Source organism: Balearica regulorum, chromosome 6 (genome assembly GCF_011004875.1).
Source record: "Balearica regulorum gibbericeps isolate bBalReg1 chromosome 6, bBalReg1.pri, whole genome shotgun sequence".
NCBI lineage: Eukaryota > Metazoa > Chordata > Aves > Gruiformes > Gruidae > Balearica > Balearica regulorum.
The window spans coordinates 29,958,499-30,162,128 of record NC_046189.1 but is presented as its reverse complement, the minus strand read 5'-3'; the positions used below and the strand labels follow the sequence as shown (position 1 = coordinate 30,162,128).

Here is a 203,630-nt window from a genome sequence, read left to right as displayed (position 1 = left end):
CATCAGCTCATAATTTTACAAGATGAAATCCTGCTGCGCTAATACATAGTATAGATTCAATCAGTCGATTGTTAAGAACCATTTGGAGTTGGTGATTTGGACAATCGGTTTTGAGTGGGTTGCTGGTATATGTTTGTTGTGTTGCTGTTCAATGTCAGCCCTCCCGTTGCATTTTGTAAGAGCCTCCATTAATTTCAGTAGAAATCTGCATTTGGGGTGAAGGGTGACCTAATCTTTAAAAGGGATCTTAATCCACTTAGCCTCTCTTGCAAAGCTCAGCATTTTTTCCTTGTCAGGAGCAGACTGCATTCCTAACCTTGATGTGTCACTTTCCAGTTGGCTTAATATTTGGGTGAGGATAAAAAGGAAATGTTTTTCAAAGATTAAAAGAATCCATGCTGCTAAGGTATGTGCATGTGTGATGTGCAAGTATAAAAAAAAAAAAAAAAAGAGATGTGAGCGTAATTTTAAGTGTTTGGGTGGTGGAAAAAAGATAACACAGGTAACTGTATAAAATAACAGCAGATGACTACAGAGAACAAGCACAGGAAGAGGTAAATCCATTTGAAAGAGTGTAAATGGGGAATTATGAGGGAAGAGGAAATGGAACTGAAATGTTGTTTAATGTAAATTTAAGTGCAAGATAAAAATAGGACTCCTGTTAGTTTGACCTGTAAATGTCTGTTCCCAGAAGCCTAGGGGCAGCCAGGAAAAGTATGGTCTCTGATGCAAATACAAAACCTAGTGTCTGTGTCTTGTTAAGACTAGAGACCTTCTAGGCTACCGCATTAAACGAGGCTTAGGTCAGGAACGGTGGAAAGCTGTTGCCAGTAGTCCATGTTCAATTTTGGGGGGTTTCTGTTCAGACTGCAGTGGCAAAACAAAGAACGCCACAATTAACACTAATTGGTACCTTCCTTGATGTTTTGGCCAGGGCGAACGAACCGTCCCCTGCCACCCTGGAGGCAGTCACTCCAGGTCAGAGCAAGAGGCCCTTGGGGATGTCGCATGGCTCTCAGGACTTTCACACCAATGGGAAATCTTGAATCAAATCCAGTTCGCGCTGCGTGAGGGCTACCTGCTTTGTATGTGGTGTTTCTCCCTGGGTGGCCAGATTTCTGCAAGGAGTGAACACACGCAGATGTGCACACGATGAGCCTTGGAGCCATTTGCTCACTTTCCTTTAATTGAAACCTTCTGCTCTCGCATTTTCCTTTCTGTTTGGTGACCGAAGTGAAGCTTCATGTGCCTTCACGTGGGAGTTAAGTGGGTCAGCGGGCTGCTTTGTTTGTGGCAGCTCTCACGTGGAAAAAGCCCGATGCAAAATGCTGAGGCTTGGCAGGAAAGTGCCAATTAAAGATAGCAGTGCAGGAGCACATTGTCTGAGCTGAAAGTGCTCGAATCTGGGGCTGTGACAACTGACATGTGCAAAGGAAAGTCTGAAGAATTATTAAATTTAATGTTGATCTGAAGTAGCTAGTGCTTCCCTGTTTCAAGTGTTTGTTCTCACACAGTATGGACAAGAAGTTCGTTCCCTGTTTCACAGGTAGGCTAAGTGAGGGGCAGAGGAGGTGAGTCACACAGGGAGCCCATGCCAGAGGGGGATCAACAGCACTCAGAAGCTGGGTACTTGGGCTTCACCTCGGGTTGGCCCGTGTTATTTATCTTTGTGCCAGCAGCAGTCCAGCCTTCTCCTTAGCATGGGACAAGTCCGTTCAGGTGATGTGTGCAGAAGATGTAAGTGCCAGGAGATGGCAAAGGGAGAGATGCAGTGCTACATCGGCTCAGTTATTCTCCCCCTTAGCCATGCAAGTAGTCAGCTTGGGGCAGCACATAAAGGAAACGTGGCTTTCTAAGTCTGCATGGCAGAGTGCTAAGTTCCAGGGAAGCAACCCAGGGACAGCCAGGCTTTGACGCCCCTACCTCTGCTGTCATGAGCAACTACATCATCATACTGTCATTCGTACACGAATGTGTTTCTCCTTGGAGCACTCGGCCCTCAGATTCCTGAGCAGACAATGTGCAAAGGGCCCTGGAGGAAAGGGATGAGCAGGTCACTCAGGTATAGTCACTGTTTCTGAAATGGAGCCTCTCTCCCTGCCAATCCATCCCTCTGCTTCCCACTAGTTCTGTTTTATTGACGTGGTTTTGTTTCAAAGAGCAGTGTTGGTGAATGAAAGCTAGAATATCCATACATTCCATTATTTAAAAAAAGGCTTTCTGGCTTTACTTTGCCCTTCTTTACGGCTTGCTTTGCCTTCACTGCCCATGTCCGTAAGCTGATCTCCTGTTTCATGTTGCAAATAGACTGTGCTTTATTTTGCACGCGTATAGGCACACACCTCCTACTCATGACAAACCAGACCTTTTGCAACAAGAAGGGAACAGTGTACTTCCCAGGTGGACTGATGAGAGAGAGATACGTGCTGCTTCACTGGGAACAGTATCCTCTCAGGAAACAGATGTTCCTACCTTCCTGCTGCGCTAGTCCTGCCTGTGCCGGAGATCCATGTGTGAGATAGGTAAGTAAATGCAGATCTTTCAGAAATGGGAGCATAGTGAGAAGTACCTTTTTCTGGGTACGTTATTTGTAAGGGTAGTGCCCAAATGCCTGCTGTTAAATCACTGGTAGTGAAGTCCTTGTGAAGCATTCACTTGTGATAGCAGCAGCTCCTCCAGTTGTCTCCATTGAGAGTCCTTTTTGCACCCCAGGATGAATCCCCGACGACTGGTTAGAAATAGCACGGTCGTTACCTAACAGTAACTTTGGAGAAGCTGAGGTATCTATGCAGATTGGATTCCATCCCAAAACTTAGATCTGGTTGCCCTTGGGGCGATGGATGCAGAAGTCTGTCACAGGTGGTGCTAGCACTAATGCAGTTTGATGTCCCTGTGAAAGTTGATGGAGCACGCGGTATAATCAAGAGCCGCCCCCGAGCAGGATTAAAGAATATTGAGATGCTGCGAGACTCTGAAAGAGAGCTTGAAAACCCCCAAATCCATGAAAGGACGGTGTTCTATGAGAGAAAGCAGGATGAAGTGTGCAACATACTATGTGATATAGTGCAATACTATATGCAGTAGCGATTAATTTTAAGAAACCTGAAGGGCAAGAATGAGAACAGTGCCTTCACTGCCTACTTTTGAAAAAGTGTAAAGAAAACCTGCAGGTTACAATGCATTTTAGACTTCCTAATGAAAATGAGGTTTGTGTCATCAGTCTGTCTGCTTCTATTCTGCTGTTAGGCTAGCCCTCTGCTTTTTCCTTCTTAACATGTAGGGAGGAGGAAAGAATCTCAAGTTTCATGAGAACTGGAGGAGAGAAATAATCATTGCCAGCCTCAGGGAAAGGCAGGAGGAAGCTTGGGCACGGTGAGGTTCCTTTGGCAGCAGCCTGCCAGTCGATCTGCACATGGATGTGGCCCTGGACTGACCGCACCTCACGCTGCCTGTGTCTCTTTAGAGGGAAATGTCAGAGGACACACAAAGGAAGGTGGGGAGGGTTGCTGAGGTAGCAGGGCGGATTAGAGGAACAAAGAACGCAGATCTGTAGGAAACCAGGCATCATTAGTGCTGCTGCTTATGGAACAATTCGGTTATCTTAAAAATGTAGGCATAAAGTGTTCTAAAAGTTTCTGCAAGGAGCCAAGGAATCGGTCATGTAATAACAGAAAAAATCAAAACATTAGAGCTGATTAAAGTGCAGAGAAATTTATTTCTTTGCAGAGGCTCTGTAAAAATGTGAAGAAAACACATAGAAAAAGACTGTGTCCACAGTCTATCTGTTAATTTCACAGTAAGGAAGCTTCTAAGTGCAGTTCTTGCACTTGAAGTCTTGCAACTAAAGAGAAAATAAAAATTATTTTTTCTGTGCAAGTTTTATCTAGGAGGGGTAAAAAAAAAATACTTAAAACCCAAGCCAACTTCATCTCTCAGCATTTCTTTACAAAGTTTTAGACTGCCAAACAGCGATCCTAAAAGCACCAGAAGAATCTAGGGGAAAAAAAAGGGCAAACACCCCATTATATCAGAAGGCAGCATTGAGAGATTTCCAAGGTAAATGCCTCTTTATTGTAGAGAGAATGAATTCACAGCAACTGTGAGATACGCAATTATTGATTTCTTACTAAAGCTAAATGAAACATTGCTTATCATAATTCAGCTAACTTAGAGCTATTTGTTCAATTTTTATCTCATTTTCTTGCTCAAAATGGAATGAGATGGTATTTTAGGTAGCAGAAACTATCTAAGCTCTCTGAGGAAACTGTGCCTATAGTTCTAAGAGATTCAGCTGAAGTGGAACAATCGGTACTTTATTAATGTACTGATGATCCTACCCTGTCATCAGCTGCTGTTAGGAGACTGCAAAATGAGAGAAGGGCAAACGCCTGGAGTCCTGGTTGCAGAACTGCCCAACTAGGGAGGGAGAGCTCTCAGTACAGGGGCTGTCCCTGCTCTGAGCGCACATGGACAGTAATGTGGGACTGGAAAGCCACAGTAGGTGAAGCAGAGCTGTTGTGTCTCTACCGTGGGTAGTACTTAGCCAGTTAGGGCTCTCAGGAGATTAGCTACTGCCTGGGGGGTGAGAACCACGGTAATTTCCAAAGCCGGTTTGTAATCACCTGCTTTCAGTTTGCACGGAGCTGGCATCCCTTTAAGCACTAATATCCCCAGCTTTCTCTTGACATCTGCGCAGCCTGTTCTACTTTTTAAGTTCGACCTATGCCGATTCCTTCATGCAAAGCAGCAGTTACGTATTGCTCTGAAACCTGATGGTGGAAAAGAACAAATTAGTGAATTTAGTATCATTTGGAAGGGGCTTGCCAAAAGCCATTGCTGTGCCAAAACTGTGAGCCATGAAGAAGGGCCTTATTATTTCAAGAAGTTATGACTGAAAAGGAACCATTTCTTCCACATACAGTTCTTCCAATGAACTGTTTTGATGGGTCAGACTACGCACTTGTTAGAAACCACAATGTTACACCACCTTATGGAGGTCAACTGCTTTCTGCAGCACAGAGGATGAGGACAGCTGGGGGGTGTCTGAGGTGAAATGAAGGTTCCCTACAACCAACACAAGAGAAGCAGTCATAAGCCGAGGGATGAAGAATGGTCAAACATGTCTTGGTAAAGAGCCTATGGAGAGGGCATTTGTTTCCTATTTTCGCCTCAGTCATATAGTAGGAGCACTGCAACTCATTCCATTTAGGAGAAAGAGTTGCTTTTAAATACAGCTTTGTAACTAAGACTGCACAAAACACAGTTTCCCTCGATAGGGAAACGTTAAAAGGAGGGGCTATACACTGACACGCAGCTTCAGGCCTCTTCCCGCACGGCAGCACTTAGCCCCCAAGCTCTCCTGGCCCAGTATCAGGAATTCCTCTCACGTCGTTTAAGCTGCTCACGACTTGGGCCCACCAGCCCGGAGCGTGGTGCTCCCTGAAGCCTTCTGCGGAGGCTAATCAGTCGGGACTCGGCTTTGAGCCCCCCTCGCCCCCGCTACGCTGGACAAGCGCTCCTCCGCCTTCTCACAGCGAACCGCCCGGCGGCCCTGTCAGCCAGCCCCGACGGCTCCTGCCGCGCGGGCGGCGTCGCCATAGCGACCGAGCCCGCCTGTAACGGCCGCGGTAGGCGTGGCGGGGCGGTGCCACCCTCGCGCATGCGCACCGCGCACACTGACCTCACCGCCGCTGTGCCGGGGGGCTTCCCCCATCTACCATAGAGAACCGCAGGAGGCGCGTCTTCTCTAGCCTTCGCCTCATACTCTATGGTACGTGCTGGAGGGGGTGTGTGTGCGCGCGCGCACGCGTGCTGCTGGCCCGGGAGCCTTCTAGAGGCGCGGGGCGGTGACGCGCCGGCGCGGAGGGGGTGTGGGTGGCGCATGCGCGCTGGCTCCCATTCTTCCCGTGGCAGCGGGGCGGGCGCAGCCATGCAGCGCAGCGGGCGCCGCCGCCGGCACTGAGCGCCGTCTGGCCCCCGCCCCGCCGCCGCCTCCTCCCGCGCCCGACAGGTAACGCCTGCGCCGGGACCGTGCCGGGCGGGGAGGGTCGCCGCGCCGGGGAGCAGGCGGGGGGGGGGAGGAGGGAGAAGCAGCGCGGCCGGGGGCTTTGTGTGGTGCCGCCGCTGGGTGACGGTGGGGAGCGCGGCCGGGAGGGGAGGGGAGCGGAGCGGGGTGGGGTGGGGTAGGGCAGGGCAGGGTAGGGTAGGGTAGGGTGGGTGCCGCTGGGGCCGTCCCGCCTGCGACATCCCCCCGCAGCCCCGGGTCGCTCAGCGGTGTGGTTTGTTGGAGGGGAAGGGGAGGGCGGTCCGGCGGCGTAACGGCCGCAGCGGGAGCCGTGAGGTGTGGGGGCTGCCGGGGCCTAACGGCTGGCGCGGAGGCGCCCCTCGGCCTCCCCGCCCCTGGGGGCCGCTGGGCGCGGGCAGCCCGGCAGGAGCCGCTGGGGCCGTGGGGGTCAGCGAGCCGCGGGGGGGGCGGCCGGCTCCCGTCTCCCCTCGGGCGCAGCAACGGTGCGGGCACCTCTGCGGGCACGGCTTGGGACTGTGCCGCCCGCTGGGAAGCGGGGCCGCCGAGCGCCGGCCGTGCCGGGAGCAGCAGCGCGGGGCCAGCCCTGCGGCGGGAGAGGCGGCGGTGCTCGGGCTGGGGCCGTCGCAGGGCAGAGGCCTCGTGTGAGGGTCTCCGCTAGCAGAAGCGCCTGCTCAGAGGGAGGAGGTGAAGTGCAGCCGTGTTGTGTTCACTCAACAATGCAGGGTTATGATAATGTCTCGAGGCTCTGGTATTTTTAAAACCATCGTGCGATTTGGGTGGATCCAGCTCTTGCGTTAAGACCTTTTGTGCACGTGTTATCCTTTATTTATATCAAAATTTTTAATTCAAGTGGGGTGAGGGCTGGAAGTTTGTGTCTCACTAGACAAATCCTGCAAAAATACTTTGGAGAGATGCTGGGTCTGAGTAAATAAAATGTAGTAAATAAAATTTGTCAGTGTGTTTATACAGGCCTGTATAGGCTATGCTTAAGGTATTTTCAATGTATGTGTTTTCACATATCTGTGGGGAAGGGGACAGCTTTTTCCTTCCCCACCCCCCTGCACAGCTTTTTGAGAAAGAGGTGGGAAACTGAGGCAGGGTGACAAGTCCAAGGTTGTATGAGAAGCGTGTGGTGGAGTCGAGCAGAGACTTCCCAGGTGTGAGGTTTGTTCTGACCAGTAGATCTCCGTCCCTTGTGGACTTATTTCATAAGTCAGCATTTAATAAAGGAGATGAGGGTTAAGCAAAGAAGCATGTGCTGAGCTGGTATTGGGAGGGCAGAGATGTGGTCTCTCATCCCAGTACTTGTGCGAGCATCTCAGGCAAATATGTTGGAGTCCATTTTGCTGCTGAGTAGTGCAGACCGTTTCTCTGCATCTTTTGAGTAGTTGCATCTCCATTGCATCCACCTCTTCATCCCACCTGGTACTATTGAAGACAAACCAAAGTATTGTTACTTGATACCTGATGATGCAAATCCACCCATTAGATCAGTAGTTCCCAGATTAGATCTTGCAAAGGCATTAGAACTGCAGCTGTTTGCTTCTGTGTGGGATTCTGAACTGGATTTAAGAGGTTTGCAGCTGGAGAGAGGACTGCAGCTGGGTATGTCTGAGAACTTCCAACGGTGGTGCGCTTTCGCTAGAGCAAAGGACCATACCAAGTTCAGGATGGAACTGCAGTACTGTCTTATTTAGGGTCTTCCTTATCATGGCAGTGTAGTTCACTGTGTGGAACAAGCCTTTGTGCTGCAGTCCTAAGCTTGGCAAAGTCCAGCTTTTACTTATTTTCTCTGTTGAACCCTCTCAATTAGTGGGACCGAAGCCTGGAAGTTACAAGAGGGACAGAGTAATGACTGTGTCACCCTGGATGATCCTCTCTGTATTTCATAGTTACACTTGTCTCATTTTTAAAAAAATTGCTGCCAACATAAATGGAATTTTTTTTCACGCTGGTGCCTGCAATATTCCTGTGAAGTCCTTGAAATTGATCAGACAGCTTCAAAACTTTCTGTTTCAAGAAGAAGAATGCCATGAATTCTATGAAGTTAAACACTTTGGCCTTGCTTCACTTGGCTGATAATGTGTGGTGCTAAAAGCGAGACAGCATCATGCTTGTGCGATGGAAGTCTCTCTCTAGTTCATGGGATGTTCCCTAGAGGGACAATTGCAGAGAGCGCCTATGATTGAATGAGCTAGCCCTCCAGTCATCTTTGAGGTTCTGTAGGAGTCTTAAATCTGAGTTACAACTTCTGTGTTACGAAAACCAGATATTTAAACAGCAAAACTCAAACTGAAATTATTTGTTTCTTCCATGTGTTAGCCAATCCTTCCCTATCCATCAGGCAGTTTGGTCAGGGCTGTCGGTTGTTAGAGGATGAGAGCTGATAGCAAGTCTGACCGCTTCTGTAATGAGTTACAACATGGGGAGCTAGATCTTGCCCTCAACACCTTTGTATGAGGGGCAAGTATGCTGTGTTATAAGAAGCGTGAAAGACGCTGGATGTGAAATGTTCAGATGGATAAGGTAATGACCTCCCCTGCATGCACCTCCCCATTTCAACATACAGGCAGATTTTAGTGAGAACAATGTGGCTTTGAAGCTTGTGGACAGCCATTACGGGTACCCTTCTGGCCTCAGATGACTTTGGATCTGGCTCATGTGTCACCCTGAGTCTCTCATTATCTCAGGCCTTGCCTAGACTAGGGCTGGAAATCTCAGCGTGCCTCTGGATCGGGCTTGCTGCTGTTAACGCCTCCTCGGTTGGCAGTTGTAATTGAAGCTTACTCCTGGATTCTGACAGTGCACCATCGAACAGTGCTTGCCAGTGCATTAAAATAATGCTCATAAGTATGTAAAGGTCTCTTAGCTGAGTGAATAAAATAGACTGGTTTTGTCTCTTAATTTGTTCAGACTGTGACTTCAGTAAACTGTAAGCAGTCTGACTGTGAGGAGAGGGTTGATGTTTGGCAGTGTTGTGCAGAACAGCCTTAGCTTTACCCCACTGTTTAATGGCGTACGCTTCATGTTGCTCTTTGCTCAGTTTCTTCATTTTCATCAACCTGTGCAGGGTTGAAGTTTGCATTGCGTGTTTCTTTAGAGCTCATTCAGCGTTTTGGATACTGCCCATTGGACCAACCTGTTATCTGTCCTCAAAGCTATGTGAAAGCCTGATGGGAGCTAGTTAAGAGCTTTGCACACCAGGGTACTGAAGAGCTAAACACAGGCAAGTTCCTTGGCGTTCTGTGTTGCACTAGTGTCTGGCTCTGTCATAAACATGAGAAATCCCTTTCTGTTCTATGGCAGCACTAGCACTTTTGCACCAAAAACCCCCAAACCAAAACCCAAACAAATTGCCTGGAGTTATAACTGTTCAAGTTATAGGAGGGCAACAAATGGGTTTTGTGGTCTGAGAGGCTGCAGATGCTCTCCAAGAGCTTTGATCTCAATTAATGGTTAGTGTTTGAGTTTATCTGGTTTCCTGTTCTGTCACTTAATCAAATCTTTGCATGTTTGGCTCTGCAAGGAGGGAGATGTCCATTCTGCATCTAGAAACAGTATGCCAAGTAGGAGCAACAAAATTGTTAGAAAAGTATCATCATCATTAGTTTATTGGAAGTGAGTGGGAAGATTTAAAAATCTCTAATTTGTTTCCCCTGCCAGCAAAGTAAAAGGCTAAACAGCCAACCAGGCCAGTCCCTGGTGCAGCATTTCCATGTTTCAGGTTTAAGCTGGAGCCCTCTCTTTACACTTTGTTTGTAGATGCTTTAGATTCCAAGATATTTCAGAAAGCTAAATTGAACCAATGATGATTTGCTGAGGCAAAGATCTGATCAAAATGGAGTCAGATTCTAACCTGTATTTCAAGGTGATGCTGAGCAGAAGAGAAATCACAGGTATGTCTTTCTGCCTGTTACATTGCAAGTGGTTTCTTAGTCTGGCAGTCTCTTAACTGCCACTTAGGGTTCAGCCCAATTCATGGTATTGTCAAAGAAAACCCCTTTCTACTCCTCCTTGTCCTGTGCTTCCTCCGCCCACTGTTTTATAAATCTTAAGCGTAGTGGTGGCTTTCTGCAATCCCTTGCTGCCTGTGTTGGGGGATTTCTTCAGCCATCCGCTTATGTGTGGTTACAAATACCAAGCTGAATGGAATCTGCTTATGCCTGAGCACAAAGGGTAACCCTCCTTCCCCTCCCTGGAGCCGAACTGGTCCTTGGTGCTGGTTAGGTGCTTTCTGCTGGCCCTGTCAGCAGTTGAACTCTAGCTGCTACTGGGAGTTCTGTCCATTGCCAAGAGTTTTCCATGAGGGCTGGCAGTCCTGGAGAATAGGGGTAGGCAAAGAGCTCTGTTTTGTCTTGCAGACAAGTTTGTGTTGAGAGCCATGGGGCAAGGCTGGGAGCCCTGAAAAGAGACCAAGAAAATAAACTTTTTCCAAAACTGTTGACTTACAAACTGCTGCCGTTGCATCCCACAGTCAATCTGCTATATGCTCCTACTCGAGTTCCTGTCTTGTTCAGTTTTGGGTGTCTGGCTTTCGTATCAGCAGCATCTTGGCATGGCTTGTTGTCACAAGTATGTGTGTAAGTCTGTCTCAGAATTGGAGGTGCTTTTGTCTGTGGCCATAGTATGTGTTTGCCTGCCTGAGTTTCTTCTGTGAATGAACTTACCTGAGGTGTAGACTGCATAGAGTGTGTTTTTTTCCTTTTTTTACTCCCATATGACACGCATTTTGTTAAGGTTGTCTAAAATACACATGTATGTATTGAGAAAATGATGTGGGGTGCAGAGGGAAGAAATCTTACTGAAAGGTGCTTAGTTGGATACTCAGCGTCCCTTGAGGGCTTGTACCCAAGGTATTCTCTTGTGTATTATTTTTCCATTCCAATCTGTCACTTTACTGCTAGCACTTGTCTCAAGTACTTGCTTCCAAGTAGTAGTAGGTGGTTCTGGCTTGGACTTGTACACAAAAATGTACCTATTCCTGTGTCACTAACCAGTTATACATCTGTAGGGATAACAAGGTCCTGGAAGATTCACTGAGTATGGAATTTATATCAAACCCACTGATCTCTTTAAAACTAGATTATCCTGATCTTGTACCAGTGTGTGGTGGTATAGGTTTTTTTCTTTCTGCAAGGTGTTATCTTGCTGTCAGCTCCCACTGCCTCTGGAGACTTGCTTTGCAGTGGCTCTGGGAAAGGCACTAAATTTCTACACCATTCCTGCCTGTAAAATATTAAGTTCTTGGTATTCTTCCACCTTTTTCTTCAACTGATGTACATTAAGAGATGCTTTCCATCTTCAGGGCTGGCTAAATTAGTTATCTTAGCCTAATGGACTTCATCTATTGCAATAGAAATAGTTTACAAGATTGAGATGTGGGCTGTGAAGCCACTCGTCCTGCTAGTGATCTGGCAAGTGATGGGCCACCCTGCTCTAATTCTCAATAGTGTTCTACTTCCAAACCTTGCTAAGCATTTTACCCACCTGAGGCTGCAGGTGAAAGTCTCTTCTTTTCCCTTTGTTTCCATGTTTTTCCAGATGATCCGATACTGCTACTGGATTGTGGAGGAGAGGGTTAGGACGTTACTCTGGAAAGCTTTGTCCCACACTCGTAGCTGCAGTAGGAAAGAGACTGGACACCACCTCCGTTCTTTGGAGGTGCGTCATCACAGCCCTTCAGGGGACCTCATGCACCTTTGCCTCTGACACCTTGCAGAGCAGAGCTGGAAGTCAGAGAGCCAGTGCTGTGTGGTTTGCTGGCCAGGGTCCCACAGGTGTCAGAGCTGGAGTCTACAGGCTCTAAGGTAAGGGTAGATCTCCAGAATGAGGGAGAGAAAGGATATTTTAGTACATACAAACCCAAAACCTAGGTACTATTCACAGGGTAAAGTGTCATGAGGATAGGTTCCTCCCTGCCCTGTGGTCCAGTAGGCCCCTAATAAGTTGCTTGTAGCTTGAATCCTTGGATCCATGAATGAGATGCCTACAAGAGGGAGTCACACAGATGCCTACAAGAGCAGCTCCTAACGCTGTTAAGATTTTGATCTGCATCTTGGCACTCAAACTGTTTAAAAGGAAGGAGACCTTGAAAGCTCATTCTAGACTTGTCCTTGGTGTCAGACAAAGTTAAAACCAAACTAATTTCAGAGAGGGGTGTATTAGGAAAGCAAAGGATGTTAAAACTCATCTAATTTTCTACCCTACTCTTGAAGGGTTATTCCCACTCTGCAAAGTGGCTCCATTAGTGTAGGCTATTGGGGTCACATGGAGGTGACCTGCAAGTTGTCTCAATTTGCTGCAGCTTCATTACTGTGGAGATTTTTTGAAGATGGATGCCTTGCTGAAATCAGTAGCTCTGTATGAGTTGTTCAGTTACTGAGGTGGCGATACAAACCTTTAGCCAAGGCATAAGAATTCCTGTTATCTGAAGCATATCTCTCCTCTTACCCAGGGTAGGGTAATGTAACTTTCACACTAGCATCCGTCCTAGAAGGATTGTGTGGGGGCTAGAAGGCCTTAGTTAGCTTAAGTCTTGGAAATCTTTCAGCCATCTTCATTCTAGAAAGCTGCCTCAGTTTTCCTCGTGGCAGTAAAGTTGTGCCCTGCTGTGGATTGGTTACTGTCTGTACTTTAAATATGAACCCCTTAATAGACCCCAAGCAAGTTTGAAGAACAGCTGGTATTTAGCAGAGTCCTAGCAAGCCTTCAGTCAGACATGGTTCTTGTGAAGGTGAACTGCCCGCAGCAATGAGGACTTTTATAAACACTTCCTTAGCATGGCTGGTGCTGTGGGAGGAGGAAGAAACCCTCTGTTGGAAGACCTAGTAATGCTTCCAGCAAGGAAGCTGCATCCACTTGGGCAGTGCTTTCCTTATCAGCAAGGCTGTACTGGTGAGTACTAGAGGTGTGGTGGCTACTCTGTCTGCAGTCAGTTAAAGTTACTGTATAGGGGGTGTGGAAGGACTCTCTGAATGAAGTGCAGACACAGTACATTGAGATAAGCATGGGGCTGTCCCATCAGCTAATTGGAAAAACATGAGTTGTCAGGCTGGAAATCTAAGATGCCATCTTTGGATTAGGAGGAGGCTCAGCTACAAGGCAACACTAATTACAGATTTAAAATGATCACAGTGATTGTGCAATATTCATGTACACTAAAGAAACATTATTGCCTACTGATGGAGACAGGTGAACAGAAGGGAGAGCCCATCTATCTGTCAGTTGCTGGATGGGTGTTTCCTGCAAACTGCCTTTGGCTCAAGGATGAGGTTGCTTTCTTAAAGTGGGATGCTTAATGTTTTACTTGCCATCTCATTCTCTCAGAAGTTTTGAACAACTAAGAATACTTTGAGCTTAGAGACTGTCAGTACAGCTGCTATGTCCCTTGCTACTTGCACATTTAGGGAAGAGTAGGTTTGAGTGCTTGGTGAGTGTCATACTTTGTAAAGGTTACAAAGTATGACACAGAGGATACCAAATCCTGTCAGGGCAGGGGATAGCTGTACTGGTTGAAGTAAAAATAGAGGAGAACAAGTGGACAGAGGGCTGAGAGTTTTCACCCTTCGTGCAGAGCTGCAGTTTGACACTGTCTTGCGGATGAGATCTCTGTCTAGTCTTTGCAGTACGTGATTTCTGGGTGCTGTTCTAATTGCTCTGAACTTCTTGCCAAAGGGGGCTTGGCTGGCGAACACTAGTTAAGTATTAACACTGCCCATTTGAACTACTGCAGGTTTGATGCCTGGTAGCTTTTATACTGGAAAAATTGCTGTATTTGGGTAGGGTGGAGATCTCCTGAAGGAGGAGAGAAGTTCTTTGTTGTGGAAAGTCAGAGTTCAAGGAAATGTCTGTCTAATGTACCTTGAACTAATTTTAAATGAAGTTTGCATGCAGTTAGGTCTTGAGACCTGTGAAGGAGAATTCTATTGGTACAACTGTGTTGCTGTGTTATTTCTACAACTGCTGGGCTACAGCTAACCACGTAAAAAAAAAAAAAGACACCAAAGAAGTGTTGTCATGTTCACAAGTTAAGCTTACTGGCTGGAAGTAGGTGCAGAAGTACCTTCAGGAAGGTGACTAGAAAGGTCTGGTTATTGTGTGGCACTGGCTCTTGTCTATATATAGTGATCGTGAGTGGTAGCAATATTTTGTGTCTCTGCAAGCTTGTGTCTTGAAGTAGCTGTGTTAGAGCAGTTGACTGGGGAGGTTGTGGACTGCACTGGTTTGGCAAATGAAGATGACGGTGAAACATGATGAAGATGGTAACTCAACCTGATGACTAGAGCAGAAGAGAGCAGGGCATAATTTTTGCAGTTGAATAACTATGTTGGAAGAGCTCCCAAATACAGACAAGTCCCCCAGGAGAGTACTATTGCGTTCTTTGCATGCTTCAGGTTTCCTTCCTCATTGCAAGAGGAAGAAGATTTAAATTTTCCTGTAAAGTTATCCTAAGATAAAGTCTTGAGAATTGCAAATAATGCAGTTTCACTTAGGCTAGGCTCAGTGAAGTTCTCCTAAGCACTGAAAAAAGTTCATTGGCTTATGTACCTAGTTTAATGTTGCCCCAGCATCTTAGTTAACAAGTATTTCCTTATTACTATTTGGATTGACTTACTCTATACGTTGAACCAGTTGCTTTGCTGTGAATTGTACCAGCTTTTAGTGTTGTGGTGGTAGTATCTAGGCTGAGTAATTTTGGGCTGTTCAATCTTCATCAGCTTTCTCCTTTAAATTCATAATTTTCAGCTCCAAGCTGGCATTAAACCTCTTTAGTGGCTTTCTGCTGGATAGCTCTTGATGGAAAATTTAGGTGTTATTGGGAGAGGCTTTGACTAAGCACATAGTTTTGATGGCTTGTTAGTGAAAGAGTAAACTTTATTTTTGCAGTGACAGAGTTGGGGTGGTGGGGAGAATAGGTTTTTCCTCTTGGATTATCTTGTCTACGTGGTGACATTATGTCAGACATAGCCTAGCCTGTCTTCCTCGGTGCAAACTGCAAGCTTAGTAGGAGGAATGGAAAAAACCCATCCTTTGGAGCCTATATTCACAGCCCTTCTCAAAACTTGAGGGATCGCCAAACACAGGACCTGTGCCACTGAATTGTTAGTTTTGACTTCTGCAAGACTGCATGCTTTTGTGGGAAGGTGTTATGCTCAATCCTAGTCCTAAATTGTTTGTATCTTGTAACATGGGCTACTGGCAGGTAGCCTGGGAGAAATACAGAGAAACTGTCTGAGCAGCCAGGGATCAGGTTAGGAAAGCCAAAGCCCTGATAGAAATTAATCTGGCCAGGGATGTCAAGGATAACAAGAAAAGCTTCTATAGGTATGTTACTGATAAAAGGAGGACAAGGGAAAATGTGGGTCCCCTCCAGAATGAAATGGGTAACCTGGTTACCCAGGATATGGAGAAGGCTGAGGTACTCAATGACTTCTTTGCCTCAGTCTTCACTGGCAAATGCTTGAGCCACACTGCCCAGGTCACAGAAGGCAGGGACTGGGAGAATGCAGAACCGCCCACTGTAGGAGGTTATCAGGTTCAAGACCTTCTAAGGAACCTGAAGGTGCGCAAGTCCATGGAACCTGATGAGATGCATCCATGGGTCTTGAGGGAACTGGTGGATGAAGTGGCCAGGCCACTCTCCATCATATTTGAGAAGTCCTGGCAATCTGGTGAAGTTCCACCAACTGGAGAAGGGGAACCATAACCCCCATTTTTAAGAAGGGACACAAGGAAGACCCGGGGAGCTACAGGCCGGTCAGTCTGACCTCCGTGCCTGGCAAGACTATGGAGCAGACCCTCCTGGAGACTATGCTCAGGCACATGGAAAAGGAGGTGGTGATTGGTGACAGCCAGCACGGCTTCATTAAGGGCAAATTGTGCCTGACAAACTTGGTGGCCTTCTATGATGGGGTTACAGTGTTGGTGGATAAGGGGAGGGCAACTGATGTCATCTACCTGGACTCGAGCAAGGCATCTGGCACTGTCCCGCATGACATCCTTGTCTCTAAATTGGAGAGACATGGATTCGATGGATGGACCACGTGGTGGATAAGGAATTGGCTGGATGGTCGCACTCAAAGAGTTGAGGTCAACGGCTCAATGTCTAAGTGGAGAACAGTGACGAGTGGTGTTCCTCAGGGGTCGGTACTGGGACCGGCACTGTTCAACATCCATGTCAGCGACATGGACAGTGGGATCGAGTGCACCCTCAGCGAGTTTGCCGACGACACCAAGCTGGGTGGTGTGGTCGACACGCTGGGGGGAAGGGATGCCATCCAGAGGGACCTTGACAGGCTGGAGAGGTGGGCCCATGTGAACCGCATGAAGTTCAACAAGGCCAAGTGCAAGGTCCTGCATGTGGGTCGGCGCAATCCCAAGCACAACTATAGGCTGGGCGAGGAATGGATTGAAAGCAGCCCCAAGGAGAAGGACTTGGGGCTATTGATTGATGAGAAGCTCAACATGAGCCGGCAGTGTGCGCCTGCAGCCCAGAAAGCCACCCGTGTCCTGGGCTGCATCAAAAGAGGCGTGACCAGCAGGTCGAGGGAGGTGATCCTGCCCCTCTGCTCGGCTCTTGTGAGACCCCACCTGGAGTACTGCGTCCAGCTCTGGGGGCCCCAGCACAGGAGAGACATGGAGCTGTTGGAGCGAGTCCAGAGGAGGGCCACGAAGTTGATCAGAGGGCTGGAGCACCTCTGCTATGAGGACAGGCTGAGAGAGTTGGGGTTGTTCAGCCTGGAGAAAAGGCGGCTCCGGGGAGATCTAATTGCGGCCTTTCAGTACCTGAAGGGGGCCTGCAGTAAAGATGGTGAGGGACTGTTTATGAGGGAGTGTAGTGACAGGACAAGGGGTAACGGGCTCAAGCTGAAGGAGGGTCGATTTAGATTCGATGTTAGGAAGACATTCTTTACTGTTAGAGTGGTGAGGCACTGGAACAGGTTGCCCAGAGAGGTTGTGGATGCCCCATCCCTGGAAGTGTTTAAGACCAGGTTGGATGAGGCTTTGGGCAATGTGGTCTAGTGGAGGGTGTCCCTGCCCTCAGCAGGGGGGTTGGAACTAGATGATCTTTGAGGTTCCTTCCAACCCAATCCATTCTATGAATCCATGGCATTTAAATTCTGCAGGAACAGAAGTGGACTACTGGGACTGAGACTGTTGGCTTTGTGTTTTCCAAAGCTGCTTGTGTGGGGAGCATCTGCTCAGTTGAGTTCACACTTGATGGGATATAGCAACCATATGCTTCATTGCCTGGGAGGTTCATTTTTTGTGACCTTGGGTCTTGGTTTTCTCAGGTGGTATTTTTTTCACTTCCTCCTGTGAAGGAAGACAGGGAATCAATAGACTTCCTAATGTGTGGAAACACAACTTAAACACCTGTTGACTGGTAGATGCAAGCCAGCTTGAGCCTTTCCTCTTGGCTTACTATTAATGTTTTCCCCAGGATTCAAGGTATTTCTGGCTCTTCTCCCCTGTATGCATTTGGTGTGGTGTCACAGTGTGTAGTGGATGTCGTTTAGATGACAGTCCTCAAGATTACAACACAAATCTGTTCTATAGCGCACCATAATTTTTATCCTATGCCTTCTTTCCCATGTTTAAAAAATTAGGAACTCAGATAAAATTGTTTGTTAGTTTGCTTAAAGGATTGTTTCTGTGCTTGTAGGCAGAGACTTAGAAACTCTTAAATGAAAATCACATAGAAGAAAGACTTGAAACTTTGAATGTTCCGTTCTCATGGCAGTATGGCCAGCTAGTGATGTCTTGGATGTGTTGGGACTTGTCTATGTGTGAATTTAATAAAAAAATGGCTATTCTGTGGTAACTAACAGTCATTCACACCCTTCTGTAATCTGAATATGCAAGTTTAAGCAAGTTCCCTAATTGCTTTTAAAGTGGAAATGTGGAACTTTCTTCACCATGTTCTATCCAGCTAAATAGAAGGCCCCCCCTTTTGAACATGTGTGCAGCTTCTGGAGTCCAGAAGTAAACCACACAGTGAACTTGAAAGGCTTCAGCTAGAACATGATAGCTGCTAAATGTCACTTATCTGCCCCTTCTCCAGTAGCTCTCTGCTAGCGAGGTATCCAGTGAAATGCTGCCTTACTGCGTGAAAACCCTTCTGTTAGATCCTTAGAGGCTCCTGTGTAATACTGTCTCACATAACTGGAGTGCCTGCAGCAAGGAGCAATACCAGCCCATGCTAGAGGGCAGGGCAGGGGCCAATATTCAAAGGTACAGACAGGGAGACTCAGAGGAAAACTTCTGTGCTTTTCCAATTGCTTGAAGCATCCCTGGTTTTTTGCCTGTGCTGCTGTGGGCAGTTGGAGCCATGTTGTGAACCATTTTGGTTGAGGATGGGAAAGCTCAGAACACTGCTTTCAAAGTTGGTGCTAAACAAAGTGAGAAACCGTAGCTTCAGCGCTAAGGAAAGGCATGGCTTTCCTCTAGTTTGGAACCAATGTCTCTCTTAGAAAAAAGGCATTTATTAATTGGGGGGTGTTGACGGTTTTAGAGTTTGAAGTCAAATCACTGTTGAAGTGATTTGAAGCAAAATGGTGAGAGTTTGGTATGTCCTTTAGACAGTTCAGGTTGGGGTAGTGGTCACGAGCAGTACGCTGTCATGGCACTGACTTAAAGCCGTAGGCACTATGCGTGCGGTTGCAGCGAATGCTTCCCTGCTGCTCTGGAGGGTAAGGTTTTGCTGGCAAGGAGGGAGTTTAGTCTACAGGCACACACAATCCCTTCTGGCTGATGGTAGGATTTGCGATTTGGATGTACAGAACCAGTTTTGATTGCTGTCAGCCAGCGGGATTTGAACTGGCTGCCTGGAACGCAGGGACCTGCTCTCTGGCAATGCCTCCTGCCTGATGAATAAGCAGTGCAGCCAGTGCAGGCAGCTGGGACATGGCTGGCAGTGCTTGTAAGGATGGGGAGGCTCAAGACCACAAGCCTCTGTGCTGCCTCTAGATGCTGTGTTTGGTGTTGGTAAGATGTAGCAGTTTGTAAGTCTGGCCAAGGAGGATGGAGGTGAGATAATGAACTGAAATAGTCTGCTGTGCAAGGTGTGCTTTTGTTCCCAGGCTGGGGTTCTTGTGTGCATCTTATCTGCTGTCAGATCTACTTTGTTTTATTAAGACTTTTGTGAAGGCCTTATTTGCTCAAACAGAAGGTATTTAGATTTGCTGCCCCAGTGCTTCCAATTGGTGAACTTGTGCCTCCAGCTTCCTTCCAGTTGTTTATCAAACCAGGTGTCTGCTCCACAGCCTCTTTCCTTGCTCTGAGCTTGACCTGCTTTCTTCATGCTAGTTGAAAAAGTAGGGCAGATTTCTAGCTTTAGATATTATTAGACAGGAAACAAAAAGAGACTCAGGTTTTTTATCCCCCCCTCCTAAAAGAGCTAACCTGTGATGAGGGAGTGCTTTAGGAAGCAGTATGGTGATGCTGGGAGCCTTGGTCTGTGGGAGGGTGGAGTACAGGCCCGAGGTCTGTTCCTGGCTGCCTGGAGGGATTTGTTTGGCTGCAAATGGAGAGACAAAAAAGCTGCAGCTGGGTCCTTAATGAAGTCCTTAAGAGAGTTTCTAGGGTTGAGGAACATACCTGGACATACAGCTGCCTTTTTTTTTTTTCTACACATAAGCCAAAAGCTTACTTCACACATGATGCTGTGCCTCTGAGTGGCAGCAAAGTTTGGCCTGGCCTTTCTTGTGTGTGGCCTTGGTTCTCAGGACACCACAGGCACAGTTGGTTGAGCTGTGTGTTTACACTATCACACTAGGCCTGTGCTGTTTCCTGGGCATGTGTACTTAGGATATAACAGGGTTCAGCCTGGAAACAGCTTGAGCATCTAGTTTTTGAAAACTGCTCACCAGTGTTAGTGCTGTATCTTGCTGGCCAGCTGATGGCATTGATTCCTGACAGCCAACAGTCAAAACAGGATCCAGACATCTTCCTGCTTTCGCTTCTTAAAGCAGATGCATTTTCCTGATGACTTGCTTAAGGATTTTGTCTCTACCCTTGTGTGAATGGATGGTGATGGTGGTAGTTGCAATATTATTGATTACTAATCAGCTCTTACTTAGTGACAGACAGTAAATCTGGGGCTTAAAACTTCTAGGGAACTGATGGGTAACTGCTATTGTAAAGAATAACCAAAGCTTTTTGTCCTGACCTACCTTGTCTGATTCCTTAAAATAGAACAATGCTGCTCATATCCAGCTTATCACAGCTTCGCAGCTGTATGAATAACCTATTTTGTGACATGCTTTCGATCTTTTTTTGCTCCAGTCTTAATTTAACCTATAATACTGTTCTTAATTTCTTTCAGAATGGACTGCTGAATTGGGAATTATTGCAGACTCAACAGTACAGCACAGCTCGTTGCTTCGTCTATTACTAGTTATTTAAATTGGACTTATAATATCCTGCCAGCTGCTGTTCACACACACATGGTGCATTGTTGCCATTCTCAGAATTGCATCTTTGAAACCCAGATCCTCAGTAACCTTCATCGAACAAAGAGGCGACCTCCTGCGTACGTTTATAGAGGGATTTTTTCGGACCGACTGCCCCCTAGTTTTCTTGCTGGTGCTGTATTTCTAAGACACCATGGAACCCAGTATGGAGTACTGCTTAGCGCAGGTGCTGCAGAAGGATGTTGGAAAGAGACTTCAGGTTGGCCAGGAATTGATAGATTACTTCTCAGATAAACAGAAGTCAGCTGATCTTGAACATGATCAGACTATGCTGGATAAAATGGTTGATGGACTGGCCACTTCTTGGGTAAATTCCAGCAATTATAAGGTAAGAGTTATCAGATGGAATGTGATTACAGTCAGAAGTTTCAATGTCTTGATCTAAGTGAAAGTTGTATAGTAGATGTTCTATTATACTGTTCTGTAAGCTGATAATTATGCTAGATCAACCATTCTTGACGTGTTTCTTGGTAGTTGATAGCTTATACAATATTGAGGACTCAGGGCAGTAAGAATTCAGTAAATGGAGTTTTAATAAATAGATTTACATTTGGTGTTCATGCTTTGTGATAGCCTGGTTTCTTTGTGTATCTTGTTAGTTGGTGGTATGCTTTGATCATCCCAGTAGTTAGCAATGTTGATGATTTCCTGCCATATTAAAAAAAGTTTATAAAACTGCAAAAAGCATATATAAACAGCAGTGTTTTTCACTGTCATTAAATCTTCCTAGCCTTTTTTTTCCCCCTATTTTCTGTGGGCAGCTTAAGTACAATTGATCTACTACACTTAGCTCAGGAAGGGTAGAGTGTGTGTGCACTTGTTCTGTTGAGTTTGACAGTGTTGCAGTGAATTGATAGGACATGGAACTCCACTGCCTTGTTATCCCTGCCCTGTTGTTTTATCTCCCTACAGGTCTTAGTGAGGAAGTCCTGCCACTCCCATGTACTGCGGGGATGGGGAGGGGTTCTCAGCTGTGGCTTTGGAAACCTCTGTCCTGGTCCCTTCACTCTGACAAATCTAGTAGGGTACTTAAGCTGTTGTATGGGATGTTATAGGAGACTTTGTTTCATTCTGATAAGTCCAGAAAAATCTGAGAGTTAAAGTTCCTACAGAGCTGAGCCCTGAAGATAATTAACTGAAAGTTGTACTGGAGTTCTTTCCCATAGAAGTGAAGGAGGGACTAGCTGTGTAAGTTGCAAGTGCTCTGGAGCTCAACATCTTCAGATTAATTTAAACTGTTTTTAACAGAAACTTTGAGAAGTGGTTGTGAGATTGCAATGTATTGGTCAATGTGTTCTGCAAAGCTGCATTTTTCTCTTCATTTTTGTCAACAAGCAGCTGTGGTAGAAGCTGTTTGGCATGTAGGAACAAAAAAAAAGCAAGCAACCAACAAACCACCAAAGACAATACAGTCTCAATCCATTCTGGCAGAGCACATGAAGAAATCTTAGTTTGCTGTCACGAACAAATGGTGTGCATATAATTTTCTGAGAGCATTGCATGTTCTTATTCCCCTTTTCTTGCTAACTGACTCTCTCTTACAGACTTGCATGCTTCTCAGTGGAAAGGTAATCCAAGCACAGTAAACTTGAAATTGTTATGAAATGCTCTGTTTGCAGGGATTTTATGAAGTGATGTGGTTAACTTCTGTCTCTCCTCCACCCCCCTTCCCAGTCTTTTGTCTGTTGAACTAAACAGTGTTCACTGTGGCATTCATTCTCCAGTAACAAACTGGTGGCACTTTTGTACTGCAGTGACTCTGTTCCAGCACTCATGCTGCTGAGCTGGCTGTTCATTAATGTGCATGTTCTGTAGATAGCATTTGATGTGTTTAAGTTGTAAGCATAACAGAGACACATCTCAGATGTCTGGAGAGTGTTTTCTCAGTGAATGAGTATAATACAAGATGTGAAACCTTTGAGTGGGGCAAGCTGGCTGCCTGAAGGTTAGTGATGTAGTGAGGTCTGCTTCAATATCCAGCCAAGGCTTCATGCATTATCGCATGCCAATCTCTTCCTTTTGGTTTAGGGTCTGCGTTTTGTCACCTTTCTTCTTGACTGCTTGTGGGGTGGGGGTTCGGAAGCTCAGCTCTGTCTGGTGTGAGGGAGAGCAGGGTAGCTGGTGTCATCTGATCCAGTTCATGGATTGGTGTAACAACCCTGAGAGTGAAAGGCCAAGCATCACTGCCCTAGAATTGCCATCTGGAGAGCTAAACTCCAGTTGTTTGGTCACGGTTGAAAAAGCCATTATATTTGCAGTCTGTTTCTCTGCTCACCTCACTCCCTTCATTTGAAGAAGTATGAGCTTAAAACAAAGATGGAGATCATCTACATGATCTGAAATTTCCTAATGTTTTGGTGATAAAGCATGTGCTCAGAATTAGGCTGGGTTTGGATAACAGACCCATTATCTTTGGAGAGCATCCAGTTGATTCATGGCTCCTGCCTGTCTAGGACTCTAACTAAACACTTGTACTTATATATTATCACTGAGGAAATATCCGCGAACAAAAGGGAAGTGACGTCTCTCATGCAATCCAGTTCAGTTCGGATTAAAAGGGAGCGTCAGTTGATGGTGAAATGACTGCCTTTACTACAGGGAGGGCTCAAGCTGTCTCCCTCATTGGCATACAAGTTTGAGCTATGTAAGTTGTGACCATGTGGTGGGTTGACCCTGGTTGGACGCCAGGTGCCCACCAAAGCTGCTCTATCACTCCCGTCAACTGGGTGGAGCAGAGAATATAACAAAAGGCTCATGGGGGTTGTGGTCAGTTCATCACACGTTGTCTCTGCCGCTCCTTCCTCCTCGGGGGAGGATTCCTCACACTCTTCCCCTGCTCCAGTGTGGAGTCCCTCCCCTGGGGGACAGTCCTCCACAAACTTCTCCCAACGTGAGTCCTTCCTACAGACTGCAGTTCTTCATGAGCTGCTCCAGTGTGGGACCCTTCCACAAGGTGCAGTCCTTCAGGAACAGAGTGCTCCAGCGTGGGTCCCCCATGGGGTCACAAGTCCTGCCAGCAAACCTGCTCCAGCGTGGGCTCCTCTCTCCATGGGGCCACAGGTCCTGCCAGGAGCTTGCTCCAGCATGGGCTTCCCACGGGGTCACAGTCTCCTTCAGGTGCTTCCACCTGCTCCAGCGTGGGGTCATCCAGTCCTCCACAGGCTGCAGATGGAATCTCTACACCCCATCATCCTTCCTCCCACGGGCTGCAGGGGGACAGCCTGCTTCACCACGGTCTTCTCGGGGGCTACAGGGGAATCTGTGCTCTGGTGCCTGGGGCACCTCCTCCCTGTCTTTCTCTAACCTGGGTGTCTGCAGAGTTGTTCCTCTCACAACTCTTGCCCGCTGAATTGGTGTTGGGTGGGTGGGTTTTTTTCCCCCTTTTTGCATACATTACTCCAGAGGTGCTATCACTGTTGCTGATGGGCTCGGTCTTGGGCACTGGTGGGTCTGTCTTGGAGCCGGCTGGTATAGGGAAGCTCTAGTGACTTCTTACAAAAGCCACCCCTGTAGTTCCCCCTGCTACCAGAACCTTGCTGTGCAAACCCAATACACCGTAACTGACATTTTTAGGCTTTGGTGGCTTTTGTATATTGTTTCTATTTTAACCTGACACCGTTTTGTGAATTCCTTGACCTCAGCACTGCGATTGGAGACAATACAATCTTCTCTTCCAAGTGATGCAGCAAAAAAGCAATGACAGAGGAAGAAGAGATGCTTCTCTTTCCTTGGTGCTGTCCAACTCTGTAAAAGCATGTGTGAACAGAGACCTAACATACTTCCAACAGCACTCTGAAACTCTTGTAACAAATGGCCTTGTGACCTGGTCACTAATCTCTGCTTCATAACAGGCAGCTGCCTTGGGTGCGGAAAGCACTGAATAGTTCAGGATACTTTTCAAGTCAAGGAAGCATGAGGGTTGTTCTATGAAGCAAGGCACTGAGGTCCAGTGCAAGGCCATTTGTGTATCTGTGCTTGCCAGGAGCATGCTTGAACTGCCCAACAGGCATTGCCTGCCCTTTGTTTTCTGAGCAGTACTTCTAGTTAGATGGAAGACAGAAGCATGCTGCAGGGTGAAAAGATGATTTCTCTTTGAGAGCTCTTCTTCCTCTCTGGAGCTCAGTTACTTAGAGCAGCCAGCCTATGTTTGCGTGGGCACTGGGAGTTGTGGGGCACATTAGTGAGACCGGGCTCGGGAAGATATTGTAGGATGCTACAGACTGAAGAGGAATCCTGCCTCTGCTCTGTTTCTTTGTGTGCTTTGTTTGCTTGGCCTGTGCTGTTTCAGGATGGTGGTTCTGCTGGACTCCATTTCTTCCCCTGTTAAGTGAATAAAAAGAGTTATTTTGCAGAACTTTGAATCCCTGAACAATAACTAGGGCCTGCACTGAGCAGTCTGCCTTGAGATGTGTAGCAGAACAATGCAGCAGTGTCATGGGCTTCAGCATGTTCTCTCAGCTTCACAATTCTATGGGAAGGGGAGAGAGCTGAAATCATCAGTAATTCCTTGGTGAACAATCTCACTTTGAGCTGTTTGTGGCAGTTTTTAGTAATGCTGCTAAGTAGGCAGGATCTGCTGACTTATCTGTGGCCCATGTGCCTTTCTCAGTATCCAGACTATGATGTGCCATTGATGTGTCACTTTGAGATGTAGCATAAAGGAATATGCTCAGGATATTAAAGTAGTTTTCTACCAGCCTGATATCCCTAGAGGTGAACTGGGGGTGTTTGGCAATGACCTTCGCTTGCCTGCTTCCCCACAACAGGAGAGTATTGTACTGGATGAGGTCTCTTGCACCTTTCTCTTCACTGTGATGTGTGGTCTGTGCTGGAGTTGTTTACACTGGAAGTGCTTTTGGTATTGCTGGCTTGTTTTTGACTAGCAACACCCAAGAGTGAACTCAGCTAGAGATTTGGTGGTGACAGAGCCTTCAAGCAGGTCCATCAAATTGAAGAGAAGTTCTACTCAATGTTTCCTCATGTTGGTGTTAGAGGCCAGTTTGAAATGAAACTGGACGAGGGTTTGCAGTAAGGAACTGGATGAAACATTTTGGTTTTTTCCTACACTTTGTCAAGTAGTGATTTTTTTGATGCTGCACTACTCTCACTGCACAGGCTGTGCTTTCCAAGGAGAGCATCTCGCCCTTGCATGGGATGATCCCTTTGCCCCACTGCAGCTTGATCTGTGTGAGGCTCTGTGCCCAGCAGCTCGCAGGGCTGGGCTTTGCCTGCGGAAGGGGGGTTAGGAACTCACGTGGTTAACAGACCCTGGTGGCTGACACCCACTTGCGAAGGCCTCCTGGCTGAACCGGCAACACTGTGCTGGTAGACCCAGTCTGTCAGGGTGCGAGCAGTGGAGGGCTGTGTTCTGAGCTTCGTTTGTGTTCATGTGTGCAGGACTTCAGCTTTCACTTGTTTAGCTCCTAGTTGATATTGTTACTTAGCGACATCACACTCTTTTAAAAAAAAAAATTATGGTGAGATCTTACAGAGAAATTTTTTTATATGGCAAAATATTGCAGGGAGTTTTATTTCCCCTGACAAAACTACTAATTCTGTTAGAGAAAGCAGCCTTCCATTCTGATCTGTGTCTGAATATCAAGCATTACAACAGTATGCTTCACTGAGCTGAAGAGAAATAAAACTTACATAAATTAGCTAGCTTTCTTAAACTGTGTATTGAATAATTTTTTTTGGCTTCTCTAATTGAGGGGTAGAACAGATGGTGCAGGCTTAGTTTAAAGTGGCATCCATTAGAGTTACTTAAGCTGATGAATGGTTGTTCACTATAAGCAAACATTTGTTCTCTATACCATGTTTATTTTGGTTGAAATTCGGTGGAAGAAATCCTGATTTAAGAAATAATTATCACCTATGGTTATGGGTTGATATGATAATTTGGTAAGTGTGTTTTGTTGAGTATTTAATGCACAGGGGAAAAAAAGACTTCACCATCTGGGGAGGAAAAAGACTTGTAAAGGGTTTCTAAGCAGCTGCTGTTAGCTGGTGAGTTTTGGGATGCTGAGGGGTACATGAGGATCAGTAATATATACATTCATTTAGCAGTTTCATCCCTGAAAACCTCTTTACTATGAAGCTGTAATTGCTAATAAAAATGAATTAAATTAGTTTTGATACCCAAAACAAGAGAAATGGACTATGGAGGAAGAGTGATCTTGAGATCTGGACTTGGAAAGTAAAGCCTATTCCTTGTGTATGCCCAGATTGCAAAAGGTATCTTGGAAAAAACTTCTGACTACAGCTCTTCTCTCCACACAAGAGGAATCTTAGGAAGTGCTGGAGACTCATCGGGCTTGAACTGCATTTGCAGAGTGTGTCCAGTCCTTAATTTTTAGGCTCCTGTGCTGGCATGCTTCTAATAGGTGGGTTTTCCTGCCTTAAACTTACAAAAGAGCAGAGTTTTGGCTCCAGGATATCCAATTTCCGGTAGGCATTGATGTTCATTCCCAGTCCAGCTGATCAGTTGTTTTTTCTGTGGCTCTAGTAGCTGGGCCTGCCTTTCCAACACTTAGTGCTCTGTACGATAATTTGATCAGTTTATGGTGCAGCTCTTATCTATTTGGTATCAGCAGTATGGGGAGTGCCATAGAGGATGCAGTTCAGAATAGATCTGTAGCAGCTGGGCTAGATGAAATTTAAACTAGCTTCAGTCCTTCTTATTCAGGATAGGAAAAAATGAACTGCTGTAGCAAGTCAGCATTTTAAAGTTTTCCTGTGGCTTTTTCTTAACACTTAAAAGGTAATAATGACTAGTTGTAGCTGGAAGGGTTCTCCTTTTCCAGCTGGGGTGGGAAGAACTGTAGTGGAGTAGTAATACTTTCTGGTTGTTTTGTGTACAATGTCGATGTGCTACTGGTTGCATAAAACAAACACAGAGTTTGTGAGCCTGAGTTTACCAGACAACATTATCTTTCAGTTGTTTACCAAGGTATTATGAAATCAAATATAGTGAGAACCTACAGGATCCCGAGGGATTGTGAAGAGCGGAGACCCAATGTTGAAATAAATAGGACAGAAGTTTGTTTCCATAGTGGCACACACAAGGTCTGTCTCACTTGGTATCCCATGTCTTGGTGGCTGGTAGTGGATGCTGAGAGATGAGTAGAAAAATGGGATAGAAAGTAAGGTCTCCATTGCACATCCTTCTGGCTTGTAGAGATTTGAGCCCCTGATTTTGCTTTCTGACCAAATTTTTATTACATTTCTATAGGATTTTTAGTGCTGGGGCTGACTCAGGGCAAGAATGTTGTTTATGGGTTTGTTTTTTTTTCAAAGCCATTTTCTCTTGGGTGCTTGGTAGTGTGGCCGCCTCAGCATTGGCAAGGCCAAACAGGCTCTTGTCTGGGACTGGGAGTCTGGTCAACACACAACAGACTGAATCATTGTGGTTACTAAATTGAGAGGATAAAGCTATTCCTTTAATGCTGGTGTAATGTTTCAGTTGCAGCACTTCAGTGGTTGTCGCTAGGGTTTATTCAGAGGTCTGACACAGTTTGCTAGTGCTTGGGAAACCTTGGTGTATTACTTGACTGCAGGCTGAACGTCACAGCTGATGCATTGGTGGAAAAGGCAGATTATTGGGGATTTACTTCCCTGGGGATAAGGGTGTACTAATGCTATTGAACAGTGCCTCGTTGGGCCCTTCCGTGGCATGTGTTGTACAGTTCTAGTTGCCCATCTGCAGGGAAGGAATTCAAGCTGGAACAGGTGCAGGGAAGGGCTAGTGTGGTGTTCAGGGGATTGGAGAGCCTGCCTAACCAGATGAGACTAAAAGGTTGGCTTGTTTAGTTTACAGTATGAAGGCTGAGAGGGAATACAACTGCTGTCTATAAATACATCAGAGGGGTGAACATCAGGGAGGGGAAAGAACTATTAGAGCTAAAGGGCAAGGTTAGCACAAGAACGAACGGGTATAAACTGGCTGTGAGTAAATTTAGGCTGGATGTGAGATGAAAGTTGCCTACAGCAAGAACATTGAGGGACCGGCAAACTCTTGGAGAGGAATAGATAAGGACAAGACATCTATTTGGTGTTAGGATAGATCTTGTGATGATTTTGAATAGTTTATATAGAATAACAGGATTATGCACAATGATAGGGAAAGTTCATTTCAGTCCTTTGTATGGTAGAATAGGTATAATACTGTGCCTGAAAGCATACTGGTTTTGGTCCTCAGAAATCCTGAAGTGACTTGCAGAGGCTGTTCCTGCTCTGTCTGAGGATCATGTGCCTGCTACCTCTGGATTAGAATTAGCAGTTGTTCATATGCATGCGTGGTCCAGCTCCCCTTGTGTTTAGTAGGTAGCAGGGTGAGTAGGGAGAATCCTTATTTTCCGTGACATGGTGACTCCTGCCTGAGGATTGTTGCCAGAACAGAATGTTAGTTGACAGTGGTGGGTTTACAGGCATCTTGATCTTTCTTTTTTTTTTTTTTTTGCTGGTTTGTAAATGGCTCAGTGGAGTTCTGTCCACTTGATGCCGAAAGAAATATTCGTCAGCCCCCAGGGCTGTGGGCCTCCCCCCCCATTATCTTCTCAGCTAATGTTATGTACACTCTTCCATGTCGTCTTTGTGGGATATTCCTTGAAGTCATCTTGAAAGCCATTCTTATCTCACCCTTTGAACTTCAGCATGAAAAATCACCTACTGACAATTTTGCTGGCAGTGAGGTCTAGTTGCCTCTGACTTTGTCTAGTTTTAATTAAGTAGTTTTGTAAGCAGAGTTTTATGAAGCCTCATTTCCTTTGGCTTTCTCTATGTAGATTTGCTGGTGTCTGATGCTGTGGTTTTCCTCATGCTGAAGTCTGTCTTTTAATGGAAGTTCTTTTGCTTGGTTACTATATTTGTAAGAGCATAATATCTTCATGATCTCTATTTTCTCTACCATGTTAGGTTGAAGTTTTCTAAAATTGGTTAAATAATTCAGAAGTTATGGGGAGAGGGAAGAATATATGAATGATAGATGAACAATTTAACAATCTCTTCCTTAAAAACAAGACTGAAAAAACCTGATATATAGTAATAAAAATATGGGTTTGTTTTTAACCTTCCAGTGTGTTCTTAGCATTAAGTGTACCTTTGTTAGTTTTTGGAAAACCAGCCCACTACACTGGGCAGTCTGGTGCAGGGATACTTTTTCTTTCAGATATGTGATTCTGGCTCTGGCAGCCCTCTTTTTGCAGCAGTTGCATTTTGAGACTGAAAGATAAGATTTCCTGTATGGTAGTAGGATCAACTCATGGGATCACAGGGTGATTCAGGTTGCAAGGGCCCTTGGGCTCATATAGTTCCATCCACCACATCATTTTTTACAGTCAAAAGCCTTAAAAATTCTTTCTTATTTGTTTTCTAACAAAATTTGTTAGCACGTAAGTGTTAAGTATCCCAGTGCCACAAGTGCCTATGTGAATCAGCTCCCATATAAATGCTTTTGAAATGCCAGTGATGACAGCATAGCAGTTTGACTTTGTCTTAAAGATATGTGAGCTGACTCTAAGATGAGCCCCCCAAGGTACCAGTGACAATCTAGTTGAGGCTCAGCACAGTCGGATTTGTCCTGCTGCTTGTTTCGCTCAGAGCTCCAGGTTTCTTATGGCCAGACTGTGCTATGTGTGAGTTTGTATAAAGTTGTCTCATGTATTTGTATCCCATGTGCTGTCTGCTTTGTGGCTGTGTCATTAAATGCAGGAGGGAAGGTGTGGAATACAGTGGAGATGTAGTCTCTGATTTTCTCCAAGTGAACGTTACTTCCCATGAATTGTTCATTACTTTCGTCCCAGATCAGATTTTTTTTTGACTAGATAAAACCTGCTATGTTCCTCATTTGGTATTGCTTTTGTGCCAAATATGAAACTTTAAAACAAAGCAACGTTTGAGTATTCAAGAATCAGAGCAGAGTCCCAGTTATCAGAGCGTGGAAAGCAAGATAATGTTTTTTTATAGCATGGCTGGGAGTTTAGCCAGAGGAAAGAATGTGTAGGATTGGGTCCTGAATTAAGTGTGAGAAAGCATTACTAGGCATGAAAATTTTCTTTTTCATCTCCAAAAGTAGCTTTTTTGAGAGAAGTTTGTGGAAACAATGAGAAACTAGGTAACAGAGCCCCATCCTGCCATACCCTTCTTGTGGCTGGCTCTGCTCATACAGGCAGGATGTACACGTGAGCGCGAAGGGTGGCAGGATCTCTTCTGGGCTGTGGAAGCATTGCAGGGTTGACTGTGGTGTTACCACCTTGCCAGAGTTAACAGTGTTCGTGCCGGTCAGCTGGTGGTTGAGAATCTGATAATAGCAAATGGAAAACCTAAAGTTGCTTCTACTCAGTGTATTCTGAAATTATAATGTTTGAGTAATGTCTGCATTTACTGTGAATTGTATGTTTGAAATCGGCTCTTTCTGCTGTCTTAGTTCTTTGTCTGTTAGAACTATGTTCCATTAAAAGACAGTATTTTTGCCTTTATTGTCGTGATTCCATTTGACTAATATCAAGTGACATAGTCATGTTGGGTCTAATTGGAAATCTTACCGCAAATGGAGACATCACTGCTTATGCAGTGATATGAAACAAATGTCTGCTATTAACAGTTTCGGAGGACTTCATGTCTCACTATTGGGAGCTCAAATAAAGGGGATGCCACTTGTTCAGTGCTGTTTAAAGCTGAATATTACAGGCTTTACTGATTTACACCCATCACCAAAGCTTCCTGATGGAGCCAGACCTGTTAAGAACCCAGTTTCTGTAATAGCTTTATAAATATGGACAACTTGAGATTTCACATTGGAATAAAGAAACAATGTACCTGAGTTTTGGAGGGAATCCCATTTGCTCATAGCTGATGGAGTCAGCCCTGTTACACCAACTTACACCAATACTCCTCAATAAACAATCTATCTGTGCATGTTCTTGTCTGTTTAGAGTGCTGTGGACAGAATGATCCTCAAGGCAGATGCTGAGGTACACTCCTCACTTTTTAAATTAAGCCCCTGGAGAAGGTAGTTGTGTACCTTGTTTAACTCTGAGGCTTTCAGAGGAGCACTGCAGTGTCATACCCTGAGGAGTGAGGGGTGCCACTGATGTGCTGCTGCTATGTGCATGGCTAAACTGCTTGACCTCCAAAAGGAATTCCTCTCACAATCATTGGATGTTGTATGGTAAGCTGAAACTGCACTCAGGTTTTAGGAGGTACCTGCTTTTACAGATTGGAGTATTTGTTTTTCTTTTGTCTGTCTGGCTAAAGCTTTTCTTCCAGGCCTGCATAGGTGGCTTTCCTGGTAGTCTACTATCTGCCTCTTCTACCTTCTGTCCCTTTAGGTCTTTGGAAAGTTGTTACCTGTATGATGTTGCTGGACTGTGAATAAGTTATGTGAATAAATCTGCTTGTGAAAGACTCCTCCAGCTCCAGTCCCTGTCAAGTTCTGAGCTTTCTTGTTGCCTTTAAAGACTTCTGCTTCTTTCTTCTTGTTGCTCAAATCCCGTTCTCTCCATGCAGTTTCATCCATTTCCTTCTGGAATTTCCTGTTCTAGTAAGCTAGCTCACAATTAATGAGAAACTTTTCCCAAGCAGGAGGACGTGTGTGGAGAAAAGTGCAGTGGTTCTTGTTTGAAATCTTGAACCTAGAGGTGGTATGATGGGAACTGGCACTGCAGATGAATAGGAAGGCAGGAGCTGACATCTCAGGCCAAATGACAGTGCTTTGAAGGTGGAGAGATGGAAAGGATCATCCTAGCTAATGTACCAGGGTAAGACAATTCTCTCTACAGCAGTAGTGATATAAATGGGACAGAGCTGGAATATTTGGGAAAGCTGGAAGGGAAAAGATATGTAATAACAGAAAGGTGAGCTTCTGAGAACCGTGTGAGAACTTCTAGCTGTTTAGGACAAATGGGAAAGGCTGGATTTTAAGTCTGCTGCATGAAATACTGCAAGGTTAGAGACTTAACTTGAAAAGTATCCTTCAAGTTCCTAGGCCCTAGGCAGAGAGAGGTTTTAACTGAGTATTTGGTACTAATATAGTCTCTTCTCAGCTGTTTACCCATCACTGAGGTATCTGGGGCTGATGGTAGTTGATGGCTATCTTACAGGCATCTTTCAAAGAGTTTTCTGGTGGCTGTTTACAGGAGGAAGTAGTGCATGGGAATTGTAGCAGAGGTGTGCTGTAGCTGGACAAACACTTAAAAACAAGAGTTGGTTACTTTTCTAGGTGGTAGCTCTGTTATAAAACTAAGTTGTGTGAAAGGTGGTGTGAGGGTGGCTTGCTGCCTTTCATCTGTGGAAAGCAGGTTTTTCATGATGTATTAGTGAAGTAGTCTAGGTCATGTGGATCTCATGGCTTCCCCAGTCCTTTCAATGAACATAAAGAAGGAAAATGAGATCAAAGTTGATTTAGAGAGCAGAGTGAATTGTTGGAGTATATACTGATACGCTGTGGGTACTCCAGGCTTCTGTGTGTTGTGTGTTTTTAACAATTTCCAAATTTATCACAAATGGTTTTCAGGAGTGCATTTTATGATGATCCCTAGATCTTTGGTCCAATGTCAGTGTAATTCCAGGACTAGGCATGAAGGGGTGGCTGGGCTGGTCCTGCTGTTTTTATGCTCCCAAAGGGGCTCATTTGGTGCAGCTGCAGCCCTTGGACACTGCTGGGCAAAGGCTGTGCTTTGGATGTGTGAGACACTGAGAAAGCGTGGGGAGCTGTGTAAGTGACCGTGTCTTAAAGAAGTAGTTGTGCATATGGGGTAACACTGGCAGTTCAAAAGGCCTGGATAAAGCCCTTTGGGGAGTCTGAGCAGATGTGCATGAGCCAGGCGCTTGGAGAAGGGAGCTGCTCGTTTGAGGAAGGATGAGGGTGGGATAGACTCTGCTTTCCCTGTGGAGAGATGTCCAGTGGTGACTGTCATGTGGCAATCAACCAAGAGGAACAGAGCAGGAGGATGGGTTCTGGTGTACCTTCTTTAATTGGGGTGAGGTAAGCACAGGCAAGGAGAAGAGGCTGAGGGGCAGGGCTTTGAGATGGTGTTCATCAGGGTGGGAGGTGAGTCAGGAAAAACTTCTGGGAGGTCAAGGAGGTGACTTGAGCCTGCTTATCTATCTTCTGTTTACTTTCACGGCTATCAGCATTGTAGGTGACTGGCATCTTCAAGCTGGAAGGATGGAAATGTGTGTTATTGGGGATTGCTTTCCGAGGATCAGAAAGGCACTTGTGGCAAGTGAGAGCAACAGTTCTGATAAGCGAATGTATGCCAGAAAAATAGTTCTGCAGCCAAACTTAGCCGAGCAGCAACTAAAACAAAAATGCTCTAAAATCTGCCTTTTTTTAATCAGGAAAGGTGTGGTAGGGTTGGGACAATGGGAAATCTGGTACTTAATTAGCAGCCAGATCCTGCTGCCATTAAAGTCAGACAAACTCAAATTGACACAATGTGCTGCTTAAAGCATGCCCATGTGCATGCTCTCTGGAGATGGGATGTAATTTTGAATGAACACCACAGCTAATGTGGGAAAGATCGGTCTTTTTTTTTTTTTAGTTTCAAGTCTTGAAATACTTGTAATAACATCTATGCCTGCATTACTTTTGTGCAAGTTAATAAGGATTAATTTCCATTTGAATTATGTTTCTTATGGAAATTTTTTTCTAGGAGACATTCCTTTGAGGCTAACCTTTAATAATAGGTAATTGGGGGGTAGTTAATCTTGTTTACTTTTTTGTTACAGAAGTCAGAGTATGTGATTAAAATTGATGATTTTCTTACTCTCCCTATTTGAAGCTCTTGAATCTGTATTTCCTTGTGCTAGTTTTGGTGGTTTTAAAGTAAAAACACATTGGTAGTCTTTTATAGACAATTAAACATGAATTTGTATCAGAAATTTTGGCTTCCTATGGCATTGTGTGAATATAGCATCTTTAAAGATGCTGTTTTGTATAAAGCTTTTTACAAAATAGAAGATGGGGAAAAAAAACCCCAAAACTTGGGCTATTACTGTTTTTTGTACTGCCATAGGAATTAATACGAGAGCAACCCAAGCCCCCTCTGGTTGTTTGCAGTCTCACTGCAGTGCCCTGGTTTCCCACCTGTGATCTCTGGGCTGTGTGGAACTTGTATTATTGTTTAGGGAGCTATAAAACATAACTTGAAGGAAGTAAGGCTTTTGCCTGTGGGTTTACATTTGCTCTCTAGAGATCCACATCCTTACTAGAAAGTATGTAAATGCCTGTGCATTTCAGAAGCTTAAACTATTACATGTGAATCTCGGGGTGGGAGGGTCCTTTTTTGGCAGATGAGGAAAATTCTTATGTCTTTGCATTTTACTGTGGTGTATGCAGTGCTTGTGTCTGTTACAAAAAATAAATAGTTGGTCAGAATTCTTAGTTCTGATCATCTGTGTTTATTCAATTTGATGATCTTAAATCAGATTAAGCCCTAATGCTGTTCCAGGAGAAACACACTATTCACAGAAAATAATTGGTTTCAGTGCAGGAGGAACTGGTTGGATTTCATGAATTTATTACATAGGATGTCAGATTAACTGACCTAATGAGCCCTTTCTGCCTCTAAAAATCTGTTATTGGTGCAAATAACATAGGATAAAGAGATCATGGTCTCTGCTGGCTGTATTCTTTAATGTAGCTTGCTGATAGGATAATGTTCTTTTCAATCAGTTTTTTCTTTTGTCCTTTCCATTTCCTCTGCCCTTCCCAGATCAATGGTTTGAGAAGGATGTTCCCTCTGCTTCCAGACCATACTTATTTTGATATCCTGTATTCTGCTCTTGGTTATTTGGGAGGAAACTTAGAATCTCCTTTGACTTGAATAGAATTATTACAGGTATAAATGTCTCCTAGGAGAGCAGCTGACTAACCCACACTGCGGACTGGCTTGTGATTTGGAATTAAGGCTTCGATCACGAAGGGATGTCCTTGTGCAGAATGTTACTTGCTTGGATCAGTGCTGGGTGATGTGTCAGGGTGGCTCTGTCATGCTCTGATCATATTTAAAAGGGTTACTGTTCTGTAGCAAAGAGAAGAGCTAAGAATGAGGTATTTGAAAGAGCCCACTAGCAAATACGTGGTTATCCCAGGACTTGCAGTAGGGTCCAGATTCTTGCAGGAACTTGAGGTACTTCCTGTTCCTTTGAATTGAGGGTTGAGACTTGGCAGGGATTGAACCTAAGTAAGGCTCAGAAGGGGTCCTTTGCCATGAGATCATCTTCTCTTTCTAGCTGACAGGTTCAGCGTTTGTGGGTGACATGCTTAAGTTGCGTATGGATATTGTTTTCATCTTTGTGCCTGTCTGTTTTGAATCTCTGCTGTTTAGTGCTCATTTTGGGAACAGTTGCATACCTGAGATGGATCTTATTTTTTCTTCCTTTTATCTAGCATCAAAAGATTAAAAGGAAACTTGAAAAGAAGCATACGCTCTTCATTTGACTTGCACAGCTAATTTTCCTTAATGCAGTGAGCTCCAACTTTCTGGTGAAAGCAACTTTGCACACATGCAACAGGAGTCTGCAAGGGCAGAGTTGGGGAGAGATAAGTGTTCTGTTCCAGGGGAGCTGCAATCTCCTATTTTTTTTATGCTCTTTTGTTAGTAATGAGCAATAAGTGATCTGTCTGCACTATGGACAGTTGAGCCTCATGTGTTAGTCTTCATGTACTTTTCTAGACCTGGTAGATTTTGGACTGTGGTGATGGCCTGTGCCTTGTGTAGTGCCTTCTTTCAGTAGGGACTGTATCTGTCTAGAAAGTTTGGGTTGGAGCATTTAATGGACTCCTTCAATGCTGATCATGCTGTTTGCTCGATGTCTAAAGCCTTCACTAGAATTATTCTGTGTATAAAACTTCCTGGAAGTCCTGTTGGTTAGGAGCAACTCCCTGCTTCTCCCTGATCTTGCAAGATCTGATTTAGAAATATTTAATGCATGTTTTTCCCAACATATACTGTAAATAGTTGGTTTGGACATTTGCTGTTCTTCTGATTGGCATAGTTAATGATACACATATCCTGAAAGTCTTTGATGCTAGATCAAAAGAAAGAAAATTATTTTCAAAGGATGAGATTAATATAAATTTTTAAATTCTATAGTGCTTTTCATCCAAAAGGATCTGGAATTACTTTTCAGACCAACAAAATGGCTAAACCCATCATTGAAGCAAGCTGCTTTCACCTGCTTGAACAATAAACTTGGCACAAATATGTTGCTGTCTGTCAAGGGAATTGGATTGCTTTAAATATTGATGCTATGTTCTTTAGTCACCAGGTATTAAGGCAGAGGTGATACTTAGTTCCTAGTTCACAAAGTAGCAAGGGAAATCCTACAGGTAAAATCTGGTAGTGGGCTAGTGAATTGTAGTGCTCTTTGGCCTCTGTACTAGTCACTGGGGTACCAGTGAAGTGTGTGGAGCAGATCTGGAAGCTCAGCTCACAGGACATCAGAGCTTCCAAAAGAGCAGTGGGAGAATGGCTTTCCTCCCTGACGGCTTTTACCTTGTGTGCTGTACTCCCTGCTGAGCCTCACTGAGCTGTCTCCCTGTTTCAGTTATGTTGGTCCTGATGGCCATGTGTTCCTGTGATGGGCAGGTGCCACAAGCCCTTGGGAGACACGTTCCTGCCTGATGTCCTTCCCCCCTTACAAGTAGGAGCTTGTTCTCATTTTTGCTGGTAGCTGGAACAGTCCTTTGCTCTTAGATACAATGTTCTCCAAGGCTTTTTAGTAGAAGGTCTCTAATTTAAAAAAAAAAAACAACAACAAAACAAAACCCCCCCAAAACAAAACTAAAACACAAAATGCAAGGATAGACAGGAGGTAAGACTCTGCCACTCTCCTGCTTCCTTTGACTTGATAAGTTTTCTTCCCCACTCGATCTTTCTGGAGCTGCAGAATTCAGGCCTTGTGGGACTCAGACAGAAAGTTGTGCAGATTACTTGCAGTGTACCCTGCCTCCCTTCTACCCTTTGAATGGAAGAGAAAGTACCCTGAAGATAGAAGAGTGTTTGCCAAAACAGAAGAGAGGTTCCTTCTTACTGTCTCCTGCTTCATGCAGAGAAGCTCTTCCTTCCTTCTGCCCTGTTTGCTTCACCAGCAGTTGTATTAGGTAGCTTGGTTCCTGGGGCACATTGCTGTTGCTCTGCTGGCAGTCTCTGCCCACCACAGCTCTGGCAGCCTGAAGCTTTCACGTACCATGCTGGTTTGGAGCTTCCTTGGCCTGCTCTGATGTGACTGAGGACAAGAGCCTGGTGTTGCAGCATTGTCACCTGAGTTTGGAGGGAGAGGTACAGAACCAGTACTGGGAAAACACTTGTACCAGACAGTGGGAGGGAGCCCTCATCTGTCTGCATGACTAAAGTAGGCTGACAAGGTGACTCAGTAGTGGAGAGGAAATCTCTGGTTATTTTTCACACTCTTCATTTTCTGCCTTATGTTTCTATGAAGCTGTAAGTCACTCCCAAAAGAATGGAGGCTGCTCCACAAATTCCTGTTGAGAAGGGTTCTTCACTGTGGAAGAGAGGCTGGGTGGGTTGCTTGCCAGCCCTAGACATAAGAACATGATTAAACTACTGCATGTGGGGGTTTGTGTGTCTGCAGATTACAATTACAAGTTAGAGACCATCTGTCTGGGTTGCTGAACTGTGAGCAACTGAGTGGGAACTGGGTTTCTGCTGGTGTAAAGGTTTGCTGGGAAAGCAGGTGCCCTTGCAGGGATTAGCTCGAGGGGAAGAGGTGTTTTCTCTCTTGTTTGTATGTGCAGGTGCTCTAGCTAATGCTGCATGCAGATGCTTCTCGTTCCAGGTTAATGATGCCTTGTTCCCTCAGGCCTCAAGGAGGGTGTTTAAAGAAGAAGTGTATTGGCAGGATTCACTTGCTGGGTCTGGTCTGTTCTCCCAGTTCGGAAAACCACTGCAGCGAATTCACTGAGGAGCCACAGGAAGGGCTTCGCTGCTGCTGAGCTGGCAGCCTTAGCAGCAGTTAATTGCAATTATGCCTCCAGTATTTTGGGCTCTTGGGAAATGACTAGAGGGCAGAGCCTTGCCATTTCCCCATCCCCCCTTTCCAAACATATTGCATAGTCTAGGTTTGAAAGAAGAAAATTTCTATTGCAGATCTGGTAGCTAGGTAGTACTGCTCCCAGGCTGACCTTTGAAGGAGCTGTGTGGACTTTCATTTAATGGAAGAGGAGAGTGATAATGAAGAGTGGTTAATACTGAAGATCCTGCCATTGACTCTTAGCTCGCAGCAAACCCTTCTTCCTCCTTTGGTTGCTGAGGCTGTAAAACAGGGATGGTAATGACAAAATCCAGGTTTGCAAACCACAGATCTGAACCACAACCAGGCTTTTTTAATGTGTAGGTAGTCAGAATAGCAGTCCAGCGTATTTGCAGGGTGGCTCATGAGATGAAGTTTTAGGTACCTTGCAGACACCAGAGGACTTCTTCCTATTGTTTCTGTCCTGCTTGCAGTGTTCACAGGCAAAAAGGAGATGCAGCCCCTGCCTGTAGGAGATTGTGCTCTGTGTTAAGAGGAAGCAAGAAGAGACACAGTTCTAGCAGCAGTGTGGACTGGCCTGCTTGGAAATTTCTTGCTCATTTTGTTCGTCTGTGTTCAGGGGAAAGCTCTGGAGAAAATCTTTTGGAGTGTTCAGAGACTGCATATGATGTTTTAGGAAAGCTTAACCACAAGCTAGACTGGTTTTTTTTTCCCCTGTGGTTTTAAGATGAATAGGCATTGCAATAATTTGATGAGTACTACATGTTAATGTGTATGACTAGCCTGTAGTAACTAATGTGTTTGGTGGTCTCTGTCTTTATTGTATTCAGGCTATCCATAGAAGAACAAAATCTCCTGAGATAAGCTCGTAAAATAAAGTTCCTCTTTCCAGGTAGCTTGGGCTGTTTAATATCCTCGCTTGTGTGAGAAGCAGTGAGGCTGTTTGCAAGGCCTGCGAGCACAGGTTGTGAACCTCTCTAAGCTGAGATACAAAGCTTTTGCTTCATGCAGGAACTGGGCTGTGACACTCAGGTTCAGCTGGCAGCTCTGCCACTGACTGACAGTATACAATGTCCAAATGTGTAATGTCTTCCCCTCCTTATCAGTCTCTTCTCTGTTCTTTTGGGAAAATACTGTGCTTATTAAATTGAGGATACTGGCTGTGTAAGTCCATTGTAGTGATTTGAAACTGGGCGCTGATGTCAAGACCTCTGTAGTTGAGGGAGATGTCTAAATTAAGATCAGCTTGTTTCTTGCCCCCTCCAGAGCCAGCAGCTAAGGATGATATGTGAATGCTTCCTAGCATAGACCTCGCCTTGGGGTTTCATTCAGTGGTGGATCTTAACTACATAGAGGGAAGACATTTTTCATATCATAATGTTTGGAAAATTGTGCAAATTCCTTTTTTGACACACTTTCATACAATTTAATTTAAACTTGTCCCTAATGAGCTAAACCACTACAACTCTAGAGTGAATTTTGTATTGATTTGAGTGGCCTGGGGATTTTTTTACAAGGTTTAGGTCACTTAGTGTTGCATAAATGGGTTCAATTCGATTGAGAAAGGGCTGTTCTATGTGTTATTCTGGCTTTAGTAGCAGGTCTTGCTGTGGCAAAGCCACACAACTGAGTCACACTGAGATGGAAACCAGGACAAAGCATGCTGAGTACGCTAACCTTGATTCCCTTTTGTGTGGTGTCCTGCATGTGTGGTCTGTAAAGTTAGATGTATGGGTGATTGGAAAGCTGTTCTGAATAGCCAAAAGTTTATTAAGACCTATTGTTTGCTGTTGAATAATGAATGTGACAAGTATAAAGAGTTTTATTGGATCTTGGAGCAGCTCAGCGTGATAGAATCCAAATGCTTCCTTGCATCTTGCTTGCAGCAGGGAAGAAGCCCTTTCATGTTCCCTGTGAAGGAGCACTTCCCTAGTCTTTCTTCCAGGAAATCTCATGATGTGCATACTTCATACTTCTCAAACCTGGGCTTAAAATAAGGTTTTTTTGAAGAAAATTGTGTTTAAGTTGGGGTCATTGGTGTAGAGTTAGTTAAGGATCCTGCAGGGAAAGAAAGGATGGATATGGTTGTCTGGATTTCAGACATGGGTGAGGGAGTCTGAGGTTCACCTTAGCCTTTAGATACTTCGTGGTTGTACGTTAATCTTGACTTAAGCGTTGGAAAGTTTTGTTAACCAGGGTGTCAACCTTACCCTGGGGAGTAACTTCTATTTCCCAGTGTAATTTCTGTCTGCAGTGGATTGCTAATAAGAGTCTATTGTCAGTTTGCTTTCTATTGTTCACAAAGGATGTTTACCAACGGGTAACATAACTTTTGCTGATACTGTATTTCTAATGGCAAGGAGGAAACTTTGAGGCTTTGTAGGTATTGTAATGGACTTCAGGAAATAGTCAAATCCAGATTCTTCTTCACAGAAGACAACCAAATGTACTCGGATCTCTTCTGTCAGAGGTTTATCCAACCTGTGCTTAAAATACGCCCTTTGAAGATTTCACAGCCTCCTGATTTAGTCTGTTCCAGTGCCCCTCTGCTCTTCATGCTTAATTTCCTTTCTAGCTAATCTAAGAGGATTTCTCTTTATCCTTCTCCTGGAGGATATGGGAAAAGTTGTTCACAGCCCTTGTTCAAGTCCATGCTAGCAAAATCTCTTCAATGTAGTTTCCACTACAACTCTTGACCTGTCTGCCAAATGAGGCCAGTAGTTTGTGCTTTGTTCTGCAGTGTATTGGCAGAGCTTTGTCTGTGCTAAGGCAGCCTCTAATTGCTGGATCTGACATGATTTTGGGATAAGGGCACACTTCTCTTTTCATCCCAGAAAGGTGATAAGTAATTGAAGGGTAGAGAAGAACTACCTCACTGGCTTATAGATAGATCTGCTGAAAGGCGGAGGCCTTGCTTACGCCTGCCTCTCTGTGAGGGATCATGTGCCCTTGGAGGTGAAACATCTTCGTTATTTAATGAAGATATCTCCTGAAAGAATCTTTAGCCATTTTACGTTAGCTGCTCTGGTTTCTAGCTCCAGTTCTGTAGCAGTGTCATTAACAAAGAGGAGGTGGGGGGAGATGTGGGATGAAGCTTTAAAGGCATTGTCGTGGGCAGAGATACTCTTTGTAATCTCTAGAAAGATACACCATGTGGCAGGGAAAAGAGCATACTGGCAGATGGGGTGAGTGCAGCTACAGTCATACCAAGGAGACAGTGTTGGGAAGACTTCACGCTGTGGCAGACAAGTGGGTCACAATGTTGATTTGTCACCCTGGGTAGGAACTTCTGCTGCGATCAAGAATGCGATGGTATGAATTACAGGCATTTCTGTGAAGGGGATCAGTAGAAGATGGGAGGTGTGGTCTGTGTGCACAGAGAATTTTGCCCTTGGAGACAGAGGGTGCAAGTCAGCCTCCTTCTGGGTGACCTTCTTGCATGTACAGCCTGGAAAACAACAGTGAAGATAATCATAGAATCGTTTGGGTTGGAAGGGACCTCAAAGACCATCTAGTTCCAACCCCCCTGCTGCAGGCAGGGACACCCTCCACTAGACCGCATTGCCCAAAGCCTCATCCAACCTGGTCTTAAACACTTCCAGGGATGGGGCATCCACAACCTCTCTGGGCAACCTGTTCCAGTGCCTCACCACTCTAACAGTAAAGAATGTCTTCCTAACATCGAATCTAAATCGACCCTCCTTCAGCTTGAGCCCGTTACCCCTTGTCCTGTCACTACACTCCCTCATAAACAGTCCCTCACCATCTTTCCTGTAGGCTCCCTTCAGGTACTGGAAAGCCGCAATTAGATCTCCCCGGAGCCACCTTTTCCCCAGGCTGAACAATCCCAACTCTCTCAGCCTGTCCTCACAGGAGAGGTGCTCCAGCCCTCTGATCAACTTCGTGGCCCTCCTCTGGACTCGCTCCAACAGCTCCATGTCTCTCCTGTGCTGGGGCCCCCAGAGCTGGACGCAGTACTCCAGGTGGGGTCTCACAAGAGCCGAGTAGAGGGGCAGGATCACCTCCCTCGACCTGCTGGTCACGCCTCTTTTGATGCAGCCCAGGACACGGGTGGCTTTCTGGGCTGCAGGCGCACACTGCCGGCTCATGTTGAGCTTCTCATCAATCAATAGCCCCAAGTCCTTCTCCTTGGGGCTGCTTTCAATCCATTCCTCGCCCAGCCTATAGTTGTGCTTGGGATTGCGCCGACCCACATGCAGGACCTTGCACTTGGCCTTGTTGAACTTCATGCGGTTCGCACGGGCCCACCTCTCCAGCCTGTCAAGGTCCCTCTGGATGGCATCCCTTCCCCCCAGCGTGTCGACCACACCACCCAGCTTGGTGTCGTCGGCAAACTCGCTGAGGGTGCACTCGATCCCACTGTCCATGTCGCTGACATGGATGTTGAACAGTGCCGGTCCCAGTACCGACCCCTGAGGAACACCACTCGTCACTGTTCTCCACTTAGACATTGAGCCGTTGACCTCAACTCTTTGAGTGCGACCATCCAGCCAATTCCTTATCCACCACGTGGTCCATCCATTGAATCCATGTCTCTCCAATTTAGAGACAAGGATGTCATGCAGGACAGTGTCATATGCCTTGTATGACTTGCCTCAAATGGTCTTTGAGTCTTGTTTTCTTGGGTGCAGCAGAAGTCTCCTGGACAAGTCAGCTGGGCTGTAGTTTTCCTTGGTCATTGTGCTTATAAAGTATCTTACGGTCATCGGAGATACATGGCAGAAGTGACTAGTGGTGTTAATGGTACTTTGGCTTTGGTTTGTGACTGTCTATTTAGTGGTCATAGTCTTCCCTATCCGTTCCTTGGTGGAGCTACCTTTTTGGTATTCGTGATTAGCTTTGCAGCCTCAGGAAGAGCACACCTTGCACGTGCACTGAGACTGAACTGCAACATGCTGCTATACAGAGAGAGGCCAAATGAATAGAATGAGACCTTGAAAGGAGCAAATGATGGCTTTTAGGCCTGCCTCAAAAGAAGTTCCTGAACTGGAATTATGTGAGCAGAAAAATGGTTTGACTTGTGCTGTTGTGCTTTAACTTGGGGGTGGCAGGAGAGCCGCGGTGTGTCTGGCAGCTCCCTCCTGAGCATGGCATGTGCTGGGCTTGGCCTTAGCTAAGCAATGTCCAGGGAGCAGGGGCTGCAGAGGTTTGAAGTTCGAAATCCTCCAGCCACGGTCTGTCAGTTAATTACCACTAGGCTCTTCTGTGGGACCTTTATCACATAAACCTGCCTTTTCTTAGACTTAACCAAAACCCAGAAAACTGAAGGCGTGGGAGGTGCTGTTGTGATAGGACCCTGATGGGAGGTGCAAGCATTGGGTCCACTTAAACTGACCCTCAGGCTTTAGGTGGGTGGGCACTGTGGAAAATCATTCACTTAAGGCTGTTTTGGCAGGATGTAATTTGTAGCAAAAATGAGCTACTAGTTATGCTGTAACAGTTTCTTTCTAGCAATCAGTTTTATGTGGGCTAGGCCATAGGTTCCCCACTCAAGATCTCTGATGTTGCTGTTTGAGCCCCTCTCAGGCTTAGTGTGCTCTGCCCGCTGCTGTCGGCCCAAGTTGCAGGAGTGCTGGGTAGACATGGTTCAGACCTGCATCTCCTGGGCAGGGGATGAAGACCTGACCGAAGGCTTGGGAGGCAGACTTGGGAGCTTAATCTTGGCTCTGCTGCAAGGCTGTTTTGTCATGCCCAGAATCAGCTGGGAGTCTATGGTTTCCTCTCTGTAAAGTGAGAAACAAAATCTCTTCATGTCCTTGCAGAAGCAATGTAGGCTGGAAGGGAGCCATTTGCCTGCATGCCGCTTTATGCGGGCGAAAGCAACAACAAAATCAGTGCCGGTGTTGATTAGTATTGTATCTCTTCTCAAACCTCTGTAAGAAGGGATTTTGGACTAAGGTCTGAGGAGCAGGGAGTGAGATTGCTTTCCAAGTGTATTTTGCCTGGGGCCTTGTGTTTTGTGCTGGGGACAAGGGATAAAAGGGAGGTGTTGATGCTGCTGTATCCTGACTTCTAGTCCTAATCATCTAGTGATCAAGAAGAATTTTATGGAAAAATAATGCAACTGATTTAATCTGTATTGCAAAATAAGTTTCCACTATTTTGGATTATTTAATGTGTCACTTAAAGAAACTGTCAAGGCAAATGTAAGGTCAGCGCATAATTGGGCAGCTCTTTAAAGACCATACAATCTACCTAGAAGATTGAAGTAGCTTAATAGCTAAAAATCTGTTTCTGGAATTGTCTTTTCCCTACCTAATATGATTTTGGTGATCTTTAAGGACTGAATGAAGTCGTTAAAAGGTAAGAAATGTGCAGTGACTGCTGATTCCCCTGTTTTGTTTCTGGGGAGAACGATGGCAATGCACATAGCTGGCTTCAGATTCTGGGTTTGTGCTAGTCTGGATCAGAATCTGACCCATAGCAGCAAATCTGAACTCCTTTCCTTTGGTTGATTAAAAAGTCAAGATATATTAAAAAAAAAAGCCCAACAAAACAGTGCAGGACCTGCACATCTCTTGTAGTTATTCTCTTTAAAGAAAGAGTTAATGGAGGATCTGTACTGTGCTTCCATGTTGCTTTGTGTTTGTGGCATTATTCTTTGATGTATGAATTTGAAGACAAGGAACAGAATATATATGTGTGTGCTCAAAAAATTTCAAGCCCTTTGAAGGAGGGAGGAGAAATCTCTTTAAATGGTGCTGTGAGCATACAAGTTGCTCTGCATGGATTTTTTTTTTTGCATGTATAGATCGTAGGCTGAACTTCATTTGTAACTGGACTGCATGCTGGCACAGTCCCAACACTGCAGGCAGATGTGTATGAAGTAGCCAAATAACACTTCTTTTCAACATACAGACAGTACTGCTAGACCTCAGCATGACAAGTTTACGATAGTAATAATGCTCTGTAGTTCCAGATGAGGATGTGAAAGCTCTTGAAAAACACTAGTTGGTATTTCCTATCGTGCTAGGGTGCAGGAAAGTGCTGTTAGCCTACAGGAGGAGAAGGATGAAGGGCAAGAAGAGATGTAATTGTAGCTGGATCCCCTTCGTAATCAGCCAGTGGTCATTTTGTGGAAGATGTAGCAACTGATCTGCTTGACTTTTCTTACAACGCCTGCATTGAAGAAAAAGCAACCACTTGATCTTTAACCTGTACCACAAGCAGTAATGTTAGGAAAGCGTGTTATGTTTCTTGGTGTTATCCTTGGGCATCCCTCTATCTTAACTCCTCTTTCTCTAACTGATGTTTTCTAGTCTGACATGGTTGCTGTCTCTGAAACTCAATCTCCTATTCTTCTGAAATAGTCTCTATGCAAGAGACTTGCCAGCAGCAACCCCTCCTTCCTGAACAAAGTTGCTGTTGACACAGACGGATAGAGGAATAGTAATTGGAGCCTATCGCTGTGTGTCTTTGAACTTTTTACTTTTATCAGATGATGTCAAGTTAAACAAAACCTCCTAGATAAACCAAAAGCCCAATGCTGTTTCTTTGCTGAAAAGAATGTACCAATTCCTGCTGTGGTTGACAATATTTGAACTTGACGTATCTGTGCTGATATTGCTGCTTGATCTGTGTTTTAAGTCCTTTATACCTGTGAAACTCTGTTGAAGTCCAGTATTGTCATGGATGAGATCATGTAGCTGGAGTCTTTGGAGGCTACGAATTGTTGCCTGCCTTATATTACTGTACCTAGAGAAGGATTAAAAAAATAAAATCAGTTTTACTGTTTCACAGTCTGCCAGCAAGGCCTTATTGGTGGTGACACAGAAGCTCGCTAAATCAGTTCATGAATTGACAGGGCTGCTTCTAACTAGAATATATAAAACTATTTCAAGTTTTAATGAACACTTGAAGTCAACGACAGCTGAAGGTGTATGTGTTAAGAATCAAGTAAAACAAAATGCTTTGTAGAAATGTGACCAACCTGATGTAATTTTGAGCAGTGGGGTGGGGATGGTGTTGAACTAGTTGGCCTTTGGAGACCCCTTTCAAACCCTATTTTATTGGTGAGCCCTATTCTTATGCTAAGGTTAAAGAGGGATTGTGTCTTTTAACTCTGTACAGAATGTACCATAGGGCTGGATGGGAGGAAACTATGCAGCATCCTTTTCAATCAGGTTAACAATGGCACAGTATCTTGTCCAGCATTGTGTCTGCCTTGTTTCAGAATTCACAAGATATCAGGGTTTATCTGGGAGAATTACCCTGCTTTCCCTTCTGCTTAAAAGATGTCGCTTAATACTAATGGGGCACTTTAGTTTGGAGTAGTTGCATCAAAGTCAAGAAACCACTTCTGAAGTTACAGGAGCAGGAAAGGCTTGCATAACTTCGAACCTGTATGAATGAAAAGCGATGAGATGGTGTAGAATTAAGAGGTTTCAAAGATGTGAAGGGCACCTTTTTAGAGGTATCGGTGCCACTAGGTGCTGCTGATTTCAGTTTAAGCTGGCACCTAATTTGTGCTTCAGAAAAATTCCACCAAGCCTCCTTTGCAATCTTAGAGACAAAAAAAGAATCCACCTTTGAACTTGCCTGTGATGACGGGATGGCTGAGTCTCTGAAGTCTGTTCCCTGGCAAATTACAAATATTTCTGTTTCTTTAGTTAAAAATCAACATTTTCTTTTCGAAGGAAAAATTTGGAAAGCAGTTACTCCCTTCTCCTTCTGAGGTGAAATGTAACTAGCATCCAGCAGGTTGCATTTCTTCTTCAAAGTTGCTTTTCAGTGTTGCTTCAAGTTTCTGCGGTGTTGTGGTAAAAAAACCCCTTCTCTTCCCTTTAAGTGTGGCCTTTTACTAAGCTATATTGAGATTCTAAAGTTTTTGCATTTGTATAAAGTTATGCTGTTCTATTAACTGCTTACATAAATATATAGTATATCCTGTTCAGCAGAAAATTAGAAGGCAGTTCTTGTTAACAAGTGTCCAGTGAGAACAAACCTCTTTGAGAAAATAACTGAATTGCAAGGCAACTGACTATCTAAAATTATGATCAAAATGGTTATTTAAACGCTTGATTTGGCTTACCCTTTGTTGTGTTGAAAATAATGATGGGAGTTGTGAAGGAGAGAATACGATAAAAACATTGTGAAAGGTGAGTAGAGCCTGTCTAGGAGCTATCTGCTTCATCTGGCTGTGCTTTCCCAGGGTGTCAGCTGTTTGTATAGCCCGCACTGAACAGAGCGGCTTCTTGTATCGCATCAGAGGAACAGAAGCTATAAATGTATTTCAGTTTCTTAAGAGTTCTATTTAAGATAATTAATCCAAGAGCTAATGAATGAGCTGAACATTTAATTCCTTTCTTGTATTAATCCACAAGAATTTGTGGAAGCCTTTAATGTGAGGGATGCTTGTTTGTGTAGCTGCGGCAGTAGAGCATTGATAGAAATATTTGCCTGATTTGTTTAAATGTGTTTCTAGAGCTGGATGTAGGAGCCAAAATGTATGTGGTTTGTCCCTATAATTTTTCAATTGTTTTTCCACTTGTGCTGTCAGCTGCTCAGATGGCTTGTTCTTTTCCCTCATGAAAATGCTGGCTCCTTCAAGCAATGCAGGATGAAGAATTCCCTTCTCTTCCCTTGAGGTGTCTGTGTGTTGGTTTTTGTTTTGGTTTTTTTCCCTTTTGTTTTCTGTAAAGTGTTTCACCAGTTTAACAGCTCTGGAGACTGGAGTGCTTCAGGCATCAGAACAGACACAACATGAGTACTGGTTGGGCTGAGTCTTACCAGTGTCAGCCCACCCTTGTGTCCCAGGTCGGATCTTGAACCAGCTATTGCCAGGCTGCTCGCCTAGGTCTGCTTGTGACTGGGCTTCCCTGGGTGCCAATTGCATGAGTTTTGTGTAGCAGTGGATTTGTGACAGGACTACAGTAGCTAGCATAGCTCTTTCCAGGCAAATTTTGTTGAACAGCTGTCCCATGGTGATGACTGTCACCCATTTCAGACCTGGAATATTGGGTGAGTAGGATGATCCAGAGTGTTATATGTATGGAATTGGATTTTCCAGACAGCTTGTTAGAAAAGCCGCAAGTACATAGCTGAACTGCAGTGCAAATGCATAGTGCTTGGTGTACACATTCTGCTCCAGAGCAGTTCTGCAGACATCTGCAGCCTCTAAGTGCCAAGGCAAGAAATCTACCCTTGCCTGCATGTGGGTGTCTCGGACTCTAGATACATGTGGATAGGTAACTTCCCTGACACTGCAAAACCTTTTCGGGTTTCTGACCGCATGCCATGCACCAGTGTGGCCCAAGGGTGTGCCCTAATGTAGATGTATTGTGCTTCACTATGCTGTCATATAATTGAGTATCTGTTAGAAACAACTAAAAAGGCATCTGTTTTCAGTCTGAGGGAGGAAAACAGATGTGTTAGTCTCCTGTGAGAGCTCAGTAGAGCGGTGTTTCAGCTGCTGCTCTAGATCTCAATGGTGACAGCCAAAAAGGCAAAGGGACAGACGCATAAGTCAAAAGGAGTTGAGGAGAGGAACATATTTAGAAAGGAGAAGAATGCTTATTTCCTGTGTGAAGTGGCGTGTGGGGTTTAGGTCTGGAGAATGTAGAAAGCATTGCCCTCAAAGTTAGCATTAGCTTTTACATGGACAGAGACAAAAATCTATTTTCACTGTGACTGCTGTTTTCTAGACCAGCTAGATCAAATTCTTGGAATATATCTACTTGCCAGAAGTTAAAAGATATTAAAAATGATGCCTGAATTGATCAAGAACTGTGCTGAGAGCTGGGTGTAAGAGAGCCATAGGCTTGCATGGGTTACGGTCTGGTGGGAGCTCTGAGCTGATTGGAGCTACTGTGCCAGAAGATGTGTAAGGTCTGCAGAGTGCCAGGCCTGGGCCAGTTGTCACTTGCCTGTTGAATGTCCCAGGCCCCATGCAGGATAGCACAATGGCTCAAGCAGAGTGCATGGTGACAGCTGCCCAGTTTGCGAATGGGCACTAGTCCATATCTGCTGATGTGAGGTCTGGTTCTACCTGCATAGGCACACTTGGGTGAGCAGGACAGGACTGGGACTGTCCCTTTCTGTGTTTCTGTGGCACTTGATTTTCTGGGGTCCTTGTTTCAGTTGGAGTCACTGGTATAGCACTGATAGTAAACCTCTGGAAGCTTTCACTTTAAATTGTTTGACATGCATTGAAAAATAGCATTTGACTGTACCTTGGGGGGACTAAGAGAATAATACAAGAAGAAACTGATACAGTGAACAGCTTAAACTAGTAGCTCTTGGTCTTCACTGACCAAGTACTGAAGTACTGAGTAGTAAGCTGTGGGAGGCATCACATTTGCTGTGTGGGCTGTGCTCTCTTGTGGCTGCTGTGGCTATTGGGTTAGATCTAGCTCAGGTGCACTCCTGACTGGTGTAGGAGAGAGTTAGAAGTATTTTAACCCATGCCTCTAAGGATGTCATCATCTGGGCCTTCCTGAATGGGTCAGAAAGGTGTTTGAGATGCACTATGTCCTCTCCAAGGCTCATTTGTGAAGGAAAACCTTGTGACTTACTGCTGAAGACTTGCCCTGAGGTTAGTGCTTGCCAATACCATGTGAGTCACTGCAGCTTCACCAGCCCTATGGGGATGGGAGCAGAAGGTGTAGGTCCAGCAGAGAAGGGCAACATATGTTGGGACATCCTTGTACTTGAAAATGATGCTGCTTAGTCCCAGAGGCTGGTGTCTTTGTGCTGCTTAGCATGTTTGTCTCTTTCCTTCACGTATCAGGGTCCCACTTGGTTCCGAAATCTCTTAAAGCCCTGAATTTTAGTTTTGTCACACAAGGTTTTGAATCTCGTACATCCTCTTGTGATGCTGGGCACTGGAAGAAGACCTGTCCCTGAGTTATGAACAGCACTTGCTGGGGCTGTCGTATGTAAAACTTTCCTGAAGATCTGCAGGATGTGCTGCAAAAGCTTTTTTTTTTCTTAACTGAAAGTTTTGCATGGATTCACTTGTTTGAGCTGCTGTGTTTGCTGCTGGGATAGCTAGCTGTGTCCTAGCATCACCCTATGGGTTGTCTGTCTGCATTGAGAGGTGATTTTCTTTGGCTGCAAATTTATATCGTCTTATGGCTGCAGGTGAGAAGAACATAAGCAGCCTCTTTCTTCCACTTTCTGTGGTTAAGTGTAGTCTGACTTTCATCCTTTCTTCCAACTGCATTCTCCAGCATAGTACTTACCGCTGTTCTTTCTAGTCAAACCTTTTGGGCTCTTTGGGAGCTATAAAATCAGTTGCATATTTACTTGGCTGTTAGAGCACTACAATGCTAGCAGTGCTTCCAGCAGTTCTTAGCAGTGGAAAGTGAAGAAAGGACTCTTCAGGCAGAAACTGAGGGGCAATTACAGGTAGGGATTTTCCTGGAATTTAGGCAGGATGTAGAAGCTATTGCCCTTGTGTTTTTAAAGGCTTTCTAAATGGCCAGTTGGTCAGAGCTTCAGCTCCACAGTCTCCTCTGAGTGAAAAGATTTCAGTGGTCTAAAGCAGCAGCTTTGCAGCAACAGGATGCCTGCTGAAGTGATGCCTCCTTCCATGGAGGAAGCATTCCCTCCTGCCGTCTGTGGCCCCTTTCTGTACCTAGCACCCATCTCTTCACTTACTTGGGCTATTGTCTGTCTTTCTGCAGCTAACAAAGGCATCTTGAATGTTTCTTCTCCTTTTCTCAGTGGAGTTCTTTGTTGTTGTACTATTAAGCTGTTGTGGATTATGTCTGGAGACTCTTCTCAAGGATGTAGGAGTGTGTGGTAGATGCTGAGTAGGCAGTCTGACTGCAGGGCTGGAAGCCGCTGTGGGAGCTTCAGGTCTTAGGATGTTTCCAGGGTTTTGCAAAGGCTGAGGCTACTGAAAATGCTGTTGCACTCTTAATTGCATGTGGGTTTTTTTTTTCCCCAAACAAGGCAACAAGAAAAGCTTCATTAGCTGTGATGTAGCAAGAGATGTCAGCACCTGGTATTTTACCCTCTACCCTACTCAAGTCCAGCTTCTTTTGGTGACTGGCCACAGTGGCTGCTTAGCCTCCCTGAGAGATCCCCAGCTGTTTTCATGTTACCAGCAGCTACTGACTGGGTCTTGGCTGTGTTGGCACCTATTTGGTGCACTCCTCATGGCCTGTCATCACTGCTTAGCAGGATTGCTCTTCCTCATAAAAGCTTATATTGAATGGTAGAATCTGGAAGTGCAGATGTTCAGAAGCGTGGGAAATAGTGGTTGGGGGGGGGGGGGTAGCTGAATATTTGAGCATCCTCACAATTCTCATTACTCTTCTTGAGTCCTAAGGGAGCAGAGAGGACTGTGCGTGACTATCTGCTAGATTGTGTGTTTGCCTTGTTTTTTCCAGATGCTGTCTAAACCCTCAGAAGCACTTCTGGTTCAATTTTAAAATGTGCTGAGCGCTTTCTATTCCTGTAGGTGTTAGAGATGGAGTCGGGGTCAGCGCTTCTGTCCTGGGAGCTCTGAGGTGCCCCAGCTATTATGGTTCTGCCTAAAGGCAGATTACCAGTGGCTCTTGCCTCTAATGGAGGGGAGAACAGTTTCATTAGGAAAACCTGCCTGGTCTGTTAATAAGGCACATTGCTGCACTAGCAATTTACTGGTTGCTGTAATAAAGGCTTTCAGTTTTCCTATGAAAAACAAAGCAAGGCCCTGACATATTATCATTGCTTTTCTGTAAGAGATTGTAGCACTTGCTGTATGATGTTTCATTTTGCCTTGAGCTCCTGAGATACAACTTGTCGCCAAAGCTATGAGCTCATCCAAGGTTGTGATGGGCCTGCTTCCCAGCTGACGCACACAGGCATGATCTCATTGGTGCTCACAGAGCTACATCCATTTTTCCTTACTGGTGGAGGACCTGGCTGTAAATGTAAGTGCTCAGCTGGGGGCAATGGAAGTGTACAGAATAATGGCAGTGTTTGTGACTAACATAGTTAACTGCTTTGTGGTGAGGAACCAAAGGCAGTAGCAGTTGGTAGTGCAGGTGTTTTTGTTTTGCTGTTTTATTTGAAGACACTAAACATTGAGTACTACCATGCAGAGACTCAGTTGAACTGCAGGGTCAGTACAGTCACAGGAGCACAGGGTGGTGTTGGCGTGGAGGTGTAGGGAAGGTAAACTTGCAGGATGACGTTGAATGGAGCCTAGGACTGAGGGGACCTCACAAGTAGTGATTTGGGAACCTGTCTTGGTGGGGATGTGCAGGACAGTCCTGGATTTTCCTTTGAGACAACGGCATGGCAGAGACAGCATGAGCAACATGCTGTCTTGAGAGGGCTGTTGTCATGGGCCATCTTCATTTCAAGTCTTTCCCCCTGTTCAGCTCTCTGACCACAGCTTGTAGTTGTGCCAGTAAAACCAGTTGTGCTACTGTTGTTGCCTTGTTTGCTGGTGTTGGTTTTGCAAATTGTTGTGCAGAATAGCTCCTATGACATGTGCCTGTACTAGGATCGTTGGGCTGGGGCGATGCACTCATGTTGCCAGTGCAGATGTGATCCTGCTGTGGAATGTGAAACGTTAACTGCTGGAATGGCAGAAGAAGATGGACTCCTCCAGAGTGGATGTGGTTATACTCGTGTGCACATGGAATACCGCAGTCAGCACTTCATAAGCTAATTTCGTGTTTCTTTGTCTGCCAGGAGTTTTATTACTGCTGTGCTGACCCAAAATACGTACCTGACTTCAAAACTAAATTTGCAAATGTCAGCTAACTTTAGTTCTTGCTTGGTCTTGGGTGCCCAGTTCAGTTGTGGATGTTTCATGTCTTGAGGAATTGGAACTGCTCCTTGTCTGATTAGCACTAGTCATCAGGCAGACAGTGATCTGAGGCATCTGTGCTTATCTCAGGCTTCTCAATGTGTCATCTGAAGCATTCTCCTTTTTCACAAATATATTGTTTACTAAAAGTATGCAAGTGCTTATCCATGGCTTTGTTTATTAATCCAAAAAATTATCTAAGCAAGTGTTCAGAAAAACCCAGTTGAATTTTCTTACAATCCTTTTTTTGCATGTTGAGATTTAGAAGTGTCTCTTCTACCTCCCTTGCCTCCTCCAAGAAAGACCTCACAGACTCCAAAGTGAAATAGCCATGCTGTGTCACCATGGTGTTGGAGATGAGGAAACTGAGCATGAAGCAAGCAGGTGATACAGCTGGGATAAAACTCTATCTCCAGCATTCCTACTTGAGTCCCACGCTGCCAGGTGTGGAAGGTCCAGCATGAAGCCAGCAGAGTGAAACCAGCCTGTGGGGATGTGCTGCTCAGCCCATTGCCAATTCCCTGCAAGAGACACGGGATAAAGGTTTATGCAGCACATCTCTGCTGCATGTGGCATGGTGCCACATCTCTTCCCATGTCAGTCTGGAGCTGCCATGTTAGTGCAGGCTGTCGAGGTAGGCCCAGGCTGTGATTCACTCTGGTCAGTTTGTGCTGGATCAGCTGGCGCTGGGTCATGCAGCTTGCTTTCTTGCCCTTTTATGGGAGCGCGTTTAGGTGTGTCTCGTTTCAAGCTGTGTTGGATGCAGTTATTTGTCTGCCATGCTTGGTGAGCATTTACTGTTAGAGCAGATGATGGTAGGCTGGCTGCTCTCTGATATGTGGAGCTACCTTCAGGCCTTTCAACATCACCCAGGTATTAAAGAACAGATGCTTTAGGCTCTTTGAATTATGTTTTTGATAACCTCTTAAAAAAAAATCTGTATTGGGAAAGACTATATGGCATCCCAGGAACTAACAAAAGCCTTACTGGGAATGATGGTGCCTTGAGACCTGGCAGTTGGAGGGAGGCAGGAGAAGGACTTGCTGACAGCCCCTTAGCACCTACAGAAAGTACTCCGAGATATGACAGAGTAGCAGCAGATGCCAATTGAGATGAATACTGAATGGCACAAATCACTTTATTGACTGTCTTGGGGAACTTCAGGAGTCAAATAAGCAAACTGGCAGGGCTGCAGACCTCAGGCTGTGCCACTGTGTCTTTCTGCAGTGGGTTTGGGAGACCAGAAATTGCTCTTTCTGTGACCTGTATAAAGTAGGAGGCTAAAAGCAGCAGCTGCTGACCTGGTATTTTCTCGGTTGAGGGCTAGAGGCCTCTGTGCTACTGGCACGGTAGTGAGTTGTTGCTCACTATGCTACTGGTGAGTTGAGTCCTACCTTGCTTGGAGCATGAAGCAAGACCTGTGCTGATGTAAAGGCCTGGAATAGCTCTGTAGTTACCAGCACTGCAGCATTATCTGCAATTTCAGATGGAGAGCTGCCCTTCCCATGCTTCGGGTGGATGGAGCAGTGCCCGAGGAGGGGGGTGTGTTGCAAGGTCACAGCAACGGGGTGGCTGCTGACATGGCCCATGGCTGCTCCGGCCCTGGTGACAGCCTCCCTGCTCCCGAGGTTCGTCCTGGTCATCCATGGGTGTTAGTTCAGGCAGAGTTGGAGTAATTGCTTTGGTGGTAAACTGGGGGGCTCTTCAGTGCAGTCAATCCAATGCAACAAGGGCTGGAATTACATTCATTCTTCCTCATTTGCCAATCATGCCCTGGGTTTTCTGTTATCTAACAGATCCATTGGATCTCTATCCATGCACAATTTCAACTTTCTACCTCTGACCTTCAGCAGTTTTGGAGGCAGGTGGCACATCAGGGTTGATAAATGAATCCAGTGTGGAAGTGAATAACACTTGGTCACCCCCAGTAGTGGTTTCCTCAATAGCTGTTGAAGCCACCACTTAATCATTGTGCTAATTAGCTCTCCATTTCTTTAACAACAAAAAGTCTTGGGAGGCTTAGCTCATCTTCCCTGTCTGATCCTGGGGGCGCACTGCAGGGTAACTGGCTGTGTTTGCACTGTGCGTGTGTTTCCTTTAATGTCTGAGTGATGAGTTCCTCTTGCTCTCTCTGGCTTGCAGGCAGTTTGAAGAAGAGATGGATCCCTTCCTCTCCCGGGATCAGATTTATCCCCGCGGCACACCTCGGTAATTGCAGGCAGCGCACTTCTCTCTGCAGGTTGCTGCTGTGGTGTGACTCTGGTCAGACAGCTGTGAGCCATGACCAGCATTCAGGGTCCCAGTGACTTTGCTTAAGAGCATCTCTTGGCTAATGTGCCTCCAGAGCCCCGTGCCCTCGCTGGGGCTCTGCTGCCGTACCCCGGCCAGGGGGAGGTGAGGGGGCAGTGGTAGGGCTTGAGGCAGCTGGCTCTGGAGCTGGCCGAGCGTTTGTCGGCGGTGGGTTAAATCCAGTGTGCAGGACGAATGTGGAAATGAAACACGGCTTAGAAGAGCACGAGGGAAATTCTCCCCTGGCATAGGAATAGATTCTAGATCTTGTCGGCATGCTGCAAATAGTGTTGAACTAAAAAAAACCGGCACGGTTGAAGGATCTGTTACTGTGATGGGAGAAAACTGCAGGAGCGGTTTGGAGAAGGTGAAGTGGATGCTGGGAGAAGTTAGGATCCAGGTGCCTGTATTGGGAAGCTTCTTTTTAGGAGACTTGATGTGGAGTAGGCCGTTTCCTCTGCACGCTGTTGGCAGCTCCCTTGCTGCCGAGCTGAGTTTGGAGTGAACCCGTACACCAAGCTGAAGGGTGGAAAACCAGTGTTGCGCACCCACGATAACCCCAGCAGGAGGGTTAAAGCAGGCTGGTGGAGTGGTGTAATGTGAGGGGTTTGGTCCCGGGTCAACGTGTGTCAGCTAGCGCCCTTGCTGTGGGGAGCGCCGCTGCCCTGCGCCGGGCCTGGTTCCCGGTGAGGAGGGCGGGAGGGGGTGGGCATGGCCGGGCGTCGGGCACGGCGGCGGCAGCAGCTCGCGGCGGGAGCGGGTGCCGGTCCGTGCCCGCACGCGGCTGGGTGCAATCGTGGGAGCGAGCGTTGTTGTGAACGCGCCGGGCACGCGCCGCGGTGCGAGGTTCCAAAAATTGCGCCGCGCGCGAGGCGGGCGCTGGTGTGTTGCTTCAGGCGTTAGCAGTGCTGCCCTCGCCACGCGCTCATCGAGCAGCCGCGCAACCCCGAGATAAGGACGGTTACGGAGTTTTGTCGCGCGCCCCCGCTAGGGGAAAGCTAACCGCGCCCTAGGTCCGGGCGAGGGGCGACGCGCCGCCGGACCCGCTCCCCCGCCAACCGGCCCAGGGGCGCGTTCCGCTCGGGCGCGGCGTTTAAGAGCGGCGTTTCTGTCTCGGCTCCGGCTCCGGTTTAAGCCTTTTTGTGGACTGTGGCGGCGCTACCCAGAGTGCTCTGCGCCAGCCGGGCGATGATTTGCATAAGGGGGTTGGCCAGCCGCTCCGGGCGGTAGCCGTGACGGAGTGCGCCCCCTGCCGCCCGCCCGTGGCGCTGCCCGGCACGGCCTCCCCGTCCGTGCAGGTGCAAACGTACGGCTGTGTGCACATCGGGGGGTGCAGGGAGTTCACCGGGAGCGGGGCTGGGCTGTGACAGCCGGGCTGTCTGTAACACTTCCAGGGCTTGCTAACCTCGTACCAGAACTATCATGATCTATACGGTCTTGCCAAGTATTTAGTATACAAGCTACACAGTATATTCAGTATGTGATGTATTTTTTTGTACTGTTATTAAATGAAGTTAATCAGAGAGGGTTTTCTGATCTGCAGCCTGTCCTGAACCTTCTCTCGAACAAAGTGCCTTTCCTTCTGGTTTCAGTTATTTTATGAAAGTGTTTGGTTTAATTTCTGCAGGGGAATAATTAAGCAGTTGTTACTGCACACCGTTTTCTAACTATAAATGTAATAATTACAATTCATTGGAAATGCTAGGTACAGCGAATACTGAAATTGTTATGCATATGGTATGTGTACATTGCCCATAAATATGTATGATTTTAGCACTGAGCGGCAGTTACAGTTGTCGGCTTTGTCAAGTTCTTGGCAGTGAATTTTTGTCAAGTAAATGTTACAGGGAGCAATAATTTGGGGGCTTTTCTGTTTGTAAACCACTCGGCCTGTCTGTCGGAAGCCGTGTGAGGAAGAGCTGTGTGTATCCGTGCAGCCCCGGAGCAGACAGACGCGGCGCCGATGGCGTGGGTGGGAAGGGGCCCTTCTCCCACAGGAGTGTGTGCCGGCGCTCCTGCCTCTCTGAGTGTGTTGGCCGAGGCCAGAGACAAAGGGCTGTGTGCTAAAACACTGTCCTGTGCTTGCAGGTGGTTCTCCTGGGGATTGACATCCTTTCTGCACTAGTGTCCCGCCTGCAAGATCGCTTCAAGGCCCAGATTGGCACAGGTAGGGGGGCTGTGTGTCGGGGGGAGGTGGGGTTGCCGTTGCTCTGTTGCGATCCCCTCCGGCTGCTGTACACAAAGCCTTTTTTTCTCCCAAGAGAGCACTTGGGAGGCTCTTGGTGGTTTTGGGCTCTGCTGAAGGGCAGGAGGGCTGACCCCTCCATGAGGCAAGGGGAGAGCAGAGGGGCTGTGCCACTGCCATGGTCTGCTTCTGAGGGATTTGGATGTTACTGTTTTCTTTCCTCAGTGCTGCCAAGCTTACTTGATAGACTGGGAGACTCTAAGGACTCGGTGAGGGAGCAGGACCAGACCTTGCTGCTAAAAATCATGGAACAAGCTGCTAACCCTCAGGTATGCTCGACAACCCTTTGCAGTGTGAGTGACTGGCTGCTTAAAAAGGAGAACTCTTTTCTGTCAGAGTGTTTTCTCCTATGATTCTGTCTGAAATTACTTCATCTCCTTATGCCTTGTTGTGAGATATTTGCTTCACTTGAGAATGCTGTTGTGTATCAGGATACATGTGGGAATGTGAATGTCAGTGGATCTCCCAAGAATGGGATGGGTGGATGTCACAGTAGTTGTTCTGGGTCTTTGGAAGGTACTTGCTTTTTGTAAGTAAAAGTATTTTTTTAGCTGGTGGGCAGTTTCTGTTAGGTCAGCACAGAACAAAGAATTAATTGGATCTAAAAGTGTCTTTCTACTTCTTGTTTTATTCTGCTTGGATGGATTTAAAGCTTATATTTAAGCTCTAGAGATGTTATGGTGTATGTCTGCTGGAAGAACGAATCTGTCTCTTTCTCTGCCTCCTTTGTTTTCCTGTCTCACCTTCTCTTCTGTCTTCCACAGTACGTGTGGGACAGGATGCTAGGAGGGTTCAAACACAAGAATTTCCGGACGAGAGAAGGGATTTGCCTCTGCCTTATTGCAACACTCAATGCGTAAGTCAGAACCTCCTGCAAACCTACATTATGTACACAAGCCTACTCTCTAATTCACACCCGTGCTCTTTTGTTCTTTATTCCCAGATCTGGAGCTCAGAGTTTAACACTGAGTAAGATAGTGCCACATATATGTAACTTACTTGGAGATCCAAACAGCCAGGTAAGCTTTTGCCGTGAGTCATGTCAAAGGTTGTGCTGATTGCCTTGTTGGTGAGTGAGACTCTGCGTTCCGGCTGGTAAATTAGCTAATTGTGCTGCTGGTGGTGAACAATGCTGTTCGTGAAAAGCCCTTTGGCTGGTTTTGAAGAGGTATGACTTGAAGTTTGCCTAAACCAGCATATCAATTACTCCAAGAATTCAGCATAACAACATGAATCTGCAGATGAGGTGAAGACAGCAGGAAACCTTTGTGGGAAGGGAGCTCCTGTGGCTTGCAGCCCAAATGCAGGGGAGGCCACAGGGATCCTTCTGGGCTCAGTGCAGCACCCTTCTGCCTTCAGAGAAACACCAGTCTGGGCAGGGAGGGCAAATGGGACCAGCTGGACAGCCTGGCCACATGCTCTGCCAGAAGTTATACAGGGAGGTTCTGGATAAGGGGTGGAGAGAAGGCGAGCTGTGTAGGAACCTCAAATCAGTGATGCAAGCCAAATGAAAATAGATGCTGAAAAAAAAATCTGTTACTTCTATGTGCTTTTTGTCCTGCCCTGGACAGGATCTAGTCTGAAATTAGGTGCAAGTATGTGAGGTTAGTGAGAAGGGGGGGGGTAGGGAAGCAGGGTTCAAACTTATGTCATGTAACATATGTACTAGCAGTTCCTGAATATCTCTGTTGCCCTCCCAGCACGGGTGACGCATGTGTGAGCCAGGTCTGGAGCAGGTCTTAGCTGGAAGGAAATGTGGGGCAGTCAACTGGGGAATGGGTTTACAGTGGCTCTGGGGAGTTGGCCATGTTCCCGTGGCCGTCAGGGGCCTCCCCTGGCTGAAGAGGAGGATGGGGTGTGAAGCAGCCTTCCCGTGCTGGTTGTGCCAAGGCAGGAGGATCAACCTGTTGCCCCAAGAAGTTTAGAAGGAAGTTTAACATTCAGAGTCCTTTGTAGTTCTGAGCCACAGCTGAGCTAGCTGTTCAAGGGCATACTGGGTTTAGAGTTTGGACTTGCACAGACAGACACCTTGGTCCTGCCATTGGTGAGCCAGTGAATGAATCAGAAAGTCGGCGAGGGCACTGCGACATGGTTTCCCTCTGCGCTGCCTCTTCTGTGCCTGGCGCAGCTCGTTATCCCAGTACCCAGCTGCAGGGGGAAATCAGGCTGATCTCTTGCTGCTTCTCCTGGGCCTGGTTCTTCGTGTGTGGAAAGCCTGTGCCTCAACTGACCAGACACAAATCGCTGTCCAGGTGGCTCCTGGTTGAACGGCGCCTGTCCCGGGGCAGGGGCTGGTCCTGGGCTGCCCTAGGGCTGCCTCTGCGCTGGTGGTGCCTTCTCCTGAGCTCTGGGAGACCTGGTGCTTGGTCAATGCTGCCCTCTCTTGGTGAGAGATGATGGAGAAACACAGATCCAGGCCAAGGCCAGTGTTTTTGTGCCCACAAAATATCCTGTGTCTAGCCCTGGTGCATGTGGGTGCTTGGGTAGCTGCCAGGCCATCTTCTGAGAAGAAGTGTGCAGCTCTGTAGGTATTTCTATAAGCAGAGCAGATAGTTTACCTTCTCTGCCTACTGTGTCTGATGGAGGAGGGGGGTTCGCTACAGAACTGACACTGTAATCAGATTTGTGGCTCTTCTGTTGGGTGGAGGGAAGGATGTGCTCAGCATTTTTTTGCAAATCAGTTTGGAAAACGTGCAAAATTCTTGGTGACTTGGCTGACTGATTACGCCTCCCTCCATATTTTGTTATCAATGCAGAAACATAAGTTTGTAAAATGGCATTAAAAATCCATTTGTTTTCCAACATACTAGCAATATGTCTATTCATGTGTCTCTCCTTGCTTTTTGGATCCAGTAAATGTACCTGTGGCACACAACAGGTGGAGTTTGGCAAAGGCAGCTGAGCTCCCTGTGTGTGCCCTTATGTACGAAATCTTTCATCCTGTGGTTTGACTGCCCTTTCACTTAAATTAGATCTGCTGATACTGCTAATATCTGAAATGCAGGGATGAAAGCTCCTTCATGAACTCTGTAGTAATGTGTACAGTGGCAACTGTTGCTGCTGAGAAATATGCAAATTGTTTTCTCCAAGGCAGAGCAGGGATTTATTTATTTAAATTATAAAGATGATTGATTTCTCTTACATCTCACACTCAGGTTCGAGATGCAGCAATAAACAGCCTTGTGGAAATTTATAGACATGTTGGTGAACGTGTAAGGGCTGACCTCAGTAAAAAAGGATTACCCCAATCTCGGTGAGTTGAAAATGTCCTTATGTCTTAACTATTTTTGAGCTGCTTTTTATTCCCTTCCTTCCTTTAGAAGGCTTCAGGAGCTGCATGATTTAAACTTTTCCTGTGATCATGGTTTTTTTTGTGATGTGTTTTTAATCCTACAAACACTTGTGCAAGTTCCACTTAATGTGGATCCTGTACCTTTACCCAAGTATGCCACTGCATCTTTGGAAAAAGAATAAAATTATTACAGATGTGTAGGTAACAAATACTGAGATGTGATAAAGATCTTCTGCTCCATTTGGCCTGTGATGTGAATGGGAAAGAAGTGTCAAGACTAAAAGCAAATGTTGTGTGAAGTTGTTTGTTTTTGTGGTATTTCTGTAAATAGCTAAGACAAGTGGTAATGAACTGGAAATGCATCTACAATTAGAAATTTAATCTTCAGTAATGTAGTATTTCCAACTGTATCTCTTAGGTCTCTGTAATATTAGTAGTTTCTCATTTTTTCTCATCAGCCTTTGCACATTGACTTTTTTAAATTTGAAAATAACTTCTCTCCACACTGACACTTTTGACAGTGCTCTCAGTGACCTGAGTGAAGCAAAACTTGTACTGTAACATCTTAAATTAGAAGATTCTTAGAAATTAAATTGTTCATGCTGTATTGCTTTCTTTAACTTTCAAACAGGTTGAATGTAATTTTTACAAAATTTGATGAGGTCCAAAAATCTGGAAACATGATCCAGAGTTCAGGTGGTGAGTAGAAGTCTTCTCTTGTATTCTTTTTGGCGTTTTTAGCAATTTTCAATTGGTGAGGCATTCAAATGTCCACAGAGCAAGCAGTCTGTTAAGGAAGGCAAGTGTTGGGTGACCACTCAGAAATACACACCTAGCTTTTGTAGAAAATAAGTTGATGTTTAGCTAGTCTGCTCTGTCTTCCTAGTAGTGTCAGAAGGAGAATGAAGCTTAAGTTTCAAGAACAGAAGGTGATATTAGAGCTGACCTCTTTCTCTTGAGTGAAATGTAGCTTCTGTTTTCAAGTCCATGTGCATCTTTGTTTAAATATTTCATAAGGTGAATTAAATAGTAATCTAAGAGGAGAAGTCTTTTCAGTTTAATGCCCTAAATAGCACAGAAACTGTAAATATTAATGTAGTAGTGTTCCATTTAAACCTCGTATTGTTTAGGGATTGTGTTTTGCAGTTCCTAAGTTTGGGTACTTCGTATGTGTATGACGGATAGTCAAAGCCTTACTTCTGTTTTTTCTTGTCTGAGACTAGTATTTTGCTTGCTCTAAAAACAAATGTCTATTACTGCTTCTCATAGATAAGCTTATGAGCTACAAAGTATTTTTAACAAGTATCACTCATTTTTAGGAATAGATTCTTGAGTGAATTCATCTTTCTGCCAACAGCCAAGCAGAGTAGAGATGAAGAATGTGGGTTCAGTGCTGTGGGTTTCTATCAGACTCGCACCCTCTGCAAGGCCGAGAGCTGGAGAGATGATGTCCCCAATCTTTCCTACCATGCTCTTGGAAACCAAGAGAGCAGAGAGGTTTCTGCTCTTTTTATATTGCGGAAAAAAAAAATTAAATCTTTTTCACTTCTAGGCACTGTTGTTCTTGCTGTATCCATTTTAAAAGATAGTAAACTTCACCCCTGCAGGAAGTAATAAAATAGACTTACTTGAAAATTCGGAAGTTCTTTTTTGGATTATTCTGAAATGTGATTTGATTCTCTTGTTTGTCTGGAAATCCTGAAGACCTTGTGTGGGTTCCTCTGTGATGGAATGGGTTAAAATAAAACTGTGCTTTTGCATAATGTGGGAAAATATTAGCTGTATAAGTAAATGAGGCTTACAGTGGCAAAAAAGTGCAGTTTAGAAACAAATGTCCTTGTACTTTTTTAAAAGGGGGGGGGGAGTAAATACCTAATCCCTTAGCAGACATCTTAAGGTTTACAACCTCCAGGTGTTCTGAAATCCTAGCTCAAACTGAAACAAAATTTCTGCTGATTCAACTTTTCTGCTTTCTACTTGGCTAGGCTAGGGTAGATTTTTTGTTTGATTTGCCAGTAGTGGAATAAAATAGGTTTAAAAAAAAAATAGTGAATTTGATGCATCGTTGTACTATGTAGATTGCTGTTGTCTGGAGTTCAAGGAGACATATTTGTGCTCTCTGGTGGGATGTGTTGCTACATGGACTTTTTAAACAAAAGCTGTGGTGGGATGATGCCTGTGGGTGGGATTTCTGTTGGGTTTCTTTTTCAGTGGGAGGGCGAAAGATTTCGGAACTTAATGTGTACCTAGCTGAATTTAAGGCAAGTTTAAAGAGGGTTTTTTCTAATCCAAGTGAAGGTGATCTTAGTAGAAAATTGGATATGTCACAACTGATTGGAAGAGTATTTAATATGAAATAGGTGAGAGGTGTAAGAATAAACATGATTTAAAAGCAAGAAACTGGAGTTAACCTAAATTTGCATCACGAGTTTTATACATGCAGAAATGACTGCATAGCTATGTCCCAGAACAGTACCACAGACATCACTTGCTAGTCGTTGGCTTTTGAGAGGTAGTTCTGATCTCTCGGCTGAGCATCCTAGTGCATGCAGTGTTGTGATTCAAGGGTGCTGGCACCATTGGAGATATCAAAAGGAGCAAGATGGGACAATGGGGATGAACTCTTCTGGGCTGTCATTTCTTAGAGTGCCGTCTCTTTCCAAGAAAGCAAACTATCTCTTAAAATTCCTAAGGAAGGATTCTGTAGGAACAATTTTTTTTTCCATAAGTGCAACCAAAGCATCTGTGTGTTAGATCTGCTAGTTTTAGGCTTTTTTAGGCAGGCTTTTTCCCCCCTTCTTACCTCTGTTATCCCAGAGGTGCTTGCAGGAAGATGCAACAAACCAGACTACAGCACTGATGGGCTCAGCCTTGGCCAGCCGTGGGTCCGTCTTGGAGCCGGCTGGCATTGGCTCCATCAGACACAGGGGAAGCTTCTGGCAGCTTCTCACAGAAGCCACCCCTTTAGCCCCCCCGCTACCAAAACTTTGCCACACAAACCCAATACACCTAACAATAAAAAATGTCAGTAGTTGCATGAGAACTTAAAAATTGTTCTCAATTGTGAAGCTAGTAATGGGAACATTAGTTATTAATTTTTTTGTATGTTTGAGGGCAGGTTCATTTTCCCATAGTGCTGTAAGCTGTTTTGTTGCTTCTTCCTGCCCTCCAAGCACAGCACAAATACAGCATACATGCTCACCATATCTAATATGTCAGCAGCTCTGTGTAACTTCTAGTTTATCTTTTTGAGGTTGTATAAGCCAGTGGAGAAGGCTTATCTTTACCCGGTCACAAGTTCATTATGCCCTAAAGGCACGCCAAGTTTGTCAGATTTCTTGTGTCCCTGACACCTCCTGCAGCTTTTGAACAAAGGTGACACTTCCAGCAGCTGTCAAAATCACCAGGGAAGATGATGATAAATATTGAACATCCAAAAGATTGGCTTTTCTTGGGAAGTAGCTGTCTCAGTCTTGTTAATCCTTTGAGTCTGGCAGAGTATGGTATTGATTATGGCGAATGTCTGTCTGTCATCATTAGTACCACTCCTTTTAGATTGCAACGCTGCCAGGCGTTGCCTGTAACGGTGGTGAGTGTGTGAATGCAATACTAACGCTTTAACCTTCGCAGTATATGGCCTGGATCAGATGACTTCAGGCAATATGGTGGAGTTGTACTATGTCTTAAAAGCTCATGTTAGTCTCTCTCCATAGCTAGCGTGTACTAGTTCTAGCTCTCCGCAGGCTGCGTGAGTGTCCCACAGGTTTTGGGAGGCAGGCTGGCATGTATTTGCGCAGGCTGCAGTCTGTAAGCCCTTGTCGGGGTAAAACGGCACTGCGGAAGGAGCAGCAGCAGCTGCCCCGTGCTGGGTTTTCTGCCCTGAGCCGCTCCCTGTGTTGGGTGCGTACCGGCTGCAGAACGGACCCGGCTGACAAGTAACACGCTTTGCCCCTTGGGGAAGGGCTTTCTGTTGTTTAGGGGTTAACGCCTGTCTCTGCAATGGAGAGGTTAACTGAAGTTATATTGTGACTTGCTAGCTCACTAGCAAAGATCAAATCTAACTTTCCTTTATGTGGACTTATGGGTGAATATGGTGAATCTCTGCTGCTTTGGTTGGTAGGCCAGGTGGGTAACCAGGAGCAAGGTGTTGGCTAAAGTGTTGCCCAACTGAGCCCTGGCCCAGGAGCACTGGAGTTGTGCTAATTACAGCAAGACTTGAAAGTCATCAGACCTGACTTATTGCAGAACATAGCGGTACTGGGCAGGTGGGAAAGCAACTGTGGCTTCTGAAATGGTGAAGTATGGTAAAAGAACTGGTCAAAGAAGAATGATGACTAAAACCGGTCTCTTGGCTCTGAGGCTACTGTTGGGGATGTTTCCTCTACCAGCTCACTGAGGATTCAAGTAAAAGCAATTGCACAGCATTATTTGTACAGCAGGAGTAATCTGGAGATTTGTGAGTATGATGCAAGTTGTTAAAGATTTCTTAATGGTTCCCAAGAAATAAACAACTGGAAATTTCTGTCCACTAGAAAAGGTGCTTAAAACAATAGGGCATTTTCTGATCCCATGATTGAATCTAATGAATCAACTCTAATCAGAATGTGTGAATTTTAAGACTATGAAAATTTATATGTTTTATATTTACTTATCTTTCTATACCATGGTCCATTAGTGCTTCTGTGACTTTATCTTGAATTGCTTGACTTTTTTTTTTTTTTTTTTGCTGGGCTTTGTTTTTATTGTTTAGTAATACAAGAATCAATTGTGTAGTGGGGTGGGGGAGGTTTGCATAGTAATCTGAGGTGTTTCATTAAGTCAGAGGGACTTAAGAGGTTTTGGCATGCTGAAGTATGCTGCTTGTTGCTAGGCTACCAGCAGCCCTTATAGCTAGAATATGAAGTTTAAAATCCACGTTGGATTTCTCGATGATTCTCAGTGCATCTCTGTTTTGTTATTTGGCATATAATTAGGCAGCCTCTTGAAGCAAAAATTATAGTTTTTCCCCCTTTGGGCTTTCAGCAAGCTAATTATTTTTTGTGTAACTGCTTTTGCTAATTATGCAGATGCCTTATTCCCCTGGGACAAATACATTTTCAGCATGAAAGAGCCAATAATTGCCAGCTAGTCAGCTGCTGTTTTCGTGTGGCATTGTGCAATGATCTTTAGTTGGATATGGTACAGAAAGAGGCTATTGGGCATAAACAGACACTAAGGAAACCCATGCAGCATGAATTTCTTGAAATTATGTCTGGAAGGACCTGAACATAAAGTGTACTGATTTTCCATGGATTTTAATTGACTTTGAATCAGACCTGGACTCCAGAAGCCTTTATAATCAAATTTCAGGACAGATTAAGAATGAAATAAGTGATCTACTGAGAGACAGGAAACGATGACCTATACCAAAGCTATTCTTAACCAAAACATTTTGGTGTTTTTTTACTCTTTATCATTGTGATATCACAATATGACATTCTTTGATGTAAATCTTTTTTTTTTTTACATCACACAATTTTTGGGAGATGCTTCTATGTTGGTATGTGCAGGCATAATTCGGTGGTGTGCCAGTGTGGTACCTGTGGGTTGGGAGGCGATTGAACTTTCTTGTCAATGCTGAATTTTGACTTTGCTCAGGAGAGCAAGATTTAGGGACAGTGGAGGTGGCAGTGGTCTTGAGCTGCAAGGAAGTCAAAGGAGGAGATTTTAAAGCCAGAAATCTGGAGCTGAGATCTCTTCCCTACAGATACTTGCACAGAGTAAGGTGAAGGGAGAATGAAATTTCAGTAGTTACCTATGTGAGTTAGTGTTCTAAGAGTAAGCAGGTTAATTAAAATGATGCGAAAACAGCAGATGTGATAATTCCAGTTACTGAAAGCCTATGAAGAAGGAGCAATGTTAATCTTGAGTAGAACTACTTCTGTATTTGCGATATTGCTTAAGGTAAATATACTATTTGTTGAATGAATTCTGTTTATGATGAAGTTGACAAATGGGAGGCAATTAGATGGAAACTAGAACTATTCTAGAATTTTTGTGTTTTGCTGGTAATAAAGCAGAGTTGTTGAAATGCTATTTTGATATTTATTAGGAGGAGGAAAAATCACCCACATTTGCTAAGTGTTGCCATGCGTCTGTGGGTGGGATATTGTTTGTTTGTCAACACACATCCAAGCAGCAGAATTACAAACTGGAAGGGGGGGTGACTGTGATAACACAGAGAGGCTTTGAACCAACAAATGCTGCTTTGTGCTTTTCTGCATTTGTACCTCCTTGTGCAATTTAATTTCCATTATGGCTTGTTCTCTATGAATCCTGTTTTCAAGTTGAAATAGAAAATGAAATAGGAAATTCATTTAATTGACTCAACATTCCTGTGGCATAAAAAAAGCAAGGAAATATATATGCATGGGAGCTGAGAGAGTAGAGCAGTAATGTCTGAGTGATATTTGAATGAGTACTATTAATTGATAGTACATCCTTGTGGAAGGTATAAATGGACGAGCTCTGCTCCCTGTCTATGACACAACTTTGCAAATAAACATATTACTGCCTTCTGGATTTTAAACTCTTAAATTTAGAAGGAAGGGATGCGAGCAAGCAGGCATAGGAGGACACATGGTGCTCAGCTGAATGCTGAGCAGGCTTTTATTTTGGAGGAGAGGTGGCAATCTCTGCTAGGTCACACCGAGAAGCGGTTCAGGAGGGTGGGGAGTTTGCTGGTGGTGAAGTTGCAGAGAGACATGTACTGTAGGGCTGCTGCCGGAGCACAGTGCTCTTCCCCAGCATCTGCGGATAATGACTACGGGGAAAGGTAGGCGCTAATGAGTGTGCCACAGGGATGGACGGGTTTATTTGTTACTGTCTGAATATTTGCCTGTTAAATTTATTTTTTTTAATGGTGTAAAGAGATCGAAGCAATCTTGCAGTAAAAGTGGAACTGTAAAAAAAAATTAGCCTGTAAACATCCGTAGCCTGGTGGCATCAAGCTCAGTTTAAGCTTCTATAAAATATGATAAATTATCTGTGTGATGGGGTGAAGGAAGAGAATGTATATATAAGGGAACAGAACAGGTTGTGAGCGGTGAGCTACGGGTATTTTCAGACACCCTTCTTGATCTGTGATGGTTTTGAGTGATTACAGAGTCTTTCATTTCCTAACTGTTTCCTTTTGCAGCATGAGCTGGGAAGATTATTAAAACTGGTTATAAGTACTTTTGAATTAACATTGAATCGCAGTGCCAAGAATGTGCCAAATGGACATTGCTGGCTTTTCTGCATTTCTGTGTTTTAACTGTGTTTCTGTAACAGAAAGGATGTCTGTGGAAGTTGGAGAGGCTGGAGGGGGGACTAGGTGAAAAGGAAAAGCGGAGGACCTCTGTGTCTTTTCACCTGTGAATTAATTTGCAGGATGGAAGCATGTATTGCATTTATTTTTGGTACATCAGAAGCCTATGTCTTTCGTCTTAGCTTTCAGAGGAAATGATTTGTTAGCCATCTTTGCAAAAGCTCCATATTTTCTTTTTTCTTCCCCCTCTTCTCTTCATTCAGTGTACCTGTTGTCCTTTGAAATCCTTATTTACACTGTCGATGTAGTAGACTAAATTTAGGAAGTCTGTCTCTGAGTTGTATAGACCTGGGTTTTGTATTGACATTTACTATTTCAAGGTGTGAGTTAATTGGCAGCTCTCTTAGTAATGGAGCAAATTGAATGCTGTGGAATTGATACTATGTGTGACAGTATGTGCTATTTTTACAGACAGTTCTTCATTTTAGGGGCCTGGATTCTTTTGGAATATTATGGTTTCACAGTGCTCTTCCAAGACAATTACATGTATTTTCAGAACAGGCAGGGGATGCATTTGTGTGGTGTTACTTGTGAACAATCAGTAAATGTCTCCCAGTTCCAGGAACAAAACACCAAAACTTGTCTAGGCTGATTCTCCTCATCCCCAGCTGTATCATCTGTCACTGGACAGTGTCACCATCTACAGCTGAGACACCTTTTTACTCTGGCTCCTCCTGTCCAGGTCAAAAGAGGAGTTGAGAATACTATATTATTTTTCCAAACTTGGAATTGTGTTGAATAATTAATGTACTTAACTCTTTAATAAAGAAAACAAGCACATATTTGTTGTTGTTAATGAAGCATGATGATTTCATCATGCTGGGAATTTCTCAGCTTTGAAAGATCAGCTGGTGGAATGAAAAGCCTGGGGCCATAGTCCAGCGGGTCTTATCTGTTGGGAAATGTCTGACCTCCAGGTCGCTGTTGGTTGTCTGAACTGTGGTAGTAGCAAATGTCAGAAGAAGAATAAATGTCTTAAGTTGTTAGTGCTATTGTGTCTTCTGGATTGAATCCAAAGTATCTTGACCCTAGGATTCCCTTGCAAAGAAGCAGTAGACCAGAGTTACCTTGGTTGTGTTTGTATCACCACTTCCCTAACCCCTGATGGTTTTACACGAACACAGAACTGCTCTTTCGGCAAAGTTTTGGTGTAACCAAGCAGAAGCATTCTACCAGTGCATTTCATGGTATTTCCAACAGATGTGCGTAAATGTAGGCTAAAGGAGTGCGCAGCTAAATGATGAGATGATGCTGTTTAGTGTGGACCCCTCATGAGCAGAAGATTAACGTGTGCAATTCCATTAACACTGATGGAGGTTAAATGCGTGAATATCCTGCGTGTCTGGAATGAGCTGCTTTCTGCAGGGCCTGTTCCCTTTTACCAAAGGGGAAGAAGTACTGTGTGGATCTGGGGGACCTCAAGGGTTGTCTTAGAGAACCCATGAAACTTGGAACACGTCGTGAGGATGAATCTGCAGTCCAGTGTCCATAACAAGAATTAGAATGAATTAGAAAGGATCCTACACCCTTCCCATGGAAACTGTAGTAACATCAGGTAAAGCTACAGAAGCAATCCCATTTCAGTAATGCTTAGTAGTGTTGCTGTTTCCTCTGCTGTGGTCTTTTCCTCCCAATTTCTTTCAGTTCTTTCTGTGTCAGGTTGGTTTCATCTGTAAAACAAAGCCTCAAAGCTGCAGTGGTCATTGTTTTTTAAAAGTGCTGGACCAGTTTCTTGGTATCTTCCATGCTGCTTTTCCCAGCTGGCTCTGCTTTGTAGATCTTTTTGTCAAAAAGAGTTTAGGGGTCAAAGTTGGAGCAATATTAACTCCAGCGATGTTTTCACATGAAAGGACTAACTCTAAATTTCATGGTTTTGATCTATTAGCTTTGTCATTTATTATACACAGTATCTTCCCGGGGCAAATTTATCGATAGGATGGTTCATACACATGTGTGCACACACACATATCGATTATTGTGAATGTAGCGGTGATTTTCAGTCAGCCTTTTAATTCTCAACAATTTTCTGAGGGATGGGAGTACAAATTAGTCGTATATCCTAAAGGAAGATTGGCATGCTAAGGGCAACCTGATACGAGTAAAAAGTAATCCCATAGTTGTACATCCTGCAGATTCATTAAGTTTATTTGGGTCGTGGGTTTTTTATGTATTTCACACAGTCTATCTTCAGTGCTTGTTGGGGAAGCACAGTAAAGTACTTCAGTGAGCACAGGTGAAGGTATCACATGCTTTCTGCTGCTATGGAAAAAATTACAGAATTGTTCTTGATGTAGGAAACTTTGCCTGAGGCTCACAAATTAGCTCAATCTCCATGAAAAGTGGTGGAGAGGTGGGGGTCTTCCTCTTCCCCCTTTTTTGTATGTTGATTGGGTCCTGGGTTCTTGAGTGGTCTCCTGATACTTCTTCTAAATGAATGCTCTGGGCCGTTTTTATATAGAATCACTGTCCCAGTTAGAATTAAATTGCTATCCTTAATCAGCAGCCTCAGCATGTCCAAAGACTGCTTGGGGGGAGATAAAATTTCTTATACCTCTTGTAGAGCACTTGAATTCCTGTGCTGCTGCTGCTTACTTATTTGATGAGATTTGTTTTCAGGTTGAGCATGTAACAAGTGAACTGAGTTTAGCTGCTGTAATTAGCAGCTTCTGAGGACAGCAGTCACCCTAAGGTAATGGGTGAACTACACAATAGGTGTTTAGGGGCAATAAGAGTACATGAGATGTGCATGTTTCTCCTGCTAGTGACAAAGAGCATCCTGCCCTTCCAGAACAGTGTGCATAGCATAACCACAGTTGCTGCAGGTTCCATAACCGTGAGATTTTATTCAAGTGTCTAGACTGAAGAGCACCTGGTTGAAGAGCAAATGCTTGCAGGCTTGAAGGTCTTCTCATATCTAGTCACTTCTCATATTCAAATCATTGGCCTACAGAGCCCATGTCTGAGACACACGTATTAATACAGATGGTGTATCCAGTTTTAACATACAGTGGTAGAACAAGAACTGCAGTTCCAGCCATGTGAGTCGGGGGATGAAGAGGACCTTTTTTCTAAACGCAGGAATGGACAAGTGCGGATTTGTTACTCCAGTGGGAAGTACAGTTAATGCGTTGTCCGTACTTGGCCCTGGTCTGGCATTACGTTGCTTCTCCCTTCATTATGTTTGGCTGAAATATTTGTTTGTAGCTCAGATATAGTGATGTGAAATAGAACAAAACTGAGCTATAATAAGTAAAAGTGTCCTATTTTTGTAGCATTAATACAGCAAATACTGTGTAATGACTGGGTTTCTTCTGCTTGCTGAAGGAATTAATTCTGCCCTGCTGCCCTGTCAAAGGAATCCTTTTGTTGCATTGTGCAAAGCAGTTTGAATCTCTTGTTTATTCCCCTGAAGCCCAAAACTGCAGACAGCCCTGAATAATCCTGGCTTGGCTTACACCCTACACGTAGCCTGCAGGGAGCTTGCTGCAGCCAAATCTTCGTGAGGAAAACTGCGAAGGGCTGCTTCTTTGTAGTTGACCTTCAGAGTCAAGCCGGGTGACTTTTAGCACAAACAGTACACTATAGATGGAGGTAAATACCTTCATTCACTGTACAGTGTCACCGGAACTGCTTTTCTCAAGAACGGAAAAACCTACAGCAACTACGTTTCCAGATCTGCTCCTTTTCCTGTGACAGACCTGGCCCACCTTGCTTCAGAGCTGGTCAGAGGACCATGTCAAAGTCCTTTAGATGCTTAATATGGAAGTTTCTGGTATTAGATGCGGATGTTGACGTCCAATGAATATGAAACATATCTGGACTTCACTGGAGACTAGCATGGCTACTGGTTTGATAGAGAGTTTTGGACTCTCCTAGAAGTATGAAAGATAAATTTACACTTTTTAGTCCAAATCTACTCCCTTTGTTAATGGACTCTTTCTAATGATCTGAATGCGAAATAAACAAGGCCATTTGTAAACTGCTGCTTGACTATGTTGTAATAGCCTTGTATGGGTGTTTTAGACATGATAGTTCCTAGTGTTTCAGAGGGAAGGGGGGAGTAGAAGTTTTATATACGAAACAGTGTTGGCAGTGCTTCTCCTAGTGTTTTCTTCATGGAGTTGTCATTGGCTCTTATAGTGTTGGTGCTGCCTCCACCCCCATGTAATGAGTGTTCCCTTTGGGTGTGGTGTGGGTAGAGGAAAGATGTGTACATCTTTAAGAAGTAATGCGTGTCTTCCACATACATCTCTCCCGAGTAGTAGGACTCCTGTCTAGTGGAGCTCTGGCTCATAATGAGACCTGACATTTCTTATTAGGTCAGCTTTACGAAGAATGGGTCTAACTTTGTTCTTGATGATTTATATTTCTCCCTCTGACCCCTCCAGCTCTTGCTTGTAAGCAGAGGGGAGCAGGGGCAATCCTGGAGCCAGCCCTGGAGCGGCAGGACTGGGCATGCTTCTCTGCTGCAGCCCTGCCAGTGCACTTCAGCTCCTATTTATGCTGCTGCTGTTTGAGCTCTGCGCTGGGCAGGAACTGAATCTGCAGAGACTTCTAATCACATGGAGCTTCTGTGATGTGGAGAGACAATCATGCTCCTTTGCACTTGGAGACTTAAATAAGATCTGATCTCAGGCTTCCACAGGCAAAATGTTTTTGCACCAGCTCACTGAAATTTATTCTCTGTCCCTTCCCCTTTAAGAAGCTTCATACTTGTCTCTAGTGCTCTCCTCGGATGTCTTTTTTTTTTTTTTAATGTGCTGGATCTTGTCTCATTAGAGTGAGCTTTCTCCAAGGATCAGAGTCTGGGCTGGGTCTTCCGTATGCACATTGTGCTCCATGTTGCTCCATGAAGCTTATCTGTTATCACAGGCTCTGAAGCAGTCCTGTCCCTATTTTTATCCAAACTTCTTGTTTATAACAGTGTAGTATAAGCAGCTCTGTGTGCTCTCTTGCTTGAGAGTGTGGGAGATGCAGTAGGATGCTGGGATACTGGGGAGTTTTGTGACAGAGGTGGACTGTGCAAGGTCCTGTGGAGTAGTTTAAGATAAATGTGAAGCTTTTATTTTATCTAGGTAATCAGCATTAAAAATAGGATTAAAACTGTAGCATTTTGTTTGAAAGTCTTGCTGGGGAAAGGTGGTTGCTTGAGAGCCGTGGGGAGCAATGTCTTTTGTATGAACCAGGCAGGGTGCTCCATTGGCTACAGGGGGATGTTCCCTTCTGGGCCTCCAGTGTGTGCATGAGGAGATGGTTCGACCCTTTTCAGCAACTTCCTCCCGGGGAGGCTGGATCCGTCTAAACCAGCATGCTTTACATGTCCTAGAAAATGCTGTATGCTACCAGTTTGAGGTGAGAATATACCTGAGCAATGTTTGGTAGTCCCTTCATCCTTGGCCAATAATGACCTACCAGCCATTTTTGAAAGCAGATGGTCTGCTCCCTTACGGCATGGAAGTGATTTCTGTACAACAACACGCAGTCCAAATGCCAATAAAAGACTGATGAACAGCTCACCTTTTAATTTTTGAGCTAGAATCTTGACTTTTCTGTACCTATAATGCGTAGATCACTAATTCCAGAAAATCTCTGAATTGGAAATAAGACCTTTCCAGCAAGAGATGTTCAGTTGGTTTTATGCAAGTTCCAGTAGTTTGTGTACTACAGGGACTGAGGGAACAGCTCATTTTTTTCTGTGAATTTATAGTTTTTTTCACTTTGAAGATGGTGAGTGAAACACTGGAACATGTTGCCCAGAGCATCTCCATCCATGGAGACTTTTAAAGCTTGACTGGATGAGGCCCTGAGCAACCTGCTACAACTTTGTCAACCCTGCTTTAGGAAGGAGGTTGGATCACTTGACCTCCAGAGTTCCCTTCCAATCTAAATTATTCTATGATTTTATTTTTCTTTCAATGGGAGGCAGTAGTTACCTAAAATCTCTAAATTCATCCACTTTTTTTTGCTCATTACTTTTGTAGCTCTGTGTGTTAGTAAGTTAAAGACAAAGGTTGCCAGTGTCATTTGAGATAGTGTGTTTGCCTGTTACTGAACTCTTCAGTTTATCAAGAGTGCTAAGTGCTGAAGGCAGTAGAAAATGTAGCCTCAGGTGACAGCACAACCTGATGTCGGCATGAAACGCCTGGAAGCTACAACAGAGGCACCTCTATAAATGGCAGTGTGTATCATTGAATGTACATCCTCTGCTGATTTCGTGTTATACTAGAGTTGATGAGAATACTATTTTCTAGTTTTATTGGTCTGTCATCAGTGAGAGTGTCAAGTTGCAGATGGGCATGTTTAGTGAAGAATGCAGGTTACTCTTTGATTTTAACATTAAGAACTTAAAGCTTTATATTTAAATGTAAACATATTCTAATTCTTTAGCTGATGAGCAGCTTGCTACAAATTAGTAGGGTATACTATATTTTGTTCCATTTAATCTTCATGCTGTTCTTCAAAATACACTTTTTAGAAGTCTTCTAAACCTTTACTTGTAAGGGTAAGCTTTATTTTGCTGGCTGAGCTCTGTCTTCCAGTTCCCCGTGTAGAAAAACTAAATGCTGCTTTTAATTCATGATGTTTGAATGCATTTTTTTCTCTGTGACAAAGTGAAGTTTTAGCCCCTCTTCCCTCATAATGTTTGCAAAAGGAAGCTGAGCCAGGTTTAACTGTAATCTAGGTGACTAAGAACCACCTCCCACCCCTACAAACCCACCCATGTTCCAAGCAGTAATTATCAGTGGTTCTTTGTGTCAGCGGGAGGGGATTTCCAGATGCTAACAGGAATTAGTAGGATCCTGGTTCTAATATTTCAAAACTAAATGCAAAACTACTATAAAACAAAGAGGGAATGGAATTTCTCTGGTCCTTCTCCTCTGTTCTGCTTTTCAGTGAAGGCTTCATCAGTTTAGTCTCCAGGTTGTAAGGTGGAGGGAGTGCAATAGTAGGGACACATGAAGCTTTGTATTGGAAAGAAGGCAGCTCAAAATGATGCTAATTGGAGCATTGACTTCTTATGAATGCCAGTATGTAAAGGTGGCATTGAAATTCACATTTTCCACTTAAAACACTTGATCTTGCTTGCTTTCAATCTCTGGAGCAAAGCTGAAAGTGAATCTATAGTTGTCTGTCACGCGCTGTGCTTCATGTGTGCCAATTCCTCTGTTTGCTAATTCTTCTTTAAGTGAAGGCAAGCACAGATGGTTGCTAAAGAGAACCAGATGGTTTGCCAGCATGATGGTGTGCTTGCAGGAGTAAGACTTGAACAGGCTTGAAGCTGCTTTGTTGTCATTGCTTTTAGTTCAAAATTTTCATTTAGAAAGTTGAAATTCCTCAGTATTGTCCTCTTTTTTAGTTTGTGGTGGGATTCACTTATGGATTTTTCCATTCTAGCAAGGTGCTTGTTGACCTTTCAGTCATTTATTGTTAAGGAGCCATTCTCATTAGGTGTGGAGCCTAATGAGAATGGGACACGCATGGAGAACTTCAAATGTAGGACATGCCTTAATTCCATAAGAGACTTACGGATTTCTCTCTCCATAGTGCTAGGACGCAAAGGTTTCATCATCCCTTCACAGACCCTTTCCTTCAAACTAAATAATGCCAAGAAAAGATCGTCACCAGAGGGGTGGTGTGAGTGTAGTTTCATCTTTTTAGCTCAATTGAGTTAGCTTAGCTGGACTGAAAGCCCCCTGGGTGCTGGGTAACATGCAGGCTAATGGTTCAAGGCTTGCTTCCCTGGCTGGCTTGTGGCTCCAAAGCATGGATTCAGTATTTGGCAGCATCTAGGGAATTGGTGGGCTGTGCACAATGTCCAGTGAACCAGGATGCTGCTGATCACTGATCGCTTCAGGCTGCCACAGCAGTACAAATAGTAAATAGCCATTGTATAACTGAGCCACTCAGTTCCAGTCTGGAAAAAATAAATAATTATTGCCACTTGGAAATAAAGTGTGTGCTCTCGAAGGGAGGTGAGCAATTCAGGTGGCTCAAGTGACCTAAATGATTGACTTGTGAGCCTCAGTTGAACCAGGCTGATCCTGCTGTCATGTTCTTGGGAGACCCCAAAACTTTTTCTCTCTGAATAGACTGATAGCTAGTAAAGCAGTTGGTCACATATGAAGAATAATTATTCCTAGACAGAAATCTCTTACTTCTGGGGTACCTACAAGTATATTGGACTTCAGTGCTCGTGCTTGCAAAAGGAACAGTGGTCCAGCAGACCCATCAAGTTGTAACTGGTTCTTGCCTTCTCCAGAAATGCTGAAGAATTATCTACACGTTAAGCATAGAATTTGGATTTAGGGATTTGATAAGTCATTATTTTCCCATAAATTTTATTCCTATTTCTTCTGAGTTTTGGCTGCTTCTGGAGGGAGTGTGCTGCTAACTGCTAGCTTGCCCCCGTGTTTGGTTTTCAGTAGCAGCTGTTGACAGACAGCAGTGCCCATGAGCAGTCCCTGTTGTTTGTGGTTAAACAGCAAGGTACCAGCAGCCTACATAGCACGCTAAAAATTACTGAATTGGATGGGGAAAGATTTATGTGACTTTTTCTTCTGCAACCCAGTCTGCTGACACTTCTGATATGCTACTACTGATACACTTTTCTGTTCTCCTTCACATCTTTATAGACTATCTTTCATGCTAATTTTTTTTAATGTTAGTTCTTCATACTGATTCTTCAGATAGCAGCTGTTTCCAGGCATTGCTTAGACTAAGAATAAAAACTTGCTAATTTGGTACTCTCATCTGCCTCCACTTTCACGCCTCCTCTGTGCTATTACCACTTCCATACCTGATAGTGTTTGAGTCATACAGTTTGTGAGCATTTTTTAATGTGCCAACAGATAGTAATCCTGCCTGTCAAAGCGAGTATTAACACTTGGTTACATGTAGCGTAACACTGACACGGTCACTCCTCCTGCTTCTGATTTGTGAAAATCCAGACGAATAAGCTCGGATGTTGAAGGTTCAGAAATGAAATTCTCAAAGTCTGTAACTGGTTGTTGTAATTTGAAGATTGGCTTCAGTGTCTTGTTCAGCTAGTAGAAGGAAGGTCTTGGTGTCAGGTGGATTCTTGATGTTGCTACACCAGGTAGTACAAATAATAAATACAAACCACCAAATATATACACACTTGTGTATGGCTTTGCACATTCAAGTTAGAGGCTATTGTGAAATGAAAGATATATACAAAGACCATTACTTTCCTTGTTAGATTTTACTCTGTAAAATATAGTTCATTTTGAACAACTTTTTTTAAATTATCCCTAACTCATCTACTCAGTTATGATATGTGTAAAAGGAGCAGTCATATTTCAAAAAGTCTTTCATATGAACTTTTAAATACTAATGCTAGAAAGCAGACCCAAACAATCTTAGTCTTGGTGCATCCTTGTAATGTTTGCACCTCTGACTCAGGGTATGCTCCTCTATCTGAAATGAAATGTGTTGAAAATCAAATATTTAATTCTTTGACCAGTCATTCTCTTTTGTTCCTGCTCTGGAGTGTAAATCCTAGGTGCATCTGGATGTCTTACAGCGCATGAGACACAAAGAGCTTTTAATAACCTTGAAATTAGGCGCTTTTTTGCCATACAGTACACAGGTGTATTACAGAGCATCATGTATTTGAGTGAGGACCTGCAGAGAGTTCACTGGATGAGCTCACCCTTTTGAAGTAAATCATCCATTTTGCCTCTTGTGAAACAGAGACAACTCTCTTCTGCACCTCCTCTGCTCTGAGTCATACCTTTCCTGCTGTATAAGAATGTGTAGTGAGGGGAAGATGACAACAAAATCATCTAAAAATAAAGACTTAGTAAAAATGGGGCTATAAGAAATGATGCAAACCTGAGGATGCACCGTTGTCCTGTCTGATTTCAAAGGTGCTTGAAAGAGCTTTCCTTCCGCCAGCTCTTGTCTGTCTTCTCTGTGGCCTAATGGCTGCAGATACTTACCTTGGGGTGATTATCTTCATAGCAAACCTGGAAAACAAATCTCTTCCAGTCATTGCTTATGGTAAACCTGGGTTCTGGGAAAGATTTTATCGGTTGGATTTCATCAGTGCTACTGTACTGAAAAAGGCCCAGGAATTAGTTGAAGACCATTATCTCAATCTGGGAACCTGTTACAGAGTTTCCAAGACAGAAGTGTCTCAGACTTCAGCCTTATTTGCTGAACAACTTTGAAAGAAGCTTGTTTAGGGTTAAAGCAATCTATTAGTTTCTGTTCTCACTCCTGATTAGAACTTATGCTCAAATGTTGTGCTACTTGGTTTTGCAGTTGGTTGCTTATTTGCTGTCTTCTATTTCTAACTAGTGTGATATTATAATAGTACGAATCCACTTTATCTTGATTTCTCTGCCTGTTCTCCCATGGCCCCCAATACAAAGATGTCTCAGTCCTGTAAGTCCCAGAGAGCAGATGGGCCTAAATCTTGGAGGCCTGTCCAGAAGGTCTTAATGCATTAAAGTACATGCCATAACGTGTCTGAACAGGAGGAAGGTTTAAATTGGTCATTCTTGATTCTTCCTATATAGTTATCCTAGGATTTGAACCTGTGTCTAGTAACTTACAAAATACCAACCAAGAAGGCATTCTTAGTGGGATTATTAGACATCTGAATTATCTCTTGGGTATGATATTGGTTTAGTAATTTTTTTATTTTTAACATCAAACTGTATGAAGTGACTTTATAATAAGGAGGGTAAGGAATCATGACTTCAGTCACTAGGAAGTATTTAATTGAATTGCTGGACTGAAAAGAATGTCTGTCTCTTCCTTTTTGAACATGATATGACTTGATCTGACAAATAAGGAGATACATACGCACCGGTTCCCAGAATGGCTCACAAAGCATACAGCTCATGAAGTCCCCTTATAAGTGTCTTGCAATGATTTCTGTCTTCCCTTCTCCCTATCCCAGCTTCCCTGTGTGTTGTAGAAACTTAATCTTTGCCTTTCCTTGTTACTTTCAGAGCCTATTTCCATCTCCAAAAACTTTAACTCGGGCTGTGTACATGAAGTATGATATTAAGCTCTGTGCTGGTTACCTAGTTGTGTGCATCGCTTGACCACAGCGAGACCAAAAATAACTGTTGGGCTGGCAGTAAAAATCATTTGAGTGTCTTGCCTTTGATTACTGTTTTCCCCCTTTCTCAAAAAAATATCCCACTCCAAATTAGCCTGCAAATTTAGAATATGGATGGATGGTGCCTGGTGGCAGCCATAAGGAGAGAATAACCTCATAAGCTTAATTTCCTGCTAGAGTCCTTATAGTTGGCAGGAAAAGTTGCCAGGGTGTGGGGCCTGCGTAGATGATGTTGGAACAAGTTGGCACTTGAAAAGAAAGATTTCCTTGTGTTGGGTAGTCTCTGTTGCAGGCAAGTAGTAAAAACAAAAAATCCATGTAAGTTTTTTAAGGTTTATGAGTTTAAGCTTTAGGGTGAATTGTACATCCTAGAACTGAAATGAAAGTAGGAAGTGTTTATCTTAACATGTATATTTATGATTTTCTTTACTAAATTGACACAGTAGTTAACAAAGCAGAAACACAGTGGTGTAAGGGAGTCTGTGGTTCTCCTGGTGACTTCTGACAGCACAAGTAGCCTGCTGAAAAGGGGACAGCTTGTTTCTAGGAGCCAAGTGTTTATATGGACTACACTTTACAGCTTGCAATTTAGGACTAAAGTGTAAATGTCACATTTGAAGGGAAGTAGCTCTCTACAGGGTAGACAAATCAGTGCAAGGGGGAAGAAGCTGCTCTCTAATTTGTCCATTTGAATTACCAGTGCAGTGATCTTTCAGGGTCACAGATGTACAAAACGGCTGTGCCAGCCAGACTTGCCTTTGGGAGGGGAGAGATCTCAAGCTGTTTAGAAAATGATTCCTTATATTTATGAAGTGTTGTTTTCTTTTTTGACTTGATGACTCCTTTCAAGTTGTGCAAGTGTGCCTGTGTGAAACCAGAAGTCTATATAGATGGAAATCAGTTGTTGTTAGTTAACCTGTGAGACTGAGATGAAGGTTTTCTTTGCATCTGCATAGATTTGAAATTCCTTATGGCTGTTCAGATCCGGGGTGTTTAATTTCATAAATGCCAATGTTTGATCTTGCCTCACTTAATGATTTCAGTGTCTTTTCTGAATGAGGAGGGATGGTAGGACTTACACCATCAGTGCTAACCACCTTGTCTGAATCTTGCTGTATATCAGCTACTCTAAGTTGGCAGAATCACCTGTGAGAAGGTATCACTGCTAAGGAAAGATGAGTGATGTTTGGTGGTTTTTTGTTTTTTGTTTATTTTACCTCCCAGCAGTGGTGAAAATGGCTAAGGCAGGCTTTCTCTGCGATCAGTGTTCCCAGCTTTTGCACGGGAACCTCTTTGTATTTTAATGTCTCCCAATTCCATTTAGGTTAGTATTTGTTTTGTGAAGTCTGTAATGGTTATATCCAGTGTAAGACATTTAACTGGGTTGCGATTAATCTTTGTATTTTTTGTGGTAAATGTGAATGATTCTGCTTGGCCTAACTTTCTTTCAATAAGGGCTAAGTTAAATGCTACTACCTTGTGTTCGCTGTAGCTTAAGAGCAGCACGTGGGCTGTTACTGTGGCTCAGCTGGTGTCTTATAACTTGTTAAGCAGCAATAATTTGATTGTGAGTCTGAATCCGGAGGCAAATTCATCCTTCGTTTTTCCTTGACAGCCTTTGCCCTTGAACCAGAGGAGATCTTTTGCCTGCATGTAGATATGTTTATTCATAGCTTCCACCACCTCTTACCAAGTTCTGTACTTTGATTTAAACCAAGTGACTAAGGTCAAAATTAGCCTGCTCTTAGTCCCTTTGTTTAGCTCTTCTTGTGGGTAAGGTGGTCTCAGGGTTAGTTAAGTGGTATAGGACATACAGTAGAGGAACTGGTAGAACTCAGGTCAGATGAATCAAGATTTTCCTGGTTTGTCATTTTTCCAATTCTGATTTCCTAATTGATCCTGACTGATCTTTTTATTGGATGTAGTAAGTAGTTTTATGTGGGGAAACTGATTTCTTTCATCGTTCTTTCATGGATGTAACAGCTGTGGAAGTCATCTACTGTGCACACAATATATGGGAGGAAAACAGGATGGTCACTAAAGAACTCAAATGATCAACTGTGGCATCAAAGTCAATTATTGGAGTCCCATTTGGGACCAGCTTTCAGTCATGGCAGGAAATTTTGGATGGCTGGGTGACAGGCTTAAGTTTTACCTAGGTGCAAGGACCTGAGGATGGTTGAAAAAGGATGCTGAGCCATGGGGAGAAAGTGAATAGCACCATTGATGGAGGCCAAATAAGGATGAGTTAGGCAGGATTATGTTAGACTGATTAGGACACAAGTACTTGTGTTTCTTTAACTTCCCTTTTAAAAGAAAAGGAGGAGGATGTTTGTGTCTATTTTTCCTATATATGAAGTCTGAATAACAGTAATTATTTTTAACTATGCTTTGACAGCTTTATTTATATTGTAAGCACTTTAGGAAAGATGCTTTTTTCTTTGTAGCACATTAGTGTCCCCCCCCACTTCCTCAGAGTTTCACATTGCCTCTGAAATATGAGTATCATGTTTAGTAGTCTAAAATAATTAATGACAAAAGGAACAAAATTTTCAGCAGTGTCTTGAATCCACCTTTGTATTTCCTTCCCCCCCAAATATGACTGCTTTATTTGCTGTACCTAATAGTGATGTTTGTTTATGGGGGAGGAATGTGGTTGAAGAAGCTTAGGTCTATCTTTTGTTTTAAAGGAGTTGGGGGTGGGAAACAATCTTTGGGAAAACAGAAACCATGTTGACTGTTAATATTTTATAAGCTGTGATACTTTTTTTTTTTGCTTTGGAGCCTTTTTCCCTGTGACTTTTTTCCTTGAGGCAATAGTTTGTTTAAAATGCAGCTTTGAAGGGTGGATGGAGAAGGCCCAAGAAACTGATGTGTCTGGAATTGGAGCTTTCCACTTCTGCTTTCAGATTGTGCTTATACTTGAAGCCATATTAAATATGAATTTGATTCTCTTAGGTTCTGTTATCCAACCACATGGAAACAGGATACTGTACTGAAGTGTCTGTCAAACAGGCCACTAAATGTACTAAAACCTCTTGGCAATCGCACAGAAGGAAATCTGAGATATTAGTATCTTAAAAAAAAAAAAAAATTGGGTCAATTTCTGCACCTTCTTGCATTCACCTCCATCCCCAATGTAAAGAGCTGGAAGCAGAATTTAGCCTAGTGTGATGGTGATTAAAGGAAATCCTATACTCTGATACATCTTCTGGCATTTATTCTGATTCTGAATTTTCTGTGTGACCTGGAGTTAGCCTTTTCATATGTATTTTGCCTCTGTTTCCACTTTGTCAAAAAAAAAATGGAACTAATCCTATCTAGATCATACACAAAGAAATCTGTGCAAAATCTTATTAGAAGTAATCATTATTGAAAATCGATTCTAAAAGTTACTGAACAAGCATTTTTTCACTAAAAGTAAAATATGTCTTACTGCTCTGAGGCTGGGTGCTTTTTGCAAACCAGAGTCTAAAATGTTTTCATAATCTACTAGTTTCTGCTTTTGCTTCTAAAAAAAAAAAAAAAAAAAAAGAACATTTTCAAAGTTACCATTGAAGTCACATATCTTGAGTATGGTTTCAGTGCTTTTTCTACAATGATCCTGGGAAATGTAAAATGCTAGTTATTCAGTTATTGGGGTTTTATCCCCAGTGTCTCAAAAGAGAATAAACAAAGTGGGCTTGATTGTTGGCAAACCATTGCTTCTCTCTGCCATTATCTACCAAAATGAGTGTGGTGTGGGTAGGGAATAGATATTTCTCACCAGCTCTGACGGGATGCTGATCTAAGCTCTGACTGTAGTTGAACATGCTTACGTAGACATTACGAAAGCTGGCACAGGCGGTGAACTTTGGCACTGGCATAATTGTGCTGAGGTGTGGTTTGTAAGATCCTGTGTGCACGCAGCTTGCCAAAGCTAGGCTCTGCTGGCTCACATGTTATTGAATTGAGGTGGTGGTGGGGCAAGAATCCTCCTCTTCCTTTAAGTGCTAGTTATTAGTTAGGAGTGGGCAGAAACTTTTGCTTTTTAGTGTATCAGGAGAGTGCTGATGCAGCCAGTCAGTACTACTAAATACTCCAGAGCAAGAGCCTGCATCAAGTCAGGTTCCCCATCTCTTTGCCTTGCTAACAGTTGCAGTGGATGCTCTGGAGAACATACAGCCAACTCTTTAACCTAATACCAATTGTCCCAGGAGCTTCTGAGGCCATTGCCAGCCATGTTTTCTGTCAGAAGCATCTCAAACCACTGTTTGGTAGCCATTTGTAGATACAGAGCACAGCCTTGGTCATAAAATCCAACTCTGAATTATTTTTAAATAAATAAAATTTGTCTGTACCCTTTGCTTGCATATGTACCTTCAGTCTGTAGTAATAAGCATCTTTATAAAGATGAAGCATTTATTTGTAGTAGAAATTCCTGGTCATAATGCTGATCATACCTGTTGTAGTAGCTGATGATGTTTCTCAAGGTGCATGTAGGCTATGGAGTTGCTACTCATTGCTCCCTAGTTTTCCTTTCATGATTAGTCTTTTATCTCAACCACCTGCAGTTTTAGACATTCTTATTTGTGGTTATTGCCCCACCGAGCATTTTACAGTATTTTAAATGGTTATCTAATTAAAGTGTATTAATTATGCATCAGGCCAGACAGTCTGGGTGGGAGTCGTTGATGTGTAATGTGTGTAACACCATACATTTTTTGCAGATGTAGTACTGATGTTGTTGCATTAGCCTTTAACCAGGCAGATGAACACCTCGGGACAGAAGCCCTGGCTCCTGTTTTCTGTGGCTCTATAGGAGACATAAGGTGACAGCCTTGTTTTTTCCTTCATTGATCAGGAATAACTGCACATGTCGTGTTTCTTGGCTTGGAGGGAGCTGCTTGGAAAGTTTAGGATGCCCTACCATCTCATAGGAGGGTTATCCCCTGGCAAATGCAAAGTGCTGGGCAACATGTTGCCCCCATTACTGATTATAAATACACCTAAACGATGGTCTTGGACAGGGCCGGTGCTACGGCTTCCCCAGGTCCCTCCAACACATCTTACTGGCTTAACTTCACCGACCCAGCTATCCTCAGAGACCTATCCCGAAAGGAAACAAGGCTGCAGTTTGGCATTTGCGTCTCCTTTCAGGTATTTCTAGAATGCTTTCTGCCGCAGGACTTGTGTGCAGTAGCAGACTTTGTACCAGGGAGGATATTCTGTGGTGGCTGGAAGTGGGATCTCCTGCAGCATTTCTGCCCCCCCCCCCCCCCCCCCCCCCCGGTGATGCACTCGGGATAACTTGAGGCAGTAAGATGCTTTTGGCCTTTTTGTAACGGTGCTTTGTCCTAAAAATGTCAGGATTCTTTTTCATCTTTTTTTCATTCCTAATACAGCTTTGTGTGTGAGTTGAATGCTTTACACCTCGGTGCATTGCACATACAGAAAATCAGCAGTCCTTCAGGAAGCAATAAGCGATAGCAATATAAAATGCAATTTCCCTTTGTTGACAATGATGTGTGTTAGGGCAGTCAGTATCTAGGTGAGCTATACTTGTGATAATTACCCAAGTAGGCAGAAGGATTTGTGCAGGGAATGCCTGTTTGGGAGTGCAGGCTGGGGATGATGCCTTTTCCTATGATGTCATGGCAACAGATGGTGCTAATAGCTGGAAACCTGAACCTGGTCTGTGCGGCTGGAGGCACCTGATCAGTCTGCATGTAGTGCTCCTGTCCTTTGCAGGTGAAAAGCATCTGTCCATTTAAAGGCTTCAGCTTCCTGGTGTGTCTCTTAATTTACTTTATTTATGTAGGGTATAGAAGGTCTAGGTAAGACAGAACCTTACCTATTGATTCCCCAGATATCTGCTTTTTCATATGGGTTTTGACAAACCCCAAGCCATTGCCAGCAGGTGTCTCCCTGGGAGCTCGGTTTAGCATCGTCTTTGGAAGCTGTTTTCCTGTGGCATTGCTCAGTACCCACCTCGTGAAATACAGAGAACTCCATTTCAAACATGACTAAGCTTCAAGCAACCTGTCAGGAAGAACTAAATTAAAGCATTTTTTTTTCTAATACCTTGTGATGTGATTTCTAGTTTCTCTGAGCCACTTGCAAATCTCCTTTTTGAATATGCATAAACTGGTTTTGAAGATAAATAAGCAAATATTTGGGATGGTACTTCTCATCCTTAGTGAGAGGAAAAAAAATGATTTAGAAAAAAACATGTTTAGCAATGCCCTAAAGCTTTCACACCCTTGAGAATGTCCCTCAGCACCTCTGTTTCACTTTACTCACATGTTAAAACAATAACAAATACTTCTTGCTGCTGTTGAATGGCTGTCTGTGCTTTTTAATGACATTTATATCATTTTTAGAACAAGTACTGTGCAAGGTTGACCAGAGACCCAGGCAGAGCCAGCTGTTGCCTGGGGTAGTGGGTGTAGCGTGCATGACCAGTAGTTGGATGATGCCACTGCCCGAACTGCTGGCAGGCAGAGGCTCCTTGCAAGCACAGGGAGTCCAGGCTGTTGCTCTAACTTTTCCAGTAAGTGCCAAGAGCCAGCTGAAACCTGGAGGTGAGGGCGAGGAGGGGAAAGGTTTCTTGCTTGCTCTTCAACCTGCTGCAGCCCTGCCACATGTGCGTACGGAGATGGTGCCTGAAGGACCTCCTGTGCTTCTGCAGAATTGTATTCTGTTGTCTTGTGAACAAAGGCAGAATAGTTTGCTTTCTTTTATGTCTTTATTTACCTAAATAATTAAACTTCACTAAGGCTGAGGAGAAACCTTAACATTGGCACTGTGCAGCACAGAGGATGAAGGAAAGCTCTCCTGCAGCCATACCGGTCCTGCAATAAGGCCACTAATTCCTGTAGTTCTAGAAAAATATCTTTTCTGACTCTAAAAGATCCCCCTGGTCCATCCTGTATAAATAGCCTTTTTCATTGATTAGTATCTCTAGGGCTTAGGGTATGTGACCCATTTTGCGTTTTTATCTGCAAAGCTTATGCTAATGAGAGCGCTGTAAGGAGGGAGCGATGTCTGCGCTTGGGGCTGCTGCTGGCGTGTTTCCACCCAGTGCAATGTAAAGGATATTTTCAAGGGTCCAGAACAAAAAAGGAACAGCACCCGCAAGTGCAGTCAGCAGGCAAAGCTGTGGCAGTGAAACTCAGAAATAACACCCTGTTGTGAAGCGTTTAATAGACTCTGAAATAGTTGGTGTGTTTGTGGAAGGCTGTGTTCGGAGATAATGGTGTCTCTGTACGGACAGCCTGGCTGTGAACGGCAGGCGGGTGCCCTGCAAGACCTAATGATGAGCCTCTGGGTGACGGGAGGGGTGAGTGCAGGGTAGGGAAAGGCTGGTTTTGCTCTTTAAATTGAAACTATATGTAAACGTGGGCTTTTGGGGTGGGTGTGTTTTTGCAAGGTATGCGTTGTAGGTTTCCTGATGCTGTTGAGGTCTGGGGGAAAGCTGTGTGGCTGGCTAGAAAGGGCACTGTGGGAATATTGTATTTCCAAGGATGACGTTGAGGAAAACGAATCTTTCTCTTCTCACTTTTTTTGCCTTGTGTGCATGTCTGTGTCTAGATTTTATTTTTAAGTCGGTATGGGGCGAAGGCTGTGTCTGTGCAGCTCCTAGCACATGCATTTGTGATTCTTTAGGTGTCTGTATGAACTGTACTAAAGTAATTAGCAGAAGTAACAAATCCTGGCTATTTTTATGGATTTATCTCAGCTTTTGGTGCTTGTGTGAATTCTTTTGGCAGTTTGAGCTGTTGTTCCTTCACACAGTATCAAAGCTATTTTGTCATCTGCTATTGCTTCTTAATTTTACAAAGCTTGTAGGAATGTGAAACCTTTGTACTGCCTCTTTTCTAAATCTGCTTAAAGCTAATGGAAACTTTCATATTGCTGAAAACTGCCTGAATGAATGACAGTTTCACTAACTCTTAAATTCCCATTTCCAGATGTGTTAGTTTCATGAACAGAAGTTTCTGAAAAGCACTTGACATTGTTCTTAGTTGTGTTAATGTTGATACGCTATTGGGGAGCGCATGCTTTGGCGTGTTAACATGATGACATTAATATTGTCAACCTTTTAGTTTTAAAAACTATGTTTTGAAGCAAATGGGCTCGTAAATATTGAATCCTTTTTATTTGTCGTTCGTTTTCAAGTCTTTAAGGCTCTTGTTCTTAAGCTTCCCCACAGCCAAATTGGAGCCATCTGATTCCAGGACTGAAAGTTATAATATCCCTCAGAAAAGTAACTTGAATCAGTTGTGAGTTGCATGATTTCAGCATAGTCATCTGCAGGAAGATTTTGTCTGACTTACCAGGCCAGTCCTTGAGAGCAGATTCTGCATGTCGCCAGGGCTATTGCTTATTCTCTCAGGTAGAAGTTGGTATTTACTTTCGATGTACAGACTGGTGTTGGATGTGGTCAGGTCAGAGTGTACATCAATCCTCAGTTAACTTTATCGTACTGGGATTGGTTTAATAAATGTAGGATTCCTCACTAACAGTAAGTGTGCTCTGTTTATTATTGCTGTTACTGCCCCATTGTTTTTCTGCTTACAGAGAGAAGTGTATCAACACTTGAAATTGTGGTAGCTGTGTGCTTGGGACTGAGCAGGATGTGTATCAGAACTGCCTGCATAAAAATGATGTATTTGGAGCAGAAAACAATTCCAAGTGTTACTTCTTTCAGGAATCTTCTTTCCCTTTGTGATAGCAGTTGAATACCTCTTAACTTATGAGCAGCTTCATTAGCTTGTAATTAGACAGAATGAGACAGCAGTCAAGATGATGAGTATCACCTTTCCTAGCTAAGGGAGGAAAACTGAAACATTTTGAATTAAAGAAAAGCATATGGATGTTGGAAGAACTATTAAAATAAAAAGCATTTATCCGCTTACCTGGCATGACATTCTTGGCTTGGGTCTCTAAGTACCACCTTACCTGTGGCTGATGGCAGCCGTATTGCTTATTGTATTTATTATGGTCATACGTATATTGTCAAGATTTACACTGTACAAACCTTATTCGGAAGACAAACTCTCACCCACAATTATACATATTCTAGTTTAAACAGGGCAATATATGTGAAATAAGAGAAAAAAGCCAAGGTTATGGTGATATGCATATCCTTGCAGACATGACCGTTGCTGTGGCTGGCTCAGTTCTGGTGAGCCCTAGGAGGGATCCCCACTGAGGCTGGATTTTTGGGAATTCACTTGAAAGCCAGTTGCGAAGGATGGTGAGGTAGTTCATCAATTTGTGCCGAAAGTTGGCAGTGGGGTGGACTGGGACTGGAGCTAGTGGCTGGGTAAAGCTTGGGACATCTAGACCCGATGGGACAGGGTGGCAGGTGGCACTGGGAAGGCTGACCTGTGTCACTGAGCCCAGGCGGGTGGTGTCTTGAAGGCTCAAAATACTGTGCCTGGTGTGGAGGGTGGGGAAGAAGGGGCTGGGGCCAGGAGGAGAGAGCAGCTGGGAAACTGGGAGATGGCTGAGCAAGAAACCCTGATGATGTGCTGTGCCTGTGTACTTGTGCTCATGGCTGCAACTCTTTTGTTTTTAAACATTTAATCCTGCTGAGGAGTTTATACATGTCCCTTTAGTGAGTTTGTAAATTCATTTTCCTAGAGAAATGTATACAATATCTATGTTGGAGCTGGGCAGGCTTGCAGCTAAGCCATGCATGGGTTTGGTGTATGCTAATGGGAAGAAGCATTTAAGCTTGGCTGAAGCTGTCGTGCTTGGAAGCTGGTGGGACACCCACAGAGAGGAGTGAACTGTGCCTCATGTCCTGTGGGAGTCAGGGCTGGAGATGGTGGTGCCAGATGCAGGCCCTGGAGGAGGGCATGGGCTGAGGTGTCTGAGGGCTGTCTATCTCAAAACCATTAACCAATGGATGTGGGGTCATGTCTGGAAAAAGGGAGTAAGGAAGAACGTACTCCACGTTCTTTGGCATCAGTGGATTTGCCTGTGCATGTTCCAGCTTTTATAGGGGGCTCTCAGATATTCAGAGGGTTGGGCTTTGCCCACCTAGTAGGGCTTGGGCATGGGCTGAAATGTATGTCAGCTTCAGCAGCTGTGTATCTGCTCCATCTTCAGAACACTATGTGGTGGGTGGGAAGGCAGGTTTCTTTCTTGCCATCCACCTTCATCTGCACCCAAAAGGGAGGATTTTCCTGAGAGAGATGGAGGTGATACTTGCAAGTTGTATCTGTCTTGCACACATTAGCTGTGCTGACGCTTGGAGATGGGACATATGATAAATGGGCGCAGCGAGGCCAGAGCAAGTTTAGTGCCTTGCAGAGTTGGGCCTGAAGACCATAGCAGGGCATCTTCATTAGGAACAGACATGATCGTAAGCTCTTTTCTTTTTTCTCTGTAGTCACTGCAGAGTAGCTATCTGCTCTAAATCTTACAGGCAAATACTGAAAAAATTTAAACGTGACATCTTCAAGATTTTTTTAGTGCCAGAAAGCATCTCCTTTCATTGGAAAGGAAATTTGAGACTCAGTTACTTTGCTGTAAAAGGTCCCAGGCTGGCGGTTCAGGCAGGGGAAATGCTGGTCCTTGTTTACGGTAGTTCCTGGACAATTACCATGGTCTCTTCTCCCCGTTTTACACCTTGCCCAGACCTGAAGGGGTTACATATTAAAATGAATAATGACTAAATTTATTCGTCATGGACAAATGATGACAGCTGTTGAGATGCTCCTGTTAGCGCTTCCCAGGGGATAAAGTCAGGCTGGTTCCTAGTGCAAGCCAGCCCAGCCAGGCAGACTCAGCTTGTTTTCATCCCGGATTATTTGTCCTGGGTTCCCCTTGCTAGCAGGGAATTTCCTTCCTAGAAGTGAACCGAAGTTTCATGGGTTGAAATGGGTATTGATGAGAATCCTGCAGAGCTGCAGTTGTAGAGAGAGAACTGAAGCCATGGCTGTTTAAATCCACGTGTGAAGACAGCATGCTTAATGAATACGAGGGGCAATGATTGATTATGTTCTGGACTGAAAGCCGCGGCGCTCTGTGAAGCACTGTTACATCTGGGCACGCTATGGAAAATATGAAGGAATGTTGAGGAAGCTTATTTGCAGAAGGATATGTACTTGTAAGCAATTTTTTTTTCTCCTTCTTAAATAATGTAAAGAATTGAAAAATGTAAAGCAAATTGTGTTCTCTGTTTCTCAGACACAGCAGAGTGGTGAGCAGACAAAGGCCTCTTTTGTAAGGGCATGTCTCTGACGGAGAGTACTATATGGCCCTTATAAATGAGCACTGGGGGGGTCTTGGGATGGGGCAACATCAATGGTTATTTAATATTAGAACGTGGCACCGATTCTACTTCAGTGCACCTCTGCTGGAGTCACGAGAGTTACACCCATACTGAATTTACCACCTTGTGATTTGCAGATAGGCTACAAAAAAATATGATTCTTGTTCAAATGATTATTGTGAAGAGGAGTCAATGAATGGAAAAAAGTCTTTTTAGTGATAATGTATAGTAGCTCATTTTTCTCTTATTTTCTGTACTCCGATGTTCAGCTTTCCTTCTGTTCTTTGTTTCTCTTTCTGTCCTGCACACGTGCTGCTGGAAGACTTGATGTGCAGTTCTGAACGTGGCACTGTCATTCTGCAATGCTCAGATGAGAAAATGCTGTTGGGTTATTGAAGGGATATTCTGATTTGATAAATATGTAATGCTTAGTTTTGTAGACTTAATGAACAGGAGGATGTGATTGTAATCCAAACATCCCCAAAACTGTGGGCTGGTGCTGGCTGGTCTCTTGGAGTGTTGTTTTTTAGCTAATGCTCAGAAAAGCCTGTTTTACACTGAAATGATAGTTGATGTAATTGCTAAAATGCTATAGGTGTGTGATCCTTTTACTATCTATTTTTCTGAATTTTTATTTATTATATGAAATAGCAAACCACACCCTCTTCTCCTTTCAGAGGAGCTTTAAAATACAAATATAGGAGGAAATGAGTTAACTAAGACTGCATGTAGATAGCCTGAAATGCAGCTGATGGAGAATTTTATAACCAGATGAAAGTAGTTTTGAAGTAGTAAAGTATCTTTTGTTTTGAGTATGACTGACTTTCTCTTGGCTGTTTATATATATATATATCACAAATAATCATTTGCTTAATATCTATAGAAGCTTTTGATACAAATGCAATTGGGGCACATTTTGCTCAGAAGTTTTTGTATTCAAGGTCTGTGCAAGTGTTTCTGCATCACTTAAACCCCATCCTAGAGGCTTCAGAGATTACATGTTTTAAAGTCTCTTTTGATCTGCCATGACCTTCTGTGCAACTTTCACCAAATAATGTTTTTGAAATAATTCCTGTTTGAACTAGACTGTATCTTTTTAAGAACTGCCTGTGGTAGAATTCTTTGGGTGGCACACCTCCTAACCTCACAGGGAGTCAGTCCTGTGATTATTGCAAAAAAATAGGGGGGGGGAAGAAAGGGAGGAAAAAAGGCAATTCAGAACTTAAATTAACTTCCAGCCAGTATCCTTGTATATTCTTCTGTTAGGTGAAAAATGATATTAATAAATCACACTGGAAAACTACATTAATAAATCTTGCATTGCTGTGTTAACACAGAATATAATCAAGCAACTTGTTAAGAATCTGACCAGGCTAAACAATTCCCTGCAGTGAATTTTCATTTAATTTAATTAAAAACATATTTTCCAATCCTTTAATCATTCTCATGGTCCTTCCCTGAGCTCTTTTCAAATTATTTTTGAATTATGTATGTCAGAACATGACTGGTGTCAGCAGCGCAGTCTCCATGGCTGCCTTAGGGCACTGTGTTAGAGAGAGTCCACATCCTAAATGTGGCTTATGTTGTTCTCCTTAGCTGTGTGACCTTACATTTCTGGATGTTAAAGTTTGTGTGTTCACTTTTGTCTTGTTCACTTTTGCCCAAACAACAGTCCAAGTACCTGTTACTATATTACCCCTTTCCTTTAGATGGTTTTTTTCCCTAGCCCGTTCCCATATTCCAAGTCGTCTTGAACATCAAAATTAAGAGGAGAGATGTCCTTGGCCACCTTTCTTGTTGGATGCTGCTGTCTACCTGCCATTTCAGTGTTGGAGTATGGCATTGTGTGCATGGGTGCATATCGGAAATGGGGGGTTTAGGTTTTAGAAGATTTGTGACGGTGTTCCTGTGCCCAAGGAGCCCTTATTATTGTGCTAATAAGCCAATACCACTTTGGGTAGGGAAAACTCCTTAAGGCTGTTGGGCTGAGGACAATACAGACTTCTCTTTCTATTCTTTTGTCTAGAATATGTTTTTACTGTTATCAATTTATTTTCGTACTTCTGGAAAGTTCAACCTGTATTAAATTTCACTCATTAGTGTCTAACTAGGAGCCTGTATTTGTTACTAGATATTCCCAGGTGCTTTCCTGCGTAGGGATGGATAAAAGCACCTGCTCAGTTTTTTGCCAAGTGAAATTTTGCAAAGGGAATTTTTCTGAAACGGTAGGGAGCGGATGCATACTTTGGACTGTTGCAGAGGGATAGACATGAAGCAGGTTCAAATCTTGAATGAAGTGTTAGTGTGGAGAAGCTAAGTGATGGGGACTGAGGTGGCTTTTTTGGCCTTAATACCATCTATATCAGCTGTCCAAACACTTTGTCACCTTTCAACCTAAGGCTGGTTTTTAAAGTGGATTAGCTAATCTGTGTAAAACTGCAATATAAGCATTCCTTTGGAATTGAAGTGACCTTCACTGACAATCAAAGTGACTGTAATTCATTTTAAGTTAATTTCTGTTCAAGTTTGGAGGTAAAGGCTGCACTTCCCTTTGGATGTATACGGAGGGTTCAAGAAGTTTTAATACGCCTTATTTATGGTTTTTATGAATTTGAGGTAACTTTTTCTGTTTCCTTGTAAAGAATCTCTGGTGATCATTTAAAAAGTTAAAGTGGATTTTGAGCTCTGGATGGGTCTGTGATTAATGGTCTGTGGTTTATCAGCAGTATTGGGTGTTGCCATGGGATCTTTCCTGGGTTATCTTGTTTATTCTCGGTCTGGTGCAGGCAGCTAGCAGGGTGTGACAGGGCAGCCTGTGCTGCCTGATCGCTGGCACACCTGGATTTGTTCATGGTCTTGGCTTCACTACAGCCCATGGCAAAATAGCTCCTGGAGGCATAAACATCAGAGATACAGACTGTAGACACCCCAAGTATTATCTGTGGCTTGCATCTTTCTGCTGTAGATTTGAAGTTTATACTTTTTATCTGAATGCATTCATTGAAAGGGTTTATAACATTGTGACTGCAGTAGTAAAGAATTGGGTTTGATGGCCTAGAGGTTGTTCATGAATAATCATGGAATGATAGAATGGTTTGGGTTGGAAGGGACCTCAAAGATCATCTAGTTCCAACCCCCCCACCATGGGCAGGGACACCCTCCACTAGACCAGGTTGCCCAAAGCCCCGTCTAACCTGGTCTTGAACACTTCCAGGGATGGGGCATCCACAGCTGCTCTGGGCAACCTGTTCCAGTGCCTCACCACCCTCATAATGAAGAATTTCTTCCTAATACCTGATTTGAAATCTCCCCTCCTTCAGCCTAAGGCCATTACCCCTTGTCATATCACTCCATTTCCTTGTAAACAGTCCCTCTCCAGCTTTCCCGTAGGCCCCCTTTAGGTACTGGAAGGCTGCTATAAGGTCTCCCCAGAGCTGCCTTCTCTCCAGGCTGAACAATCCCAACTCTCTCAGCCTGTCTTCACAGGAGAGGTGCTCCAGCCTTCTGATCATCTTCGTGGCCCTCCTCTGGACTTGTTCCAACCAGATTTCTAGCATGAAGGGGCTGCTGAGATGAGAGCTGTCAGAGCAGAGCTGAACATGCAGCATATTTACCATTATGTGGGTGTGTTCCTTGGGACATCCCTTTGCTTCATCAAACTTACAGCTGAGTATGCTTTCTTTGACAGATAAAATTTTTGATGATGAAGACTCTGTGGATGGGAACAGACCTTCCTCAGCTAGCTCCTCTACATCTTCAAAAGCCCCTGCAAACTCACGCAGAGTTGGGATGGGGACTACCCGCAGACTTGGGTCTGCAGCTCTGGGCTCCAAGTCTTCAAGTAAGCCAATAGCATATATTAATAGACCTTTATGTGAAGTATTTATAGTGTTCATGTTTGAGCTTATTGCGAGGATTTCTGGACTGGCCCCAAGGATCCAGTAACAAATTTTCCCCTATGAAATCATTACATGTATGTTGTCTGCATGCCACGACTGAACTCTGGTAGGATGAATCTCCAAGCAGTCTCCACATGCCTATGATGTGAAGGGTTGGACCTGCGTAATTGTGCACTGAGGGCTATGAGTAAATCATGTCAGTGTTGTGGTGTGTAGATTTTTGCCTTTATAGCTGTAACTCTAGTTGATCTGAGGCAGGTTGCTTACAGCTGCACGCTAAACTTCAGCCCGTGCAATCTAAAACTGATCTATTGGCCTTTTTCCAAGACTTTTGGGCACTGCTGGCAATGAAGGAGCAGAAAAAAACCTGAGCAGTAATTCTGCATGTGAGCCATAATTCTACATGGAACCTATAGAAATGGAGAAATTTCCCTCTATCAGTCTCTAATCTGATTAGCATTCCAGAGACTATTTATCTAGCTTATCATTTCTCTGTTTGTGCACCTGCTAGATCTGCACCTTTATCTATTATAGATAGGATTGAATCCTTTAAAATAAAATCTCCCATATAATTAAAGTAAATATTCCCTTTCATCTTTCAGACTGTGTCCCCTAACTGTTGAGTGGCTGCTGTAATGACTTCCCTGATGTGCCCTCTGCCTAGGAGTTGAAGGATGCTGTGAATGTGTAGTCTGTGCCTGGCATTGAATTTCCCTGTCTCTGTTTTCATTAGCTCGGCAGCACTCCAAGGCTGCAAGGATAGTGAACTTTCTCCTGATTTAGGTGCCTTGATAGCTGGTGGTTTCTTAATTGATTCTCTTGTTGATAAGAAGATTGAAAAAGCTTTTTCATTTGTATGTCAGCAGCCAAAGAGGGAGCAGGTGCTGTGGATGAAGAAGACTTCATTAAGGCATTTGAAGATGTCCCAACGGTTCAGGTAAGTAGAATTATGTGTTAAAACACACAGTACTAAAAAGCAGAAGATGGATATATGATCTAGTCCTAATCACTGGCAAATTGTGCTTTGTTGTGATGTTGACAAATTCCTTTTAAGGGAAAGCAAGTTGGGAGTCGGATGGAAGCAAGTTTTCAATGGTGGCATCTGCCAGTAGTTGCGGTGAAACCCTGGGAAGTGGAGGGAATTGGGGTGGGAGGTATCACAGGAGCAGACATGGAGCTGGAACTGGACATGCATGCTGCAGTCTGGTTGAACAAAAACTTAAGTCTTAGAAGGAGCCTCTCAACACTTCATTTGTACCACCTGGGAGCTGGAAGCAACAAAGGTGACTTGTGTCTCTGGGATTGCTGCTGTTGTGAGTGTGACAGCTGGGTAGTGCATGTTTGCTGATGGAGTCAGCTGGATAGCTGAGATGTCACGTGTTTCCTCCCCTTCACCAAAGTTTTATTTCTGGGGCAGCTGAACAGCACGTATATCCACTCATGATCTTCTGTAGGTCTTCACTCATATAGCCACTAGAAGCTGCAGGAATGCCGCTTAAAATTGCGAAAATACGGTAAAATAATAAAAGATGATCCTTTAATTGTCTTGTGGTCATTTAGTAATTTTTGATTGCAGGAAATGGGTGTAAATGCTTTGCATTATGCAAAGCTAGCTGTGTCCAAGGCTAGCATATGACATTTAAGCATTGGGGAGCAAAGGACGTAAGAATGTAGTTGGGAAGTGATCTGATTTTTCTGGAGTAAATTTTGCATTATAGTGCTACTTTGTATTTAAATTTGCAGATTTATTCCAGCCGGGATCTTGAGGAATCCATAAACAAAATAAGAGAGATACTATCAGATGATAAGCATGACTGGGAACAGAGAGTTTCCGCGGTAAGTGGTGAACTTAGATATGAACTCATATTAATTTTTTGCTGCACTGAGCTTAATGAAGAGGGGACTGGGAGAACCTCAGAGTAAGACTAGAATGTAGTTCGTGGTGAACATTCGTTATGTTCCCCCGAACCTGGAGGAAGTGTTTCCATATGAGACTGAATTTAAACCACATCTGTGAAGGAAGATGCTATTTGGTACACAAGAATCTATTGAGACAGCATCAGGTTGAACTGGAAGTCATGCAGCAAATCCAGATGTAAAGCCAGAAATTTGCTAGCAGATGCTGAAATCGGAATGTCAGAAGTGGTATTCAGAATATTTTAAAACTTCCTGATGTGGCAGAAGGTTGCTTTGCTTAGAGACCTTATTTATACTTTTGCAAAAGGAGAGGTATGAAACAATTTAGAAAGAATTTACACACTTAGGTTTTGAATAAATAAATATGACTGTGGGAGATGTGAAAGTAGAAAATCAGATGTTATATGCATGCCAAGATTGAATTTTATTTACTGAAGTGAGCTATGTTGTCATGATATAAATAGATGCATGATCTTGTCTACACTGTAGACTTTCATCACTCGTGTAGCAACTTTGACATGTCTGTCAAATCCTGTATTACACATCTGAGTGGCAAACTGCTGATTCAGCTTACTTGAGGGATTTTTTTTTTGTTTGCTGTACTGAATAACAGTGAGCTTAAATCGAGGCACTGTACAGATGCATTGCTATACATGAGGGCCTGTGAAGGTGTCCAAAAGAATGTCTATAGGATGAAATGGTGGTCCCTGTAATACTAATAGAAAATGTCCCATTTTGATGGGGTCAGGGTTCTGCTTCTGGTAGATCCAGGTAATTATTTTAATGAAGTCAGTATTACTCAGATCTGAGTATGAGCCATGACCGTCAAGTCATCTTTTTAATACAATAGTTAGCTGTGAGAGGACCTAAGCCTTAGAAACTGTTGTAAATAGGTGGTTTGTAAGAGGAGTAGAGGAGAATCTTCAAGATATCTTTTGGCTTAAAAAGTAATGTTTGGGTTATTAACAATACAGTTTGAGTAGCTGTATGCAATACTTCTGGATCCCTGTAACAGTTAACTAGTGTGTTTATATTATCGTACTTAGTATGTTAACCTATGAGTTGAATGTGAGATCTGAAATAATGAAATTGCTTGGACTTTAAGAACTGAGTTCCTCAATGCATGTTGAGGAACAGTTGTACAAGGACTCTGGAAACCAAGTATCAGGTCCTGAACATAACTGTCCTTGTGTTTATTGCTCATTAACAGTCACTGCTTTCTTTTATGGTGCTAACAGTTGAAAAAGATCCGCTCCTTACTTCTGGCTGGAGCTGCAGAATACGATAACTTTTTTCAACACTTAAGACTTTTGGATGGAGCATTTAAATTATCCGCTAAAGACCTGCGGTCTCAAGTAGTGCGAGAGGCTTGTATCACGTTGGGGTAAGTTTGCTTTCTAAATGTGCTTGAAATCTGATGTAGGGAAAAAAGGAACAGACACTGGTTAAAACACATTTAGGATGAAACTCATGCTGCTAGTACTACATAGTTATAGGTAGAACGTGATTTTGCTACAGCTATTTAGAACCACGTCCATGTAGGCCACTAATTGTAGTTGTGCCAAACTCTGTTCTTGAGTTTTAAGCGGCACTGATGTGAGAGATGCTGAATGACTAAGCCATGCATTCATGCACTGAGTAGGGAAAGACTGAACATGCTGCAAATGTGTATATTTTGTTCTGATTCAAATTGAGCTAGTTTTTATTTTTGATGGCTTATCCTTTGTGAAATGCTTCAAGAAACAGGGTGTTGCAGTGTTTGTAACAGCTTTTTTGAGATTTGTGCATATGGAGGCAAAATAGACAGTTTCAGAGAAACTGTAATACAAACTAACAAGTTTGGAAAAATACATTCTTTCAGCATGATCCCATTTGATAATAAATGTTTAGCTGTGCTAGTTACTTTATTTTATGCTGAACTTACTGTTTCTCAGACTTCAGATGAATATAGAACATACATTTGAAGTGAAAGTAAAGGAACTACTTCTTGAAACATGGTGTTCTCTGTCCTTTGGAGTTGGAGAGGAGGTGACAGTTGTGAAGATTGAGATGTCAGATGTGCTTATGTCAGATGTTCTGTAGAAGTCTGACTTGCTTAATCCCCAGCATACTTACTAGCATGACTTCATTCTGTTTTTCAGACACTTGTCGTCAGTTCTGGGAAACAAGTTTGACCATGGGGCAGAAGCCATCATGCCAACAATTTTTAATCTAATTCCGAATAGTGCCAAAGTCATGGCCACTTCTGGTGTTGTAGCAGTTAGATTAATCATTCGAGTAAGTATATATCAAAAGAGGACAATGTTATTTCCAAATACTGTGGTGTTTCTGAGAAAATATGATTGTTACTGCAATGAAAATTAGATTAAGTGCCTAATCTACTCTTCTGTGCTGGGCTTTGCTGTCTCAGATGTCATGCAGCCTTGTGTAGGTGATGATAGTTAAGCCCTGCCAAAATAGTATGAAAAATGTTTCTTTGCAGACTAATATATTTCCAGTTCTCAGAGCTGAGCAAACTTTTTAAAAACCCCCCACAGACAGTGCATGTTTCCTAAAACCATTAGGTTATAGAGGTGACTTCTGCCTAGTGATTCACTGTGGAAGCTGTAGATAGCCTGGGATCTCTCAAGATGTCACTGCTGACAGTTTAGACCCTCTTGCAGTGACTTCAGCTCCCTGACTCATTGGAGCCTGTCATTATAGAACAAAATAAACTATCTGTTAAACATATTTTAACAGATAAAATGTAAAATATTTTTAATAATAAAAATATCTGTCCATGCCATATCAGTTAGTGTTCCTATATTTAGCAGTTCTATTTTTAAGAATTGAACAAAAAGAAATATCTGCATGCTGGGCTGAGGTGGCTGAAGGAGATGGTCTTTCGTTCTGTGGAACTGTGGTGTAAAGATTTCTTCCTGTTTTTGTTGTTTATTTTCTTCTAGCACACGCACATCCCTCGATTAATACCCATCATAACCAGTAATTGTACCTCCAAGTCTGTTGCAGTTAGAAGGTGAGCATTTAGCTTGAATTTATTCTCTTTTTTTACCAGTAAATATGTTCACATATACTTTTTGATAACACTTGTGTATTTGTTTTTATTCATGAAAAGGGTTGATATACGCACTTGGTAAAGAACACATCTCATTCTCCACCATAAGTTGGGATCAAATTTAAAGTCAGCTATCTTGTGTAAGCTGCAGCACTGCAGAGAATAAAAAAGTTTTTTTTAAAACTAATCTTTGTGCTTACATGTTGTTATAAAAATGTCATATCATTTTTGGCTTCTTTACAGACATGTTCCTATTCCCCACTAATAGCTCTTACAGTGACACAGATTTTTTGAGCCAGTCGGCAGTAGCGTTCTGTGATTGTGTCATCTGGAATTTGGACTGGATTTGCTGATGGTCTTCTCTGCACTTAAAATCTAAGTGTGCCTCAGTTCACTACCTCACTGGGAGACTCTTGCCTGGTCCATGTAGATTAGCTAGTTCTCTTCTAGTTAGACAAAAAGAAGGACTTGTGGCTGTTGAATTTGGTGACAAACCTTGAACAGCATACTTGTGCCTTAGTTTTTTTTGAAACGAGGAAAGATTAAAGTTGAAAAAGTCTGTCTCCACATGAAGCTAAATGAAGTTTCTGTGTGAAGCCTGAAACTAGCAGGTATAAAGTAGCATTAGCATGGATCTCATGGGTCTGTATCCTGTTTAATAAAAAAGAGGGGGCTTTCTGGATTGTTTTGTCAAGCCCTCTCTAGACTTCTCTGTAGGGAGATGCCTCCAGTTACTACTTCAGACTGTTTATTGATGGCATTTGTAGATATGCTAATGTTTTTAGGGGAGTCGTTACTGAATTCCAGTGTCCGAAAAAAGCTTCATAACAAAGGATGGCTGTTGTTTAGAGACTAGTACAGAAAAATCATTGTGCCTCTGTTAATGTAGAGAACTCAGCATTTCTTCTCTTTCTTCTCTTAGGCGCTGTTTTGAATTTTTAGACTTGCTGTTGCAGGAGTGGCAAACACACTCCCTAGAAAGGTAAGCTCTGAAAACAAGCAGGTTATGACAACAAGCGGGTTAATTCTCTCCTCCTTATGTCTGAGGAGGTTAATTCTGGCGAAAGGATAATCTAAGGTGAGATTATATCAGGTAGCTCTAGTAGAGATATTTTTGCCACAAAAAAAGCACGTACGTACATCCACACGCACCATTCAACCTTGTAGTTCTGGCAGTCAGAGTTCAGTGAGGCTGTCTCCTATGCCAGCCCTGGAAAACCTGGCTGAGTGAATCCCTGAACTCAGTATTTTTTTTTTTTCCCTTTTGCACCCTAAAGTGAGATAATGAGATGAAGGCTACTAGATGTCTATCAGAGCTTCTGAGCCTTCTATAGTATTTCAAACTAATGAACAGCAAGAATAATTGTGGGAGAAGACTGGGGCACAATTTCCTTAGCCCTAGACTACCCAGGCAGTTTCAATAGCTAACTAAAGACTGACCTATGAAGAAGACTACTTGCCTTTTCCTAGTCAGCAATGTGAGTGAAATAAAACTGACTTGTAACAGTAAATAAATAAAGGCTCCAAAGGACCCGCATGGAAATGAGAGGATGTGATAAACTCTTTGTTCTTGGAGACCAAAGCAAAATCAAATTAGTCATTTGTTCGTAAGCATGGTGCGTCTTTCCAGACTGCTGGATAATGTTTTCCTTCTTATTTCAGACACATATCAGTGTTAGCTGAAACGATAAAGAAAGGAATTCATGATGCAGACTCTGAAGCCAGGATAGAGGCAAGAAAGTAAGTGGAAGCTGTTATTGGTGTCTTTTTTCCTCCCCTTCTTTGCCCCTGTTGTGTTGCGAGTCAGTGGTATTGCATGTTGGAGACTGAAGTCCAGACAAGTTATTTTCTCCTGGCAGTTAATGCCAACTTTCCCTTGGCTTCAATGGGAGCGTGTGCTTCAGCAGGAGATGTCATATGAGGTGATCGCATAGGGCTGGGTTATGTGTATCACATCTTCTAATGGTGCTTGTTTCACTTTGTTCTTGTAATATTTTAATGTCTTTTTATCTGTCTGAGCTGGTAAAATGCTTACCTGAGTTGTTCTAGAGTCGAGAACTAGTAACCTTGTCTGTCTTTTCGATGTTTGAGTTGCTTGCAGTTAACTGAGATTTCATCTGATTAATGCAAGAATACTATTAGTTCTATATATTTTTCTTCTTTGCCTGTATGCAAGACTGGTTAATTTGCTGCTCTTGAACACAAGTCCTTTGCTAGTACACTGCTAAATGGTATCCTAAATTAAGGAAATATTTTAGGACAGTGAAATAATATCTTTGTATCTATAGGAAACTTTAATATTTGCAATTAACTTTCTTCTGTTGAAGATCTGTTGAATTTCCATGAATGTGTTTGTACTTATGGTAGTATGCTGATGTACTGGGATCATGCTCTTCTGAACAGAACACTGCAGGAACATTTTTCTTCAGAAAGAGGATGCTGTGAAACATGAAATCAATGAAAAAAACTTTCATTAATCTAAATGCTATGTTATAAGCAGAGGTGTTTCACAGTAGGACGGTTTCAATCCTTTTGAAAGGGAACGTGTCCATCACTGAAAAATACAGTAGGCACTGAGACTTCACAGCAGGTGACTAGTTGAGCTGAATAAGCAGCAAGGAGAATGGCATGAGACTTCAGAGAGCATGCTTAATTCTCTCTTCTCATATTTCTTAATTAACAGCGTAGCTGATTGTAAGACAGGAATTTGTTTCCTTCAAGTGATGTGAGAATGCATGTGACTTCTCTGAGGCTCTTAAGACTGGCTGTCACACACAAACAATTGTTGATTCATTTGAGCTAAGGATCTTACTCTTAAACTGCCCGTTAGTTGCCCACTGAAAAGTGCCGAGAGTCTTTGTCTCCTTTGTGATGAGAGTGAATGGTATTTAGCCATCAGCCAGGAGATTTGGACCAGAGAGGAATTCTTCCCTTCTCTTATAATGCTCTTTTATTTTCAGCATAGCATTGACTGGAAATATGTAGGATCATCTCATTCCTTTTCCTTGTTATTTCTTCCCAAAAAGTCTGTCAACAGTCTCAACTCAGTACAGAAGATTTGTCCCTGCATCATTGTATAAAAGCTATTTGTTAAACTTAAGGAAGAAAACACCAGCAGCTGGTGCTTTCCTGAATCAGGCTGGTGCATGTGTTCTGCTTTTGGCATTTTTTTGGAAGTAGTTTTTGAGCACCTAGTCCCAAACTAGTATCAGTCTGGGGGTCTACCATCTCCTGTGTACAGTAGACAGCTGGCAGAGGGATGAGGGTTTCTTCTGTAATAAAGCTTTTTTGACTACTTGTGTTTTTACAACGCACCAAGTGGTGCATTCCTCTCTCCTTATTTTAATTTCATTTGTCTTCTGTGCAGCTGTATGAGCAATACAACATGTTGAAGAAGGTGGTATGTCTTGATTGTGTTGTAGGGGCAGTAGGTGATTGAAATGACTGTGCTAATGAGCCTACTAACACCAGTAGTGAAAAAGGATTCTGACTGTACCTGTGCTCCACTGCCCCCTGAAACATGTCAGGGAAATGTTCACAGTATTGTGCCTTCCTTCCAGGTGTTACTGGGGTTTCCACAGTCACTTCAGCAGAGAGGCAGAGCATTTGTACCACACTTTGGAATCTTCCTACCAGAAGGCCCTGCAGTCGCATTTGAAGAACTCTGACAGCATCGTGTCCTTGCCACAGTCAGATCGCTCTTCCTCCAGCTCCCAGGAGAGTCTCAAGTGAGTCCTTTGATGTCACTACCTCTTGATTTAAACAACTGCAGGTAGTTCTATTGAATTGGAGGGAGCCATCACATGGCTTTGTCTCATATGGTCATTGCTTGGCCTCAACACTTGGTTACTTCAAATTTTTTTTTTTTTTTTTTTTTTTTAGCTAACATTGTATTAAAATGAAAAGCTAGCAAAACCCATTACTGGCTTAAAATAATCAATGTCTTGACTCTATAAATAATTTTCTAGGAAGTGTTCTGTGCTCAGCAGATACTGTTAGTCATTCCTTCCAGGTGTGCTTAAAACAGTGCTTGAATTGAAATTCTGTGTTTAGCATTAATCCTAGAGGTGTAAATCTGCCCCTCTCCATATAAGAAGAAAAAAAAGACTAAATTTGAGTTGTAACTGCAAAATCAATATGTAAGTCTTCTGCTGAATGTATGTTTTAGCTTCTCTTAGAAATACAATCAACTTTGGCTCCAAATATCTGCAATTTAAGTGTTAGACTTTATGTAAAATATCCATATCTCATTGGTGTAACTTTTTAAGTGTACAAAAAATGTTTTTAAAATCTCTTCTTGCCGAAATAATGCTCATGCTAATTTTTTTCTTAGTACTTTTATAAAGAATTTCATGGTAGTGCTGTATTTATTCTTGAACAGTAAGCTTTGTTAGTCTGTTCCTGTATACAAATAACTTACTATTAGCTCAATTGTGTACTGGGGGAACAGAGTAGCACTGTTACTGATGACTATGAAATACCAGTTTTGTTTTAATAATTATTTATATTAACTTCTAGCCGTCCATTGTCTGCCAAAAGAAGTCCTACTGGAAGTACTACATCTAGAGGTGAGAACAGGAGCTGAAAAATATGCTCAGGTGTTGCTGAGGAAGTGTAATGAATTAGAATAACAACTTCAGACAGCATAATATGCAAAGAACAATTTTGATCACTGTTTACTGCTCCTTAAAATGACAACTTATTATGTAAAATTTTTAATTAGTTTTGGGTTTTACACCATGTTTTGTGCATCAACTGCTGATATAATGATGCTTCTGAAAGTTAGCAAATCTGTTACTGCTTGCACCTGAAGGGAAGGATAAAAAGCTTTGAAAATTGTAGCCAAGGTATATTTAGCTGCACAATAGCTGGAATAAACTACTGCTGATGCTAAGACGTGCAGCTACATAGTCGAATGGTGCATTCAGCTTTACAATTTTCTGTCATTTATTCTCTGTGGTTTCAGCAGTTACTGGAGGCATCGTCTGCACACAAGTCCTACAGCGTTAAATTCCATCTCATTGCTAATATGTTTTTACTGTTGGATGGAATATTTAGGTGCAGATTTCCTGTCCTAAGTAAATGCATACAATAACTTAAAGAATAATTTTTAATACAGAATATAATAGACAAAACTTTGGTAGAAGATAAGCTGCCTCCTACACCTGACCAAGATTGGGTTCTGGCTGGTTTGTGTATACAGTACACCCTACTGAGACCTTTGATTCAAGGAGATATTGTTGTGTAACCTACTTGATTGTGCACAGAAATGCATGTTTGCTTGCAGCTGAATAAACAAGCTTCATGCTTAAGAGGGTAAGCATCATCAAAGTGATGGGAACAGCAGTCCTCATGAGAAGATGAGATGTTGGGAAGAAAATTAGTAGAACTTGGACTGAGGGACCTTCAGGTCTGTTTTGGCCAGCAACTCACAAGCTGGTGATGGGTACCGTGATTTAACTTTCCCATGTAGGTTCTGTTAGAAATTTCTTTATTACTGGCCTGGCAGCCTTTTTGATCTCAGCATTTAGGTTAGTGTCTGATAAAGTTCTTGGAGGCAGCATCAGGTCAGCATTGAAATATCTTTGCAGACAGTGTGGGGAAGCCCACATTGCCCTGATAAAGCATTCTTAGTTGAGGTATTTCAGTGCTAGCAGGGAGCATTAAAAATAGTACGTTAAACTGCTTGTCAGGCTCTTTGAAGCACACAGCTCAAAAATTAATCTTCTTTATTCTGGATCTCCCACTCCCATCTGCAGCATCTACAGTAAGTACAAAATCTGTGTCAACACCAGGATCTCTGCAGCGATCCCGCAGTGACGTCGATGTGAATGCAGCAGCTAGTGCCAAGTCAAAAGTGACGTCTTCTGGAGCATCCACCCCCTTCAGTTCTGCTGCAGCCTTGCCCCCAGGCTCATACGCATCACTAGGTAAATCTACGTGTTCTTCTACTCTTGCAGTTAGCTTTCTTTACTAGCAGAAAGTGCCTCGTAGTTTTATTTGAATATTAAACTCTAAGTAGAAGAACATATCTCTGAGTTACCAGCTCTCCAGGATCAGTGTGCAATCTCTTGCCCTTTGGGATTAAGGAAAATAAAATTGCAACAGAACTGACTTGAAGCAACTTCTTAGGTTTTGAATTGTTTAACAGTCTGTGTCTCTTCTTTCTGGGGAAAAGCAGATCTTATTCTGATTCTGGAACATTGTTGAGGAAAATACTGCTGAATTCCTTTTGACGTGTCCCCCTGTCTCTTTCCCTTCTCTTCCTTCCCTTCTTTCCTGAAACTGGTTTTCTAGTGTTTTATGCTTTGAATAGTACATCTTCATTGAGTTTGATCGCTTTCTGTTTTACAAGAGAGAAAGATGTAGAAGCAAAAAGAAGTCGGCCTTCCTGTTTCACCCCACACAGGATCTAAGTATCTGTTCCTTATGCTGACTCTTTTTGGATTATAGCCACATATCCCGCTTTTTTCTCAAAACATCGTGTATCACTTTCAAGTACCCTAGGGTTTCTTATAATAAAGTTTGCATTTGATCTTTCTCTCCTGGAGATGCCATTGAAGGAGGCATGGAGGAGGAAATGCAAGGCGGTGATTGACACCGTATTTGCAGAGCTTCAACTCAGTTATGAGCAGAACTGATCATCTGAGCTTGTTTCGCATTCTGCTGGTTTCATGCTAATCTAATTCCAGACTTTTCATCGATTTACCTTTACAAGAGGAAGAAAAATCAGAAATTGGTGATCTTGATTTTAAGCTGTGTAGATCGTCTTCACTGAGTCAGTTGAAAAGTTGCTTCCCCTTATTGTAAGGGAATTGGTCTTTAGTCTGATAAAACAGGCTTTGTGAATTATATAGGGATGGTTTCTACAGATTCTTTTTGTAGGCAGCTTTCTTTCATATCTGAAATATTTTTACCTTGGCCTAAATGTGTTGGTTGTATTTGGTTCAGAAGTTGAATTCTTATTCTGATTTAAATTGTTCATACTCAGTTCAAGATTTAGATACGTTGCAGAGAAAACGTAACACGGAATATGAAGTTGATCGCATAATAGCGTGCTTTTGAGCCTACAGATGGAACCATTTTTCAGTCGCGCTGCATACTGTCTTCAGTGGCAAAACTGCTTTTGAACAATCCTGTGTCATGAAGAAGAATGGAAGGGGGGTGAAAATATCTACTGAAGTTGACTTTGTCCTTGAAGCCAGGAGACTGAATACAGCGTTAGCCTTCCTCTTAAAACAGACTGTAGGAGAAAAGCAGCAAATGCACTAAGTGATGCAAACATGGCTGCTCCTAAAGGACCCTGCTTTCTTTTGAGCTAGTAGGGACATTTGTCACCTGCGCATTCCTATGAGAAATGATGAGGCAAAGAAAGAAAATGAAGTTTGGCAAAGGTTGGTTGTTGCAGGAAGGAAAACCTGCAAGCATGTTCTTCAGAGACATTGAGCTTTGATTTGCTGCTCAAACTTTTTTCATTTCTTTAATTGTGGGGGTTTTTTTTTTGCATATTTCTGTGGCTAATATATAGTGCCCACTTCTGTTGATGTTACTAATTTTCCCTATTAACACTTTCCTTATTTTTTTTTAAATTTGCCTAAAGATGGTACTGCCAGTAAAACCGAGGGTAAGCAGTCTCTCTGTGTAACTGAGGTGTGTCCACAGTCGTACCACCCTACCTGGTCTCTGTTCTCAAAGTGTTACCTGGTTCTCATCCATGTTCACTGGTGACCTGCATGAAGTGTTGCATGGTTGTCCTGCTCATTTTGATGCCATGGGGTATTCTTCACTTTCTCTTCAAGCTCCTCCCCACTAATAGGCACTAGTCTGCTTTTATGACTTCTTATCACAAAGCTGTATGTGGGTCTCTGTATTTAAAGCATTGCTTTTGGTTGAAGGTGACCTGTGCACAGATTTAAAAAAAAAAAAACAAACAAAAAAACACCCAGAAAAACAACACAGGGCTTGTGTTTTCTTGCTCCACGATGTGTAAAGGTTTGCTGTGTTTTTCCATCCAAAGCTCAGGTCGCAACTGCCAAAGGCTTTTGGGAAGAGACTGGGCAGCGAGAGAATTGAATGAGATGATCACATGGCAGAAAAATGAGGACAGTAAACAATGATCTCTAGGGAAAGAATATTTAGTCAACCTCTTTAAACCTGAGCTCTCTCTTTTTGTTGTTAACTGTCTGAGCGAGATGGCTTACATCTAAGACAGTTGGAGGAAAGGCTTTTTTTTCAAGACACTGAGCCTGCTAGTTTGGGAGGGCTCCCAGTCTGGTTCTCTGGCTCATTGTCAAAGCTTGTTCTTTATTTCTCTCAAGTAGAAAAGATCACTGGGAAATGACTTTTTCTGAGGTAGACAGGAGTGGAAAACAAGAAAGCCTTCTACACATAATGAAGACACCACACCCCCCAACAAACCCATTTTTTCCTGATGCGAGTCTCTTTTCAAGGGATCTATTACTGTCTGGTGGGACTGTGCTCGTATCCTTGATGGCTGCTTGTACTTGGATGTGGTGTTCTCAGAAGTGCCACTGTGCCGTTGTGACGTGTGTGTTTTTTCCTTACTATTATTGATGCATTGATTTATTATTTAGAGGGAAAGGTCTCTACCATTTTCAGAACTGGCACTTAATCTTGGTGTTGAGAGATGGGCTGGCTCTGCATCATGGGCAAGTGTTTGTGCTTTGTGATATGTCAGTGATACGGAATATCAACTTGGCCTAAACACCTGTATTTCTGAATCAATAGCAAATTAGATGAAAGTTCCAGATAGCTGTAATCCTGAGCTTTATTATTCATTGCTGACCCTTCTTTTTCTTTTCTTCCTTTCTCCCCAGTTCTCAAACTTATCTTTTTTTCACCTAACTTTGAAATGTTGAAAGTTTAATGTCAATTTATGAAATACCCTATGCAGGTCTCAAGCACCTCCTGGACTGTAATAGTATTTGTGGAAGCCTGTTCCAATAGCTGTCCTCTGGAATACCTTTACTTTTGGTTTATTAAATGCTTTATTGTCATCATGCAAAAGGGTGGGGTTTTTTGTTTGATTAGTTTGGTTTTTCTTTTTTCAATTCAGCTACATGGGAAGCAGATTGGATTTGGTAAAAATCCTGTAATAGAAACCAGCAAGTTGCCTGGGGGGGAAAGATTGTGAGATGAACTTTCAGAAACGGAGCTTGCCATCCCCCTCATGTTAAATACCAGATCTCATCTCTTCCTTTTGCTGTAGGATTCTCTTTGGGGGACTGAGGATCAGGAAGGTTTATAAGACTGTGGCACACTATAGCCAGAGCACTTGAAGGATGAGTTTAATCACTGTTTGAAGGTCTTCATCTTTATTTCGCTTGTTGAGACGGGAAAACCAGCCTTTGTTCAGGATTTGGTGTGTTCTGCAGATGAGAGCTAAGAAAGGTCTTCTGCCAACTCTCTGATCTTGCAGAGTTTGCCAGGAACTACAGGGAAGGCAAAACTTTATATTCTTGACAGAAATGTAAAAATTAAAGAGGGCGGGGGCAGGGGAAGAGAAAAACATCCCCTTGCTCTGGAAATACCTGTGTGTGCACGAGACACTCTCTGAACATAAAGCAGAAATTCCATCCACGCCCATGCCCCTGTTTTTTTTGTGGTGTGGTTTTTTTTTTTTTTTTAGGTCACCAGAAAGTAATTTAAAAGCAAATCTCTGTGGGTTTTTGTGTGGTTCAGCTTGATGTTAAATCTGCAGTCTGGTTCCCATCATGGCTTTCTGTAGCTACAGTCTAAAAGTTCTGCACCTTCCCATCAGCCGGGAGCCAGCATTGTGCGAACTTGGCAGTTCCCATCTGCTTTGCCCTCAATTCTCCTCAGTGTTTTGTTTTTGAGCCAGACATCTCAAAACAGGAGCAAGATAGAGTGGGTTATGCCAGTGGCAAGAATACAAGTTAAGAGCTGAGTATTGGTCCTTTGGTTTTAAGTAGTGTCATCCCAATTGACAAATGCTGCTGAAATGCACTTCCTTATGGAAAGGTAGCATGAGTCTTGTATACCTCTTAAATCTGTGCAGGTCTTCTGCTGCCTCTGTGAGGCTGCGTCTTCAAGCAGTGCACAATTATGTCTTGATTGCCCAGTCCCTTCATGTGTTTGGTATCTCTTGAACTTCATCAAGAGCTTTGCAGGCAGAAAGCTTGTAAGAGCTTAAACCTTTATAGTCTTGGTCAAGACTTCATAGCTAGTAGCAGTTGTGCCCTAAATCCGTGTTTGTTATACCTGATTAAAGGAAACCTCAGAAAAGTTTTTTTTACTACTTTTGTCATGAAACAGCTTTTCAAGGAGTATTTAAAAAAGGGGCATAATGCTAACTTTCAGTAGAGAGTAATGGCTCAGAGTGTTTCTGTTATCTGGCTGCCTTTTTTTCAAAGGGAGCATAAAGACAAACCCTTCAGACAAGTCTTGCCCAAAATGGGGAAGCATAGGTCCTGGTCTGTTGTGAAACTGGCAAGTTCAAAACAAAATCAGCAGTTTCCAGAGTCAGTGGCACAATTTTTAATAGTTATTATTATTTACCAGAAAGGAAATAAAATCTGGTTTATTATAGTTTTCAGAACTTAGGCTCAAAAAGAGTGGTCTGCTCAGTTGGACTTCTTGAGCCTTACCAAAGGCTTTGGGAGTAACACAAGTTTTAAGAAAGCACCGTTCCTGTTTTCTTCTCTGCCTTTAAAGCTCTTGCTTGTCCTCAAGGGCAAGGCTTGATTCAAAGGTATGACTGAACGTGGATTCTTAAATGGAAGTGCTGAGGTAGTAGGTTTCTTTGTTCTCTTGGTCCATCTCTGTGCAAGTGCTGACTTGTTGGCATAGGGCAAAGTGGTGTCACTGCTGTTCCCTCCACCCTCTGCTTTGCGGGGAGTTCCTGTGCAGAACCCAGAGGCAGCGTATGCTGATGGTTTCCAGGAAGGGCCAAGTAATTCTCGGGGGAAATTATGGTGCAGACTCAGGTCTTATACTCGTATAATGTTGAACATGGGCTAAATATGCATGGAAACCATTCCAATGGCTGTTGTAAAAAGTTGTTAACAGATTTATATGTAAAGCATGTTTTTAATTGATGTGTGCATGTCTCACAGATATCATTTAGCAGTGTCACAGCTAGGGGGGTCCTAGAGGCTCTTGCAGGAATGTTTTTCTCCAAGCAGGGGAAAAACCCAGTGCTTAGTAACCTAAATGCATTAACCTGATCCATGGAGAAGAGACTGTTACCATCCCAATGCTTCCTAATATAACTTGTGTGGTTGTAGGTACCATTATTCACAGCATGGAACTGATTGAACTCAGTTGTGGAGCTGTTCTGTACCATTTCTAGACTATTTGAAAGCCATTTTCTTCAGTGAAGAAACCCATCACAGGCTGGGTCTCACAAAGCCTATATCTGTTCTGAGCGCTGAGGATGGAGATGCTGCAGTATTCTCCCAGAGGGGCTCAGAACAGTGCTGCTGGATATAGCCTCTTGCAACGCAAAAACATTCGCATGGAATCTTCTTTTGCTTGTTGCTCTTTAAAAAAACAAAATAAAATAACCTTCCTAGATTTAGGCATATGTTAGACATTTCAAGATTGATTCTGGTCCATCGATTGTTGCAAAAACTGACAATAACTTTAAAAAAATAAAACCAAGCCCCCTAAAAATCCCTACGAAAGGTTTCTTCACACAAAGCATTTATAGAGTCTTTCAGAATACTTTCTCCACCAACAGCGATGTGTCACATGTCATATTTAGATCAAGGGCTTTTTATGGAAATACTTTTTATGGTTTTTGGAAATGAGTTGGGGCAGTCTGTCTGTTCCTTTGCTGTGCTGCTGTTGTCAGGATGCAGTAATTCTTTTAAGAGGAGGAGAAAAGTAATGGTTATGAAATATGAATTGCTACATCTGCAGTTTGAGCTAGATATGGAAACAAACCCACTTGAAAGCAAAAAAGTTTTGAGAGAGGAGGTGTTTGCTTGAATTTAACAACAAAGTGGTCTGAATAACTTATTTGATATGTTATTTAAAGTCTTGCTTAAAATTAGTTTTTCTGTCTGGGATAGAATGATAGAGATAAAGCCACACATAGTCCTATGTGCAAATAAGTCTTAGATGAGAATGTAGACTTTTGTTTGTAGATTAAATCCTTAAGGGAATGCAGTAGACACATTTGTATTGTATAGATGAACTTACATATATACATGCTGTATTTGGTATAATATATATTAAAAACCTTGAGATTTTCAAGCCAGACAAATATTGATTCATCTTGCATTACTATAAAGCAAATAGGATTTGGATATCACAAGACTAATTTAAAACTTGTGCCTGTGTGTGATCAGTTAACGTATGAAACATTCCAGATTCCTCTCCTAGTTTTCTCTCTCATACAGATTTGCCTAAAGCAATTTTGAGTTCCAATTGGTAATATTTTGTTTTACAGCTAAAAACTGTACTTGGATAGGCAAAACTTCTAGAATCTTAATTTTTTTTTTTTCTTGAAGAGTAGCTTTGAGTCACTTACCTTGGACCATTTGTATGCTGCAAGTAAGATTAATTACTTGTATGAAAAAATAAATAGTTTTTATAGTTCAGAAGATAAAACTTTGGAAGGTATATTAACAATTCATGCTTCAAGGAATACATATAACTGATACCAGATGGCACTCTTTCCTTTTAACTGTGTGAAGAATTTGACCTTGAATTTGAGGTGTTTTTTCCCCCCTCATGTTTTATTTTATCCCATGGACTTTAAAAAATAAAGTACTCCTAGGGTGAACTCTTACTGTGCTATTGCAGTATTCATACCATTGCATCGTATTTATGTCATGAATTTCCAGTTTCTGCTATTCCCGTTATCATTTGCACAATGCAAGTCTGACAGTGTAAGTTCAAATGCTTGTCGGCCTTTTTAGAAGGATGAGAAAACCAGTATCGATGTTGGGACTGTTCCTCCTGTGCAAGAGCAGCTCCTCGTCCCACATGATTTTCTCTGACACCCATTAGGCCAAAATCAGTGTGCAAATCTACCAGTCCAAAAGAAGCAGAACTTTGTTCCTGGGCATTCATTCAGAAATTACTGAAGTTGGTAGGAGTCTGTCTGCTGACTGTCAGGGGTTTCAAAATAGGACTGAGCTCTCTATTTCTAATCCTGCTGATAATCACATATTAATTAAGTTTGACCCTTTGGTTCAGTTTTTTTTTCTTAAAGCCCCCAGAATTGGTATCAGAGGCTAATTGTGGTTTCTTTTAATATATTATTTTAGGATTTGTATTTTCTAAGGTGGGAGAGCACTTATTACATATTGTCCCAGTTTTCTCCTCCTTCGTAGTCACCTGCTGATAAAAAAAAAGGAATTTGTAGATGCAGAAAGAAGAACAGAAAATTTTGAGGATCTTGAGTGGCCTGTGCATAAGAGGAGATCACATTGGTCCCTTCTCACTCATTCTTGGCCCATACACATCACCAAATGTGTTTTATAATACTGTCTGTTACTGTGTGTAATGTTGAATTTCAGCTTGAGTTACCCCCCAGGACTTTCTGCAATGCCAAGTTTCTGTTGGCCTTCTGGAAGGATGTAAGTTAATTCCATTACTGGTTCCTAAGACTGGTCAGGTTTAACTTCTTGTTTACTGTTTTATACCCCTGCTGCCACCAGTGATGCCCTCCTGATGTTAGAAGTGAAAGGAAGCCTTGAGGCTTCCCATGCACACCTGCTTTGGAGCCTGCTTATCTGTGTGTAGTTCTCTTTGTAGCCTTTGGCTCTGCTCACTGTGTGTAGCTGCACATGTGCCAAACTTGTGAGGAATGGGCCAGCAGAGAGGTATAGAGCTGTCTATCACGCTGACCGTTTGTTAAGGGGCAGATAATGTCCTAGAGCGGAAGAGATCTCCAGCCTTGCTGGCGATATGAAGAGCGTAGCCTGTTCCATGACTGTTGGACCCATGAGGATGTGCTCAGAGCTTGTTTAGTTGAGCCAGTGGTTAAAAAAGTGGTTTGTTTATATTTTCCCAGTTTTGTGCTAATGATTTCTTCTATGTCACTTCTACAAACAATCGTTTGAATGTAGATACAGATATCTTGCCTACAGAGCTATTTTAAAACCAGATGCTGGTGAAGAGATGTGAAGTACAGCTTTTTTCTAGGTGTTTTCCCTGCAAACAAGTCTAGGCTTTCTTCTCAAAGTTAAACACTTCGTGTCTATCAGAAACTTGCAGACCATGTTATGAATATTTTGAAAGCTCGAAGGACAGAGCTCTTAATCTGTTCAGCCTGGGCTGCTTGCCGTTGTCTTGTCCTGCATGTGTACCTTATGTGAAGTGATTTTTTTTTTTTGGGGGGGGGGGGGGGGGGGGGGAAGTGTATATCTTCTCTGTATGCTTATGATGGAGACAAAGGGCAGGAGATGAATATCTATAACTGGTGGGTGCAGTTGTCTAAACTCTTCTCTTACCTGTTGTGTTTTTTTCCTTTTATTATTGTGCCTGAAACTTGAAGTCATCCTCTGAATGCAGGATAGCACTGGCATTAGTCCTGAGAAACAGCTTCAGATTTGGCTGAGAACTGACTTGTTGAAAAGTACTGATGGAGGCTTTCTTTGTGGTGTTCTTAATTATCATTTCTTTCCCATTAACTAGAGACAGATAATTGAAGCTTAGCACTGGAAAGAACATTCTGTAGGAAACAGCCGTGCCCCAGGATGGGGATGCACTGATGACCCTGTAAGGTTTTCTAGCTCAAATTTCTGTGGCTTTTTCATGAGGAAAGGACAGAAAAAGGACCAAGAACACTGAAACTTTACATCCATTCTCTGCTTAAATAAAGAGCAGGCACACGGAATCGTTTTTCCACAGTGTTGATTGTGTTAAATGGGACTCTCCATTACAAGTAAAGTTACACTGATCTCGGGATAAATATGAGGGATCTGTAAACAGCAGGGAAAATTCAATGAGCCCGCAATAAAAAGCATAGTCAGGCTGCGTTGACAGACTCGCAGGAGTGCATGCCAGCCTGCGCGTGTAGAGCAGGATATAAAGCACCAAACTGCTAATTGGAAATCCCAGTGATGGAATTTGTGGGGGCATCTGTCACGCCTGTCTCCGAAAGGGTGATCGCCTTGTCAGAAAGTAATAATTTCATACAGGAAGCTGCATTTAGGAGACTGACGTTTTTGTTGTTGATCCTTTGTAAAGACACTACTATAGAATAGAAGTAAAGGTTAGAGAGAGATAATATTTTTTAATTAAACCGGCTGATAGCATTACAGAAAGCAGTTTTCAGACTTGTGGACTGTGACTGTGTTTCCACTCCCTTCCCTGCATCTCAGCCAGTCTAATGAAAGATGTTGCCTCTCCCTGTAAAAGTTTTCTTTTGTACTCTGGTTAATTGTGTGTACAGCAACCCCACAAGCATAGAACAGCATGTTAGACACTGCTGCTGCCTTTGGAAGAAACCTATTAACAGTCTCACTGTCTTTGCGTTCCTCCAGGTCGGATTCGTACAAGGAGACAGAGCTCTGGCAGTGCCACAAGCGTCACCTCGACACCTGCTGATACCCGAGGCCGCAGCCGGGCTAAAGTAGTTTCCCAGTCCCAGCGTAAGAAATGTTTTATTTCTGGGGGAGGAGAACAAATAGCTATTAATACATTTCTCTTGAATTGTGGTAGCATCGGCTGAAGATTGGGCTTGTTTCTGCCAAATAACATTTGGACATGTAATAAAAGGAATTTCCACTCAGCCAGTGTGCGCTCTTGCTGACAAATAGGACCCCAAATCTGAACGCTTCCTTGCTGCTTTTTTTAACCAGTTACGCAGCAGAATTTCACATTGCTGGGATGTGTAGGACTGAACTCGCACTGAGTCCCACTGAGACACCCTCTGTGTCTGTAGCTGAATGCTGTCCTGGGTTCTTGCCCTGCCAAGCTTCTCCTGCTTATGTGATTGTATTCATGTGTAACACGTGAGCTGTCTAAATTAATGTGATTTGGCATCAGTTTAAAATAGGACATTATCTATTTTGTGTAGATATGAGGAAGAGAGTTCTGCTCTTTGATTCACATGACATCTGCACTCTCTGGCTTTCTGGCAAGGCATGGTTTTCCCTAGGAGCCACACATACAGTGCTGTGGCATGTATGTCATGTGTATCTAAGGAGAATTTTGTCACTCAAACTTTAAAAGGAATTGGGGGGAGGGGAAAGACCGCTCGTGTTTTGAGGACCTTCAGGGTGGTGGGTAAGAAGAGATGGGGTTTGTGGAAAGACATGTTTGTTCTGAGGACTTGTCTTGCTTTGCACCCTTATTTAAAAGCCCTTCTCTGTTTGTGCTCTCATTGCTTTGCTCTGTCATGCTGGAGGGATGGGGAAGCAGTTTATAGCATTGTGTTAGGCTGGGAGAGCTGAAGAGAGAAGCATTATATTCAGGATGAGGCCAAATGGAAATCTTTACCTTGAGGTCATGAAGGAATTTGGGCTTTTTTATGTTGATCTAAATCGATTTCTTCAGTTTTGAACCTAAAATTGATCCAAAGCCAGAAATTACCTTTTTTCCTAAACTTAGTTCGGTGAAAAATGATCAGACCAGATGAGACAGGTCTCAGAAGTGTTTAAAGAATAGCTGAATATCCAAAGATTTTGAAGATTATGGCCTTAATTTTTAACAGAATGTCTTATGAAGCATTAGGATGGTCACATCTGAACCTTCTCCCTTGGTCCAGTTTGCTGAATCCTGATTCCAGCCTAGCCCAACCAGATGTGGTCTTTATCCTTAAGCTGAACGTTGCATGAAATAACTTATGCACATATCCAGTCACAGGACCAAATTCTTCTTGCCCACACAGTGGATAACCCTGTTGCAATTTTGCAGACTGGGCCGGGGTGTAATTTAGAGCAGAACTTGGGTCTCTGTGTTGGTTGATATTTAGCTAAGAAGCTGATCAACCTTGGGAAATTTAGTTGCATCTGCGTGTTAACTCACTGCATTATGCAGAGACTTTAGGAGTGACATGTTTGTGAATAAATCTGTCTGTATTGTGTACAGCATAAACCGCATGCTGAACGCTGTATTGTCTTGCTGTCTTTTAATCCACTTTTTGCCTGTCCTTTGGTCTGCCCTCATAATCAAGGATCCAGATCAGCTAATCCTGCTGGTGGTAAGAAACATTTTCCCTTTCTTGCTTTCTCACGTTATTTCCTTCACGTTTTTTAACTGCTAAGCTTTCCTCACTCTCTCCTAACTATGAGACTTAAAAAGCATTTTCTTAGTCATAAACCCCAACATGTATGGCAAGTGATTTTGCTTTCTCATAGTATTCAAACATGGTAAGCATACGTTCTGCGTATTGAAGCTGGCTCATTGCTGCATCATAAACCTGAGGTGCTAAATTCTTCCTCCAGTTACTTGAGTGCAACCCTGCTGACATCAGTGAGATTGCAGCAGTGTAACTGAGAGGAGTATTTGCTTTCAGGGGGTGGATGCTGTGTGTGAGACTGGCATCTGTCACAAGTATTCTCACTTTTCGTGGGGTGGGGAGCCAGCACCACATACAGTATTGGAGTATATGATTTGATTGCTTTGGCCAAGAAATCGGAGGGGGCAAGTAAGTTAAAATAAGACGTGTTATGGTATTGTCAATCAGATTAATAGAATTGCATCTCTTCTTAATTTAAGATAGAAGAGCATTCTTTAACTCTTCCTAGTCATAGTAGTATCTGGAACTGAAATTTTTGTGAGATATGTAGATACTCAACAGGAATATTGGTTCAGGATGTGAGCTTGCCCCTGTATGTTCTTGCAACCTTTTTAAAATATACTTTCCTGGCTTTTTTAGTAAACAAATTCAATGTCAGGAATGATAGTATCAGCAGTAAATTTTCGGTGATTGTTATATACCCGAAGAAGCAAAAAAAGAGCCTTGAATCTGTTACTCTCTCAGTTCTTTGTAATTTAAGCTTGCATTAATTTTCAAACAACTTAACAAATGAAGATCCACAGCAAAAAAAAAAAGGTAGTATTTAGCTCTCTGAATTAAACAGCAAGATTATTTCAGATAGAAATATCTACTGCAACTGGAATGTAAATAGGTAAATAAACCTTGGTTAGTAGATTGTCTTGCAGACTTGCCATGGACCATTCAAGCAGACAAGAAGAAATAGAACAGTCCATCTACTCAACTTGCTAAAAATTTTCTCCAGCTGAAAACTAAATAGCTTAAGTTTAACCAGTCAGACCTATGTGAGCCAACATCTCTACAAATGTGACAGGCTCACTTGGTTTACCCTTTATCATGCTGATCTGCTGTTAAAATGGTATTTTTTAAATTTTCCCTTGACTGAATTATTGCAGGAAAGTACCACCACCACTGCAGTGTATTGTGAAGATGCCTGAGCTACCTTGCAGCAGGTTACCCAAGCCAGAAGCCGGCTTGCTGCAGCACAGTGCTGCATGTTGGCTAATTTGTGTTGATTCGCGAGGAGGTGAAGCAGCCTGTGAATTCGATGCTGCTGCTGCAGCAAGGCCGCTCCTGGCACCTCCGCGGGCTTGTGTGAAGCCAGCTGGGGTGTTCGTACGCTGCAGTGTCTGCTTTGGTCTTGGTCCCAGTGTGGCTCGTGTAGGCAGGGTTGCTGATGTCAGTGTTTATTGTCCTTGGACTTCACTCAGTCTTCTTCGAAAGCCCATGGGGAATGCTGCCATTAGTTTTCTGAGTGATTTGGATCAAATTCTTAGAGCTGATTATGTTCCAGTTTTGCTGTCAGAGTATTTAAAATCTTGAAGGGTTTTCATTGTTGTTTTGTTTTGGTTTTTTTTCCTTATTTCTGGTTCTCTTCTAGCTGGCAGCCGGTCTAGTTCTCCGGGTAAGCTGTTAGGAAGCGCCTATGGTGGCCTGAGCGGTGGAACGTCCAGAGTTCAGCCGGTGCCATCATCTTCAGAGAAGCGCAGCAAGATCCCTCGGAGCCAGGGATGCAGTCGAGAGACAAGTCCCAACAGAATAGGACTAGGTAAGAATAGTGACTGCAGTGACACGCTGACTGGCATGCTCAAAAGAAGGACTTTCTTCTTGAATAGGAAACTATTTATGTGTTACTGTTATTCTTCTGAGTTTTTCAGCTGGCAAGTTAATGTGACTGGTTTGTAGGAAAGAAATCTTAATTTTCCAGGTTGAGCTATAGTTTCAAAGGAGGCCTAAAGATGTCATGAGACGCCTTCTGTTTGAAATTCAATGTGAGCGATGTTATTAGATCAGGCAGCAAAAACAGTTGTCGTGAATAAGCATCACAGCAAAAATACCTCATTTGGCATCAATGGCTTAGTCTGAAATGAGTTGAGCAATCTTTACAGTCAGTTGGAATCAAGGGCAAAGAGCACCTTCTTAGAATATTTTAGAAATTTTGTGGCTTAAATGGTTTACTTCTCTCATCCTCAATATCTTGGAGCTACTTTCTTAGATGGCATTTCACACTTATGCTTTAATTTTCCAATATTCTTGTCTTTGACTGTTATGTAAATATTGTATAATAGTTTTTATTTTCAAATTTATCAGCAGTCTCATTTTTTGGTCAGGTGAGTAAGCATCATTATATATAAACTTTTGTGTATCTGAATTGAGGTGAAAAGGTATTCAGTGTGCTGTCTGAACAAGGTAATATTGTTTTCTTTTTCAAATGGAAATGTTTTCAGAAGTTGGAAGCTTATGTAGAAGAAAACTTTATAATACTGTTACTAAATTATTTTATATCTCCAAAGTATTTACTAGTAGACTGAAATTGAAATGTCCTTGCTGTTGCCAATTAAATTTTTAACTATTGCCTTAGCAATTGTATTTTAAATTTAAGTTACCTTTCTGTTTAGAGTTGTTAATAGAGAAGTATTGTATTCATTCTTCAAGTATATTGAAATGAATTTAAAGCATCTGAGTGCATATGCTGTTATGGTTCATAAATATTGCATGTTTATTGTGGCTATTTTTCCAAATTCAGTGTTCTTCTGTCTGATCTATTTTTTGGCCTCTGTATGAATACATTGTGCTTTTCTGTTTGTTGCTCTTAAAATGTAAAGTGCCTCCCAAATATTAGAGGTAATTGTTCTGCTATCACTCTGCAGAACAACAATGTTTTTAGGAGGAAACAAAGAATGATGGATAGTACCATTGCATACGTTTAGGCTGATCATCACATCTGTGGTCCAATTTGATCAGTCTGGAGCATCTGAAGGGAAATTGCTGTGTGTAAAATCCTCACTCTTGGGTTGCAGGCTTTCAGGTATATTATGGGAGCCTTGAATTCTTTTGAAAGTGTAATTTGTAACCTTGTGGCTCTGAAGTGCTCCCTGTGAATACAGTCAGTGCTTGTTCTTTGGGAGCGGGAGAGAGCTGACAGTTCTATTGGAAGTGTGGCTTCCACTCGCGCGCCCCCCCCCCCCGGTTGATGGCCACAGCTTATTCTCTCAAGCTGTCATGGGAGTGGGAGAATCTGGCACTTGTGGTGCCTTTAACGCTCAGCTGCAGAAATTGTGTCTTTATTGGATCTTGAAAATGGTAATACTGGTTTGGATGGAGCTGTCATCTTTATACTATTATTCTGTTGTATTTATTACTTTATAACATAGTAGCTAACAGTATTTTATGCTTTCTTACTGTGTTGCTTCAGTCCCTATCTTTCTTTGACACTTCTTTCATTTGTTCATTTCATTAAATAGACTCCCACTCACCTTGGTCCTAAGTATGTTGATAAACTTTTTCACAGTCTGATTCAGGAAGGTGCTTGAGCACATGTGTGACATCAAACGTACATGCAACACTTTAGGCTTTATGGGGCCATTTATCTATTTGACTCACATGTGCTTATCCCAGTGTCTGAAATGACTCTTAAGCCTGTGGTTGCATTGGAGTGCAGCGGGTGTTGAACCATCGTGCTGTTCAGGCTGTTAGAAATGAGTATTTCCTGGATCCTGTTCATAACTCATCCATTGACGTGTGTGGTTTTGCAGGGGTGACTGTGAGTTGCACCCAGACCAATTCTGCCTGCGCAACAGTAAGCACAGGGTGTGGGTCCCTGCCTGCAGTTGGGCTTTACACAGGAACCATCCACTGGAGTTTTTCAGGCCCTCCTGGGGCAGTGGCAAGCTAATACAGCCTCTGCGTGTGGATGCCCATTAGCATTCAGTACTTGCTGTTAGCTTAGATTGCCATGATGACCACAGGTTCCTTCTGTATGCTGGAAACATTGAAGAAATGCCTTGTTTTCCAAGAGGCAGTACAACGAGGCCATTTGGCATGCTGAGGTTCTGCGTGGTCACCTATATGGCCCTGCTCTGTGGTGCTTAAGCTTGCCTTTGCTGTCTCTACTCAGTGGACATTTACTAGTGGTGATACCCTGTTGTGGAAGGAAGAGTGTAGTCCGCTTAATTTCAAGCTTTTCTTTGGGCCCCTTGCAGGACATCTTTCCAGAAAAGATGATGTCCATTTCCCATGGGTTGACAGTTTATCTGCTTGAAGTTAATTTTGTTGGATGTTTAACAGATCGTGTGGCACAGTTGGATGTAAAAGGAGTAAGAGATTTGAGATTGTCATACTCCAAAAACTGGAGCAGGCACAGCTGGCTATCAATTTTGTGCAGCAGCACTCTTTCTGTTGGCATTATTCTGTGTGTGTTTATTGGAAAGCTGAAAGCAGTTCCTGACTTGCCTCTACTGGGTGTACCCCACTGCAGAGCTTTGCTTTGGCTGTTTTGGCAGCATTTACAGGCTCTTTAAAATGCTTGTATTAATGTAAAGGAAGTGTCTGCTGATTTTTAGTCTCCACTTAAGTCATTAAAAATCACACCCTAATGAAATACAGGTTTCTTCAAGTGGTAGATTGGTAAACAAGGGCACATCGAGTTCTGCTGGTGGTATTTTGCATCTGTTGGGTTCCACTGGTGTAAGACAGCTTAATAGTGTGCATTAATAATGGTGTGAACCATATCCAACTGCTCTGCCTTTCCAGATGAAGTTGGTAAAACTTAAATGTACAGGATACATCTAGAAAGTTGGGATGTTACTGAAAGCAACCCACCCTTGTCCTGTCCTAGGCTCTCAGTCCAGAGCTGGCTGTGGGTGCACTGTCTGCTTTCATCCTGCCTGCTCATTTTAATCAATTTTGCTACTTGTTTACTTAGTTTCTGTTTGACTTTTGGGGATGGGGAATTCTGAAATTAAGACTTATATCTGTCTTCTCTGCCTTTGCTGCCTGCACTGCAAAGACAGGCTGTGACAGTGTGAGAGACTTGTCTACATGACAACACAGCTTGCAGTGCCCAAAGAAAATACTCTCAACAGCTGATATCCAATCTTCCCTACACAACACAGCAGTAAAAATGTGGGGCAGGTGCCTGGGAGTCTACAACAGACTCATCATTCAGTTCTTTTCAATCCATTCTTTTTTTCCTTGCTTTTGTGTCTGTATCCAGTAACATGCAAGTCTTTTGTTTGACCGTTACTCATGAAGTAACCAGTGTTTGGTTTTGGATGCTCTGTTTGTGTAGTCAATATTGAGCTTCATCTGTAGCGTTGTCCTACTAGTCTGTTCTCATCCAGTTAAAGTGCATTTTCTTCATACTTCATGCTGCTGCTGTTAGCTGTTATGGAAGGAGAATGGACTGTGTGCATCCATCAATGTATTTTAATCATTCACATCTCTCCCTCTCTAAAGAGCCTTTTCTGGTTTTAGTAGGGTTGTATTATAGAAAAGATTGACAGATCTTGTCTACTTAAGAGAAATAACTGCTTGTGCAAACCGGAGGTGAAGGCTGCCATTATTTACATATAAGCATGAGACCCAAGAATGAGAAGTTTCCTTCTAGAGTCCTCAATTTCAAGCAAGTATTTGTGTGGAACACTTTAGAGTGTTACTTTCACTTGTAGTTCACCTTTCAGCTTTTTTCCTTGTATATCTGAGGTGGATTTATTGTACTCATGGACCCTAATTTCATATTCCAGTTCATATTATTTAGTCTGTTTTATTTATAAGACCATCTAACTCAGAAGTTTTAGTCATTATGGTGATCTAATCAACTTGGTCAATAGTTCATCTTGTATTGTCTGACATCAAAGGTCAACCATCAGAACCATTAATTCATCTGAGAGATATGAGCTGGGTTTTGCAAAACTGGGAGGGATTTGACAAACCAAGAATCTGGCAGTAGTTTATATTTGAATTTTAAAGCCTAAATATGAAGGTTTCTATTTTGTTCTGTACTGTTTTGCTTGAAAGGATACTAATATACCTAGTGCATATAAGCCCACAGAAGCACTGCAGGGGAGCTTCATTAACTTGAGTCTAGGCGTTTCAGGTCTGTATATGAACCAGTAGAGATTTCTAAAAAATATATATTCTGAAGCATGCAAATGGCACTATTTTTTATAAATACAAGAATACTGGTAAAGTATTAGTATAAAGCAGGCTCACGTTACGTGTATGTGCCTCTACTACATTGTCATCAAAGCTGGTAGATTAGATATTACTCTGCACATTGGAAAATTACTTAAAGGCGTTTTGTGAACACTTAAAGTATGTTACTGCCTTTTCAAAACAGCAAAGGAAATCCCTCTTTAGTCATTAAATTCTTCAAGCTAAATTCATGACAATTAACTGCTATTCTTTTACCTAAGAAAACATTGTATTTTCTACCGGCATAAAGCTTACTAAATAACTTTCAGCAAACATATTTCATATCAAAATAACACAGAATTTACAGAGGAATAATCCAGTTTTAAATACCTAAATTGCTCATTTTATAAAATCATAAAATTAAAATCCTTGATATTAAGCAACCTTTTAAGGACTAAGCTCTGTTTTTCCTACTTGGACAGAACTTCAGCTAAAGTCAGTAGGATTGCTTTTTACTATGAAAGGAGCTTAATCTTCTGTCTTCTATTTTGCATTTGGCCAGAGAGTGTGCATATGATGAGTTCCTCTGACACAGCTGACAGGCAGGAGGCTGTGGGAAATTGAACACTTGATAGCTGCCAGATCAAAGATAAGAGTCTTGTTGGTGTAGGGTTTTGTCAAAGTAAAGAATATAGTTTAAAGCTCCCCTTAAGTGTGCATATGTCTCAATCTGTGTGCATATAAAACCATAAATACAAGGTTTTAGAAATGTTTGAGGAGCAGGTTAGTTTCTGTTGAAGATCTGGAGGTGCTGTCTTAAAATTCAAACCACTTTTTCACTCAGTTTTCAAGTATTCAGGTTCTAAATGCTTTTTCCCAGTATCTTTCATTTAAGAGGAATACGTCTGCAAGTCTGTACAATACACCTTTTTTTCCTTAGGATATTTGTTCATGGCAAAACTTTCCTTGTGAAAGGCAAATTTATGCAAAAATAGTATATTGGTATTGTGACTACTTTTGACCTGCTATTTTTTTTCCAGAAGGGTGTTTATAATTAAGGAAAAAATATTCCAGAAGGGTTTGTTTCAGCCTCTTCTGTTTTGCATGTTTTGTAACAGTAGAGTTCCCCTAAATGATTGAAGACTCATGCTCTACTTGAATAACAAAACTTGGATTGCTTAGGAAAAAAGCAGACTGTCAACCAGACACTTAATCCTGCTGAAATTTCATGTCACAAACAGCTCAGCTTGTAAGATAGTTGGTTTGTAAAGAGTCTGAGCCAGGCTGCTGCAAATTATAATTACTAATGTAATAATTACCGTAACTAACAGAAATGTGACTTGACTTTGAGCTTTCTGTCCTCATTAAACTTGTTCACCTTCTCTGAAACTCTCCATGCTGCATGCTAGCACGGAGCAGTCGTATCCCCCGACCCAGCATGAGTCAGGGGTGCAGCCGTGATACCAGCCGTGAGAGCAGTCGAGATACAAGCCCTGCTCGGGGCTTTCCTCCACTTGGTGAGTACATGTAGGCATTGGAGCTTTAAGGGTCAATATTTTTTCCTTTTTCCCTTGTTCTGATTGCCCTTTCAAGACACTGCCAGGTGGAATGAGCTCTTTCCTGTCCTCTGTTGGATTCCTGACACACTCCCCGTTTCCAACCCTGTTTTCCTTCTGTTTTTCTTCTGCATGCTTCAGTTCTGATTCTCAGCATTTCACTGTTAGCAGGAAAATAGTTTTTGAACTTCTGTAATTTTTAGTTTCTTTAAATCAGCTTGTGTGGGGCTCTTGTGCTTTGCTTTATAGCACTGATAGTAATCTACAGGAGAGCAAGTCTCTATTTTCTAGGTCACAGTGAAGTAGTCGGTAGCATCGTAGACTGTTTAGTGACTCTATGATCTGATTTTCTTACAGCTAGGTACAGCAACAGTATGTAATTTTTATACTAAACCCTCCAATAGAGACAGAAGCTCTTTTTTGTAGAGGTTTTACATTAAATTTTCAATCATCAATTAACAAGCTGCAAATGCCATTTTGTAGGAAACTTTTTCAAGCAGCCTAAAAACATGGAAAGGTTGAGGTTTTAAAGGAGCATCATTAATGTGCAGTTCAAGTGTACAGTACAAATAGAAAATCTCATTACGCTTACCACATGCAGAAGTTTTTCTGCTCAGTGCTGAAAACAGCAAGATAGTTAATGTTTCTGATCAAATACCATACCATATATTCAACCAATACATTACTTGTTGTATGAAAGATTTGTTTGTCATCTCAAACATAATGAAATATAGTTGATTTCCAGGCCCTCTTCATTTATGTAATAATTGCATAGCTGTGCATGTGGTATTAAAAGTGAGAAAGAAGCTATTTCAAATTAGATCAAGGCTGAAGAATGGTATTACAGGGTCTATTTTGCACAGTGACAAAATACAGGTATATGAGGTTAATAAGTGGAACATAGTATCTTGGGCTTAATTCTGCAATTTTAATCCAATAGTGAGAAAAGGTTATGAGAAATATAGACAGATGGGCAAAATTTTCCTGTTTGGTTCTCATACTTGATTAATACACTGTACTTTAATCTTTTAAACTTAAATAGATGTTGTCATTATTGATTTGGCTATTTGTGCAGAGGCTGGTTGTCTTCATCCATATGAAATCATTGGCCAAAATCCCATTGATTTCAATGATGTAGAGTGGAATCTTCATGTTAATATTAGAAAGGCTTTTGGGTTCAAAATGTCATTATTTTGAGCTATATTGAGCTATGAAATAACCTATTTGTATTATCTGTAATATTTCAAATTTTGGTTAAAAATGGGAGGAGTTCAACTTACTATTCAGAACTTGGCTCATAGCTCTTTAAGATAAATAGATGAACTTTTTATTGATTAAATGAAGCTGATATGATATCAGAGCCATAAAGGGATGGTAGATATGCAACTGTAGCTCATTTTTATAGTTACCTGCCCAGTTTCAATTTTGGATGAAGCTTTTTTACTCTAGCCAAAGTGTTTAAGCAGGCTGGATTTCAGGGTTAGCTCATCGGTGTTCTGTGTAATTATTGTTGCGTTTCATTTATTTTAGTGAAAATACATTAGTTGAAATACTGTCTTGAGCCCTTGTTCTGAAAAATAAATGCAGTGTACCAGAATCACAGTTGGTGTGAGTTTCATCCACCACCACCAAGACTCATACACTGACTATAAAATTTCAGTTACAGATGTCTATTACACGGGTTTTAACAAATTTTACTGTGGGGAGATGGTGATTTCATTTTAGCTCACGATATTTAATTACCCGAAGATTAATGCATTTCTAGAAATACCTTATTGTTAAAAGTCATTAAGGTGGGGGAGGAAGTATCAATGTAATAGTAACCCAACATAGGCTGGTATCCTATTGTCTTTTTCCTTATGTTTTCACTGAAATGCTTTAAGCTTGTACATGTTAATGAACTTGTTAGTTATATAGTGTATAATTAATCAGAAAGAAATTTATAGATGTCAATTTAAGCCAAACCAATATGATTCTACTGCAGTATTTCTAGAACCCAGTTAATCTTACATTAATGCTAAGGTAATATAATTCTACTGTGCATGGTCTATTTTTGTTTGTAAAGATTAACTTGTATATTAGTGAGTTAAGCTAGCTATATGTAAATGACAGGATTTTTGCATTTAATGGTTTTGTGGTCAATGTCAACGCTGATATCTGACCTTGCAAATTGCTCTGCTTTGTTTCGGGGCTGCCGTGCAGGTATGCATGTCTGTGCACCGAACATCTTGCTTCCTAAGCTAGGAAACACCAGTGAAGAGTCACTCTACACTCAGCCTCTCAGCAGAGATGTGATTTATATTTTTTTTTTCTTCTGTTATTCCTGTTTCTTCACGGGCCCTGATCCTGCAGTGACGTTCAGAGGGGCATAGTGGATGGCTCGGGAGAAAGCAATTGCGAGCTCAGTCCTAATTGTGAGGTTCAGTCCATAATCCTGCACTGATCCTGCAAATCTTTTTCATGAGTTACTGATGGTGTCAGTGGGATTGTTCTCTTGAATAAATGCATGTGTTCTCCATAGTTAAAGAGCACATTGCATATTCTGTATAGCTTTTAGTCAAGCTCTCACAGCTGGGGAAAAACCTCAAATTTTATTTTTCCTACTTTGCTGATTTCTACTTTATAATATTAGTATTTGTGTTTATGAATGCTTTGTCTTAAACAGAAGACTTATTTTTCTGCTGCACACATATGCATAATTGACAAAGCCTATTTGTATTAGAAGGTGATGCTGCTTTGCTTTTTCAGTTTCTTGACAGTACTAGTAACGATGTTAAAGCAACAGGGCCTTCAGTGAGTCTGTGGTGATGAATTGCTCAAATGAGCAATCCAGTTTGTTGGGTCAGTTGCTTTGAGCTAGGTGAGCATGTCAGTGCTAGACACAGGGAAAACCTCTTTAGAAAAACTAAATTTCTGTAATTTGGAAATGGCTGATCCAGTGTTCCCTTGCTTTCATAAAGAACTCACCTTTATGCTGAATCCAAGAACTGAAAACCTCTCCAAAGGCATTTTGTGATTCAAGTGCTGCTGACAATTGGCAATTGAAGTGGGAGCTATATTCGGCTTCAGCTCTTCTGCAGTTGTGTGTGCTCTGTTGCTATTAACAGTTTGTATACGTGTGGTGTAATTCTAGATCAGTGTACGATGTGCATATTCAGATTATCTGTGCATGTACATACTTAGATTCAAGAAACATGTATACAAAATTTGTTAAAAGCAAGAGACTTTTGGTAGTAGCAATGTCTATGAAGTGTGTGTATGTGTGTTTACTCTGGGAAAAAAACCCAACCCAAAGACCTACATGCAGTGGTTGGCTGACCTCCCTGTATGACTCTTTCTATTTCTGTGGTTACTCATTCTCTTTGTTAACGTTTGTTTTTTTTGTGCATAGGCTAGAATGTTGTGGAAAAATACCTGCAAGCACAATTCCTCACCATTCATCATGGCTTCACGTTTGGGTTTAGATCAGACACATCTAAATCCTGCTCTGTAGTTACGTGCTCCACGTTCTCATGATGGCCGTCTTCCAGATCTGTGGGTCTGGAACGTGACTGATGTGCACTGGGTTTTTTTTTTTTTTTTTTGCTGAACAGCACTGGGTTTGGGACTGTTACAAATGAGTTTTGTCATGCATCCTGTTTATGGCCGTGGGGGAAAGGGGAGGGAAGCCACAGGTGGAGGCTGTGGGGCTTGCACTGTATCTGTTAATGCATTCATATACGGTGTCATTTCCCTGTCACTATGAAACACCTTTACCGGTAGTGGTCACGCGCATCCCCTTTGAATTGTGGCATTTTCTGTCTCGGGTTAAATGTGTGTTAATCCTGTGGGTGTTGCCATTCCTTCTACTTGCAGCTTCTCGACGTCATTCCAGGTCCACTAGTGCTCTCTCCACTGCTGATTCTGTTGGGCAGTCAGGTGAACAAGCGCTAACTGCATGAATCCGCTTCTTATACGTAGTCTTGTTTTACACCATCTTAACATTTGCTGTCATGTGCATCAGCCAGCACTTGGCATGTGCTTCTCACCACTGTGGGGCTTTCTGTTCTGTTTTGTTCAATGTGGCTTTTTGTTTTGAATTTCATTTATTGGATGTTTTTAATTTTATGTATTTTAGGAACATTGTGAGCAGTGTTTAAGCAAAGGGTGATCCAGGGCTTTCTCAATTCTCCTGTAAATTGGATCAGTTGTGCAGCCTGGGCTAAATCCTGATTGATGCAGAGTACTTGCAGCTTCTGTTTCTATTTCCTCTTTAGCAGTGTAGCGATTCCCAATGCCTAGGACCGGATCCCAGTGGGTTTCATCCTATTTATTACTAAATATTCTGGACTCCTGTCTCTGCTAATGAAAGCGCATTGTGGGATCCTCTCCAAAATACACAAAAGCAGCAAGAATTAAGCACCTGCTGAGTTTTCAAAATGAACTTGGGAGGATAACACATGCTGATACAGCTTTCATATAATTCTGAAGGTCTTGTCCAAAGTACATGGAAGTTGTTGAAAACATGAAAACATGCCTTAATTTCACTGGACTTTACATCAGGAGATTAGTGCTTACATATAATAAGAAAAATCTGCAGATTCCAGTGGTGGCTTCCTCACCCCTGTGCTGGATTTGCAGTTGTGGAGAACCTGTAACTCCCTTTGGAATCAGAATGTTTCACTGGGAGTCTTAAAAAGAAATGAATGAGGGCTGCTAGCTTTAGGTCTGTAGAAACTTAGTTGTGGGGACAAAGATGGTGTCAAAGACGAACGAGGGCTTCATTGTTTGCTTGGAGGTTAAAATTGCATAAGGAATTAATGATACTAAAAGTTATTTAACCCTTCAGGTAGGGAGTGAAAAATACTCTGTTTCTCTTTAAGTCTAGTTAAATGGCTGTCACTTACCTAAAACTCTCAAAACGCTTCCCTTGTCAGGTCACTCAGCAGAAATCATGCATGCTGATTTGACTCTTTGGCATTTTTCAAACAATTTGAATTTTTATTTAACAAAAATAATTGAAAAGATTTAAAAAAACCCTCAACTGTAATACAGATTTAAGCTTTGTTTGCATTCAACTTCCTGCAATAGTCACTTCACGCTTGGCTCCTGTGGTTTGGTACAAAGCGTAATCAAATTGTATATGTTTACCTGTGTCCTAAAGAAGCCAGAACCTCCCTAAAATGGCAAAATCAGGCCAAAAATGGTTATTGGGAGTTTTCGTCAGTTTTGTAACAAGTATAATGAATCTAGCCAGGGAGACGAGGGAATGTGGCCAGAGCATATTCTGCTTATTTCTTGCCCAGTAACGTTGGGCTTACCTGTACTGGTTATTCCTGGAGCCAGATGTGTTCCCAGCCCCTTGTTAAAGATATGCCGGGGTCTCTCTTAAGGTCTAACTTCAGCACCTGGGTATGGCAGTAGTGTCTTGGGGAGAAGCCCAGAGTGACTTGGGTATTATAAATGTAAAGGTCACTGAAAGAAGTATTTCTGAAAATTCCTGATAGCCATGTAGATAGATAAAAGCCAGCATGCCACACTGTACTTAATTTGTTAAAAAAAGCTCCATTTTGTTTCTTTATGCTGGGTATTTAAACTGATCTACAACTGAATTACTTTGTCATTCTGTTCTTCATTTAAAAAAACCCAAACTATCTTCCCTTTTCTAATGTAATACTAAATTAATGTGAAAACAAATGACAATGGTATTTTTTGATGCTGTGTTATTTCAAAAGTAAAAGTCAAATTCTGATCTGAGTAACACTTGAGTAATACTATTGAGTTGGGTTTAAATATAAAACTGAGTCCAGAACTTCTCAACACTTACAGCCCTTGTACTCTACCAGATATCACTTACACTTCAAAAAATACTTCTCTTCTGTACATCTTTGTAGTGTATATCTCTGTACTAGTGACTCTGCTTCTGTTAAGAGCATACAGATCTTTCCATTTTAGGGACAAAGTACTGTTTCACCTAAATATTTGAAATGATTCTTCAACATGAGTGCATTAAAAAAGGGGATAGTAATAACACATACAACTTTTATTTCTTTGTGAAATGTCATGATTTGATTACTTTTTGGCAGTAGTTCTAAGAAGTTTGTTTTTTCTTTTCCTTGTAATGTGTTTTGTAGAAAATGTGCTTTTGTTTTAAATCAGAAATGTCTTGTCTGGGTACGTAATTCTGAGAAACTAAATTTGATAGATAATACTTCTATTTGAAATAAATACTAGTATTCAGGGTTGTTTTTTTCTCAAAATAGTTCCTTATATCCCCTCAGTTCCTTAATCTCTGACACACTCAGGTAAAGCTTTGGAATTAGGACAGCAGACTGGCAAACTTCAATCTCTGATTTAAATAATGCATTGTCAGTGTGAGCTAATTTCTTAAAAGATATTTCAGTGCAGTAGCTTTTTAAAAAAGAAAGCAATGAAGTTTTGTGATAAGCATAGTGTTTTCCCCCAAAATACAGCAAAATATAAGCTGCTGATTATCATGTTTGACCTCAGTTTTGTGGAAATCCACGATATAGTTAAACATTTTGGTAAACAGTCTTTTTCTTCATTAAATTAAATATAGATGAACTAATAAAAGACCTGTGTAACTTGATCCCTCTCTCTTGCTGCTTGATGACTGCCTCCAGAGTGAATCGGCTGAAGGTCTATTAAATGGGTTCACGCAGCTTGATTCGTGCACCACTGAAGTTGCTGGCAAAACTCTTATTGGCACATGTGGTTGCGGGGGATGGAGATGTAAAGTATGTCCCAGGAGGGATGTTCCCAGTCCTTCTTAAGCAAAGACAAGCCCACTTGGAATGCCAAACCCAATCTCTTGCTGCTTATAGACCGGCGCCAGGATCCCAGTAATATGGTATCTGATCTACTCCCATCTAGAAGCACTGTGCTGCCAGAGCCTGGCCCGTGATACTCAGGTCACTGATTCTGTCACATCCCTGCTAGCATGGCTTTCTGAATTTGGCCTTTGCCCAAAGAAACTAATTTCAGTAACTTTTTTGGCAGACTGGGCAAATGATAAAGTAAACTAATTAGTATTAAGAGTGTAAGTGGCATTTTGGACTCAATCTTGTTGTTTTGGATGCCATTGAGAGCTTTGCCATCAAATCCAAAGAGAGATGGTATTATTTGATCAAACCCCCCCCACTTTGATATGTTGTAAAGCTTTTAAATGGCATTTAAACTGCTTCTCAAGAAAAAAAAAATTGGAGTCACTTCACAAACAAATAAACCATATTTTTATATTGTGGGGGCGTAGGGAGATAGTCTACTGGTTAATCAAGCCTTGAAACATCAAATAGGCTAATCTGCTGCTGCTAGTCTCACATCCTTGCCTGAGAAAAAGCTGCAGGATGGATGAGTGGTCGGGTATTAACATGTTCTGACAATGGGCATGATTCTGTCTCTCTGAAGTTAATGAGAACCTTTCTTTTGATTTCTGAGAGTGCCAGATTGGGACTGGAATGTCTGCCTCTGACATTAAAATAAAACTTTGAAACCACTTCTGTGTAAAAAGAAACACAAAATAGATATTCTGCTTCCCAGCTTTAAAAAAAAAAAAAAAAAAAAGTTGCCCTGAGGATCCAAAATTGTCTCTGGGGCCCAACAAACAATAGTGTATTTCTTACTCTAATGGCAAGCTCTCTAGAGCTGTGGATAAAAGAGTGTTTAATGGAAAAAGCACTGTGAGTTCCCAGAACCCATGGGGAGAGCTGCTCGGGCACCTGATTAGGATTCCAAGTGAATGTGAATTCATTTAACAATCCCTTTCAATGTTGTCTTTTGTGCAGACCGGTTTGGACTCGGACAGCCAGGCAGGATGCCTGCTTCTGTGAATGCCATGCGAGTCCTGAGCACAAGCACAGATCTGGAGGCTGCTGTGGCCGATGCACTGGTAAGAGGAAAAATACAAAATGCTTCCGACACCGGAAAGTGGCTTAAAGTTACCTGTACGTACGATTTCCTCTTTCTAAATAGCTTTGTTCTGATTGTGTCAGTGTCCGATGCTGTAGAGTTAGTTACCTTTTGCTGTTTTGTCTTTGGATATATCAGCAGCAATATTTGCTTCCCTGTTCCGTGTTAGCTCTCAGCAGTTGTTATCAAACAGACTGCTGTGCTCGGTGCTAGAGCTGCAGGATGGGTCGAATCAGCTGTTTGCCTTTCACTTGGCTGTCAGAAGATGATCGTGGCACTGCAGGAGTGCTCGGTACCTGCAGGGTCAGGAATTTCCATCAGTCCTGTTACCTGCATGAAGATTTTGTCAGAAAAGCAGTGTTCTCTGTTAGTGTCGATTCCTGATCAGGTTTCAACAAGAACAGAGAATTTCATGAGTTCCTGCCCTGTTATTTGCACCTGGCTAGATACTTGGGTCAGCTCATAACTTGGCTTGTCTGTAACTGGTACCATCTCATGCAATTAAATTGCATTTGTGTAGCGTGCTCCTCGTACTTTCTAAATTCTCAGTGCATTTCCAAGTAAATTTATTGTCATGTTTTGAAATGTTATTGTCCTGTATAATCTTACTGTACTATAATATCTCTCGGGTAGAACCCAGAAAGTGTCGTCTTCACTTCAGAAAACAAGTGTTAAGATAAGCCTTTGGATTTATCTTGGGGTTTTGGGGGAGAGAGGATGTGTAGAGGTGGGAACAATTATTCTACAGCATTACCTGGGTACCAGTATACCTTGGGTCTTATCCAGCTCTAGACTTGAGCTGAGGGGAGGGTCTCATGATGTATCTCAGACAGATATCTCGGATCTCTATTTACTGAGAACGAGCCATGTCCCCAGTTTGAGATGTCCTTGCTCCATTGCTAGTTCGCTTTCCCTAAGGATGGCTAACATAATTTTCCTTTTTATATTGGATTATTACCAAGCTCATGTCACCTCTATTTCTAGATGATTGAGTACTCTAGAGAAATATCTTTTTTTTTACAGAATTTACCTTTCCATAAAAAAAAGTACTTGTCAACAATATAGAGTAGGACAGTATATAATAGATGGCACTTGCATTTAGTGGGCTGAATCATTAATGGGCATTTTCATTATTAAATACAACAGCTTGTGAGGCAGTTTCTGCTCTCAGCACCTCAAATTTGCCACTAGTGCAGTTCAGGGCATAATTGTAGGTGATGGTTTGCCTGTGTAAATGAAATCAGGCTCTAACCCTGAATGTGAGCAGCTGCTGAATATGAGTTTCTTGAGGGAGAAGTTAGCAGTGGATAGAAACACTACTGTGACTGCTGAGATGTCTTTTTGATGTGATTTCATCTTCAGCTAGACTTGATGGAGTTTCCTTTTAAATACTCCACTTTTATAAACTAAATAACATTACACTAGAATGCTAAAATCTCACTTAAATGGGAAATCCATAAGTGTAGCTGGAGATTAAGTGGTGTTACTGCTTATGTTGATCAATCTGAATTTGGATGACTTAAGGGGATGCAACATGATCTTGTCGTCCCCTCCTTTCCCACCACGGCAATTTTGCTGTTTTTCTTGGTTGTCTTCTGACAACAGAATTTACAAACTTGGTTCAGGCTCGAGAGAGTCATGTGATGCCAGCTTTAATCCAGCAGCCTGGTTTTGGATGAGAACTCTTTTCTCTGTAGTAGGAAATGAAAAGAACTTCTCCAAAGGTGGCTTCAACCAAATAAATACTCAGTTTAAACAAAACAGTGGGTCGTTTTGTGACCTCTACTCCACTCGTACAATTCCTGTTGGATCCACTGCTTCTGTTAGAGAGCTAGACTTGGCCTAAACCCACAGTGTCTGTACTGGGAATCAGTGCTCACACCTGTCAGAAGAGCTCAAAGGGTGATGGAAGCTTTGGTGTTAAGGCAGGCCTTTAAGCCAGGGATGCCAGCCAGGGGGATCTTAAAAGAAGCTCAGCTTCAAAAAGTGTGTGTGGTGTAAGAACTGTGGGTTGAAAGAGACCTTGGTTAAGTGAAGTTGATTAAATATGCTGTACTGTAGATAGTGGTTTCTTGGCATCAGAATTTCTTTCCAAGACTCTAAAATCAAATGTTACCGATAACGTGGGGAAATAAATCAGAGCAAAAAAACTCTGGTATCTTCCAGAGCAACGTTTCTGAAAAGTAAGCAGAGATGTGGTATATAGATCTGTCACCAAAAACCTTATTAACAGATAATCTCACTTCCAAGCTTCCTAATGGACGTGGTAGGGTATATGAGTAGTGCAGCAGTTAGGAGATACAGCCAGGCGTTCTTGTACCCACTTTTATTTTGCATAAACTGTTTTTTGTTTTGTTTTTTAATTTGCTAAGACGCATTTGCTATACGTTTTTGTTGCAAAAACAAACCCTACATAAGCTTCTGACATAATTCTCTATGCTTTTTCCCACCCTTCAATATTTTCCTGCCTACAGCTGTTAGGAGACTCCAGGAGCAAGGTACTAGTGCTTTCTTGACTTTTTATTTCTACTTTCCAACTTTCCCCACCCAGTTGCTAACGCCCATGATACTGCACTTGAGTTAATTTCTATGCTTCAATCCTGCAGTACTAGTGGAAGCAAAACTGCTGGTTTCACAAGTCCAAGAACTGCAGGACTGGACACTGGAAGGAATTCTGTAGCAACCACTTTAGAATATAGGCCATTTTTTTCTGATACACTTTCTTATCAATACTGTTCTATTAAGGCTCATTTAAGAGTTTGTTTTGCAGTATAGTATGCAATTTGTTTTGCTACCATAATTATTCTAATATCCCTTCTAATATGAGGTTGTCAGATGTACCTAAGGGAATTAGGTTCTCTAATGCCATGCTGTGGTAATGAGTGGGATTTGAGTACTCAACTCCCTTAGGAGCCTCTGGAAAAATCCTAGCCCAAACTAACAGAGAAGTTGTCATCTCCTATATCCCAGTGCATTTCTAGAGTCACTTCATTATTGATATCAAAGTGACTGTGCGTGCCGGCACAGATTCCTTCACCTTTTTCTTCCTTATCTTTTTTTTCTTGAAGTAGAGGTGGTATCATCATAGAATCTGTAACAGTGGAACTGACAATAGTTGACAATAAAACAAAATATGTTTTCATTAGCAGTAGCTAGTGTTCCACTGGGCATAAGTATCTTGCTTTCATGCTGGGGAAGGCAGGCCCTGCTCCCCTTAGTCACTTGAATAGTCTCATTGACTAGGATCTGTCTTGCTCTACTGTGAGGTAAGCAGGCAGTGCTTGGTGACGCTTTCAAACACTTATGTCACTGAGACAATAGCATTAGTCTTCCTTTTAGTGATTACGGATAGAATGTTTTTCTTTTGATATTGATGTAACCATATATAACCTCCTAAGTCTGAGTTTCCCCTTTTCCAGAAAAAACCAGTGAGAAGAAGATATGAACCCTATGGGATGTACTCCGATGACGATGCTAACAGCGATGCATCAAGCGCTTGCTCGGAGCGCTCCTATGGTTCCAGGAACGGGGGCATTCCACACTACCTGCGGCAGACTGAAGATGTGGCTGAGGTCCTGAACCACTGTGCCAGCTCCAACTGGTCTGAAAGGAAAGAGGGGCTCATAGGTCTTCAGAACTTACTGAAAAGCCAGCGGACACTGAGGTGACCTTGATAGTTTTATTGCGTTGGTCATTCATGAGAGATGGCTATAGTCAGAAGTCAGTGATTGTACCTGCCTTGTGGAGACAGATAGTATCTTTCACAGCTGTGAAGGCTTTGTCTCCACAATGTGGTGCTTTAATTACTTTCAGGAAAAATTTCTGCTGTCATCACTATAATTTGTGTTAAAGTTGTAGCAGTAATGTAGAAAGGACACAAGTAAGCATGCTGTCTTCTCTTAGCCTTCCTCTGTCTCGTGAAGGCCTCCAACAGTAAGTGCTTGTTGTAGCACAGTGAGAGTTCCCACACTGATGGTAATGTAAATGCACTCAAAGGGTGGAACCATTTTTACATTAATCTGTTTGAACCTTCAGTATTTTTAACCATAAACTTTGGTGGTGAAGCAAACGCTTACTGCACTTATTCTAAAATGACTTAGGGTGTGTGTGTTTCAAAGATGAGATCAGACGATACTCTCAGTATGTTGGGTATACTTTGACTCTTTATGAAGGCTGTGTTAGGTATAATTACAGATATTTGTAACTCTTGAGAAATCTTGTATCAGAAACTTGAGTCTCCTATAAATGGTGTAGATTAGAATGTAGAGGGAAGTTTCTTAAGGCAATGAAGTAGGTGGAACAACTCTAAAACTTTGCTTGTGGTAGGAGAGGCAGACCTTTTTCCCTTGTTTAAAGCCAAATAAACCCTTCAAACACTTCTGGCATGTCATACATTAAAACAGATCCTAGAATTATCCAATAGTCATATGGAAACTTCACATGGCCACGGGTCACATTAACAAAAAACAACTGGCTCTCAGACCATAGGCTTTTCACCCTTAGTTTGTGGTGAAAGTATTTGTGAATGTTATCTTCAAAGGCGTCAAAAGATAAACAGCTTGTTTCCAAACAGCTGTGACATTTTTATTTTCCTGTTACCAATATTATGTACCTAAATTATAACCAAGTTTATAAGTGGTTGTTGTGTGGTTTATAGCCTGCCTACTCAGATTTGTGCGACTGTTTCTGTTTTAAAAGGCCTTTGCTGGCTGAAAATATGTGGTGGTTCATGTTAACAGAGTGAATGAAAATGTACAGAGCGCAGGCCTGGGAAGGTTATTTATTCTAGGTGTGTTATTCTAGGACTTCACATGATGTGATGCAGTCCTTAAGTGGGAAGTGCTACAGTTTTTTAATATAGGTCGTTAGAGTCTCTAGATCAGAGATGATTTTTGATGTAGTCTATTTATGAGTCTCTTAAAAGATACTTCCCCCATGTATCCTGTCTTTTTTTTTTCTTATTTTAATGAACTGTCTGGAAAGACTCTGGCACCTTATATACTTGCATGAAAAAGTTGAGTGAGACTTTGATTTTGCCTCAAAGGTGTGTGAGGATTATGACCAAGGTTTTGAGTGCTGTTGGGGATAGTCAAGGGAGCAAATGCTGAAAAGGTTGGGTGATGGGCTATTTATCCATATCAGTAGCTCTTAGCAGAAATGCTAGTAGAATTCAGCTATTGTTTTCAACTCTGCTAGCTGCAGGTTTTGAACTGTACTGCTGTCACTGATCCCTCAAGCTAGCATGTTTACTTAGCTTTGATTTTGAATAGTTTATAAACCTGTCCCAGAAACTACACCCCTGCAGAGTTGTTTTTTTTTAATTTGATACTGGTTTTACTTCTGTAGATGATACTTCCTTTTGGTTTGCTTTTAGTCTGCTTCCTCCTTGGTTCAGGGTTGATCTGATGCCTGTTGTAATGATTAGATTTTATCATCCTGTTTATTCCCACGGCGTCTTGCAGAACATCATCAAGGTCATTAGTCCAAGGGGCAAGTCTGTCTTCTAATTAAACTTGATATCTTCTGTTGTGGTATAACAAGTTTAATAAAAGGTAGTGATGTGGCTAGGTTTTCTTTAGTACTCTGAACTGAAAGATGGCTGATTCTGTGTTAGCTGGGATTTGCATATCCAGAAAGATATGGATGCAGAGTGTTATGGCACTTACCTATCCTCATTGTTTCATACAGCTTCCTGTGGCCTAGTTCTTTAAGGGCTCCCCATAAGGTCTTCTAAATAAAAGAAGGCAAACAAGTCCCTTAAGGAAATATTCTTCCACTGCCCGTTTCAATTTAGTACTTGCATTATCATCTTGGGTCCGTGAGCTTTTAGAAAGAGACGCGCTTATACTTGCTGTCTTCATGTAATGCTTGTCCAGAAAAAAATCACTAGAGTAATAAATAGGAGTTTATTCAGAGAGCTGCAATCTTCATGAAATCAGGAAAGCGTTGCAGAGTAGTCGTTTTGAGACTGTGCAGTCTCATCCTGAATGAAGCTGACAGCTTTTTCCTCTAGATCAAACTCAAGACCATTGTTTTTGTGCCCTTTTAAAATTTGATCAGCCCTTCATGCATAGGTTTGTTTGAAAAAATGTCCTGTGTTAGTTATTAAAAAAAAAGTAACATAACTGCAGAGTCCTAGCATATTCTGGCCTGTTCTTTGAAGCTGATTTTGAGAGATAGGGAGATATGTTGGTGGATTGTAGAATCAACGTCTTTCTGGAAAGAGGGTACCTATAGTCAAGATCTGAATGGCTGTTCGCTGAGCGGTCGATGTGCATTTGACTAGTTGCTCTAATTAATTGTGAAAAATATCTAATTGCATCCATAGTGTGTAGCGAATGTTCCCTAACTGTCTTGCTCTGTTTTTGTTTGCATAGTAAACAAGCAAAACTTCTGCATTCTTTGGCAGTTTGCCTTGCAGGAAAACTAAGGCTTGTATTTTCAATACATTGCAAATAAGAGCTTTGGCACTAAATAGTTCTGTGTTTGACTCAAACTCAATATCTTATGAAAGGGACCTGTACATCATTCTCCGCCCGGCCCAGCATAAAAAGAGCATTACTGAGCAGCTAATAATCTCTTACTAATAGGAACTTAGATTGTCCTTTGATTTAATTATCTTCTGACTTACTAGGTTGCTCACTTATTAATCTGTCTTCTATTTCTGTGTATTTCTCTCCTCGATGTGCCTGCTGTCACTTTGAAGTCAATTCTGGTATCTGTTAATACTAGATGATTCTAGACTGATTTTACTGAAGCAACTGAGAATTTAGACCAAAATATTTATGATTAGTATGCACACAAACAGCATAAAAGTTCTGATTTTACTTGAAAACTTGAATTCCTTGATGAAAGAGACTTGAGAAACCTATTCCTAGGCTGCAAAAGACCCATGTTTTCAGTGAGTCAGCAACCCTGATGCAGGCAGAAATGTGCACATTTCAAGTTGTCTTCTGCAGTCCAGAATATAGAAGAAAATAGAAGCAGCAGAAAATACAAGTGTCTGGCTTAGATTTTAAAAAATGTTTTAGATTTCTTAATGTCCCAACAGTTCAGGCTTTGCCTAGATACAAAGTTTTCAGAAATGTGACATGAGTAGCATTTAAATAAAGGAGGTTAGATCTTTCAGCTGTTAATATTTCTTAGCTTTTTTGCTGCAACTAAATCTTTAGCATTAATATCATGTTCTATTTATGTATTTTAGCCGAGTCGAGTTAAAAAGGCTATGTGAAATATTTACTCGCATGTTTGCTGACCCTCACAGCAAGGTAAGATCACAAAGACTTGGCTCGCTCTCTTACATTACCATGTGTGCACAGTTGACACTGTTCCAAGATGAATGTTTTGTATTTCTACCCCTGCCATCTGCTGGGGAAACTGGCGTTTATAAATCTCCTTAATTTTTCTGTTTTACAATGAAGGGATGTGTCTCAGTCTCTCTTATGTTGCTAGGAACTTGTTACTCCGTGCTTCCCCAGGAGCAGCCTAATGCCTTTCAGATGTCGGCTGCTGGAGCGAGAGGTTCAGTTTTATCTGTACTTCTCTGGGGAGTGTCTTGGTGATGCACGGTAGAGTGAGGTCCATGAAGGGTAATGAGCCACAGTTCAGCATCATGGTCCCTGGGGTTTGTATATTGTGTGCACCTGGGAGCAGTATGGAGTCTCACCAAGATACTGTTCTGGATCTCATAAATAAGTAATGTCTTTAATATAGCCACTTTGCCATCTTTATAACACTGACCTTTGAAGTTAAAGGCCGTGGCATGAATTTACAGATATCTCTTAAAAAGAAGCAGGCTAGGGAATGGGGAGGTTGGGCCCACAGGCATGTTTAGACCCAGGGGTCTTCTGTCGATGGGTAAGGGGGAGCAGGGAGAGGGGAAATGGCAGTTTCCTGCCCTTTCCTGAGGAGGTTTGGTTGAGGGCAGCTGGTAATGGCCGAGTAAAAACATCTGCTGTTGGGTTAAATACAGTTTGAGAAAGAATAAGTTATATAAATATTTGTACTTCAGACCACTTGGGTAAACCAGTTGTAATGAATGGTTGTCAGGAGGAAATCGCCTGGGCAGGCAGAGTTGCCTGACACAGGTCTTGCTCAAAGCGTGCATTTTTGGCCATATTTGTAGTCTGGACCAGCTGTCCCACAGGCCTCGCCAGGTGTGGCAGTTCCTACCTGTAAGGTCTTAATCTTTTGGTTCTCAAAGGTTCAGTATGTGTTATGGAAAGGGGGAAGGTGTAGCTATTTGTTTGCAAAATATTTCCAATTTGTAAGTGATGGTTTATTGCACACTGGGCTCAGGTATGTTCTCTGTGGCAGTGATCTGTCATCTGCACTGCTGTTATTGCCACAAACTCATTAGTTGTGGTGTTAAACAGATGTAAACTGTTACATGTAAACGTATATAAACATAGGTTACTTTCATGAGTGAAGAGACTGGATCTGATCTGAGGAATATAATGTTTTAAGTAACTCTGAGAAGAGATTGTGTTTTAAGAAAATGTAAACTTGCAATGAATGCATCTTATATCTGTTGACAAACTGCATCTGAACAACCAGCCTTGATCACTATGTGTGCTAACGAGTGGTTTGTTTTGTTGCATGGCCTGCTTTGCTGTGGAATTCACAACAGAGAGTAAGTGTATTCTACCCCCTTCCTTCATTTGTTTCATGTGATATTTTAATACAACACATTTTAGAGGTGTCTTGTCGGATTTTTTTTTCCAGACCAAGGTAGTCACTAAAACCATTCATTCATGAAACTGTCTATAACCAAATCATCCTGAAACTCAGATTGTAAACCCCTCCCCTTTGATTATTTTTCTGTAAAGCATGATATTCCTTTTTGTGACACTTGTTTTGTTCATAGGTCTTCAGCATGTTTCTGGAAACCCTGGTTGATTTCATCATCATTCATAAAGATGACTTGCAGGATTGGCTTTTTGTTCTCCTGACCCAGTTGCTAAAGAAAATGGGAGCAGATTTGTTGGGTTCTGTGCAGGCGAAAGTTCAAAAAGCTCTGGATGTCACCAGGTAGGGTACTCAGATGGCAAATGTTGTGGAGGTTTTTGCAGGATTACAGGAAGGCATCTCATGAACATTTCATAAACCCAGTAGTGCTGTGTATTTTGAGGCCTCCATCCTGATAAATACCAGAATAAAGGAGAATAAAGTTGTCACAATATTTCAAGCATTGAATTAAAAAGGCCTGTCTCTTTTCTAAATAGATAACTTTAAATCATAACATTTAAAAAGTGTAACTGATTAATTTTGTTAATTTGGTTTTTCGTGTGCATGTGCTTTGATATCAACTTTCTTTTTGATTATGTATTTGCAATGTTCAGGATATGAATGGTGCTTTACCACAAAGTTGAGAGCATCTTTCATGTGTTCAAACAGCAAATAACAGTAATATCAGGATAAGGCCTTGAATGCTACTGCAATGTGCACACCAGTTCTGTAGTCAATGTCCTTTTCTACAGATGTCCAGCACAGGACACTGTAACAATAAAGTTCAGCTCATCCTGGAAATGGGATAATTAAAAAAGAAGTGGTAGCAATCCAGGAGAAAATAGGATAAAGGAGGAAAAAAGAGGAAAGAAATTAAAACCAGGTATGAAATCTGAGGAAAAGATGAACCAGTGTGCTACTGGAGATAAGGGAAGAAAGCACAGCCTGAACTGAATAAGGAATGGATGGGTGTGCCAAAAGCTGGATGAGTGTACAGAGAACAGATGAAATAACAGTGTATAGAGGTATTGATTTAGCAGGCTTTGGTAGTATTAAATCAATAATCAGCTAGTCCTTAGACTTGGAGTTTCTCTGGTTGATGGTAAAGTTAAGAAGAAAAGCATGATAGGTGCTGAAATATGTTGTGTAAGCTTTAATGTATCAAGCTTAGTCCTGAAAATTTATGTTGTATTACATTTTTGCCTTTGTTTTCTTTGCACAGGGATTCTTTTCCATTTGATCAACAATTTAACATTTTGATGAGGTTCATTGTAGATCAGACCCAAACACCAAACCTGAAGGTCAGTATGAAAAGCCTTTTCACTGAAGCATCAAACATGGTTGTCTTAGCTTGTCACATCAGGCATACTGTAAAGCATAGAACTCATGATAAGAATTAATTGTAAGTACCTCTGTGATATAGAAATGATATTGGCAACTTTGATTAACACTCTTGTTCTCCATTTTAATAAATCTACATATCTTTAAAATAGGACCCTATGACTCATCACAAGTCAGTAAGAGTTGGGCTTTAGGCACACTGGACCCTATTAGAGTAAAGTTTAGACATGGAAAATTCTTCTTTACCCTGGTCTTGGTGGGAAGAAAACCTGGCTATGCAGGACAGAAGGGACCAGACTCAGTCTGCGCAGCTGGGAAGTTGGGACCCTAGTCACACCTTAAGTGCTTGTTGCACAGATCAGACATAGCAAGTGTAGGGCTTTGAGAAAAAAAAATCAGAGCTTTCTGTTACTGAACCCTCCCAAGGGGATGCTGTTATACAGACTGTTTTTCAGGAGGTTGCTGATTCAAGGCTGTAGGAACACTGTAAACTCTGGAAGTCATATGCATTTATCTTCCAGGGACAGGACTATACAGGATGGCAAATGACTTGAGTGTTCTTTCTTCAACCTCCCAAATTTTGGCTCTTTTGAGACTCCAGTATCAGGCATTTGGTTTGAAACAAAAAACTATGTTTTGGCATCTGGAACAACAACTGCGGGTGGAAACGGTGCAGTGGAGTACTCATTTGCTTATGCGAATGCACAAGCAGACATACGTATTTCAAGCCAGTTCTGATGTACCATTCCAGACTCAAAACAGAAAACTTATCTTGGGTAGGAAGCTTCTCTTGATTTTTGAAACATGACATAGAGACATGTCACAGGGATATTTTTTTCCCCATGCGACATAAGTCTTGTCAACCTATGGTAGTATCTGTTTATTCTGGGATAAATCCATCTTTGCCAGCCTATGAGATTAACAAATCCCTTTTCATTTCTCAGGTGAAAGTTGCTATCCTGAAGTATATTGAGTCCTTGGCAAGACAGATGGATCCAACAGACTTTGTGAATTCCAGTGAGACAAGACTCGCTGTATCTAGAATTATAACTTGGACAACAGAACCAAAGAGCTCAGATGTGAGAAAGGTAAGTCAGAATGATGAAGTATTTGCAGTATTGTTCTTCAAAAATAAAACCCTGAAGAAACCAAACCCAATAAATAATGGTCATAAAGGTAATGAAGAAACGAGGGGTTAGATTCTAATTTAAAAAAAAAATGGATTGTGCATACCTTACTGTCCAAATTGCCAGTTCAGTAAAGAAACATTTCTGAAGCATGTCTTTATATATATAATTTTTTTTCTCTAGTAGGTACTTAGCCGTGTGACTTTAACTACTATTACTGTGCAAAAAGAGATCATAGTTTGAAAGTGTGCTTTTTCTTGAGCAGTCTGCAAGTATCTCTAGGTTTTTGTTTATTTAGGTGAAGGCTCTGTGCTTTGTAGACTTGAATGAAATCTAGCACAACTTCTGTGTTATAATATTGTTAAAAGAAAGTAAACAAATCAGTAAGCTGCCAGGGGCTCTCAACTTTTTTCTTTTAAAAGCTGTGTGTTTATTTCAACTTGGAAGAAGTTGACACATTTAGGTCAGGCTGGGTAATACAGTTACCTTGGTCTTTGTCTTGCTGTAGATGCAAGTGTCAGGCAAGCTAAAATGGGGCAGATAGCGATACTCATCTCTCCCAACAGAAAAGTGAGACTTAGTTTTACGTACCTGGCATCTGTAAGACAATTCAAAATTACCTTCTGTTCTCAGCCCAGATGTAGAAATAGATTCCTGTAGGAGTTAAAGGATTTGAGATATACTTGGATTTAAAAAAACCAAAACTTTAAGCATTTCAGAATTTAAAAATTGTATGAGGTTTTTACACTCTACATAAACTTAAAATGTTGAATTAATACTAGAATAACATATTAGTTTATAACTTTGTAAATAAGAAAATTATTTTTGTTATTAGTGATTATTTGATTCTGATGAAAAGATCGCTGGGTATCAAAGGCGCTGCAACTGCAGCGTTATCTGATGGCTGACACAAGGCTTCAAGGCAGCTTTTTGTGTGCATGCTGTTTGCTTTCTGGCATACAGCTGATTGGATCCAGAGAAAAATGTCTCATCCCCTTTTCTGAAGACTTTCTGCAGAGATTATTCACACCAGTTTGACTGAAATTTGCTTCTGCAAAATAGTCTGCCTCAGAAAAAAAGGGTGACTTTAAATCCTGGACTTAGATCTGGAATATGCATTTCCATTTTGATGTTGCCATGTACAAAGTCAGAAAGAGTTAAACGGGCAAAGAAGCTGCTTCTCTGTTACAGTTCAAGTTGCAGACCACCAGCAGAGTAAACTGCTGGAGGTTTAGAGGGAGTTGTAATTAATTTCAGTAGAAATATACATTAAAAAGCAAAATCTCTACATACTGCTCAGCAGAAGAAATATTTCACCATTAGGGGTCATCGTTGCTGCATGCAAAATTGCATGAAGAGGATCTGCAGCAGCTGAAAAAATTGGCTGGAAGCTGTGGGATGTGGGGAGTGGGTGGTCACAGTGCGGTGACCACCCTCTTATCTGTTTCGGAGACTTGCAGAGCTCTGCCAAAACTTCCAGCAAGTGCCACGTGAGCAGTGCCTGGGCAAGCACCTTGGGGGCTGATAAGAGATTACTGAATCTAAATTCTTTCTATTAGACCTGCATGTGACCTGGATTTGCCTCTGATGCCTGTAGCTTTCAAATAAATTATTACACAGTTAAGCTAACTTAGGCTACTAAAAATGAATGCCCAGGTGATCTTTATTTCATCATACCATTGTTGTACTATGATTTTATTAAGAACATAGTACAAACCATGAGCTTTAGAAGAAACACTGCAACAGAGGATTTATAAGCAATCATTGGGTGTTATCTTTGTCAGGACTGTAGTTAACAGACTAATAAATTCATTATGCAGTAACGAACTAGATTATCAAGGGCCAACCCAGAAAGGTGAAATGTTCTGAAGAACACAATTAAAAAGTTAGTCTCCTTTTTTGGAGACTATAACCTGGGAAAAAAGTACCTTTTTTGTATCAAGATGATTCATTTAAGGATCAGAAGATTCTGCCCTCATGGAAGGTATTATGGTGGCCTTCAAGATCTGAGGTTTTCTAAGTGCAAAGCAGACCATGCATTGCAAAACATTGTCACAACCTAAAAATGAAGACAGCAGTTGAGGATATGGGGGAGAGGGAGAAGAACCAATTCAGCCTTCAAATGATCAAAGTACTACACTGTAAAAAAAAAAAAAAAAAAAAAAAAAAAAGGTGTAAAATAAGGTAACTTTTCACTAGAATCTGGATTTGAGACCACCAGTGCAATCATCTCAGCTTCTACAAGCTGATGAGAGCAAACTTTATTTTTAACTTTATTTTTGGTACTGAGGAGTCTTGGCTGGTGTAGTCCAGCCCACGTATACTGCTGCGGTGCGGCTGGCTTGGAATGGCGATGCTGGTGCTCAACTGCTCATAAAGGCAGGGACTTTCTCCCCCAAGAAATGTAGTCCTGCAGCCAGTGTAGTTCTTACCTGGATTTGAGTTACTGAATGCTACCTTAGTGCAAGTAGCATCTGTGTGTGTGTGATGGCCACACTGTTCTGTCTGGATTTTGCCTTTGAGCAGGTGCAGGTACAACAAGCTTGCTCGTGCTGGCAGAGGTATGAGTGACCTCTGTCAGTGGGGAAGGCATGTGGCTGCTGTGTGCACGTGGCAATTAGTCATGCAGACCGGATCCTATGGTAGTAATCAAGGGGTCTGTTTAAGAAATGGATTATATTTTCAGTCAATAATGGGATTATCCTTTTATTAGTGATCATCCGTCCATTACTGCTGTTCACTGTGTGATGGTCATGGAGGTCCCAGCCCCATAGTGTTAGTTAGAAAAGTCAAACAAAAAGTAGCATTTATTCTAAAAACCTTTTCAAACTGAAGGATACAGCTTTATTAATAAACTTTGCATATTCTTATGATGGCTAATTGAGCATGCTTAATGAGCACACTTCACCTGACACCTCACTTGAACTACAGATCATGTTTTATAGCTTATGAAATCAGAAAGGAACTTAAAGGAAATGCTGTTGTGCATAAAACAGTTTATGTTCTCGTATGGAATGATATCTGTAGGTAAACATAAGCTCTGTTATCACAAGAAAAACATTATGTACTTTGAAGAACGTACAGTTGATATTACAGAGTGTCATTGACATAACTCATGATTCCCTCTCAGGGCAGAAACCATTTAAGCTGCTGACAGTAGCCACGAACTACGTATGGTCAAAATTACTGTCAAGTTTTATGTTTAAAATAAGGTGACCTGCAGTGTGTTACACATAAATAGTTGTCTTGTTTTAAAGACTGTTGATACTTATGGGTGTTTACCCTGCATTCAAGTTAGGATTTACTTCCTGTAAGCAGTGCTAGAAGAAAGGTGAAAGATGTTTGTCCTCCATGCTGAACAAAAGCCATTGGGTAGGTCATGCAGCATTGCGTGGAGACTTGGATGGGATGTGGCTCCAGTGCAAGGAGAGCACCTCTTGGTAATTTCCGCACATACAGCTGGCTCCATGCTTTTTTCCCCAAGCAGAATGTATCAATGGGCAGGGCACAGATCAGGATTTCAGATAACTGAGCTGTAATTTTGATTATTCTAGTGTCTAACCTTGCACGATGCACTTGACTTTCCTCTGCCTTTGTTTATTCTTCTCTGTAACAGGATGTTAATTCTACTTTTTTGCTGAAAAATGTTTACGATTTGGTGAAATCCTTTTACAAAAGCCAGTTAATTACCATACAGAAAAGTAACACAAAATGGCAATGCAAATGCTGTGACAACTGGTCTGAGGACATTAAGTCAGTAACTTCACCATGTTATAACTAATATTGCCAGCAAAGTTATTGTGCAATCCTTGCGTAGGTAAAGCGCTTATTGAATTTGGATGACAGGCTTGGGCTCTGCATGGGAAAGTACTTTGATTTTTTGGAAAAGAGCCATCACTTTGAGAATGGAAATTAGAGTGAGGTTTCTGATTTGATTCTGGCCAAAGCCTAAAGAAGCCTCATGTCCAAGGCTGGGGTGAATGGAAACTTTTATTAAACATGAGGGCTCAGCATTTGAGAGAGTGGAGTCGTCCGTGAGGGCACACAGGATCTTAGTGTCTAGGAGGAGCTTGTACAGGCTGAAGGGGAACAAGGCCTTCCAAGGTGAAGGGCCGGTGATGTTGCCCACTGTCTCGTTAATCAGCCAATCTCTGGTCTTAACAATATATAACAAGATCTGTATTGCCTGACTGTCAGTTGGACTACTAATCTCAGGGAAGAAGAAATTTTTCCTTTGTGCCAGATATTCTGCCTGGCTTCTCTGTTGATGAAACATTCCTGCAGTAGTTTTATTTTACAAGCCTGAATGCATTTTTACACGTGATGGGCAGCCTCGTGTCAAGTGTACGTTATGTTCTGCCTTCCACTTACGCAACTGGGAAAACTTTCTTTCAACTGTCCCACTCATTACCAAGTTTGGTCAAGCCACCCTTGAATATAGATGGTAGATTGGACTTGGTAGGAAATTAGAACCATTACAATGAATTAAAAAGCCCAGGAGAGTGCTTGTGTCACTGTGATTTGTATTGAGATGAAGTCCCCCTCAGACTACCTAGAGGTAGCATCCTCCTTGGATCGGCACCACTGGTTTGCAGGTGAAGTCTAGAGGTGTCCAAAGTAAACAAGTTTGGGATCAGATTTTTTTTCCCGAAACTATTCCTGAGTTATACCAGAATATGAGGAAAACTTCAGAGAGAAAGCTGCAGTTCAACAAATTCTTCATATGCTCAAACAGCCGATGAAGATGTATTTACTTCTGTAACCAGTAGTCCTAGATGTCATTTCTCAGAGATATTAATGTTGTCACTTTGATAAGGAAATCATATCTATCAATAAAGCCCAAAGCAAGTTTGGATAAAATATTGCTGTGATGTCTGTAGGAGGACCAGGGGTAGCCAGGAAAGCAAACACTGTTGAAGAAATGAAATTGGGCTCCTTTGCAATCTGATGCCATGAGACCTCTAAAATCTCTCCTGGAGCTTTAATCTTCCATCTAGCATCAGGCTGATTTGAGCAATTCTGGGACAGAAGCTTCACTGTAAAAGCACTCCCAAAGACTCTTAGTGAGCTGAAATGGCATCGTTAATCTTTATTGGTGTTGGGCAATAAACACTGTTGGTCATGGCCTGTTACAGTAGCAGTGGCAAAGAGGGTGTTTGCAAAAATGCTTTTGAATGGCAAATTGTTTTAATATTCCCCAGCCGCAGGCCCTTGCCTTTCTCGGTTGGAGGTTTCTTTAGCACTCTTGCAACATTCCTACACCAGATTTGTGCGTCTCATGGACTCCACGAAGAGCCAAATTATCAGAGAACCAGGCCTTAGGATTTCATTTCAGACTCACGGAGTCTTAAATAGGAGTATGTCTGTACTGCTGAGGTCAGCCTTTTAGCCAAAGGATATTCCTAAAGAAGTCGAACTCAGCGTAAATGCACAGAATAACTCCCTTCAGGCATTTAAACATAGTTAGGAAAAATAGTGTCATACATCAAAAATGGCACTTGGTGGACTTCAGTGTTTACTTGATTTAATGCTATTAGAACAAAAAGGGTCTCTGTGTCCTAGCTGTGTTTCCAAAACAGTAGCTATCATTTTCTGTTTATTTTGAATTTGATGCTAGAGAGCTATGAGAGCCCAAATGTTTTTAGTGTAGGCGGTGTAAGGAAAATGGCTTTTCCCAACATTAGTGGCCAGAAAATCATCATGGGCTTATTGGAAAGATGGTGCTGGGATAAATTTTCTTAAAATTAATCTCTTTGCTTTATACAGCCTTCTCGTATCCTTTGAGTTGAAAGCAGTTTGTAACATAAGCACACTTTCTCAGTTTGCTTGAAACAGTGAGAGCTAGTGCAGGCTAATAGGACGTAAGAAGAAATTGCTTCACAATGTGTATACTCATGCTTATATTATGTGTCTGTGCACAATATGTTTGTGTGTACATGCTGTTTATATAAACACATGCACCCCTACGTAGGTATAGGTGATGTATCTATTTTGAAAACGAGATAAGAGGTGATATTTACATGATGCACTGTAGAGCCATCCAATAAATAGACCATAGGCTGTTTTCTTTGCACTGTGATGGATAAGTCTACCATACTTATTCTAGCATTTTGAAACTCTGTGCAGATTAAAGTGCATGTTTTCATTACAAACCATCTTACTTCAGAAGCTTTTCTTCTTTCTTAGCTTGTACGTGGTAACTTCCCTCCTCAGAATTCAGACTTATATCATGCCAGGTTTATAATAAAAGTTTCTCAGTAGTTAATGAAATGTAACCTTTGTTTCTAGTCCTGAAACCTGTTTTTGCAAAAACACCATTTTTTAAGGAGCAAAGTTACTCAGAGCAGCCTTCATCAGCTTTGACTTCTGGGGTGATATCTAGCTCTCCAGAAATAATGAACATTTTTGCCATGATCTTTGCTGCGCTCAAGTCACAAAACAGCAGCACCCGTAAGGAGTTGTAATCCGTTATAGAACAGTAATCCAAATATGTGGTGATTCAGTGCTGCATAGTTTTTGCTGGCACTTGTTTGAGATGCCTTCGGCACATGCAGTGCAACCATCCATGACTTATAAAAGCCTTTCATGGTATATTTGGTGCTGTATAAAACACAATAGCAATGTGAGTTTAATATGTACATGAATTCTGTATTTAAATCTGTTAAATTCTTCCTTTTCAGGATGTAGATGTAAGCATCATATTCTAATAGAAGTCTTTTGGGAAACCTGTGTGTTTTAAAAACTTGTGCTCAAGCGAACATGCTTAGATTATGTACAAACTGATGAAACCGTTGCGCTTCATGTTATCATATCAGTAATGTGGGTGTCCGTATTCATCTGATCCTAGACCTGAAAAAGGAACAAGCAGGAGGTTTGGTTTGGTAGATAGTTTGTTAGCTTAGTGCCAGCTAACACTTAATTGTCTGCTGGAAAGTACACTTAAATAACGCTTGTTTAGAGCCTGCAAACACTCTCAGTAGATGTGAATTAATTAATTAAACACAAGCTATGTTCATCGGAGAATTGTGTTGCCCTATGTCAGTGTGTGCTAATACGAGCTGCCTAATGTGTCACTGCTGCCTCTCGATCTCAGTGGATCTGTATTTGATCTGCAGTTTAGTATAATTCAAAGTGACATGAGAGAGTGCGCTTCTCCGTTCTAGTGTGCCTTAAGTTATTAAAACTTAGACTGGATGGTGAAATGAATGATACATACAGAGTATGATTATGTTTGTCCGAAGTGAGAAGATGGTAGTGTGGATCTTGCCCAAACAAATCACATGATAAAAGGCATTTGTAGACAGTAATGGTCTATCAGACTGATGCCCGAACTGGAGTCAGAAGTTTGCAAGTTCTTAACTGCTTCCTCTGAACTTAGAGATGTCTGTGAGGATCGGTGCGGACAGATGGAGGAACCTATTCCCCTACTCCTGGCTGGCCACATGCAAGTGCCATTTCAGTGCAGCACTACCTAGGCTCTGCACTTCAGCAGAGGTTTTCGAGTGGTTATGGAGGCCATCAGGAGGTTGCCAAAGCAAAGTGGTGTAGGACTAAGAGATGTCTGTAAGTCTGAGTTGTGGCTGAATTTAATTTTGTGTCAGTGCTGCCCTCTGCTGAAAGGAATGCTCTTCTGGTTAAATCAAATAATAATGCTTTTTTGTTTCTTGAAATTAAGCAACTTATTAAAACTCTTCTGCAAAAAGATATCATGTGTACTGTTAAGATAATTTAGTTGAAATCTATGCTTTCTCTAAATAATATCAACTTCCCTGTTTGTCAAACCCAGACTATGCATAGTTGGGTGGGTGAGGAATTGCCAGCTAGGACAACTACAGCTTCCTCAGGGCCCGGTGAAGGAAACTTGGAAGAGAAATGTAAACAGGTAGACTGAAAGCCGTGTGCACTAATCACACTAATCATGTTTGCAGTCTCAGCTCAACTGTCTAGCTGTGTAAAGAGACCTTGACTGGGAGCCTGAAAAAAAGCGTGTCTGTCTGAAGTAATTTTTTGCTTTGGTGTGCTTTTCTGTTAACTCTGCTGTTGTAGTCCCTTGTAAGCAATCAGGGAATGAGGCCCTCTCCTTTTATGGGGCTGCCAGTGTTGTGAGCCCATCACCAACAGAAGTTTGAGTAGCTTGAAAACTGCTTTTATATAGCTCAGGCAAGTAGCTGCTTATTCTGCTTGGTCTATTGGACCAGTGACAGCAGCAATCATAAAGCACTTGTGTTAAGCTTAGGTCACTGACCACATTTCCTCTCTAAAATCAATGGATTTTTCCAGTCAGCCTTGATGCTATTGCTTAATGAGCCCAAGCCATTTCACAGAGACTTTAATGTAAGTCAACCAAGTTGCAGAGGCTACAGATTTTGATAAATCTGTCCAACACCCGCTGTCTAGGTGAAAACAAAAACCAAAATCTGCGAAAGCATTTGTGTGTCCCTTTAGCAGCTGACTCTCTTGAACAGCATGAATTGCATTGACCTAAGCGTGAAACTTTGGGAGCTGCTACCAGCTTGTGGAACCTGATCCCTCGCTGCATTGTTATAAAGAAAATAATGAAGTTACATAAGTGATCCTTTGCAAATGATTCAAGAACCTGACATGGAGCCAGACCCCCTCACTAGCATACTCAGGCTCTGAAGTCACTGGAGTTTCTCCAGCTCAAGCCAGCAGAGAACTGCTTCATTATGATTAGATAATCTGTAGGGTCTATGTTATATGTCAGCGAAAGGAGATGGATTAGTGTTCCACACTAATGGTACAGGGACACAAAGGCAAGGGAAAATTCAGATATTACTCTGTCTTCATATCATCAAGCACAAGTGTTGCATGGAGAATGTACATTGTTTGTTGTGAAATAAGTTTTTTATTGTTGTTTTAAATTTATCTACTCCTTGAGTAATCTCTTGAAACAAGGGCCAAGATTTTCAGAAAAGACCAGTGATTCTGAGATTATGAAAATGTCCTCTGGTTTGTCACAAGCTGAAATCCACAGATTTAAAACTCTTAGAAACGTTATCTAGACACAGAGATGTCCTTTGACTAGATAAATGAAACTTAGAGGCTTATCAAATGTGCCCAGATCTAACTGTTAGGTGTAGAAATGCTGTTCCTGATGCTCTTCATTACTGAAATAAAATTAACTACATTAGAACTGAGAAGTATTGCAAGTGTGAAACTTGGAGCATGTTATAAATGTGATTTCAAGCTAGCACAGACCTTCTAGTTCTTGAGGTCAGTGGTAACAGTGTTCTTGACTTCTATGGTAACAAGGACCAAGACCTTTGTGTGTTAAATCTTAAGTAGGAAATCATGGCTTTTGCCTGAAGTAAACCTAGAAGTGTAGTTGGATGGCTGAGGACTATTTAAAAAGAACACAGCCAAGGTTGACCCACGTAGCTCTAGTGTTGCTTTTGAGAGCTTTACTGGAGCAGTGCTCCCAGGCTGCAGTAGTACTTAGCTTTATTTCAAAAACCGTAGACTACAGGTCTGCTTTCTTTCAGGCCACATAAGATTGCAAGCATTGTGAGTGACTGTTCAGCAGTTCATTCAAAGCCCAAGAACCTATTTGCAGGCAACAGCAAAGCCACCGAAGAGCACTGGGTACGCAGAACACTGGCAGACGCTCCTAAAGACAAGCTGTATTTTGTGCAAAGAGGGAGAGTGGACACAGTCCTGTTTTCATTAAAGCCAAAACAAAAAAGTGGAACAAAATTTCAGTGACTTCCCTCAGATACTCCTGTAGCACAATGTCTGTGCTATCAGTGTTAGTGTGTCAGGGTTAAACTGTGCCGATTAGATAACTCTCTGCTTCGAAGTGAAGCCACAGGATCAAAGTCCCTTGTGGAGCTTTGATGAAGACTTTACTCAGATCTGTGAGATGCATCTTAGACCTCTCTAGCACACAAGAAAGGTGCTTCCAGAATCTCACATTGTAGAGTGTGTCTGCTCTCGCACCTGTTTTGCCCTGTTTATGTAGGAAGTCTCCAAGGATGACCTTATTTCTAACCCATCGATGGGAGATAGTGGGACAAAGGTATCTTAAATCCTTTCCCACCTCACTGTACCTTGGCACCTACTGACGTACCACTTGATATCTCCAGATATTATAGTCTGAGCAATCTCTCAGCCTAGGAAACCTTCTTGATCAATTTTTCTGGGTTTTTAGTCTCAATGAATATGCCATCTGTTTGTTCTGACACAGAAGATCTGCATGTCCACTTGCTAACCACCCGGGATATGATGCATGCCATTCACAAATGGGAATGTACTTTGGTATGACTTGTCATTTTGCGTTTAGTTCAACATGCAATTGTTGTTCTGAGATCTCTTGTTTGCAGTAATATTTTTATTACAGAAGATACTATGCTGGTGAAAACTTAAAAGCTCTTGGATCAAAATGGACAGAAATACATGACCTTGTTGGATACCAGGCAGGCTTCATGGCAGAGTTGCCCGAAGCTTCAGGTCAGAGGAGAGTAGAGTATGGAGTTAAGACAGCCATGGGGAACACTATTTCCCCACTTCTTTCATCCTTAGATCCTTAGTGTGAAGTGAATGAAGACATGGTGTTGCTTCCGTTCAAGTCAGTGAAAGTTTTGGTAGGAGGCAGCATGATCCATCTGGAATGAAGAGTCTGAAGACCTGTTGTTCACAGCAGTCCTTGGAAGCCCATTGAGTGTTGTGTGCCTCAGTTTCTTTGGCCATAAGAAAAAGATGTTACCAAACTTTCATGGATGGAAAATGTTTTTATATACAAAGCTGTGTTACTGCAAATTGGGCCTAATGAACAGAAGGAACTGTATAGCTTGAATTGCATTTTGCACACTGAAACAATGAGGTACTTTGATTCCCCTCCACTATGAAAGGGTTTTTGTGTGACCAAGTTTATCATCTGCTGAAGGATTCCACTTCACAGGGAACTGCAGATACACTTAATTATTCCAACTTTACAAACACATTACTTAATAAAAACTCCTTCGTTGAATTGATGAGAACAATGAATGTACAGTTATTGCCACAGCAGTGAATTATATTTTACCCTCTTTAAAGTTATTTTTCATTTTAGTTTTAGAAAGTTCCTGAAGGGGTCAAACATAAGTGTCTGCTCTTCCTAAGCCTGTTTGTATGCCCTTCCAAAATAAGGGCATGCATAGCTTTGCTTCTTGCTTTGTGAGCCTAAGCCACTGCTTTGTTATCCACGTGTATTTTGGAGGTTGACGTGTCAATGGCTACACACCCGCTGGAGAAGGTGGTGCTGCAGATCATCAGAGGTCCTTCATCATTGCTTCGTGTTTATTGTTCTTTTAATGTTTTTTTATTTTTGTATATTTTCAAGGCAAAGACGCGGGTGGGGGGAACCCAACCAGAATTGGTACAATCCATGTGGGTTGTATGCTGCTGGGGAAGTCTAGTTAGGAACATGTGATATTAATTACTCTTGCAGATCTGCACTCTGATTTATTCTGCTTCCATTCCCACTTGATTCCATTGTCTTAGTGCAGGATACGCAGAGCTGTATCTGTGTAAATGGAGTTAGTGGAGATCCTGTTCTGGCAGCTATTCTTCCAGGCAGATAGGGCAAACCCTGTCCAGTGAAATTAATGGTAAAATTCTCAATTGTTTCAGTGGTACCCTGGTTTCACTTATTAAATTTGGGGAATCTGGTGGGATTTAGCCTGTCCGTGGATGAGAGAAAGCTGGTTCTCACCATCCCAGTAGATTATCCCCTTGAGATGGAGTCTTCTGTTGCTTAAACAGCCTCAGTGGTGAGACTTAGAAGGAGAGGTGGGAAAACAGAGGAAGGAATATGTAAAAAATTTGTCTAGTATGGGAATCTTCTTTTTGAATGAAATGCACATAATATACTGTAAGAATTTTTACCAACAGAATGCATACTTTTTTTGAAGAATAAAAACTGATGGTCTTTTCTTTCTTCTTTTTAGGCAGCACAAATAGTCCTGATTTCTCTCTTTGAATTGAACACTCCCGAGTTTACCATGTTACTTGGTGCCTTGCCAAAAACATTCCAGGATGGTGCTACCAAGCTTCTGCACAACCATCTCAAGAACTCCAGTAACACCAGTGTGGTGAGAGGCCCTTATCCTTGCAAACAGCAGAGCCCCAAAGACAGCAGCTCATTGATAAGCTGTTACAGATGTTCAGTAGCATGAATTTCTTTAGCAATATGGCAACAGAGGCTTCTGTTTGATGTTGCTGTTATAGGGACCATTAACCAAAAAAAAAATCGGGTTATTTTTAAATTTAACATAGTCTTAACCCGTACAGATTAAAAAAAAAAAAAAAAATCAATATATTACTGAGACACTCATGAAAGTTGGTGGGGTTTGTGCTTTCAAGTCGGTGCTTTTGGAAATCCTGCCAATAATGAACTTTTGGCTAAAACAGAGATCCTGATAACGTATATTTTTTCTGGGCTTACCGCTACTATTGAAAGCAGTTTAATAACAGATATATTGTCTACTAAGAAGCTTGCAGGATCTTTGATGTGACCTACGAGGTCTCCTCAGTCTACACCTATTACATTGTTTTAGTTTTACATGAAGCTCTTACATATTTTTATTTCTCTGTAGGAATATGTTGTTAGATTATTTAGGTGTGCTTCTAAACTTCTTTTCCCCCTGCAGAGCAGCAAGGATTTAGGGTATTTTTTGTCTTTTTCATGTGGAAATCTCGTGAAACTTGCTGGCATTTGCACCTTCCTATCTTTGCACTTCCATATGGACAAGTAGACTTTTGTGTGAGGTGGAACTGCAGCATTAGGCTTCCAGGCAAACAGATTGGATTCTCTAGTACTGTCGACCTTGCGCAAAGACAGTCAGAATTGGGAGCAATTTCTACTTATTTTGCTATGGTATAAATGATTGTGCAGGCCAGTGGAAAAATGATAAGTTAGATTGCTTACTTATGCTCGTAACAAGCACAGTCAGAATGCTTTAGACAATGTGGAAAATAGCTGCATAATTAAATCGCTAAATTGCCAGTGTAATGGTCTGCATACTTTGGAGCCTGGAAAATAGTATCTGAGAAGCTGAGTAACCTGGTGGATTGATAAACCATTTTTCTGGCAATATTTGCAGGCTGCATGTGTTGCACAGTTAAAATTGCAGGTTCTGTGCATTGTAGAAAAGAGTATATGTGCTTTCTTTATTCTCAGAGCTGTACCTTCAAGAACATATTAATGACTGCGTGAATCATGGCTGCAGATTTTTAGGTCAAGAGCTAGAACCAAAACTGTACTAAGCTTGTCTAGTGCAAACAAAGGCAATATTTGGACCTGTTGTTGTTGCGTACTTCTGCCTGTGCATTGCAACGCATTGTTAATCTCTGTTTTCTACGTCTGTGCCAGGGTTCCCCCAGCAATACCCTTGGTCGAACTCCTTCCCGGCACTCCAGCAGCAGAACCAGCCCATTAACTTCACCTACCAACTGTTCCCATGGTGGACTGTCTCCAAGGTAATGTAGCAGGCTAATTAAACCACTTGCAAAATAGTAAAGGATTTCAACACTGAGTGTGCATTTGCAGAATATGACTCACTTTGAAAGCAAAAACAAGACCAAAAGTTTACAGTAGATTGTTCCAAAGGAACAAGGTTTGAACACGATAATACATGGTTGGTGATTGACTTCAGTGTTCCAGTCCTCATGTTACCTGTGTAATCTTAATGTCTCTTCTTATAATATTAATTTTCTTCTATAACTAGGCCTTCTCCAGAATCACATTTGTGAGTTCAGTAAAGGCAATATTAAATGGCAGCATTAGAAAGAGGTCTTGTTGAGGTTGCAAATATCACAAAGTATATGGTGACTTTCAGGTCAAGGGTTTGAGATTGTGTCTATTTTTTAGGTGTACCTTTGTGATCAGTAATTCATCTAACTGTAGCACAGTGCTTGTGCTGCTGAGAGAAGTACTGAATCTCCCGTTCCCCTCTTCTGCTTTGTGAGGATGCAGAACAAGCAGAGGTGGTGACTGTGTTTCAGTGTTGAATACCTCGCAAATCACCCTCCTGGCTGCTCACCAGCAGAATGGTGGCCTGATCCTTTGGGCAGCAGTTCTGTTGCAACCAGGTGTTTTTCCGAAGCTGTAGATGCTACCCTAGAATATATTGGTTCACTCCAAAACCTTTTATTGAGCAAACATGGACTCTTGGATATTGGGAATGCGTGTGTTTTGCACCATAAAAACTTAGAGCAGAGGAGATAGGAATTTAAACAGTATGCTCTGGGGCCATAGAAATATTGGAGGAAAGTATTAGGTTGTTACCTAGACAGACTTTGTTTCATGCTGGGAAAGCTTAAAAGCTGCTGTTCTTGTCTGCCTGCCTGCCTCTCTATAGGAGGTCACTTCCCTTTGTCAGCAAAGAGACAGAAGAGGAAACATGTTGGGTGAAGACTGCAGTTCATAGTCCAGTATAGTAATTTACCCTGAAATCTATTGATCAGCCCTGTTGTGACTTGCTAAACCCTGTCTGGAGGGATGCTTAGACATGGGAGTTCCCATGTGTCAGGAAAAACACAGGCTTTTAGCCTTAATGAGTAGTTACGCTAATTCCAGCAGCATACGAGGAGCACATGGGGCTTCCTGAGAAAATTTTGGATATCTAAATACATCTTTGTGACCCCTAAATCTGCTGTAATCCAAAACTAGACTGAGAGGTTGCAAGCCAAGGTCAAGTTGCCTATTACAAGTTTTTTCAACAAAGGTTACATTAAGAAATTAAGCGGTAGAATTTCAGGGGAACGGTTCCAACTATGTTGCTTCCTTTTTGACTAGTTTGAGCATTGTTGCCCTGCTGATTTCTGTCATGGGGAATTATAAACTGAGATATGTCTCTCTGCTGTTACATTGTGGCTTTGGCCACACCTGCATGTGGCACCTATTTTTATAAATCCATGACTTTTCCATGCTTTTTGGGTTTTGCCATTGGGACACAACTTGTTTTGCCACTTCACTCACTGCTTTTCAGTTTGTCTTTGCATTCTTCTCACCTTTTGATGTCAGGATGCATGTATCAAAATGTTGATTAAAGCATTCAGTGTACACTTCATGCTTTGTTGTTGCTGTTGTTTTCTAGCATTTTGGGTTTAGGAACCAGAGGGTTTTTTTCCCATGCAATATGTTCTCAAGGAATAGTTAGAGAAGGCATGTCATTCAGAGCATTCTGCCATTAAGTTGTCAAGACCAAAACTGCCACCGATGCAGTGGTCTAGGAATTTCCTTTAGAAAACAATCATTCCTTCAGTTTTCTTGGAGATGTTGATCCAAAAAACTTAGGAGTCTTTTCAAGAAGTGTGTCCTGTTTCTTGGCTGGATGTGGTTATTCAAGAGCGATGTTACTCTTCAATGATAGGTGAACATGGAAGCTGCTGTAAAAGCTCTTTAAAATATTCAGGGGAGTTCTACTTTTTTTGGTGAGTGACCTCTGAGCGGTAACAGTAACCGCAGATTTTTACCATTTGCAGAAAAGGCGGTGGCAAGTACTGCAAATCAGTGGCAGTAGTTTCTGATGTTCTGCTGGACTGCATCCTTCTTGAAAATGTCTTGTGTAGCACAGTTTTTGAGTATAGTCCCGACTTGCAGAACAAGGGAGAAATTAGCTCTGTTTCTGAAGAGTACGTGTTGTCGTCCTGCTTTCAGAAAAAAGGCTTTGGAAGATGTGCTAACAAATAATGGGAAGTAGGGTACGCTGCAGTATTGCATTTGTTGGTATAGATGCTTCTGTGTCATGTTTCCATTACAAATGCTTGTCATTTGCTATTCATCAGTGGTGTAAAATGTCACTTTTCTCTCTATAAACTTGGAAAATGAGCATGCCCGAGTCACTCTGATAGCAGTGTAGAAGGATAAAGACTCCCACAGTTTCTCTGTGTAGCCCTTGTCTGAAATTTGGCTTGACTTTACATTTTTACGATACCTATTGCCAAAGGGTTGTGCTGAGGTTGTGTTTGCCCGTCGCTTCCTGGGGCGCTCCGTGTGCGGGCCCTGCTTACCTTGTCCGTGCCGATGTCTTTTACAGGCAGCCTGAGTGCAGTCAGTTGAAGGATTCTCTCCAGTTCTTAACGCCGACTTTGGTTTTGAAGATTAGACTTTCCTTTGAATTTTTTCTTGATGCACAGATTGGAGGAATCATATCTGGAGATGTGTATGGTTTGGGGGCTGGGATATGTGTAGAAAGGATACTTGGAGTCCTGTGACAATATAAAAATGCTACTAAGCATAGCTGCTTTCCCATATTACTAATGGTTTGTGGACAATATCCTCAATCAGCAAGGCTTCACTGATACTGACTTTCTATAGTATGTATACCATTGCCCTTAGGTCACATTACTTCTCTTATATTGTTGCCATCACAGCTGAATTCCAGATGACTGATCTTTTTTGTGTGTGTGTGTATTTGTGTGTACATGTATTTGAGCTTTCTGGATAGATTTTGAATGTTTTGGTTGAACTGGATTTTGCTGATGGAAACAGCTGATTTGCCTATCCAGATGATATCTGCTTAAGTATCCCCTGATGTTAGTGTCTTCAGAAGGGTAACTTTCCGAAGGTGCTTTCAGGGCAGAGTCCTTCCTTCTCCTGCTTTCATTTGCTCCATCCAGTTCTGCTTCATGATCACTCAAACATATCCACTGCATCTGTATTACTTCTGTGTTTGTACCTGCTTTTTTTTTTTTTATCGACACAGTTTTAGGTTTTGGGGAGAGGAGTTATGGAGGAAAGAGGTGCTTTCTGAAGAAAAGTAGGGGAGGGCACTTGGAAAGACTGACAATAATAGGAAAAAAAACCAAAACCAAACAGACTTCTGACTGAGGGGAAAGAATGTTTCCTGGGCTCTGCTCAGATGAATGGCTTGAGTTTGTGTTCAACAGTCTTTTGAGATTTAGTACCTAATGTAGTATGACAAGAAGGAAAATACTACGTTGTGAAGTCCTCATTTGTAAGAATACCATTCTGACTGGCAAATGAACTTCCGTAAACTTAAATGTTACATTCAGGTTGTGAAATTTTCACCTGGAATTCTGTAGGAATATTTGAAGCGATATCAAATGAATAGGTTTGCCCTACTATTTTTGCCCTTATTAGAAGCTCAGAAACTTGTGTGTAGTTCCAATTATTAAAAAAACCCAACAAATTTAGTCCTTCAAAGATCTATAGAGGAATAGATAATTAAATAAATTAGAGGCTAACAACTTTATTTGGCTATGTAAGTTTATGTGCTTGTTTTTTCTCTGACAATAGAATATGCCATTAAAAATAAAATTTGACGGTTTCAGTATCAAGTTGAGCAAGGCAGGGCATGGAAAAAGAATTAAAATAAGCCACCCACCTTACTCAGTGAGGACAAGTCTGCATTGTTTGGTGGCCTGTTTGCAGGTAGGTGAGACCTGAGCTGCGAGACTTCCGATCAGCGGTCTTGGGTGTCTGGTGTATTTCCGTAATAGTTACATGCAATAGCTATGGGTTTTGATTGCTGGTTAACGAGTGTTCAGACAGAGTTTTCAACTGGCTTTGCTGCTGTTTGCACTGGAGCAATTCTTGGCTTGTTTGCCACTTCTGATCTTGCACTTGTGTTTACCCAAATGTGACTTTGAGACAGTGTATTTAAACTTAATAGAAACAAAGTGGTGTCCTGAATACTCCACCAGCTCAAGCATCTATATTCTCATTTAGAATATGATTTTGAAAATCTGTATACCATCAAGGGAAGAGAACAAAAGCAAAGCTTAGACAAATTGGCGCAGGAGTGGATGCCTTGACCCATAAGTGCGGGATCAAACAGTAACCGGGAAGGGTTTGTGGAAGTTTGAGGAGCAATCTGAATCAACTTAGAGACTGGTTTCATCCAGTCTTTCCAGGTTTGTCTGCCGAGACCTGGGCCAAGTCCCCAGTTTACATGATACTTTGACACTCTAGACTGACTTTCACTTGCTGCATATTTGGGATCAGGTTGAATCCAGTGAAATAGGATCAGATCTTAAGCCCTGCAAAGGTTTGCTGATTGCGTAGGACCCGATTGCAGGCTCTCATAGAGATGCCAGGAGCCAAAGTCGACCAGCTACCTTCTGGGTGTGTGATTTAAAAAAAAAAAACCAAACAAAACCCCATCAATTCCAAATTTCCTTTCTTCCGGGGAAATCCTGTTGCTCGCGAATACCTGCTTAGAGTTTGAATATAGATGTGTGGTCAGGAATTACTCAGAGCATTAAGAGTTGTTTATAGAGACTATATTAATTTGTAAAATTTTCTGATTACTACAAGCAGGGACTATTTTTCTGTGAACCATATAATTGTTAGGAATAAAAGTGGAAATGAATACTAAAGGCCAAAACAATGACTTATGGGGCTCAATGGAGTATTCTTAATTTTGTTTCTATTAATTTTTTTCTCTCTCTCCAAGGAAGCATGACAGCACTAAGCCACTCAGATTATAGTTTCTTTTTTTTTTCTCCCTCTCCTTTCTCTGTTTTTTCTCTCTTTTGTTTCTCCTCTGATCACGGCAGTCGGTTCTGGGGTTGGAGTGCAGATGGGCTGTCGAAGCACCCCCCTCCCCTTTCTCAGCCTAACTCCATCCCCACTGCTCCTTCCCACAAGACTTTCAGACGCTCTTACTCTCCCAGGTAACAAGCTACCTGTTAAACCAACTTGTCTGAGGTGTCACAGTATTATTTACCTTTCACACTGTGGGATTTGTTCAAATGTGGGAAATGATTTGCAGAGGCTTTGGTTGGAAAAGGTAAAGAGATGATGATAGCTTTCAGAGAGCAAAGGTGGCAGGCAGCCGCTTGCTCACTGCTTGGGGAAGATGTGGCATGCAAGTGGGGGAAAAAAAAAGTGGATTTTTCCAGATTCTTCCTCCCTGCCAGGTTTCCTGAACTGATACATGTTTCACAGTTGGTTTCCAACGCAGAACACAGTTGCTGAGCACCTTCAGCAGGCACTGGTAGCGTTACGATAGTACAGGCAAGGTCTTCCAACTTGGCTACGCCTTACCAAAAGATTTAGAGGTTATTGATCACTAATTTTGACCATCTCTTCCTCCTCCTGTGCCCTCATGTTTTGTTCCAATCTGCATACAGATCTTTAATCAGGATACTGGACTAAAGCTGTATACTGGTTTTAATCAAAACTGCCTTCTGAATACAAATCTAATTTGTCAGACATCTATGTTAAATTCCTTGGATTTTTTTTTTAAGTTTATATCCTGACAACGGGCTTTCTGTAGATGTGGTTTCTCCTGACTTAAATACACCTATTACCTGAGAAAGGACTACATACAATCTTTCCTTGAAGCAAGAAGTTCCTAACGAAAAACTGTTTAAAGAAGGGGGCTTAAAATCTGTGAATCTGTGGTGTCTGAGAGAGAAAATAGAATCCCATAGTCCATACCTCTATAAATACCTGCAGAATTAAAACTTTAAATCAACGTTCTGACTCTTCTAGGACACTGAGATACCTGTGGAAGAGATCCATATTGATTTTTGGAGGTAAACTAGTTGAGAATTCTTTTCCTCCTTTCATTAGCTGACACCAAGATTTGGAATAATTCGATGCATATTCCAGCCCAGAACCTGAAAGTGGGTTACTGTGTACTGCTTGAGGATGCTAAACTGTTGATTACTTACATGTAGTTTGGATTGGAAACTGAATAATAGTTTATGGAAGTAAAATGTGTTTTATGTAAGACTGGAAAACTGCCAAATTGTGTCTTGATAAACTTGTAGAGAGCTGCATTGTTTTTAGTGCAGCAGAAGATGGAAAATAATGTTGTGACATCCCTAAACACTGCTCATCTCTACTCACTTCTTACTCATCCTGTGACTTTCCTCTAGTTTTCTGCATGGGTCAACTTTTTTCCTTTTGTGCTTTTTTTTTTTTTCCTGAAAGGTGGGTGTAGTTCCATTTTATTTTTTTATTCCCCCCATTGTGTTGTCTGTGAAGTATTCCAGCACACATACTGTTGATAGATGTGTGTGTTCACGTGTTGAGCTTCCGTTCATGTAGAACACAGCCATAATATGATCTCCTACACAGGCTTACTCTTGACATACGAAATCACTGGATTCTTTAGGTTTTTATTAAAATGTGGTTTTTGCTTTGAAAAATGCATCAGATCGGTGGCTCTTTGTTGAGAAATTGCCTGAGTCCTTTAGCATTGCAGAGTCTGTACTTGGATCTATTCTTTGGTAGCAGTGAAGGGCAAAATTAATCCCTGAGGAAAGAAGTGATGATTTTAGCAGAAGATTTAGTGTCAGTATATCTGTGATTTTTCTCATTTTTTGCCATGGATTTCATTGTGTGACCTTTGGTAAGTCATGTCATCTCTTGGTGTGAGTACACGGGGACAGTCACATGTATACATCTCGAATGGCAGTTTCATTGCTCATTTAAGGGGTTCCCCTTACAATATTTAAGAACTGTGAATTAAACATGCTTGAGCTCAAAATTAACATTTCCACAATCATATGAAACAAAGGTTGTCCTATCCATGCCTGAGACTTACAAAGAATCTAAAACCTGCCTTCACTTTTGTCTGGAAAGCTGTCACAGTGCATTAGTGTCATTCAGCTGTTCGAAAAGCCTTAAATACTTTGACTGCTGTAGGTTTATAAACAGCTTTTGTTTCCTGGTCTTGTTCTGTTCTTTAAGCAGTTTCTCTTTCTTCCTGGCCTGACAGACACTGTTCAAAGTTGGGGAGTTTTTCTTTGATTTCTTTGCCAGAATAGATGGTGCTGATGCCTGTGTGATCGAGTGTGTTGCTTGGGAGCCAGGGATTATGGCTATTTTCAGTGTGTTAATCCTAAAGGAATCGTGCAGCACCAATCTTGCCCTCTGTGTGAAGTTCCTGAATTTCTTCCAGGGGAAAAAAAAAGTAGTGGTTCTAGATATTTAAGATACTACTTTTAGTTCTATTGAAAATAATCGCTGTGTAGCCAGGATTCAGGAGGGATTTTTTTTTCCCCGCCCACCTCACAGTGAATCTTTCTTCTGTGGGAAAGAAACACAACTCTTTGTTCAGCCCTCCTCCTCCAAGCCCATCCTGTCACCCTTCCCCAGCTGTTAAGAAATAGTAATTCACCCCTGTAGGGAGCCACTTCTTGCAATTTATTGACAAACTAGATGTAAATGTCTCAAATTCCTTTGGTTTATTTGCTTCTGGCTCTACTAAGATCCGAGACTCCCCCAAAGAAATTATTCTCAGTGGAAAACTGATTGTCATGCAAACTTGACTTCTCCTAGATAGAGGAAAGCCCTGCTAATAATGCCTTTTCATTTTCTCCAAGCTTGTAGGAGCTTCTCTTCTTAGCCACATCTTTTCATATCGTCTGTCCTTGCATGCCAGGCATTTTTGTCATGGAACTTAATTTTTAATGACTCCTCAAGGAATCCCAAAACTTGTGTGGCTTTATGCTGCTGAGGAATTTCTGAGGAACAGACAGGCTGCAAGAAAGCATCAGATTTGAGTGAGAGAATTCCCAAACTTAGGCTTAGTACTGAAATGCATCTTTTATCAAGGCATTGTGCAAGTAGTTTTGGTTTCTACTACTTTATAAATGAAAATGGGACATGTTAGACTAAGGTTTATGTCAAGATACATTTTCCTTTCCATTTATGTCTGTGTCATTTGAATTCATTGACAGAATATATTTGATATATTATGAAACTTAAATTTCATTGATTTCACTTCCACCAGCTGTCACAACCCTTCAAGTTCTCATAGTGATTGATTTTTCTTTCTTTTCCTTATTTAATTAACACCATTACCATGCTGGGAAAAGGGGTTTTTTTTGTTTACAGCAGCTAGCACACTCACTGTTGTGCGATGGAACAAACTGTGGACCTGCTTTCCCCTCAATTACAGCGATGTAATGCCAGTGGTTTCAGTGGAGCTTCTCCTAGATTTAGCCCTGTTCGAGGGGAGACTCAGACCCGAAGTCTGTTTTGATTCCATCCATGTTTTGTTACAAGTCACTGTTAGAAAGGGTATGCCAAATCATCTGTCTCTGACTTAGCATTGTTTTTGTTAACAGTCAAAAGTGTATTCCAAATTCATATGTAACATTTCATATACGTTTGGTCTTTAGTATGCTGGATTATGACACGGAGAACCTAAATTCTGATGAAATCTACAGCTCTCTTCGTGGAGTCACAGAAGCGATTGAAAAATTTAGTTTCCGTAGTCAAGAGGACCTGAATGAGCCAATCAAACGTGATGGAAAGAAAGACTGTGACATTGTAAGTATTCGATTGATTAATGTCCCCACATAGGTGACGTTTTAAAACATTGTGTTCAAACCTGTCTTTAGGTTGTTAGTGTACAAAATCCAGTTATTCCTGCTGTATTCTTGCAAGTGTCTTTGGCTTATTGGTTGCTAACTTCTTATACCTAAATATGGGGTCCCACTACTGTAGTCTTTTGCTCCCTGTGAACTCTAGCCTCCTGTGAAATGTGCTCACTGGGTTTCTGTGGGAGTCTCATGTATGAAGGAGAGAGTGCTAGTGTTCCTCAGGCTCTGCATGGCTCAATCACAGCTTTTTCGTGGAGTGCGTGTAGTCAGGTCTGTAATAGGAAATGTTAGGTCCTAAAATGCATGGATGGTTTTCCTCACAGGCTCGTTACTTCATATATAGGAAGGACCCATAAACACTCTGAGTGCACGACTCGCATGGTACCTTATGCTGCATGAATGGTTACAGAATTACCTACCATTTGAGATGCCATTTGCTTTAATTAAATACATGGACTTCAAAATTTATGGGACTCTTAAACAGTGATCCTTATGGGTCCCTTTCATCTTGAGATAGTCTATGATAGTGTTGCTTCCTATCTGGACAAACAAGTTTATGTTAGGAGATTAAGTTAGCCTTCAAAGCTAAAAAATCCTGGTCCAAGATTTTTTTGGGGGAAGCTTCTATTGTTCATTTTATGTTACCTTGCTAAACATCATCCAATCTCCTCTGTCAGTGGGTTGTGAAGTTTCATGAGCGGGATGTTGCTTTTACTTCCTTTCTCTTTCTTAGCAGATTGGTCCTGTTCCAGACTTTGCCAGCTTGTGCAGTTTTAGCAATATTAATTTAGATTTAGGAACGTTAGCACAGCTTTTTCCCTATGATGATGAGACATTTTTAGAACAGTTGTAGTTCTATAAGGGAAAGAGGTGGTAATCTAAGTTTTACTCAAGTATTATGTACGTGTAAATGATTCCATGCCTCTTCATGTTGGTGGGTGAACTCCAGAAAAAGCTGTATCTTCCACAGAATTTGAGTAGTCTCATGTCCTTTCTCTCTGTTTGATCCCCTAGGTGTCTCGAGACAGTGGCCTCGCTGTGCCTACCAGTGATGTCCGTGGAAGCAGTGACATTGTGGAAGGCGGAAGGATGGCTCTAGATAACAAAACCTCCCTACTTAACACTCAGCCTCCCCGCACCTTTTCAGGGCCACGTGCTCGAGAATATAACCCCTATCCTTATGCTGACACAATTAACACTTATGACAAGACTGCCCTGAAGGAAGCAGTGTTTGATGATGACATGGATCAGCTTCGAGATGGTTTGTATCAGCATATCTCCTAAAACTGCAGGCAGCTTGCTCTTTCTGGTATATCTGTGTATGGGTAGTGCTCTCAGATACACACCTGCCCGCGCATATGGCGTCTATTGCCTTGCATCTGAGTCAGGGACTGGTATGAAATACTCCGTGTTCCCATGTACCAGCAGAACCTGATCTGTAGCTATTGAGAAAATGTTATACTGCAGTTTTAATTTTTGTTTGCCTAGAGTTTCCCTCAAACCAGTCCCTTAAGCATCTAAATGCACCTGTAGGGACACTATTTTGGGCAGCTTCCACTCTTTGACCGAAACATCTCAATAGCTCGTTGTCACTGAGCGTTTCACTTCGTTTAAGTGATGCTACACCTTAGCTTTATTCTTTTGCAGTACACTGACTCACTGTACTTTGATCTAAAGGTCATACATGTGATCACTGGTTTTGGGTGTGTGTCTCTGGGAAAAACTGCAGCAGTTCTCATCTTATAGAAGTAATTATTGTAACTGGATGAAATTCAATCGTCATCTCTTCCTGGTTCATTAGAAGCCATGTGCAGATTCATGTGCTGTGTTATGAACTCAGGTGAAATTGTGGGCTAGTTGGATTCTTTTGCCTACTTGACTGAGGCCACCTGGAATTTGATGCATTTTTGAGGGCTCCCTTGTTACGTGCACTTTGTTCTGTAAAGGGTTAGTAATCTTGGCATCTTTGATCATTTTCCCTATTTCCCCAAATGATTTGCTGCCATTTGTCCTAGAAGTACCCATTGACCATTCAGATTTGGTGGCTGATCTTCTGAAAGAGCTCTCCAACCACAACGAGCGGGTGGAGGAGCGGAAAGGAGCTCTCCTGGAACTGCTAAAGATCACAAGGGAAGATAATCTCGGAGTTTGGGAGGAACATTTCAAAACCATTCTGCTCTTGCTGCTGGAAACACTTGGAGACAAAGATGTGAGATGTAGACTTTTGTCTTAACTCTCCTGTACATTGCTTCATCTAGGGTGATAGTTCCCACACTAGTTTAAATGAAACCTGCTGCATTTGTACAGCATCTGTACAGTGATGCTGCACTGTTCATTTGTTCTTTTGAAGGTTGCCAACTCTGCTTTCGTTTTCAGCGTGTCCAGTGATGAGTTTTAAATGGCTCTGAAGTATCCCAGTTTTTCACCCTCTCTCTAGAGTGTTAGTAACAAATAATCAGGAATCAGAAAATAACAACTAGATAAGTAGAATCAGAAAAGAAGTTATCTTCTAATCTAGTACAAAAATTATCAAGACTTCAAAAGTTGTTCCCTTTCGAGTTAGGATGAAGTTACAAGCTCTTAACAATATCATATCCATTCCCCAAAAAAGAAGAATAAAGGCACCCTAGAATAGATTAATTCTTTTTTTCCTCTGTGTGGTTTAAAGATTCAGGCTACTAGATCTCATGGGATGGGTCTCTCTCTTGCAAAAATGTCATCAAGAACAAACTGCTTTTATAGGGGATCTTTTTTTGAGATATTAAAAAAAAAAAAAAAGCTGTATTGTTATCACATCTTTATATTTAATAGTTGATCAAAGTGGTAATTTACAGGCTACACTTTTACTTTTTCCACTTGGGGCTATTTGTTCAGCTTTCAGCACAATGATATTTGGCAAAGGCTCCGCACCCTGCTGCGCCCTCACATCAGAGCCATGCTCCATCTGAATGTTAGAATATTTAGGCTTCAAAGGACCAAAGCACTTTACAGTTCTTTTTTTGTTTCATCTGATTCAAAATTCATTGTATTTCTTATACTCCTTGTAAAGTATATAGCCTGCTCTCAGAAATTTTAATTCTGAAGCAGTGTAGGTGGCTATTTGCTCAGTCATTGTTCATAGTATAAGCATGAGCTGCTCTAGTCCTACATATTTAATCATAGCATCATAACACATGTATCAGAACATATGGTGGCTTTCAGTACATGTAAATTGTGCTACTGCATGAATTTTGCAGGTGAGTAGTGAAGGACATTCTTTAAAGGCTGAGTGTAGAATAAAGTAAGTATTTCTCTACTGAAATGATAGAATGTATTTGGAGTGGCCACAGGCCAAAAACTTAATGTAACAGTTATGAAATTGAAGCAGGTGTTATAAATCCCTTCTGCTAATGATCTTTTGATATAAAAGATTAACACATAGGTCAGCATTGACTACAATGACTGACTGTTCTTGAAAGTAATTTCCATAGGAGTTACAGGAAGAGAGTCAATTTTACAGCATTAGTACATGAGAAACAGCATTGTTGCATGGATGGAGCCCAGTTTGATATCCGCAAAGCTAAGCAAAAGAGGGAAGGGCAAAGCAAATATGATCTGACCTTCTTTGTAGATTCATGTAATGCAGATGTGGTGCTTTGAGTACAAATTTGTACTTTGTTGCCAAAAGTATGGAATTTAGTAGGAAGTAAAGGAATTTAACAAAGAAGAGTCATTCTGATTCTTTCTTGTATCTGTGACAGTAGTAAATTTATGTGAATTTTTGTGTAAAAGCAACCAAGGAGACCAATTCTGAGTTTTAGTTATATTGATTACACTGCTCACTCCACTGGAGCTGGTAGAGCAATATAAGCTTCCTGGTGGCGTAGGGAGCCATGAAAATTTACTTCAAACTACGATTTTGAGAAGTGACTTTTTTCTAATGTTGACTTCTCTTGACACAGCATTCAATAAGAGCCCTGGCACTGCGAGTCCTGAGAGAGATCTTACGGAACCAGCCAGCAAGGTTTAAGAACTACGCGGAGTTGACCATTATGAAAACACTGGAAGCGCATAAGGATTCCCACAAGGAGGTGAGTGAGCCCTTCAGTGTTGCTACTGGGAAAGCAATACGGACCTGTTGAAGAAATGTAGGACCTGCGAGACTTAACAGGCAAACACGTTGACCCGTCTTGACAGTAGAACAAATTGATATTGAGTCTCCCAAGTGTGAAGAGACAGGGGTTTTATATGCTGAAGCAGGGAGGAAAAAAGTTGAGCTATTTAAGTGGACTTGGAGCTCTCTGGAATTCTTGGCCATTATTTATCAACTTCCCAGGGTTTCCTTGCTCATTCTGGGGGATGCTGAGACCCTGTAGTAAAGTGCACATTTAATAATTTTGCAGAGCACACTGGGGGCACTGTGCTCCCTCTGTCTATACTGGTAAGGATAGGAAATGTACTGGAGAACACAAAGCTTATGTTCAAGCAGAACATAAGTGTGTGAAAACTGAATGGTGAAATTGGGCCATGCTGGGAGAACTGGGGACTGGTGAGTACCAGGAGAAAATGGATGAAGAGGCTGTGCTGCTGAAAAGAAGCTGAGACAGAGGAAGAAGCAAAGGGAAGGGTGAATTGCATTTTCCTTCTGTGAGAGAACTTCTATGTAAAACAAAGTATTCTTCTGAAGTAAAACAAAAGTAAAGGGACATGATGATTAATTTGAATTGATTACTTCAAATGTTCATTTAAAGTCAATCGTTGTAGATTGACTTCCAAGCTGGATCTTTTACTCTACCTTGTGCATGTTGCAAGTTTGAACTAAGTCGTGGGAAGTGCCACGTGAATTTCTCTAGATGTCTGTGATGGCTTTGTTACCAAAGTCCTTGCTTGAAAATATAAGACACTTATCCTCTGCAACAAGCTTGTCCTAAACTAGCAATTTTAGGCATGTCCATCTGGAGAGCTTTGGCCATGAAAAAGGTCATTGTATAGATCAGACTGCTCCAGAGCATTGCATAACTGGCACAAGGTTATGTTAGCTGTGTGTAGCAGAAACTGTACTGTTTAAAAATCAAAAAACCAAAACAAAATGAAAAACACCCTCAGGGAAAGAAACTAACAGGCTGGATTTCTCTAAAATACAAAAGTATAAAATGTTTAATGCTTTAGTGAATGAGGACTGCCGTACTCTGCCTACCTTCCTCTCCTTGATTTAGAGCCTTTGCACTCCTGTCACTTTCAGTTCAGAGTAATAAGAAGCAGTTGTAAACTGATTTCCTGATAAAGCAGTCAGACAAAACATTGTGTTCTGAAGGAGTGCCTTTTATTGGCAAGTTTTCCTGGTTGCATACTTCTTGGCTCACCTTGACTCAGTGCCCTTCGTATTTTTTTTTTTCTAAGAGTCCTCCAAAACTGCCATTTCTAGGAAGACCTTTCCAGATTGTCTCTGGCATTGCTTTTAATGCCCTTCAGAACTCACTGTCCTCGTCAGACTAGTGGGTTTTATAGAAATCAAACACAATGTTGACAACATGACACTTTATGCCTTTGTACTCCCCATGCTGTGCTCTTTGTGCTTGTGGTATGGAAAGGTTCTTAAGTTTTTGCGTGAGGTGCCTCCTGAGGAAAAGCAGAGAAGTCTTTGCTACAGAGAAAGCAACGCTCAAGCCAGGAACGAAGAGATGTGAGTTCTGACACTTCTTTATAGAAGAATAATTCAGAGATGTATAGCTATCAGCAAGTGGCTGCTGTGCTGTACATAGCATGCCTTTGATTTACAATGGTTTTGCATAGCATCTTTATAATTAAAAAAGATCGTATTTACAACTGCTGCAATGAGACCTTTGGGTGGCAGCTGTCATAGCAGGATGCTGCAGTTACATTCCCATTTTGCTATCTGGTGCTAAACAGTTGTGTGCATGCAGCTATATTAAGTGGTGGCACTGGTGCTTGATTTTTCATTCTATGTATGTGTGTTTTCTGATCCCTATGCAAATGAGGCTTTCAGAACCATGGCAGCCCATGAAAGGCATCATCTGTCTGTCAGTAGTTTGAGAATATCAGCATTCATGAAGTTAAGAAAGGTTTCCAAACCTGTGCTTGGGTATCTACATGACCTAGGCTAAAGATATACCTGGGAATATGCTTTAGGTATTTTTACCTGTAGCTGGGGCTTGCTGATTTGGTTAAGTTTGTGAAAAATTAAATGAGAGTCCATTTGGGCATGGCTAAGTTGGTCAAACTCATAGCCCTGGGCCAGAAGGTCAAATTCCCATCCCGTGGTGGCCCTCCAGCTCGCTCTCACTGCTGACTTTGGAGCACTGCCCTCTCCAGGAGGGGTGGAGGAGCTGCCTTTTGACTTGATCCCACTGAGCAGGACATGAAGCGAAGATTCACCAGTTTGTGGTTGAAGGGCACCTCCAAAGAATAGCTGAAGAAGGAAAGGGAAGATCTGAATGGTCTGTTCTACAGTTTTCTTGACTAAATCAGAGCAATATTACAGACAGTGGTGTACTGTCCTTAGACTACATAAAATCTTCCTCTAGACAGTAAAAACTTATCTAAAGAAGGCTGCTATATAATTTGGTTAGAAAAGTGTTAATCCTTGTGCCAGTGATACCCTGATAGAATGTCACGCCAGGATTTAAGTTTCTGGGCTGTTTCTGCCTTGTAGTGGAAGACAGAAGTGATCCTGTTTTATGGTTTGAAATCCTTTGGTGTGCAACAGGCTGTGTAAGTTAGCAGAAAATGGATGTTTTGAGTGAGCTGTATCTGTTTTGGTCTTTCTTACCTGAGTTTTGTTTTCAGCACAGGGACTGCTAATTGCCCCAAGTTATTACTCACATTTTCCATTATGTATGACCCATAAATAATCAAAAGTGACCAAAGAAAGAGAGTTTGAAGAGGAGCACAGTACAGAACTGTTAATATCAGGTACTGTCTCCAAGAAGTCATCGTACTAAGAGGCAGTTCTCTGGAAATCAAGAAGGTTAATTTGTCTATCCAAATTCCAACATTGCTACTGTTCAGCATGGCCAGGAGGGATCACATAACAAATTATAACCAACACATTCACCAACCAGCAAATATAATCCTCTCCTCCAATTGAGTGCCGATATCTAATTAAAGATTGTTCAAAACAAAGAGGGTCTGTGGTTTTATTCCAGATTATATAATTGGAAGTATCAAAGCAGTGTTAACATAGATGTTTTGGGATGCCTGGACAATTGGCTGTTTTCCCAAGTCCAAGCAGAAGCCTTTGGACAGTTGCATCTCTGCCATGGCTAGAACCCCTCTGCCTTCTGTTGCTGAAGGCAGGGTCTGGGATCAGCAGAGCAGCACAGCTAAGAGCACCACTTCTCTTCCCAGGGACACTGAAGAAGAAGACTTGGTCCACGGAGTTGGATGCTGAGTTGCGCCTTGTGAGTGCAAAGGCAGGAGAGCAAAGCACAGACCTCAGTGGGGGTTCAAAATTAATGTAAACCTAGGCTACAGACTGGAAGACTCTGGGTTGGGATCCATCTTTAGTTTGCATTTTTTTAACTTCAGCCTGTTTTTATACTGTTTGTAATATAACAGTCTATTCAGTGCTGTTGATTTAATGGGGTGATGAGAAGAGTCAAGCTTGCTTCAGTCATAACTGTAAATATTTATGGGGGTTGACATGTAAATGCCTTTCACTTACTTTTGGAGCATTAGAAGGTAATTGAAGCTGTGGATGGTATTAAATCTTGTTGATTTTTATCACTCTTTGTTTGGAGTTACTTGGAAGAGAACCATCTTTCTGTTGCCAATTAGTTAATATTAACTCATTTGTTCCAGTGTAGTTACTCACCCATAACTACGGAGAGATGCTGCCTGCTGACCCAATACCACTGATATGACATTGCTTCAGATTCATACCAGCAAAATGAGTATAAGTTCTTATTATTGAGTGTATTAAACCAGAAATAGTTCATTATCTTGGGAAACAGTTACAAAGTGGATAGGATAGCTAATTCCCTGCTTTCTGTCTCTGCCACTTTGTTTTTCTCGGCAACTAAGTCTATAGACCTAGCTGATGCATATTTTTTTATGTGTAGGGAAAGGATATTGTACCGTATCTTAGATAACTAATTTTGGTCTTTTATTATCCAGAAGGTCCATAAGCATGATTGGAATGTAATATTCTTTGTTGGAACCCTCTAAAAGAAGGTGACAAAGAAGAAATCACAGCTGTCCATTAACTGTAGATAATTGTTACTATCTTGCTGAGGTACTTTTAGACTGGCCTCTGACATTTATAAGATGATTTGCAACTGTCCTCTGATGGTATAATCTACGTAGATTTCTGCAAAATGTAGCTTACTAGAGAAGAAAAATACTAAATGATCATATTCTTTAGGGTTAATTGATATATAGTCCATTCTGGAAGCTGCAACGTGCTGCAGCTTGGCAGTTATCAATGTTTCATAGTATATGTTTATGTTTTTCCTAATTCCCAACACATTTCAAATATTTAGTGTACAGGAGAAGCAGTCTAATCTACTTCATCTCCTCTGAATCCCTTATAAAAATCACATTGTGTTTTCATCTGCTTAGCACTCCCCATTTCTGAGTCCACTTCCTGCTTTGAAACCAAGTTTTTAATTGCTTGTTCCTGTCTGGATCAGACTGTAAAGCCTTCGGGGGTGGGAGTTTGCCTGGCTAGGTATTGGTAAGCCTCCATCCCCTCCAGCGTAGATTATGCAGGGTTTAAGTAACCACCTCTAGATGGCAAAAATTGGCTCAAAAACATAGCTGCATGCCTTGTAAGTCGAAAAGTAAAACCGTGTTCTTCTGCTTCATAAACTTCACTGGCACTCCATGAGTTTCACAATAGTGTACAAAGCCTCTAAGTTTTCAGTGGGGTTTTACCTACACTGCCTCATTCTCTACGACTTTCTGCAGAGACGGTACAACTAGCAATTGTTGGCAAAGCACTCCAGCTTATGGTCCTACATACAGTTCTCACCTAGGTGTACAGGTGTTGCTCCTCTGTTGAGATCCCAGCATGTTACACTGGTGCCTTGTGTAGCCTAGGAACCTGGCCTTAGGTGAGTCAGGACGCATAGTTTTCTTTCCTTAGTTTGTGTCACTTCAAAGCAGAAATGCACCCATCAAAACATTTTAGAAAGCTGCTGCATATTGACCAAGAGCAGATTAGCACAGGCAAGCTGCTTGCTGCAAACACCTGTAATACCCTGAGAGTAATAGCTGAGCAGAAGAAATTACGTGGAAGAGATGAGTCTTGGTTCTGGCTGTCTTAAGCAATCAGATTCCTGTGGCTGCAGTGCATTGTGTAGCAGGTAAACCAGTAGGAATTGTCATCCCAAGTTTGTCCAGCAAATTTTGTAGAATGTCAATGATGCCAACGTGCTTTTCTATTAAAAGAAAGGGATCTGTGATGGGTGGCTGTCTTGATCACACTGTTCCTAATACAGCACATCTGCATATCCCCTCCCATTGAAATCAGAAAGCATTTCACGTGCATGTTCCTGGGACTGTCTAACCTGTTACTTTGAAGCTTACTCCTTCATAGCGTTAAGGAAGATGTTAGAGGTGAACAGCCTACCTGTGTGCTGTACCTCTCTGGCTTCGTGCGTGTGAATATGGTTCCTTCCCTAGAGCAAACTCTGTGGAAGTATAACCATTTCTCTCTTTTGGGAGACTCACTGGAAAGGTCTTAATGCGCTGCAGATATCTTTCAGGGAACCCACCAGCAAACACAACTTATGTTATGCTAGTCTGAATCTAGTCTCTAGCGTGCAGAGCGTAAGGCAAGCATTTGGAAAGGAGAAAAACCTGCTTCTTTAAGGCAAAGTGCTATCTTTTAGATCTGCATTCTTGGGCTACCTGCCCTGTGTCGAATAATATCCAGGTCAGCCGTGGTTTGCTCTAAGCTTTTACTGGGAGGTAAGATCATGTTTGTGACATACCTTTCACACAGCTTCGTGTGTGTGTTTTTAAAACACCACAGGGTGTCTCTAATCTTGCACATCTTGCTTCATAGCCACCCTTTTGAACTTGCTGCTTCCAACTGCCATCATCATTTGATGGCTTTGCTGGTTTTCTTTCATATTTCTGAGATCAGTGAGAACAATTCTATTAGGTCAAACAAAAAGTTTGCTTCATTTGATACCCTACCTGACAGTGACTAGCAAGAAGCAAGCATACAGTGATGCTTCACTCTCAGTATCCTCCCTCCTTCCAGCTGTCTGAAGCTTACAGCCTGCCCGTGCTAATGGTTCTGCCTGTGCCTCTGTGTGTTTTGGCCTTTGTTTTTTCTTCAGTAAACTTGTCTATTTTTTAATCTTCTTGTGACAATGAGCTCCAGTGTCTCAGCATGTACTGAACTGCACTCTTTTTCTCAAATTTAAAGGACACATTTCATAACCACTACTTCTTGTGGCGTTTGCTGTTAGTATGAGCCTAATGGGGCCATTCTTGTCACTTCCCAGAGTGTATCTGTTAATCTTACCTCCAAAGACAGGAGGAAGAACTGTTGCTTGATGCTGTTTATTCATTTCTCCCACTCCTCTTTCACTCTGTTTCACTCTGCTGGTCAGGTTAAAGCCCTGATTAAAAAAGATATTTGATTTTTTTTATATTGTATGGTATGTATAATTTGCAAGACACAAGTGTTGTGCCTCACAGCAAAATACCTTTGCTAAACTCTGCTATAATTGCATGCTCTTGTTGGCAAACGACCTGGCAGAGTGTAGCTTTTGATAATGCACTTCCCTCTCTGTGGGAATGCTGCTGATTTCTCTGATGTTGCCAAGTGAGCGGGACTCTGAGTGGGCTGTGTAAATATTCAGACGTGCTTTCCCTCATGGGATGCAGTCGGTCTGGGTGACTGAATGTCTTGTTCTGCCAAAGCCAGAAGGAAAGACCTTTTGGACTGATACTTGCATTGCAGAATGGTACCATTCAGCTTTCTGTGCTGACAGGGATGAGCTTGTCTTTTTGGCTGTCCCTCAGCTGGTACTGCCCTACGTCTTCCTACACCCTGTCCCCTGCCAGCCTTTTCCAAGGGAGCCAGGAGCTAGTTACCTGCAGAGGCTCTGATTCAAGCAAGCATGTAAGCGCACGCTTGAATCTCATTGATGTCAGTGAGACTTCAGCATGTTATTAAAGCTAAACATATGCTTAAGGGGTTTGCTGAAGTGTGGCTTAGATGCAGACGCTGTCTGCCAGATGTGCTCTTGGAAGTCTCCCTGGTGTTGTCACATTAACAGGCTAGTATCAGCAGGAAGCTTACTGGACGTGTGTAGTATGTCCTTCTGTATTCAGAGGGAAGGCACTCCAGGGAGAAGTGATGTGAAATACCCAACTGCTGTGTAAATGTGGCCAGATCCTTGCTAGAAATGGGCAGCTTTGCTGAAAGGAGGACTTGAAGAGGCATAAATAAATCCTGCACCTTTAGAACTTTTCATGCTGACTTTTTGATGTGCAAAATATGTATGACCTTTGTTGCTATTTGAACCCCTGCTTGTTTTGTAAAAATTACAGCTGTATTTTAACCCCTTGTGCTTAGAATTGGTTAATAAGCTTTTACAAAAATGCTTGTCTCATGTGTTTGACTCATACCTGCAACTTAATGTGCATGGTAAACTGTATGGAAACAGGATGTGGAAACTGCTGAAACCCAGATATAATTACTCATTGAAATTTTTACCTACTCAGTACTGTTTGGTGTTTACAGTAGTATATTTGAGCTCAGAGTCTGACCCTCAGTGCTTACTAAAATATTGTTGCTTTCTTATCAAGCAGGATACCAGGAGGATTCAAGGTTGAAAAAAAACCAATAATTTTTTTTTAGTGAGTTGTGATGTGTGCAAGCTTTTCTTTCTGTGGATGCTTGAAAACATTTACTAACAGTATTTGGAATTGTTGCAAAGCAAAATCCCAAGTGGCTTGTGTCCAAATAGTTATAGTTGGTGGGGTTTTTTTAGCTGGAATGACTTGCTCGTGAATGTAGTTAAATTGATTACAAGATAACTGGGCTTTCTGTAAATCCACTGCATTGTTTGTGGAAAGCTTGGTGGTAGCAGTTTTTCAGCACTGGCAAAGCTGATGTCAAAAGCTGCAGTGCCAAGAAGTGAATTCCTTTAAAGGACACCTCCTGGGAGCTCCTGACTTCATCTGCCCCAGCAGTTCGACGCTGTGGTACCAAAGCATGGTATTAGGTTTCCCTTAAGTACTTGGGTGTTTCTCTCCTTCCCCAACAAAATCAGGTAGTGCTTCCTTCTAAGCTAGTACTAGCTTATGTGGAAAAATATTAACTTTCATGCTTCTCACATGTGAAATTGAACAGAAATTCACAAAGAAATAGCTGGAAGAAGGAAAACTTGCTGGAAGTGGGAAAACAAGTGTTCTGTTCTGCTTAGTTACTCATTCACAGATCTTTCAGGATGAAATTTTTTGAATACTAACCACATTGTGGTTTGCCATTCTTTTTGGAACACGTTTTAATATTGTAATTAATTGCTGAGAAAGGCCTGGCGTAGATAGAGCAGTTTGACAGCTTTTCTTCTGTAAGTAGGGCCCTGATATAGAAACAATCAAGATCTCACGTCTGCTTTACCACCCTGCCTGTACCTTGCCTGCATGTATGAAGTATCTGAGATCATTTTCACTGTTGGGTTTGCTTTAGAGGATGCCAAGAGCCAAGTGGATAGGTTTGTTATTTCCTGGGTATACAAGTATCTTGTGGCTGTTCCTGTTTCATGGAGGTAGCTTTCATCATGACCGGGAGGTTAATGATAGTGGTGTGACCCGTGACACTAACACTATGGGTGAAGCAGGCTTTGTAGATGGAGATGATCTCTTCTTGTCACTACTCACTGTTTCTGTCTTAAAATCAATTAAACCTTTGTAAATTTTGTAGTCCAGGCAGGGAGACATTCTTGTCCTAGTAAGGACTGAGATAAACTTTGAAATACTCCTGGTTCATGCATTATCCACAGTAGTTATTAAAAATAATGAAAGCTTACTTTCTTTTGTGGCTTTGATAGAGCTACATCTGTCCATAGGTTGCCTTAGTCAAATAGAATTCCCCAAGTCTGATACCATGACAGTGCGTGGAAGAGGGGAATGAGGCAAATCCAGCAGCTGTGGCTTCAGTCAAAGTGGTGGGAGATGTGCGGTTTGTTTTATTTGATTTCCTAGTGCTGGTTTCAAAGTACTAACTTCAGACAACCCCAGGTAGTTCAGCTTAGGATGAGTTAGGGAACTAGTGCTAGGCATCTGAGCTTCCCATGGACTCAGGAAAGAGGAGGTGCCTTCAAAAGCTGTGTTAGTGCTCCTGGGCTCAGAATTAGGGACTGCATTGGAGCTAGCTGGGAGATCTTAAGCATGAGGATTTGTGGATGCTTCCTCCTTCTTAAAGTTGGGTCAGATTTAAGTCTGTTCACTGGGGCATCTCTGTCCACTCAGGATTTACCCTCCCTTAAAAGTAAGCCCTGAGAAACAGGGGAGTGAGAAAAGACGAGCAAAAGCATCTTTTGTACTGAAACAAGAAAGACGAGCAAAGAGTGTGTAATTGTGGTCAGGAAGAGTGCAACCAAGGGGAAGCTTCATTTTGTTGCCTGGCAATTAGCACAGACACTTGAAAAAAAGAAAACCTGCCTTCCCATCCTGTTTGTTTTTTTAATCCAATTATTGCAGAATGTAAAATGAATAAACCCTCATGGGAGGAGAGACCAGAATCAGGTCTTTCCTCTTTCAGCTAGCTTCCCTACCCACTGGGGAAGAGTGTGGAAGTTGTGGATTTGCCTTCTCTCAGGCTAAGAGTTGAATTGAATTTGGGATCTCCCTTGTCTTTCATGACTGCTTTACAGTGTGGGATAGTTGCAAAAGGTTAGTGCTACCATTGTTTCCACTTGTTCTTCCTCCTGTATTTGATTGGGATCCCAGTGCTGCCTTCATGGGTTAGATGTGCTGAGGGCACCGCTGCCCCGTCAGGGACACGCTGAAGCGGGTTTGTGTCTGTAGCCTGAGTTTGATTTACAGCAGAGTTTAGCAGGGAGATGGCAGGACACATCTGTGTAGGCATGGCTGTCTCAGCTTGGGCACCCAAGCACTCAGCAGGTTAGATGCATACTAAAAGGTGCAACAGTGTCATTTGTTGTAATATTTAAGGAGATAAATTTTGTATTAAGTCTAAGCTGGTGGGTTAAGGTTCTCTGACAGTGGCTGGAGAGATGTTATCCTCTCGCTTCTCCTAGGATGGAGGTGCCTATCTATCTTCGGTGACAGATGACTTGAACTAGCCCCAACTTTGACACAGTTACGTTAGACAGGATGAACTTACCTGTGGCTGGAACAAAGATGTCACTGGAGGTGAAGGATGTGAATTCTTGGAGTCAGTCACCTCTCAATAGACCCTCCTGTGGATTTGTTAATGAACACCCCCAAGCATTTCCTGGCAGTCATTTCTAATACACGCTGGTGGTTTCATCTGTGACGTGTGACCTCATTAACGTAAGGTTTTGCTATTCTTTCATTCCAGGTTGTCAGAGCTGCTGAAGAAGCTGCTTCCACCCTCGCGAGTTCCATCCACCCCGAGCAATGCATCAAGGTGCTTTGCCCCATCATTCAGACTGCAGATTATCCAATTAATTTAGCTGCCATCAAAATGCAGACAAAAGTCATCGAGAGGATTTCCAAGGAATCGTTGCATCAGCTCCTTCCCGATATCATTCCTGGGTTATTACAGGTACAGAATCCTATGTCACAAATGTTCCTGAGCACAAACCACCACTGAGTAATTTGTGAGGTCTGTGACCTAAGAGAACAATGGACCCTCAGGGGTCAGATTTTGGTAAATGAAAACTTTAATCCCTCTAAGTCTTTGAATAATTACGCTTTTGATATTTTAATGTATTAAGGAAAAGTAAACTCATATTCTACGTTTGTTTATTTCCTACAATTAGACATCTTGACCTGACTCCTCAATTAAGCCAGTAGCAGCCATGTAAGAAATTTATTGAAAGCAGGAGTTAGCCACATCTTACACTGTCTCAGTACCTCCCAAGCAATACATCTTGTAGTCTCCTTTAAGTCTGCTGAGCTGTTCTGCCCTTTGATTGTACTTTGCACTTGAATTTGAATCCCAGCAGGCAGGTTAGTCCTTTCCTCTCTGAAATCAGGACCAAACTACTTGCTGACTTCGTTCAGCCTCTTTCAAAACCCTCTCAGGCTGGGTGGGAAACTGTGTTTTTCCCAGTGATAAGGCTTGGTCTTACATTGTGAATTTAGGTTTCAGCGCTGGCTGTAGTGGTGTTGTCTTCTGTTCCTCTGCACAAGCGGGGAACGTCCCAGTGCCAGCGGCTGGGATGAGGCTGCAAGCAAGAAGGAAATAATGGGAGGCAGCAGCAAGGGAGGAGAGAGAACGTGTGTGTGTGTTTACTGGCAAGGGATTGCAACAGGAATAAATCAGTCACTGTGAAAGGGGAGATGTGTTTGGGTGGGTCAGACTCCAGTGGAGAACTGGGATAAAGAAGCCTCCTCCTTGTGAGCATAAGAAGTTGCAAGGACAAGAGCAAAGGCAGAAATTCCCCTTGTGCATCCCAGCATTTGTCCCAACTTGTTGTGTCAGCTCTTGCAATTCTTCTCTTAAATTTTCAGCTTCTGGGAATCGGGCAATTCTGTATTGATCTAAACTTCTGTAAAAAGTTTTTAGCCATAAGTGTTGGAGACAACAATCTGAACAGTGTAGCTTCAATGCACTGGAAAAGTTTGGGAGCAGCATGCCTTTAAAAATGCAGTTTTATTTGTTGTATTAAATTGCTTCCATGTCTTAAAACTGACCTTGTTTCGGAGCCTAGTTTGCCATTTTTCATCTTGGAGCTGCCAGTGATATTTCCTCACCTTAGAAACTCATAGTGATCAAAGGAATCTACTGCTCATGTTTGGGAAGTATTTTTGGGATCCTTCTGGCTGAAGGACTGTGTGCGGAGGGAATCACCCCTGTGCTTGTTCAGCATGGCAAGGGTACTGGCAGTGAGGAGGTGAGGAGTGTCAAACAGCAGCAGCGTGAGCACAACCGTGCAGTGCAACAGCCTGGGGCGGGATCCCCATGACCCTTGTGAAGAGATGAGGGGTCTCTATGCAAGAACAAGGCTTGGCTGGGGAGAATCACAGTTCTTGCCCTGGTCCTGATGTAGAGCCCTGGCTCTCTCTGAGCTGGGCCACAAGGTACTCCGCCATGTGCTGTATCTTGATACCCTCGGGCTGAAGAGAGCTTTAAACCTGTATCATCACCTGAGTGAATGCTCTAACTGCTGGTCTGTGGTGTTAAACACTGGGAGAAGCAGCAGCCACTGCCTTGCAAACAAGTCAGCAGATGGAGAGATGGAGTGCTGGTCCTGCTGGCACATGCCCGGCAGGCTCTGCCAGCCCCGTGCCTGCCGGGACACAGCCCTCTCAGGCCTCAAGGCTGCTCAGATCTGCCTGCCCCGCGGGAGCAATTTGGGATGCACATGTACACAAAATGCCAGGCCTGTGGGAAAACTTGAGGTCAAGCAGAGGCATCTGATGACTTGAGGAGCCTTTGGATTAGGGCCCACAGAGAGCACCCTGTGTCCCAGCTGTCCTCCCAGCAGTGGGTTGTGTCTCCGGGGTGTTCCTTTGCTGTGGGCCTGGGCCCAGCCCCTTTTCCACCTTGGTCCTCGATAGCTTGACGTTTGTCTGAGCTCACCTGGGCTGCCTCCTTTTCTAGTTCAGCGCTCTCTGGGATTGCAGACTGTCACTTCAGACTGTATTTTGGCCCTGCAGCTAGAACAGTCCCAGCTGTGCTGCATCCCTCCTCCCGGCTTTCCCGGCAGAGGTCACCCTGCATGCGGAGGAGGCAGTGTCCCGCAGGCTGAAGTGATGTCTGTGTTTCTCCTGGGATGGCTGCTGAGTGAGGAATCGCTGCCTGAGTACAGGACTGATGTCACCAGCTGCTGAGTGACCTGGTGGCTAGCTTGAGCTCTCCTGAAGCTGCCAGAGAGCCAGCACACCTACAGGGATCTTTCTACATGTTCTTTTCTGTGGTATTTCCTACCTGATAAGTAATCAAAAAGCTTCAGGTTACAGACGCAATTCATCTAATGGACTAGCACAAGTGTGTAGCACTGCTATACGCAGTGTTTGAGCCCAGTGCTTTTTAAGAGTTGGAAAACATCCATGATGACTCTGATTTTTGCAGTTTCTAATGCCCCAAATGAGCTATTCTGCCCGAATAGATATTTGGGTAGAATTTTTGTTGACAAAACAGGATTCTATTATGTCCCAAGTGATACAATTGTTAGGCCATTTTGCTGCAAAATTCATCTCCACCCGTAACGTTGCTCTGAGGATCAGAATTGGTTTCCTTTGGGTTAGATTTGGGTCAGGAAAGACTTTTCTGAAGTTAAGCAGGGAGCATGAGGGCTCCCCTCCAGGAAGTCCTCACCATCTAGGATAGCATATGGTCATCTGAACTGGACACAGGAATGTGTGTATTTGAGAGTTCTAAGCTCATGTGGGGAAACTGCATGTTGTTGCTTAATGCTATAAATATCAAGACATTAATAGCTTATAACATTACAGTAATAACTAATAATATAAGGAACAAATAGGATGTACAGGTGATTGTAGTCTCTTGCTCTTTGAGTAGTCAGGTTGCAAACTGTTACGTTAAGCAGGGCCTTTCTGTTGATCTGTTAGGTCAGCCACATTGGCAAAATGTTCATCAGCTCTTTAGTGGATTGCTCTGGAAGGACGTTGGCGAGTGCCATTTGACTTCTGACCTTTTTTTCTTGTTTCCTAGGGTTATGATAACACGGAGAGCAGTGTCCGCAAAGCTAGCGTATTTTGCCTAGTGGCAATTTATTCAGTAATTGGAGAAGAACTGAAACCTCATCTCGCACAGCTCACGGGAAGCAAGGTACAAGAGTAATGACTCTCCGGTGTTTTGGTAATAGCCAGCTGAATGGCTTGCGCTACTAGCAGCAAGACAAGTTGCTTCACAGTAGCTCTGGGTCAAGCTCCCTGTACTCTGTCAAATCCTATCTCACCCTCCCAAACACCACAGCACTCGTTCGGCAGCGTGAGCATTTGAAATCCCACTAAGCAATTTCTGGTGGGGTTCGGGGATCCGTTTCATGATGTCTTTGATCCTGTGTCACTACAAGCAGCCACCAAGTTGGTCCTTCCCACTACAGCCATGTTTACCTTGCCCCTTTGGCATTGCATCCAGGGGTGACGGTGCAGTGAGTTGGATCAGCTGGCAGCTCTGGCTGAAAACCAGATCTGCAATACAAATTAATTAGCTTTCAGTCCGCTCTGCGGCTGCATAGGTAATCTAGTGCAAAGAGTGGTGGGAATGCATGGCTGGGGTGAGTGGGAGAGCAGGTTCTCTCAGCAGCAGGTTGTGATTAGGGTTGGTAGAAATCCAGGTAAAGCTTCACTATTAATAGCATGGCGGATGTGTCCCTTTCCTCCTGGGACACCAGCAAGCTCAAGTGACTGTTCAAAGGATTTTGTGCCCTGGAATCAGGTTAGCAGCAAAACTCAAATTCTGACCTGATGCTGCAAGGGAAATCAAGTCCTTAGTTCAGCTCTGTCCTTCAGATAAGAGCTGGCATTTTGAGTTGAGGTGGGTGGTGTGTGTTTGCTTTTTGGAGCTGCTCAGGAAGCCATCACATGATTTCTTCTCCTGTTTGCAGTCATCGTACCCAAGATTTCTCTGCAATTTTAAGATGAATTCTGCATTTTTGTTTCTGAAATAGATCTCTGCATGTGAATAGCTGCTTAGTTCAGAGGGTTTGTTCTGTTATTTTGAAGCAATGATTTCTTTCGTGGGTAGGAAGTGTGGTGTAGGCCAGAACAACCTGAGACTGAGGACACTTGGATTTTATTTCTGAATTGAATTGCCTTGCCCTTAAACAAATTATTTGTGCCTCCAAATTGCTCTGGAAAGAGACAGCTATGGGTGCTGAGGTTTACCTCATTATATTTGGGCAGTTAGGAAATCCCCCTGTAAAATGTTGTAGAGACTTCATTATCCCAGAATCCTAGGTGCCGCAGACTTACTCCACCACATAACTAACTATAAACATGTGAGCAATGCTTGCAGTTCTTCTGGGTTTACGCATACTGCCTTCATATTTAAAGTGAAATGTGTGCATGAGTCATTGCAGGATCTGGAACTAAGGTGGTAGGGCAGAAAAAGAAAACAAACGCATGCAAAGGAAGTATATAGTCATAACAACTGCAGTTTCACTAGATGTACCAAGTTAGTGAAGATATTTAAATGTCATTGAAAATGAACATTTTATAAGGCATGGAGAGTTCAGGGTGTTTCCTAGGAGGGACCGCAGCTATTGAATCGCTGGTGTGCCTGCAGCCCCACTGACCTTCGTGGGAACCCCGCTTGGTCAGAGCGGGCTGCACGATTGAGGTCTGTGAACTGGTGGCTGCTGAAGTGAAATGCAAGAGATTTTTCTAAATCCCATTAAATCTGTCTGTAACTTCAGTGGAGCTAGGCATGCCCTCCTCCCTCTGTCCGTTCTGAAATACGCTTAGCTTTGCTTCTGCTTTTCCTCCAGAGAGTTCAGTGTCAGCTCACTCAAAGCTGAGTTCACTGCAGAATGTGAATTTTAAGATTTGCAAGTGACTTTCATCTGCCTGTTTTTCCTTGCATCTTCTCCTGATGTTTGTTTCTTTCTTTTTCAGATGAAGCTACTAAACTTGTACATAAAGAGGGCCCAGACCACCAACAGCAACAGCAGTTCCTCTTCAGATGTTTCAACGCACAGTTAATGGAGATATGTGGACATATGTGTAGACTTAGAAGCAATCAACGGTGCCTCTCAGAGACCTTTCTGCTACTCTTCACTGGCGTGCTCCATCAGCTCAAGGAGGCCATGCAGATATTTATTGCAATCAGTATTTTAGTCCCTTTAAAGCTTTTATGTAGAATCTTACTGGTATTGAATGTAAAGGAAGCAAGGTCTGTGTTGCAGTCTTCATTAAAAGTGAACAACAGAAAGCCATACTTAAACATATTTGTATAGCCTGCTGAAATTTCAGAAATATGTTTAGGTTAGTGTTCCAAAACAGAGTTCAAGAACCTGGACACGCGTAAAAGTCAAACAAATCTTGTTGGTTTAGTTCATACCTAGTTTTGGTTTCTGTGTGCTAGTGACCTGCACTCTCCCTGTGGCTGCAGCTGTTCTGGCTAGGATCTCCTCTTCTCACAAGTCTTGTGGTCCTGTTTTGTACTCCCTGTTGCAGCTTGCCTAATGTGCAGGGCTCTCCATGGGGGAGATGTGGCTTTGCAAACGTGGCTGTGATTCCAGCCTCGGATGCTTTAATACTGAGAGATACCAAGTGAGTGATGAAAAAGTAGGTTCTTTTTAAACATCTGAGTTTTTGTACATAGTTCTTCTGACAGACCTCTGATGGGCTGATTTCTCTAACTGCTCTCCAGCCAGCTGTGCTGTGCAAAGCAGCTGGGCTCTTGCTCCTTTCATTGACTGTGTAAATATTTCTCTCCTCCCAACCCATTCGGCTCTTTCATATGCTCAAAAGGCTCTCCAGGTTACTTGTTACTCCCCAAAGGAAACCTGAGACCCAATTGTGGGGACCGATGCCTGCGATGGGACACTGGAGGTGGGTGGGTGTTGGATTGGGCTCTGAGTGTGTCTGTAGGTGGGCAGCAGGAGCTGGCAGGGCTGTATCTCAGCGCTGCCTTGTGAGGCTAGCTGCGTTTTTCTTGAAATCTGTAGGGTCAAAGGGCTGATCTGCTCCGACCTGACCCGCTGGTGTTGGGTGGTGAACGGCTTTGTCCTCACAACTCCTTTGTGCTTTGGGCAAAATGTTCATCCCAGAGGACAGAAAGGGCATCTGAAACTGAACAAAAAGACCCCGGGGAAGCACCTGCTGGGACAGTGCATGTCACCACTGCCTGAAGAGCCTGCAGTGCTGTTAGCTGCCTTTAGAAACCTCCTTCTTCCTGGCCAGCCCCACACACAGCCCTGCTGGGTGCATTTCAGAGGGGTGCTGAGAGTCCTTGCTGGGTGCTGCTGTCAGCAGGGTGCTGTGGGTGAGGGTGCAGTGGGGCAAATCTGATGACAGATCAAGTCAGAGCCAAACCAGCAGCAGTCAAATACCCCACAGCACTACCCTTCTCCTTCTGTTTGCAGAGGTTGAGCTCCCCCTGCCTCTGCCTGTAACCAGGGGAAGCAGGAGGATGCTGGTGCTGTGTTTGGCCCAGGGCTGGATCCTGGCTGGTGGGCATGCCCACCCCAAACTTGCAGTGGATCAGAACTGGGGTTTTGCCCCCAGGGCCAATGATGCAAGAGGATGGTGCATCTGCAGCTTGCAGCTGTGGTGATGGATGTGTGCTTCCTGGCTGCTCTCGGTGCCTTGGTCTCTCTCCAGCCCCCTTCATTTCCCCTGTGGGGAGCTGAAGGGACACCTTGGTACCCTACTGAGAACATGAGAGTTTCCAGGAGTGTAGCAGGGAGGGTGAAGCTCCATTGTCCACCCTTTCCATCAGCACACCCCTGTGTGTCTCACCTCCTTGGTGCCAGGGCTGTGCTGGGAGGTGATGCTTGGGGCCAGCTCCCCTCCCCATCGCTGGTGGAGACTGTGTGGGGTTGGGCTGCGAAGCTCGTCAGTCCCTTTCCCTGCTTATGTGAGGGTGGAGGAGGTGACCTGCTCCTGAGTTTGTCAGGATGTGTCCAGGCTTTTGATGGCTACAGGGCTAGTTCCCTCATCTTTCCCAATGAGTTAATGCCAGGGCAGGAGAAACCATGCAATCCTGATGGGGGGGACTCCCCCAGGGTCTTCCTGCAGGCTCAGAAAAGCCATCCTCACTAGAGGGAGGATCGGCTGCTCCATGGTTGGTGTCTCACTTTCCATGGACCATTCCTTCTCAACATCTTTCAGTATGCTTGTTAGAATATTCTTTTTTAATTTTTTGAATGATTCAAATTATTTTAGTTTAACACGAATTTATTTTCCCTTTTGAGGAAATATTCAGCTGACTTGTTGGCAGCAGTTAGCTGTCATGTTTGAGTTTTTAGTAGTGGGTTTGGTTTTTTGTTTGGGGTTTTTTTTTTAAATTTGTACTCTAACTGCTTAGTATTTATGCTCCCCTTTGTCCCCATCTCAGTTGAGCATCTTCTGTTCCAGTTTGGGGTTCACAAGGTCAGCATAGCTGACCAGATGGCATTTAGTCCCTCCCAGCTGTGATGGAGCTTGGTCCATCACCGTTTGCTGTTTAATTTTTTTTTTTTGAATGGCACACTGTAGCAAATCTCCAGGAATTGAATTCCTTCTCAAATGATTTTATATATTTTATAAAATCCTGTTAGTATGCACTGAGAGTGAACACACTGTAACGTCCCTGAACTGACCCTAGCGCGTGCGCTGACACTACAGCCGGAGTTAACAGCTCGTCCTTCAAAAGATGCGTGCAACCTGCCGCAACTCCAGCGACGAGCGTGTGTTTTCCGATGCTATTGGCACACTTGGGGCTGCAAGTGGTAGGACCAGGCCTTACTTTCTGAATCAGATTCAGTTCCGTTTGTCAACAGATGCTCATTAACATGCTACTTGATTTCGTTATGCGAGTCAGTTGAGGATTGTTCATCCTTTGAGTACTCTAGAAGTATGTTATACCTGTATACAGTAGAGAGCATTCTGCTTAGGTATTTATAAATCATTGTGTGTAATGTACATAGTAAGGTTGTTTAGTATGTTGAACATGACCCGATTTTTTTTTTTGTTTCCTTTGAAGTACTCAAAGGGCTAGCTCTGAATGTCACCTCTCTGATCTCCAGCGTTCTGACTTCAACAAGCTGTACAATCATTTTGTTTTCTCTTCAGCAAGCATAAAGGTCTCTCTGGCTACAAATCACAGTGTCCACGCACGCTTGCAGAGAAAGATCTGCATGCTGGCAGTGCCTCACCGCACCGGTGAAGCTTGTGTTCACGTTCTCCTGGCAGTAGCCACCTACTGCAGCTGCCTTTTTTTTTTTTTCCTTGCTGCCCATTATGCAGGGCTTCAATTTTTCGTACCTTTAAAAAAAAAAAAAAAAAAAGAAAAGAAAAAAGTGTATTTTATTTGCCCACCATGCTTTAAAAGTCTGAACTGGGAGAAAACTCTCAGCGGACAGTGGCTCCTGGCTGTAAGGTTGCCGAAATCTCAGATGTGGATGTTTTTTCTGCCATTGGCTGCACCAGTGCTCCGTGGGCATGGGCAAATACCAGATCCATCCGCCCCACAGGTCTACGTACTGTAGTTCTCATGTAGTGCAGAAATATCGAGGCATGTGGCTTTCTTAAGGTACACTATGTGTGCTTGCCTGGATTACAATACGAGACTCTTTTTTTATTGCTTATTACTAGCTTACCAATAACCTGTATAAGTAATGTAACTTGCATCTTTGTCATCGAAACCTTTTCTCCCCACCCCTTTATTTATCAAGCATAATACTACATATTAAGGGACAGAAAAATAGACCTTCGTAGAATACAGCAGGATGTTGCTAACAATGTTTTAAATGGGAAGTAAAAACTGCTCTGAAAAATGCCAGCCATGAGAAATGACTTCGTTGGCACCGTGTTCATGCGCATGTATTTTTTTCTATTTTTTCCGCTTTTGTCATGTTACATCCATATCTGTATTTATATCTTATTTGTTTCACTTTTGAGTGTATCATGGCAATTGTACAGATGTTTTTGTTAACATTTATGTGATAGAATTTGCTAAAAAAAAAAAAAATTAAAATAAACCCTTTTGAGTTTGCCCTAGAATAAGTGGAAGTTGGATTTCCTTTTTTGGGGAGAAATACTGAAGTAGATCCATTATCCAACACACCTCCTCACTGCAGCAGCCTTTGCTTGTAAAGGATTTGCTCTTATTCCTGCCCTGGCTGCCATGTTTTCATGTGTTAATTAGAGGGTGCATGGTGGCCTGGCTGCTTCCTACGGGCACCAGTCTGAGTGCCAGCGCGGCCAGTGGGCAGCTGATCTTTTGGAGTGCCGATCTTTGCTGTCAGCTTTTAAAAGCTTTTAAAAGCTTTTGGGAAGTCATGCTTTAGGGGATTCTTGTGACATTACAAACTGGAGAGCCGGATGCTGTTTGAAAGCTGATGGTCTCGTGCAAGGTCACGTAACTCAAGGAGCAAGGGCTTCAAAAGATGCCTGTGTTATGAGGCCTGTTAAGAGAATTTCAGAGGCTTTAAAATCTGTGGCAGTGGAAATTTGTGTGATGAAGCATTTGGAGAGGTGAAGGAGTGCTGGGAACTGCACAGGTCTCTGTGCCTGGTACCAAAAGACAATGAATTTGAATTTGAAGTGGCTGGGGAACCTGAGCACTCAAGTGCTTTTGTGTGATCCCGGGGGAATAATAGCTCATCACAATGCGAAAGCCTGTAGTGAAGCTTGCTCTACACTAGGGAAATGGATCCCCTAAGGTATGGCATTTCTTTAGCATCAAGATAAAAGGTCCTCAGATACCTTGTGGTGGGTGCAAGAGAGTCAGGAGAGCTCAGGAGGTTCACGTTTTCTATGGGACGCTCTTGCTGTGAATATTCCCAGACAGAGGAGTACACAGAGAAAGTTAACGGTACATGAGCACCAGCATTCAAGACATGGTGGTTCTGGCCATGCTGGATAAGGCACTGCTAGTTAAACTATCCTCTCCTCCTCCAAGAGGATTATTTTAGCTGCCCTTTTTACTCTTGAGCTAGTTACTGAGCAAGTTTAACAATTTATTTTTTTTTTTAAAAGTTTCAGACAAGCAATAGCTTTGTTTAGCTGCAGACCCTTCACAGCATCAGCAGCCTCACTGGTGTCTCCTTTGCCCTGGCACTCTGGGCTGCCACCAAGCCCTGCTTATGTCAGCCCAGGGACCCTCCTGCATCCAGGCTCAGGGGCCCAGCTGGGAGTGAGGAGCAGTGATCGCTCTCCCTGCCGCAGATGGACCATCTCACCCCTCCAGTGGCAAGGTCTTTTTTTGACTTTGCCGCATCTCAGAGCAGTACGAGGGAAGGTCCAGCCTTGCCCAGTGACCCTGGATTCTTCCCAGAGCACTTCCCACGTGTTTTTTCTCGAGCAGTGCCAGGTAGCTGTGACTATAAGGAAGAGAAAAGAGAATGAATAGAGCACTATCTCATCTGTGCCTTGTTAAACTCCAGATGCTGGCCTAAATTGGCCTTACAGCCCTGAGGGATTTGGAAAAGCTCTGAAGTCTGAGGCATCGCAAGTGTGGTACTAGACAAGCCAAGCCGGGGAGCTGGATTTCACTGACACGTGCTCAAAATGGTCAGTCCTTGCAAAACCCTTTGTGGGGGCTGAGGAGAGAGACATCCCGCAGATGCAGAAATAGGTCATTCTGGCAGTTTGCGCAAGACTCATGCAGAGGGCTGTTTGCATGGCTGGAGGTCTCCTTTCCCTCTGGAGCACCAGGTGGCAAGGTTTGGACCAGAGGAGGCTGGGCATTCACCTACTCCATCTCCAGAGAGCCCCTCTTCGTACCCTGCGACCGGGTTTTACCAAACCTTTGTGCTGTTGCTCAGGTTACGAGGAACAAAGGCCAAGATGGAGCTGCAGCTGCTGGTTCTGGCAGAGCTCTTCTCGGGGAAGTTGTCTTCTCCCAGTAACAGCTTGTGCCTCCAGGTACACACTGCCGAGGTCTGACTCTCTGCTGATCTCCTTTGAAAATACACAAATACGGGCCGTGGTGCCAAGACTCGCACCTTTGGGGGTGCCAGCACAGGCCGCCCCTCTTTGCTGCAGGAGCCGTGTGGCAGAAGGCAACAGTTTTGCATGATGCAACCACAGCAAGTGAAAAGCTCAACAGGAGCATCCCAGAGCAGTTACTCTCATTGAAATACAGGAGCAGAAAAAAATAATCCTCTTGCTCAGTCTCCTGGCTCCTTCTGTGCTGGATTTTGGTGTGTCCTTTAGGGCCGAGACTGCAGTGTGTTGACAAGGGGGTGTTTTATTGAACCACCTCAAAGTATCTGTGCCTTGTAGCTCCTTTGTCATGAAGTCCCCTGTTGTCCTAAGCCACATGATTGCTTCACAGATGGAGAATGAGGAATAGCTGTAATTGCTGGCTTAGACGGTTTTGCTGGGCTCTCCCTTATGGTGGAGGACGGGAGTTGCTGCCAGCAATTAAAGGTAGTTAGGAGATTCCTGGCAAGTGTGAAGGCTTGCTCTAAGCACTTGCAGCCCATTCTAAATTCATTTCTCTGTCCTGGAGGGTCTGAACTGCTGATTTCCTTGCAGCCCAGCACTCTGCAATCCCCCTCAAACGATTTTGTGACCCCTTCCCTCCCCGCAATGGATGTGCCAAGGGGTGGCTCAATACATGTCAGCAGTTGTACTCCTGGACCAGGTGCTTCATCTTAATTTGCTCCAGTTAAAGAATGTGTTGCTCAGCTGATCAGTGGTAACTTGTTAAGTTAAAATAATTCCACAGTTTCTGACTGTGCAACCCAATTACTCACTTGTGCAACCCTCTTCCACCCTTCTCAAGCAAAAGTCACACACCCCTCTCTTCCCTTCACCAACCAACACATTTTTCCTGCTTTGCCTTTTCATGCACATCCCTGAAGTATGGAAAGGGCCCTCCCTGGGAGCACACCCCAGCCCTGGCGGGAGCCTCCTAGGAGGAGGCTCAGTGCAGAAGTGCATGTAATGCTGACCTCGGGGAGGAGAGGACAGACGGTAAATCTCCATCCTCTGCTGTAATCGGAAGAAAGTCCTGCAAGACTTTTGGGAAGCTGCTGGGGCAACGTGGGCATAGAGCTCTGTGCATCAGGCTGGGATGGAGGGGGGCTCTTCCCAGCAGGCACTGGGTGGTTGTGTGTTTGTTTAGGTCCAGAGATAAGACCAACACTCATTGTGATCCCCAGTCATGGATCTATTTGTGGGTAATACGGGATTGTAGCTAATACGTACATGGGACCGGAGAAGGCTGCTTCCATAGCAGTGTCAGTCTCTGAGTGCTTGTACCACGTTCGGCTCTCTCCTGCCAGGGAAGTGCTCGTGCACAGATGGGAGGATGATTACACCTCTGCAGCTGCAGCACAGGAGATGCTTACATGTTTCAGGTTCTCCCTGGGGGCCTGACTGCAGCCAAAGACTCAGGAAATATTGGCCTGTTAAACCCAAGATCCTTATGCAGCATTACTCCGCTCTCCGTGCTGTTTTGTCATAACTTGGCACGTACGGAAACAGGCCAAGCAAAGCCATTGCTTTCCAAAAAAGGGCTATTTATATCCCAACTCTAGTGCCAACTCATTAACTGGAAGCCAGCGACTCTCCTTGCTGCCTGGCGTGGGGGCCAGCGAGGATGGGCACTCGTCCCTTGGGGTGGGGATGATGCTCATGGGGCTTTGACCCACTGATGGAGCTGGGTGGCTGCAGGAGGGCTCAGCCGCTCGGGGGGCAACGGAAAGGCAAGAGCTCGCGGGGGAGCGGGGGAGACAGGGAGCAGCCGAGCGGGCAGCGGAGGGGAAAGCACAGGCAGCATAAACCAGACCGAGCTAACGTGGGGCCGGGGGGATTACAGGGTACCGGGGAAGCTGCTCGCAAACACATCAGGGACAAAGCAGCCGTCTAGAGCGAGGGGTAATGAGTACTTAATGAGGAGAGGGATGAAATTCATAATGACTCAAAAATGGCCAAGATAATGAACTCCTTGTCTTTAAATCCACCTTTAACAAGAAAGCTAAGGGAAAGGATTTAGATCAATTAAGAAGTAAAGAAAAGCAATTTTGTAAAAATAGCTATTGATACAAGCAAGTGGGAGAACAGCTGGAAAATCTCTCTGTGCAGAGGCAGCAAATGGCTGAGGCCTATAGCTGAGGGGGTTTTGGGGGGGAAGGTTTGGTTCTTAAATTATAGAAAATTGCAATGAAACCTGCCCGCACCCAGCCACATGTTGGTGCAGCCATCCCCGTGCAGGGAGCGGGGGTGACCCTGGACCAACCGGCCAAGGGGAGCTGCTCGACTGCTGGAGCTGCAGGAGGTGAAATAGAGTGAAAAATACTTCCCGCTGTCTGGGTGCTGCTGCCGGTGCAGGAACTGCACTGCTGGTGGCATGGGGCAGCCCGTGTGTGTCCAGCATGCAGCAGCTTTGCGCCCAGGGATCTGCATTACGGGCAGTGGCTGCTGGCCAGGTACCAAACCCCAGCTCTCAACTAAGCAGCTATGATACCTTTTGCCACAGAATCATAGAATGGTTTGGGTTGGAAGGGGCAGTTACAGATCACCTAGTCCACCCCCCTGCCATGGGCAGGGACATCTTTCACTAGATTAGGTTGCCCAAAGCCCCATCCAACCTGACCTTGACCACTTCTAATGATGGGGAATCCACAACCCTTCTGGGCAACCTGTTCCAGTGCCTCACCACCCTCATTGTAAAAAATATGTCTGATCTAAATCTACCCTCTTTTGGTGTTGCGGCCCTTTCTCGTCTTCTGCAGACAAACTGGGCCATACTGAAGTCTAACATAGCATGGCAGAGCTAAGCAGCTCTTTTATTCAGTTTAGGTGCCCTGAGGGCTAACATTGGGGTTTGTTTTTTTCATGATGAAGCTCACCCTCTCCAAATGTGTCTCTCCTTGCCACCACTTCTGGTGAAATCCAGACCTGGGAAAGTATGAGGCTGAGCAAGCTGGCAATACCCAATTTCTATATTTAACGACTGTGTACGGCCTAAAGGCACCCATAAATGACAGCAGGCAGAGTAGTAGTCAAAAGAGAGCTTCAGGATGATGGCACCAGTGGGCTCCTGGGACCTGGAGATGTGCTGACCACCTCTTGCCAGGGCTCACCCCGTGCTCTACTCGCCTCCTTTCAGCCGCTGAACGTACAGGGCACTTGCAATGTGAACTCTATGTCTCTTGCTGTTTGCGTGACCTCTCCTTGGCAATACCCCTGGATTTAACAAATCACTGCGAATTTGACAGGGAGCTGGTGATGAAGTCTGGCTGCCCTCTTGCTGACAAGCTCTGGGGTGACCATGGTGGGGAGCCATGGTAGGGGTAGGGGCCACAATCCACTCCTGTGGGATGGAGCAGCCCCCTGTGAGCATCAGTAGCCACTTGTGGGCAACAGGTACGTAGTGGCCCTCAAAGCAACGGCCCTCATTGCCTTCAACCCTGTTCAGGGGTCACAAGAGAGGCCGGAAACATTGGAGTTGCCCCTAAAACCTGTTCCTTACCTCCCCTTTAGAGGAAATATTTTTGGCATGCTCTGGCTGCTGTGCAGCAGGACACAGAGATGTTCTCTTCTTTATCCCGGTGACCCAACTTCTTTACACCTGTAACCCTTTCTCCGTCCCCGTCATCCTTGCTGGGGAGTGGCTCTGCAGAGGTCCATCACACTGGACCTGCCTCCTGCCCCGCTGCACCAAGGGGTGCCCTGGCGTAGGGTGTCTGGCTTCTCCTGTGCAGAAACGTTCGCTCACCCCTCCAGCATGGGCTGGGGCTGGCTCAGCCCCTCGTGGTCGGTGCTCAGGACTGAAAGGGTTAAGCCGATGGCCCTGTTGCAGGGGCAGTTTCTTGGCTCATGGTCTATAAATAGGAGCTGGGTTTCTAATCTGCTTGCCACTCCTTTCCACTCTCTGCCAGTTTTTTCCTGCTTTTTCCTGTGAGGAGGTATCTGCAGCCGATGGTCTGCAGCCCCATGGATGCTGCTGGGAGACGGAGGCAGGCGGCTGAGTCCCGCCCAGTGAGACGTGCTGGCTGCCAGTCCTCCTGTAACCCATCCTGATTAAAAAACAAAAAAAGAAAAAAAAGAAAAAAAAAAGAGGAGAGAGAAGCAAACTCCATGACCCTGGTTTGTGCTGCAAGTCCCCAGCCCAGTATTAGACCCTGCCTTGCCCCCCCAAGCTGCATCGGAGCTGTCCCCTGTTTTGGGACAGGTGAAACCCCGGTCCAAACACTGCGACCTGATGTTGAAGACCCGGCTCTGCTGCCTCCGTACAAACTCTGTGACCAGCAGCTGGAGAGGGAGCGGGGGCTGGCAGCATTTTTGGGCTCCGGCAAGTCTCCCATCTGCTGGCTCCCCGCCCGTGCCTGCATCCCCTGCCGTATCTCCTCCATCTCTCCAACAGCACTAACAACTCCATCCCTGCCGAGCGACAGTCAGGCCATAAATCCTTGTGAAGGGCGTGAGGACCTGCTGGAAGAAGGCGCTGGGGGTTTGCAGACAAGGGCTGTGAAGAAATGCCAGCTTCACGCTGGGACAAGGAAGATGTGGGCAGGTTGGAGGGTGGCCAGAGATCAGCGAAGACGTGATGACTCCCAGCAAGCTTGACCTGGGTTGGATAACGGGTGACAGAAGGGGCCCAGGGAGACATGAGAGCAGCCCTCAAATATGTGAGAGGGGAATGCAGAGAAGGGCGATGATCTCTTCTCTGCAGAGGGGGCAAGGAGTCTTGCGCTTAGCAAGAAAAATCTAGATCAGGAAAACTTGTTAACAGTCGGGGCAATAAAGTTGACTTGTCTCCAGGCCTAATTTTGACACAATAATGATTTTATTGAGCATACAAAGGGGAAAGTAACCCTCGAAGAGTCAATGAGTCAGGGGGTGAATCCTTCTGTCTCGACCTGATGCATGTTTTTCCACTTAACCTGAAAACTCAGTTTGGACAAGTTCTTCTGTTGATGGACAAGGAATAGACTGGAGGGGAATCGGCCAACACATGGGGCAGTTTGGTGCCTGGCTCCTTCTGAGGATGATGTCCATGTAGCTGGGTCTGGGCCAGGTCAGGTGTGTGTCCCAGTAGCCTTTCCCCATCACCTGCCTCGAGCTTCGCTGCCACCAACAAGCACTTTCCAAGGCTGCTTACTCACCGAAATGGAAATGTTCTGCCAAAAACTGTTGAGTTTGATAAAATTGCTAATGGGACGCTGCTGGCTTCCCTGACAGCTTGGCTCCATGCCTGCATTTGGAGTAGCTGCTGGGAAGGAGGTTGGTCTTCGCAGCTGAAGGAGTGTGATGCTCGCAGCTCCCAGGGCACCTGCTCTGCTGTGGCTCTGGATGGGCTGTGCCAAGCCAGGGCATCCTGGTGGCATCTGCAGCCCTGCAACCCCCAGCACCCCACTTTCGAGCTGCCTCTAGTGCTTGTTGTGCCACGGGTTGGCTTCCAGGGAACGTGTCTTGTTTCAGACATATGAACTAACCTTTTTTCCTCAAAATCCTGAATTTTCATTTATTTTATTTTTTTTAGGAATGAAAATTCCGGCTCCTGGCCAGCTTCAGCTCTGCCTTGCAGGACTGGCCTGAGCTAAGGATGCTGCGCTGGAGGCAGTTAAATAGGATGCCCCGATCTGCGCCCCAGCTCCTCTTGCCCTGGGCGACGGGGAGCACCTACCTGGACTGACAGCGGCAGCAACTTAGTCCCTGTCTTGCGACAGTCTGGCTCTTCTGGCCAGCAATAAAAAATAAATGACGGTATTTATTCACCTTGTAGAGCTAACCCAGGTAAGCAGACAGCCCCAGTTGCTTTTGTATCCCCTTGACCCTGGAGCAGCAGCACCAGCACAGCTCGGCTCCCGGCAGGCTCAGCCTGCGCTGTGCTCGTCTGAGCCCCCATGGGCACCTCAGAGCCCGGGCTGAAGGTTTGGCCACCCTCTGCCTCACTCAGCTGTGGCCTCTCAGCATTGTTGTGGGTGCTCCTGGGACCATAATGGGCTCCTAGTGCCCTTTGCACCCCAAAACTCTCCTGAAAGCAGCAATTCCTCCTTTCTCTGGGGTCATTTTGTTTGTGCTAACAAACAAAAAAATATTCTCGCTTATTATTGAATGCAAACGATACAGAGCAACCCCTCTCCAAAATGTTGCGTGTGAGTGACAGGCTGCCCTGCTTGGAGGACATGGACTTCCCAGCGTATAACTGCAAGGATACCCGGTTCTCTCCTTCATGCACGGTTTAGCCTTGCAGCTGCCTCGTCCCTTTGAAATATAAACTGCAAAAGTCATGTCTGTGCTTCCTTTGCATGTCCAGCTGATTTCCCGCAGCCAGCGAGCATCCGTCTGCTCCCGCAGGCTTGGAGGGAAGCACCACCCCGCCATCGGGGCAGCAGGAGCTGCAGCAAAGTGTTGGCTGAGGCTTCAGGCTGTCCTTGCCCGGGACACTGTGTGGCGGAGCAGGCTGTTCGATTATGGCTGGACTCAGGGCAATGTCTGGCTCCACTGCTGCTGAGATTTTGGCATTCTCCAAACCCCCTTCCGACACCTTCAGCATCTGTTTCAACGGGATCCCCTTTGCCCTGGGAGCACCTCTCCACTCGGATGGGTACCGATGCTGCTGCCACAATGAGTTCAGGCTGTCAGCCTCTGCTCCCAGCTTTAGCTGCAGGGAAGACCATCTCCTCCTAGGCTTTTGGTAAATGCTCCTGCCAGCCTGTGCTGACAAGCTTTCCTGGCCGTCACCACACAGCTTGGGTAAATATCGGTTTCACGCTTTAGAGGTGTTTGCAAGAACTTTGCTGTTCAGTGCTCCCTGTCCACCAGTTCCTACTACTTCATCTTGCAGGTCCCTGGTTTATACCTGGCTGCAGAGAGTCCCCACTGAAGGACCACGGTGGGATCTGTCTCTGGAAGTTTAGTGCAGCTTGAGAAGTCCCTGGAGGTTTTGCTTTCCACCGAGTTCTTCAACGTGCTGGTGCGCCAAAGCTGCTCCTGTGAGCCGGGGGCCGAGAGCCGGGAGGTGGTATCCTTGCTCTCCTGCTGCTGAGAGGAGCCGGGTCCTTCTCCTGGCCCATCCTGGGTGGTCAGCAATAGGTGATGGATCCGGGGTTTCCTCTGGGACAAACCCACGCTAGTGGGAGGTGGGGACCAGAGAGCCCTTTTCCTTCCGAGTCAGTGGCTGAAATCCAGCCCATGCCGGGGTGAGCCAGTGCTCGGAGCAGGTGGGAGCGCTGGAAAGGGATCCCTGGAAGGCATCTCAGCTCAATCTCTGGTAGCTCTGCAACCAGGGAAGAGCACTCTGGCTCTCCAGGCAGTCCTCTGAGAGTGGTTAGGGGCACTGCAGATGTAAGGATATAAACTTCACAGCAATAGGGTTAGCAAAGCAAAATCCCTGCGAGTCACTTGGCTCTCACCGTGCAGCGTGGGAGCCAGATTCCTCTCTCGCTTGCTCTGGGACGTCGCTGCAGATCAGAGTGCTCCCTTGTGAGCGGCGCTGCTGGGATGTGGGGATGTCCTCTCAGTAGCATTCTGCCCTGCAATCGTTACCAGCATGTGGTTTTTCACTCCATTTCCTTTGGCATTTGGCAATCTCCGTGTTTTGGGTGAGCGCTAAACATTAACTTAGATTTGTACTTAATAACTTGGTGGTTTGTTTGGAGCCTGGCGCGCAGTAAGGGGACACACTCAACCCCCTTCCCCCAGACCTGTTAAAGGTTTAGGGATGCCAAAGCAAGGGAGATGCTGAGTGTGCACCAGTGTTCACTGAGCACACCCCTCTGCTTGGCTGAAGACATCTCCAGGTATCCACCGAGTGCTGTTTTCAGCCACCAAACCCCTTTGATTTCCTTGATTAGCATAACTAGGAGGTCCTCGCTGATTTGAAAGCAGAGTGAAAAACCTTCTCAGCAGAAATCAAAGCCCTGGAGGGGACTGGTATGTACAGGAATGGCATTAACAACTAATCCTCTCTAATCCAAGATGACATCCTTATCACATGAGGGCATAAAATGTAATTAGACTTATATAGTGCTATCTCCAGAACACTAAGTAAATATTAACCAATCCATCTTCCCAGCGCTCCTGTGGGGACAGCCCAGTTACCCTCGCTGTGCAGGTGGGGAAACCGAGGCATAGTGCGCTAGCAAGGTCCCTTGCTGGAGAAGGCCATGCAAACCTTGCATCCAAAAAACCAAAATTAGCAAAGCATTTATAACCCATGGGAGGTCTTTTGGGGGCATGGAGCATGCCTGCCTTCAAGGCTGCTGTTATCAAGGGGATGGTGAGTCACTGCTGTTTCCTTGCACTTCCAGGATCCCTCCACAGCTATTATGTATCTGCAGAGAGAAAAAGCACATGTTCAGCCATTGGCTTCCTCTATTGTTAAAACACTTTTAAATGATATCCAACCGTCCCTTCAGCCCCAGCTTCTCCCCATCTCACGGATGCTGCAGAAGGCACATTTGTCGGGGAGCTGTGCTGTTCTCCCCTCAGCTCTCGGAGGTTAACTGGCCCCAAGATAGGTAGTGCAGCTGATGGTCCCTGCCTGCGTGGAGCGATGCCGCTGCCCTTGGGACTAAAGCCGGCATGCAAACTCTACAGCCTGAGCTGAGGTCTCCATCGTCCCTCGGCGCTGAGGGTACCTGGCGAAGGGCAGGGAGCTCTGCCTCAGACACTGCCTGCACCATGTCTGTCACCAGGCTGTGGTGGTTTTTTATTTTACAAAATATAGGGCCTGATCCACTCTGAGCAGTAGGACTGTTTGCAGCAGTGGGGGATGCGGGCCTCTTATCAATGTTGGTTAGCGTCGGGCGCCCTTGAACAGGAGCTGCTTTTGACAGAGGAAGACGCTTACACAACAGCCACCGAATTTCTCAAGGCCTCGGGATAAGATTGTATTTCTTGGGCTGGCAATGCCCTCTGCTTTAGAAACAGTGGGATGTATTTGAGTGTGAAGTATAAATACCTGAGCTCTGTCGGTCTCTAAAATCAAAGATACCCACAAAAAGGCTACTGGCATTTGAGGGACAGAAAGGTTAATGGGCTCCTCGGTGGTGCGGGCACGGTGGTGTCGCTCCCTTGACTGGAGGCCATTACCCTGGAAGATCTGTCACAGCACAGGTTTGTCAGAGAGCCTGGGAAGAGCTGTGCAGTGCAGGGGAGGAGGGACAGTCGCGGTGTCCCCTGGGTGCTCTCTGGCTCTGGGCCACCCCTCCCCGCTGCGAGCTGTTCCTGCAGCCTGCGGGAACCAGCCAGTGAACGGTTTGTTTTATTTTCCATTGGGAGTGAATGAAACAAAGCAGTGAAGGTTAGGGCTCACGGGTTTGCTTTATTAATAAAGTTCCAGAGTTTCTGGAACAGAAAAGAAGACGCTGCCTGCAGAAAGCTTCAGCAGTCTTTTCCAGGCACAAGGAGGGGAGGAATGCCATCAAGGCAGAGAGCTGTTGAAGTGTTTCATGGAAAGCTGTTTTGCCACTGGTTCTTCGGAGCTGACACCAGCTTACACCTTCAGTGGTACTCATACCTCACCGGACTGAGGGCAGGATCCGTCCCCAGCCCTCCCTTGGCTTCTTCCCCCCCGCTCCCCATGCTGCACTGGCACCACCAGTTGCACAGCCATGCTGGGACTCAGATCCAGGGACTGATCCGGCTGAGAAGCAAACTGAAGACCAAAAAAAAAGCAGATTTTTTTTTTCTCACTGAAAAAACCCAGTTCCTAGAGGGAGCCGCTCTCCTCCCGGGTGCAGGCAAGGGGAGAGGTGCGGCATGTCCTGCGGTGGGTGGACGGGGGTGCAGGCAGAGGCAACGCTGGTGCCTGGGCAGGGCTGTGTCACCCCGGATCCCGCTGTGGGACACTGCAGTTGCTGAGAAGTCAGTGCCACAGCAGGTTTCTGTGTCTAGGGTGGCTACTAACCCCTACGCATAAGAGGATGCCCCCTGATCATGCGGCAGTTAAAACCCACAAATGCCCAAATATTACCATGTTGCAGAGTAGGGAGCAATTTTTGCCCTTTTAGGCAGCTCACCTGACACTGCTTTTCTAGCTTTATAATGCTTCCTGTAAACTGCTGTAATATGTGTGACTTGGCCAACACGTCCTCTAAAAGCCATTGAAAATGTTCCCTTTCCTTGCCCGAGGGGCCCTGGCTCCAGAGTCGCTGAGTTTCCTCCCTTTGCTTCTGGAGCTCAGGCTGCCCAGATTAAATCGTGTATTGAAAAATTCCATAACAGCTTCCGACCTCAATGAATAGCATATTCAAGGCCACTGGAAGGCTCTTGCATTATCTAGTTCAATGGTTTTCAATTTTTTAAATTTTTTTTAATTTTTTTTTTATTTCCAGTAGAGATAGGAATCCCCCAAAAGTCAGATCTATAGCCAGCTGGCCAGCCCACTGCAAACACTTTCCACAGACCCCTCAGGAGCAACCTGGGCCCTTGCAGGATCTCTGGGTCACTGGCTGAATTCTGCTGTAGCGTGACCTCCCATCTAGGAGAAGCCACAGGATTGCATCTGCAATTTCTGGCATCTAAATCACTGTAGGTGACCGCAGAGGAACACCTCTGGTCACATTTATTCATGCAAAGCTGGGCCGAGCTGGAGCTGGCAACAATACACCTTCAGGCTGGATCAGGCAAACAAGGGATGGCCTACAGCAAAGGACAACCTCCACACAGGCTGAAGCAAAGCCTCAGACCATCAAAGGTGTGACAGCAGGAGGATAAAGGCTGGGACAGGAGCCTTGAGGCACTCAGGGAGGAGAGAAAAGGCAGTGAGTCAGCCCTGATGACCCACAGAGGTGGGATGGGATGGAGAGACAAAAGATGGCAGTTGCTGTCAGCTCCAGGGTTCAAAAAACACATCCCAAAGCAGTGCAAGGTCACCAGCCATGGAAGAAGCCAGGATGAGGACTACAGAGCCGTGTCCCTTGCACCCCTAGCCACTGCGAGGGATCCTGAGCAGACCCTGGCCACACGTGTCTTGGTGCCTGGATTTGTTCTGGTTGTGAGTACGTGGGTACAAGGGTGTGAGTGAAAGTGGGATTATTTTTAAAATAAAATCCCCTTCCCCTCCTCCAAAGTCTAATCTTGAGACTTGCTCTGTCATCATTAACCAACAGGTGAGTATTTCCTTGGCAGATTGCCCCCTGTAAGACTGATGCTCTCTGTCCCTACCCATGTCCTGTGCTCCTGCTTGATTGTATTAAAACACACTTCTTTTTTTCTTTTCTTTGGTTTTTTTTTTTTTTGCCTCTGAGCTAGGAGATTTGGCATCTCTCACTTGTCTTCCTCGGTATGTATCACTCGGACAATCTTTCTATCTTCTTTACAGTTAACCACATTTAGATTTTTCTAAGTGCTACTAGAGAGACCTGTGGTGGTAAAATTATTAATATTTAAGATGGAGAGATCTAGCTAAGAAGTTCCCTTTCTCTTTCAACTAAAAGGTGACAGTCTGTGATTGTTCCCAACTCCCCGCTGCTGAGCTGGGGTAACACCGGCTGTGCCACTCTGACGGCCTTCACCAAGAGCCATCTCCCCATATCCTCATGTTATTCACCGTTTGATTCCTTAGATTTGGGCAGTTAACAAGCTACTTCTGGAGTCCATCCCTCCCCTTTTGTAAATGTTATCACAATGTGGGTTTTCTTCTGGAATTCCCCATGGATTGAGTCACGCTGAACACTGGCACCAATGGTGCAGACCACTCTTCAATGCAGTTTATGCTTGGATTTGCTGGATTTACTCACTGCTAAGGTTAGAAAAGTCCAAACAAGAAACCTGCAGGCAGAAGAACTCAAGAATCATTTCTTCCATGTATTTGAAGAAAAAAAGCACAGGTGGCGTGTATAATGACAAAATCAAAATGCCAGGCGCTCCAAATGAATGGAGACTATTGAAAAGCAGCTGTGGACACTAGATATAAATCAGACTGCTTGA

At 43.0% G+C, this 203,630-nt stretch overlaps 1 protein-coding gene and 1 non-coding gene across 4 annotated transcripts; one reads left to right on the top strand and one right to left on the bottom strand.

Moving 5' to 3' along the window:
* The first annotated feature begins 5,808 nt into the window (after positions 1–5,808).
* Positions 5,809–189,791, top strand: CLASP1 (cytoplasmic linker associated protein 1). 3 transcript variants are annotated; one of them, XM_075757029.1, is made up of 40 exons: positions 5,809–6,010; positions 20,352–20,827; positions 57,644–57,722; positions 57,966–58,069; positions 58,565–58,656; positions 58,744–58,819; positions 60,956–61,053; positions 61,724–61,791; positions 94,493–94,645; positions 95,567–95,640; positions 96,447–96,539; positions 97,859–98,004; positions 98,762–98,897; positions 99,566–99,636; positions 100,598–100,657; positions 101,338–101,415; positions 103,236–103,403; positions 104,194–104,243; positions 105,435–105,605; positions 107,276–107,299; positions 115,158–115,265; positions 116,792–116,818; positions 118,497–118,664; positions 132,372–132,475; positions 134,970–134,993; positions 135,915–136,159; positions 139,700–139,763; positions 141,362–141,525; positions 142,445–142,523; positions 143,508–143,651; positions 155,636–155,779; positions 157,060–157,166; positions 162,213–162,329; positions 165,795–165,945; positions 167,013–167,259; positions 168,014–168,207; positions 169,940–170,068; positions 180,511–180,717; positions 183,796–183,912; positions 185,703–189,791. In XM_075757029.1, the coding sequence occupies exons 2-40, from the start codon at positions 20,633–20,635 to the stop codon at positions 185,787–185,789; spliced, it is 4,563 nt and encodes a 1,520-aa protein (XP_075613144.1). In that variant the 5' UTR covers positions 5,809–6,010; positions 20,352–20,632; the 3' UTR covers positions 185,790–189,791. The 3 variants fall into 3 exon arrangements, with proteins under 3 accessions (XP_075613144.1, XP_075613145.1, XP_075613146.1); XM_075757030.1 differs by lacking the exons at positions 107,276–107,299; positions 116,792–116,818; positions 134,970–134,993; positions 162,213–162,329; XM_075757031.1 differs by lacking the exons at positions 5,809–6,010; positions 20,352–20,827; positions 57,644–57,722; ... (5 more) ...; positions 107,276–107,299; positions 162,213–162,329 and adding an exon at positions 67,818–67,906 and having other exon boundaries at positions 168,017–168,207.
* On the bottom strand, positions 56,401–56,517 carry LOC142602418 (U4atac minor spliceosomal RNA). Its single transcript, XR_012836226.1, has one exon. It is a non-coding gene; the product is annotated as a U4atac minor spliceosomal RNA (small nuclear RNA).
* Positions 189,792–203,630: the final 13,839 nt, after the last annotated feature.

Excerpts from the sequence above, each read along its gene's own strand:
- CLASP1 (XM_075757029.1), top strand. The coding sequence starts at position 20,633 with ATGGAACCCAGTATGGAGTACTGCTTAGCGCAGGTGCTGCAGAAGGAT. Across the intron at positions 94,646-95,566 it reads TCTGGGCTCCAAGTCTTCAA|CAGCCAAAGAGGGAGCAGGT; the intron begins GTAAGCCAATAG and ends TTTGTATGTCAG. Across the intron at positions 180,718-183,795 it reads TCATTCCTGGGTTATTACAG|GGTTATGATAACACGGAGAG; the intron begins GTACAGAATCCT and ends CTTGTTTCCTAG.